Source organism: Urocitellus parryii, chromosome 1, assembly GCF_045843805.1.
Source record: "Urocitellus parryii isolate mUroPar1 chromosome 1, mUroPar1.hap1, whole genome shotgun sequence".
Lineage (NCBI taxonomy): Eukaryota > Metazoa > Chordata > Mammalia > Rodentia > Sciuridae > Urocitellus > Urocitellus parryii.
Window position 1 is genome coordinate 14,170,093 of NC_135531.1, and position 288,358 is coordinate 14,458,450.

Here is a 288,358-nt window from a genome sequence, read left to right on the forward strand (position 1 = left end):
AATGACCTCGGGGGTGATCCATGTGTGGTGGTGAAGTACTTAGTCTTCGTAGTTGAAGTGTCTGTCGGCTCTGAGTCGTGGAAGTGAGGTCAGAGCAGTGTCCCCCACCATCTCTGCCTTGTCCCTGTTGCTCTAGTTGGTGGCCTAGACTCCTCATACAGCTGGGATTTAACCGTAAATTGATACTCAAATGCAATGAAGACATCTCTCAAAACATCTCTTGTTTGGCCCGGTGAGGTGGCGCACACCTGTAATCCCAGCAGTTTAGGAGGCTGAGATAGGAGGATCACGAGTTCAAAGCCAGCCTCGATAAAAGTAAGGTGCTAAGCAATTCAGTGAGAACCTATCTCCAAATAAAATACAAAATAGGGCTGGAGATGTGGCTTAGTGGCTGAATGGCCCTGAGTTCAATCCCCTGGTATCCCCTGCCCCCCCAAATTGGGTTTGTACATAGAATTATACTGAGTGGCACCCATACCTACCTGGGGCCCAAGCTTAGAAATGGCATCCTTCAGACACTCAGAATAAGGTGCTGGCAGCCTGAACAACTTGTCTGTGGAAGGCAGGATCAGGGCCCTGCAGAGAGGTTCATGTCACCATCCCCAAGTCTACAAGTGTGTGGTGGCAGGAATGATTGGCAGCTGTGATTAAGTTAAGGGTCTGGGGTTGACAAGATTAGCCTGATGTCATCACAAGGGTCCTTAAAGGATGGGGACAGAAGAGTTGAAGTCAGAGAGGAGACATGCCAGGGAAGCAGAGGTGAAATGGTGTGCTTTGGAGATGTGGGAGGGGCCTGCGGGAGCTGGAAGACCTGCAGACTTGGTGTCCCCTAGAGCCTCTGGGACAGCCAGCCCTGTGGACCCCTGGGTCTTAGCCCCTTAGGATCTGTTTTGGACCTCTGGTCTCTATGCCTATACGGCAATGACTTTGTGTTATCTTAAGCGACTAAGCATGTGTTAATTTGTTACAACAGAAATAGAAAACCAGTCTGAGTCATTATCTTCTGTTTGTTTCATGATCTATGTGTTGGCACCTTCCTCCTGGGAAGAACTCCGTCTCATTTGGAGGGGAGGCTGGGGAAAAGTATTTAATGGTAGCATGGAGCCAGGAACAGCTGCTGGTTCTTTACCCAGACCACAGCCCTCTGTCCACCCGCTCTCCACACAGACATACATGCACATGAGAAGAGACACACAAACACACACACACACACACACACACACACACACACACACACACACCACAGTTCTCTTCTTTAAGCATTGGGTCAAAGTGGTGGAGCACCTCCAGATGCAACTGGGGTACCAGAAGTAGAATCTTAGGGTCCTTCCTCCCCATCATTTAATTGAGCCCCAGGAGGTGATAGCTGTTTTAACTGTAGCAAAAATCCGACAGAGAGTGCTGCTGTGGAAATCCACCCGTGTTAATGAGATTCATTTGAGGTTTGGACTTGATAAGCTACACTTGCCAAATCCAAACTTCTGACTCATATGCATTATGAAAATAGGGAAAGGGTGTTATAACACTGTCTCTCATGTGCTTCTGGGCTGATACAGCAGACAGTCAGCAATGACTCCACACTGAGTAACTCTTAGGGGAATACCTTCAGTATTGAGTGCTTCCAGGTAGACATTGAACCGCTTAACCTGGCTCTTTCTAAACTCTTGTTCTTTCCTTAACTGGGAAACCCTTCATGGAATTTGATGTGACTCTGTTGATCCCCAGTATGCTACTGAAGGCATTTATATGTTGATTAGATAGACATTTTTGTGGCCCAAAGAGGAAGCTCCAGGAAACTCACAGGATGAGAAATTGATTATTCAATAAACCTTGGACATGCAACGATAAGATTAAATGTAGCCCAGTGCATTGAACCAGGAGCAGCAGGCAGCTCATCTTAAGGTGCTCCTGAAAGTCTTTCATTCAGGGGACTTTACTCTAGGCACAAATCCCCATAAGATATCGCAAGGGATTTCCCAAGGATCTTAGCTGATATATAATAACTACTGGAAAGAAGAACAATTCAGGAAATATAAAACATTTTCTAAACTTCATATAAATTAGATTCCTTTATTGTTTCTGAAATGATGGCAACCAGGAAGAGGTGCGTTGTGAAGAAGGAATTGAAGTTAATTGCAGATGCCAATAATGGTGTCTGGGGTGATGAAAAAGAAGAAAGGGAAGAGGCGAGGAAGGGGAACTAGATGACAATTAGGATGAAGAGGAAGAAAAAGAGGAGAAGAAGGAGCAGGACTGGCATGTGTTAGAGGTTATCTAATCTGATCAGCAGATGTGTGGCAAACTCCTAGCAGGTGGTGATGGTGATTTGTTTTTTGCTTTAAACATTGTCACATGATTTTTTAAATGAAAAATATGTTAATGACATGCCAATGATAAGCAGGTTCTTTTTCTATATAATGTAACCTGATTTTTGTAAGCCTTTATGCTTAATCCCAAGTGCAGAGATCCTCACAGGAGTGATGCTGCAAATTCCCAGCTTCTGACATTGAAGCCAGAATTAGGCAGACAGAGAAGGGTCAGATCCCGAGAATGTGGATTTGAAATGTTAATGCCTTCAGAGCCCTTCCTCCACCCTATCAAGATAACCTGCCCCTGCTCCAACCTGTAGCTAAAGTAACCCTCCCAGGAATTCCCCCTCCCTACAGGGAGTTTTAAAGTTGTTAATTAATGTGTCCTGGACTGCTCCATCCGGCCCTTCCCCCATCCATCTGCTTCTCACCTTTTGGCCATCCCATAAGCTGGAAGGAGAGAGATAAGAGGAAGAGAGCAGGAGAACAAAGGAAGCCTAGGACATATAAAAAAGGCAGAATGCCTCGCTTCTTGGGATACAATATGGCTCCTTTCTTCCTCCCAGCAGAAGTCTGTTACCCCTTCTTTAAATAAACACTGCTTTATATGTTTGCCTCGACCTGCTTCTCTAATGATGAACTCCAACACATGAAGAAACAGAATTCATCACCAATAACTAGTGGCGGAGCAGAACTTGTCACAGGTAACTGGGGTATCAATGTCACCTGTCACTTCAGTATCCCAGGAAACACTTTTTCTTTCTCAGTCTCTTCCCCATTTTTCTGCCACATTTCTTTTTAAACTTTCAACAAGCAATTTTCAGCTCAACATTTCCTCTTATTATTACAAAATTCATTTATTGATTTTTTTCAAAATACATTTTTTTCAGAACCCCCTCTATACCAGTCCCTTTTCTAGGTACTAGAGAATCAACAGCGAATAAAATATATATGGTCCCAGCTTTCATGGAGCTTATGGTCTGGGGGAGGAAAAGAGTAATCAATAAATGTGCATATATTATGTCCGTGGTCAAAGACTCTACAAGGAAAGTAAAGCAGAGAGTGAGAGGAAGGTGCCATTTTCCTGTGGTCTGGGAGGACCTCATAACAGGAAGAAAGCCAGGTGGGTCATGAGGGCATGTGGGCAAGAGTGTTCTGGGTAGGGGGAGAAGCCAGCGCCAGAGCTCTGCAGCAGGGATGTGCTTCAAGGGTTTGAAACCCAGCATGAGCCAGGCCAAGCAATGAAGAGAGTGGTGGGGCTGCCAGCAGAGGGGCAGCCAGGGGCAGGTCCCTAGGACCTCGTGGGATTTTGCAAGGACATTGGCTTCATTCTGGGTGAGATGGGACCTCATCAGAGGGTGTCTGAGTGGAAGAGTGGCCAGACCTGAATTTCATCGTGCAAGGGTGCTGCTGCTGCTCTGCTGGGCTGGGATTAGGAGGGGAAAGCTCATTTCCTGGAGCCCCCATAACACAGTGCCAAAGCTGGGTGGTGTAAAACAACCCAGATTTAGTCCATCATTCTTCTGGAGGCCAAAAGTCCCAAACCGAGGTGCCAGCAAGGCCATGTTCCCTCTGAAGCCCAGGAAGAGTATCCCTTCCACCTCTTCTTCACTCCTGGTGGCTGCCAATTGTCCTGGTGCCCTCTGCTTGCTGCTGTGTCACCCCTACCTTCTGCCTTCATCGTTACATGGTGCCCTTCCTTATGTGCCTGTGAGAGTCCAGTGTGGTTTCTTATAGTGGCCTTAGTCATAGGGTTGAGGACCCATCTGCCCCCTCTTAACTAATTACATATGCGAAGCCCTACTCCCAACCAAGTTCACATAACTAGGTTCCAGGTGGTCATTAATTTGGGGGGCGGGGCACACCATTCAACTCAGTACAACTAGTTGTACTGTGAGTTTAGGCAGCAACTGTGAGTTCCCATGAGAGATTTATACCAGCAAGAAAGGTCATGTCCAGTAATTAGATTTGGGGGAAAATATTAAGGGATACACTGATGGAATTCACTAGTGGATTGAGTGTGGGTACAAAGGAACTGAGATTTAGGGATGACACAAAATTCTATGATGAGAAGGAGAAACAAAGAGCTCTATTTTGGATAAATTGGATTTGAGGCGTCTTCTTTCCTGTTTCAAAGAGAACACAGAAACCACCAGGCAGAGGCATTCAGACTTCTTCCACCAAGCTTCAAACTTACCTGAAACCCTCCCCACACTTTCCCTCTTCCCCTCTGATTGAAACTGAAGGTCAAACCTGTTCATGGCTCCAGATCCCAGCCTCTCTGCCCTCCTCAGGGAGCCTCCTTGAGGATCACTTAGTTGTTTACATTCTCAGTTTCTCAATTGTATCCCCAACTCACCCAGCTCCTTTCCAACACCATTGATACACGCTTAAGGAGGTCGTGCCTTGAAAAGGAGAAGAGAAAAATAAAAGGAATAAAAAGGGAAAAGGAGGAGGAGAAGAAACCTGCTTTGAGGATACAGCCAGCCTCCTTTGCACTGTCACTCACTATTAGATCATGGCTTCTCCTCCACCTGAAGCGTCCCTGGAGCTGCTTCTGTCCAGAGCACCAAGGGGTCTGGCTGCTCAAGCCCTGGCTGCTTCCTGGCCCTGAGCTACCTTTAAGCAACATCTTCCTGCCTTTTGAAGCAGTCTTTCCCCTTGGCTTCTAAACATTTAACCCCCTTCATTTTCCTTCCCGTTTTGACACACACTCAGTTACCCTCCCCCTCCCCCCAGGCTAGGCTCTCAATGACCTCTTGACATGTCCATTTCCAGCAGACTATGCTTTTGGACTGCTCATAGCTGCCTCATGGGCACAGGAGGTATTTGTGGTTATGTGTCACCTGCTACCTCCTCCTGCTCTGAGCCTCCCTCTCTTTCTTCCTCCTCCTCATATATAACGGTGTCCTGCTCCTCCCCCAATACCTGCTTCTCCTGCACACTCTGCCTCTCCCTCTTCAGTCAATTCCTGCTCTTCAGGTGCTGGGTTTAGAGGTTAAATACTACAGAAAACTGTCCCTGACCCTCCGTGTCCATTGTCCTCTCTGTGTGTTCTTAAATTCTCATGTGGGCAACAGGATGCTCCCTCTGAGATTGTAGATGCCTGCTACCTTTTCTTCATCCTCCATGAGGCCCTAGAGTTTGGAAATGAGCCTGTCTCCTCTCCTGTGTCTAGGCAGCCTTCCCTTGTTCCCTCCCAGGAAAACGGGGGCTACTCCACTTGCCTTGTCCCCTCCACCCATGCCACCTCCTGGGCAGCTTCCCCAACTGCCTTTGGGAGCTAATCCTCATTAATGTGCCAAACAGGGATAAGCAAGGAGCTTTGTTATGTGCCTGGATAACAGTTTCGACAATGGCATGAAAGGGGATAATGCCACCTTGTTTGTCTAAGCCAGAATCAATGGGGACAAAGAGAAGTAAGAGTCCTGAGAGGGGCATGAACAAGGTTTTGATCAGTGTGGTCAGTTAGCACACTGCGAGAGCACAACTAAAGAATGCTCCTAAACCACAACTTTGGTTATTTTGATAATAATTTTTAAAAAGAGCATATCACCAAAACTTCATAGATAATCACATATTATTTTCATTCTCTCATTGGCTCCTCGTATCCTGAGTTTTCTAAGGGAAAATGCCTTATGACAATTTTAAACTCCTTGGTTAATTAGCAAGATAAATTCACAATGTGGAAAATGGTACCTGATGAAGGTAATGAATTAGTCCCAGGTACCACTGTGGTCCAGAGCTCAGTGCTTCACTGTCAATGACAGCGTTTGCTGCAGCTCTGCATGAGACACACAGGATGGGAACATTTTTTTCTGAATTAGAAAACTGGAACTAAGCTCAATGCCTTACATATCTTTTTAAGATCTTTAACAATTATTACTTAGTGCATGAGACATTCGATTGTTTTATGAAAACAAATAACATAAAATTACACAACATAAATTATATAACATTATAAAACACACATTTTATATGACATGTTGCATGATGTTATCATAATATTTATTATATAGGGAGAACAACATCAAACTTTACCATAACTTAGTTTGAAACAGGATGAACTTGGAAAGAAAAGTTTCATGGGTCAGGCATTTGTAAATTGCTGTCATTAAAATGTGAGTAAAGAAAATAAACTATTACAGGAAAATATGGACAAAACGAGACCTATGTTTAGTAGCTGGATGACAGCTTTTGTGTTACTTGGAGCAGCAAAACTTCTTTTGCTATTTGACTCCAAAGAAAAGGGAGGAAGGAACATTCACATATCAGCAAAAACAATAGTCCTTCCTAACATCACTAACCTATCACTAGCCCTACCTAGGCTGAAGCAAAAGCAAGAGACAGAACTTGGTTAATTGGGTATGTTTTCAATGGGATGTAGAGAATAAAAAATAAAAAAGGTTATATTGAAGCTAAATCAGATAAAAAAAATTATTTACTCTGGAAAGTGGTAGAATTTTTAATGGAGAAATTACCTTCTGCTTCATAGGATCTTTGATGTGCTTTCCTACTCGGAATTATGGGTTTTGCTATCTCCTCAGGAGAAAGAAGGAAGGAATTGTGTCCCATCTGATGCCCCGATTTTCTATGGCATTTTTGAGTCTACAGCTGTTGATGGAGACAGAACATCCATCCCCCAGGAATGACACGGCCAAACCTTACCACAAGCTGCAGACCACCATTTTTCCATGGTTCCCTGTGGGATTCAGTCCCAGATACCTACCGACCCTATAGACTGGGATCCTGTTCCCTCCTGTACCCAGGGCTTTCCCACCAAAAATCCTTCCATTGCTGGAATATGCCTCTCTTTCCCCCAGAATGTCCATCACTCCTTTGCTGATTTGCAAATGTTTACTAACATCAGTCCCTGCAGTGACACCTTCCCCAGATGCCCCACAGGGACAATTCATTACCTCTGACCTGCCACTTAGCTCACCAACATGTAGGATGCACTGCAGGATGTCCCACACACCAAGGCTCCTCTGCTATCCATCTGCTCCATAAATTTCTTAGATTGGAAATGAATGATTCAAAACAGACAGGCTGAGTGCATTTTCTAAATTTTTATAATATTGGAAAGATTTGAAAATAATTATTTCCAACTCATTTCCTTATCATAAATGTTCTTGGCATTGAAGGCAACTTGAGTTTGAATTATGACATTAACAGTTGAAAAGATAATAGTTTATATCATCATAAATCATTTAGCATGTTATTAAAATTTTTAATTATTTTATAGCAATGAGCTCAGTTTTCTAAATGCACGTGCCCACATTTGAATTTCTATGCAATCTTTTCAGGAATGGTTCTTTTTTTTTGAGTGGAAATTCTGCTAGATTCTTCTTCCAGTGTTGATTTGAATTGTGTGCTGGTATGCATGTGTTTGTGTTATAGGAGGTAGGAGCCATGGAGACAGTGAGTGGGTGTACAGGTTACAGACAGAAGGTAAACCCAAAGGGCAAGGTTCTTGGATGGAAGGAGGCTTCCATTCAGTTGCCCTTTCTATTAGGAGCTCTCATATCCAGAGGTCTCCACCTTAAACCCCATTCAATGCAGCAGAGAGGGATTCTCATCCTCTGCCCCTTCTTGTTTTCAAGTAAGTTGATGTGGATACAAAGGTGCACACTAATTCAAAGGCAGGATAGTAACATGCTGTAGCACTTGTATCTAAAGTCTTAGTCCAGTGTTTTAATATTGTTTAATATTTATTTTATTCATTTATTTATATGTGGTGCTAAGAATTGAAGCCAGTGCCTCACATATGCGTGGCAAGTGCTCTATCACTGAGCCATAACCCCAACCTCTTAGACCTGTGTTTTTAAAACAATGCTCTATATTGTACTCTCAGTAGTAGCTAGAATTATTCTCCATTAGATGATGAGCTGTTATGACTTGCCTTAATGATTAAACCATCCAGGAAGCCACCAGGACTGTACTCATTTAACATCAGCTTAAAACAAGCAAAACCCTCACAGTTTGGCAACGGGATGCTCAACATGCTCACCCTCTAGATCTAGATGTGCCTCTAACTAATGTTGGATTTTCATTCTTTCATGACTTTGTGATTCATTCTTCACTTTTCTGCAAATTTTCATACCTTCTCATCTCTGACAAAGATTTTCAACTGGAAAAATATATTTTTAAGAAGTGGGAGAATTTGCTATGTGGGAATCACAATTCTACCTATTCTATTGTCAACATAAATAGAACATAAAGCATTAGGGTCCATCACCTATATTTCATATATTTTAAAACATCCAGCATGTTCAACTCATGTTTCTGAGGGAAGTATGCCCATCTGCCCTCTCATCTCTTGTCACTACCCATTAAAATGTGACAATGACCTCCAATAGGAGATCCAAAGGTGGAAAGTCCCAGGTACCACTAGTTAGCAACCTGTTCCTGGGGAGTCAATAGCTGCATTTATCTTTTCCTCTTTTTCATTTTAAAAAATACTGATTGAGTCATCTAGAGAAAGACTTCTCACAGCTGGCAAACATACTTTTTAGGACTTCATTAGACCAAGTAATAGGAATATATTTAAATGATTAGGAAGATACATACGGTTTTTCAAAAGGAAAAATCTAATTAAGATGGTGTTCAGATAATTCAAGACACTAATTAATGGAACTAACTGTGATGGGTCTATTAACGGTCTGTGCCAATGCGAGGCAGCATTATCTTTGAGTTAGTATTATTATAACACGTATATGGTGCAATGTTCTGGGGAGCTTTGAGAACTGGAATTAGTCAGCCTCGCCATTTAATATGAACTGGAATAAAACCATATTATTTTGCTCCTATTTATTCTTTGAGATGCTCTCTGTGCCATTCCTAGAACTTGCATTGCTGGTGACCAGTTGTTTTTCATCACATTAAAAAGCCACACTGAATCCTGCCAACAGCACGAGGCACAAGGAGCCCCAGCCCTGAGTGCCACAGCAGCGCCTGTTCTGTACCCTCGATGGGCACTTGGGAGTCTTCCCACAGCACTCTAAACCGCTTCCCCATTCGTACTGTGTCAGAAAAATTACACGTGCAGCAGGAAATTTGGTAAAAATATATTTAAAAGAAGCAAGAAAAAATAGTTTTGACTTAAGGATAACTTTCATCATTCTTTTAACCCAATAGAGTTAAATTATATGTATAATGATTTCAAGTACTAACTTATAAAAGATGTGACAAATCAGAAAACAAAGAACAAGAAGACTCTTTTTTTTTCAGAAAAATGTATTTGCAATTCAAATGTTCATATAAAAAGCATAAATTTTAAAAAGTTCATAGATGTGTGTTTTTTTAGAAGTGCTATGGTTTCTCCATTCATTGCAATTACATTCCGAAATGTGCAGGGTGGTCCGCACTGCATCATCAAATGTGTTTGTCACACTGAAGTCACTCTCATCACAACCTCTCCCGAGCTGTTATCTTCTGACAAATCCTCCTGGGGCCTCATCCGGTTGAAGAGATGCAAGAGCACGTAGCCACACTGGAACCTTGGCGAGGTGAGCTGCGTTGGGTGGACCAAGTTTCTGCTCCGCAGAGCCGTCAGTGGCAACCATAAAGTCCTACTCGTGGAAGACTCTCCCCGGCTGCTCTCTTCAATGTCTGTGGCTTTGTCATAATTTAACACATCCCAGTGCAAATTCACAGCTCTCCAGCGTTTAAACACTCTGTAAACTGCAGCTCCTTCATGGACAATGAGACCTGAAATCCAAGGGGGGGAAAATAAGACGTCCTGATCAAAAGTTGGGAATCTTACTTTGTATTAAAAAAAAGGGATTTAAGAAATAGTCCATTCTGTGTTATTCATCCCCATCAAAATACAGTATTCTGACTATGCCAATATTATGACTCCTGACAAGCTACCACCCATATCATACAGAAAGAATCAATATTCGACAAGTAACTACCATCTAGAGTTAAGCAGCCATCGGTATAATTTACTTGCTCTATTGAGGCAAGAGAACACACCTTGGGCACTTAACATTTCTTTAGAAGAATCATTAAATTTGTTTATTGATTCAACATTGTGTCCATTGTGTGTCACACAATATGTTAGGGGGCTTGCACCCAACTGACAAATTAGGAAAGAAACAGATACGAAGATCACTACCATCTCCCCAGCGTCTAAAACAATGCCTGACACCCAGTAGACACAGTATACCCTTTTTGTCATTTGTCCTTTCCTCAACACGCAACAAAAGTTTATTGAACAGCTAGTTGAGCTTTACGTATATTATCCTATCTAGTTCTCACACAGCCTTATGAAGGAAACACTAGCATTTCCCTCGCTTCACAAGCAAGGAAACTAAAGCCCAGGGATGGCGGGGGCGGGGGGGGGGGGGGCTTGCCCAAGCACACACAACCAGAAGTGCTGGAGCAGGGAGGCAAACACAGGCAGGCTGACTCCATAGTCCTGGGTCTTGGCCGCTGGGAAGTGAGACTGATGGCTACATGTTCCTGAGGCAGACTTTCAGGTCATAAGAGAATCTCTGGGACCACAAACCAGTGACCCATGAGTCCAATACTGCTCACTGTGTGTGGAACCATCCTACTGCCCTCTCCACACCCAGCACACAGCCTGACTTTTGCACATTTACTGTTCAGCAGGTAGCCCCCAAAGTTGTCGAGCTTGTGACTCCTCTTGATGAAAAGGAGTACCTGGAACAAATGTCCGTCCCTTCGGATAGAGAAGTGGGGGAGGTCTCTTCTCTTTGAGGAAACTGAAATTCCACTGAAAGTCAGTCGAGAGGTCAACTGAGAGTCTGTTTTTAGGGGGAGTGTGGCCTGTGAGAGGAGCACCATCCTCCACCTAATGAGCACTGCAACCTCCTATTCAGAGCCCTGGGTACCTGCCCCAGAGAAACTTCCATAAACGTGAATAAGGAAGCATGTGAATAAGGTGCACACCTGTAATCCCAGGGGCTTGGGAGGCTGAGGCACGAGGATCCAAGTTCAAATCCAGCCTCAGCAACTTAGGGAGGTCCTAAGCAACTCAGCAAGACCCAGTTTCAAACTAAAATATAAAAAAGGGCTGGGGATGTGGCTCAGAGGTAAAGCATCCATGGGTTCAATCTCCAGTACCAAAAAAAAAAAAAAAAAATACTGCATGATTATCTGTATTTGAAGGAAACAATGGCAAACAATTGCAGAACATGAATCCAATGAATGACAGCAATGACATAAAGGGTACAGAGTTGTACCCAGAAACATGGATGAGTCTCAAAACCATAATGAAAGTCATGATGAGAAAATGAAAGTTTCTGAAAGAAACGATTCTACATTTTTTCTGGAGACACACACACACACACACATATGGTGAATGTATAAACGTACACATGAGAAAAACAAGCACTAAATTCATGATAATGGGAAGGAAGAGAAAGAAACAAGATTGAGAGCCGGCTTCAAGGAAGGCTTTCAACTGTATCCCAAATGTTGCAATTTTTTAATAAAGTGATTGGATACAGATGTTGCAAGTATTATTCTGTATATTTTTGTGCCAGTAGGATTCAAAAATTACAAATAATTAGGAAAATTAATCTGAAATGGATTGAGGAATTTGGGGAAACAAAGGAGGCTGTTGTATTATACATGAAGACTGGAGTAGCAGTAAGCAGAGTACAGAGGGACGAAGGAATGAACTCAGAGGAAACATGGGTAGCAACTGTAATGGAGGAAGGAGGAAAAACTCAGTCCCATATCTCCAAGGCTAGAGGAATGGCTAATTGAAAGAAGGGTAGTGATCTTCCCATATATACAAGGAGTGTCTGAATTGTGTTTTTGTTCGAGAAAGCAAGTTTTGGTCAGCTAAAATAATGTCAGGGAAGTGATGGAGACAGCCACACCTTGAAATATCAGGATTTTACCTACCCAATCTCAGAATTCAAGTTTTACATTGCTCCTTACCAGAAGATAACCTGATACATGTGACTTCAAAGCTTCCAAACATATTAACATAGGACTAAAAACTGCAAAAATCCATTCAGCCCAATTATTGAACACTGCCAGGTACAGCAGATGTAAACTGCTGTCAATCATAACAATTTTGGAAAACTGTTTTGACCAAATTCTTTTTCCAAAGAAATAGTCAATGTTGACCTAATTGACCAGAAGTTTTCAGGAAACATGAGTTAGGACTACTAAATTTTAGTTGGTGATTTTATTATTAGCTTTCTAAATTCTCCATGGCCATAATTTAACCTTGCTGGATCTCTTTTTCCCTCTTGAAAGCAGTTGGAAATACCTAATTTTTACATTCAGCAGGAGAGTGTTAAAATAAATTGGAAATCATCAACTATAAAGCCCCCAGATTTCCTCTGAGATGGTACTACATAACTACAAGACACTATTATCAATTAAAAATCAATAGTGAATCTATGCAGCGAGGGATATTCATTCACACTAATCACGAGACATTTACAGACTGAGAGAGGTTGATTGTGACTAAGTGCAGTGAGAAGCGGGGTAGGGGTGGCTTCACCAGTAGAAACTACTCTTTCTCAGGATCCTCTTCCTTTTTTATGGATTTCTTTTGAAAGCCAGGAATCAGGTGGTTTACTAGAGTTTAAACTCACTTACTGGGACTATATTTATTCCTGGTATTTCTTTTCTATATGCATAAATCCACCCAATGTGCAGACACAAGCCCCAGAGGTCTTTCTAGAACATTCTGAACACAATTTAACCAAGGAAAAAACACTTGAAGTTCTCCTGAGGACACACACAGTCCTCTTGAATTTCCAACTCCACGGGCAGCTTCTTAATGGCATTAAGTTATGAGTGATGTTTAGATTTCATTTTGCCCTCATGGGCACAGAGAATCACTCCTTGCCTTCTGCAAGCTTAGATTTCCCAGAAATATAATGAACTCCATCCACCCTCTACAGTGCATTTCACCCCTTTCTTCTTTGTGCTCTGGAGTTGTGGCAAATGCCTTTTATACTAGCAGTTATGAGAGGACATGATTACGATAAATCTAGGGGTAAGGCTTCATTCAAGTCTACTTCCCATGTTGAAAATCCAGCCTTTAGTTTTTATTTTATTATTTTATTTTATTAATTCTATTCTATTCTATTTTATTTATTCTATTTTATTTTATTTTTGACACTGGGTATTCAATCCCAGAGTGCCTTGAAAATCCAGCCTTTAAAAACCATACGAGTATGCTTTCTTACTGATAATCAAATGAATTTGTCACCTGGACATTTCAGATCATATGAGAATAGGACTGGATTTGCTTTGTCATCTGAGTCACTAAGTTTGCAGGGAAAAGAAATGACAATTTCTGTAAAATGTAAAGGCAAAATATTTTAGATACTAAGCTACACTAAATGGCACAGATGTCCACAAAGTGTGATTTATAGGAATTTGGGGTCTGGAGAGTCCTGGAGTGTTTCTGTATCGCAAGAGGGGAGGGATTGGGGTTTAACTGAAACATATCCTGTTGGTGTGCAAAGGAACATTTTTGTTAGGGAATAATCTTGAAAACCAAAGCAGGCCTAAATAGTTTCTGGTTTTAATAAAATTTTAAAAAGGTATAAGTGATTCCTAGTGGAGTTGGGAAGGGGAACATGGGAGGATTAGACAAACTCTAGATAGGGCAAAGATGGTGTGATGAGATGGACATCATTCCCTAAGTACATGTATGAAGACACGAGTGGGGTGTGAATATACTTTGTATACAATCAGAGATATGAAAAATTGTGCTCTATATGTGTAATATGAATTGTAATGCATTCCCACTGTCATATAGAACAAAATTTTTTAAAAAGATATAAGTGAAACATATTTAAAATGTTAAGTGGTGTGTTTGTTTTGAAATTCTATCAATAGGTAAGAATTAATTACCCAAAGAAATGAGGGGAAGATCAAGGTACATAAGGTCACCTGCTCACACACCTGTAGGTGAACACACGCACACACACACACACACACACACACACACATGCACACACACACATACACACAAACACACACACACACCTGATTTGTCTGTCTACTTCAACATCTGAACAAAGGTTGAAAAATTTATGGTCAAATAAGTTTTATCTTATATTAACAATCAAACCACTAGTCAAACATTGCCATTCCTTGTGTCACCCAGTCTCAGCCTTGGTTGGGGTAGCTGTAATTATTTTTCAAAAATTATAAGCAAAATTTTTATCAGGGGTAAATTTGTTCCAAGAACTGTCCTAAGAGTTTTATATGCTTGATTTTCATTTAGCCTAGACAGTAACTCTACAAATAGATGCTGTAACTATCAGGGAACAATTTGAGGAAACTGAGACCTAAAGAGATTTAACCATTTTTACATCACAAAGGTGCTAAAATCAGACTCAAATTCGTCTCAGTATAAACCCTGAGTACCTCAGACTTATCCATGGTAAACTTCCAGTGTATGGCGGTCTCTTCTAGTTGTAGACTGACCAACTAAGAGATCAATGTGGACTAACTATCTCAGTGTTCCCCTGGTATTCCCATGATGAAATCTTAATCCCCAAAGTGACAGTATTTGGAGGTGGCCTTTGGGAAGTAAGCAGAGTTAGATGAGATCATGAGGTGGGGTCATTATGGTGAGATAAATGCCCTTATAAAAAGAAGAGGAGACATAAAAGAGGCTTCTCTTCCTCCCTTTCTGTGTGTGCACACACCAAGGCAACATGAAGGCACAATGAGAAGACGGGAGCTGACAGGAGACAAAGACAAAGGCCCTCATGGGACACCAACTGTGCCAACACCCTGTATTTCCCAGCTCCCAGAACCACAAGAAAGAGAAATTGTTGCTTAAGCCACTCAGACTATAGATTTTGTTAAAGCCACCTACATTGACCATAAGAGACCTTATAGATAAACCTCCCCCCACCTTTCTCAAAGTAGATTAAGTCCTGGAGGCTTCAGTTTGAGCCACATTATACAATTAGTGTCATCTTCAATATCCTTGTGTGTCACTGACACTGTTAGATGCAGAAGATGACAATGAAACAGCTCTGCCCCCCACTGCCCCCCCCCAGCTCTGTCTGTCTGCTGGGTGCTGGGTGAGTTACCCCCACCCTCAGCTTTCCCAGGAAACGCAGGCCCTCAGGAAAAGGCAGAGGAACCACAAAGGAACCCAGGTAAAGCCCTGGGCACGGCTCAGTGCTTCGGAAGGCTAAAGAACTCACGGCCCGCTCACAGCAGGTGTCTGGCAGAAAAGGCTCTTGGTTATAAAATTGTCCAAGACTTCCGGCTTAATTTTACCTTTTCTCCGTTGCCAGCACTCTTATCTCTCTGTCATATTCGAAGCCTGTAAATAAACCTTGTGTCCTCCTGGGAAGTGAGTGTGACCAGACCCATGCTGGAGACTTGGGTCCTGTTTGATCCTGAGTTCTAGAACGGCTCAGGGCCTAGCTCAGCAACAGGCCTTACTTTTTTTAAAAAATATTTTCAATACAGAGTTAGTTGAATCCAAAATATGGAACCCACAGTTAGGGAGGGCCAACTGTATAGCATAAAAACAATCTATCCCATATTTTGTAAATACAGTATGGCAGGTCAGACTTTTAACTCCTAAATTTCTGTTCTTTGGTGAAGGCTACAGAATGGTGGCTTCCAAGGATTAAACAAACAGGTCTGTGGTCCATGGTACCCTCTGCTGGAATCTTTGCTAGAATGTAATAAAACACATTAGCTCTACTAACACTATTTCCCAACATGTCACAAGTTTAAATATCTTGTTAATATGAATCTTGGAGAAGTAACCAGAAATCATAGTTATTTCTGTATATACAGAATGTTTATTTTTTTTTCCTGATAGACTGAATCTGTACATCAATATACAAGAACACCCAAGAAAAAATTTAGATGAAGCTAGACAGGTAATATATATGTCATCTCAAAAGTCACCAGGTTCACAAAACAAAGTTTTCATGAATTTCTATGCCTCTGGGAAGCACAATGTGCTAAAAATATATGGGGATTTTAATGGATACTATGTCCAATGTACCCATTGGACATAGTATCCATTAATAATGTGAAGCAAATAATGTGAAGAAATAGTCCATATAAAATGCACTTTCAAGAAGTGTTGATTTTTTTCTATTGGTTATTTTAAATGATAAGATCTTGATTCCTCTCAGAATTGTCTAGAACAAAGTAAAAGTCATAGGACCAGGTTGAGAATCGAATGCTGATCATGAAACCTCACAGCTCAGGGGCTCAAACAGATTTATCATTACCACTGGCAGTACAATCATGTGTGAGAAACCTGGTAAGGACAAGGAATTATTCGGAAGCTTCCCACAACACACACATACACACACACACACACCACCCTGATGCTAGAGACTGGCTAATATCCAAATACTGATGGTGCAAGCCATCCCGTCCCCTAAGGCAGATAGCAGCACATGTGAAGTGAAGGGAAGCCCGTTCACAATAAGTGAAGGCCCTGAGGGTCACAGAGATTCTCTTGAGAGTGCACAAAAGGAACTTGGTGTCCTTTCTGTGAACTGCCTCCCTGCTCCACGAGGCCCGCAGTCACCAGGCTGGATAGGCAGGGCATGTTTGCACTGGATCTGCAGCACTGATGACATGCTGCTGGATTCAGAATGAGACTGCAGGGCCCACTTGCATATGGAGAGTAGTCTTTTGCTCAGTAATTGATGATGAACAAGCTGGTGACACAGGTTGAATTGGCTCTGTCCTGCAGTCCCTATTTCAGCAAATGACCCTAATCCAAGTCAGCTGGATCAGAAAGCTGTATCTTGCACTAAATTCTGCCCATTCTGTCTTCTTAGCAAACCTGAGCTGAAACTATAAAACAGAGAAGATCCTGGAACTTCCATTCGGACATTCGTAGGATGAGCTATTAATCATGCGTCAAGATCCAGATTCTCGCCCATGTTCTTCTCTGATACAAATAAAACCAATCATCTGCTCCTTCTGCCATCTACCACTGTGCACAGGATGCACCATCCCTGTTTTACTTGACACCTGTACTGAAACAGTTTGTATGACCAGGATCCCTAACCAGCAGTGTGCTCCCTACAATGGAAGCCTCACCCTTCTTGCCTGTGGATATCAATTCCCACTTCAGGGCCTGGTACAGGCCAAGAACTCAATCTTTGCTAAATGAGAGGGAGAGATAAAGGAGAGGGTACCCATCCCAGGAATCTAAGGGATGACAAGGATTGACTTAATCTAGCTGCACTAGTGCCACTGAAACAGAACAATGTGTCAAGTGTTGTTCTTTGAAACATTAAACTAATATTTGATGACACCAAAGACAGACTGAGACATGCATTTCAAAACTAGATTTGGAAAGGGTTTAGGAGTCAGTGCCCATATTTCATGAAACATGGGTTTTAGCCTCAAGGGAAAAAGTACGTACACACACACACACACACACACACGGAATGGCAGAAAGAAAAGAGTTAAAATTTCTTTATAAACAAAAGAATTGAAGATTCTTTATAAACGTTTGTGTTCTTCCCCAGCAAACTGTAGTCCTCTCCCCCACTGTCTTTTTGGCTTGCATCAAGCAATTAGGAACCCAAATACTTATAAAATGACTATGCCCTGGCCTAAGAGGCAGCTGTGGATTCTTCTCTGCTATTTCCAGGCAAAACAGAGAGAAGAAGCTGTCCATTTATTTCACTATTTGTTTTCTAAGGGCCAATCCATTAATCAATTATTTTATTATTATTTTTTATTTCTTGGTAGATAGATTGGAAGTTATCCTGAGTTTCAACTGCTAACCCTTGGAGCATAAATACACCATCGGCACATTCACATAATATTCCACAAAAGCTGCAAGCTCCACCATGGGTTATAAAATATATGGTATGGTGAAATTTTTAAAAGGGATTCAAATAATTCACTGGAAAAGAGAATCAATCATCTAAGTTTCTAGCCCAATAATGCCTGCAAAAAAATGGTCTATGGTTGTGATTTTTTTTCCATAAAAGAAATAAAGGAATGAGACCAATACTTTTATAGATTATAATAAAGATCTCTTAGAGGGCTCCTGTAACAGGAAGCACAGACTAGTATTAGTTTAATTTCAGTTGCAGGAATTATCATTGTGCCCCTCAGTTCAGGGACAGATAAAATATCTTGTGACAAAGGGGAAGCATCATAGATCACAAGGGTCAGAAGACCAAGAAGAGGCTGGCAGATATGGTCTCGGAATTTAAAATAAAAATTTAAAAAAAAATTGGGTATGATGTAATCCAACTTTTTCACTTGGGAGAATGAGGACTCTGGGACCCAGAGATGGGATGTTGTGTGACTGGCTCAAGGGTCCACAGTTAGTTTCTGAACCCAGGAACTGACCTAGACCCTGGATGCCTGGTCCATTCGGCTAGTTCTGCAGGAACTCTGGTCTCAGGAGCCATTTCTGGCCAAAGCTAAACATCACTAGAGTCTCTTCAGCCCACAAAATCATCAGCCGTCAGAGGAATCAATAGACAAAATTTCCTTTTGGTAACACCAAAGACTAAAATGGGTGAATTTTTCTCCAATCTCTTAAAGCATACACAGTGTCATAGGAGACAGGGGATGACAACAACCTGCACAGCTCATAAAAATAAATAACTCTGCAAGTTCTGATTTTGTGAAAACATTTTTTGGTTAAGAAAGCAATGTTGATATCTATCTTCTGTGTTAATTAAAGCTTTTAGGACTTGAAATCATTTTGGTAGATTTCCATTTGTTTCCCACATTCTAGTCCATGAACTAAACCCAGTTCTTAGAGATTATGTGGACTTTTCCTAATAGGAAGTGGAAGAAAATACAAATAATTTCGCATTTCTTCTGCAATGGACAAACTTTCTACTACAAATTCACCACGTACCTGCATACTGGTCACTTTGAGAACAATATTTTTAAAAATTTACGTTAAAACATCTAATTAAAATTTATTTATCTTTGTGGCTTCGAATATGGTATTTTAATTCTGTTGGCTATGAATTTTTTGTCTTTCTCTAAGACTGTAAAGTCAATGTGTAAAAATTCTAAACAGAAGCTATCATCTAAGCATAATTAAAATTTATAACTCTTCGCTTTCATTTCATGATGCCAGCAAGAGATTTTCAATTGAAAATATTAATGGAAATTTTAACCTGAATGTAAAAATGCTCAGTTTCTTTAATATTCTGTTCATGACTGAGTGAGAAGATTCAAGGTTGAAATGTGATTCTCTACATAGATAATTCTCATTAAGAAATAGTTTCACTCAGAACAATGGAAAGAGAAATAGATTTTGTTAGAGTATATTTCATACATGCCTTCCTTCTTTTTACTAATGTTTCCAAATGCCATTGGCTTCAATTATTTTGAATAAATTAATAAAGACTTCACAAAAAACTATATTACTTTGGGATTTTAGGGACAAATTTCTCCTTTTCTGATCTTAAATTAGCTCCTGCATTCTTAGAAAAGGTATCTGTTCTCTCTGTCATGTCTTTCTGTTTAAGACAGGAATTTGAGTAGCTTAACTTTACTGCATAGACCACAGCATTTTGCATATTAGTCATTCAAGGTTGGTTTCTAAGGAGAATTTTTTTTAGCCAAATAATAAATATAATTAACTGAGTCGTGTAAATATTTGTGCTTGTTGTACACTCTCTGGAGTAACAGGATTCCAATCTTGGGCCCTGCTTCCAGACTGTGTAACCCTGGGGAAATTACTCCCTCTTGCACTTCAGGTTTCCTGTTTCCAAGAGGAAATGATAAGAGGAGCCATGCAGTATGAGGTCCTTATGAGGATTAAGTGAGAAAGATGAGGTGAAGAGCTTAGACTGATGCACAGATCATAGTAGCTCTGATCTTAGATAACCTTGGAGGCACGGTTTTTACAACCTTTTGTCTACTCATTTGGAAGCAGTTGAAAACCTACAGGGTCTTGGTTTCTATGCTCACTTCTGTGGTTCCTGATGACCTATGGGTTTGTCTCCCTCTCCCTGTCAGCACCCACAGTGCACATCATTATTTAGAAGAATGTTTGTGTTCACATTCCCTTCAGTGAGAAAGTTCTCTGTTGTCATGTGGTACAAGGCCAGGAAACCCCCAGAGAAGAGTTCAGCTGTGAAAGACAATGCCAGGTTTGGGGGTTTGGGAAGCTGCCTCTCCCATGATCCTGCATGGGTGCAGATGGCGTTTCTTGTGATGGTTTGGCCCCACTGCTGCACAATCTGCTTTCTGCTCTTTCTTCTCATGTTGATTCAGCCTCTTTAGGGACCTTGCTTTAGCTTAGAGTACTCAGGGATACCCTAGGTTGCTGTCCTTGTCCTCAAGCCTCACATAGCCAGCATTCCCACAATCACTCTCCTGGAAAGCTGTGTTGTCACACAGTAGAGCCACACAGAGAGCACACATGGGCACATTCATGCACAGAGCGGCTCCACAGAAAGTGAGCTCTCCTGACCCTCAGTTACCGCCATAACCACCCATCATTTGTCCTGTGGCTCCTAGACCAGAAAGGCTAATGTCCATGTGTCCTTGTGGATGCAGGGTCCACAGCCTGAGGTGCATATTCCTGCTCCACCCCAGCCGGGCCTTGTCCTTCCAGAAACCAATGAAACTCCAAGCTCTGAAACGCGCCCATCCCATTGCTGATGACTGTGCAGAATGGGGTCCTCCTGCTGCAGCCTCCGGAGGGCCCTCAGCCATGCTCACAGCTCTTCACCCCCTGGGCTTCTCCTGTGTCCACAGCACCCCCAGTGGCCGATTATCACATTTCTTCTCTCCTCAAACTTTTCTCCCCACATTGTGCCTTTTCTGAGCAACTGACCAGAAATCTTCTTGACTGAGAAACAGGGACCATTCTCAGCAACAGCCCTCTCCAGCTGTGCCCACTCCTTCCCTCAGAGGCATGGGCTCTCTCCTGGGCAAGGCAAACTCACCCTCTGGGTGCTGGGCTCCAGGCCTCTACATTCTCTGTGACACGAAGCTACCCCTTCGTACCCCTGGATCGTCAGTCTTCCTTCTGATCTCCTGGGTCTTCGTTCTCGCTGTTTGTTCTTGCCTAACTCTACCCTTAAAACCAACGGGCCCTCCTCAATCCCCACACAGCCTCTGCCCTCATTTCCCTGGATCCTTTATCAGCCCAGCTTGGTCCACTTGCCCTGGACGTGGTGTCTGGCGCTGTGGGCCACCTGCTCCTCCTCCCAGAAGTCCCCCCTCGAGGTGGCATGCTTCCTTTCTCTGGCCTTGTTCTTCAGCCTGCCCATCCTGTCTCACTGTGCTGCATGTCTCGCCCTACAGACGCTGGCTTCACCTACCAGATAGGAAACCTCTTCAAGCTTTGTTGTTTGCAAAGGTCTTTTTTCAACATCAAGCTCATCACCCCACACACAGTCTTTTGGGGGCTCCTGAGCTTTCAGTGTGGTCTCACTCCCAAGCTCCACCCACGGGGTCCTTCTTCATGACCAGGCCTTACTTCCTCAGGGCTACTCTCCCAACAAGCATCTTGTGCTCCTTCCACATTAAATTTCACATGAATCTTTTAAAATGACAAAATGATATCGTGCATGCATTGTTAGGTCCAGGTAGGTGCCTCTCTCTGGGACCCTTGCTAATTCCTGCTCTTTAAATTTTGATCAAATTCCTCACCAATCTAGGAATGAAACCATATTACCCAGCAATTCCACTCCTTGGTATTTATCCAAAATAACTAAAATCAGCATACTACAGTGATATAGTCACTGTTTATAGAATGTTTATAGCAGCACAATTTACAATAGTCAAGTTTTGGAACCAGCCCAGGTACCGATCAACAGATGAAAGGATAAAGAAAATGTAATACACACACACACACACACACACACACACACTGGGGTTTTACTCAACCATAAGGAAGAATAAAATATGGAATTTTCTGTAAATAGAAGGAACTCGAGAATGTCATTAAGGAATAAGCCAGACTCAGAAAGTCAGAGGTCAAAATTTTCTCTCGTATGCAGAAGCTAGAGCAAAATAAGAAATAAAAGGGCAGAGGGTCCCACGAAAACAGAAATGGAGTTGATGGAGTAGAGGAAGGAGATTGATGGGGAAGTAGGAGGGACGGGGAAAAGAAGAAACCGCAGAATGAAATTGACCAAATTATGCTATGCCCATGGATGAATATACCACAGCGAATTCCATTTTCATGTATATTCATAAGGCACCAATATTTAAAAAATGAATAAATAGGAGGACGATCTGTAGAGTAGAGGAGCGGAACAGGAGACAAAGAGGACTAGAAACTGAAATGAAGCAAATTATACTCCGTGCATGTGTAAGTGTGTCAAAAGGAACCCAAATACTGTGTATGAGTATAATGAACTAATAAAAACATTTTTGACAAATTTTAGCTCAAGATTTTCTTTCCTCCCCAGAGACTTTGCTGACTCTAGGCATGATGAACCTTCCCCCATCAGTTCTCACGTCTATTTTTCAGTTTGTGTATGAATCACTTTGTCTCCTCAGTATCTCCCTGCAGCAAGTGGAAAGCAGGTAGCACGCTATAATCCAGGTTTCAGCAAACAGTGAAGCACCAGCGAGTGCATATTTTAGCTGTGCAAACCTTCAGGGCCTCTCGCAACTTCTCATACAGAGAACAATAATGACTTGGTATGGCCGCGTCCTGGCACCACTGTGTGGGCACTGAAGTTTAAAAGTGATGTAATTTGCCTAAATCGTGGGCTCTACAAAAACAGGCAGTGGGCTGGCTCTGGGTCTTGGGCTTCTGTGTACCAGCCTTTGTTCTGTTTATATCTCTACATTGATTAGCACACAGGATGCACACCATGAAGGTTGGCTCAATAGGTGACTGACACCTACCTCCTTGGTTAGAGGGCCCCCAACTGAAAGACACAGCCCATGTGTACTGATTCCCTACAGAGGAAATGGAAGTCAACCACACCAACATACTATTCTGTTGCGGTTCTGCTAATTATGGTAATGTTTCTTCAAAAGAACTTGAATTTTTCAAGGTCACACAAGGGGAAGGCTGAATTAGGGTTTTGTTTGTTTTGTTTTGTTTTCTCCTGGGAGTACTAAAGGGTTAATTAGCTTTAAGAGCCCATTCTAAGCAATGAAGGGCAAGTAGCAAAAAAAAAAAGTTCCCCTCTATTTTATTTCCTGGGGTTTTAAAAGCAGCAATATCCATGATAATAATCTTTAGACAAATTAGTGAACATCAGTATGATTAAGGCATAAAACCCCACTATAATTTGTACCTCCAGAGGAAAAAAGACAATGACCTACTCCTCACAGCAAATAAAGGATAAAAATTTGTTTTTCCTCAAACACTTTTGCATTGCACAGGGCCACTCTGCCTTTGTCCTGAAGGTCCCGACTAGAATGTGCTCAAAGTGCAAAGCATCACAAACTGGAGCTGGCCAGGATGAACTCCAGATAGGGCTGAAGGCTGACCAAATTCCTCAGACTCTCTAAAGAAGCTGTGGCATTTCCTGGGGTATGAAGCATGCTAACATATTCAGAAACCAAGGATAATGCGCTGTCCCTAGGAAGGAATTCACTCTGTCTAAGAAATAATTCCAAACGAGCCAGCGGCACATGCAAACCCCTAACAGCCTCGACTGCATATGTGACAGATTCTGCCAGTACAGCCAACCTCACAGCCCTCCACCAGGGGTGGAGCTGGAAGGCAAACCCGGAAAGGCTCTGGGAAAGAGCAGAAGAATGCTTCTGTTCTCCTACAGACGCAGCTGGGTGAAGGTCTCCCAAGTAGCCAAATTGTGGTGCTGAGGGATATAGGTCCCCGATCAAATTATAGCTCAGGAAATGAAAGCATTTCCTGGAGCAGAAGTGGCTGACATGCTTCTGATGTCTAGAGGGGAAAATTACAGCGATGTGGAGATTCAAAAAGGAAATACTGGGCTAATGACCTTTCCTGGTTATTATGCTAAATAGTGTTTTAAGTTGAGCTTCTTTTTTTCACATGCCTTGTGATTCATGCAGACTTATCTACATCAGTTCTTTTTAAAAAACTCAATGAGACAAATACAGCAACAGTATTTCCTACCACTTGCACCACACCCTTGAACAGCCTTCTGAGCTGACCTACTGACCTTGAGAACTCTGCAGATTCTGAGTGATCCTAGTTGCTTAGATTCCATGCTTGGCTGTGGTGGTGGTGATTGGAGTGGGGACGGGTGATGAAGGGTTGAATCTGGCCAATGAACCACATTAATTTGTGCAATTAATACGTGTTAATAGAAAATTAAGATTTCTTTTAAATTAAAAAAAATACATGTACATGAAATCTTTTTGATGGAAATTGCTGGCAATTTTTAATGGGGCAGACCTGTCCAGCTTTGGTGGCCCTGACAAAGCAAAATGTGTAAGGTGATGCAGGCTGGCATCAATGGTACCAACTCTTCATGAAGGACCTGTGGACTGTGTCCAACCACATTGGCCTCTGGTGGTCCTGCCTCTCTTCTCAGGGAAGACCAGGAAGGAGCTCACTCTATTCAGTCATCCCCAACCCCCTCTGTGCAGAAATGCTGACTGTTCTCTTGGTAATTTTACATATTTCACTTGGAACTACTTGATAAATTTTACAATTTATCCATAAATATCTTACAGCTTAAAAAAATTCTACCTATCCACAATGACCCAAGGGCCACACATTTGACAAACCTCACCAGCAGCTGCTTCAAGCACTATGAACATGTATTAGTGAACCTGAAGCTCTCCTGTGGTTAAAAAAAAAAAAAAAAAATACTTGTTTTTGCTCTAAATTATGTGATATCTCAACTTTCAATGATGACTTTTTTCTAACTCTTCTCAGTAGACACAGTTTTCATCTAAAATGTTCTAAGAAATATTGTCAACTTCTGAATCATGCTGAGAGGTGCCAGAAATCATGAACATTTCGTCTTTAGAAAGTTATAGTTTAAAAGTCATTTGCATTTTGCTTGAAATGTACTAGAATTTTATTTTTCCATAGCAGTAGAATTAGTTTCTTAATTATGCTTTGCTTATGCTGCCTGGTTTACCTTCATTTCAAGCAAGGAAGATGATCTACGGCACTGTTTTAGGAGAAAATTCTCCCGTCATTAATTAGACAGTGACCATTCCTGCTGCTGGAACATATCTATGGTTTGATTATCCTGATATTTTTTTTTGTCAAAATTCACCATTTTTATCTGTATAATTATCACAGTTAGGAAGTGTATTTGTAGGTTTCATGTCAATAAAATGTTAAATCTTATATTAATTTTAACTTCTCTACCTGAAAAAATTGGTTCAGTAAAGCAATATCCAAAGATAGAAATATCCTGGCTTTTTAAAATGTAAAGATATGTCTGATATCATCAATCAGAGGTTGTAGGAATGTGTTGTATTTATTATTCTGATGTCTATAATGGAATGTGAATGTATTACCAACAAGTTACTCTAGTTTTTTTTTTTTTGTGTGTGTGTGCCCAAGTAGCTTTAGCCAGATAAACGATCAACTATTGAAAAATGTGTTTTCAAAAGGACTACATGAGTCTAAATAACTATTTCAAATGAAAATATGGGAAAACAAAAGTTTATGTTGGGGAATGCAAAGCCCCTGCAAAAGGAACATATTTTTTTCAGTATTAAATATAACTGGTACAGTGAGAAGAAAACATTTTGACCTGAGTCTCATTCTATTATATCTCAGTTTATTTTCTAGAATTCCCTAATCTCTGTAGCTCTCAAAAACAAGAGAGCATAAAAATCATATTATACTTATTTCATTATTTCAAAAGAGCTCTGATATCTTTTGTTCCTGGAGGCCTATCGAAGTGTGTGTATGTGTGCGCACACACGCATTCTGGATGCTCGTGCTTTGAGAAATAAAGTAATATGGAGAACAAAATATTTTAGTATTTTAGTCAGTATGTTAGTCACAGAGCCAAGTGACAGAGGGTGGCCATTTTTTCTTAAGGCAATTTCTGGGAGCACGTTCTATGCCAAAAAGAAACAGAATGAAAGTAAAAATCTCCTCCATGTTAAGATATAATAGAAGAAACTGACTCCGGGGTGCCTCAATGAGCTGGAGAACACAGGAATTTGGAGAGGCAGTGAGCTCTAATCTTGGGCCTTCCTGCTGGATTCTGTCTTCAGAAAGAACTAGTGACTGTGTTGACAGAGCAGGCCTGGTCCACCTCTGCATGTCACATCCCTGGTATTCTGAAAGACACCAGGACCACATGCCCGGTAGCATGACCAGTGTGGCTATTCTTATTTTCTTAAATAAAAATTGTCACCACCAACTTAGTTAGAGAACCTGTTTTAAGAAAACCACTCTTGAGGTGTTTATTTTAAATATAGCTGAAACCACCAATTTTCAATGTCAAAAAGGGATGATATCCACGGTGGGCAAAGTGTGGAAAACAGGAACTCTAATATATTTGGAGGAAATACAAATTGTAAAGTGTTTTCAGAGGGAGATTTAAAAGGACTTTTCAGAATTCAACATGGTGCTTTTTACTTAACTCCGATTTTTCCACTAATCAGAATCTTTCCTACAGTTATACTCATGTAAAAGAGGTGTCCATTCAGGACTGTCCCTAAGGGCAAAAATGGGTAACAACCTAAATATCCATCAGTAGATGAAAGATTTAATGAATCATGTTTTAACAGAAAAAGAGCTCATGTTGTTGAATGGAAAAGACTGATTGCACAACAAATTGTATAGTATGGTCCCATTTACATGAAAAATAAAATACCTAAGTATCTGTGTGCCTATACATGTATAAGCTGAACAACAACAACAACAAAAATCCCAAGGGTATATATTAAAGTGTCGACGGGAGATTTCTGCAAGGGAAGCAGCATAACAAAAAGGATTGTATTAGTGAAGGTCTCACAACTTCAAAGATTTCATAATTACAAACTAAAATTTATGTGGGATGTGGGTGAGTGGATAAAGGTGTGTTATGTGGACAGTTAAGAAAATTTTAGAAGAACAAAATCAGTGCATGTTTTAAACAATTCCTTCACACAGTATTCCAGGGAAGACCAAAACCTCTTCCAGACATGAATTTGCCACTCACTTATTATGGTTAATAGATTAGGTTCATGATCTGCACCCTCTATTTGGGCATTCCCACCGGTGTAACAGGTTTTAGTTTGTTGCCTGGCCCGAGCTACGTGACACTAACATGTCGTGGTAACCACTCTCAGTGTCTGGATGCAAGCTCACCAAATAACTCTGTTCCCTGGGTCATCTCCTAGACCCTCCAGCTCTAGTCATTAATAAATGAGTTCAACTTGTGGCACAGGCTTCCTCTGAGTCACATGACCAGTGGAAGTGACAGCCTCCTACATTCTCAATGTGCAAAGTGTGGTGTGAAGAAGCAAATCCCCTGCCCAGGGCACTGTGCAAACCTCTGGGGGGCCAACATGACCCTACAGTGGTTCTCACTCCTCTCTGAGTTAGCACCACTGGTTACAACATCTCAGAGATTTAAATCCTGTATATTAGTTTTCCTGTGAACAATCACAGTCTGAATGTCATCTACTCAAATATTTAAAAGAGCTTCCTAAATATAGTCTAAAACTACATCTCTTCCCACTTGACTTTCCTTAAATCAGATACGAACTGTAAAATAAATGTGGGTTGAAAATCAATTCACATTTAACCCATAGAAGTCTTCTGGAAAAAGTTCAGTAACAGAAAAGTCATCTGCGAGGCATGTTTCCCCTTTAAGGCTCTCTGTCTGCCTCTAAGCAACTTTCCTCTCCCTCTGACAGTCTTTGCATTTGCTCTCATTGTCATCTCCCCTGGAACAGAGAGGTCTTTTCCACTTGAGAACTACAGACCATGCATGCAGACAAGGTGAAGATATTCATCAGATCCTTACACGTTTGCCATGCCATCATCCAATACAGCAGCCACTAGTAACACATGGCTATTTAAATTACAAACTAATTTAAAATGTAGTTTGTCACTCTCTCTAGCCACATTTAAAATACCCGACACCCAAATTATCTAGTGTCGATGGTATCAGACAGCACAGATGCAAAACACTTTTGTCATTGCGGAAATTCTATTGAACAGACTTGATCTTGAAACACTAATAGCAAGGAAAAAAAAATCTTGGGAAAGAAGAAAAGACATTAATTAATAATGAATGAAATCAACAAACAAATTCACTATATCTGGAAATAAGTAAGCCAAATTCTCCAAGTAAATGAATGTTCTACAAATCTTGAAATTTCATTTAACAATTCAATTTCTTGCTATCTGTTATATACACTGGCTGGATTATAACATTTTTGGATGCTAGAATAATCATCTCTGGATTTTCTGAATTTTTAAAAAGGACATTCAAAGTTGTCAATCTGGTCCTTCTCATTTAGGTATAATCAAGTCTGAAAAGGTTGTAGGACTGTTTCTATCCTGAAGTCCTCTGAATGAAGAGCTAATCTCGCATCCTCCAGCGGTGAGAAGGGGACCACCTCTTCACCTGTGGGGTTTCTATTCAGCTGTCACCCAGCTTGGCAGTCACTTCCCCAGAAAATCTGCTGAAACCTTCCCCTCCACACAACAATCCGGCATTAATCTCTCCCTGTATTATCCAGCTACCATTTTCCTGTGCATACTTCCATAGCGACACAGCCCAGTGATCCTTACTTTCACACCTGTCCTCCCTGTCAAACTAAATACCAAACAGAAAGAGATTCCCCCAAGATTAAGTTCATCTGGGGTGGCATTGCAATGGGAGCGTACGTGTCACAACAAACTGAAGGCACTCAAGAGGCAGAAGCACTGGGAAGTCTTCAAAGGCAAAACGAGGAGCAATGCACCAAGTATTCTGAAACACTAATCCTTGGCCACGAGGATTAAAATCAAGGATGCTTAAGGATCAATAACACAGGTGATGCCAGACTGAGATTAAACAGGCGACTCATGGGCAGATGTCTTGGAGGAAGTATTCTCTGTGAGGTGGCAGTGGCCTTTCTGCAAGGTGTGGTCCTCACAGGGTTTCTTGTGGCACTTCTTGTTATCAGTCATAAGCATGGGACTCCAACTCTACAACTTCCCAATATTATTATTTTTTTTTTGTTGCACTTTGACAAAATGCCTCCGTTTTGATCCGTTTTGATCTTTAGAACTCTCCCAGGCCCAGGAGGCCAGGAGCTCCCTGGGGACAGGAGAGGGGCTGACTCATTTGCAATCCCAGCATCCAGCACTGTGTCTGGCACACAGAACACTCCTAGTAAACATTTATTAAACTGACCTAAGCAAATTGCACCCAAAGTTGTAAACCTGCTTCTCACTAAAAGTCTGCCTGTCAGTAGTATTCAGGGTAGAACCAATGTAATTTGTGTTACTTTCTACATTTAATTATCGGACAGCTGAATTAATTTGAAACATTATCGGGAGCTATAATTCTGGCTATAATCCTGTTGGCTACCACTTTCTTTACCATAGTCGTTCCTCAGTTTTTTAAGAAAGGAAATCAGATTTGCTCAGAACAGACTAATTAGTGAGAAAGCCAAGTAAAATAAATAATGTTCAATCTGAATTCTTTAATTTTTTTTTAAAACATTCAAATACATCAATGAATGATGGGATTTGGCTTTAATAAACTAAGACGATGAAAAGTATTGTTGGTATTTAAAATTCACTTTCAAAATGTCTCCAAAAATAGCAACTATTTTTATTTCTGAGAAACTACTTTATAAAACGGACAAATGCTCAAATTACAAAAGAGAAGTCCAAATATGTCATGTATTACCCAAAGATCATCAGTTCATGTATCTGAGTCCTTAAAAGCAGAAATTGATTAATTTTGATTAAAATGCTGACAGTAATCATCAAAACTTAAGAGATAATAAATGCAAGTCATAAAACTTAAGAAAATGATTTTCTAACCAGGAAATAAATGCCTAGTCCTTTTTAATGTTCAATGATATCAAGAAATCAACTGGAACTTTCTTTTCCCCCCTCCAAGCTAAACTGAAAGCATAGTGATTCATTTATTTTTCATACTCCTTTTTTTTTTGAAAAATTTACTTTTAACTGATACATAAAAACATAAAAATTGTCTATTAAGCAGGGCACTATGTAATATTTCCATACATGTATGCCTTGTGTAATGTTTAAATCAGATTAAACGTACCTATCTCTTCAAGCATTTATCATTTATTTATGGTGAGAACTTTTGAAATCCTTTCTTCTGGTTTTTTTGAAATGCTTCTCTTTATGGACGATCACAGTGTATAACATTCAAATCAAAAGAATAAACACTCTCTTTGAACTTGTCAAAGGACTGCATTTGTAGAACAGTTTTGTGACTCTACATAGAACATTGCACTAGAGATAAAATCTGAATTGAGATTTCAGATATCTAAATGCTTGCATATGCATTGTTGCATTTAATACAGAATGTTCATATACATGATTAGCTCAATTATTTGGGCAACATCTGTTCAGTTTACCTATTATTCATGACATTTCCCTCCCTTCTGTGTTTCTTTCTGGCCTGAAATTTGATGAGTTTCTTTCCTATTGATCTTATGTTAGTGACAAGGGAGGAAAGAAAAACAGGAAGGAAAATCTGGCTAATTATATTTTAGACATTTATAGTTAGAGTTCCTTTTTAAAAATTAACTGAGGATTTTGAAATTGCTAGTTAAATAAACTAAGGCTGTAATAAGTACAGACGTTAATTTAAGTGATCTAAAGTTATTTAAATGTTTCTGACTTATTCAAATGTGCTCAACCATTTCTAATTAATCACATAATTACTTTCTAACTGTTATTTCCTTTATTTGACCCGAATGATAGGGATTACTATTCCAAATTTTATGGGTGACAAAACAGAACCATGGAAAGATGATCTGGCCAAGAAAAGGCCAGGATTTGAAACCAATTCATTTGATCCCATTTCCTGGAACCTCCAGTCCTTAAGCTTTAGCATCAGAATTTAAGAGACACAGGCAGCTGAGCTCCACCCCAGAAAGTTTCTGATTCGGTAGGTCTGGATTGCAACCTGAGGATATGTGCAGGTGCTGCTGCTACCAGCCATCTAGAGACCACACTTTCAGAAACCACTGCTTTAAATCATGGCTATCGCTCTCCTTCAGCTCTTTCAACAGCCCTGAGGCTGGAAACCACATAAGAACAGAGAAATTCCCGTGATACCTCGTGTCCCACTCTAACCACCCCCTGATACCAACTGACTGGTCATGACCCCAGTGTCTGCCTGTGGCACCTCACAGGCACCACATGAATTTGGAATGAATTGGCTTTCATTTTCTCATGGTATTAGGGAAAGGACAGATCTGTCAAGGGAAATGCAGATGTAATCTTTCTATAGGGTCTATTTTTTAAAATGTATGATAGGTTTTGTTTTCTGAGCCACTGAATTTATCATGTGAAACAATGAGACAGGAACCAACTAGGAACAGTGTCTGCAAATCCCTAACCTCTCAAGGAGTGCCTTCTGCCTCCAGGGAATCTGAGCCACAACCGGGTGCAGGTCTTTTAGGGTACTGTTCTCTTCCCCAACCACAATATTGCACAATATTGCCATCTGCATCAGCATGTGTTTCCCCCAAGTTTGTGAAAGGAAACTGGCTTGCTCCCCCTTCCTTAGAAATAAATTATTGCCCTTATATTGCTCACTCCAATAATTTCTTCAACCCCTTCAACTTTCCTTTTAGTTGCAGAAGGTGCCATTTTAAACGGGCATTATCCTGCTAATTTTATCAAACTATACTGGAATACAAATGCTTTGCTGTGCTTAGGAAAGTGCCCAGATTATGAAACCCACCTCGACCCTAGATAAGCAATTATCTGGAAAACCAAGATAATGTGAACTGCAACATTCTATGAATATGAGATCCAAATGGTGAAAATATCATCGCTGAAAGAAACGGATTACTGATAGTTGGTGAAGGTTCAAGGTCATGGTCTTACCTATGCACACTAGATCCATAAAACCATACATTCCATAGCAGATCTGAAAAAGGATGTCCTTCCTCTGCCACACTGCATAGGGGCTGAAGGCTGACCAGAGGAGCCACGTCACACTCGCTATTAAGAACAGGGATCCTAGGATTACAGCAATCATCTGAACTTTCTCAACCAGTGTTATAGAAATGCTTTGCCACTAAAAGAAAAACAGAGGCATGTGAGAAAAAGATGCTGTATATAACTCAAAAAGGAAAAAAAAAAAAAGAACATTTTCAGCCCCATGTTTCTCTTCATAATGTCAGACCCCTTGCAATCTGATCAGCCCCCAAATGAATTTTTCCATTTCATTCAGGCAATAAAAGAAAGACAAGCAGATAAAGATTAATGAATTGCCTTAACTTCATTATTTTTAGTAATTCACCATTCTACAAGTTTAATCTACTTTACTTCAGATAATAGTACTGAGTGTGAATAGCTGAGGAATATTTAGTACCTGGGAATCACATTATTATCTCTCATGAATGCATGAAATTAAATTTATCTGACAATATATGGTAAGAACTCCTCTATTTGATATTATTTTAATTCTTAATACATCTGGCTCCTTAAAAGGGGGAAAGGAAACTGTTGTTTTTGCAGAAACATGTAAAAAATTTTAAAAAGAAAAGTAAGTTATATAAGAACATCAGTGGAAAAAGTCATTTAAGATAATACACAGTAAAAAAAAAATCATAAGGAAACCATGAAATTTACATTATCTGGTAGTGGTGAATTTCATCTGCACAGATATTACTGACTTTATTATCCAATGGGTAATCCATGAAGTCTTTTTATCAAGATTTAGAATTTGTACGCAAATGTGAGTATCTTGGAAACACATGCATTATATTGGCATACACTATTCACTGGGTAAAGTAATTTGTTCTCCTAAATATCAGTATTTGAGAGGATTCACAGTACAAATGATCAAAAATCCTTCAAGGGTGCTACCAACTTGAGAGGCTTAATTAGTCATGTTGTCACTTTCAAGTGTCTGGAACAAAAACAAACCTAGAATTATCATTAGGATTTGCCAGTCAGCAACAGAACCCGACAGGATCTTAGTCCCCTCTGTTTGGAGTCCATCTGTGACAACACATGGCTGATCAGAAAAATCCCAAGGTGCATGAAGCAGCCTTATTTTAAAAGTGAGTTTAAGCAATCAGTGTCCACTGGATGAGTTTGATATTTCCTTAAAGGCTTAACTTACCTTAAGTCTGAATCCTGTTACTATCACCACCTCTAATTCCCTCCCTCCCTCATGGTCCACTCTCCTTTTTGCTCTCATACATACAGAATCCAAAAATAAATAATCTACTTATAATATTTTAAGTCCATACTTGACCTTGCATATCCAAGTATATTATTATTATATTCTGCATTTGTTGCAGATTAAATTCCAACATACATTTTAAATATTTTATATTCCAAAGTCGTTTTTCTTTTTAAAGACCGAACCAAACAATAAGCAGTTATTTGCTGGAAGAAAGATACTTCTGTTCATTTTAATGCAAAAATTCATTTATCAAAAAAATAGTTCTTGCTTTTATCAGTCTGATAAATAATTAAACATAATTTTATCACTACAAATGAATCAATGTTGTATTCCAAACATGATTTTAGAGTTATCTTTTTTTGTCTTAGCTTCCTGATGCAAACATTAATTTCAAACTGCCAGTCATCTGAATTTTAAAGCATTTTAAATTTGGGTTCAGCAAACAAATACAAAGTGTCAATGTATCTGGTTCTTATTTAGTTTGATTCTCATTAAAATCTGTCTTAAATACAAGAATACAGTAACAACATAAAATGCCATCCTAGATGGACAGTACCTTATCTGTATGCCATCTTACCCTTTATCAATTTATTAATTGCATAATCAGATAGATGAGAATGGCACAGTAGATGACAGGCCACAGGACACCGTGCAGCAAGAGTGTCCTCTGTGTATGTATGTGTGTGTGTGTGTGTGTGTGTGTTTGTGTGTGTGCACGTGTGTGGTTTTCACGAGGTGTTCACATGCTCAAACACGTACACATGAATCATAGTTGAGGGTAGCCAAGAGTGAGAGAGGAGAAGTCCTCTCTATCATCTATTTTTCTTTTGCCAATAATTCTTACGATGTTACAGGTTCATTATGTAACTTTAGTGGAGTTAAATTCGGGCAGTTCCATGTCACAGAATTCACAATATATGGCTTCAATTAGACCTTCTCATAAATTGATCTAAGCTTGCTTTCATGATAGCTGAGTGACAACATGGTAGCCATGGGCACAGAGTGGTGTATCCCTTTTAGATGCTCTGATTTGGGAGGACTGTGATGACAGCTGGATGTGGATTTGGAGTTTCCTGGGACACTGGATTGGGGTGGCCACACATGACCCTGAGGTGTCAGACCCCTCCGTCTCCTGTATGGCATGCATCTAACTCACCAGGTAGAGCTGCTCCTTGGAAGGAAGGTAAATGAATAAAAGGAGAGTTATCAGAAGCATGGATGCTGCCCACTTGTTTGGTGACACCAAATTTAAAATGCTTTGAAATTCAAATCTCTGGCAGTTTAGAATCATTGTGCTTCAAACCACACCAGGAAGCTGGGAGAAAAGAACAACTCTGGATTACAAAGCACTGGGAAGCTTAATTATTTCTATTATCATAGAAATTGTTTTTTGTCATGGATACAAGTAGCATTTTGAGACTGTAATGCTTATTTTTAAAGAAAAATAAATTGTGCACAATCTGTAATGAAGAACCCCCACAAAGTTTCGTTATATATGGCTCCAATAGTAACACAAACTACATCACTAATGGTGCAAATGTGCAAACGTGTTCAAAGGTAAGTCGATGCTCTTCATATACGGGTGAACCTTAAAATTAACATTTCACTGAATAGCTAGTAAGGATAAACCATCATTTTGAAATCAAAATTATTAAATCCAGTACTGAGAGTAGGTTTCCCCTTGGACATAACATCATCTTGGCAATGACCATGCCCACTACGTGCCACTCTTTTGTATATTTACCATCATGTACATGGAGGGGACTGCTCCTAGTCTCCTTCTAAGAAGAATAAATGACTTCTATGGTGGGAAACCAGCCAGAGACCTTGCTATCAGAAGGCAGTATCTTCTTATGGAGCTGTGTTCAGGGATTATTAGTTTGGACAATAAAAGTGGCAGATGAGTCACTTGGGGCTTCTCTCTCTATCCCATGGTACCCAAGATCTGGATTTAAGTTCCTAAGAGAATTCGAAACTTGAACAATGTTTCAGTGGCTAAACACACTTTTCTCCCCTAAAGAGACATATAGGAGTGTGAGTGTGTCTGTGTGTGTTTCTGTGTGTATTTTTTTTGTTTTGTTTTGTTTTTTCATTTAACTTGATTCCCAGGTTTGGGTAAGAAGGTAATATGACAATAACTGGATTGCTTCTAAATAATTATTATCATTTTGTTTCCTTCTATAATATTGGAATGTGACTCAATTTCCTAAAAAACTCTTATCTATACAACCACGCTCTGCACCCACTGTTCCCAGCAAATGTGAAGTCAACGGGCTCCTCCTTTGGAAGCTCACCTCATTTGGTGCACAAGGAGAGACAGTCTGACAGCACCAGCTATGATCATCTAGGACCACTAACTGCCAGGCATCTCTCCAAGTTGCATGAATTAACTCTGAATCTCCACAACTACTCTATGAGGGAATTATTATCTCCACTTTAAAGATAAGTCAACTGAGGCAGAGAGAGGTTCAACAACTTGCCCAGGTTACACATCAAGTCAGGATTGGAGCTGTGAGACAGGCCAGGCCTCCTGGTTCCCAGATCTTGCTCTTAACCCTTAGGCTGTACAGCAATTCTGCTGAGCTTTGGTGACATCCATGGCACACATCCCATCTTGGCAGCATCACACCTTTTCCTGACTCCAAAAGCACCACATCCAACTTCTCTGGCCTATTGGACATGTCCTGATCCTGCATGCAACCCTCAGGGCCACATCAAAGGAGGGCTGTCCCTCTAAGCTCTATCAAGGAGGACAGGCTATTTGGATCAGCATATATCCTCAGTGCTTGACCCTCAAGTGTTACAGAAGGGTAAAAGAAATTTATGGGAGGAGAAGAAGAAGAAGAGAGGGAGGAGGGGGAGAGGGAGGAAAGAGACAGTGGAGACACCCTTCAATTCCGCTTCATCTCTTTTTTAATCTCCCCAGTGCATGCACTCATTGCTTTGGTCCCTCTGAACATGTTCCTTCCTTGACATGCTGGGTCTTCCCCTTTTCCTACCTGATTCTGTCTTGTCCATTCACACCTGGTTCTAATGGCACCTCTTCTAAAAATCCAGCCCTTTATGTCCTTCCCTGCCGAGTATGATCTCTCTTTCTTGGCCTCCAAACCCAGTGTTGATACATCTGCTTAGTATTAAGTTCTTTCTTACTTCAATGCCAGAGAGAATTTATTATGGTTTAGATGTGAGGTGTCCCCCCAAAATCTCATGTGTGAGACAATCAAGAAAGTTTAGAGGTGAAAATGATTGGGTTATGAGAGCCTTAACCTATTCAATGCATTAATCCCATTGAATGGATTAACTGGGCAGAGTTAGAGGCAACTGGGTGTGGCTGGAGGAGGTGGGTCAATGGGGGCATGCCTTTGGAGTTTTTATTTCATCTCTACTTTCTGATTGCCACATCCTGAGCATTCCTCTTCTACACCTTTCCATCATGATGTTCTGCTTCACCTTGGGCCCAGATCAATGGAGTCAGCCATCTATGGACTGAGATATCTGAAACTGTGAGCCCAAAATTAACTTTTACTCCTCTAAAATTGTTCTTGTCATGTCTTTGGTCACAGTGGTGAAAAACAGCATTTACCTTTCTATTGTTCGTAGATTGCAAGTTTCACAGTGGCAGAAGGTGAGTCTTACCCCTCCACACACACACACCCTGACACCCCTGTGTGTTCACCAGGCAGCTGAACATACCCAGCAAATGCCTGACACGTGTAGGGTTTGATACTGTTTCCATCACCTATCTGAACACTAGATGAACAAACACTCTACATCTAGTCCAGTGTTGCTAAAAGGTAAAGCCTCAGTTCTGGAAGAACCACTTCTCAGTGAGCTGAAAAGTGAGAATTCAAACCCAGAACTACTTCCAAAGCCTGAAGGCTTTCTAAAATACCTTCTTTGTCTTCCTTTCACCTGCTCTCACCCCTGCTCTGCCTACTTAAACAGAAACATTCGATATCCAAAAGGAAAAAAAAAGATGAGCACAATTACACCTAGCTAAGACGTGGTGGTGGGAAGGGGAAAACAGTCAACTGGTGCAAAAAGTGTCTCAGCAGATGCCAATCAAATCTGACCATGACCATGTTGTTGCTCTGATCAAAATATCTAGTTGACACAGGGATATCTCACTGACCTCAGGGAAGAAAGGAGGAGGTGGAAAAAAAGAATGAGAAAAAAAAAAAGAAAAACAAAGCAAAGCCAAGCTAGGAATTTTCTTTGAAGAAATGTCATGAACTCAAGCCAAAGCAAGGCCCAATGTCTCACCTTGTATAAATCACTTCCGGCCACTAAAATAAGCACTTGAGAAAGGCAGACACATCGTCACATCTCTAGGAAGCTATTTAGAAGATGCACCTGTCATTCAATTGACTGAAAGTGTCAAAGCACTTTCTCAGTTTAGAACCCAATTTCCTCCCTGAAAATGACCATGGGCTCAGAGGGAACCAGGCTGCACTCAGAGCAGGCCAGTGTGCTCTGAGTTAAATCCTTCCGTCCGCAGTACTGCTTCATCTTTGCTTTTACGAGGCAGGCCAGATATGAATCATTACTTAACAGATTTGTAGTACGATGATTTGTACTGTGCAGAATGACAGGGGGTTTACTCACCAGCATCACAGGAGAGAACACCTGCTCTTAGGAGTGCCCTCTTCAGAAAAAAAAAATGAATTTACCCGAAACTTATTTTCAATCAACTTTAAACGGTGTTTAAATTGCACCACTAAAGCTGGGATGGGAAATGTTGGCAGAAAAACATCTCAATGTGCATTCGGGATGACGTGCAGAGACAACATGCTGTTAATTACACACTTGCTCTCTGTAGAGTTGTGTTTATAGGCTGCAGATTAAAAGTGATTTCAGGCTTTGGTATGGGCCTCCTCTGCTTAAAAAAAAAAAAGCATCTTCATAAACTTATCTGAGCTGGGATAAAATCAGACAAAAGGAATTTGCTTTGCCTGAGAAAAGATGAGATCTAAACAATCCAGAGAAAATTTAAAAAACACAGAACTGCTTCTCTGGAAAGGTTCATAGCAGTTGACTAAATAAAAGAGGAGATATAATGACTGGTCCTAAAGATAAGAAGAGTAGTTAGAAGATAGCATAAATAACGTTATGCCAAGTAATAATGCCACAGCACAGATGAAACACATAAGTTCTATGAAAAAATTAATTTACCAAAACTGACTCAAGAAGAAATGGAATATATGAATACTTCTACATAAAATAAACTGAATTTGTATTCAAAACCTTTCCACAAACAAACTGGCAAACACCTCCAGGACCAACCAGGTGGTTCTACCAGATGTCATCAAACATTTAAAGAAAAAAATTAGTATCAATCTTTCACATTCTCTGTCAGAAAATAAAAGAAAACAGAACATTCCCCAACTCATTTTATGAGACCGGCACAACACTGTTTTGCAAAACCCAACAAAGACAGTACAAGAAAAGACCCAGACCAATATTCCTATGAGCACAGGTGGAAATAAAAAACCTTTTTTGAGTGTTAATGATCCAAATTCAACAATATACACAGATAATGATGTGGTATGAGTGAGTGGGGATCATCCCAGGAATGCAGGTTTGATAGAACATTCAAATACCAATCAATGAGATTAACCACATGAACACACTGAAAAAGGGAAAAAAGTCCTCCAAATAGATGTGAAAAAATAAAAAACATTTGACACATCCCCATTCATGGTGAAAATCAGGGAGAGAAGGAAAACTCTTTAACCTGCTAAGAACATCTAGAAGAATGTCATGCAAGGCTCATGCTTAATTGTGGGGGAGGGGGGAATGCTTTCTTTTCCCAAATCAGGAACTAAACTTAGATATTCATCTTTGTTACTTCTCCCTGGTTTTGAAGTGAACATCTTAAAAAAATGCAATGATGTAAGAAAAAGAAAGAAAGAAAGAGTACATGGACTGTAAAGAAAGAAATATGAGTCTAAGACTGTCTTTATTTGTAGATGGCATGATTATCTGTATAGAAATCCTCAGGAATCTACAGAAAACCCAGAAGAATTAGTAAATCAATTTAGCAAAGCCTCAAAATGCAAAGTTAATAAATCAGTATCAAATATATTTAAATATCAGCAGCGAAAATAGGAAAATAAAATTATAAATGGAAGAAATATGTCTTTGAGATTCTGGTTTCAACTGAATCTCAAACACTAAAAGCTATAAATTACTTAGGACTGAATTTTTTAAAGATAATCTATAAATTATTCTAAGAGAAATTAAAGAAGACCCAAACAAACCCGAGTTCCAGATTAGACGACTCACTATGTTTTAAATAATCATTCTTCCCAATTTTAATTTCTAAACCTAAAATGAAAGGAAAATGGTATTAGAAGAGTAAAGAAGAAATAAAGCTTTTATTATTGTTATTCATGTTTTTGAAAAAAGTGATGATTCAGTTAAAATGGTCATAAACCAGCTGATGTTAAGCAATTTAAGTTTAATTCACAGAGATCAAAAAAGAAAACAAGCCAAGCTTAGCAGCCCATGCCTGTAACCCCATAGACTTGTGTGGCTGAGTCAGGAGGACCACAAGTTTGAGGCCAGCCTCAGCAACTTAGAGATAACCTGTCTAAAAAAAATTAAATAAATAAATAAATAAATAAATAAATAAATAAATAAAGGGATTGGGAAAGAGCTCAGTGGTAGAGCACTTGTCTAGCACATGTGAGGCCATGGGTTCAAGCGCCAGTTTCATAAAAAGAAAAAGGAAGAGCCAACTTCCAAATCTTTGATTGTAATTTTTAGGACCAGACAGGAGAATATCCTTTCTATTCTCTTTCTCACATAAAACGGTCTTTCCTCCCACTTCCTCGGCTACTGGTAACACATATCCTTTGAGGGACAGTGTTGCAACCATAGAATCTTCCCTTTAATCAAAATGCCGAGAACTAGATCACATGACCACAGAGAGACAAAGAAGGCACCTCAGTGGTGTCCTGGTCACATGGTGGCGGTGAGTGTTTCAAGTTGTTTGAGATTCAGTTGAAACCACAATCTCAAAAACACACTTCTTCCAGAAACCTAGAAATCCCCATAAGTTTGCCAGGCCATGTCCCAGGACTATGGCAGTGTCCTCCGCAGGGTTTACACCTCAGGGAAGGTTACCTTGGGGTTCCTAAGACAGGTGTCTCGGGGACCCCGGGCCTGGGTCCCAGGATTACAAACAGGAAGGAAACAGGGCTGCCCTTCTGCTTCAGGGCCAGAAGCCAAAGGTCCTGCATGCAGCAGGACAAAGGCAAATCTGACCCAGGGCCATGTGAAGAAGCAAAGGGACCAAGAGGCAGGGCCAGAGCGGCCTGATAAGCATGGAAAGTTCCCGGTTCAGTTCTACGAGAAGGGAAATCGATGCAGAGTGAAAGTCTGGCTATTAAATGAGAATCAGGACAAGCAGAGCCCAAGGCCTTGGAGTAGGGAGGGATGCTAACAGGAGAGGCACCTGTGAATGGCCAGAGACCAGGACACTCATTACACGGGGTACATGAGCCCTTCAGAGAAATGTCTCTCCAGAAAAACCCTCCAATGAAAGCTCTTCTGTGTCCAGATGCCAAGTCCTTGGAATCAGACGGAACCTCTGGACTCCCCTAAAAAGATGATGATAGGCAGTTGGAAGGTTGTGTCTGAGACAAACCCTTGGAGTGACAAGGAGGAGGAGGAACAAGCATTTGAACACAGTGATGAGTGTTAATTTATCAGCTGTAAAATATGGATTCCACATGAACCGTACCACAGATCCTAGATATCACTTGAGAAAGAGTCTATCTGTTCCTCCGTTGATTTTCCCTTATTTCTTCTGGAACCGCTCAGTGTTATCTCTTGTTCTCTCGTGCTTGTCAAAAGTGTGTTAGTCCAGATGTAATAGTTCAAATATTGAAATAAAAATACACACTATCCCTTCAGGTGTGTATGTAAGAGCCGGAGCTACCTCTCCTCCCTGTTTTGTTTTCTTATAACAAAACAGATGCTATTCATGATTTTGAGGCAGGGAAAATTTCCCCAGGTGTCCATGGTTTAATATAGTTAGTCTTAGTAACTTGATTTTTCCCCATCTGATTTAAAAGTGTGTGTCTGTGTTTAATGCATTTTTATTTCATTACTCCTCTCAATATTCAGTATTAATTATGTTTAAATATAGGCTCCCCAGGTGACCCGGTATCTAAGTAATTAGTAGGTGATCATAACTGGATATACTTGTTCTCTCCACAAGGAGTTGAAAGCTACTTTTGCTAAAGGAGCTTATTAAAACTCTCAATGGACTACTGCTGTTTCCAGCTTTGCTTTTGAGCAGGATTTTCATTGAAAGCATCTACCTTCCCATTTTAGTGCATGCAGGCCAAATACTGCAAATTCTCCTGGTGGTAAGAATAGCACCCTTGGTAATTAGGAACCACAGCATGAGGCAGATCACCTCTTCCTAGAAACTCATGCAGAGTCTTTTACAATGTGTTTATCTCTTGGCTACTGGGAAGCAGTATAATGTGCTAGGACAGAGAGCTGTGAATTGGCTCTACTAGGAAGCAGTTCTTCTCATAATGGCCTCAATGTTGTTTTTTTTTTTTCCTATGAAAAATATTTGACATTAGCAATTGCCACGGTTTGGATATGGTTGGAGTGCATTCCAAAATTGCACGTACTGGATGCTTGGTTCTCTGTGCAGTGATACTGGGAAGTAGTGCATCCTTAAGGGAGGTGCCTAGTGGGAAGTAATGAGGTCATGGGGAGTGCTGTCCTCACAAAGGACTAAAGCTTGTCTTGTTACTTCTGGGAGCAAGGTGTTATAAAAGAGCAAGTCTGGCCCCTGAATCTCTCTGGCAACACGTCTTGCCATGTGATTCCCCTACATCTACACCACTGTGCTACCATCCTTCATGAAGTGAAGTGGCTGATTTCAGTGAGAGGAAGGACACAGTCCATCTAGCTGAGTGTCAAATATGCATTGTCTATGACACAGGACTGGGCTTTGCTTCAGTTCTTGGCTAGAGTCACACTGAGGGATGACACCATCGATGTAAAAGGGCTCATGGAAGTCTACCCTCCTTAAGCATCTGGTACATACAAGTGGATTTGTCCAATGTGTACTTGTCAGATCCCTGGCACATGTCAAATACCGTAGAAATCACTAGCCTGAGGAAAAATTTTTATTCTCAGGAGATTACTGGCCAAGCAGAACAAAACCACACAAATCTAAAAGTCACAATACAAATGGGTGTGGATTCATAGAGGAAAGTGTGCTTAGTGCATGTTCGAGAAGCTGCCTCTGCAGCATCTTCAGGGGAAGCTTCCAGAACAAGGTGGCATGGGAGCCGAGTTTGACAGGATGGGTTGGCAAGGTGGAGAAAGGGCTCAAGACTTGGGGAGAAGGAAGGAAACATGTGCAAAGGAGGTAGGGAGATTCTGATTGTTGCTGGAGGGTAGAATCCATGTGGGCAAGCGGAGGGGGCTTCCAGAATTGGCCATGGGATTCAAATATTATCCTATAAAGTACAAGAAAGTGCAAGATCTGAATGGGACTGGCTGGCTGGCCTGCTTAGTCTGCTTGTAGCTTCTTGCCTTCTTCAAAGATGAACACACTGGTCCATCCTAACCCATGGGTTCCTCTGTCATGTGGTTCTTAACCACAAAGAAGCATCCATTTTACTATGGCGTTGAGTAAGGAGACGTTTTGACCAATAAGACATGGGAGAAGGGAGCGCACGTCAACTCTGAGCATAGACTGCCGTTCTCTGGGAAGTTTCTGCTTCCTCCCTCTAGGAAGCCATGCCATGTAAGAACTGCAACTACCTCGAAGCCACCAAGTACCAATATGGAGAGGGCCCTGGGCCTGGGACAGCCTGAGCTGAGGGAGACCCCCAAGCACTGGGGTACTGGCAACATGAGCCAAGAAGCTGACTTGGAAGTGGGTCTTTCAGCCCCAGATCCCTCAGCAGATGTCCCATGAATTGCAAGCAGATGGCCCCATGGAACCCTTGTAGACCACAGAATCATGAACAGAGTAAAAACAGTTGTTTGGAACCACGAAGAATCAGGAATCGTTTTTTCTGTGCATTGCAGTGAGACATACGCTAAGGTTCAGAAAAGCAAGCTCTGGGTAGATCCTCAGCGGTGGAGTCCTCGTTCCCCCACCCCTTTCCTTCCCAGTCTTTAAAGCGAAGATCCTCACTAAATCATCCCTAGGCCCCTTTCTCCAATTCCCTGGAATGCTACTTCTCTTCAGTATTCCGCCTTCTCTTTCCTCCCCACCTTCCCTCTCCTCCTCCCCCTTATCCCCTGTTCCCCACAGGCACCTTAGGAATTCTAGAACCAAAAGCCCTTAAAAGCACCAGATCCCTAATGCTTTGAAGGTGACGGAAGTGTTCCACAACTGGGTCGTGGTGGTGGCTGCATGAGCCTATAAATTACTAAAATTCACTGAAGAGTACACTTAAAATACGTGAATTTTATGATATGTAAATTATGCCTCAATAAAGCTAATTTTAAAGCCCGGGGTGGGGGGGGGCTTTAAAAAAGCAAAATGAGTGAAATCCTTTTGGCAATCGGTTGCTTAGTTATTGTGTGTGTTATCTTCTATTGTAAGAAATTTGAAATGCATTTAGTTTTTTTAAGAGTTACATATAACTCCTGGTATAATCAAACAAGGAGAAGATCAAGAAGGCCACTGGCCTAAACACTGTCTGCTGGCCCCTCTCTCCTGGATGGCTCTGTTGCCTCATGAGTTTAGACTCTGGGGTCAGATTTGAATCCGAAGTCTGATACTCCAACTTTTTGCTATTTGACTTGAAGAAGGACCTTTTCTTCCTCAACTTTAAAATAGGATGACAGTAATGATTCCCTAAGGTTGTAGTGATACACACACACACACACACACACACACACACACACACACACACAAACAGTGTGCACCTGGCCACACAGTGGACATCTCTGAGAGAGAAATCTCGGAGCTCTCTGCTTCTAGATGCTTCTAGAGGAAGTCTGATGAAGGGTGTTTGTGATGCATGTGACCCAGGCGGCCCTTTCTCCCAGTTGTACCCCACCATGTCGTACCCCCTGATATCCTACTGTGGCTTCCATATCACTTTCCTTGAAGTGCAAAGAAATCTGTTCACTGACATCAAGACGTGGAAATCTCTCAGGCAATCTGCAGCTCACTATTCCCCAGGAAAGGAGAAGAAGAGCAGGTATGACGTCTTCTTGTATTTTCCCTTTTATTTTGAGCAGTACTGCAAAACCACCACCAAATTCCTCACTGTCCTTCGGTTTTTCCAGCAGTAAGTTTTATAGGGATAACGGCGAACAAGCTTTCCCTCACTCAAGAGTGCTTAAATGTTGCTCAGCTGTTCACACTTTAATTGAGAAATGTGGCAAGACACCCCAGCCTCAATCCAGAACACCTGACTGTCCAGCGAGGGAGGAGACACACCACCAGCGATTGCTGGGGACTTCAGGGATCCAGCGACTGCAGGCTACAGAGAGCACAGAGGAAGTAGGCATGCTCTGGGGTTTTGACGCATCAGTAGAAGTACATGAGGCAGGAAAAAAGTGCCTATCAGAAGGCTAAACACATCTCACTCTTTGAGTTTGAGTACTGTTTTTTTTTAACCTCATTTTATCTTTCACTTGTCTTTCCTAATACATCTGAGCTCTCCTCCCATACACAGTTTTCAAGTCAACAGCAAACAAATAGTGCCTTGCTTATGCCAGTCTTCCGGTACAACCTCTAGTTTCTACCTTTCAATTGCCCACAATCTATTTGCACAATAAGGTTGAGGCACGGGAAACAGGAGCGGAACAACGCAGGGCTGTCCTGAAGCCACAACCTGTTCAGAAGAGACGGCGCATTTCCTACGGGAGCTGGGCAGGGGGACATCAAATGAACTAAAGCAATCCAGAACGGCTTCCTGGGGGGAGGCAGGCTTCTCTGTGTATGACAGGGAAAACGTGGAGAAGTCAGTGCGAGGCGAGGCTCCAAGGAGGGAGATAAGCAGAGACGCCTCTGTGGTGCTCACTTAAAATAAGGCTGTATCTGCAGACTCCAGAGGAGCCACTAGAAAAGTCAAAGTGTGGTCAATAATCTGGCAGATCTGCCTATGTCACCCAGCAGCACAACTTCTCTGCTCCCTGTAAGTGCAGCTGACCTAATATTCCACGCACACCTATGCTTCCCCAAACACACGGAGCTCCCTTGCACGCAGGGACCGTACCTTCTTGAGTCCTTGTGACTTGGCACAGGGCAGAGGCAGGGCTTCAGAACTCCAAAACTGCTGGGTCAGTGAATGATGTCACGCTTTATTTTGTCCCTTTTCAGGAGTGACTTGTTCCGACAGCGTGAAAGGATCCCAAAGTCACAATTACCTTCTGGTTCAAGTCAAGTCATTCTCAACCAAGTCTGATTTTGCCTCACCCCTGACCCTCCTGCACAGGGATGACAGATGATACCTGAAGACACCTGAAGATACTGTTGATGATGCCACCAGCAGGCATCTGTGGGGCAGAGGACAGTTGAATAGCCTACGAAGCACAGGACAGACCGCACCGCAAGAAATGATCTGGTCCCAACCACCAAGAGCGCCGAGGTCGAGAAGCCCCATTGCATTCCATCGTGCACAGAAGCGGGCGCTGTGTGTAGGCTGGGGGTGTCCTGGGTGTGACCACTCATCTTTTGGAAGAAGTGAAGCGGGAAGAGTCTGAGTCTTCTCAAGATAACTGCACTTGGTTTCCTGGGAAGTCTGGCAGCAGCGTGTGCCTCAAGTGTGTCCCGGGTCACCTGAACCACAGAGTGACCGTGTCCAGGGGGCGTGAGAGTGTGGAGCAGAGGGGGTGATGTCAGGACAGAGACTGACGTGCTGGCAGGTGGGACAGACTAGCTGGAGACCTGCTCAAGTTCTGTGCCATTCCGCATGCAATAAGCCACTGGTCTACACAGAGCACAGCAGGCTGATTTTAAAATAAATGACAGATAACTCCGCGAAGCATCAGTGAAGGGAGGAGATGCACATTTTAAGGATTTCCTTACAATTAAGAATAGAGAGATGGATGATGGATGGATGGATGGATGGATGAATGGATGGATGGAGGGAGGGAGGGAGGGAGTAAGGGGTCCATAGACAGCCTGAGAGAACCCTCAGCCAAGGCTACAGCACGGCCTGGGCACTGACCACCCAGGACACTATCTGACCATCCTGCACTGTATCTTTATCTACTGTAATCACCCAGATTAGGAGAACAGGTGTCCTTTAGAAATTGGAGAAAAGCTACCCCTAAAGGCAAGGATAATGCTGATAAGTTCTTCCTGAACTGCTTCGAGATCCGGCCACACTTTAGGCCCTCCTAAATGGTACAGCTGAAAGCTGGCTCTGGTGGACATGGGCAAGAATAAATGTGTCCACTGAGGACAGAATCCAGCCTGCTCCACATTTCCATAAACACAATTTAGCACTTACCCGCATAAAAACATGGTTGGAAGGAGCAAAAGAGGCCCCAGAGGCCCTTCATTTTAAGAAAGAGATAAGAGTGGCCCATGCAGGAAACCAACCAGCCTGCTATGTGGGACCAACCCGGGCAGGGGACCTCAGTGTGACCCCTCATCAGTCCAGGGTTCCTGCCCTCGGCCGTGGTGCCTCTGAACTCATCCTGATGCCTCTCATATCCTCACGGGGTGACCCTTTTCTCATTTCCATTCCCTCTTCATTCTTCCTTGCCAACCCAGGGGAGCTGGCCCGTTACTCAGGAAGTGGCAGAAACCGCCTGCCTGGTGAAAAAGAGGTGGTGACAGGGGAGCCCGTGACCCTCCAGGATGGCCGGGCCCGGCCTGCAGGTTTAGGAAGCAGATGTGCTACTTATGGAAATTTCCATCACCCTGGCAAACATTCCAGGGTAATGAATATTATGAAGAAATGAATATGAAATTACCCACCCGACAGCTGAACCTTCCAAGCCACTGCACTCGTGCAGGGCATTTATCTGTCATAAGATGCAGAAGCACATTTCCTGGAGCTTTCCCGCCCCAAGAGATGCTTGGAGGGGGAAAAAAAAATGAGGTGAGTGGTTTGGAGAAGAGGGGAGAGCCTGAGAGAAGCACTATTGATTTCTGAAAATCAGATTACCGTATTATAGCTTTTTAGGCAGTGATGTCCCTGTTAAAGGGTAATTTGTTTTTCAGTAAGCCTCTCTGACAAAGGTTTCATGACCGGAGGTGCCAGAGCTGGCCATGCTCTGCAAAGTAAAATAAGGCCACTGTGCCCTCCAAAGAATTAATAAATTATTAAACAGCTACAGCTGTACTAAATGCCCTGGCTTTAAAAAGCCAGCCTGCATCTGGGTATTTCAGAGCCAAGAGACAGGAGAGGGAGAGCAGGCCAGGGGCTGTGGCCGATTTGACTCAGCCAGGAGGAGGAGAGGGACCTGCAGGAGGGCAGAAGTGTCCCCAGGGCAGCCCAAGCTACAGGTGTGGAGAGGGAGGATCTGTGCCTCGCTTCCGGCAGCTAGCGGGACAGGAGGGCATGGCGTGAAGAGGAGGCTGCAGAGCAGCAGGTTCAGTGCCAGCCCCCAGGCGTAGGGCGCTGAGGCAGCCACCCTGGTCGCAGGAAGCCGCTTTCTCCTCACAGGCCACACAGCACACAAGGAAGCAGCCACTGAGAAGCACGTGCCCCAGGGCATTGTTCTCCAAGCACAGCTCTCCTCCGAGTGCTCTGCTCAGTTGCACAAGTGTGTGTGTGTGTGTGTGTGTGTGAGAGAGAGAGAGAGAGAGAGAGAGAGAGAGAGACACTGTTCCTGTGTTCTCCACCTGCTGTCATGATGGTCAACATCACAAGCCTTGAAAGGGTCAGGTGAGTGCCCTAAATCTGTCTTTTCCTACTTGAACTTGGAAATCTGCTAGACCTCCACAGATTCAGCTCCTCGTCTGCAAAATGGGGATGATAATACCTACCTCACAGATCTATGAGCATCAAGAAAGAAAGACATGCTTTTGGTTTCTGCTCCATTTCTTGGCTCTTAATCTACAGTCACAGTGTCCTGTATGAAAATCAGATGGCTGGTGCCTTGGGTAGCCTCATGATAGGGAACCAGCTGAGTGATCAGAGGGTCGAAAATTTCAGCCCCACCCTGGTCTCCAGGGAGGGAAAAGGAAATGAAGTTTCGGTGGGTAGCCAATGGCAGATGATTCGGTCATGTCTATCAAAAGGACACAGTTGAGAGAGTCCTGGTCTGGTGCTCAGTGGGGGACTTTGCACCCTCTCTCACACACCATCCCAAGTCATATGCTGTACACATCCGTGAAATTAAGGAAAGCATTTCTCTGGGTTCTATAAGCCAATCTAGCAAGTGATTGAACCCAAGAAAAGGTTGAGAGGACCTCCAATTTATAACAGCCAGAAGCACAAATGAGAGCTCAAGTTGGGATAGCTATCAGCATCTGAAGTGAGGACAGTGATGTGGGATTGGGCCCTTACCCTGTGTGATTTGATGCTATCTCAATGTAGTTCAATTTATCAAGTCAGAATTGAGTCACATGGTAGGACACCCAGTTGGTGTCTATGGAGAATTGGACAGACATGACCATCTAGTACCAGAAGTAAACTGTTGGAGTATAAAGAAGAAATAGTATTTGTTGCATCTATATTAGTCATCTTTACCTCACTGTAACAAAATACCTGAGGATAATCAACTTATAAAGAGGAAAAGTTTATGCTGACTCAAGGTCAGGCCATGGTTTGCATTGTAGGCCTCCAGTGGGGATGCCAGAGGGCTGTGGCAAGAAAGTCCATATCACAGCAAGCTAGTCACTCCATAGCCAGGGTTTCACAATCCCCTTAAAGGGCACCACTCCCATGATCTAAGGAGCTCTTACTAGGTTCAGCCTCCTAAAGATGCCACCACATCTGAACAGTGCCAACATGGGGACCAAGCCTTTAGCACATGAACTTCTGAGGAACGTTTAATATTTAAATTACAGCACTCTGTCCCTGATCCCCAATGGTTCGTGTCCAGCTCACAATGTGAAATGCAGTTAGCCTACCCACCAAAAGTCTCTAAAGTCTTAATTATGCCAGCACTGCTCAAAAGTCCCAGGTCCCAAGTTTCCACCTAGACTCAGGGAAAACTCAGCTGTGAGCCCTTGCAAAAAAAAGTCAAAGAGAAATGTGCACAGTAATGGTACACGCACTAGGTAAATATTCCTATTCTGATAGGGAGAAATAAGAAAATAATAAGGAGGGATTTGGCCCAAAGCAAGACCAAAACCCAGCAGGGCAAATATTAAATCTTACATCTCCAAACCTGGCATCCAGGGCACACTGTATCTGGATGTGGGTTCCCAAGGGCTTGAGCTTTGCTGGTTGCAGCCTCCCTCTTGGGCTGAATCTGCACACTGCCCATAGCTCCCCTAGGCAGACATTCCATGTTCCTGGGGTCTCTGCTGCAGCGCTGGCATCATTCCCCTGCCATCAAACCTTTCCCTGTCAGGGGCTGCCTGCAGACTCCAACATGCAGCACACTGTCTAGCCTCCCACGCCTCCCCTGGAAATCCTGGTACCAGCTTCCATGGCCCAGTAACTCTTGCGTTCTGCATGCCGGCAAAGCCAGCATCACGTAGAGACACCAAGGTCTGCCGCCCGCACAAACTTCACCTAGGTCTGCCTCAATCTGCAGCAGTCTCTCAGTCCCTTGCTAGCTGAACACAGGGAAAGGAATCCTGGGGAGTTCTGAGCACACAGGACACCCTAGGGCTCTTCACTGAAAAGTTTCTGCTCTAGAAGGTTTGAAATGATTTTGCATTCCTCCATCACTGAGATTACAGTGGTGTTGACCTTCACAATTTCTGAGATGCCCTTGAGGCATCTTTCCTATTGTCCTAGTGTGAAGCCCTTGGCTTCTTTTTATTGGTGCTATCAACTATACCTTCCTTGGCGATACCAGTATACATGTTCCCTTTTCCAACCAAGATGCATTTTTTTTTCAAATCTCTACTCCTTTTTGAGCCCAATTCTCACTGTAAATGGACTAAAATCAGTCAGTAATATACATGCCATAGCCCAAATGTATTGTTACTTTGTTAACTTAAATTTCTTCCACTAGATATAAACCAGTTCATCACCTTTAAGCTCAGTCTCCCATGGTATAAACAAAATAAATCTAAATGGTGTTACAAGGGTGACCTCTATCTAGTCCAATTCCCGCGTGTCTTCATCTCCCTCAATATAACCTTTACTGTCCACATCCCTGTTAACAATAAGCCCCACTTCCAGCATTCAAGGATTTCTCTAACCTGCTTCTCCAAAATTTTCCAAACTCCTTTGATGAACCAATTCCAAAGACTCTTCTCCGTTGTCTCCTGTACAGCTAAGGTTAAAGACCCCCACTCCTGGTACCAATTTTCTGTATGAGCTTCCCATCACTATAACATAACACTTACGATAATTAAAATAACTATGAAAAGGAGAGGGTTATTTTGGCTCACAGTTTTAGAGGCTCCATGGAACCGCATGATTGAGTGGACCCATTGCTTTTAAGCCTCTGGTGGACAGTGCATGGCAGAGTGACCTGCTCACCTCAGGACCACAAAGCAAAGGGGAGAAAAGCAGGGTATTGCAATCTCCTTCAGGGACACACTCCTAATGGCCTAAGGACCTCACACCGGCTGGGCCCCACCTCCTACAGGTTCCACCACCTCTTGATGGTGTGACCCTGAGGACCAACCCTTTTACATATGGGCTATGGAACATTCAACATTTTAACTATAGCAGTATCGGAGGAGATCATTTTCATAAGACACTTAACAACATCCCTGGAATAGAAATCCTGAATGAGTGGCATCTAACTATTAACTGTTAAGAGTGTAAAGTACCCAGGAATCCATCAGCCAGTTCTGGGGGAAGCTGGGTGATGTTTTCATCAATTGGGCACCTGCTGAATCTACTGCATAGTCTCCAGGACCATTAACATAACATACCCGTGACATACCTTTTGAGAACCATATTTTCCCCTAGTTCTCTAGAAAAACTGGCCTCATTATATTCAGATTGCTTTCCAATTAATTAAAAAATATATAATGTATGCAATTTTAACTCCCCCTCCCTTTTAACAGACAAAAATGATAATGCTAAATAAAAAGAATTTTTAGTTAGGACACTGAGATTTATAAACTCGCATAATTCAGTTTCTGCATCCATGACGTTGTTTTGCACAAATGAATTATTATATCATGTTACTGAACTTGAAAGAATCCAGATGAGATGCTCAAGACCATGCAGGCCATCTGCTTTTGTGTTTTTCTACTACTAAATCACAGGAGGCTAGTGGTGGGTAAAGAGCAGCTCCCTTGTATGTGAAGGGTACAATCACAATATGACAGTGTGATAGGACATAAAGTGGACATTTACCTTCAGTACAGACTACTGGAGGTTGATGCTTTGAAATAATCTGGTCCAAACTCATTTTGGAGAAACCAAGAATAGAGATAATATGACTAACTCAAGGACACACAGCTAGTTAATGATGAACATAATAAAAGTCTCAGATCCTCACATGGCAATAGTAATAGCAGACTCTGAAAATGGTGTGAATGTACAGTTCTCATCCCCAATCTAGGAAGTAATAAAGACCTATATATCCCTGAGGATCATACAAGAGGATGATGTGTGGTCATCAAAGTTACCAAATTAAAGAATGCCACCATCAAAAAGCATGATTTTTATGGCATCCATGATAGGAAATCATTAATACATGGCCAACGGCACTAGTCAGCTGAAGACAAGGTGATATGTGACATGCCTAAAACACAATTGGCTCTGGTAGGCACAATGCTTTTCCTCAAAATCATTAATTGCCTAATACAATCTATAGAAAGCCCTTTTTGCTCTGGACTGGTGAGAGTCTGCATGCCTGAGGATTTTTTTTTTTTCCTTTGGGCAATAGGGAGGGAGGGAGATCACCATTTCAAAATGAGGCCATCCATTTCTAACAATCAGTTTACTATTTCAATATAACCATCACAACTGATTTTTTAAAAAGTAAAATACTAGTGATCAAAAGAACACTTATGACTAGTCTAAAATGATATTCCTGAGCACACTAGAAGAACTCAATGTTATTTTTGTTTGGCTTTAAAAGTACAGAGTACTATGAAGTAGTCTTTCTATGTCAGAGGTTACCTTCTTTGGTTAGATAAAATAGACTTGTATTTGAATGAGGAAATAAGAGGACATAGTTGAAGAATGACACTTATTCAGATCTTAACACCATGCTATCTTGGAGAAATTATTAACAATAGAATCCATACCCCTAATTCTGATCAAGGGAGTATTTTTAACGCAGGTTATACAACTAAAGAAAAAATACAGAAGGAATCCAAAATCTGAAACTCTTTTGCATTTTTTTTCAGTAAATATGTTTGCAAGTTAACTGCCGATATGCCCTAAATGTTTCTTCTTGCCTCCTCCTTCTCCCAGTGAGCATCATGACTCTTGGTATAGTTGTGGTCTCTGCTGTTTACCCAGAATTGTTCCCTGCAGGGCCCAACCACTGAGCTCAGAGGACCGGGTGGCCTTGGTCCAAGGGTGGACTCTCTTAGGAGTTTTACTTTCCTTATCAAGAGGAAATGACTGCCATAATAATTAGTTTAAAAAAGTAAAATACAATGTGGTGGCTCATTTACCCCATCCATTAAATTTCCTTTGATTATTTAGATTATAGTTTTCATAATTAAAACCTATGGTGAGGAATCAAAGACCCTTCATCTAAGCTTTCCTGCTTGATAGTGCCTACCAATGGCATTCAATTCTACTCCGTGTCTCACACTGTTGCAATTATTTCATCCTTTTGCACAGAAAAAAAAAAAATGCCTGTCGTCAGTGAGGTTCATGAACAAAATGATGAGTCTGGGTTCTGCAGTAACGTTTTTAACAGAAGCTGCGGCGGGGCTTCGTAAATGGCACTTTGCAGGAAGAATTCTTTAAATTCTTTAAAATGAAATATTTAGCCAATCTACTCATTCGGACAAAATTTGTGAGTCTAATTTAAATCAAATTTTGTCCGAATGAGTAGATTGGCTAAATATTTCATTTTAAAGATTCTTCGTGCATTATTTTGCAGTGAGTGCCCTCTGGTTCCTGAACTGGCCTATTTCCTTCTGGGCTCGGGGATTAGATGTGCACTCAGCTCCTCTTCCTGCTTGTCTTTCATTCTTGCATCTAGTGCTGCTGCCTTCCTCATCAGCTGAGGAGCACGGTGAAGTGAAGATTGATGTCACAGCCTCATCAGTTTATGTGAAAGGAACTGAACTCATCAATAAATGTGAGTCGAGAGCTGGGAAGACTGCAGAGAGGACAGAAGCGATAGCATTCAAGGAGACCTGTTTTTTGTTTTTTTTTTTTTCCTTGAAGCATACTCGCAGAATCTATTTCTTAGCAGACATCTAGCATTTAGGGTAAGCGGGGCAGGAAGAAACAAATAAAAAGATTGAAGTAAAAAGTTTATACCAAACTGTAACTTGAAGATGGTTCACTTTTTTGCATCCTTGTCCTTTTCAATGGCAGTGACTATTGTTAGGATTGTCTTGGTATGCTCCTCTGCAGGGACTAAATGCTCTTGCAGGGCTGGAGGTGCAGCTCAGCACAGACCTCACCTCCCAAGCACAAAGCCCTGGGCTCAGTTCCCAGCAGAGAATCTTTTAATTAAAAATAAATAAATAAGTACTCTTGCAAGCACAGGTTAGTCCAGTTGTTATGAGGTTGAGGATTGTTAGAAGCATGTTGGCAAAAGTTTAGCAGCATGATTCTAGCCTTTGGCACATGAATGTGCTTATTAATGACTTTCAGGAAAGAGACTGAAAGTGACAGATAATATGTCTCCCTTTTTTGTACTAAGTCAATGAATGGTATTGTTGGAGTTAGTAACCTCAAATGAAGCCTTCATGCAAGGCTTTGTTTGCCTATCTAACTATAACTACAAAGTAGGATCTATCTGAGTGAAATCAAAGTGACCACACTTCAGAGTCCTGGGCCTGAGGGATCATCTCTCACCAAGAAACAGAGAACATCCACTATACCACCTCCACACACATCTTCGTCTGACAAGGAACTGAAATTACCTGGTTTTCCATGCTTACAATTTCATCAAACCACTCTGGCTACTTCCAATAGCTTAGTTCAGTATCACCTCCACCCCCAAATTGCTGAGAACAGTTATTACAGGTGATTCCGAAAATAGTCTTTGCTACGAGATGAACTTGTAAAAGAAAGAAACGCTGGGCTATTGGTTTCACTTTGTCTTCTTTGACAGAGTAAAAAGATTCAGAGTGATTTTTTAAAAAAGTGAATCGGAGACTACTGGGATTAGAAAAAAGTAGAAGCTGCTCTATGCCTACCACGCAGGATGACATCACATTTTTGGAATATCTGGAAAGAATTCAAAGCTATAACCTCATGCGATGATGAACAGCTGCATAAAAATATCTAAACCTAGGGACAAATGTTTGAGAAACTGGATTTGGGGGAAAGGCGCAGGGCATCTTTATCACAGAAGTCACTTTCTTTGAAACAGCCCTCAGCCCCGGTTGGGTCAGATAGTAGGAGGTGTTCAGGCTTTTTTCCTGGAGGATTAGTCACCAGAGCAAAGGGTGGGTGAGCTCTGCAGCTGCTCTGCATGAAAAGAGCCACCTCACTTAACACACGCAGGAGGCCCAGAGCTAAGCACCAGGGCTGCTCTGCGAGTTTCTCAAATTGATTTTCTTCAATACAGAGATAAATAAAATATGACTGGATCAGCTAAACCATAATATGTTTCATTTGGGATGCTGTGAATTATTTATTCCCGACTACCCCCGCGGCATGTTTATTCACTAACCTCTTAAAGCTGTCTGATAAAATGGTGCAAACTTTTCTTAAATTGATTCATTTGTGTAGATATATTTGGCGTCTAGCTTCCTTATTTGCGTTCCGGAACTTACTTCATACATCTGGAAAAACAGTGCCCACCGAGGCAGCGCTTTCCCAAGCGGGTCTTGGACTTGGATCTGCCGGGACACTGCAAGCCCTGAGAGCAGCCAGTGACTGCTTTCTTTATACTCCACTGTCTTCCAACAAAAACTAGGAAACAAAATTCACTAGTTCATCCCGTAGGAATCTAGTGGTCACTGTGAGCACGATGCTGGCCATGCAACAATGACGACAGCAACTCCCTGCTCAGGCGGTGCTGGGACTGGTGGAGGATGTGGATGTCAGGTGACAGATGGCACTAGGGCAGTCAGCGTGTGACTTTAGGGGGTGATGATGGATGCCGTCAGCACAGGCCACTCTGCAGCAGGGAAGGAGGGAGAAAGGCATTCTATCCTGAAGTACACGTAAGAAATTATCAGGAGAAGAGCACAGGACCCCAGGACAGATGTCCCTGGCAGAGGGCAGAGCACTGAAGCATGCACAGGGGCACTTCTGAGGCACACAGACTAAATGCTCTTGCAGGGCTGGAGGTGCAGCTCAGCACTGACCTCACCTTGCAGGCACAAAGCCCTGGGATCAGTCTGTGACAGGAAAGAAAACCAGTGACATGAAAGGAGTTCAAAGAAGCAGGCATGGTCAGGGTCAGGAGGAGCCTGTGCGAGTCCTTTCAGACCAAGCTCCTTGGACAAACAGCCCCTGGAGGGTTTTGAGGCAACAAGTGGTATTTCCTTCACTGCTGTGAGGGGTATGGATTTGAGCAGGAAAGAAGCAGAAAACCCACTTAAAAGGTCCAACTAGTCCAAATGTGGAGGGTGGCTGTGACCTGCTCTCAGGATCACTCCATCATGTACAGAGAAGCAGTTTTCAGGCTGGGCCTAGCCCTGAATTTCTCTGTTTTGAAAAGCAGTAATTATGTCACTCTAAATACAAGAGCCAAGGGAGAATGACTATACCATAAGGCACAAAGTGGTAAACAACTTATACATGCCAACTTACCCATTAAATCAAGGAGACTGAACACGTGGACACCCCAAATCCTAGCAGGAATACCTGACATGGGACCTTATCAACCTCACCAGACACAATGTCCTCACCTAAGATCCATCAAAGCAGGAGCCCCCAAGGCTGGACCCTGTCACCTGTCCCATTGCCTATGAATTTATCGTTAATTCAACAAATTGTGACTGTGGAAAGACACAAATATGTCTGGTCTGTGATAATGACAGAGCTCACTCACATAAAAGGAGGTGATGGCTTGGACCCAGTGTGACTTTAGATGACCAAGTGAACAGAGGTAGGATACATTGAGACAGGGAGACTGGAGAAGGAGGAGGTTTCAGAAGAAAGACCAAGAGCTATTACAGACTCATTTAGTTTCGAATTCCCATTAGACAAGCAAGGGAAGACGTCAAGTATGTAGTTAGATTTATGAGCATGAAAGAATTGCCACATTTCGTGGAGGAGGAGCTGGGATTTTAACACACACACACACACACACACACACACACACACACACACACACACAGAGCTGAGCAGCCAGAGGGATCAAGGGAGAGAGGAACTGTGTCCCACTCAGGGATGTCTGAGACCCCTCTTCCTTCTTGCAGGTTGTCTTGGGCTTCAGCAAGAGCTGTTTCAGGAAATCAGTGGAGGGAAAAGTGGGGTCAGGGTGGGTGGAAGAACCACAGGGAGGTGAAGAGGTACAAACAGGTCAGTGTGGACGCCACTTCCAAGGAATCTGGCTGGGATCGAGGATTACAGGGCTGGGGGCAGAGCGTGGTGGTAGAGCACTTGCCTAGTTAGTGTAAAGTCCTGGGTTCCAGCCCCAGCACCACAAGACCTGGGTGGTGCAAGGCCGGAGGCTAGTTGGTTAGGGTTTTGCTTTTTCTGTTGTCTGTTGGAGATCAAGTGAGTGACGGCCGTGTAAATCCACATGACCACTCCTCACACTCAAGAGTGTTGGGAGAGAGGAAACAAGAGAGGGCTGAGCTCAGGCACAGAGTGGAAGACTGTCGTGCCCTCTTTGGTACCAAACGGAGAGATGCTGTGAAGGGGGTACGGCTCTGACATCCCAGCCAGGATTTGGGAGAAGATCTGGTTTTAATTTTTCTGAATCTCCAGAGCCATGATAATTGAAAGCCTTGAGGTTGTAAAATGTTAAAGAATGCCTATTTATGAGCACTCTGTGTTGGGATGGGGAGGTCCTATCAGCCAGCAAAACAATTATGTTTACTGACTTGCTGACAAGACCATTTAAGGACCCTCAAATTCTGAGTTTATTCTACCAATTACTCCTCTAAAGTAAAACCCCCAAGGCTCTGTGGTTTATTACTTCTATTTATAGTAATAAAAACTCAACCCACAGATTCAAACAATACAGAATGTAATGAAGTAAAATGAACTAGCTTAAAATGCATTACTAAATAACCCTTCATGAGTGGGTTCCCCTAGGCTTTATTTCTGTACATATGCTGCTAAGTGCTTAACTCAAGGGCACTCCCATCCCAGCAGACGGCCCAAGGACAGCAAGCAGAAGCCTGCATCTGTGCAATACACCCACCATGAGCCACCCAGAGCCATTGCGGTCTCCTGCAGAGTTTCTGAGGATGGGCTTCTATTTGGATGCTGCCAGTTCACCTTGCAACTCTGAAGTCCCACAGATTCATTTAATAAATAGGTACTGAATACCTTTCACATGAAAGCCATGATCCCAATGGCTGGGAACATCAAAGAAAATAAAACAACCTGTGAGGAGCTTTCACTCAAAGTGGCACAGAGAGTGAATAAACAGGGGAGGGGAACGGATGCACATGCGGAACCTGGTCACTGCTACTACCCAGGTTCAAGTCTCGCTTAGATCCATGCAATGGCCTCCTTCCTAGCCATTCAGCATGCACACTACCCCTCCAGGGCCCTTCTCCACAGACCAACCAGAGAAATGCTGCTCGATTGTTAATTCATAACAAGCTAAAGCTCTGCTCCAAACCCTTAGGTGGATTTCCACCTTACATGTACAAATGTCATTGTGAACAAAATGCAAACTTGCATTTTCAGTAAATGAGGCTCTGCAACTGTATAACCAACGCATAATGTCCTCTGGCTCTCCCAACCGTGGGTGGACTTCAGAAATGGCACCAGACCCTGCAGCTTTTCCCATCAGGAGGTTCTCTTCCCCTTGAAGCTAGGCTTGGCTATGAGACTGGCTTGGATCAACAGACCACGGTAGAAGTGACTTGTCATGACATGGGGGGGGGTATCTGTCTGGAGTATGAGAGATCAGTGTGGACCAGAGAGAAGCCAACTCCTGAGATCCCCAACAAGGACCAGCACTCAGCTTCCTAGAACCTGCCACAGAGATGTCGGTGAGCCCAGTCCAGACCAACAGATGGACTGCCTGGCTGAGCCCAGCTAACTTGCTCACAGATTCCTGAACTGACTAAAGGATGTCGTTTTAAACTATCAAGTTTGCTGTGTGTGTGTTACAAAAGCTAATTAATACATTCCACTTACCCATGTTGTTTCTGCCTCACTGACCTCCTTATTGCTACATGAATACAAGGATACTTCGCACTCGGAGCCTCTTCACCTGCCATTCCTGATGCTTAAGAGCCCTTCTTACCCACACAGCTACCCATTTTCTCCCTTCTGATTCTTGCCCAAGTGCCATCCATAGTGCAGAGAGGCCTTCCCTCAATACATCACACCTCACTCCAGCCAAGCCATCTCTTGTCTTTTTCTGCAGAGTTTGTCACCATCTGAAATACTGTATATATTACATGTTTACTCGTTTAGTTTTAACCTGCTTTGCCCATTATACTCTATGTCCCACGAGGACGAAGACTTTCATTTTGTTCATCCCTCTGTCTCCAGTAATTAACACAGTGGCTTCTGTGAGGTAGGAACTCAGTATGTAATGGCTACATGCATAAGAAATGAATGAACGAAACAAATCCAGAAAATATAACAGTAATAACCACCACAAAGAGATTTTAAAAGAATAATAGCTGGGTACAGTGGTTCATACCTATAATCCCAGAAGCTCAGGAGGCTGAGGCAGGAAGATTGCAAGTTCAAAACCAGCCTCAGCAACTTACAAGACCCCTGTCTCAAAATAAAAAATAAAAAATGGCCTGAGGTTGTGGCTCAGTGGTTGAAAACCCCTGGGTTAAATTCCTGCTACCAAAACAAAAAAAGGATGACAATGTAGTAGGGTGTAGATTAAGCACTGACATCTGAGTGACACTTGAATAAATTCAAGTTCTTCTAAATATAGAAATTCCAAGTTGCATATGGGAGTGACTAGAATCACTGCCATTCCCCCACGGCACCTGATTGTGATATAACAGCCCAGAGAATAGTTTCTACCCATTGATCCAAACAGAGGGTAAAGCTTTCACCTACCCTGAGGTCGGCAGCCTTCAGCCTGACTGCTCCCTCAATCCAGCCTTCAGCATCATCAGAGCTACGCTAACCGCAGCTGTCAATGGGACAATGCCAACTTTCCTGAGCACTCACACTCTGCCACATACCCTTCTAGGCACACTGTGGGCTTTGACTCTCTGGAATATCATCCATATTCTAGTATTCCTGAGTATTATGATCATCCTCCAACAGATCAGGAGGCAGAGTCTTAGGTACTTCTCTAAAGACACATGGTGAGAAAGAAGTAGCTGGCTTTAAACATGGGCAACACGGCTCTGATGCCGGTACCATTTCTCAGCCACCTGTGGACCCCATCACTCCCATTGCCTTATCAGAACTTTACAGGAGGAAACTTGTGGGCCCTGTTCCCTAAGCTCCCCCTGGGAAGCCTGGAGGAGGACCACTTCTCCTGCACACACAGGCATGTGCTTGAGCCTGGAGAGGAGCTCCAAGGACAGCAGCTGGGAAATCTGCATGGAGCCCATCCTGCTGTGCCACCCGCTGTCTTCCAAGCTCCGGGAAGTTCTCTTGGTCAGCAGTCCAACACCCAGTACTCAGCACTAACAAGGTCTTTATGCTTCTTATCTCTCAAAAACCCAACAGAAGTAAGTGACATTAAGGGGATGAAATTTAGGACAAGGAGAATTACATAAATGTTATAATTTCACAACGTGACTTCTTGTTGCTGCGCCCAGTGACGGTTTTGCTCTGCGCCTCTGGATCCATCTCCCTCCTCCCAGGACACCACGTGTGCTGGAGGTCCTGACTCCAGCTGCCTTAGCCACCCACCGGCTCACTCCTCCCTTCCTCACCACAGATGAATTCTCCCTGGTAGCAAGGCGAGGGGCAGGTGCCGTGGAGGTGCATCCACCCCATCTCAGAACAGAGGGCACAGCATCCAAGGACAGAGCTTCAGCTTCATGAGACAAACCAGGCCACACACTGAGGCCCAAGCTCACTCCTCAGAGGCCACGCTTCACTGAGCCAGAAAGGCCTGTCTGTGCCCTTGGTCTTGCACTCGTCTCCGGGGATGCGTCTTCCTCAGTGCTGATGCTGCAAAGCTGTCCTCATGAGCTGGGTCATGTCCTTCCTTCTCAAAGTCACAGTCCACCCCTGTGACACAAGCCTTTCCCTCTTCCAAACACATCCCTCCTCATTGGTCTGACTTGTTCCCCACACACCATGTTACTGTCTTCCCCTGATACTCACAAGCCAAAGTTCTCACCCCAGGACCTCTGTACCCAGAGGTGATTAGGTAAAATGAGGCTGTAGGAAGGGGCTGATCCAATGTGCCTGGCCTCTTAAGAAGAGGACACAAGGACACACGTACAGAGGGAAGGCTTTGTGAAGGCACAGCAGAAGACTGCCAAGGAGGGTAACAACCTTGCCCACACACCTGACCTTGGACTTCCGGCCTCTGGCACAGTGGAACAACAGGTTTCTATAGTTTAAGCCGCCCGGTGGGGGGCACTCTGCCACAGTAACCCAAGCCACCACATGTGGGCTTGAGGTGTGTGCTGTGCTGTGCTGCCTGTCACTGAACTCTTCCTTGGGCTCTGTGCTGTGGTAAGACTAGGTCACATGTCTGTGTTGCACTCAGTTCTTATTATCCGAGCTCTTACTACAACAAGCTATAAGGCCAGAAACCATGTACTTTTATTGCACCCACAGTCACCTGCAGTGACATCTCCCAGGTCATGAAAACATCATCATTTGGCAGAATTTGCCAAATGAAAGACAGATTTGCAAGGGATGATTTCTAGCATCTGTGATCTTGCCATACTGAAAGGAAGTCACAGGCCTTCTTTAAGATATAGGTAGAGAGGTCCACTTTGCACAAGCCAACAGCTGGCCTGAGTTATGTGCAGGTATCTGTGAGTCAAAGGGATAGAACACTAAAATCTGGACTGCCTCGGGAAAGCCCAGCACCTTCCTCTAGACAAAATATGATTGCCACGCACCAGGTTTTTAGGTTTCTAAGGTTACTCAGTGTAAATCTTTAAAACAGGATGATACTGAACTCAGGAGACAAGCGAGAGTAAAATGTGGGCATGGTGGGCTCATCCTAAGCGTTTCTAAGTACAAAATGACCCAGGATGAGAAGATGAATGGGCTGGGAACAGTGGAGATCATTAGTGAGACATCCTAAGGAAAAAAGATGAGAGAAGTGATTAAGGAGCTGCTATCTGGAAAGTGGGGTCTGGGAATGCAGGGAAATGACCTGCAAGGTGACTCCCGGGAGAGACTCGCGAGCTGCCCAGGAAGGAGGCCGAGACAGGACTGCCGGGGTTGGAGGATAAGCTTTTGGGGTCTATCTCTACTCCAGAAACGGGAGAAGAGTTCACACAGAGCTCCAGACGATGGTTCCAGGTACCGCTGTTTGAACGGCTGTCGGGTACAAAGGGCTACCAGTGAGGCTCCACACAGATCTGAAGACTGGACTGCAGAGCAGACATGCCTGGAATGTGTGTGCTCGGTGGGTCAAAACGTGGGTGTGGCCTGTGTTCCACTGGGAAGGATGAAGGAGTGCAAGGCACCAGCGTCCTTTTATGCTAATGGCACCTGCAGAGAGGGCAGTGACCGGGCAGTGTCCTCAGCATGTTTCATCTCAGTTGCATAAAGCATAACAGCATCCACAGCAGCCCAAACTCTTGGAAATCAAGGCAACGGATAGCTCAAGATCAAAACTGAGTTTGACCTAATGCAAATCAGTAGGTCTAGGAGGAGCACGTTTTATGAGACCTTCAAAAGGAGGCAAAGCACACAAATAAAAAAGGTCTTCCCTGTTAAAATGTGATTTGAAACTATCTTGATAGAAACAACGTGCAAGATTTTCCTATATTAGGTTCTGAAAACATCTGCTAATTAGCATGGGTTTAAAGCCAAGGATCTTCAAGTTTCTGGGTTACCAGAGTCCTGGGTGTCACAATGAAGCTCCTCGCAAAGCTTGGTAGGCCAAAAGAAATCACTTACAGTCCCATTTATCAAAGAGTCAGACCCAGATAACGTCCTGTTTATCCCACAACGACAAACCTGAACTTCATTATTAAATGACCTCAGACCTTGTAATGGGTGGGTGAAGCTGCCTGGGCAGGTTCAAGTGAGACTGCTACCTTCCTTCACCGCCCGTCTGCCCTGCTCGTCTTGGGGCACCGGCTTCTCATCACAACATCCACATGCTCTAGCTTCACCAATGTGCGGCATCATCAAAAGCAGTGTGTGACAACTCATGAGCTGCCTCCGGGAAGTCACTCTGGCCGTGTCCAACAGATGGCACGGGATTCTCCATGAAAATGTCGACAGTCCAGCGGTGCTCCGGGAAGTTCTCTGTGGTTCCCCCAGGCTGGCTCAGTGTTGACGTTTGAGGAATTTAGAGGATCATTAGTTTAGATCTTGAACACACACGTTTAGGGGCAAGATTCAGAATTAACAAAGGAAGGCATGGATCCATATTTCTAATACTCTCAATCATTGATCAGGTTTTGCCTGATGTTTGTCAGACCCAATTAGACTGTCATTGTTTTTTTCTAGAAACATGGTTAAACTAGTACCAGGAATCCTGGCTTTGTTATGTTCTTCTGCTTTTGGCGGGTGGAGGGGGAGTACTGGGGACTAAATCCAGGGTCATGTAACCATTGAGCTATATCTTCAGCTCTGTCCCTTTGAGACAGGGCCTCACTAAATTGTTGAGGCTGATCTCAAACTTGCCATCCTTCTGCCTCAGCCTCCGGAGTCATGGGATTCCAGTCACGCACCCAGCTATACTCTTCCTGTTTTAAGGTTAGGTGTGCATTGTTACAATTGCCTTCAATAGGAACTTCCTTTGCAACAGTATTTTTCAGCCTCTTGTTAGTAATGTGATGGTGGAGTGGCGTTTAAAACATATATTGTTATGGGCAGTATCAACTCAACATGGCCCTGACAACTGTGACACGTCACATTAGGCTGAAATGCAGCACTTGGGTGAAGAAAACACTGCCGATAGCATATTCATGACCATCTGATGTTAGAATTGAGCACCAGGCACCGTAAGCAATGCATGCATTAAACCCTGGTAAAGCTGCTGATGTGTGGACTGAGAATAATAGATGTTAACTACTCTGGGACAGGACGGCACTTGGTTCACATTCAATAAATCCAGCTGGTATCTTTAGCCTAGACTCCTCAGTACTTTAATGCATGCCCAAGGTGGCCCCTTGCCATGTGTCCTTTAAGGCATGGGCTTCAATTCTCAGCAATGCTTGGGTGGCCATGAGGAATCTTGTCTCAAGCCTGGTCCTCAGGATATAAAAGCAGCACAGATCTTGGCATCAGCTCCTCCAAGAACACCTCTCAGCTGGTGAACCCTGGCTGTCCTTGAGTTCATACTGACAAGAGCTTCCTTAAAATATCAACGGAACTTAGAGTAAGTGCCCGAATTAGAAAGAAATCTAACTACATTTGCACTGCATTGAAGGAAAAAGCCATCTAAATAGCAGAAATTGAACAGACATCCCTTACTAAAGGCTCGGTGGGTCAACACCAGTCGGCCTGTGAGGTTTTACTTTTCTCCATGATAAGAAAGCAAGAAGGCACGGGGTCCCTGAAGTCTGTAGATGCACAGTCAATGGGATGGCCATGTTCTTGTTCTGATTTACACACAGACCCTCTTGCTTGCAAATCTTTAGAGAACAGGGAGACAAGAGGTAGGCGAGGCCTCCGGTGGCTGTAGTGTCTGAGTTTCTTAAGCCACATCACTTTGGCCAACAGCTATGGTGCAAGTCAAATGTCGTAACCCACTGCAGCCAAAGGAGAATTGTTCATGAGGAGCAAAGGACCGTCACTGTCACATAGACCTCAAAAGTTGAGGTGGTGGGTAAAGGTACCAGGACCACTTGACAAGTGCTATGGCTTGGATATGGTTTCAGTGTGTCCCCCCAAAGCTCATGTTCTGGAAACCCAATCCTCAGGATGGCGAAATGAAAGATGGCAAGACCTATAAGAGGGGGAGGAGTTAGAAGTGATTATGTTATTGGAGGCACTGCCCTCCGAAGAGATTATTGCTGGCCTCTCAGATTTTGTTCTCCTAAGAGTGAGTTGTTTTAAAAAGGATAACACTGGTGGCTCCTTGGCTTCTGGCTTCCTATTTCTGTAGGCGATCTTTCCCTCTCTCATGCACTTATTCTATAAAGTTATTGGTCATGTTGTGATGCAGTCGAGGGGGCCTTCACCAGGACACTGGTGCCATGCTCCTGAACCTCCAGAACTATAAACTCACTAACCTCTTTTCATTAAAAAGTTTCCAGCCTCAGTTATTTTGTTATGGCAATAAGAAATGGATTGGTACAGCATATAAAGGAAAGAGAATCAAGAATTAAATGATTTTCTGATTTATACAGTGCTCACCAATTTCATGAAGCCACATGCCAAGAATGTATCACATAAGTGCCACTAATTAGCAATGAAATCATTTACTAGAAAATGTTGGCAGATAGACTAATTTTTAACACATGAATTATTTCGTGCCTTATTCTCAGTTATAATACTCTGCATATGGAAGTAAGCTTGGGTTCTTAACTGCAAAGCCCCTGTTTGATACTGTTCTCATTGTTATAAGAGCTACCTTTTTATGCCTTGAATAGACATGTTATGAATAAGAATTAACTGCTTATAATAATGGAAAAAATTACCACTGCATGGTGGCCCTAAATTTCCTAGGGCAAGAAAAGCTAAATAGTGTTTCATTATTTCTCTGGTCTTCCCTCCTTTGTATGGGATTTTCCATGTTTCTAAGTCTCTTGCACAATGAGACATGCAGAATGAGTGCTGACATTAAATCAATTCACCTCACGGAACTGCTCACCATAACATAATTCATTGTTTGTTTTAACATTAAGAAACAGCACCTTCAAATGCTCTGCTTTGGTTAACATCCACTTTTAATAGGCCTGGATATTTTATGGAGTCAAATTAATAACTTGATTCAAGTATTAAAATTTGGGGAAATGTTTTTAAAATCATGAATCTATAATAACAACAGAAGTCTATCTGTTTGCATCACCTTTGTTCAATTGGGGGGAAAAAAAACAAAACATCTCCCCAAGGTGTTTTCAAATAATGAATTACGGGGAGGCAAAGTATCATATGTGGAGGACCTGGTTAAATAGTCAAGTTTCACAGGAGATGATGGATATGAAGTGGCTATGGGCCAAGTATCAGTTTGCATGTGTTAAGGAGTCCCAGCTCACTCTCAGTCATACTCATGGGGATTCACACACAACACAGACTGTTAGCCACCTTCATTGCCTTTCTCTGCAGTCAGGTGGGAGCAGTGTGACCGAGTGGTCAACAGAGGCAAGTGCTCCGTGGCCAGCCACACCAGGGCCGACCACCTGGAGCTCTGAATTCCAGAGGCTATCTCTACAGGACCAAGGAGGGCACTGGATGGCAAGGTGAGCAAGCACTACTTCCTACTGGATTAAGCCACTCCAGGTTTTCCCCACATAACACCTAACCCTCCCTTGACCCAAGCCAGGCACAAGTGGGCAGAGCTGGCTCACCTCTTGGGCCAACACGGCAGACAGTGCTTCCTACACGAGTAAACTGGCCTTCTGGCCAAGGCCTTTACCATCACAATTCCAATCCGCATTGTTCCACAGGAACCACCCTGAGTGCGGCAAGGCTCTGTGTCACAGATTTCAACTTCAACCCAGCTCCTGGACCCCGGCTTGGTGTGTTGCAAGGATGACAGGGTGAAAGGAAGTCATGGGACACATACTCTTCCTTTGGTCTTCAGACCTAGTCTCTCTCTCTACCCTGTTCCCAGTCACATGAGCTCCTCTGCCCTCTTACTTCTGGCTGGGAAGTCAGAAACAGCAAGTGAAATGAAGTCGGGCTACCTGCCCCAGGTGCTTCCTCCACTTCTCCATGAACTTCCTCCACTTCTCCCCACCCTCCCACCACCCAGCCCTCAGCATCCCTCATAACCCTCCACCTGCCCCTTTGCACCCTGTTGCAGCCCCCAGGTGCCTCCTGCTGCTTACTGGTTCTTGCAGCCCTTCCCATTCCACTAGCAGGACCCGCTGCGTGATGCCTCTGTTTCGCAGTAGGGCTGACGCAAGCTGTATGTCCTTCAAGGGCTGAAACCACCTGTATGGCCACTTCTGTGAGGCATCCCAATTACAGCCCACGCTATCTGGTGAAGACAGACAAACACACCAAGCAAGGTACTCCCCCACAACGCGGCCTGGCTATTTGAAAGCCATCAGAAAACCACTGGCACTTCAGGGCTTCATTAGGCAGCTCGGCAGCACTCACACCTGGGAGGGTAGGAGGACCCAGCAGAGCAGCATCTGTCCACAGGCAGTCAAATGTGGGCAGAGGGGCCGTGGCTGGCCACCTCTGCAGAGCTTTGCAAATGGCTGAATAGCTGTTAACTGCCACACCCCCCTCAGGCCCTTAGAGCTCATCCCTAGGGACACTCGAAATTGATAAATAGATGAGAAAAGGTTTGAAGTGTCTGGCGTCCCCACACAGGAAGGAGGGATAAGAGCTAGAGAAACACAACTAACAGTCTTTATATATTAGCACCCGTGTGATTCTAGGCTGGTGTGTTATAGGGAAACAAAAATTATTAGGAGAAGGTGTGGTGGGAAAGTCACCGGACATAGAATGTGCTCCAAAAAAAAAAAAAAAAAAAAAGAGATATATACTTATTGGAATGAATTGGATTTCCCTGGTCATGTACCAAACTCTGTGTGAGTGTGTGTGTGTGTGTGTGTGTGTGTGTGTGTATGCATGCACACGCACGTGTATGCATGTGTTACACATCATCTTAAATCTGTCATTGAAAGTAAAGAAAATCATTCAATTTTCAAAAATTTAGAAGAAAAAAAATGCAAGCAGGCTCGGCCATCTGTTTATGCCAGTAATTCACAAAACATCAATTCCAGATGGGAACTTAAATCTTAGACATCAATTTATTCTACCCTTTTGTGCCTAGTTCTTATTTTTTCAAATTGTCTCTTTTCTTTCGTGTGTAAGATCACACCCTTCTCAACATTTATATTTTATGCAAACAAGACTCCTAAACCCTTGGTTGGCTGGGGGTTGCTTGGAAGATGAGCTTGCTGAGAGGGCCATCACTCAGTCCTGCAGTGGCAGCCGGAGCTTATCAGCTGTTCAGCATGGTCCCTGCATTCCGCATGAACCTGGCATGAAATGGCATTCTGAGGCACCCCCAGGTGCAGCACTTCCCTTCATTTCTGAAGGGAAAAGTATCTCAGAAATTTAAACAGAACAAGTCACATTGTGGAAGGGCTGGAAATGTTTCCTATCATCTCACAATTATCACTGTCTTTGGTTATATTTCCTTGCCATTTGTCAGGAAAGCCTCATCTAGTTTGTGCCTTTTACTTTTTTTCCAACAAAGCAATATATAAACAATTTTTCAAGCCACAGTTTGTAATGGGAAAAAAATATTTTTTTAAGTCAAGTGTTTTATGTTAAAATAGCTATTCCAAATTTAATTTAACTTAGCATAAAGATGTTCAAATAAAAATATCTATTTTACAGTTATTTTCTGTTTCCATTATGCCTTTATTAAGTAAAATATGTTTCAAACACCTTGCTGACCCAGCAATAATACTTCATTTCTACACTGAGTTTCTGCAATCCTAGAAAAGGCTTTATAAAATCATTTTGGCCGGAGTGAGATGAAATGTTGGAATAGTTTTGATTTGCATTTTTCTAATTACTAGAGATGTTGAACACTTTTTCATATATTTGTTGAATGATTGTATATCTTCTTCTGAGAAGTGTCTGTTCAGCTCCTTAGCCCATGTATTTATTGGGTTGTTGGCAGTTATCAAGAATACAAATAATCATAAGTATTGACAAGGATGTGGGGGAAAAGGCACACTCATACTTTCCTGTTTGGGAGTGCAAATTGATGCAATGATTATGGAAAGCAGTATGGAGATTCCTTAGAAAATTTGGAATGGAACCACCATTTGACCCAGCTATCCCACTCCTTGGTCTATACCCAAAAGACTTAAAAACAGCATACTACAGGGACACAGCCACATCAATGTTCACAGCAGCACAATTCACAATAGCCAAACTGTGGAACCAACCTAGATGTCCTTCAGCAGATGAAAAAACTGTGGTGTATATACACAATAGAAAATTACTCAGCAATAAAAGAGAATAAAATTATGATATTTGCAGGTAAATGGACAGAGTTAGAGAATATAATGCTAAGTGAAGTAAACAAATTCCAAAAAGAAGCAAAGGCCAAATGTTTTCTCTGATAAGTGGATGCTAATCCATAATGAGGGGGGATGGGATGAGTGGAGAAACTTTGGATGGGGCAAAGGGGAGGCAGGGAGGGGTAGGAAAGATTTGTAGTAAGTAGAATGAGATGGACATCATTACCCTAGGTACATGTACAATTGCACAAATGGTGTGACCCAACTTGGGTACAACCAGAAGTCAAAAATTGTGCTCCATTTGAATACAATGAATCTGGTATCACGTATAATTGATTAGAACAAATAAATAAATTTTTTTTAAAAAGGGCTTTATAAAATCAAACTATAGAGCTGAGTATTACAGTTTTAATACTCTTCTCATGTTTGTTCTCAGTTATCAGTAGAAAAATAGTGACTTCCAGTGGACATGCATTCCACAGAACTACTTATTCTATGGCTTGAAGTCATTTTATGATACCTGTTCCAATCAGTAAGACAAAGAGAAATGAATGAAAAAATTTTTAAAAAGTATGCAGTTAAATTTGTTCTCTGAGGTCCAAAATAGACAGTTTCTATCTTTTTCTTTTTTAATATTTCAAGACATAGTCCCTAGAAAATCAATGGAGACAAAACATCTCATCAGATACCATTTACAGATAAAATGAGAGATTGGTATCTATTGCCCCTTAAGGTTTTTGTCTAACTGCACTGGGTAAATACAGGTAAAATCTCATTTCAACAAGTCTAATAATTATAACCAGATTTAGCTTTGGAAATGTAGTCCTCCTTTCAGCTAACATTTTAAATTCATTGCTTTACTGATGTGAGAACCATAAATTACACACACACACACACACACACACACACACACACACATAACACACACACACACTCACACGTATTCCTATTTTTTGGCAAAATGTTGATCCTTGGTACAAAACAGTGGAGACTGTGAGTGCTTCAACATGACTGAATATGCACAGATCTCGGACTTGAACACTTTTGCCATGCTAAATGTGCTCACAAATAAGGATTTGCTGAATGTTGTGCTGGTGGTATTTGGGCAGTATAAATAGTTTTATAGACTTCTGTGGAAGTTCTAGCCGGATGGTTACAGAATTTAATCAACATGCTGTGCTACTAAATAGAGAAGACTAATCAGTCATTGGAAAAGAAACATTCTTACTTCTGGCAAAAATGCTCCTGATGAAGATATTCATGAAAAGACAGACAGTCAAAAGGCAATAGAGATTTCATCAATGAAAACAATACAGAAAGCGTTAAAGGAGTCAAGAAAGAATGCTCAGGGTGTGGTTGTAATTTTTTTGGGGGGGGGTGGTGGTAGGAAACAATGTCCTTACCAAAAATAAACCTTATTATCACTCCCTGAGATCAGTCTAACCCCAAATTTGTGAATGCTATTTTTACCAGGCACCAAATTTTCCATCCTCACCGAAATTAGTTCCCTTTCTAATCTTTCCCATTGGACACAATTTTATTTTAATCCCTGCGCCTGAAGGCTTGTGTGAATTTACTAGGCAAATGTGATCTTCTGGTTCCTTCATTTTAAATAGAATGTGCCTTTGAAGATACCTGTAAAATCAGGAGTACCTTGAATATTCCACTCAACAGAGGACCGCCCCAGGAAGCAGACAGAGGGAGGGGCCAATTAAAACCCATCCCCGTGCAACATTAAGGAAAGGTAAAGTTCACCAATGCAGAAAGGATGAAAAGAAGAGCCAAGAGGAAGCCATGGACAACAAGTTGTGTCATCCAGAGACTGACCAAGAGATTCCTCCCATCCCTGATAGGCAGCATTACGGCAAGAGCTCAAGACATTGGCTGACCGCTCTGGGAGACTTCCCAAGTGACGCAGAAGATGCATCCTCTATAGTGAGCTTAGAAGGCAGGTTTGCTGCCGTGTTCAGAACCAAGCCAAAATCTGTTGTTCTTGAGGTGCTTTAAGTGGCTTAAGAGCAATGGTAATGAGCAGAAACGAAGGGAGAAGGGTCCAGTGTGATGAGTGGCCAGCTGTATACACTCGCCTGCCTTGACCCCTCCCCTCAAGGCAGCCCCTGTGTCCACCAGCCCAACTTAGCAACGGTTTCAGGGTTCCATTCTTTTTGGCCCTCGAGCGTCCACTTCCATCTGTCTTCAGCTTCTTACTTCTGGCAAGGCCTTTGTTACCCTCTTACAGCGTCTGGATTGGCACTGTCAATGACAGGAGAGGTACACGTGACATCTGATTGACAAAGTGGGAGGATAAAGGGGCAGTTTGGGAAATAGTCAAAAGAAGGGTTGAGGGCTGGGGTTGTGGCTCAGTGGCTGAGCACTTGCCTTACACATGTGAGGCACTGGGTTCGATCCTCAGCACCACATAAAAGTAAATAAACAAAATAAAGATATTGCATCCATCTATAACTAAAAAATATGTTTAAAAAAGAAGGGTTAAATTCCCATGTGGAAGATTTACACCCAAAGTATAGGAGAGCAAGATATTGTGGAGCGTTAGCCTGGAGACCAGGAGTAGATGTTTCATTAGAAGAACCCAAAGAACATTTCTGAAGACTTCTTGGAAACCCCACAAACAGGAAATACACTACCCTGTCCTAAAAGAAATAGGGACAGAAAACAGCAAGAGAGAAAAAATACTCAGGTGAAAAGCCAATAGGAATAGACAGAAATGCAACTGACTGCAGTAGGGATAAAGATGACAAATTGCAAAGAAATAATAACACATAATAGGCCAACAAATACACATTGGAATAAGCAACAGATGTTAACCTGGCAAACAGGAATGGATATAAAATGAAAGACAGTAAATAAAACTTTCTTGTACTTTAATTATTAAAAAAATTAGTTGATATATCCTGGAAAAATACTGACACAAAAACATAGATCCTAAAATGATCCAGGTTTTCAAAAAGTTATTAACTATGGAAGATTATTTTTTTTTAAAAAATGATTCCAATTATCCACTTTTCCCTAAATTTATGCCTTTGATATATATAAAATTTTCAGTTCCTTCTCATTAAGAAGTAGAGTCTACCTCCCCAACATTTTAATCTGGTCTGGTTCTGTGACTTGCTTTTGCCAGTAAAATGTGTCAGCACGAGCTGCGTACTAGCTCCAAATGTTTTTTGGAATACGGCCACTTGAACCAGCCAAGCTGATGTGGTTAAGGAGAAAGGCCATCAGAGGTCAGCCACCTTGCCAATGCCCCAAATGCAACAGACCTCACTCTGATCAGCAGAATGGGTCTCTACCTCCAGGTGACCAAAGGGGCATGAGTGAGTCTAGCCAAAACCAGAAAACTACACAGACAACCAGAGACCAACAAACAATAAGAAATGATGATTGTTGGAAGCTATTAAGTCTTAGATTCTTTTGTTATACAGTAGATGCTAACTAATGTACCTATCCAGGAGCACAAAACTGTGACATACACATACGTGAGCACACAGATTTGCAAAACTATGAAAAAGGCAAAATATTTGAAATGTACTGGAAGGAAATAAGCAAAAACTCTAACACTCCAGCAAGGAACTCTTCAGATAATTCACAGAAAAAATACAAATGACTAAAAACATCACAAACTACTCAACTCCATTTCTGAAAGGAACAAACATTAAAAAGCAATGAAATGCCAACTTTCCTACATTCAATTTAAAGCAAAAGTTTAAAACTCACCAGGCTAAAGGCTGAGTCTGGTAGGGACAGCAACAGTCAGGCACACAGGCGCCTCCTGGGATGGGAAGGCACAACCCTTCTCAGAAGCAGCCTTGTGGTAGGTATTGAGCCTTAAAAATGCTTCAGTGCGTGCTACATTTGAGAACATACTGTATTTCATTCATAACAAAACACATTTTTAAAAATTGGCACCAAAAAATGTTCATGCACTTCCACCTATTAACTCTACTTTTCACACTCTACACTTAGAAGTTACACAGGCATTACAAAAACAGTGTGGAACCAATGCTTACCAACATGAGAAAACATAATAATGCAAAACTTAAGGTACAAAGCATGCGTGCAACTTAACAGAATCATAGATGCATGTGTATATATTTAAGTATAAGAAGAAAACTCAAAAGCATGCTAAAGAGTCTCTGTACCCACGGGATTATGGGTTCTGTCTGTCTCTGTTTCTGTCTCTGTTTTTTGCCTCTCTTTCTCTGTCTCTGACTCTGTCTCTGTCTCCCTCTCTCTCTCTCTCTCTCTCTCTCTCTCACACACACACACACACACACACAGCTTTCAAATTCCCCCTCTAAATGTACATTAATATTACAAATCCAAATAGATTTCCTTTTCAAATGATTCTTGTACCTCACAGTGACCTTAGAGGCCAGCTGTGGCCCAGTGTGCCTCCCCATCTCCCCATCAGTGACTGCACCGAAGCACAGGATATAAGCTCAACAGCTTCGGCCTGTTACCAGCTCAGGAGGCTTCCTGAATTTACAGTGACATTGTCAAATGCTGAAGTGATCATCAATAAACAGGATGGAAATGAAAAGGGGCCTCTGCCAGGTCATTTACAGAGGATAAACTATTTACACAATGCAATGCACAGGATGAGCGCAGGTGTTTCTGAAACAGACCTAGAAGTCAGTGGGCCAGAAATTGAACAGGAATTAAAAATCCAGGATAAAAAATGAAGTACATTTTTGAAATCTAAGTCCAAGAATAAAATGTAAGATCACTTCCTCCCTAACCTACTGTCTGTGTACTGCCTCTTAGGAATCTCACCTACATTTATTGGATCCACAAATTAATAAAAGTTCAAAAGAAATACTATAATAGCATTTAAGGAATAACCGTACTCCTTAATAAATGAGGGATTCATTATGCATAAAAGGAAAACACTGTTGAAAAGATTTTAAAATCTTGAGATAGATGAAAATTACTTATTCTTGTAATGGCTGGGTGGACTTTAGTCTACCAAAAAATACTTAAAAAAAAAAAAAACAGTGGGCAAATCACACTAAATACTACCCTGTATAGTTACAGTCACACTTTCACTGGGAAGATTTTCCTGAATGTGATGATATCAGAAAAGGTATCAAAAGACAGTAGGTGAGAAGAGAGGGAAAGGAGGGGGAAGGGAGAGAGAAAAGTGAAAGAACAGAAAGGACACAGAAGTAAAGAGGAAAGACAAACAGACAGACAGTAAAAGCAAAACTAGCTGGAAACGTCTTCAGCAGAAATAGAGGTGCTGTGCTGGAAGCCCAAGGGGAAGGCAGAGTGGGGTCTGAATCCTCACCAGCCCCATCTCTCTCTGTAGGCCCCAGTATCAAGTCTATATAGTAAGGAGGGTTAAAAAAAAATGAGGGAGGTAGAATAGCACTTATACGTCATAAGGGTCTAGCTGATGTCTCAGAATAAGAAGAGTGTGAAGAGGAAAAAATAAATAATGAATAAAGTTGGAATTCAAGAAAATGAGAAATGAAAGAAGCATTCAGCAAAGTGCACGCTGGGTCCCAGAGGAAGTTGATACAGTGAACACGAAGTCAGTGGACCTCAGTGGTGAACAAAACCCCTCTCACATTCAGGAGGGGTAGAAGGGATCAGTCTACTTCCAAGGAAAAGGCGCTGGCTAACCTGGGGCTTCTCCCAACAAGGTTCAGCATCAGGACTCACGGAAGCCTCCAGAGTCCTCAGGCAAAGACAGGCAGGAGACAGACTGCATAGCAAAATGCCTGGCTGTGAGCACCAAATACTCAAGCTCAGCCGCGAGAACTAGGCTTCTAGAGCAGAAAAGAAATGGTGTACACTATGGCGAATGTAGAAACAGCCTCACCAGCAACAGTTGCGTGTCCATAGGAGGAGAAGAGAGAGGCGATGCTGCACGCTGCCTCATCCTACGGAGCAGAGGGAAAAACAACATTTAACCCTGGTAAAGGAAAAGGGAAAGAAATTTGAGTATATTAACATTATAAAAGTAGCCAGGCACAGTGCTGCATGCGACTGGGGAGGCTAAGGCAAGAGGATCACAAGTTTGAGGCCGGCTTCAGCAACTTAGTGGGGCCCTCAGGAACTTGCTGAGATCCTGACTCAAAGTACAAAAAAAAGGGGGCTGGGGTTGTGGCTCAGTGGTAGAGCACTTGCCTCGCACGTGTGAGGCACTGGGTTCTATCCTCAGCACCACACAAAAATAAATAAATAAATAAAGGTATTCTGAATGTCTACAACTAAAAAAATACTTTAAAAATATTTAATTCTTAACGGGCAAAAATAGACACTGCATCAAAAATATAATTAAATGTCTGTGAAGCCACAGATACATTCATGTAGGTTATCACTAAAAGAGTTATAACATATCATGATCTTTCAATACAACACAAAAAAATTTCAACAAAATCCAGAAGGTGTAATAAAAACTTAGACAATAAGACAAAAAAATAACACAAAATATGATTATAGAATCAAGTCTAAATATTATCTATTATATAAATTGATAAATTTCTATTGTATTAGAAAACAACACAGATCCCCCAGACATGACCCCCAGTGGAAAAAAATGGTATGATCTAAAGAAGAAACATTTAAAATAATGCAATGCAGGAATGCTGAAAATAAAAGCTTGGGCCAGAGTAGACCAGGTAACATTAGGAATGGTGATCTTAACGTCAGACACACTGAATCCAAAGCAAAAAGCATCCGGTAAGAAAAAGCTACTTTAAAATTGTGCAGAGTCCAATCCACAATCAATATCTAAGGGTTATGGACAAAGCATCAGTATTTATATAGCAAAATCTATATGAAGAACAAAAGTGTAAGAAATACAGAAGTGTTAAGATTAATACTTTTCTGCCAAAGAATTACCAAGAGAACAAGAAATAATAAATTACATATGTAATTACAAGTTGCATTCAAATTAATATAAAAAAGTAATTACATACCTTAAAACAAGAGATGCAACTTCTTTACAAATTTCCACAGAATGTTTAGACTATTAGGCAAAAAAAATAAAGCCTCAGCAAATTTTAAAAGTACAAATTAAATAGACAATAATTTCTATTCAATGCTGTAAAATACCTGTAACAAAACCAGAAAGCCAATAAAGTCTACCATTTGTAAAAAAAAAATATAATAATAATAATAATTCTCCAAAACAAACTTTGTGTCAAAAATGAAATCAGAACCAAAATATAGAATATGTAGAAAAGAGTGAAAATGGAATGATCTCTTTTCTCTCTGAATACCACAGCGATATGCTCAGAGGATGATTTACAGCCTGAACTACTTGTATTAATTAATAAATAAGAAACGATGAGTCTTTTTTTAGGGCAACTGAGCAACCATGTCAAGATATATGAGGCCCTGGGGGTAGGAAAGATGGTGGAATGAGACGAATATCATTACCGTAGGTACATGTAGGACTGCATTTATGGTGAGACTCTACACTGTGCACAACCAGAGAAATGAAAAGTTGTGCTCCATTTGTATACAATGAATCAAAATGCATTCTGCTGTCATGTATAACTAATTACAACGCAATAAAAAAGAGACAAACAGATCAGGGGAAGGAGGAGGGGAAGGGAAGAGAAGGTACTGGAAAATGAGATAAAATAAGTTAAATGCATGTATAAACATGGCACAATGAATCCTACTGTTATTTATAATTATAATATACCAATAAAATTTTTTTTAAAAAATTTTAATTGGCAAAAAATATATATATATAAGGCCAAGAAATGAGACAGACTCTTAAATAACCAAAATGGGGAAAAAAGTCAGAACATGGAAAAAATACAGATTCTTCATGGACCATGTGCTTAATAAAGTACTTGGCTTAAAATATTACCACATTTAAATATTTAAATGTTATAATGATTGAGTCATAATCTTTAAAATTTTTGTAATATTTTAAAATTATAACCTTTTTTAAAACCTGGATGAACGGTGATTGTATACATAGAAAATTACCAGAAACAAAACTGCAGTAGATTTTCACAGAATAATCCTCACCAAACTGCACCAGACATAATCAACTTCTCAAAGCCAAATTCTATGAATCCTTAAGGAACCGATAATTCCAAAGCCAACTGCAATACACGTAGAAGGGAAAGAAAGCTTTTCACTCTTCCAATGAGACCAGATGACCCCATGCCCACACCGACACACACATATACAAGTACAAATGCCCCTTATGACCTCAAGAATCTTAAATGAAATGTACATAAGCCAAATGGTGCACCACTGTTCAACATTTAAAAATTTGTCAGTGTAACTATTCATGTTACTAAATAAAAAAGGGGACACTTTATTTTCTTCATTAATACTGAGGAGGAATTTGGCAGAACTTAACAAAATTGAGAATTTTAATTTTTTAATTGTTTTAATCACTATTAAACTCAATACACTAGAAAATATGGAGACATTGCTGATATCATAATAATGAATAGTATTTATGAAGTTTAACACGATTCTGGCATCCTAAGTAGATGTGAACCAATTTGAAGATTAATTTTGATTTCTTTTCCTAAAATAATGGTGAGATAAATAAAAGCAGGGCACTGGGAATGAAAGGGCCTGAGGGAAGAACTGAGGCTGTAGGACACTTGATTTATCCTGAAAGCTGGAGGAATTATCTAGTCTCCAAGCCCGGAAGAAACACCAAAGGCCACCCTCCCAGGTCCCCCCACCACACTCTCCACAGGATACACCAGGCTTGATCTACAACAGATGGTAGGCACACTCGTGCAGACGGTATATAGAGTCATCTCTCAGGGTCTTCTCTCAGGGTTCCAAGACATCCCCACCCGGTGAACACCAAACCCATGGGTGCCATGTCCCAGATGTAAAACCGTGCAGTACTTGCATGTAACCTACATATGCAGATAATCTTTAAATCTTCTCATACGCTCCAAATGACTTCTAGATTACTAATAATATCATAATACGCTGTAACTGCTGTGTAAACGGTCAGCACACTGGATTGTTTAGGGAATAATTCATAGGAAAAAAGGCCTGTGCATATTCAATACAGATACAATTTTGCTTTCCCCCCCCCCAGCAGATTTCTAACATTTATTTTTATTTTTTTAAATTTTTTATAAATAGTTATACATGACAGTAGAATGTACTTTGATACATCATATCTATGGAGTATAATTTCCCATTCTTCTGGTTATACAGGTCGTATACTTATATATGTACATAAGGTAATAAGGTCTGATTCATTCTATTTACCTTCCTACCCCATACTCCCTCCCCTCCAGTGGGAATGCAAGTTGGTGCAACCATTATGGAAAGTGTTATGGAGATTCCTCAGAAAACTTAGAATGAAACCATCATTTGACCCAGCTATCCTGCTTCTCGTTTTATACCCAAAGGACTTAGGATCAGCACACATCAATGTTTACAGCAGCTCAACTCACAACAGGTAAACTAGGGAACCAATCTAGGTGCCTTCGACAGATACATGGATTTTAAAAAATGTAATAAGGGAATAAGGTCTGATCCATTCTACTTTTAAAAAATGTAATAAGGGAATAAGGTCTGATCCATTCTACTGACCTTCCTACCCCCATATTCCCTCCCCTCTGGTGGGAATGCAAGTTGGTGCAACCATTATGGAAAGTGGTATGGAGATTCCATACCCACCGCCACACATACACTGGACTATTACTCAGCCTTAAAGAAGAATGAAATTGTGGCATTTGCAGGTAAATGGATGGAGCTGGAGAATATTATGCTAAGGAAATAAGCCAATCCCCCAAAACCAAAGGCTGAATATTTTCTCTGATATGTGGATGCTAATTCACAATGGGGTGGGGGCGGTGGGGAACAATTTAGCTTTTTAAACATTTCCGTTTCATGATGATTGAATCCACGGATGTGGAACCTGTGCATATAGAGGCCCATCTGTACTTACTGAGTGCCCACTGGGTGCTGGACAATATTCTAGCTGGTAGAAACACCCTGGCCCCATCTATCCTACTTTCTACTCTTAAATCTAGTCTTAAATCTAAGTGCAAGAGGTATTTCACAGTGCAAATTCTCTTTATTAGTAGGAAACATTCCCAAAGTTTTGGGCACTGAGTAAAATGTAAACAAAACAGTGGCCCCTTCCTAAGGAGCCCACAATGTTCACAAGGATGTAAAGTCCATTTGGAAACAAATGGCTGCAAAAACCTCAGCCGTAGTCCAACAGCAAAATAAAAGAAGGTTGCCTTTGGAAAGTCATCTGTTAAAAATGCAGGAGAAAAACATCCATCACAAGTTAAATGGCCTGGGACACCGTTGTCTGCACAGTGTGGTCACTGCGATATTTTGAAGAGAAATGATATTTTTAAAAACCAACAAAATCTACTTTTCATTTAGCTTGAAAATGTGAATTGACACTTAAGAGCCAAGAAACACTTGAGGACACTGTATTCTGACCTTGAGAATGAAGAACGCACTGCCTCCCGAGCACCTGTCTGAAGAAAGCACCTCAATGTCCAAGCACCTTGCAGCCATGATCCCCACAAGGCCTTTAGCAACCGGGGCGCTGCTTGATTCTTGGGGGATTTGCAGGTAAATGGATGGAGCTGGAGTGGTTTCCCTGGGAAACCACTTTGCGTACACAGATTCTAACAGGCAGAACATAGCCAACCCATGGTTTCCTCATGAGTCACTGCCAAAAATTTATAAGACAGCCTCATGATGGTTTTAAGAGAAAAACAGCAGACACTTGTCTTAGACAACCCAGACCAAAATGACTAAAAACCCCACAAGGAGAGCTGGCATCACTGTTCCCAAAACCAAAATCGTCATCAACAAGTAGTTAAAACTGGGAGGATGCAACTGCCTTTCATTTGTCTTGCAAAGGCAAGTCGGTCTCAGGTGAGACTTTAAGAGGAGAAAGGATCCAAGAACTTAGGATTGGTAGGTGGTTTTCTGCCCATCCTAGGACCCACGTCCTCACCCCTCTGCCCAAGCTCACCTCCTTGCTTAAAATAACAGCACTGGAAGATACTTCCCTCTAGGACCTTTGGGACCGATTTCAAAACCCTTTCTCCCAAGTCCAGAGTCTTAAGCCAAAGTAGACAGTTCATAAGGCAACCAGATATCAAAATATATTATACAGGACCACACTACAGCCCTGTTTTTACCCTCAGGATTCAAATTGCCTACAAATTCTGGATGCCAGTGTTTCTGCAGGACTCAGCCCAGTGAACCAGGGAAATTGCACAGTTATGACTCCTGTAATCCCTGCCTCTTTCTCCTTTGTTAGCTCTACTTAAAGCCCTGTCAACAATTTTTTACATTTGCCTTTTCACGCATAGAAGTAAACAGTATCAAACTTTAAATGGGTCTGAATACCCTATGTCTGCTTAACCTCCTGTCCCTTTTTTCCATTTTAGTTTCCTTTCCTGTCCTTGGCTCTTCGTTCTATTTGAAGCTGTTATAACTGACGCCTTTTTTCTACTTCTGATTCCTAAAATAGTATAGGTAGATGGAGAGTCTGAGACCACCACAGATGTGTGGCGGTCAGGGAAGTGGAGTGGGGTGAGACAAGGGCTGATAGAGAGACAAGTCTTGACTTGACCTGGGCTCCGGTTTCCCCGTCATTTCCTGTTTCACTAGCAAGGCCAGATCTGGCACACTGGACCAAGGGAATTTGCAGCCCTGGTCCACTCTGGCTGGTCTCTTCCTCCTCATCATATCCCAGGAGCAGATTGATGATGTCGCTGAATACTGACATTCTCCCCATTCAGAAGGGACTTCCTTGCCTGTTTGTTTAAGGCCCCAGTGATCCCTTAAACTTCTAATTTGATACACTGTTCAACAAGCATGTATCCTAAGAATGCCTTAAGCAAGAGCGAGGACTTGGCCAGCCTTCCAACAGAGACCTTTTCCCTCAACTCTAACATTCTTTTTGCCTAAATGAGAGAGATGGTTTGCAAAGTAGAGCAACATCAAACAGAGGAATGCAGATATTTGTGAAAATTTTGTCTAGGGAAGTGTGGCACGGTGGTTTGGGTGAGTCCCCTAGAAACAGACTCACGTGGCACACCCTGCTAGTAAAACCTCTTCAAAGTACTGGTGGGACCTCAGAAGCATGGGCCGAGTCCCTTAACTGAAGTGCTTCGAGTCAGATGTGTTTCAGATTTGGAGTTTCTTTCAAATAGTTCTACTTACATAATGGCATCTTGGGAAAGGGACCCACATCTTAACATGAAATTCACTTGTTTCATGTATACCTTAAGCACATAGACTGAAGGTAATTTCATATAATATTTTAAATAATTTTGTTTATGAAACAGTCTGTGTACATTGAACCACCAGACTTCTGGCATCACGTTGGCACTCAAAAATTTGAGATTTTGGAGTCTTTCAGATTGGGGGTTAGGGATTAAGTACGCTCGACCTGAAGTGTGATTTAAATGGATTCCAGTGTATTATAGTCCAAGAGCTGAAGTCTGTAGATCCCTTCTTATGCTATTCAGCTTTTCCTTATCACGAAGCAATACCAACTTTATAAAGAGAGAAGGTTTATTTGGCTCACAGAGATGCAAGTCCAAGATCAGGTGACCCCAGGGTTTGGCTTCTGATTGAGGGCAGCAACCCACAACAACAGCTCACATGGGAACAAAGGGTAACTTCTGGAACCACAGCAGGGGGAGGACAGATGGGGTCCCACAATCCCCTTGGAGGGCCCACCCCCAGTGGCCTTACAGGACCTCCTATGGGGTCCCATTCTTAAAGTTCACAGCATCTTACAAAATGCTACTTTACAGACCTTACCTTTAATATATGGGCCCTTTGGGAACAAATTATTAAACCATACCCAAACCAGAACACTCAGCTCCAGCAGTCCCTGCAGTTACATGCTCACTCCTTCTGTGTTAACAAAAGCCTAATGAAATCAACTGAAATCCCTGGTTCTGCATCCCTGACCCCATAACCAGAATAAATTGCTTAACCTCCCTGAGCCTCAAGGGATCCATCTGCAAAATAAGACTAATGATAAGACTAACAGCACAGCCTTTTTATAAAGAATTCCTGAGCTAATGCACGTGAAGGCACTTTATACACAGAAAAACAATTATAATTAATTATGAATTAATTTTGCTTCTCAGCAAAACTCAGAATGAATGCCGTGAAATGCATTTAGGAAACACAAAAGTTGAGAGTATGTTTGTGAATACTTCTAAATATTAATTAAGATGACCGCTGGTGCCCTTTACAGATGGAATTTAACAAGTTGTTCCATGATGCCCAGATCAAGCATACTCTTCCAAGATGTCATTCATCTCAACACACAGCCACCTGCAGGGGCTCCCCACCCATCCCAGAACAGAACACCTTCTGAGAGTATCACTCTCCACTCTCATCGCAGGCACTAACTGTGAAGCATGTATTCACCGGTGGTCTCTCTGTTTTATCCCCTAATCCCGCCTCTTGTTTCCCACCAGCCTATTTGATTGATTGGGAGCTTTTCGTGTTTAGTGAAACCATGCTTTCTGATTCTTCATCAAAGCAACACATTGCAACCTGTGCATAGAGCAACAGAGGAATGGACAGAGATGAATCACATGGCCCCAGCTCCAGTGAAACTGTACCGTAACTTCATCGTCAAGAGAGGAATTCGTGGTGCCAAAGTAAGTGTATAACTTCATGATGCCAAACACTAAAATTAAAAAGGTAATTTTGTTTGTTATATGAATTTTTAGGCTCTTAAATGTGTAAAGTAGAAACATAAGGATAGCTAACTAGATTTTTTTTTTTCTGTCTTAACCTGGATTTTAAACACCACAGAAAATCATCAGAAGCAAAAGTAACGTTTGAGAGAATGGGGAAAAGAGGTGGGGTGTGCAGCTTGTGGGAAAATCATTGGACAAAGCTTTCCCATTAAGGTGAGGCCAAGGCTGAGAACTCGGACCTACTCAGAGCATTGATACGTTTTAAAAAGTCAAAGATCCTCCACTCTTTGGGGGTGAGCTGCACATACTAATATGTTTTCAAAGAGCAGACTGTAGAAATGAGGGACTTGGATAACCACAGGGAAGAAATCTGATTACACTACCTCAGCCGAGTTGCTATGGTTTGCATGTGTCCCCCAAAATTCTTACACTGGAAACTTGATCCCCAGTGCAACAGCACCGGGAGGTGGAGCCTAACAGCAGGTGTGGAAGTCATGAGATCTCCATCCTCCCCAAAGAGACCTGGACTTCGGTGTCTTTCCTGGCCTCTATCCTCCACCTCCATCCCTTGTTCTTTGAGAGCAACTGTGTTCTTTCCCTCTCTCTCTAATTAAAGAATTGCTCTCACTGTGGGTGTTAACGCACCAACAGTTCTCAAGTAATCCGTAGGTCATTTGGAGTAACATTTAAAGACAAATGAATTCAGTGGGGAAAGGTACATAATTCTGGAGGCAAAGAAAGATCTTCTGGACTTTTCCATCATTCACGGGGAATGTTGGAAGGCCTTCAATGAGACAGCTAGATGAAATTTGTAAACCAAATCCTGGCTTTAAGTGAAATCCTTCCTGGCTTTAAGTGAAATCAACACCTAAAATGCTCTAAGCAAATGCTTTAAGCAAATTTTTTGTTTTGTTTGAGGTACCAGGGGTTGAACTCAGGGGCACTAGACCACTGAGCCACATTCCCAGCCCTATTTTGTATTTTATTAAGAGACAAAGTCTCATTTAGTTGCTTAGCACCTCACTTTTTCTGGCCTTAAACTTGCAATCCTCCTACTTCAGCCTCCCAAACCTCTGGGATTATAAGCATGCACCACCACTCCTGGCAAATGCTTTAGCTGTATAGGTACTTATTCAAGTGCTGTGGCCAAAATTCATGGTGAAGCTCTAACTGTATCTGGGAAAAGGGTCTGTCCCACATAATTAAGGTTAAGTGAGGTCATAAGCAAGGGACCCTAATATGGTACCACTGTGACCTCATAAAAGAGGATCTCATTCTCTGTCCCTACCATGTAAGGACACAGTATAAAAGAAAATATCTACAAACTAAGCAGAGGGCCCTCTCCAGAAATCAAATCTGTTGCTACCTTGATCTTGGATTTCCAACTTCCAGAACTCAGAGTAGTACATTCCTGTTGTCTGAGCCTGTAGTCTATGGCATTCTGTTAAAGCAGCCCCAAGCTGAAGAATGCGGTTCTTTATGAAAGAAAAATGGTTATAGAATAAAAAGACCAAGCACACCTACTCTAAATAAATGACACACAGTACTGAAAGAAGCAAATGTGGGGAGAAAATACAAATAATGCCACCTTTTCTCATTCTAGAATGTTTTCACCCAAATAAATGCATAAAGACTGTTACTTTTCACAGAATAACTCACTATATGTCAATGTCCACACAGCACAGGATGCTCACATGGGTACCCTATAGTAAATTCCTTTCCATTTCTAGGCAAGTTTTGTCCAGGTTTGTCCAAAGCAAATACTCAGGTAAATTTCATCTTTTTATGAACTGGGCCTCTAAGTGGGTGTTCTGTGGAAGTGTTTCAAATCGCTTATATCTATCTTTGATATCTTATTCACCTCCCGCCAAATTCCCTAAGTGGAGTATGGCATCCAATTTAGTGAACATTTTAAGAACAGCAAAATAAAAATCCTTGATTTTATAAATAATGGAAAGAACTGGAACCCAAGGCAAACTGCTCAATCACAAGTAGGTACTGATCATGCAGATCTCGTTGTCCAAATGGCAAGAACATTTTTGTGTCTATTAGGTTCAAATAAAGGCACAGGCAGTGTCCTAACCACCTGGGCACAGAAGATTGACAGGGCTTCTTCATATTATTATCCTTCTAGCTCATGAAAGTGAATCTGCTATTCATCAGTCAGCTCCCACTAAAATCACAAATAAACAAAACAAGGTACAGTTAAGCACAGCCTCCTGTTAAAGACATTTCTTCTTTCTAACTCCGATAGTTGCAAAGAGGACAACTTCCACATAAGACTGGAAATCTCTCTGATTATTCGCCTCCTGGAGAAGAGTACACCACTCCTGGACTCAGGGACCAAGACTTCAGGGCTCACTCCACAAGCCCTACAATTCTGGAGGTTTGCATACATAATGTCTAAGATATTTTCCATTCTAAGGACTGAAAACCAGAAACTAATTCAAAGCTCTGATTGGAAAGGCTGCAAGAAGCAGGATAAACTGTTTACAATGGGCTGATTCCAAGTTTTTAATTTATGGCACAACAGCTGAACTGTGAGGACCATCAATACTCTCAAGTTGGTTTTTAACTCTGAGACAGTTTGAGAGCATCCCAGCTTGTGCAGAAGTAGACCTCAGACTGAAGCAATCACAGTTCTGAAGAACTGTGGACAGCTCAGGCCTTCCATTATATACTGAGTAAGAGACCAGATTGAGGGGAATAGCTTGATCTGGAGACAGAGAAACACATTGAACTAACAGCTTTATCAGAATGGAAAGAGTGCAAGTATCTTCATTGTTCTTGGGTAGGCTTGTCCAAAACAAAGCGATGTTTCAAAGGACTCTCCTTGCTCAGTCTCACACTAGATGCCATCTTTGAGGTGACTGCATTTATGGGGGGCACAACCATGGAAGGATGGGTTTTCTTTGGTCAGTCTGCAAGAAGTTCCAAGAACACCTTGAAGAAGTACCTAGCCTCCCATTACGCTCAAACCATAAAGCCCTTTATTTTTAAATCAGTGCTAATGCCAGCCATCATTTATCTGGTCCTTTTTCCTTGTGTCACTCTGCTAAATGCATGTGTGTCTCATTTCATTTAATCCTCCCCAAAACCCGATGACGCAGTTACTACTATTATTATCCTCAATTGACAGCCAAAAAAATCTGGGACACTGAGCTGTTAAAATTCTGGTCCAAATTGACAAAGTACATAAACACAGACAGACTCAAAACCTGATCCGTGGCCTTATTAAACTATAGCCTCACCCGCAAAACCTCTTGTAAAAAAAAGGGGAAAGTCCTGGTTCTAGATACATCTTCGCCACCAATTTTTTCCAGAAGCTTGGCTACCTCACCTTTTTTTTTTTTTTTTTGAGTAAAGAGGCTTGACCCAAATGATCTTTAATGCATCTACAGAAATCTAAAACTGGGATCTCCCAGCAATGCTGAATGGCCATAATTTTGTCCCGTTATTTCAGAGTCATTCTTGGACTGCTCATGCAACTAAATATCGAAAGACAAACAAAGCACTTCTAACATTTTGCACTTGGGTTTGCAGTTATTTGGCTCCACTGACCCAGTCTCACTAGAAATCTTACAAAATCTTACAAAACAGCATACTCCCCCCATGCTCACTGCATAGCCAGTGTCTTACTCAACTATGAGGTCATTAATATATCCCAGTGAACGGAATGAGCTACGGAACAAGGAGGGACTGCCGAGTCACAATTCCGGGAAATGCTCCTGCCACTGGCAAGGCTGTGTGGCACCAATGTGTCCTGGGGAAATTTCTATAAAGTGATTTTTCCTTCATCTCCTGCTTCCTTTTTATATTGCCCACTTTAGGAAAATTTAAGAAAAGATTCTGGGGAAGATGCATTTGGTTTAACAACACTATCATTTAATAAATGCTTAGAGGGCTGGGGCTGTAGCTCAGTGGCAGAGCGCTTGCCTAGCATGCATGAAGCACTGGGTTCGATCCTCATCTCCACATAAAAAATAAACAAATAAAGTCATTCTGTCCATCGACAACTACAAAAATAAAAAATAAAAAATTAAATAATTATTAGAGTAGAAAGTACACAAAGTGCTAAGAAACAGTGTAAGTTTATTTTTTGCTTTTAGAAAATCAACACAAATGATTAAATTTATGCAATAATACATATAATAGGTAAAAATACATATCATAAATGTCACAATGTTTCATTATCCCACTTTTAGATATCCTTAACAAAGGTGTGGCCACCCAGAAATTGCTCAAATTCAATGACTACCTGGGATTTTTCCTTTCCTCTTCTCAGTGGCCTACATCACCCACTCATACTAGGTCCTCTCCAGGGTACAAACTTCTAACTTTAATCGGTATGGATCCTTTTCCAAAAGCAAACTTGCAAAAACAGGCTTTGTGCTGAAGACAGGGGAAGTGTGAATCGATGTCCCATCCTCCTCTCGCCTGTCCTTGCCCACCTTATTAACAGTTCCCTCCCATCTCCTCACCCAGAGTCTCCCCCACCCTGTCCAATGCTGCTCCTCCCACAAAGCTGGGCCTCATCTTCGAAGGTCTTCTGTGGAAATAGAAGTGTTCTTCCCAGAAAGTCACTAATACATCTTTTTAAAAAGACCTTGGACTTAAATAAGATGAGGAAAGAGGGTAATGAAAGTTGAGACGAGAAGGAAACCCTTTTATGTTCTGGACGCTTTCTGGCTGCTGTGGTTCAAATGAAAACTTTGAAGAGTTCAGTATCAGGTAGCGGTGAGAATGTGGAGCAACTGGAGTTCTCTTAACACTGCTGAGGGAGAACAGATTTGCATGAGAATTTGGGATACCCTTCAGTGGTGTCTTCTAAAGCAACCAGCATGTATACCCTTAGACCTGATGTCTTTGACTACATTATGGCCCCAATTCTTGTAGCCCTGTGTCCATGCCTTACCTCCACAGAATAAACTCCCTGACTTTGGGCTCAGCCGTGCATGTGCTTTGGCTAATGGGGTGTTAGTGGCTGTGTACATGCATGTCTTGCCACATTCTCTTGTGCTTCAACCATCTCCTGAAGAGATATCCTGGTAGCCCACTGGTCCCAGGAGGGAAAAGCATCAGAGCTGACCAACGAGCCTGCATCTGTGATCCATCCGTAAAATAGCACACAGCAGTACAAACAACTAAACCACTGCTACACTCGACCACACAGACGAAATTTCACAATGTGGAGTGACAGAAGCCCAAGACCAAACAGTAAATACCATAAGATTCTAATTATGTAACATCTATAAACATATAAAACTAAACTATTTTGATAAAGATATGCATATGGGTCTAGTAACAGGTAGCTCAGAGAAGCCTGTTCAGAATTCAAACACCTGTATCCTGACCTGGATAATGGACAGAGGGAGGATTTATCGAGCTATGCACTCTAGATTTACGTACTTTAGTTTCTGTGAGTCACTCCTTAATGAAAGAGTACATTTCTACAAATAAATTAATAATTCTTAGGATTGCAAGGGGACAGCAGGAAGCCATGAGAACCAGTTCTGGCCGTAGTCACTGCTCAGAACCAGAATGTAATGCGAAAGTGTAGTGGCCTGAATGTCCCCTCCCAAAATCACGTTGAAACTTAACAGCCATTGTGGCAATATGAAGAACTGGGACCTTCCCCAGTACCTCCCCCACAGGGAGATAAAATTGACTAAATATGTCATGTGCATGTATAAATATGTAACAAAGATAAATAGATATCCACTATTAGGTACAATTATCATGCACCAAGTAAAAAAAATGATCTCAAAGAATAAAAAACAAACAAACAAACAAAAAAAAAAGAGGCGGGACCTTAAGGGATGATTAGGTGGTGAGGAACTTACCCTCATGAATTGATTACGGTCCTTATTGCAGGAGGGGGTTCATTATCACAGGAGTGAGCTTTCAATGAGTATAAATGATATCATAAGAATAAAAAGATGACTATGGCCCCAGTTTTTCTGCTCACTTGCCCTTCCACCATGTTAGCAACCAGAGGCCCTCACCAGACGGGGCCCCCCAGTCTTGGACTCCCCTGCCTCCAGAAGCAGGAGCCAAATAAATTTCTACTGACTTATAAACGATCCACTGAGGATGGGATGGCCACTCTGGGCAAGCCTGAGCAGCCCACATGGTCTCTGTGAATGGAAAAGGTACTGAGGTTTCTAAACAGGCTTGGCAACGGATCTGTTAGTGAACTGGAGGTGGTCTTTTGTATTAATGTAACCGTCAGTCTGCCATAAACATTCATGTTTTTTTTCCTGGATCATTTGCTGTCCGCGTAGCTGACTCAGCCTCTGAGTTTCACCTCGTGCTCCCCTCTCCCCACTCAGCCCCTCGCCCTCCATCCCTGTTCTCCACTCTCAAGGCTTAAGTAGGGCATATCTCTAAAGATGTGTCTTCCATACTGCACTGGAACTTGTGTGCATTTATTCTCTGCAGCCGACACTCATATGTGACTCTTGTCACTACTTCCCATGAACACTGTAGAGTAAATGCTGTTCCCCAATCTGGAATGCTGATCCTGCCTCTCCACTTTTCCAAATCCCAACTCTGGAGAGTGAATCAACACCAGCGCTATCCACTGTGTGAGGCCCTCTTTGATCTCTCTTGCTGCAATGACCTTCCTCTTCTCAGAAACCCTGTGACCTGGAGAGCTAATTGTCATTTTATGGAGGTTGCCATAGTACAGGAAGGAAAACTCAATGGAGACCTTATTTATCAAGCTGTATGTTTTAGGTATCCATAAAAAAAAAAAAAGAGGTAATTGTAAATATCTCATTAATCCCCGACAACTTCACACTTAAATGTAACTTCCCGGTTAACTTTTAATGACCAATGTCAATAGATTGGCAATTTTTTTCTACCTATTTCTCTACATTTAGAGACACATAGGTAAATATATACGCTTACATAAAGATGCTTATCATCCTATATCTACATCTAAGTCTACATTTACCAAGTGAGTTTGGAGTATACGTGCAAGTCCACACCCTAGCTTTGGTCACTCAACAGCACAGTGTGGAAATACCCCCAAGTCAATGCAACTCATAGGCCTCAGAAAAAGCCACTGCACTGCTGCAGTTGACAAGACCACTCACCAGGCTTTATAGGTGGGTCCGCCAGTCCTTCCCCATATTTATCACAAGCAAGACTTGAATCAGTTGCTTGTTCATACATCATTCCAGACGTGTAGAATTATACCCTTAGAGTAAACCCCTTGAGGGATGATTGCCAGGACAAAGCTCATACGTTTTATATTCAGGCAAACGTTCCTAGACCACCCTAACAACAGTAGGTGCACAGAGGCCCAGAGTCCTTTCCCAGCACCACTCCCTTTCCACATCCACTCTTCCAGATTGATCTATTTGTCTCCCAGCAAGACAAAACCTGGCAGCCTCCCTGAGTCAAAAATCTGTGTGTGTGTGTGTGTGTGTGTGTGTGTGTGTGTGTTGTGGATGTGCAAACACACTTAAGGCTACCAAAAGATGATATTAATCAAAATTTTTCCTTCCAGGTCTCCAGTTATTGCCACAAGCAAACATTTCATAGCTTCCCCTTAGCATTGCCAATAGACATATGAAAAGAAAACAACTGCCCCATTAACCAAGCAAAATGCAAGTAAATTAATACGAATTTTGGTTTTGTTTTGTTGTTATTTGGGGTGAAGACCAAGAATGATAATTCCTGTTGTTGCAAATGTTGGGGAAAAGCACTTAGGCCCAACTCTTTTTGTTCTCTTTTTCAATTAGCTAGCACTTCCAGAACGATTTCAAACAACAGTGTGGTGATAAGAGACACTTGTGTTTTGATCCTAACATTAGTAGCTGAATTTCCAGTATCTCATTCATTAAGCATGAAGTGGATTTTAGTTGAGCTTTATGTTTTTAGATCTATTTTACTTTCAGTTCTATTATGAATACATGGCTTTTACCAAATGCATTTTTGCATCTATCAAGATGAACATACAGCAATTTGGATACTTACAATCGATATAATAGAAACCAGACAGTGCCTACCTGCCCACCCATCTGTCTAACAAAGAACTTCTGTTTCAATCAAAAGATGAGATTCATTCCAAGCTTTTAGAGCATGGCTCAAAAACAAAATTGAAACATGCAGCCTGAATATATCTGTGGTATACAAGTCTTAGCAAGATCCCTGTCACAAATACAGAACTCTGTTAATTAACTCATCTTAAGGAAACTAATAATTAACTCATCTTAAGGAAACTAAGCAGACTTTTGTCTGGACCCAGTTTGGTGCAAATTCTAACTGACACAGAAGAACAGGTGTGCAACAGCACACGTAGATGACCTACCAGTGGCTTTCAGAGTGGAGTCAAACATCTACTTCTTACCCCAATCAGAAACACAGGTGGATCCCAAGATGTCTCATCCTCCCTCCCAATGTTTATGCAATCAAGTGGCCCCTGATGAATCCAATGGCAGGAACTGGCATCGTTTCTAAATTCTGCTTCCTCTGTTTGGCTAAGAATAATTATTAAATATTCAGATGTGCCAGTAAGTGGCGGCCTGTGTTCTCCCACCACTCAAAGCTAGTTATACCATCTTCAAACTAAATGTATCTTTCTACATATTACTATGATTAAGCACCAGTAATATCCTTTGGACCACACACAGTCTAAGCTACATTAATGTAACCTGAGCATTAAGACTGCATAAAATACTATGGGATGGAATGCACACATTTTATGTGCAATAAACCACTCAGGTCCACTTCCTTTGCTGGAAGTGATATGTTTCTTTACTGTTGTCCAGATTTCTGCACCTGGCGAGGCCCCGCAGAGGATGCAGATAAATCAGGCACTGATCCTGCTCTAGTGCCTTACAGTATAGTACAAAGACAACAATGTGCACATGACTCCAGAAGCCCAGGAGAGGCACTGTGCAGTGAAGTTCTGCGAGGGAGGGGATCACACACAGGTAGGAGTGATGAGAATGGTTTGGATCAACAAATGGTGCTAGGAAAACTGGAAATCCATATAAAGCAAAATGAAATTATCTCTCACCCTGCACAAAAGTCCACTAACAGTGGATCAAGGACCTGGGCATTAGACCAGAGACCCTGTGCCTACTAGAAGAAAAAGTAGGCCCAAATCTCCACCGTGCTGCCTTAGGAACCACATTCCTCAACAAGACTCCTAAAGTGAAAAAAGTAAAGTCAAGAATCAATAAGTGAGATGGAATCAAACTAAAAAGTTTCTTGGCAGCAAACTCAAGATCATGAAGAGAGAACCTACAGAATGGGAGAAAATCTTTGCCACTTGTATCTCAGATAGAGCATTAATCTCTAGGATATATAAAGAATTCAAAAAACTTTACACCAAATAGGCAAGTAACTCAATCAGTAAATGAACAAAAGGAACTGAACAGACACTTCACAGAAGAAAAAATGCAAATGGTCAACAAATATATGAAAAAATGTTCAACATCACTAGCAATTAGAGAAATACAAATCAAAACTACACTGATATTTCATCTCACTCCAGTTAGCATGGCAATTATCAAGAATATAAGTAACAATTAATGTTCGAGAGCATGTAGGGGAAAAGGTACCCTCATAGTTGCTGGTGGGACTGCAAATTGGTGCAACCACTCTGGAAAGCAGTATGGAGATTCTTCAGAAAACTGGAAACAGAACCACCATTGGACCCAGTCATCCCACTCCTTGGTTTTTACCCAAAGGACTTAAAAATAGCATACTATAGTGATGCAGTCACATCAATTTTTACAGCAGCTCAATTCACAATATCTAAGCTAGATAAAGAAAATGTGGTGCATATACACAATGGAACATTACTTGGCCATAAAGAAGAACGACATTATGGCATTTGCCAGTAAATGGGTGGAACTGGATTCTATCATGCTAAACCAATAAAACCAATATAAACCAATCCCAAAAAACCAAAGGCTGAATGTTGTTTCTGATATGCGATTGCTGACTCACAATAGACAGGGTAGAGGGAGGAGTAGAGGTTCACCAGATTGAACAGGGAGGACTGGGGGGAAAGGAAGGAGATGGGAATAGGAAAGACAGAAGAATGAATTGGGCATAACATCCTGTTTGTATATAAATACATGATCAGTGTAACTCCACATCATGTACAACCACAAAAATGGGAAGTTATACAACATGTATGTGTGATATGTCAAAATACATTCAACTGTCATGTGTAACTAAAAAGAACAATTTTTTTTTAAAGTGGCTTGGAGGACAACTTGCTTTTGGATTCAATTCTGAAAGCAAGAGGGGATTCCTCCATGTAGAGAACAGAAAGGGAATTCATAAGTGGGAGAAGAGCGCCCTCAGCCCAACACTGAAGCCAGATTCTCCCTGTGCCAGGGAGATAAGGACAGCTCTGGAGGGATCTCGGGCAACAAGAAGCACAGGAAGTGGGCATGTGTCTGGCAACCCCGGGGGTGGCTCCATCAGTTAAGACCTGGACTGGCATGCTTTTTAAGAACATATGCCACATCTACATAAATTGTCCATACATTTGGCCAAAATTCAAGTTTCAGCAAATGTAGAAAAGACTGAAATATACCAAAGGTGTCTTTTCTAATCTCAAGGCAATTAAGCTAGAATTGAATGACACAAAGGTAATCCTTGTATGTTTAAAAATTGATTGTAAGATGCTTTGTTAATGTCTATCTCCCAATTAGATGGTAAATTATGTAACAGAAACTGACAGATCAAGCTGGCCAGGGGAGGGGGTTTGTAATGATGTTAATGTGAATTTAAAAATTAATAAGCTTGATTTCAATTGAAAAAAAAGAAAAGGACATAAGCATAATCCACACAGAGAAAGATATATCAATGACTGGTAAACACACAGAGCAAAGTCCAACCTCATTAGTAATCGGGGCAATGAAAATTAAAATAACAAAGTGTCACTTCTATGCAGCATCAATAATTGAATTTATTAATGATTAATTATTTATAATTTCCCTAGTCAATAGGATATGGGAAATGAGCACTGTCCTACGATGCTGATGGAAATTCATAATGGTGCAGTGCGGACGGCAGGCAATCCGGAAGCATCTATAAAGGTTTAATGGCACATTCTCCAAAACCCAGCATGTCTACATCTGCCTCCACTCTGCAGCAATACCCCAAAGTGTGCGCAGAGTTCACCATACCAATTTTAAAACAGAAAGTAGAAGCCATGAATATCCCTCAACAGGAAAAACACTAAAGAAACTTGTAGACTCATTCTAAACAACATAATGCATTGGTTAATTATGGAGAGCCGTGTGTGATGGCAGCCAAGTGAACGGAGCTGCAGAACTCGGCAGGTAGAAGCTTCCCTTCTTGGGAAAGCAAACGGTATAAACCCACAGACACACACGTGACCATGCTAGGTGCATCTTCATTTTTTTCCCACGTGGTTTCTGTATTATCTGAGTCGTTTAAATTTTAAAATGTATTTTAACAATATGATGTTTTCCTGAATTGCTTGTAGAGTTAAAACGACTTAATAAATTACTGGGTTTACTCCATATCCCGTAGGGATCTGTGATTCCTCATGAACTGAGATTCAGGCTCTCTGATTGGAGGGAAATATTCTCAACCTTTCCCCAAACCAATGTAAATTTCTCTGAATTTCAGAGTCTGTTCAATCCTATAAATCATGGTTCAACTTAAACTGAAGCAACTCAACACAAGATGCATTTCTCCAACTATTCATTCCTGTAGTATTTCAGGTGTGGCATCCTACCAAGAACTTTGCAAGGTGCCTGATACATAAGTTATTATGTATTATTATTATTTATGTATCAATAAATAAATGGCAGTTATTATTACTGTAGTAGGTATCTCTAGAAGTTGTTGTTGAATCGGAGCACCAACTTTATAATAAATATGCTGCTTTCCTGAGCTCACCAAAGGCACAAACATGGTCACCCAGATAAGGTGTACATGGGGACATGGCCAAGCATATTCCTAACCTCTTACTTCAAATCACTCTCGATCATGTTTTTAAAATATTTTCAGTCCTAGAAATGGTACATTGGGATTCCCTTGAGGTAAACACTTGTCTAATCTACATCAACCTCCAAAGCCATGTGCTATGCAATCAAATGAGTTCCAATCTGTGAATACCTGTAAGTTTATAAATCAATATATTCTTTGTACTGAGTTCTGGATATATTTACTATAAAAGATAATGATTACATAATTTAATCACTGTATAGTCACTTTACTGACCCTGGTTTTGGTCAAACATCTAGAAGAAATTCCATTATTAGACTTTCTGATAAAATATGAGAAATGATTGTTCTTATATCTAAAGTGCTGGCCAAATTCTGACTCACAGTTGATAAGAAACACTGTATTACTTTTCATATCATAAAACTGTCAGCTATATGTACTTAACACTTTATTTGAAGTTAGGGCCTTGTCTCCAAACTATAAACTAAACTGCCTTCACAGCACTCAATACTCTCCTAGTTCCTCATGATTCTACTAAACATACATTAGTATGCAATCGTTAGAAAATGGTTAAATGAACATGTTTTAAGACAGAGCATGCATTTCATATGCATATTAACATAAACATTTCTTCCCTCCCTCTCAATGAGATCTTATGCTATTTCATTGAAGACTGTCCTCATTCAGTATCAAAGCACTGTTGCAATATTCATAATATTATTGTCATACAAATATATATGCTGTGCACTTTGCTAACGGTTTAAGTACTGAAAATATGTTTTCAGGAGTTTTATTCAACTCTGTGTTTATTTTCATTTAGTACCCTATGGTTTGCTACTAAAAGAGGCACCTCATAAGAAACAGAAGTAATTTTTCTTATTTGAAGGATAGTTTTCTAACTGTTGAAACAAAAACATATGCCTCCAGGATGTGGGACTATCAATTAACCATACTAATTTATCAACTTAATATCATGTTTGGCTTTTTAAACACTCTATGAAATAATTTTGGCCTAGAAATACACTTCCATTTTTTAAAATAGTTTTAGTTGTAGTTGGACACAATATCTTTATTTTATTTGTTTTATTTATGTGGTGCTGAGGATCGAACCCGGTACCTCATGAATGTGAGACAAGTGCTCTACTACTGAGCTTTTATAACCCCAGCCCTACATTACCATTTTTGATAAGGATTGTATGTATGTATTGTATGGATATCTTTATGCCAAATGCCATGTATTTATATAATTTGTTTATTCACTTAAAAGCTTTTACAGCATATCCTTATTTAAAATAGGTTTAAAATAGACTCTAAGTCAAAAACTACAAAAAGAGGCAAAAAAAGGTCATTATATAGTAAAAAGGGGTCAATTCAGCAAGAGAATACAATTATAAATATATAAGCACCTAATATCAGAATACTTATATAGATAAAGTGAATAATAATATATCTGAAGGGAGAGAAAGGCAGTAGTACTAATAATGTAATATTAATAGGGGATTTCAGTACCCCACTTTCAGCAATGGACCAGATATTCAGGTAGAAGTCAATAGGAGACATCATACTTAAACTATACTTTAGAAAAATAGACCTAACACACACAGAACTCTCCCTCCAACAGAAGAATATACCTTCTTCTCAAAGCACATAAGACATTGTCCAGGAAAGATCAGAAGTGAAGTCACAAGACAGACTACATAGCATCAAAATGTTTTTTCCAGCCACAACAGTATAAAACTAGAAATCAATAATAGGAGGAATTTTAGAAAATTAAAAGATACATGGAAGTTAACGAGCATGTTCCTGAACAACAAATAGTTAAGGAAGAAATTTAAAAAGGAAATTATAAAGTACTGTGAGACAAAGAAAAAGGACGCGGCACACCAAACAGATGGGGTTCAACAAAAGCAGTTCTAAGAAGGAAGTTTATAGCACTAAATGCCTACCATGGAGGAAAAAAAACCAACTTCAAACAACCTAACATTATACATCAAGGAACGAGAAAAAGAGAGACAAACTAAGCCCAAAGTTGGTACAGCAGAAATATTAAAAATCAGAGAAAAAAATAAATGAAATAAATAAGAAAAACAATAGAAATGATAGTGAAGGAGCTGGAGCTGGAGCTCATTGGTAGAGCTTGTTTCACATGCATGAGGCCCTAGGCTCCATCCGCAGCACCACGTAAAAATAAATAAATAAAATGAAGGTACTGGGTCCATATACAATTTAAAAAATATTTTTTACAAAAAAAGAAATGATCAGTGAAACTACTTGCTTTTGAAAAGACTAGGAGCAAAAAGAAAGATAATCATGAATGGAAGACAAAACATTACAACTGATGCTACAAAAATTACAAAGGATCCTAAGAGACACTGTTAGGAAGAATGTGCCAACAAACGTGATAATCTAGAACTAGACGAATTCCTAGATACCTACAACCTACCAAGACAGAATTAGAAAGAAATAGAAAACTTGAACAGACCAATAATGAGTAAGGAGATAGAATCAGTAAGAAACATTCTCTCTCCAAAGCAAAGCCCAACACCTAGGGATTTCACTGCTGAATTCTACCAGACATTTAAAGAACATGGATCCCTTTCAAACTCTCCCCCCAAAACAGGAGAGGAAATCCTTTCAAACTCATTGCTGGCATTACCCAGATACCAAAGCAAGACAAAAGCACACTCTGAGAGAAGAAAGTGTAAACCAACATCCCTGATGAGTACACATGTGAAAATCCCCAAGAAAATACTAGCAAACCAAATCCAATTGTGCATTGAAAAGATAATTCAACAAGACCAAGGGGAATTTATTCCAGGGAGGGGAGGAGACTTCAACTTATGCAAATCTATATGCAATACATCACATTAATAGCATGAAGGAAAACAAAGTGATTATGTCAACAGATGAAGAAAAGTCACTTGAAAAAATTCAGTATCACTTTATGATAAAAACTCAATGAACTAGTATAAAAAAAAGAAAGTAATGTACCTCAGCACAATAGAGGCCATATATGATAAACCCACAACTAACACCACACTCAACAGTGAAAAGTTCAAAGTTTTTTCTTTTAAAATCAGTTAACAGCCTAAGGCTGCCCATGATCACAACTTCTATTCAACCTATTACTGGAAGTCCTAGCCAGAGAAGTTATGCAAGAAAAAGAAAGAAAAGCACCCAATCAGAAAGGAAGAAAAAACACAAGAAAACAGTCCCACTTATAGTAATTAGAAAAAAAATGAAACACTTAGGAATAAATTTAGCCAAGGAGATGAAGACCTCTACACTAAAAATTATAAAATATTGTTAAAGAATCTGAAGAAGACACAAATGGGAAGATGTCCTTCTTCATGGATTAAGACAAATCAACACTGTTAAAATGTCCATAATATTCAAAGTAATCTTGATAATTAATGCAACCCCTATCAAACTTCCAATGTCACTCTTCAGTGAAACAGGAAAAAACTCTAAAAATCATATAGAACCACGAAAGATGCCAAATTATTAAAACAATTTGAGCACAAAGAACAAAGCTGAAAGAACCCTACCACATGAATTCAAAACATATTACAAAACTATGGTAGTCAAAGAGCATTGTACTGGCATAAAAATAAGCACATAAGCCAATGGAACAGAATAGACAGAAATAAGTCCATGAATTTATAGTCAGTTGATTGTTGATAAAGGTGCCAATAATACACAGAGGAAAGGACAATCTCTTCAATATATGGTGCTAGGAAAACTGAACATTCACATGTAGAAGGATGAACTTAGACCCTTGTCTTGTGCTATCCATAAAAGTCAACTCAAAAAAGATGGGCCTTAAACACAGACCGGATGTAAATACTGTATTAGAAGAAGAAATAGTGGGGGGAGGGGGGAATCCAAAATATTCTTCTAGGTAATGATTTTTTTAGATATGATCCCTAAGGCATAGGCAAAGAAAGCAAAAAGGGAAATGGAATTAAATTGAATCGAAAAGCTTTTGTACAGCAAAGGAAACAATCAACAGGATAAGAAGACAACCTTCAGAATGAGGAAATATTTGCAATCCATACCTCTAATGAGGAGTTAATATCCAATAGATAAGGCACACAAAAAAATTCAATAGTAAGCAAACAAGTAACCTGATTCCTTTCAATGGACACATCAGCAAAGCACTTACCCAGTGTGTGCAAGGCCCCAAGTTTGATCCCAAGCACCACAAAGAAAGAAGAAAAAAGTTGGGGGGATAAAGGAAGGGGGATATGCCCAGGACAAAAAATGCAATTACTAATCATTAGGGAAGTGTAAAGAAGCCACAAAAAGGTATATTACATCTGTCAGAGTGGCTATTTTCAAAAGATGAAAAGTGTTGACAAGAATGGAGAAAAGTCCACTCTTGCCCACCACTGTTGGAAAGGTAAATTGGTACAGCTCTTATGGAAAACAGTATGGAAGTTCCTCGAGATATATATTTTTTAAATATATGTAATCCAGCAACCCCACTGCTGGATGTGTACCCACAGGAAACAAGGTCAATAGCTTCAAGGGTAATCTGCTCACCAAGCTCAATGCAGCATTTTTCACAATAGCTAAACACACAGTTATCCTGTGTCCATCAACAGATGAATGAATAAAGAAAATGTGGTCTGTGTACATAATGGATAGTATTCAGTCTTAAAAACAAATAAAAGACAAGGAAGTTTTTTCACTTATGACAGCCTGGATGAACCTGGATGACATTATGTTAGGTGAAATAAATTGGGCATAGAAAGGACAAACCCACATGACCTCACATCTAGGTGGAATCTAAAAATGTTGAGCTCATACATGCAGAGCACAAGGGTGGCTCCCAGGCATGGAGGGGGAGGAGACACTAGTTGGAGGACACAATTTCAGTTCAGAAGAGTAAGTACAATAAATCTATTATCAACAGAGAGACAACAGTTAGTTAATAATAGTATATTATATTCTTGAAAACTCTAAGTAGATTTTAAGCATTCTCACCACAAATGGTAACTATGTGAGATGATGCATGTATCAATTAGCTTGATTTAGCCATCCCAGAATGAATATACATTTCCAATTATCAAGTCATGCTTGCTAAATATATATAATCTTTATTTGTCCATGTAAAATAACCAATTTTTAAATGAATAATAAAGCTTGTCAATAAGTCAGTAACATTAAATCTAATGGTCTATATCTTGAAAAAAAATTATATAAATTAATTTAAAAAGTTTTTGGTTTGGGCACCAGTGATTAAACCTAGGGGCACTTAGCCATAGAGCCACATCCCCAGTACTTTTTATTTTTTTTATTTGCAGAGAGGGTCTAGCTAAGTTACTTAGGGCCTTACTAAGTTGCTGAGACTAGCCTCAAACTTGAAATCCTCCTGCCTAATCCTCCTGAGCAGCTGGGATTACAGGAGTAGGTCACCATGCCCAGTCTAATTAAATAGGTTTAATGAATTTTACAGACACACTGTCTTCTAAGAGAGGCTTCAGACTGCTCAATTGGTCCTCCACACCCCAGCTCCACCTGTGCACCCTTGAAAACCACAACTGATTTTCCCTGACAGACCATAACATTCCTTCCACCTCTGCCATGCTTTCATATACTTCAAGATATGGGAGTTGGTCAACCAGCAAGGCAGATTTTTAGAGCTACTTGCATCTTCCAATTTCAGTAAGTTAGAGGTCACATTTTCTAAGCATCAAACCGAGACAAATTTTGGCCTCATTGATCTGAAGAGGGGATACATGATTCCAGACAAATAACATTTACCTAATGCTAATTATGAATGTTCTTGAAATGCCTCAGAGTGCAAAAAGTACGTTCCCCATCTACAAAAAGGAAATAATTTATCTCTCTCCTCTTCCCCTCTGACTTCTTTCTTATTTTTGGTGATTTCCAGGGTGCCGAGTCTTCCCTAGGGATTCACAAGCAGCTGGAGAGAAGCGTTCTCCTCTACACACCCTCTCATCAATGACAGGGCCTCAGGAGATGGTCAGTGCTTCAATAATTATTGCTTAATTAATGTGTCTCTGCTTGTTAACTAAGAACTTAAACTGCTTGGAAAAAATTTCTCCCTCAAGCAAGATGGCTTGCCATTAGTAAAACAATCAGTAGTAATTAAAAACCTCATTTTCAAATATAGTTCATAAGTTTCACATCATGAAAATGGCTTCTCATCTAATCCTCTTTAAAAATGTTGCCCTAAGCAAACTAAAATGCTGTCTTTGAAATTTTACAGCCAAAGGAGAGAAGCTAAAATGTAACCACTATTTTCCTTTCAAATAACAAAATTTCTCCAATAATTGGTCAATAGTTGCTTTTACATAGGTAAATTCAAATAAGTGATATTCTCTAAAGAAATTTGTCTTAGCTCAAAAATATGTAAGATATTGGTCATCAATATACTCCAAAATTTTGGCTGAGAATTCCAGATGTTATAACTATCTTCAATTTAAACTTATCACTCCCAGAAATACAATGGGCAATCAAAATTTGAATACATTCCCCCAAAAGTTTACATGGATTGAACATTCTTCTTGAGTTTAGATGCTTTATATTCTCAAGCTATTGAGGAAATAGCTATTCCAAAAATCTCTGAAAAGAGTGAAAATCCCCCAAATTGCAAGTGAATAAGAAAACAGAAAAGTATAATAAAAATATTTTAAAAAAAACATGAAACTTTAGTTCAAAAAAATTAGATAAGATGGTCAATGCCTTTAAATAAATGGAATCTGGGCCAAATTCGTTTAAAGGTAAGATGAAGAGAGTACCGTAATAGGTTTAATAGTGGACTTCTGCACGGTGGGTCAACTTCCAAGAATGTAACTGTGGCTCCTGTGAACACTAGAGGGCGGGGTTACATAGTGAAGCTCTTCTGACATCTACTGGGGAAAAGATTCAGTCCGCAAACCCTCAAGACCCACTACCGACTTATTTTGAAAGGCTTTAAAACTTTTAATAGATGACCCAAACTAGTCCACCATGAAAGCAATCAACCAAAGAGGAAACCCAGACAAGGGCTCCATGGAGAAAACTTTTCTGAAGAATGATCTCCCTTCCTTCCTGCATGTATCCATAAAACATCCTATTCCCCAGGAAATGATTCTTAATAATCCGCTTATGGTTATGGCCTTTGAGAGTCAAGGTTTTAAGTTACAAGTGACATTTCTCATCAACTCTGGGAAAGTATTCCATTTTTGTGGACTAAGTGCCATGAGCTAAAAAAAAAAAAAAAAAAAAAAAGTCTCTCCATATTATTAAAAGTTTTCTGAACAAGAGAAAGGTATCTTCACCCTTCATGATTCCTTTATATTCAGACTCTTTGTCAATGGCTAAGATCCAAAAAAACATGAGCTGCCCAGCATCCTACCTACTTCACTGATAAATGGAAGCCATTTATTTCCAAATGGATTTTGGAAGACCAAATATCAATTTATGTAGCTCCTGGAGCAACATAAAAAGCTATTTCCCCTCTTTAAGCATTGCATGTCTTTCACAGTGGCCAAGTCATGTAAAAGCCACTTCAGTATCTCCCAATTACATTATCTTGAAAATTACAGGCTCAAACATTCATTCTACAAATAGCCCAATTTCTACATGACATTCAGTGAGATGATGGAGCTTCTCTTCAAAACAATCCATCTCAGAAATTGTGTTTTTCAACAGAAAAACTATACTTGTCCAAGAAGAAATAAGTTCAAAAATTAGTTTCTAGCTTGTTTTATTGTTACATTTATAAAATCAATATTAACATAATTATAATCCTACATAGACTTAATGTGTCATATATGCAGACTTAATTATTTAAGATTCTACCCCTTTGATAATTCTGTAGATTGAACTGTGGCAACATAACTGAATGTTTTAAATTACTCAGAAAGAACAAATTGAGCATCTGTCCTTAAAATCTACCACTCTTTTTCCCTCAACATCTGTCTGACATATTCATTTTTTTCTTGCTCCTAAAACTAATGTCTTGAGTTTTAACTATAATACACTCCGTATAAAAACATATCAGGGAAAAGGAGCCTCTAACAAAGATTTTAATGTACTGATACAATTACAAAACTGTAGACTACAAATATTGACCTTGCCAGTTCAGTTATGGAAAATTAAAACCTGGAATGAAATGTACTTAAGTGGGAAAACTAATTATGACACATATTCATTAGCATACCCTACTTCTGAAAGCCTAAATATTAAAATTTTTCTATCAACTAAGTAAAAAATTATGGATTAGTAACCTTCCCTAAGCACCCCACCTAAAATTTTGACAGCACATCTCACCATTTCAAACTCACTTCATTGCCCAATGTTTTCCCCTTAGCACTAATTAACTTACTGATTAATTTACTTGGAATTTCTACTTATGTATTGTTAGCTTTTCCAGAACATGTGACCCTGGAGGCCAGGATTGAGTCTTTTTGAACAAGTGTCAAAATAGTGCTTGACACTTAATAATTCATTAATAAATATTTGTTGAATAATTAATTGGATGAATAAATAAAGTGAATAAAGGACAAATCCAAAAGCTGACCATTTTATTCTAACAAGGTGAGGAGGTGGGAATCACTATGCAACTACCAAACACCAACCACTTTGGAAATGTACTTGCTTTATTTAATCATCTCAATAACATCAAGGAATTAATACACATGGTATCACTGTTCATCACATCTTACACTAAGCATCATATAATCTCAATCCTTCCAGAAAATATACAGCACATTTTCAAAAGGTAGGGCTTATGTCGTGAAAGCAAATTGTGTCAAGATGATTTCACACTCAGGAGGCTCTGGAGATATGGAAGAAGCCACTGACTACTGATGAGTGGCAGTAAGACTCTCCTCCTTATCAGAAAAGCATAGGTTCTCACAATTCCTCCGTTTCCCACACAAGGTCAACTCAGATACACAGGCCTTTTTCTCTGCACTTTTTTTTTTTCAGTGTTGGCCATCAAACCCAGGGCCTTGAACATGTTAGCTGGGTGCTCTTTCACTGAACTTCATCCTCAACCCAATACATGGATGAATAGAATAATTACAGCATTGCAATAGGTATTCAAAATACTTAATCTCAGAGAGCACATATTCACCACAATTGTAGAATCTAAGACTGCCCTAAATTGACAGCTTCATAATCAGAAAGCAATCTGATTGTTTGCTGATTTTCATAAGACTCTCCTCCAGGAATAACTTTATACAGGTACAAATCTCTTTACTCAATAATCCAACTATATACTCCCTATGAGACACAACTGAGATTCAAAGGCCAAATACACTGAAAGCAAAAAGATGAAAAAAGATATATCATGCAAATAGGAACCAAAGGAGAGTTGGAGTGAATATACTAACACTAGGCAAAATAGACATGAAGACAAAACTTGTTGCTAGAGTACCATGGTTTTAATGATGGTGTCCACTCCAAAATTTGTATATTGAAATTTAATCACCAATGTAATTGTATTAAGCAGTGAAGCGTTAAAGAGAGGATTAATTTGTGACAGTAGAGCCTTCAGGGTAGGGCTTTTCAGAAGAGCTGGAGAAAGTGGGCTCACTCTATTCTGCTCTGCCTTAATTTGAGAACACAACCCTTATGCCCGCCAAAGAACAGCAACAAAGCACCTTCTTGGAAGAGGAGACAGAGCCCTCATCAGATACCAAACCTGCCAGGGCCTTGACCTTGGACTCCCACTCTCCACAGTTTTGAGAAAATAAACTTATAAAATGCCAAGTCTGAGCTATTTTGTCACAGCAACACAAATGAACGAAGACATAGAGACCAAAGGACATTGCATAACAATAAAATGGTCAACCCATCAGGAAAATATAGAACTTACAAATATATTTGCACCTAACAACAGAGCTCTAAAATACATGAAGAAATCAATGTACAGAACTTAAAGGATAAATAGACAATTCAATAATAAATATCAGGAAACTTCAATAGCCCCCCTTCAACTACATAAGATCAACAAGGAAAGACATTGACGACACAATCAAAACCATGCTTGACACTATAAATCAACCACACCAAACAGAAATCTACAGAACACTCCACTCAACAAGAGCAGAATATATATTCTTCTGAGGTACACAGAAGATCCTTCGCATATGTTAGGACAAAATTTCTCACCCAAAACACCATGGGCCATATGTGATTTAGAATTCGAAATGTCTGGCTTTTTAAAAAACCATGCATTTTCAGTATACAATCGAGGACACACACCATCAGCATGATCTAGGTCAGCACCCTTTAGCAAATCACACTATGACTTCTGACGCTAATGAAGCAAAGACTATTTACAGCTTCAGATCAATTCAGATATTTTGTCATCAAATAGAATTACAAAACAAAATTTAAAACCTATTGCTTCTACTGTCAAAACATTTTTGGGTGGGTCTGATTTTCATCTCTGCTGCCAATGTCCTAGCATAAGTGCCCACTATGTCCCTTCTGTCCATCAAAAGTGCATTCTAGGGCTGGGGTTGTAGCTCAGTGGTTGAGCACTTGCCTGACATGCATTTGATCCTCAGCACCACATATAAATAAACAAATAAATAAGACAAAGATATTGTGTCCATCTACAACTAAGAAAAAAAAATGTTAAAAAATGACTGTTCTGTGTTCTACATACAAATGCCAACACATTTATTCTGTGCTGCCTAAATAAAAATCTCTTTAAAAAAAGAAGTGCATTCTATCAGCATCCATGCTTTGAGCTCTGCCTCTCTGCAGTCCAGGGTCCACCAAGCAACCAAAGGCATCTGTTGTCACTGTATTACTTCCCTGCCTGAGATCACCCAATACTTGCCAGCGCTCTTAAAATGAGCGTCTAACTCCCCAAGGCGGCCTGCGTGGTTAGGTGGAGCCCACTTTCCCCAGGGAGGTCGTCCACTCCCCCAAGACTCACAGTCTTCCAGCTACGTGGCCTTTCTTTGGTTCCTTCAAATATCTCAAGTCCTTTTCTGCTTAGGGTCCTCAGTTTCACCATCCCCCTTCCAAGAGCTCTTCAGAGAGTTTCTCAAAGGCAGGATCACTGTTCACCTTGAGGTCTAACTCAGATGTCCCCTCCTCAGAGAGACTTTTCCTACCTCCTCCAGCTACCTCCTCTAGCCTTCTGTGTGTGTCTTAATAAACTTAATTTCAGAGTAGTTTTTAACTTACAAAAACAAAAAACAAAGCTGCAAAGATAGTACAAAAAGTTTCCATAAACCCACACCCAGTTTCCCTATTGTTAACATCTGAGGGGGGGGCGGGGGGGCCTGTGGTGTATAAATGACAAATAATCAACCAATACTAATATTTTATTATTGACAAAATTCCATATTTGACGAGGTTTTCACCAGCCCTTCTCAATGCCCTTTTTCTTCTCTAGGGTCCTAACCAGGATCCCACATTACATTTGGTTATCATGGCTCTTTGGTCTCTTTTGGTCTCCGACACTTTTTGAAGCTTTTCTTGCTTTTCTTCAGCTTTGAGGAGTCCTGGTGAGGCCCTCAATTTGGCTTCATCTGATTAAACTAGGGTGATGGGTATTGAAGAGGAGGATCTAGCTGGGTGCACACCTGTAATCCCAGCAGCTCTGGAGGCTGAAGCAGGAAGATCGAAGAGAGTTCAAAAGCAGCCTCAGCAAAAGCCAGGCGCTAAGCAACTCAGTGAGTTGCTTATAAAATACAAAATAGAGCTGGGGATGTGGCTCAGTGGTCGAGTGCCCCTGAGTTCAATCCCCAGTACAAACAAAGAAAAAAATATATTAGAAGAGGAGAATCCCACCAGTAAAACAGTCTTATCACAGCATGTTAAAGGCATATGCCATCAACATGACACCCCAATAATGCTTGGTCATCACTAGCAATGTTAAACTTCATCATCTGGATGCAGTCTGCATGTTAGCCTTCTTCATTATGGAGTTAGTCTTCCTGCCCTTCCCACCCAAATGCCCCTTGGAAACAAGTCACCAAGCCCAGGAACAGGGACATGAGCAATAGCTCTTGGAGGGGAGATTGCATCCATAGATTGTTTGGAAGTATTCTGCCCAGGAGATTCATCTCCTCTTTTCCATTTATTTGTTCAATCATTTATTTATATCAATATTTATTCATGGATGTTTATAGTACAGGTTGAGTTATAATCCAATACCACATTATAATAAATATTGTTGATTAAATTATTCAATCTTTTTTCATAAAGGGGTCTTTCACAGTGGGCGCCTGTGTCCCTTTAACATGCCCCCATTCTTTTGGGTTTTTTGAGCATATCTATACTTTCCAGCACTACACAATGCTTCAGTCTCATCTTGTGTGTGACTGTATCCTTTTAGTGCAGAACAGTAATGAAACCTATTTAGATCTGGCCCTAGCTGAGATTATTACTGAGATGTCACTATTATTAGGCCCTCTCAACAGAGTGAGGTAGGAAATATATGTATGTATACCAATCAATCATACATAAAAATCTATAAATATTTCTAGATGTAATATGAGTTTATAGGGATGTACTAAATTTCAGTCAAGTACCAAATGGTCCACTTTACCACATCCTTTTTAATCACCCAGTACATTAGTCATACTTCTCCAGAGAAACAGACCAATGGGATCTGTGTGTGTGTGTGTGTGTGTGTGTGTGTGTATACGTGCACGCACATGCGCGTGTTGCCTGTGCATGCATTTATTAAAAGATTTATTATAATAACTTAGCTTATATGACTATGGAGGCTGACACGTCCACGTATCTACAACTGTCAATCTAGAGACCAGGAGAGCCAATGGTGAAGTTCCAGTTCCAGCGTGAGACCTAAGGACCAGGAGGACTGATAGTATAGCTTTGAAAGCTTACCAGCCTAAAGGACAGAAAGCTCAAGACCCACAAAGAATAAGTGTTTCAGTTCAAGTCCAAAGGCAAGGAAAAAAAAAATCAAAACAATGTCCCAGCTAGCAAGCAGACAGGGAAGTGAGACTCCCTTTTATTCAAGGGAGGGTTTGCCTTTTTTTTATTCAATTCAGGCCTTCAACAGATTAGATGAGGCCCAACCTCATCTGCAGAACAATTGGCTTAATTCAATCTATGAATTTAATTGTTAATCTCTCCATAGAAATTTACTCACAGATACACCCAGAGTAATGTCTGAATAAATATTAGGGTACTCTCCAACATAAAACTGATCATCACACCCAGCACCCAGTTTATTTCCTTTAGAGTCATGACACTATCTATAACTACCTAATTTTTATATTTATTTGCTGACTTATTTTCTGTCCCTCACCATCAATAATCTTAAATTCTAGAACAAGGGTCTTACTTTATGTTAACCAAATCTGTTACTTCAAGACTTAGAACAGTGCTTATTATGTAGCAGTGGTTAATCTATTGAGTTAATAAATTTAAAAAAAAGCAGTATTGATACATAGCTGATAGTAAGAAATAGCAAAGATGAACTGTTCTGTGGTTATCCATGAACGTGAATAAAATCACCTTCCAGGTCAAAATTATCACATATATAATCCACTGCCATGCTTTGTTTTAATATTATTCTCCATATATTCATCATGACCTGGCAGTAAAATTTTCCTTTCAGGTAATAGAAGGGATAGCCGACATTTTTCGTCTGAAGTTTGCTTTAGCAGAGCCTAATCATTTTCAAAATAAAGTGCATATTTCTTTTTGAAATTTCCTTTTCTGTAACAGATATTACCTTCAATCCCAGTAGTGGCAGGTCAGAGGAGGAGGCAGTGAAGGATAGGGAGATTCATCCCTCACCCTAAGTGCTTTCTTCAAGTCACTGAGAAACGTGTCAACATCTAAGGGTTTTCCATGCATAGCTACCCAGCAAATTTTGGCAAAGTTAATTGTAGCTACAATATTTGTATTTCCTTTATTTTTAAAAATTAATAGAGAGGCCACCTGCATACATAGTTATGAAAACTATCTGCAAATGTTAACATAGAGAAGTTAATGCTAGCAAGGGAGATGGGGGAGAGAGCAGGACAAACATATTTCCTGTGGCTTATGAAATATTCTTCCATAAGAACATAAATAAAATCCCCTGATATTTGTTAGAGTTTCTATCTTTCCCAGAATCTTTTTTTAACAGATTGAACAAACCAAGGCAAGCCTGTGTACATTTCCTGAAATAGTTCCCTGTTCATCATAACTATTATGCAGTTCAATGTCGTGACACAAATTGAGTAGGGAGATGACATTTGGCACAACTGCAAGACCATATATAACAAAGGAGTGTCCAGAGGGTTCTTATTCCAAGAGCTAGAGGCTTATGGACAGGCATCCTGGGCCTGAATTAAGCTCTTGGCCACTTGCACATAATTAGCATACCAAAAAGGGAAGCAAAACTAAAATGCCCATTAAGACAACAGAATTCTATTACTCCAATAAGGACACATTGCCCAAGTGTCACCAATCAAAATGAAGAAACTTGAAGAGACAAAAACTGGAATCCCAAAATGCCAAAGGGGGAATGTTTCCTCTGATAGGCTGAAGCAAAGCCAAAATGAGGGGTGGTGGGATTAAAAAAAGAAGAAGAAAAAATCAGTGGAGTAGACAATGGGGACTGAAGGGAAGGGGGGAGGGATGGGACAAGAAAAGGTGGCAAAATGAACCGGACTTTTGCTGTGTACATATATAAATACACCAGAGTGAAACTCACCATCACTCACAACCACAAGAGGCTAATTTTCAAAAAACAATAAGTAAATAGCATAAAGATCAGTAAACCCGAGGGAAGGAAAGAGGAGGAGGGGGGAGGAAAGAGAAAGGAGAAGTACTGGGGACTGAATTACAACAAACTATATTCCATGCTCTTATAATTATGTCAAAATGAATCATATTGTTATGTGTAACTAAAAAGAACCAATTTTAAAAAACTGAAAAGAGAGAAGGTTATCAGATGGGAGTTTTCACATCATATCATATACCTAAGGGAGGGATGGAGTAAGAAATGGCTCTTCAATAAGTACCCTTACAGACTTTGCCTATATGGAAATGCGTTTGTGCATGTGTGTGCGTGCAACTGTCTCTAGTCCACCTCTGCTTAGATAAAACTTCATTTGGCAAAATCATGTGAAACAGCTGTTGAATTATGAGCTATGCTCATGAGGAAGACATTGTCCGATACCCAAGGATACAGCAAGTACAAGCCAAGATGCAATTTCTCTTGGCCACATCCTCTGAGCTGCCATCCATTTACTGGTAATCGTAGGCGATTATCTGCTCATCAGCCCATTCCCTGCCTTCTGCAGGGTCAGAGGAGCTCTCATTTTGCCCTCCAAGTCATCCCATTCTACTCAGAGAAGGTCCAAAAATAGAAGGAAGCTGAGTTTCCTTTGTTCCAATCCCTTTAGCAAAACATCAGTCACATCCCAGCAAAGCTACATGCCAAGGGAAGGCAGGAAATGAGCAAGGAGGAAAGAGCCTGTTCTCTGCTCCATCTCCCTGGGTTGGAGTATGTGTTCACCACATTCCTAAAGCGGTGCTACAACTGTACAAACCACTCATCAAAAAAGTCACCTTGTTTTCAGCCAGGTGGCAGATTTCACACCAAAAAGAAATTATAACCAGTAGACATTCTCAGTAGCTCAGCCATACCATGATCATACAGTAAAATTTCCAACAAATTATTCAAATTCCCTGCACAAATGCTACATGAAACCCTTCAACCAGTGACAATCTCAAGAAAGCAAATGTGTCACACAGGGATAATTCCACATTCACCAAGTCTTTTTTTCATGACATTTTATGTTCTGAAAAGAGCAGATATGTCTCATTGGAAGATTTTTTTTTTTAATTTTAGGTTTTAAAAATAGATCCCTGAGGAGTTGGGGTTGTGGCTCAGTGGTAGAGTGCTTGCCTGGCATGTGTGAGACACTGGGTTTGTTTCTGAGCACCACATATAAATAAATAAACAAAATAAAAGTCCATTTAAAAAAAAAAAGAAAAAAATAGAGATCTCTGAATTACTTTTTTTTTAAAGAGAGAGTGAGAGAGGAGAGAGAGAGAGAGAGAGAGAGAGAGAGAGAGAGAGAGAAGAGAGAATTTTTAATATTTATTTCTTAGTTCTCGGCGGACACAACATCTTTGTTGGTATGTGGTGCTGAGGATCGAACCCGGGCCGCACGCATGCCAGGTGAGCGCGCTACCGCTTGAGCCACATTCCCAGCCCCTCTGAATTACTTTTAAAGGATTTTTACTGTGGTCTAAAAAGCTGAATATATTTTCCCAGGCAAATTCTAAATAGCATTATTAAAAGATAAACTTAAAAACAAGTTGAAAATTAACAGCTTGTGGATGGCTAATATATGAGTAATGAATGCATTACTTCTTAAGATGCATCTTCACTGCAGAAATAACATGACTTCCATGATTCTGGGCCCTTCGCTAAAACATTCACTTGTACATCCACTCATTCATTTATACCACAAATATTCACTGGATACCCACCATGTGACCAAGAAAAACAATCTCAAGCAATATTGAGCTGTTTTTTTTTTAAATTTGGTCTAAAATTTGTTCCACTTATTGTTATACTTACCCATTTGGAAAGCAAGGTTAGAAACCCTAAGCAAACTGAAATCATATCATTTTAAGACATTCAGAAGAGGGTATGCCAATCACATCTGCACATAAGAGAATCTACACCAACATTCTCCACAATGCATTCCAGGCCTCATTGAGATGAGAGGTGGCCTGTTCCAAGGACACTGAGAGCTCATTCTGACATGCCCCTGCCTTCTGCTTCTCACTTAACTGATGCTACTCCTGGGAATTGAGGATATGAGTCTGACACAACCAAGAAACCAAATGAAACAATGATTTAAATATTTAATATTAAAAAGAAATAGCATTTTGTCATGGAGCTCAAGTGCCACCATTTTTAAAATAATGCAAGCTCATCATGATTTCACTAGAAATTACAAACAACAACAACAACAACAACAAAATTTAGAGACACTTTGCACATGTAGTTTTGTAAGAGGTCATGAAACACCTCAGTCAACATCAATGTTCCATTTGTTTAAACTACTGCCAAGTGCCGCTGGGCCAAGTCCAGCTCACCACCTGCTCTGGCTTAGCCCACACACTTTTACATTTTTAAGTGGCAGGGAAGAACTTTTTAAGGAATAGTATTCCTTGACACATTAAAATTTTGTAAAATTCAAATTTCAGTGTCTATTATTAAAGCTGTACTGGAACACAGCCATGCTCATTCATTTATATAGTGTCCGTGGCTGCCTCCTTGTCAGGAGAGTGGCTACAATGGCCCCAAGGCCTAAAGGGCTTTCTATCTGGCCCTTTAGAGAATAAGTCTGTTGACGTTAGATGTAAATAAGAAGTTAAATGTTATCAAATGAGAACACAGAGTCATGACCATGTTCCTCCATCCAACCACTGCCAAAGTGTCTTGCTACTCTTACTTGCTTTGACCAGTAGGTCTACCCATTTCAACTCAGGAGACTCAAGGGGAAATTCTTCCTTCCTGCAAGCAGGTGGATGCACAGGCCAAGAAAACAAAGAAGAAAGTAGAAAAACAGATGTGTATGGAGAAGAATGCTCTGGAGTAGAACCAATGGGGTCTAACTGTCCCCAGGTCTTGTTCTATAAAGTTTAGAAACGGCAGAGTACAAGGCCTAAAATGTTCCCTACCTCCTTTTTTCTCCTGTCTCAGAGCTATCTGGCTCTGGGACAAGTTATAAAATTACTGTACACACAGCCTGTACAGTAAATAAAGTGGCTACAGTAGTATACAAAATTAATTTACATATTTCATTCAGTAAAGAATCATTAATCTTTTCTAGTGAGTCAATTGCAGATTCATGTGTTTGGGAAATGAGTAAGCAAATGAAACAAAAACAATTTCTAAGGCAGGGAAATTGCCTCGTGATGTGTTCTTTATTTTGACATTTGTAGTTCACTATAAGACATGCCATCGTATACACTGAAATATTGCATTTGAGCACTGTTTTTCAGTTAACTCAGGGGGGGACATGAAAAGTCTCCCCTCAATTTCTCATTGGCTTTAAACCACAAAGAACATCAGTAAGAACCGCTAGAGAAAAAGTCAAAGTGGCGGCTCACCATGTATTATGGTCTGGATCTGGAACGTCCCCCCAAGGCTCATGTGCAGCAACCTTCAAAGTGAGGCTTTGGGGAAGTGAACGGATCATGAGGGCTCTGAGCTCATGGGGTGGATGAATGCACTGATAGGTGGATGGACTACTGGGAGATGGTAGGAAGTGTAGCAGTGGGGGATGGTTGAAAGAAGTAGGTCACTAGGGCACAGTGGAAGGGCGTTTCTTGTCCCCAACCCTTTCCCTCCCTCACCTGTCTCTCTCTCTCTCTCTGCTCCTCAGCTGCCATGAGTTACACAGTTTCCTTCTCCTTCAATCATGATGCTCAGACACAAAGCAATATGGATTGAAACCATGAGTCAAAATAAACTTTTCCTCCTTTACGTTGTGTCTGTCAAATATTTCAGTCACAGTGATGAAAAGCTAACACACCATGTCACAAGGGCACACAAGTGGACAGTTTTGAGAATTTTTAAGCCAAAAAGTGCAAAGGCCTTGAACTACTTCAAAAGACAGCATGCAATACTGATGGAGTTCCAGTTCTCATGTTTTATCCACACATTTTCAAAATCTCAGCCAATTTCAATAATCTCTCAGCTCCTCTTAGTGCATCAACTACATCATGCTATCAGTTCTGAAGATGAAGATACCTCTTTCATGTCATCCAGGAAAAATAATGACTACAGGAGTCCTCCAAAAGCTAATTAAGGTTCTATAAATGCCATACAGGTAAGCCCAGAAGTTCTACCTTAGAAAGATAACAAAGACAAACCCAGCTGGCACTATCTTCCTCTCTAATTTATATCTATCATGATGAATCTCAGGGTTTAAGGATATGGATAAAAATGAAAACTCATCTCATGTCACCCTCCTTCTTAGGACCCCTTCCAGTCTTGCTATAAGACGACCTGCTGCTGAGAGCACATTATAAATGTTTAAAGGACAAGCAGTAATGGAAGGCTAATAAAAATGTTACAGGCTAGTAAAAGTGGCCAAGGGCCTCATACCCACAAAGGTATACGTCCCACATGAAGTCTTGATCCCTCCCCAGGCAGGAAAGGCAGGTAGATACTACTGTCCTTTCCTGGGGTACTCTGAGCAATGAAGGAGGAAGAAGGAGAGTTGGGGACACCGTGATTCTCTGTGAATGACACTTAGCTCCCCCTGGCCATGCTGCCCTCCAGGAATCTCTGAGGCTTCTCTGGCCTCCCCTACTGATAGGTCACAGGAATCCCACCCAACAGGGGCCCACTGCAAAGTACAAACGAGCAATGGCTGCCTGACTTTGAATAGTGCTGCCCTGAATCTCGCCACATTTAAAAGCACCTTATAACTCTAATTATGGGAAGACTCAGAAGGACGTAAGGAAGACCCATGGGAAATGACAACTAGAAAGGAAATAAGTTACATTACATCTCATTACACCTGCTGGTCCATTAATTATTTATGATAATTAATTTGATCTGAAACTGAGATGGGTTTCCCCCAAAAAGCAAGAGATAATAATCTAAAGACAAAGAACGATACTGGATTCTTAACACGCATCACTTGGAAATGATCTAAGTAACCATCCACAGATGAATGGATGAGAAAACATGGTATTTAGACACGAGAGAATACGATTCAGCCTTCAAAAGAAAACAAAATTCTGTCATTTGCTATAACATGGATGAAACTAAAGGACGTTATGTGAATTGGAATAAACCTAGCTCAGAGAAACAGATAACAATATAATATTACTTGAGATGTGGAATCTACAAAAAGTTGAACTTACCGAAGTAGAAGGTAGAATGGTCAGTACCAGAGACTGGGGATGGAGTGGTTGGAAAAGGGGAGATGTTGGTCAATGGGTACAAAGTTATAATTAGAGAAAAGGAGTAAGTTCTGGGGCTCTATTGCCCAGCTCAAGGATTGTAATTAATAGTAATGTACTGCGTATTTCAAATCAGAGAAGATTTTAGGCATTCTTACCACAAAGACATGATAACTATTCGAGTTGATGATTATGCTAATTAGTAGGACTTAATTATTCCATAAAGTATATATGCATTGACATATCTCATATCCTATAAATATGTGCAATTATTATTTTTCAATTAAAAATAAAGTAAGACTTTAAATGACATGGAAAGAGGGATCATTAATGTCACTTTGATGACAAGAGACTGAAGAAAACACGAAGGACCTGTCACCAGGGGCCAACTGAAGGTCCCCACCCCCTAGGTGAGGAGAAGTAATTATAATCACAGCCAAAAGTCAGATGGCACCTACCACATTCCAGGTGCTATTCTGTGCTCTTCCCGTGTGTTTCCAATCCTCAAAATAATGTATGAGATTGGTGTCATTATCCTGTATAAAGATGAGCTAACTGAAGCACTGAGAGTCTAGGAAGCTGGTCTAAAGAAACAGCCATTACTTCACATTTACATGTTTTTATATTTGTAGGCAGTGCAGTCTGCTTTTATAGCAAGTTGAAAGTTTCCTATACAATGATTTATCTAGTAAATGTTACCTCTTCAAAGATCCATATCTCTTGATAGACTACTAAAAGCTTCATAAACTGGAATATGGTTTAATTGACTTATAATGTCACCAACATCTCAGAATAAATTTGATCTTATATGTTCTTGCATCTCACTAATTATAGACCGTACTATGAGATTTGAAATAGAATTATCCTTTACTCTCGAAATATCATTAATGTATCATTTAGATATATTTATTAATAAATAAAATAGATTCTGCAAGTAGGTAGGAAGGTAAATGCATTTTAATTACCTCAGATTTAATTAACTCCTACAGCTAATGATGTAACAATTAAGATTTAAATATGTTGTAGAAAATACATCTGTTAACTTTCTATCGGGTCTTATTAATGAGCATTACTAAAATCAAATGAAATGGAGAGGTTTAGACCCCATTTCTAAAAGAACTCAAATGTCAATGAGAGAAAATAATTAAAACTAAGATTTCAGACTTACCGCAGCATGCTTCTCTCATACACACCTGCTTCCTGGCTCCTTGCCCTTCATTATCCCCACCTCCCAGTGAGCACCAGGGGATAAATCACAGTAATAATCACTTCTTAAAGTGCTTGAAGACATGCATCAAAAATCCTGATTGAGTCCATCTCCCATACATGCCCTCAGTAAGGCAGCTATGCTTATGCCTGCCAGTCCATGTGGACCAAACACAGAGACCAGGGCAAGCACAAGGAGCCATTTTAAAAGCTATCTCCTATGATGAGTTAAGGATGGACATTCTCTTTAAAAGAAAAACTGGACTCCCTTCAATCTGAGTTGGTCTTATGACTTGCTTTAAACAAAAAAATGCAGAGATGTAAAACCATGTTACTTCAGAGGTTGAGCCTTAAAAAATCTGTAACTTGCACTTGCACCTTTCTGAAACCCAGTTACCACAGCCTGAGAAACACAAATGGCATGGAAGGACAAATGAGGCACCAGGAGGCAGCTCCAGGGAGCTTCCAAACCAACAATCAGCACCAAGAACAAGTCAACCAAGTGATCTATCCTTGATGCTCCAGCCAATCAGACCTCTGGATTATAGCACCAATTGATGTCACATGTGGAACAGAACCTCCCAGCTGACCTCAGTCAATACAAACACACAGTTAATAAGTAATGGTTGTGTTTAAACTATTAAGAACTCAAGTGGTTGTTATGCACAAAAAGGCAGCCAGAAACTTTAGAGACACAGTTCCTACTCACCAGTCTTAAACAAGACAAGTTGATAGACCCAGAAACATCATGAAGGCTAGGAGTAGATTGAGAAGAACACTTGCTAGAACAGTAACAATGGCTATGGCCCCTGGAGCCAGACTGACCTTGAATCCTGGTTTTACCCTTTACTAGGTATGTACCTAGTAGAAGTTACTGACCTTTTCTGAGCCTCAGTTTCTACTTGGGTAAAATAGAGATAATAATATTCCTCACCTCTCTGATTTGCTACATGGACTAAACAGCAGTATCCATAAAGCACTTAGAACAGTGCCTGCCACAGAGTAAATGTTCCTTAGATGTTATCTCTTCTTATTATTATTTATTCTCTATTTTTCTCTACATTCAAGGAAATACCTGCTCACAGTTGTGGGACAGCTCTATACCTGGGACAGAGAGAGATGGAAAGTGAAGGGAAGGGCCATAAATATGCTTCTGTGGGACTCTTCACCATGAGGAAGTGGATCCCTACCTACCTACCAAAGCAACACGAATGTGATAAATGCTAATTCGGAAACTCTGGGCTTACACTGGCAAGGGAAAAAGATAAGAAGCTCAGGCTTTTTATCATCCACAACAGAAATATCAGGCAAGTGGCCAAACCTGATCTGAGCAACTGAGTATAAACTACTCCTAGGTATAAGAACCCACTCTGGGAACTTTATAACTCTTTTGTTTATTGAGAGCACCATGCTTTATTTATAGTGAAGTCCTGAAAAGTTATCTCATCTCTGGTATGACAGAAGCTATTATCAAACTCATATCAACTTTGTTTCTGAATGTTATTTCACAATTCATGGCAACAATCAGATCAGGTTACCTACTGATCCCAGTATTATTTATATATGTCATAATAAAATGTGTTGCTAAATGTGTTAGTAAGAGTGGATTAGTTAGAGGGTTTTGTGGAGAGGAGGAGGTCCATATCAACATAGTTTGAAGATATGCTTTTGTTAAAATAATCATTGAGTATTTTTAATGATGTAAAAGACAGCAGTAGTCAATTCTTTTTTGCTATAGCAATACAATTTGTGTGTGTGTTTATGTGTGTGTGTGTGTGTGTGTGTGTGTGCATTTTTAAATGTTCTTCAAGGACCTATTTCTATTTACTTCAAATTATCCCAAATGAATTAACATGTAATGTTCATAAGCTGAAGTTTTCAAATTACTGAGTAAGCATTCTGTTTCAACCCTTGAGCTTCTGACCATAGTCCTTCTCATTAGACTTTTTTGCCAAAGCAACAGCAACTATCATTTCTTATCTTTCCATATATTTGTATTCATAAGCTATTATAGATACAATTACATTAACCATGTCCTGACCTTTGGACATGGTTCCATCTGTTTTTCAACACAACTATGATAGACCTCTAAATTGATCTCCAAGTAGTTTGATCAATTAAAGGTTCTGGGAAAATGTGTCAGGCTTGCACCTATCTTCAGCATGATAACACCACTTATCCAAATTAGCCATGCTTCTTCTTTTCAAATAATTTAAAAGCCTCAGGTCAGCTTGAGAAAATTCATATTTTTATCTCATGCTTGTTAGTCATGCCTTAAATGGCAACTACCAGAGACGAAAATTAATTGCAAACTATACGAAGGATGTGCAAATTAAAAACTATGAAATTTAAATTATTAATGCAGCAATATTTTAGCTCAAGTTTCTTTCTGGAAACACTACAATTTCCTATAATACTACTCAATGCAAATCACATTTGGTGATTTAGATAGAAACAGGATTTTATTGCATTTTCCCCCTCTCAACTTTTCAATTCCCTCTTCCTGTTCCTCTCATTATCTCCTTTGTCTCTGTACTAACTTTTTTCATTTGTCTATTTAATTTCAGTCCCATCTCACTATCTGACCTTATCACTTACATGTTACCCTACTTTTCTTTAAAATGTCATTCTTAATATTCCATGTTTTACATTCTACCAGCCTACTCAAAGAACCCAATCAGGTGCACCAGGAAAAAAAAAAGAAATAGTTTCTTCCCCCCCCAGGGCATTTGTGTACATTGTTGTTATGTGATTTTATACAAAAGTTTAATAATATATGTGATACCAGTAGTATTATTGAAAGTAACTCTTGGAAATACTTCTGCATCCACTGTATAGTTGAATACAGCAAAAAATGAAATGACCAAAATTTAACTATGAAAAAAATCTTCTATGAAAAAAGAAAGCCTGGTTAAATGAAAAGAGTAATTCATATTAGAACTGATAGGTTCAACCAAAGTTTCCATTAGTAGTAAAGTTTTGCTTTCCATAAATGGGGCTTATCAGTGTTTATACCCATTAACAAAATATTAATAAGATACATTGTGTAACATTTCTAATTAGTAAAAATAGATTTAAATAGGGCATACGATATTTTACCAACTTGATCTTTTAGAAACAAAAGTGGTTTCAATTTGGTCAGTAAATAACAAATTATTGAGAAAACCATTTGATTAAAATGTCTTTTGAGTTTCTCAGATAAATGTAATTGCTTTCTCAAAGCACATCTCTACAAATTCTAAATCTTGGTTTTACTGCAATTTGCATAAAATGTTTTAAGTAGCATAAGTAAATATCCTAAGTAATAACTAAACTCAAGTGCACTCATGTTAACTAGATTATTTCTGGAAAAACAAAATGTCATGTTTACCTGGCAAGGTTGTTTCATCTTAATGGCTATCACGTGGTATCTATAACAGCAGAGCTCGCAGGTCCAGGAGCCTCTCTCACTGATCCACTTTAGCAGGCACAGTTGGTGTGTGTACCGAACTGACCCATCACATCGGCAGGGATTTAATAGCTCTCCCTGGAACAGAAAAAGGTCAATAGGAATATTTGTGTTTGTGTCTTTATTTAAAAATACAAAGCTTGCTTTCTTTTTTCTTTCAAAGTCATTTACCCAGAAGGATGCAAGCATCAAGCTCTATCCCAGAAAAGCAAATTAAAATTTTATACCTCTGATGGGAATGAAACTAAAGTCTTAAAACTATTTCATATATATTGCTGAGAGTTATGACATAAATGTTTCTACTAACATTCACAGTGTCTGCAAGATATAGCTCCCAATACCCTTGGGGGAAAGCTGTACTATTAAATCTCTTTAATAACTTTTAAGTGGATGGTCAGATGCATTTCCTCTGTAGTTATTCTTAATCATTGCTAAAGAAGAAATGCATGGCATCCCAGGAAGTAGCTTGCAATAGCATTATGCTTTTACTTTTTCTAAATGTAGCATCATAAATATTGACTTAGGGCACTATATCCCTGAAAGCATGCATATTCTTATACAACTTCCTTACTTTTAAAAATATTAAGCCTGATGTTTTCTCAGCCCACACATTTTGTAAAAGAGATATATTATCCTCTATTGTGCATGATCAGTCTCATATAAGTTTGCATGCACCTTGAATGGTGTTCTAGAATTCTGTTTCTAACAAAATATAAAGTACTCTGTTGGCTAAGTTGCCTTTCTTTCAAAGCACTTTCCTATCTCTCTTGAAAGAACTGTAACGTGCTTTTCACATCAGTAAGACGCAACCACCAAAATCTTCAATAAGAAAAGAACCTGCTCTTGTGACATGATTCAACTCCAGTCATGGTCTCAGGGTACATTAATGGACTTCACCTTACATTCTATAGTTTTGCTTCTACGTACAAACCAAAATCCTTTGAGTAGTTCACGAGAGATTCTTATGGCCTTACAATATCATTAAAGCACCCTACGAACGTGTAACTACAAAACCAGGTGGTGAAGAAAAAGTGTGGAGCAAATTAGCCCCATATTCACCACCGGGACATTTTCATATGCTTTCACAGAAAAGGAAGGGGAACCACAAGGCAGCCACTGCTCAGAAGGCAGGACCCGGCCGGCTGAAAGGGAGGGTGCGCTGTCCGTGGTGCTGAACCATCGAAAGCGAGAGCCGTCCAGGCACTGGCCGAGTCCACTGCCTGCTGCCCTGGAGTCCCACCGGGCCTTACCTGCTCCGCGCCCTGGAAGCAGATCTTGCAGATGGGCTGGTGATGCTGGTGCTGGTGCCCGGCGCCTTGGTCGCCGCCGCCGCTGCTGCTGCTGCGGCTGCTGCACACGGAGCGCGTCTCCGGCTGGTCGCCGGCGCCCCGCCGCTCGCCCTCCCCGCCTGCTCCGGCCTCAGGCTCCCCGGGGCCGCCCTTCCCCGCCGCCGCTTCGGGGACGGACACCTCGGGGAGGTGCCTCGGACCCTCCCCAGAGTCGCCAGCCGCCGACACCTCCTGGCCGGCGGGCGGCAGGGGCAGCGGCGGCGGCGGTAGCTCGTCCGTGCCCCTGCGCCGCGGGGACACCTCCACCGGCGGGTCATCCGGCCCCGCCGTGCGCTCAGGGAGCACAGGCGGCGTGGGCAGCGGCGGCAGGTAGCGCGGGACTGCGAGGACCGGGGCCGGCTCTCCCGGTGGCGGCGGGGGCGGCGGCGGGGGCGGCTCGGCGTCTCCGCTCTCCGCCCCGCGACACAGACTGAGGTTGTGGCCGCCCTCAGAGCTCATGGTGCTGCCGCCGCCCTCCTGCCGGCCCGGCTGGAGGGCCGGGCACGGACTGCAGCCGAAGAGAGAGCGGAGGGGGAGGAAGGAAAGGGGAGGAGGGAAGAGGGTGGGGAAGGGGACCCGGGCGCGGAGGGCAGGAGGGCGGGACGGGAGGGGACGCGGAGGGCCTGGCGCGCCAGCAGAGGCGGCTGCTCCGTGGAGCCGCCGGCTCGGCTCTGATGGAGGCGGCGCCGAATTCGGCTGCGCGTGAGAGCCGCGCTGCGGAGGGGGGCGTGGGGGAGCTGCGGGGCAGGAGGGAGGAGCAGCGCGGCGGGCGGGTGGGCCCGCGGAGTGGGCGCGTAGGGAGCTCGCGCCGAGTCCGGGGGCGGTTCGTGGGAGGGAGGCGGGGGGCGCGCAGCCGGGGTGAGGCGCGGCGAGGACCAGCTGGAATTGGGGGATCCCTCAGCGGCTCCACCGACCCCGCCCCGGGGCCGCTCACGTCGGTTCCGGGGCGGATTACCCCTCTCCAAACGGCGCGGCACTGCGGCTCTCGTGCAGGGAAAGGGGGAGGGGTCCGAGGCCGCCAGTCCAGAGACGGTTATTGGGTGGGTAAGTGGGATTCAGCAGCGCGGGCCGGGTGGGGGCGCGATGTCTGAGCCCAGACCTGCGTGGGAGCAGGGGCGCGCCAGACCCGCGTTCTGGGAGCATTGGAGCCGGAGGAACATGGGCGCGGGAAAGGACGCACGCACCCGGGTACAGTAACCGCCGCTGACCCGTGATCGCTCCGGGGCCTTGAACCTTCTCCCTCAAGGGCGCTCGCCTTGCTGCCTGAGAGCCTTCAGATAGAAGTCACAGGAAGATTTAACCTCCCACAGTGTGTCACGCCCCTGATTCATCCCCGGGTCTTCCTCGCGCCCTCTCTCCTGCAGTAAGTTTCCTGGGTTATTTCTAAGTATCTTGTGCCTACGAGGTCACAGGGTCATCATTTCTTGTAATGATTCCAAATAGTGAATCTTGATGCTTGTGGTCACTTTTCCTCCTTTCAGTAAACGGATGGAAGGAAAAGTGGCTGCAACCTTGGATCCAGGTTTTACTCACCCACCCTAAACCCAATTTCTCCCTAACTGCACCTCACAAAACCTCTCTGGGACATCTCTGATCCGAGTCCTTTCTGAAATAAACTCCCTCACTTGCAGGGAACTAGAGAAAAATTAGCACATGTAGTGGATTCCAGATTCATACAGTGTGAACTCTGAAGTCACTGGATTTCAGTACTGTAATGTGTCCATGCAAATCAATGCTGATTTTCACTGATGTAACACTTTAACGTCCTGGATACAACCAGCTCTTAGACTCGCTTTCAGAACAGTCATTTGGGGCTGCATTTCACAGCTGACACCCTGGGATCAGATAGGCATACTAACTTGTTCAAGGTCACTGATCTTGTAACAAAGAACTTTTGAGCTTCCTGACTCCAGATTTACCATCTCAAACACCAGTGATTTTTTTTTCCCCCAATTGTTTCTTCTGCCTCTTAAAATGTGTTGTAGTAGATGGTTTGTTTGGTGGCACTGATTCCCATTAACAGATGTTTTGAAATGGTGAGGCGAACTATCAGCCTAAGTTAATTTTTCAATTACACGGTTTGGCAGGAAGAAGCATATTTGACTTTTAAAAAAATAACGGCTCTTTAAACAAATTTGTTTGATTGGAAAGTAGGAAACGAAGTAGGAAAAGAATTCAAGAATGCTTTGTCACAAATGGCCTCAGATGAAATAGTCTCCGGAATGTCCTCTTGCACTTAGTTCCCTCAGATGAGCTTATTTTTGGTAGCTGAGTGACAAGCAGCAAGCACATTTTTGAAATAATAATCCCTGAATGCCCTAGGAACTTATCACATTGGAGAAATGTGATTGTTAATATGCTTTCATTTTTGGTCCTCACTTGTCAAAATAACGTTGCATAAATTTGTATATTACCTTCTTAAAATCATTGTAAGCCTTAAGATAATCATAAACCTTGATCAAAACTTCTTAAATTAAAAAGGTGTCTAAATTCATATGGAAAGCACTATAACAGCTGCTCACCCACAGTTTCTCCTGGGTCTCCAGTCTTCTCCCTCAAGGGCATTCTCCCTGATGCCTGAGAGCCTTCAAACTGAAGTCTCTGGAAGATTAATCCTCCCTCAGCACAAACCTTATAGAGTAATTCAGTGAACACAGAAACTGGACAGAGGAGGAAAGGACCACAAGACTAGGTGTGTCCTCTCAGTTGATGGTTTCTGAAGAATAAGTAACTCCAATAAGATAAAATTAAGTTTCTTAGATCAGTCGAATAGAGGAAAAGGAATAGGGGGAGGGAGGAAGGGAGGAAAAGGGAAAGTACTGGGGACTGAATTAGAGCAAGTTTTATTCTGTGGTTTTATGGTTATGGCAAAATGAATTCTAGTATTATGTATAACTAAAAAATATTTTAAAGATACATAATAAATTATTGTAAACTACAGTCACAAGTTTCTTTGAATACGGTAGAGGATCACATGAAATCTTTCTATCTCAGATTCAATGACCTCCAAAGCTGACTTCCCTAAAAAAAGGGAAACATGTCTACAACCTTCAGTTAACTCAGTAAAGCTTTAATGATCAGGAAAAACCATCTTGTGACCTTTGACTATCCCTCTGTTGTAAAATATGGAATAGTGAGAAAAGATGAATCATGCTCAGCTGCTGGCACCCAGGTGGAAAAGATGACAGAGACAAGGAGACCAGATAAAGGAGGGCAGGGGAATGACAGGACACCAGAGCACTGGTAGCCAGTATGTACCCACCAAGAAAAGAATAGATGATGGGAAATTAAGTTTGAACAAATGTTGAGTGCTACTTTAAACCTGTCTCAACCTACATAAATGAGGAGAAAGATAATTATAGTGCAACAAATGCTAGAAAAGTCTCCATTTTTACGCCTTCTCACCCCAACACACACATAGTACAGTGTGCCCCTCACCAGATGAAATATTCCCTTATGAGGTCTAACCCCTTTAGTTTCTAGAAGTGTCTTAAGGAGGGGAGAGAGTTGGGGGCTGAAGCAAGTGTGTCCCAGCAAGTTCTTGGTGGTATTAATGGATGTCTGTAGGATATTCATCTTCAACTTCCTCAGAATGCACCTCCTGTAGGTGGCCCTGGAGCCAGCTCAAGCATGTTAAATAGGAAACAAGCCAAGCTACTGAAGGTCTGAGTGTTTTCACAATTATCCTGAAGCTGAAGTAGGTGCGATGACCTTGATGTGCCCTCCAAGCAGTGGCAGTTAGCCTGGAGACCTCTTAAGAATTGCCCTCAATTCTTAAAGTTTAACTCTTCAGGATGTTCCAGAATTGTTCAGTCAGCACCTTTGGGACACATGCATTTGTCTCTGTGGCCACTGAGTACAATTCTCAGAATTCTAAGTTGCTTTCAGATATCTGAGAGGAAAGAAACTAATACCTTTGTTGTAGAACAATGAGATTGTGTCAGGTGTGTGAAAGAGGGTGAGTTTTAAAGAGGATCGTGAAGTGGAATCTGTGCTATTAGCACCACTCAATGCAGAACATAGCTTTGTTAGGCACAAGAACCAAAGCAGTGCCACACATGATAACCCAGTGACATGTGCAGAGGAGTTCACAACTTTTATTTCCTGTTCTAAACTCTCCACTTAATTCTTGATTCATGTATCAAATTATATTCTTCACAGCTACTTCTCTTTTTTAATTCAATTTATTCTAATTTGTGATATATGACAGCAGAATTCAATTCAATTCATATTATACAAATAGAGCACAATTTTTCATGTCTCTGGTTGTACACGAAGTAGAGTCACACCATTCGTGTTTTCATTCATGTACTTAGGGTAATGATGTCTGTCTCAATCCACCATTTTCCCTACCCCCATGCCCCCTTTCTTCCCCTCCCTCCCCTTTGCCCTATCTAAAGTTCATCTACTCCTCCCATACTCCCCCATCCCCATTATGAATCAGCATCCTTATATCAGAGAAAACATTTGGAATTGGCTTGCTTCACTTAGCATTATATTCTCCAAACCCATCCATTTACCTGCAAATGCCATGATTTTATTCTTTTTTAAGGCTGAGTATGATTCCATTGTCTTCACAGCTCTTTCTAACTAACCAGGTCCAAAGGCAAACACCTCAAAACCTTTTCCCAGTCTTCAACGTGTCAGTAAACCAGTTGTTCATACACCTGGTTGTTCAAGCCAAAAATCCCAGAAGTCATCTTTGACTTTTCTTTTTTGCATCATACATTCAATGTATAAAAGAAAATCTTGCCAGTATACTTTCAAAATATAAGCCAATTTTCACTACTTTTCCCCTCATCCCCATCATCCCAGTTTAAAATACCATCGGGATTACCAAACCATTAGAGTTATCAAAAGGGCCTCCTAACTGACCCCTCAGCTTCTTACCTTAGAACCCAACCCTGTAGCAGCCACAGTAACCTTTTTCAATGGAAATCCCATCATGTCAGACCCCTGCTCAGTACCTGTCAATGCCTTCCTGACACTCTTAGTGTAATATCAAAATACCAGCTAGCCCCTGACTGCTTCTCTGAAAACTTCTCTAAACCCTCCCTACTATGCCTTTGCTATACCCAAAGATGCCCCTCTTAAATTATTCCAGTTCTCATAGCTCATCCTGCACTTCACTCAGTGGTACCTCATCAGATAGTTCTTCTAGCTGGGCTCAGTGGTGCATGTTTATAATCCCAGTGGCTCAGGAGGCTGATGTGCAAGGATCTTTACTTCAAAGCCAGCCTCAGCAAAAACAAGGTGCTTTATAAAATACAAAATAAGTCTGGGAATGTGGCTCAGTGGTTGAGTGCCCCTGAGTTCAATCCCTGTACCCTATCCCCCCAAAAGTTCTTCTATCTGAAATATAATCCTCCACTCTTATTTTAAGTCCAATCCTGGCCTAGCATTATTCTTTCTCACTTCATTTAGGACTCAACATTTACATTTGCTTCTGTGTCCATATCTATCTACAGTTATATGGTGTATATTTTGCTTTCTTTGTTTTCTCATTTAGCACCTTTGTTAAGAACTCTGACCCCATTGAAGACCAATTTGTCCACAACTCTGTAAGTGTGCCTAGAAGTGTGCCTGGCCAGAGTAACGTTCAGCCAATATTTATTCAACAAATGTCTGACTAATCCAGTCCATCAAGCAGGAAATTATTCATCAGCCTCTGTGTTTAAGACACCGTGCATGTGGTTAAGCTGAAGTTCCCAGGTGGGAACACAATCTGCAGAAATATGCTCCATGTGACACAAAATATTTTTTTTTTCCATTGCTTAACTGAATTAGCCAAAATTATTCTCTTAGCATTGTGCAGTTGCTAACTAATTAGTCATTTGCTTCCATGTGTAAGTGAGGTCAAAGTCTGCCATGACCTTGATCTTGTGCTCACCAAAGACATTTGTCAGAATGAACACCCCGAACACCCCGATCTTGAGGAAGGCACTGATATTAAATATGGATAGAAAATCCCTATATCTGATCAATCCCATTGCTGGTCAAAATCCCCCTGCAAGTTTACACTACCTACTAGCACCTGTCAGTTCCACTCTTTCCCTCAGTCTTTCTAGCATTGTCTCCTGCATTTCTCCACTGTTCCTCCTGGCCCTCCCACTCACAGAGGCTTCCAAATCTAAGCTGGCCAGTCCCCTTTCTACCCTTATTAGGGTATGGGGGTCCCTATCCACTTCCTTCCTTATCTTGAACTGACTTTTATCCAAGAACCTGAGGTCATTTCTGAAAGCTTGCTGATGCCTAAACTTTTAATATAAGCATAATCAAAGGTACTGATTCCTACCAAAACACTTCCTGCCACTCCCCCATAACATTTTGAGAACTTCAAAACAATAAAATATTATTCTGAGAGCATGCTTGGTTTGTAAAAGACCATATTACATTTTTTTTCTATTTTTTTTAAGTTGTAGGTGGATACATCTTTGTTTTATTTATTTATTTATTTTTATGTGGTGCTGAGGATCGAACCCAGTGCCTCACGCATGCGAGGCAAGCGCTCTACCACTGAGCTACAACCCCAGCCCCCATATTGCATTTTACTAAAAAGTCTCCCCAGGGGTCTTGAACCTGGGAAGTGTTGTTTACATCAGAGATGTGAAGACATTAAAATCCAGGGAATGGCAGTGTGCGCTGGATATCCTGAAGCTTCCTGACACCAGAATGCACCTCGATGGGGCCATCCAGGCCTTAGAAAGATCTCAAATAAAGCCATCTCTGAGTCCCCAGAAATGAAAATCATCTGCATTTCGTCCACACTCACACATTAAATGATTAAGTGATTCTTACCTTGTGCCTTAGGCTGTGGAGTTAGATATGCACTTATCTGGGTTTTTCTCCTATTGTGCTAGATTACAAGCCACTTGATTTCCATCTATATTTAAATGGCCCTTGTCTCTGAAGCATATGCTTAATATGATGTTGCCATAGCATGAGCTCAGTAAATACATATTAAGTTAGTAAATATTAACTGAATTCTTAATTTAAAAGAAAGACTGTTTACTTTTTAAAACTTATTGATAGAGTTCTATACAAACAACAAAGAGAACTATGTTCCCCCTGAATTTGGAGAGCCAAGTATTACTTGACGAGACAGAGAACTTGCCAGACTGAGACAAACCCTTCTATGGAAAAAGTTTCAACAAGGATTTGGTGCCCTTTAGGATCATTCAAAGGCAAGGGACTAGACAGTTTGCTTTCTCTTTCCCCTTTCCATGCCCACTTTTCTCCAGGATACCCATCTCACCCACCTTGGCACTTGATTATTTTGAGAAGAGTGTAAATCTGAAGCAAGAAGCAAATCCCGACGCTATGTGAGAGCCTGGCTTCAGCTGTGTGCTGGCCCGAATCCTGGCTGCTGTGGGCTCCTTTGCTCTTTCATGGGGCCCCTGCCATAGAAGTGGCTCCCTTTAGACAGGAAGAGGAATGAGCTGCAAGCTTACACTAGACCACCAACCTCACCTCCACCCACCCCACCTTTTTCCAGACTAAAATTTCCAGGAAAGAATTGTGATTGTCCCCAACCTGGGTGGTGAGCCACTGACCAGTTGCTGAAGAGCCTTTTACAAAACTACAGAGTTATTGTGAGTAAATAGCAATTCCTCAAAGAAAGAGAAATGTTCTTTTCAAGGGAATGACTGCTTGATGGACAGAGATGCTAGCTATCTCCACATCTTGGAATTTGACCTCTAATCTGTGAAGTTTCTGGAATTCTCACACCTGTCTTTCCCTTCCCAGACTGCACTCCAAAGGATAATTAGTTACTGAAATGCAAAACCAAGGGTTATAAACTGCAGCCATACACAAGCCTTCCTAAGTACAGGAAGGCCCACATAAGTAGGCGTAAGCTAATGCCATTTAAAAAATTTTTGATATGGTCATAAGCCAAGTGTGTGCTAGCGTATATATGTATGTGGGTGAGTGGGTGGATGAGGGGTCCTACAAGTGATGGGTATCATCAAAAAGGATTGGGTGCCAAAAATAAAACACCATCTGTTCGTGTAATCAACAATTAGCCAGTGACAAATTTTTAGTAATGCACTTTGGGACATACAGAAGTAGATCTGGTTTCAGAAAACCTATAGTACAACCAGAAAGATAGGCACATAGACAAACATGTTACATAGATTGAATTATGTAAGAGGATGAAAGATGTTATGAAAGTACAGAGATATAAACAATCCTGCATGGGAAAGATGATTCATTGTAAGAAAAATTTTCAAACTGGATCATTTGGGCTGGGGTTTGGAAGTTAAGAGTGTACTGGATTGATTTTGCAAGTAGGACAATCAATAGGATGGAGGAACTTCTGTACATATTAAACTTAAGCATGAGGACTGTCAAGAAAAAGAAGGCTGAGAGAAAATAGGGTTCAAGTATATTAAAAATGAAGAACTGGTGATAGGATAAAAGTATAAATGGCCAAGTTCAACAAGCCTACTACACACTGAAACGCTAAAAACAATAAAAGAAAAGTGCCTTCTGTTGGAAAAAAAACATCACTGGAAGAAAAAATTAGGTCATTCAACTATGAGGAAGTTGCTATTCCATTGAATGCAACCTACAGCCACCTGAGAACCAGGAAATGAGCAAATCAGGCTCTTACAAGACCACTGCAGCCAACCCCACACACTGAACCTCATGAAAATCCACCTCCTGATGCTTCCACCACCAGATCTGTTGCATTTGATTTTAAGTAGAATCCTAATACATAAATATGCTTACTCATTTTCCCTGTCCACAGCAGATTACAAATAACAAATGTGGAAATGAAAACAGAAGATCAAGACTGGATAATAACGACTAATACTCCTCCCTCCAAGAAAACAGACTCAGTAGCTTAACAGCTTAGCAGTTCGATGTCATTTAAGAGAAATCAGCTCTAGATGTGTTTGAGTGAGCCACTGGGCATTACTGTGTGGTAACTGCTGCAATCATTGGGACTTAGAGTATCTTAGAAAAATCTATAATCCTGGGGGTAAAGAACTCAGCCAGCATGGGCCAAGGCCCTGGTGCAATATCCAGTGCATCATGACCCAGGCTGTGTACCACGTTTGCTGCCTGGGCCATTCATGTCTGTTGATTAAGGAGTAAAGAATGAGGAAACACATTCAGAAGATTCCCTTTCAATATGGTTAATTATAACTTTAATAACCAGATTTTTGATACATTAAGGTAACCATATTTTAAAGATTTCTTTAAGTCCTCTGGGCAGCCTCTGTGCTTCCCCATGTCCCACACCCCAGCAGGTGCACTGTTGGATGGTGTAAGCCCCTATAAGTCCATGTCCTCATTACCCCCCCCCATCTTCTTGGCTTTCTGAGCAGTTATTTGAGAGCTGGTCATTTATAGTCATGTAACTTTTATAGTTTGTCCCCAGTGCTTAGTACAAATGCCTTGGCACAAAATGGCTATTCAAAAAAGGCTTATATAGTGAACAAGGCAGAACGAAGTGATTGTAACACTTTTGAAGAAGATTTATATTAAAAATGAATGAGCTTTCAACTACTTGAGCAACTCTTTCGCACTTACTAACGATAACTAAAATTGATTGACCATTTGTAGGGTCAGGCTCTGTTCCAAGCACTTCACACATGCTATTTAATCCTTACCACGGTGCTGTGAAGCAGTTGCCTTCACCATCCTTATACAGAGGAAGGAAGAGAGGCCCAGAGAAAGTGGGTGGGGCCATGGGGGCAGCTGGAAGTGACAGAGGCTTCATAACACCCTGACAGTCTGGCTCCCAAGCCCATGCCTTTATCCACTGTCCTCTGCCCCTTGTATTATTTAATTCAAAACAGATCAAGAAAAGAAACCTATGCAACTCATTGCTACAAGGGATGGTTGAGCTTTTCAATATAGCTCACCAGTTTACAAAAAGCCCTGGTGGTCACACAACATTGTGATTGTCCTTAAAACCACTAATTGTACTTAGAATGGTTAAGATGGTCAATTGCAAAATTTAGCACTATACACACACACACACACACACACATATATATATATATATATATATATATATATATATATTTTTTTTTTATTTTAAATCCTGGGGTATGTTTCTGTAATCTTTTATCCAGGCTCCCTCTGCTTGAGTGACTGTCTTGTGAGGAGCACATAGAATCTGTATTTTTTAAAGCCACCTAAAGCTCCTTTTCATTTGCTTTCTATGATACCAAAATTCTCAGCACTAGAACTTCTTTTTAGGTTTAAAGTGCTTTTTCAATGTCACAATGGGTCTTACCTGCCTCTTTTCCCACCTGTGTGATAACCAGGATTCTGGATTATGAGTGAAGCTGATTTACTATCTTGGTAATATACAGAAATTACCACAAACTCACCCGGACTCCAGGCTGCAACCCCCAATTCCCTCCTCCTCTCACTTCTGAGAAAAGTGGGAATGGAGAAAATATTCTTTATATGAAACTGTTGGCACTAGAAACCCAGGCATCATGCGAAAGGGAGAGCTCCATGCTGGTACACCTAAACTCCTGGAACAATGGGCATCTGGACACATTAAGTGCTCAATGAATATTATGGAAAGATAATGAGTGTGCTCTGCTCCCTTTTTTAGGAGAAAGCTGCTATCTTCTCATCCCACACCATTCTGGGGAAGCTTTCAGGGGACCCCAATTTAGAAGATACAAAGGACTTGTTATGGGCTAACTGACGCTTAATAAATAGTGAGATGGAAGGTTCTCCTGCTCAGGAAATCCAGAGGGTCAGAGGAGAATCAATCAGTTGCTCTGGTGATGGAGCCAAGCACACTGCTGTCTTGGATCCACCTGCACTTCTAGTTGGTGTGTCAAAGGATGCCTGAGTGTTTAGCCTCGTTCAAATGTATGTCATGCGGGAAGGAGGCTTCACTTTTGCCTGGGCCCCTTGACAGAGCAAGTAAATTTCACTGATGAGAATCTGAATCTAGACTGCCCAATGGCTTTGGGCTTAAAAAAGAATCCTCAGAAATTGAAATTTGTGCAGGTCAAGGGAACAATGAGAAATCCACAGAACTCAAGGAGTAGGAAGGAGTTGGCTTTGGTGAATCACAAGTGGGAAACGCTGCGCTGAGCTCCCAAGCAGTCCCAGCAAGCACAGGTGGTCCAGCAAGTAAGAGCTGTCACTCCTGCTTCCCTCTCCTCCCTTGCCACCTTGACTCAAGCCAGGACCCGGGCGGAGGGAGCAGGAAGAAAGGTGCCAGCAGAAAGATCCCCTCGCCCATTTCCCCAGGCAACTTCATTCTGGAAAGTACCTATTCGAGGGAGTAGAGGATGGCTTGGTTTGAATGGTTTGGAATTTTGATTATTGTTAGGAATTGGACTTTCTAATTGCTGAACTAAGACTATGTTAATAAAAAGGAGTGTGGGACAATTACCTGAGAATGGACAAAAAAGCTTGAAGGCCTGTCTACTTCTTCATCCAGTTTAGAAAAGATTCATTGCCACCATCCTAGTGGTGGCCATGGTGATAAAATACTGGTATTTCCATCACCATCTGCAGTCTTTTTTTTTTTTTTTCACCATGTTCTAGTTTCATTTACTAAAAGTTATTTTCTAGAAGACAGACAAGTTAATATGGGGTCTTGATAGGGAGAAGAGAGTTCCTTTTTTTACCTATCACTAGGTTCATGGCTGAGATTCCTACCAGAAAAGACAGATTCCCAAGAGAAAACATATATTTTTTAAAACGTAAATTTTATGTGATACAGGAACCTTCAGAATAAAGACCCAAACAACCAAGGAAAATGTTATGCCTGCCTGTGATGGTGGAGAGTGGTGAACGGTGGTGAAGAAGTATGAATGCACAGAAGGGGAGTGACCTAATGGTGGATTTTAACAGAGACTGTTCAGGTTATCCTCTGTGTCTCTGGTCTTCAGACAGGGACATTCCTTTCCTCCAGATAGAGGGAGGGAATCTCTTCTAAGGGTCCTATGGCCTACATCAGAGGAAGATCAGAGTTCTTCAGCAACTTCCTCCAGGGGACAAGGGTAGGAGGTCAGAGAGAACTTCTTGCTTGTGCTGTATGCACAAATACTCAGGTGCCATATTGAGGGTAGCATTTCCTGAACCCTGTCAGTGTCTGTTAACCACCTGCACAGATTCCCTCATGCTTAACCAGGAGGGCGGGACGATGCGAGCCAACACCAGTACCCCTGGTTAATGTCAGTGTTATACTAAAACCTCTAAACCTGAGTTTTTAAATTTTTCAAGGACTTGCGATGTGGGGTAACACTAACAAAGAATATGCAAGTGAGATAGCAGGTGGCCTGTGAAGCTTAAAATATCTGCTATCTGGCCCTTCACAGAAGAGAGTTGCCAGCCTCTGCTTCAAGCAGCCCTGCAAGGTGTATGTTAATGTTTTCCAGGTACACAGGCAGACCTGGAGGCTCAGAGAGATTAACATGCCTTAAAACATACTCTAAAATACCCGTTCGCCAGTCATCCTAGCAAAAGGAGATGCAATAGAAACCCAGGGCAACTAGGTGGGAGGAGGAGGAGCAGAACTGAAGGGAAAGGAAGTCTCCAAGGTGAGCTTATCTTTCATCTGTATTTTCACATTTTTGTTCCCAAAGAGAAAGTTAGCATGAGGTGGGGTGGGGTGGGGCCATGCATTCCATACCTGATCTTTTGAGTATGGTTATGAAGTATCTTACCCATAGTCTTTTGAAATTGCTTTTTGATATCCCTAACAGAGAAACTAGTCGGAGTGGAGGGACACTGAGTGACATTTCCTAGGCTCTTACCTATGTTCTATCAGAGAAAAAAAATATCACTATAAAAAGCCTATTGACTTTCATGTTTCAAATAATTTATTCATATATCATGATTGAACATGATAACACAGGCCCAAGACTCATCCTCAGCTTGTGGTCCTCAAACAGGGAGCTACTTTGCCCACCACCCCGAGGACATTTTGTCTTTAGTGGGCAAGTACTTTTGAATCCCAGAAGGATAGAAGCCGAGGATGCTGGCGAACATTCTACAATGCACAGACGTCCCCCCCACCCCACCCCCACACATGACAAAGATGTCAACAGGGCCAAGGTGGAAGAACCCCACCTAAATACTAGCAAAATTCTTCCCAAGATATGAATATAGCAGAAGTAAAACTTTTTAAATACTGCTAAAAGGGAAATGATAATCTATACAAAGGCAGTCTGAAAGAAAAAATTCAGAATTTAAAAAAATTGAAATGAGAATTTAAATATTAGAATGTTTTAATTTTTTTTTTAGTTGAAAGAAGTAGAAAACATTAGGAAAGAAGGACAGTGTCCAAAACTAATTGGACAGGCTATGCATAATACAAGAACATATGCTTAAAATGAAAAGCTAACTAATTTAAAATAGATGAAAAGTAATGCATATGCAAGAGGTAAGGCATCACAAATTGGTGAGCGTCACTGTCTTTCAGCTTATTTTTCATTTTCTTCAATGCTCTATGAAGAGACTTCCCACTGGTTTCAAAGGATATTTTGGTTTTCAGCTTCCCAGAAGCTAAAAATTAGACTTTAAAAATTGTGAACACTCGGTAATTTAGATTTTAAATCTGCTAGGATAGAGGGACATGCTTACACAACTTGTGCTGAAATCCGCGGACCAACAAAAAACAAGAGTTTTGATGAGGTTGACGGGAATGAAGCTTGTACTTTCTGGGGAGGTGACAGTGGCAAGAGGAAATTTGGCCAGCATCGAAAAATGGAATTCCAGTCCAAAAGGATTAAGACCAATAACACCTGCAGAAGAAATCCAAATTGTGAACAAGATCAGGGAGAGTAACCTTGACAAGAGTCTTCCTGGGCCCCCAACTGCAGGCAGGCACCCCTGGAGCCCTCCCCTGGGCTCTCCTGTGCACTTCCTTGTGAAACCCAGTGTTGGCAAAGAGCCCTGCCCTGGGCTCAGCCGGAGCTCCCCGCCTCAACACCTGATGCGCTTCCTCACTACTCTAGTTTGAGGGAGTCCCCCAAAAGGTCCAGGGTCAGAACCCACATCCCTAATGCCACCTCACTGGGAGGCGGGAACTGGTGAGAGGCATCTGGGTCCTCATGTGGATTCACTCTTGTGTTCTGGCCTCACAGAGCTGGATCAGCTACCTCTAGAGCTGGTTATGAGGGGAGGCTGCCCCTCCTGTTGGACCAGTAAGAGGAGGGGAAGAGTGTGCCCTGGAAGGCAGGGCCTGAGAAGGACCGCACTAGGAGGGCTAGTCAGGTCCTACAGGTGCTTCCTTTGGCTTCATAAATGTCTCCATCTAACGGAAGAAGCCATCACATATTTGTCAGCATGCATTAAAAACAGGAGTCACAAAGGATGAAGCTGAAAGGATGGCCAGATGATTGAAGCTTAGAAATCCTCTTCATTGGTGAAAAAGGCAAGGGGAGGGGCTGTTGGCAATTTTGGAGATTATTAAGAAATGATTATGCAAAAAGGTTATTAAGGAAATTAAGTGGATCTGAGAGATGAAAATTAATTTGTGAATAATTTTCTTTAGAATTAGAATGAGACAGACATAAGCTTCCAGGTGCGCCTTCTTTTTCTTCCATGATGGACAAGGAGATTTCAGGGAGGGGATGGGAGGCACCTGTGTTCTCTTTGGTGGTTCAGGTATAAATGCAGGTAAGGGAATTCCAGAGAGAGCCCCCCTCCCGGGAATTGGGATGGAAGAAACAAGACAAGGCTAGAAACAGCTTCTGTCTCTGATTAAGACTGCTTCTAAGGCCACTCTGCATGTCAAAGTGCCAATCTTTGGAATATCCTCTTTGGAAGACTAATACTTACATTTCCAGAATAAAACTTATAGTATCATTACTCTGGCTTTTTCGAGGTTGGACTCTTTTCTCTTGTTTCATTTGCATGTGACAGGACCAATTCTGTTTCTAACTTTCACATGTGTGTCATTAGCCCCTCTCCTCTTTCCTCTCCTCCTGTGCAACTGGAATCTGTACTTTTATTAAATTTCCAGGCAGCTTCACCTTCAACTTGGAATATCTCAGCAGCTGGCAGCTGTGCCTACTGAGATAGGTTCTTGATCTTGGCTTCCCCCCAAACTGTGAAGGTATCTTCTGGGCTTTTGTGGACATCTAGCTTTGGGGTGACAAAAAAAGATACTCTTAGGTTTCCTGGTGGTGACTATAGTGACCCTTGTAACCTGAACAAGTGTGGTTTAGACACTGCCTCATTCCAGCTTGCTTCCCTTGCTGGGCCACTCCTGCTTGTTTCATCTGGGCTGTTAGCAGTCCTGGTGCGGTTGCCTGTGTGGAGCGCAGTTCCTGAACACGGAGGCTGATTAGTCAGTGCCATCCTGCCTCAGCCGGCACTGGGCAACTCCCCCTCTGTGGCAGGGGCAGTTTGAAAACTTCACAGGGCACCTTGAGAGGGGAACACAAAAAAATCAACATGGTGAAAGGAGGGGTATGAAGGTTTTTGTAATTTTTGATACCATTTCCAAGTGGCGTTCTAAAAGTAATATGAAATTGCATTTTTTCTTTCCAAAACACTGAAATCACCATTTTTAAAGCTGTAGATTCATCCATATCATGGATGATATGATTCTTATTTAATGATTGGGTTTGTGTCCTCTGTTCCTTACAGCATCGGTTCTACTTTGTGTGAATGTATCCACACAAAAAGTTTTAAGAAGTGAAAATCTCAAAGATTGGTGGTTAGTTTAGGTTTTGATAGATGCTGCTATTCACCACTGAAAATTGTTTTATGAATTTGTCTTTCACCTCTCGTTTTCTCTGCACTTTCATCAGAGCAGGATATAACCCATTATGCAAATTTTTAAAAATCTAATATGGTACCTAAAGGGCATACAACTAAAGTCCTCTGATGACCAGTGAGACTGTGTTGATTTGTAGGGTTACAAGAAGTAATATCTTCTCCTCGCCCATGGCAAGGTTAATGACTGACACCCCCATGGTAAAAGACAGATTAAGAAGAGAAAAACAATGAATTTATGTAATCAAAGTTTTACAGGACATGACAGCTTTGTGAAGGGAAGACCCAAAGACCCAGGGAGAACCCTGTATTTGGTGACCCCCAGTAGGCTCACCTCTCGCCCAGTAGGTTGAAACACATAAACTTTGAAGGACACATTCAGACCACAGCAGTGACCTTGCTGTTTCTGCTGCTTTGTCAATTTCCAAGTTGCCAAAGTTTAGGGTAACATTTCCTGCATATTGTCATTTCCATCTGTTTATTGCCCTCCTCTCTGCCTTTTCTGTGAATAGTCTATTTATAACTATTGAGTATTTAAAATCTTTTTTGAGTATTCTTTTAAGGGGTACTTTGTCTAGGCTGGCTACTAATCTTCAATCCTGCATTTATAGCAAGTGCTGAATTTCTGAAATTCTGATGTGGGTGGAAAGGACATGCAGCAAGCAAGTCTTCTTGTTCTGATTTGCATGATCTTGATGAGCAGAGAGATTGCTATCTATCTTCCTGAGTTTCTTTTTTCTTACATTTTAGTCTCAATTATTTGGGATTCTTTTTATCTCACCTTGGGTTATTATTAATAATTTGTGCTTTCTTAGAAAAATTTCCTATTCATATAGATGTTCAAATGCATCAAGATGAAGTTGCACATCTTACCTTGTTGCACCAGTTAGGATGAGATGATCAAAAAGCCAAGAGACCACAAATGTTGGCCGGTGTGGGGAGCAAAGGACACCTTAGTACTCAGCTGGTGGGAATGCAGATTGGTACAGCCATTAAGGAAAATGGCATGTGGCGGTTCCTAAAGAAATTAGAAGTAGAACTGGGAATATCATAAAGCCAGCAATCCTTCTTCTGGGCAAACACTCAAAGGAGATGAAAATTCTACCTCCTAAAGACACTTCCAGCATTAGTTGCAATAGTCATGATTCAGAAACGACCTAAGTATTTGTCTGCAGGCAATGGATTAAGAAAATGTGATGTACTTACATTTGCACACACACAAACACACAAAATAGACTAGTAGCCTAAAAAAGGAGACCCTGCCATTTGCCATGCAGGAAGTCAGACACAAAGAAAAATATTGTATGATCTCCCTCATATGGGGAAATCTAAAAAAAAAAAAAAAAAAGGAAAATAAGGTCAAATTTACAAAGAAAAATAATAACCATGGGCAGGAGTGGGAACAGGAAGATAAAGACAAGGTAGGTCATGAGAAACAAAACAGAAAATACGTAGGATGAGCAGGTCTAGAGATGTAATGGGCGGCCCGAAGACGACAGTTAAGAAAGCCATATGGTGCTGTATGGTGCTGTATTTGGAATTGGAGTCAAATTTTGTTTTCTCTTATCACAAAAATAGTAATTATGTGAGATGACAGATAAGTTAATTTGCTTCGCAGTAGTAATGATCAATCCTGCTATCTTTAATATATCCCATAGTATGTTTAAACCTCAAATATATATAATAGAATCTCTTTTTAAAAAATAAAAGATACATTTTATTTTTAATATGTTTATAATAATGTAATTCTTAAGCCTAATGTTTATTTGTGTTGTCTTATTTGTAACTTTTTAAAGATTAAATTAGGCCAGGTTCAGTGGCACACACCTATAATCCCAGCAACTCAGGAGGCTGAGGCAGGAGGATGGAGAGTTCAGAGCCAGCCTCAGCAACTTAGTGAAGCACTTAGCAACTTAGCAAGACCCAGTCTCTACATAAAATACAAAAAAAGAGTGGGGGGGGGGGAATGGGGGGACTGGGGATGTGGCTCAGTGGTTAAACACCCCTTGGTTCATCAGTTGCCAAAAAAAAAAAAAAAAAGATGTTAAGATAAAGTTAATTAATTTGATTGTGCTTTGTATTTTTGTTGTTCTGATTTTAAAGCTGTAAATCATCTTTGGAGTACTACATCACAAGCAGGATTTTAATTTAATTTTAAATGTTATGTAATTGCAACTTGAATTTGTTATTTAAAAATTTAACAAATTTTTAATGATTGTGAAATTTCTAAAGAAGATATATTTAAGAAAAGACCATTAGTTATGAATCTTTTTTTTTTAATTTCATTAAGCACTGAGGATATGGGCAGCATGGTCCCTACACTTTAAAATGTTCAGATTTTCCATGAACCCTGCCATTTTGGGTGAATATTTACAGTTTTCATTGGTGTTTGAAAACATTGTGTATTCTTTTTCTTCATCATACAAAGGCATTTTTAGCTTCACTTTATTTTTGTCTACTTGATCCATTAACTTCTGAGATTGATATTAAAATATTCCCATGAATCTGTTTGATTTCTGTTAATAGCTAAATGTACTAATTATTGTTTTTGAGTTCATGTTATTATTATTGTTTTACTTATATTTTAAATTTTTATTTATACAAAAATGTGATTATAATAATTTATATTAATATATTAATAAAGAAGTGTTATATAATTTTATGTGATTATACATAATTTTGTATAATTAGAGCTTAAGAATATAATAATTTTGTATAATTAGATCTTAAGAATATAATACTAGTTAACAATTATATAATATTGTATTTACACAGGATATATGATTTAATATGCAATATAATAATCATTTAGTTCATAATAACAATAATAATTAAGCTCCATCACCTATAGAAAATTGGGTTGGGAATGCTTAGTTTAATGTTTTCCTTCCATTCTGTTACTTTTATCCCTCTATTGGATAGTTCTTGGTTGTCTGTTCACCCTCGGGGGTGATGATCTGGATAGATGGCTTCAATGTAACTCTTCTGTGGCAAATAAAGCAGATCCGGGTTTTGTTGGTTGTCTTGGATGTGGGATGTAGAGAGAGCACGCAGAGCCTGTCATCTTGGATCCCAGGAAACTTGTAGCCTTGCATCTGTAGCCTAAGGCCCTGTCCAGGTAGGTGGTCACCTGGCTCAAAATTTGCCCCTTACACAAGCGTCCTGGAAATTAAGTTCAAGGCCAACTTTTCTGTAGAGGTGCCTGCTGGGAGGACAAAACAGCATCCCCACCCTGTTGGTTTTCAGTAACTGACAGATAACAGTAGCCCGTGCTTTCTTCCAGTGCTGCTAGTTCCAACATTTTCTAGAAAGTTCCAACATTTGTCTAGAATTTTCCATTTTATTACACCACTGGGACCCATATTGGCTTTCAATATCTTATGGATTTACTAAGATATTCCTTACTGTATCTTAATAGGGTTTGTTATCTAAACTGGATTGGAATTCAGAAATTCTTTCATAAGACTGCCTGAGTTTAGAATGAATGCTTCAGTACTTATTGACTCCGTGAACTTGTCATGTTATTGTGCCCCGGTTTCCCCATTTGTAAAACATGGATAACAGTCTGCATGCCATAGTGTTGTCATGCCCAGGGCATGTAAAGAATACTCCAGAAATCCTAGCTGCTGTTATTTTGTCTACCAGATATAGCAAAAGTTTATGTGTTATGAAAGTTATCTTATTTGTTTATGTATCTGTAGATTTGTGTGAGGGTATTTATCTTTATGCTTTCCAATAATAAAAGCTAGCACTTATATACAGTGCTTACCATGTACCTTTTAAGCACTGCATATATATTATTAACCCATGGTTCAGAAGGAGATACCACAATGGAAATGAGAAAAGGATTTTGAACCAATAATGAAAACAGCATAATAAAACTTATGTGGTGATTTTTTCCATTATATTTCCTAATTAGCTATTGCTGGTGTCTTAAAAATGTTTTAGTTTCTGTTCATTTATTTTGAATTTAGCTTCAGTACTGAACAATGCCTCAGGCAGAAGGATTATAAGCCTTATTATTATTATTATTATTATTATAAATCACCCTTCCAGGGAGTAGGAAGGGAGCGGAGAGTTGGTGTGAGCATGCACCACTGAGAAGGATGTCTCAGAGGTGCTTGCGCAATGCAATGCATGGGAGGGGACCTGACCACTGAGGGAGCTCTGTAAACTGCAATCCAGGAAGGGCTAGCTGGGTGTGGGGAGAGCCGAGGGAGGGAGGGAGCGGGGTTAGACAGGACCAGATGGGGTGAATGCTTTATCTACTAGCTTCTATCTTCTTCTTGCCTTCTGGGGCATTAGCCCCTCAATTCCCAGCCTTGGCATAAATCCAACTGGATAAACTCACTTCTCTCCAGAAACTTCATAAAGAATCTTTTTCCAACATATTCAGCTTTTCCGATTATGCTCATTGAGGCACTGGAAACTGTATTGCCAAGGTCACAGGCAAAGTTCACATTATATTTTACTTTGATATCATAATAATTTATATTTTATATAATATACAGTATATATATGCATTGCATGTATATAAATACAGATATATCCATATATCTAGATACAGATAAAGACATATATATGTTTGTTCTGTTTCCCAACAAACAACTCCTTGAAATCTCCCAAAGGTTGTGTCCTTTTTATGTTAATGATTGACTGACAGCTGTGGGCCAGTGATGTAGTCAATAATGATTATATAATGAAGCCTTCATAAAAACCCCAAAAGTCTGCCTCTGGAGAGGTGAATCTAAGGATAGACCTGGAAGCTGGTGTCCCCTTCATGCATGCTTTGCTCCATGTATGTCTCCCCCAGCTGGCTGGTCACCTGTATTCTTTTTATTGTCCCGTGTGCTCCCACAGCAAATTAATTGAGCCCAGAGAAGGGCTGTGAGAACCTCAGTTTTTAGCCTGTTGGTCAGAGTATTAGTGGCAAACTACTATTTGCACTTGAAGGCAGTTTTATGAGACTGAGGTCCCTCAGTCCCTGGCATCTCAAAGGCTATCTCCAAGAAGATAATGTCGGAACCGAATTGGATTACAGGACACTCAGCTAGCATCCATCATAGGATCTGGAGCTAGGGAATTAACTATGTGGAGAGAAACTCCCACATACATTGTGGTGACCAGACGTGGTCTGTATTGAGTTAGTGTAGCAAGAATGCATTGATGTTTTCTTATAACTTACCACTGTTTACTAGTCAATAGTTCTAAATTTGAATACATTTTGTCTAAAGAATCAGTTAAATCTTGATCAAAGAATCAGTAAGCAACATGTTGATCCTTTTCTTCAAATCAGTATTTTTATTGCTATGTAACAAATTCTCTAAAACTTAATGAGTTAAAACAACTATCTGCATTATCTCACCTTCTCTGTGGGTCGGGAATCTGAGCATGGCTCAGCTGGATGCCTCTGGGTCAGGGTCTCTCCCAGGCTGAACTTAAGTGTCAGCCAGGACTGCCTTCATTTCAAGGCTCACTGAAGAATAGATCCATTTCGAATCTGTCTCGTGTGGTTATTATCAGGACTCGGTTTTCCCTGGAAATGTTGAACCAAGGGCCTTAGGTGCCCCTTGGCTGCTCCTTGCCATGCGAGCAGCTCAACATAGCAGCCTGTTTCATAAAATGTGCAAATGAGGAGAAAGAGAGAGAGAGAGCGAGAGAGAGAGAGAGAGAGAGAGAGAGAGAGAGAGAGAGAGAGAGAGAGAGAGATAGGACTCCAGCAAGGGAAATCAGCCTTTCACCATCTCATCTTGAAGAGGCATGCCATTGTTTTGCAGTATTCAGCTTGTCAGAAGTGATTTACTCGTTCTCGCCCACACTCAAGGCTTTCTCTGAAGAATCCTCCTTTGGAAGAGAAAGAACTTGTGTCACTTTTCAGAAAGCGGAAACAGCAGCTGTGGCCCTCTGCCTTCTGCAGCTAGCATACAGGTGCCTGATCTGCACGTGCCACTTGGATGTACCATGGCAGACTTCAAAGCAAAAGCTGCCTATGTAAAGGAGTACAGTAGCCTCAGCAGGTACAGTTATGTTCAAGCCCCAGCTGCAGCAGGGGGTGGAAGTGATCCGTGTCCAGGACTCAGTGTTTTCGTGGTGCAAGTTGCAGTATCTGTGCCACATTGTCTGCATAGTTCTGATTCTGGGAACTTCTTGCAGATACTGTGAACAAACCAACATTTCTAAATTCCTTTTCTGATTAAATTAACCAGATTTGTTTTCTTTGGCTTATAGCTAAGAACTTTGAATGCTATGATTTCATTATTGTGTTCTTTTTTTTTTTTTTGGTGTCTTCTTTAAGATCAGCAGCTTAATTTTTTTTTTTTTACTCAGTTTTATTTTATTTTTGTTTTTTCCCTGTGCATTCTGAGATTTCATGACTGTCTTACACCTAATGATTTGTCTTACCAACCAGTTGTTCAGTGACAATTTGAATTTTATATTTTAACCTTCATGTTGTGTTTAATCTAACTTATTTCATTCGGTTATTTTTTATTTCTTACCTCTCGAATATCTCTTTCTTAATGCCTGAAATTTTAATCTCATCATTGATCTCCTATTTCACAGAATTCATTTACTCTCAAATTGTTTTGAGCATGAAACCAAATGTTTTTCCCAAATTCACGCCTGCTTTCTGTAGTTAATATTTTAAAATGTAGACAGACTCTTTTCCTATATCCTAGGTACTATGATCTTTCTCATCAAAGCTCAAAATTGTTTCAAATTGTCTTGAGAATATATTCTTCTTGCATATGCTCACTGTGCACCTGGCTGACGCTTGCTTTCCCAGACTTGACCTTGAAAACATGTTGATATGCATAGTCCCTATCAATTTTTTTTTTTTAAAACAAGGATTAATTTTAAATTCTCAGAACATACCCTTAGGTATTGATTCCCCAGTTCCCAGACAGGAAGCTTCAAAGGTAGAGTAGCTTTCTTATAAAATATATAAGCCATACCTAAAAAATTCCACAATGACAGAAATAAAGTCATCTAACAAAAAGTAGATGTCTTAAAAAATTGGAAATATTTATGGAAAGATTAAAACCTTCAGTTATAGAAATATATAATGTTTATGTTGGGTCCCAGGACATGGCGTATTGAATATTTTAAGCAGAAGGAATTTGTGTTAGCAGGACCAGGAGGGACTCTCTGACCCTCCCTTGAACACTCCTCTTACCCATAGGGAAGACGTGTGCTTACTCCAAAGACAAGGACACCAAGAGGAATCTGAAGTATCCCATTTAATACCCTCAGCTCACACCTTTTACCCTATCTTTTTTTTCTTCATCTCTTTTCACTCTTTATAAAATATATCATTTTTAAAAATACGTAAGTGTAAACACTTCTTCAAATCTTCATTTTTACAAAGGCTCCTGGGTCATATAAAGCTTTGATTAAGTAAATTGGTTTGTATTTCTTTTGTTGAACTTTTTTTTGTTTAACCATTTTCATTTACAGGCTCCCAGCCAATGAAACTAAGATGAGTCGAAGGAAGAGAAGTTTTTCTTTCCCTACTCTTACTACAAATATTATGATTTATTATAAATTGTCAATAAGGAAGAAATCAACAATCTTATACACATGTGCAGAGATCATAAATAAGAACTTTGCTGAAAAGAAAACATGTCAACTTATACTTATGAAAAGATACCTCAAAATTAGAGAATTGCAAATGGAAACTGCAATAAATGATGACTTTTTACCTTTCATATTGGCAAAATTCAGTAACACACTGCTATGGAAAGGGTTTGAAGAAACAGGCACATCTTACATGGCTATCAGTGGTGTAATTTTTACAGTCTCTACAAAACTCATCACTATCTACTGTAATTTTAAATGCACATACCTTTTGCCTCAGCATTTCTTCTTGAGTATTACTGCCCCACAGATATACAAGGCAGTGTGCTAGACTACCAATTGAAGCATTTTCTACAATAACAAAAGATTAAAAGCAGCCCAAATATCTGTCAGTAGGGGTATAATAAAATAAAGTATAGGAGATCATAAATTATGACACATCATATAACAGAATACTGTGCAACATTTAAAACACCGAGGAAAATCCAGTGAATCTAACTTGAAGTGATTGCCAAGGCTTGATGAAAATAATGGGAAAATAAGTCAAAGTACTATGATTCTATTGTCTTTTAACCTGATAAGACAAAATATCAAGCTTTTGATCTTTGCTCCAAACAAAACAAAGCAAAAGGAGGTACCAACCTAAATGCTTGTGTGTGCACTGAATATCTTCAAATCTATCAAACTACAAGGACAAAATACATTTGTTGATGCTTAGAAAAAACACTGGGTGGGGCATTGGTGAACAAGTGTGCCAAATAGAACCACTTTCAGTATACCCTGTTGGGACATTTGATATCTTCCCACAGGCACAATTTCAAACATACAATTAAAGTTGTAATGAAGTTGCATTGATACAAATTGTCCATTTTTCATATGCAGGGGTTGTCTGGAAAGTCTTTATATATTAATGGTATAAGTTGAGGCAAGAATAATGTGATTTTCTTACAGATTTTGATCCTTAGAGTCCCAAGCTATTTTATAAACTGAATAAAGGCTATTTAAAAAATGGAAACTAAGTATAGAAGATCATGCTAAGTGGAAATAACACAGGCTCAAAGTTAAAGGTCAGATGTTTTCTTTCATATGCAGATGCTAGAAATAAAGAGAAAAAGAATTTAAAAATAAATAAATAAAAGGCCAGGTAGAGACTGGGAAAGAATCTCACAAAAATAGAAGGAAGACCAATAGAATAGAATAGAGAAAGGGGGTTGATAAAGACAGAGGGAGGAGGGAAGGCCTGGGGAAATACTGGGGAATGAAACCTACCAAATTATACTCTGTCCATGTACAAATATAACACAGTAAACCGTAAATGTGTGTGTGTGTGTGTGTGTGTGTGTGTGTGTGTACACACACACACACACACACACACACATTTAATTATAATGCTTTGAGAAGTGAAGGCCAATGTCCAACTGTTGGTCTTTTGAAATTAAACTTGATTCAGAATTCAAACTGATTGCATTAAAAGAACCTGCCCAGTCAAGAGTCTGTGGCCCTATGTCTACGTATGTGAAGACAAACCATGTACATCTAGTACACCCTTTGGCTTCCACGCAAAACATCTTTGATCTTTTGATCTTTGTTCCAAAATAATTTCACCTGTATGGATTATATATATTATATAAAAATTACCTTGATCTTAATCATACATTTCTCTCATTTATTCCTCTACCAGTTAATTTTAATTACTTTTTTTCATTTAAATCAGATTTTTCATTAAGACTGCTGAATGAGTTCATAATGTGCAGTTAATCTATAGCAGTCTTTAAAATAATATGCCATGATTTTGAAAGGATTGGAGGTTTATGAGTAGGAGTAGCTGCTTCACTGGTAGTACTGTACTTAGGAAAAAATTAAAAGGACTTTAAATCAATTTTCTCTCTAATAGACTAAGAATTTTTAAAAAGCACATACATACCTTATGTAATATGTTGTCATGTTCAGATGTTTTGAATTTGTTTTTACTTAGAATATATGAAACAATATTGATAATAAATTATAATTATTATAGTGGAAATGTAATTTCAAGAAGAGTTTATCAAGTTAGGGTATAATTTTGTGTTGTTTGAAATTCTCCACTGTTTTAAACACTTTTTCACTGTATATATTTTCGGATATAACATGAAGTTCTGATATACACATACACAATGAAGTGATTACTATAGCAGATTAACACATCCATCATCTTACATAGTTGATATGGTTGATCTTTCTTTCTTTTTATTTTTATGGTTAAGAGTATATTGGCAAATACAATATGAAGTATCACTATTTCACATTGTGCAATAGATCCTAGACTTATTTATTTTGTTTAACTGCAATTTTGTACCCTTTAACTTACATCTTCCTATTGCCTCAAATCCTGAAATTTTCCACTCTTAAAATACACATTTATCATTTCCTCATCTCTCCTGACAGTACATTCATCTGTTGGTACCCATGGGATTGGTTCCAGGAAACCCCCTCACCAACACTAATTATATCAAAATCCACAGATATTACGGATATTCAGGTCCCTCATACAGTATAAAATGTCATACTGTTTGTATATAACCTATGTATATTCTCCTGAATATTTAAAATCATCTCTAGATTACTCAGGATATCTAATACAATGTCAGCATTTTTTTTTTTTTTTTTTTTTTTTTGCTGCTGTGACTAAAGGATCTGACCAGAATAATTTTAGGGGAAGAAAAGTTTATTTAAGGGCTCATTTAGTCCATAGAAGGCCAGCTCCATTCTTCAGGGCTCCAGGTGAGGCAGAGTATCATGGGAGAAGAATGTGGCAGAGGGATGCAGCTCACATGATGATCAGAGGGCAGAAAGAGAGACTCCACTCTCCAGATCCAAAATACATACCCCATAGCCATGCCCCCCATGAACCACTTCCTCCAGCCACACCCACCTACCTCTAATTACCACTCAGTTAATCCCATCAGGGATTGACTCATGGATTAGGTTAAGGCTATACCCCAACCATTTCTTTTCCAAACCTTCTTGTGTTGTCTCACACATAGGCTTTTGGGGGACACTACATCTAAACCATAACATTCTGCCCCTGGCCCCCAAAAGCTCACACTCATCTGACAAAGCAAAGTGTATGTAGTCCATTCCCAAGAATCCCCTCGGTATCAACAGTTCCAAGATTGCTCAAAGTTAAAGTCCAAAGTCTTCTCTGAGGCTTAAGGCAATCTTGAATTGTAAGCTCCTATAAAATTAAAAGCAAGTTACAAATATCCAATATATAAAGGTACTGAGTAAACATTTCCAGTTTCCATTTACAAAAGTAGGGGCATAGAAAGAAGGGATGGGACCAAAGCGAGACCATAGTCCAGCTGGGCAAACAGGTCCTGTAGCCCTATATCTGGCATCTGGGGCACATGGAATTGTGATATTCTCCAAAGAGCTTATGTAGCTCTGCCCCTTTGGCCTTGTTTGTTGTAGCCCAAATGGACTTTGGTTTTTCTCTGCTCAATTCCTGTGGCTTTCCTAGGACAATGTCCCACTTTACTGGCATTTCTTAATGTTGGGGGTCTCCACTGAAGTTTTGGCTTCCTCCTCAAATCTTCACACCTCACCTTCTGAGGGAGTGCAACTTTTGTAATCCAGAAAAAAATCCTTGGCCACATAGGGCAAATAAATACTAGAGGGGAGGAAAGTATATAAGCAAATGATTGTGTGTATCTTCAGATGGTGATGGGTTTCAGTCTTCTGTTGCTACACAATTTCAAAATATAGTGACTTTAAAGACAGTCACTTATTTATTAGTGATTGTGTGAATTCCCAGTTTGGCTAGGGCTCAGCTGAGAAGATTTTCCTGTTCCAGTGATGGTGGACAGGTTCCCATATACATTTGCCACTAGCTGGAAGGTTCTGAGGGTTGACTGTCCCAGATAGCTTCATTCACATGTCAACCAGTTGGCTCACACTGTAGGCTGAGTTGTTTCCTTTATCCTCCCTGTGGCATCTCTTCCCAGAGCTTAGCTCTGGATTATTCAAATGGCTTTCACAGAATTTCGAATCCATCAAGTGAAGACAAACCCTGGTGCGTGAAGAATTCAATTCTGTGCATATGGCACCCTTGATATTGCCCTGCTAGCCAAAGCTAGTCACTAGGCCAATGCCAAAATAACAGTGGAAGATGACTAAATAAGGAAATGGACACAAGGAGAGTAATTACTGTAGCCATTTTTGCAGAAAGAATATGCCACATATATCATGTGCCAATGACCCCAGATTCAAGAATCTACAGAGGTAACACAATGACTACCCTGGGGGCCTGTTTATATTTTGCTGCCATTGTCTCAAAAAAAAAAAAAAAAGGAAAAGTTTTCTTGCCCACTGGAAATTTCTACATTAAACAACATTAACTAGTTGTTGTTACTTATTATCACTATCTTTAATATATTATTAAAACAGAATTATTATATAGTATCATTCTTCACTTCCCAGGGAGTTTAATATACCAATGTTAATGGATGCCCCTAAATAGGAAACTTCCATGTAGCATTTCAAATATTTTCCTCCACAAGGTATCCATCAGGGCAGACGTTGCCCAACTCCAAACAACTCTTGCCATCAATATCTTAGGGCCAATATTTCAAGATTTTCCCATGCTTTAAGAAAAGCAAGAAAGGTGTTTTTTCCATTCTATGTTGTATGAAATTTCCTAATTTTTGGATACTTGCCAGTTGTTCAAATATTGTTTAATGATTTACTGTAAATATTTATTTTAAATAAGCAAACTGCAACTGCAAAATCTAACTTGACTGGTTTGTGACATCTACTACAAAAGGACCAGGGATCCTCCCAGGAAAGACATGTTAATGGAAGTCAGAGTGTGGGCTTGGAGGTCTGATGAAGGGCAGAAGAGTAGGGGTGATCCTGAGCATGGCACTGAGGCTCACTGGATGGGGTTCAACCCAGTGGGAAAGGCCTCACTCTGAACAATGAAATATTGAGTAAAGTCAGAGGACTGCTCTCTGTCCTCCCCAAGGGCACCATGAACTCAAGGAGAATGTGTCTCTGGTGAAAGTACTGGTGGGCTCAGCTCAATGCTCTCCCCATGAGTGGAGCGTTGGTAGCTCAAGGAGGAGGAACATAACAGTCCGATAGGCCCACCTCTCACTTAGAAGTCACCTATCAGTTGGACTAGAGATGAAGAGAGGCAGGCTAACTTCTCAGTTTCCCTATTAGGAGGAGGTTTTTTGACACACACACACAAAAAAAAACCCCACCTCTTTCCCTCATCTGCATTTTACATATATTCACAATTTCTTCCTGTTTACCGTCAAATGTTTCTCCCTATTTCTCTCCAAGATATTTGTTTTATGCTTCCATTCCTGTTGTGGTAAATTGTATTTTTCCCACATGCTCTAATACCATGTGATCTTGCCAGAGTTCCATCAAGAGGCAGAGTCCAATTCCCCTTGATTTGGTGGACTTTATGAATCTCTTGTGACCAACACAGTTGGGTAGGAATGACTCCACGTTGCTCCAGAAAGAGCCTTGTAGCTTCCACCTGTTTCCCTCAAGTGGCTTGATCTTCTTCAGGGTTTCTCAACCTCAGATTCATTGAATTTTGGAGCTGAACAATTCTTTGTTGGGAGGTGGGATAAGGTGGTGAGTTTTCCTATACACTATAGGGTGTTTGGCAGAATCCTTGGCCTCCCTTTCTTATGTGAGAGTAGCAGCCTCTCCTCAGCTGAATAAGACTCTGCTTCACAAAAAAAACCAACCAACATTTCAGAAACCGAACTACTCAAAAAATAAAAGAAAAATAAAAACTATTCAAGACCACCGTGCAGGAGAATCACAGGTAGATTGTTTCTGTTAACAGTCCCAGATGGAGACCAGCCTTCTAGCCACCCTCACAAAGGTGCTGGGTTTGTGAGTGAACCATATTGGATCCTCTGGACGAACCCATCTGGCAGCCAAGCACAACTGAACAACCTCACTCAGAGCCACTGATCTCTGTCCCCATCTTCACCTACAGAACCTGTGAAATGTGAGTTTTAAAAGGCTTCCATTTAGCCAATCCCCACAAAAAAACAAATGGCGAATATTTTCTCTGATACAAGGAGGCTGACTCATAGTGGGGTAGGGAGAGGGAACATGGAAGGAATAGATGAACTGTAGATGGGGCACAGGGTTGGGAGGGGCAGGGGATTAGCAATCATGGAGGAATGTGATGGACATTATTATCCAAGGTATATGTATGAAGACATGAATTGGTGTGAACATACTTTATATACAAACAAAAAAATTAATTAAAAAAAATAAAAGGCTGCCGTTGTAACCCACTATGTTTGGGGATAGTTTATTATACAGTTATACAGAAAGCACCTGTATAGGTGAAAGGAAAATTAATAATGTTTTACTATTAAAAAAAAGGAATTAGTATCCATTGTTTACCCTGAGATGCTTGTTTTAATTTCCATAATTTGCTATGGAGCAAATGTCTTTATAAATGTATTTATCCTTTCACTCCTTTATAATAAATATTTATTGAAGACCTAACTTTGTGGCAGGAATCATGTGGTATCACAGAGAAACATAACGAAACAGGACACGTTTGAAGCATAGCATTTGTGAGAGTTTGGTCATGTACCCTGTGATCTAACTTAAAACTTACGTTTGTGAGTTAGTGACCTTGACATGACCTTTATTTATTATTTATTTTGCTTCTGCTCATGTTTTTTGAACTTATTCTTCCCTCTTCGTTTTCCTAATTCCTGCCAACATTAGGAAAGCACATCTAGGACTTTGATGAAAGCCACCCAGCCCAGCCTTCCTCCCTCCATCTTCATTGAACAGATGTTCCTTCAGTTGAAAGCCACTCCATCTCTGCTCTGGATTCTCGCCCACCCCCCTCCCTTTACCTCTTTGCCTCTAGAAGCCAGACTTTTTCTCCAAATCTTTTTATTTCTTTTTGTCTCTCACCTCTTTCCTCACTTCTCCCAACAGTGGTAGCAAAATTAGTAAACCGAAGGCTCTTCCAATGGGCGTGACCCTTTCTGTATTCTAATTTACCTCTTAGTTCTCCTTCTTTCCAGAGGCAACCTTCTTGAAAGGGTCATCTCCAGTTACAGTCTCCACTTTACCCTTTAGACTATGTGACACTTGTCAACCCCACGCACAGCCCTCATCTCCATCCCGTCTCTCCCACATTCTCTTACAAAGTCCCCATAAAGGTGTCCACTCTCTTCATTATTACTAAATAGCAAACAGTTTTCAGTCTCCTCCTAAATAACCTCTGTTGCAATCTATACAGTTGCTCAGGACTCCCTTGGTTTTCCAAGATACTATCCCTCTGCCCCCTGCAACTCCTTCTGTCTCTTTCCTGGGCTCTTCTCTCTCGTGTTCTGCACATAAACACCAGCGTTCTCTTCTCACTAGCTCCTGCTTCTCACGTCACTGAGTGAAGAGCTCTCAAATGCTTCCATGACACCATTACCACAAATCTTTCCCAATTCAGTGCTTCCCAGCTCCGTGAGCTTCCCACTCATGGATCTAGTGTTTCCTAGATATATTTCCTTGTTTGCCCCTTAGACACCTCAAACTCTTCAGGTACAAGACCAAACTCATCATCTTTCTGTTTAAATGCATCCATCCTGTGGTCTCCACCTTGGGGCATGGCTTCTTTCCCTGAGCCACCCTGTCACAGTCAACAAACCTAAGTATTCTGCCCTTCATACCGTGGCTCAAACCAGTCCACATCAGCTCTGCCTCAGCCCAGGTCCTCATCGTTTCTCCCCGGTCCTCTGCAGCAGCATTCTAATTAAATGCCATCTCCAATTGTGCCTATGTTTTAGCCATTCTCCTTGCTGCTGTCACATTTCTCTTTCTAGCATAGGTATTTTATCATTGTGGTGACAAGATCATGGTCTCCTTGAGGATGAAGTCCAAGTTTCCCAAGCAGGCATCTAGGGCCACATGATGGGCTCTGCTTGCCTTTACCACCTCACCTCTTCCTGCACCGTCCCTTCATCGTTGGCCATACCAAAGGTTTGCAGACCCTTTAGAATCTCATAATCTCTCTTGTCTCCCTCATGTCTTTCAACTGCCAATGTGATGCTTTTCTCTATTTTTTTCTTCTTCTTTCTGGTATTTCTTTCTGGCTTCTTACTCCTTCCTTAATTGGCTAATTTTTCTCAGTCCTAAAAACTCAGCCCAGTCATCAACCTGTTGGATAGCCTTCCTTCATGTCCCTAGAGAAGGGTGGACTGGGACCTATCATCCCTTTGTGGATCAGCATCCCCTATGGCACTTAGCCTCTCCCACTTGCAACCTTATCATTCATCTCTTGAGAGCAGAGACTGAGCAGCTCTAAGCATAGTACCAGGTATCCAGTAGATGGTCAATAAGTGCCCTAAATGCCCCGAGCCCCCCTATTGCCCTTCTATGAGAGCCATGTGCATGGCTTGGCTGCCTCCTTTGCTGTCCTGCAAATCCTATTCTTTTTTCACTCCATCTTGCACTGTGTATTACCACGCTGTCCTCTTTCTAGACACAAAGCATAGTGTTAGATGAAATTTCCATTACTGTGTCATATGTTCATATAAACCTAAATGGTGTTCATTAAAAATAGTGGAGTGTTCACTTTTATAGTGCTGACCACCAACATAATGCCATGATATTGAAACAGATGGTTAGTTGCCACTTTTCTAATTATACTGATTCCGTCCTTTCAAACAACAAATTGCTGTAGAACCCTCTAACGTCTAGTCTATACTTAATAGTTTGCATTGTTTCTGTTAGGATTTTGTACTAAGGAATTTTCTGTTGTTGATCAGACCTCTTAGGAGAGTAATTCTCTACATCCAGTGTCTAATGTCCCACAACCTGAATGAAATAGCCTTCAGAACAATTCATCTCTCCTTGTTACAATTGTGTGCTCATAAAGCCTTTGCATTATTTATCGACTGGGTTATAGAAGTTAAAAAAAATTCCTGGTCTACCTATTGGACAGTATTTCTTTAGTCCTGAAAAAAATCTGATTCTGAATTCATTTTTATGAGATTTCAATCTTTTAGGACATTCCCATGATCTGCTAAACTTGAATGTATCAATATCTTATTGTAGCTATAACTCAATCACCTCAATGTTGTATAACCATCCTGGCCCTAGATTGAGATTTGGGAAGTAAAGAGGATTTTCATACACACTGCTTCATGTGTTTGTTAATTTCATCCAGTTAATGTTTAGTCTTTTATAGTTTCTGGTATATATAAAAGCTCTTACTAATCAAAGTGGTATATTGATTATTATGTGAAGAGAATAAATTTCAATCTCAGTAGAATTGTTTTGTTCTTAGGTAAGGTACTAAAGTCACCCTTTTGGGAAAAAATCATATGTAAAACCTTTACCCCTGATGATCACCCAACCAAAGAGAGACGTTCCACCTTTTCCAAGTCCACTGCACCACATTTCTTATGTTATCAACTTGACACCAAAGGAAGGTGGGGCTTGCATTTAAGGTCCATTTTATATGAATAAGATATCCACAAGGTGGGAATGATTTTCAGCAGCCCAAAATGTTCACAAGGTCAGAGCCCAGGGGGTCACTGGATTGGACACTTGGGAGTGCACGGACTTTGGTGGGACAGCAGGTAGAATTACCAGAGTGTTCTTTCCTCTGACCCAGGTAGCTCATTCGTGGAAGTTAAATACATACATTCTGTGACTACACTGGGGCTTTTCTTGATAGTTTTCAATAGAGAACAAGTGAAACCAAGAGCATGGCTGTCTACTTGACCCATTCTAAGAGTTCTCTGTTTCTTACCATAAGTCTGATTTCTGTTCTGCAATTGTGAACTTCTGTCACAATGGTCACCTGAGAGCAAACTGAGCATGTCTATTCCTTTCTTATTTTGATGACCATAAGAAACTCTTGATGATCTGTTTTTCTTTATTAGGCACCATATGTTTCTTAAAATAGCTATTGGGATCCACTGTCACAGATGTCTGCAGAAATGTGTCGTTTAACCTGGCATCTAGGTGTGCCCAGCTCACATTGATAGATCCTCGGGAAAAAAAAACAAACACAAAAGAATAGAAAGTAAAAAATAAAAGGGAAGAGAAACAGAAGATTTGGGGAATGCTGACAACAGAAGGATAAAGGAAGTGGAGACAACCCACATACACAGCTTGGGGGATGTAGGAACAAAGCTTGATGCCCAGGGTCGGCCTCACGTGGGGTGTAATAGGTGACAGTCCAGATGAAGATGGGCTCCCAGGGAGTTACAGCCCAATATAGAAAATAAGCAAGAAATTCCATACCTCCAGACTCAGGGGACTGCAGGGCTGATCAGCTGTCTCAACCCTTGGCCTGAGTAGATTATAGGGAAAAATTCCTATGAACATTTGGAACTACCCATTGGTTGGTTCCTATGAGGACCTAAATCCCTGATTCAAACTCCCAATGAGATCCCAAAACTGTCCAGCCAAAAATTTAGCCTAGTAGTTTCTTTGAGGAGGTTGTGGGAGTGTTGAACTCAGGGGCATTCAACCACTGAGTCACATCCCCAGCCCTATTTTGTATTTTATTTAGCAACAGGGTCTCACTGAGTTGCTTAGGCTCACTTTTGCTGAGGCTGGCTTTGAACTCGCGATCTTCCTGCCTCAGCCTCCCTAGCCACTGGGTTTATGGGCATTTATCCCCCATACCCAGCCAAAAATTTAGTTTTGAATCAAACTTTTTACAAAGAGATACCATAGGGTACAAGAGATGTTTGGGATGTCTTGGGGTTCTCATAACTACTGGGTACACTGCAGGCATTTACAGGTAGAAATAAGTACATAAAACCTCTGTAATGGAAAAAAAAAAAAGTCCAAACCAAAATGCTAACCACTCACTCCTTGAGAAGCATTGATTTAACAGAGACGAACAGCACCCCTGAGCATCTCAAGAAAGCACAACTGAATTTGCCTGAAGAAATTCACCTTTAACACACTATTTTTAAAGGTAAATAAGAAAATAAGCTTAAAAAATAACAAAGTAAGGGTACAACCCACAGTAGACATGAGACACTGACTCCCTAAGGGCTTGTAGCTCCGACATTGGTACTTGGATAGTGCTGAGGAGAGAGGTTCCACCCAGTGGCCCCAAAGGCACCCCAGCACAGCCAGCCCCTGGTTCATGTCCACCTCTGATCTTCCTCACACCTGCACCCAGGCCTCTTGCGGGGGCTGCAGGGCAGCCTCCCCTCTGGATGCCATGGGACTCAGCCCCTGACCAGGGCAGCAGCAGTTGCAGTCTGTAGAGAGGAGGCAGAACTCAAAGGAGTGCTCAGCAGAACCTGCTCTGAGGGCAGACACAGCAAGGTGACAGGAGGTGGACCCACAGCCGAGTGGAGGGGCCAAGCCCAAGGGGGACATGCCTCCTTGATCCATTGGCCTCACTTTCCAAGTGCATTCCTACCTGAATGAAGAATTAAGGATTTCAAGACAGCAACGACGACGGAGCATCAAACGTCTACTGATAGACCCTTCTATGCATGGGCTCTGTGTGAGTATGCTGCTCATATACCAGGTAGCTGGCTCTGGCACCTAGTCCACCAAGGATGTGATGATTCTGCCAGGCCAGTTCTTAGCGCTCAGGAAAGGCTTTTCTCTCTTTCTCTCTCTCAGGGGTATGAATCTAGCTGCAGGAATTCTAGATCCAGATAATTAAAAGAGGTGAGGAGGTCTCTTGTTCCTATAAAGTACGCAGTGTTTCATTTAAAGTTCTTGTTCAGTACAAGAACTTTAAAGTTCAGTACCCTCATTGTCAGCTGGGAATTCCCGAGCCTCTATTTCCTCTGCCTCAGAATCTCCTTACAATAAATCTCTTGCCTTCTGGCAGGGAAGGAGAACTGGAATCCAGATTGAAATGGATGGAATGAAGGAGGGAACCTGTGGGTCACTGCTTCACATAAATTCTTCCAGACACTCTTTCTGTGCCTAGCCCACACAGATCCCATTTTCAGAGGTAGATGGTGCTTTCCATTTCCGAAAAGTCCCATTTCTGAACTTCTGTGATATAACTCAACTTGGCTTTTCTTTCTCAGCTTATATTTCAATTTCCTCTGCATTGCTAATTCACTTACCACTTGCTGGTTTCCTTTCTAGCGTCCAAAATTGTGTTGCTGTTCTCTCACACCTAGTCTTTTTATCCTATGGGTCTTTGCCTTTAAGTTCTCTATAATTGTCATTTTAGTGGGGTTTGGGAAGGGGACAGAATTGTACATGCGTAATCGATTCCACATGGTTTCCTGAAATTTCTCCTTTGTAAATTTTTTTTCCTTATTTTAAAATAAAAGTTCTCTTTCCCTCTTCTCCTCTTCTCCGATGGCTGTACTAATGTGCAGATGTACTAAGATATAGAAGTACTAATGCTGATTAGATTCACGTTGGAGGCCTGTGAATCTAATCAGATCCTGAAAAGCCTGATCTCAAGCAGGAATGATTATATGGATTGGAAAGGGGGTGCAGTGGCCCTTGACCAGGCAATTAAACGTATGAGATGCCTGAGACCTATTTCAGGGGGAACTTTCAGGGGACTGCAATTCCTGCTCCTCTAGAAACTGCTGTGACACAAGATGGTGAGGCCCCAACAGCAGTGTCAGATGCCCCGATCTGGGACAAGAGACCCAACTGGGTCAATCAGTCCCCCCTTGGAGTTTCACCTTTGAACCAAGATGAGAGAATTCCTCAGGAACCATAACCAGGGCAAGAAAATGCAGCACTCTGAAGGGCAGGCATTCAAATTCCATTGCAACCCCAACCCACCCTGAGGAATCTTCACAGGGGGTCTGCTCTTTGTGCTCCATGCATACCACCATGAGCCATATCTGTCCAAGGAATTCCTCCTTTTTTTAAGGTGCTAGGCTCAATTGCATTACACAATGGGGTACCCAGCTCAAGTTCTAAGAAACAATTATGCATGTGTCCTCCAGCTTCACAAATTAAAAGCAACCAGGAAGGGAGTATTTACAAGTAAGAATTGGCACATGCCTCACATCAGGGTTCTGGGGTCCACACCCACCACCCACCAGGAGAGTGGACTCCTAAATATTTGACAGCACATTGCTGGTTGTCATTCTGATTGTACATTTTCCTGGTTCCCAGTTTGGTCATCACTGGGTAAGTGGAATACTCTGGTTTTCCTATCCTGTCAGAGATGTTACTGAGATTTAACTATGACAGTAAGAAAGAAAATAAAGGTTGTAAACTAGCCAAATGTTCAGTGTTTTTGACATTATAAACTGGAAAATTTCAATTAATTTTAACAGATATAATTTTTTATTGATTAATATCACATTGTTTAATGAGTTAATAGACTTTGTTTGTTTGTTTTTATGATAAAAGAACATAAACTGGCCATTATGTGAATCTGCCTGGCTTAGGCATAATGTGAGGGAATAAAGATAATAAAATGAAGTTCAGTACACATTATGGATATTGACTGAGTAGATTCTTCATGAATTTTCTTTAGCAACTCGTAATTACGCCCAACAAGAATCATAGGGAAAAACTAAAGTATCTTAGTATGTGTGTGCATTTGTGTTGCTGGGAATTGGATTCAGGGCCTCATGCTACTACAAAGATGAAAAAAATCAACTGTCAATATAACACATTATTATAGTTGTACATAAATATATTTTATGAAGCAAATCTATGTGCCTTATCTTCTTCAATTCTATTAGCACCTATTTTTACCTTAGAATCCCAACACAACTCTCACCTTGACTTTTTTCCTTTACTTTTATATGAAATAGAGGTTCTCAGATAAAATATGGCTGGAATTTCAATTTCAGGGGCAGAGTAAGGATGGGCAATGACCACATTTAGATCCGTATCTTAGGCTTTGTGTTCTGTGTTCTGAACAATTGAATTAACATCAACTGCGTGTCCCTCATTGAAAATAGATGTTGAATCAGGACAGTGTGGATATTTATCACTGTGAAAAAATACGTGTAAGGTAAGCAATTCCGATAACATTAGAAAACTACAACAAACCAGGTGCTCCTATTATTTATAGGGTGTTTTGAGAACATAGAAAAGTGGGGAGACAGAGCTCGTCCCCTGGGAATGCAGTTGAAGGACAAAAGAGGAAACAGACTAAATAAACACATCAGAAAAAAAAGAGCGAGAAGGAAGGGGGCTTCTCAAATGAGATATTGCTGGCTTCAGTTTCATTTCTCTTCCCTCCTTGAGCCATCTCTCATGCTTTCTCCTAGGGAGAGAATTTTATTAGGGGACCGCATTCAAGAGATTTGGCAAAACATAATTTTGAAAACAAATTTGCAAGAGAGGGACTTTGCTGAAAAAAAGCCTAAGAGAAATATGTTCTTCACACAGAAGGAGCAGCCTAAGAAGATTTATAGGGAGAAAGGGAATATCAAGCCTGAAGAAAATGAAGAAAAGAATATATATGGGCAATACAGGAACAAAATTTGACTAAGACAAGGGAAAGAAGGGACTTTAAGGCAGTTATGATGCATAACGTAGTGTTATATTTTTATTTACTAACAATTCAGACTTATACAGCTCTCATGACCCAAGTTTTCTCTTCCATAGCAGAAGAAAAATTGCTCAGGAAGCTGTAAACAGAAGCTGTTGTTCTTACCCTGCTAGGTGTCTTCTCCATCTTCCTCTTCAGGTACCAAATGCATCCTTGCCCATTAAGACCCTTCCTAAAGTTTTCATCTTTAAACTTTATCCCTGAGTTAGAATGAAAAACCTGGCCCAGGTGAAGCAATTTCAGGCATCAGTGAGCAGGAAAGTCTTTTGCCCCAGTCCATGGAATCTGTCATATACTATCAATTGTGTGTATCTACATATTTTTAATTATCTTACAGCTTTTGAGGAAGGTTAAAAAAAAACATAACTTCACGTTGCTGATAACTTACATTAGTATTAAATAAGTGAAACATTCAAGGTGATAAAAAAATATGGATATTATAAAACTGGATAAAGTAATGGCCAGTAATAGACATTGGAAAAAACAGAGAACATGGGAGATCTCAGAAAAATATGGAGGAAAATTCTGTGTGACTCAATGATTTTTTAGACGCCTCCATGATACACTATGGCAATAATTTCTTCAACCTTTTGTTTATCCACTTATTCAACCGTTCTTTACTAAGGAGCAGCACTATGCCAAGCCATGATCATAGCATTTATTTTCTGGAATAAAAAGGACAAAGGAGGTGTGTGGATGTTACACTGCAGACCAGGGGAAAAAGCAAAACGTCAGGACACAAGGAACATGCCAGTTAGCAACAAAGTAGAATATAGAGTGTGGGAGATCAACACTTTTAAGTTGTGCGGGCAGAGGTCTCTCCAAGTGGATAACATGTCACTGAAGTGAGTAGGTTTGGTAGCCAGAGGAAGACAAGGGAGGAGCTGGGAAGAATGCCCCAGAGGGCACAGAAGGGGGGCCCACAGGGCTGGAAAGGCGTTGGTGAGGAGAGAGGGTATGAGATGAAACTGGAGATGTGGGCAGAGGTCAAGATCTTAGAAAAGCCTTCAGTGTAAGCAGGAAAGAGATGGGATTTTTATCCTGGTTGTCATAGGGTTTTAGGAAGGTACATGATGAGATCAGCTTTACATTTTTAAAAGATCCCATGGATTGCTGTGCACAGGAGGGGTTCCTATGTGGAGTGGAGCCCAGAGTCAAGCTCAGAAGCTATCACAGGAGACACAGGGAAAGCTAACACTGGCTTGGATAAGGTCAATAGGAATGAAGATGGAGAGAAGTTGTCAGGTTCAGGACACAGCCTAGAAGTGCCCTCAACAGGTTCTGCTTATGAATCAGATATGAAAGGTGCTGAGGCGTAAAAAGAAATCATGCTTTTCTGGAGAAACTGAGTGGATGATGGCACATTAGCTGGGAGGAGCACATTTGTTGAGAGGATGCAGAAAGACATGAATTGTCTTTGGCCAAATTGTGTTTGAGAAATGTATTATATATCCAAAAGGAGATTAGAAAGTTGGATATGTCAGTCTAGAATTTAAGGTATCAGGCGAGAGATAATTATGTGAGAATCCCCAGCTTACAGGTAATATTTAACTCTGTGGAGTAGATGGAGGTCCTTAATAGCATCCATGGAAAGAGAGATAAGAGCGCTCCATGGTGCACTCTGAAAACTTGTTTTATGAGGAGTTGTTTATGAGACAGAACCCAACCCAGGAATGAGTGGTATCATAGAAGCCAAGAGAAGAAAGTATTTAATAAAGAAGGAAGTGGTCATCTGAAAGATCAAAGATGAAAATAACTATTCCGACTTGACAAGATGGCAGGCGTTAGTGACCTTGACCACATGAACTCCAATGGAGAAACACAGACAACGGTGCAATTAAAATGATTTAAATACTAAAGATGAAGTGTGAAGCTGAGGCAACATCACTGACAACTATTCAAGTTGTCTTCTGAACTTCGATCCATCCAGCTGAAGGTGGATATGAGATCAGAGGATGTTTCTTAGGAGATACTGGAACATGTGTGTGTGTGCTGGTGGGAATTACCTATTTTAGGAAGAGAGAAATGTATGCAAGATTAGATGTGGATAATGGCAGTTACAAACTTACTGGGACCCCAAAAGTGTTGGGACCCAGGGTCTAAATAGAGAGAGTAGCATTAGATAGCAATAGGAACCCTAATCCACAGTAACAAGAAGGAAATCAGGAAATATAGGTACAGAGGGAGATAAATGGGCAGATGTGATGATAGGCCAAGCAGAGTTCCCATCTGATTGCTTCCGTTAATGAACTATGAGCAAAGGCCATCTGTTGAGGGGCAGGAAAGAACCCTGAAGACAGAGCAAAAGGTGTGAAGTAGACATTTTGGACAATGAGGAATTGGGCATGATAGGGAAGTGTAATGAGATCAGGGGACAATGTTGATTATTCATTTGAAATTTGTTGAGTGATCAACTGAAATCATTTAAAGTATGACCAATCACATTACTGTTGTTGTTGTTTTTTTTTTCTCCCCAGCAATTCGTAGCTGTTTGAGTGAAGCTAATACGTCAGACCTCCAGTGGAGATTTGAAGGTGAGAGCAACATAGGAAAATAAGAGTTTCTAATGGAGCAGTTTCAGAATGATGGATCTTGAATCAAAGTCAATAAGAAAGAAAATCGTGGCACCAATCTTCTCCCTGATTATGAAGATTTGTTGGAATCATAGAAGAAGTAAGGGGGGAAATTGCTTGGGGAGAAGGAATAGAGTAAGTAAACTAAGGCTAGTTAGAAGTTTATGTGTGAAGTAGAGATTATTAAACTGTACTTTTACTTATGGTGATTGTGTGGAGGGTACAGCCATGAAGTTGGATTGTTGAGTGAATGGAGGAAAAGTAATGGAGGTGAAAGGTTGAGAGACTGAGAGATCAGTATGAGGGATAGATATTACATATGGATGTTGAAATCATCAAGAACAGTAAGGCGTGGAAACAAACAAAGGCAGTCCAGTGCTGTGTTTCTCAACAAAAAGGGATACAGTGATATCAGTTGAAGAAAAAAAAATGAGGAGAGATTGCAGGTGGGACTTTCTCATGGCCAGGCACAAGGAACTGAAGAGTGAGAAGACAGGGAGGGAGAAATTACTTGAAAGTAGCAATAAAGAAAAAGCAATATACTCCTAATGCCAGGTCCTAAAATTTTTAGGCTATGGATGAATAAAAATTCTATTTTCAAGATGGAACCCAGAGGAGCAGTCATGAAGAAGATGAAGAAGAGGAGGTTCAGGAGGAATACGGGGGAGGTCTTGATGATAGATGCAAATCATGTAAAAGAAAGAGTTAATCCATCCAACAAATTCTCATTGGTCTGAGCAGAGTTCTGGTGCCATGTGTGGCCACGACAATGCACAAGACGGTCACAGTCTCTGTGCTTGTGGGACTTGCACTCTGGCAAGGGAAGAGAATAATCTAAATAAATAATAAGGTAAGCTGGGGCTGGGGCTCAGTGGAAGCACACTTGCCCCGCATGTGAGAAGCACTGGGTTTGATTCTCAGCACCACTCATAAATAAATAAAATAAAGGTCCATCAACAACTAAAAAAATATTAAAAAATAATTTTAAAAAGTAGTAAGGTTGGGCTAGGGATGTGTCTCAAGCGGTAGCTCTCTCGCCTGGAATGCGCGGGGTGCTGGGTTTGATCCTCAGCACCACATAAAAAAATAAAATAAAGATATTGTGTCCACTGAAAAATAAAAAATAAATATTAAAAAATTCTCTCTCTCCTCTCTCTCTCTCTCTCTCTCTCTTTAAAAAAAATAGTAAGGTAAATCAGATACGACTTAGAGCAAAGAACAGAGTTTAAGTGGGGGATTGTGATCTGAACAAAGGGCTACTTTAGATCAGGTTCTGAAGACTGAATCTGCCCAGAGGGACTTTTAAAACAAGGCCCAGGAGAAGAGCTGGGACAGACAGGGGTTGAAATGCTGTAGAGAGCAGTGGCCGGCACAGTCCAGGGGACACTGGGTCACCAGGGGCTGCCACTCTGGTGAACCTAAGTCTGAGATGTGCTCTGGAGGACTGCGGCTCCAGGGACAGAGCAGTAGTATTCTTTCCTAGGGCCTCCATGACAAAAGTCCTACAAGCCGGGTAGCTGAGATAGCAGGAATGCCTTCTCCTGCTGCTGTGGAGGCCAGAAGTCTGAAAGGAGATGCCAGCAGGATTTGTTCCATCTGGAGTTTTTGGAGGAAGCTCTGTTCCCTGACTCTCTCCAGGCCACTGGTGGCTGCTGCAGCCCTTGCCAGTCCTTGGCTTATAGCTGCATCTCTGAATGTCCTGTCCCCCATGTCCTTCTTTCCTCTGTGTGTGTCTGGGTCTCTATGTTCCTATGACCCTGTCTCCCTCTCCTTTTAATGACACTAATCATGGGATTGAGGACCGACCTCAGCCCAGTATGACCTCATCATATCTAGATGCATCTGCTCAAACCCTGTTTCAAAATAAGATCACACTCATGGGTTTTAAGTGGACAAGAACATTAGTGGGACACTGTTCAAGTCCCAAGGCTGCTCTCTCTTGAGCAGTTGAAAGCCCTAAGCCCTGGCTCAGACAGGAGCGTTGCCCGAGGCTCAGGAGGCCAAGAACTGCCACATATCATCCAAAGCACAGCAATGCAGCGTGGTGTTCAGGAGGGGGCCTCTGCATGGTGCCTCTAACTCTCAGTCCTGGGGAGTGGGCCTGGGAATTGAGTGACAGTCACAGGCAAGTACAACGCAAATGGAACACACATAGATGAGGATGACATCTCCACTATGGAGACTGGGGACAAGTTCTAGGAAAGCAAGTATCTCCCTAAAATCCCTCTGTTGAAGCCCTCGTCCCCCAAAAGACTGTTTTTGGATATAAGGCTTCTAGGGAGGTAATTATGGTCACATGAGGTCATAAGGGTGGGGCTCTAACCCAAAAGCTGCTATCTTCATAAAGAAGTCCCAGAGCTCTGGCTCCCCACGCAGGCACGGAGGAAAGGCCAGGTGAAGACACAGTGAGAAGAGGACTGTGCAGTCCAAGAACAGACATGTCACCAGAGACCAGAGCCCTCCTGGCACCTTAATTTCCAGCACCATGAGAAAATGAACTTCTGTTGTGTGAGCCACGCAGTCAGCGGTATTTTTCTGTGGCAGCCCAAGCCGACAAAGACAGCAAGTCTTCACTTTGGGTTTAATTAACAGAAGTCAAAGGCCCCATAGAGACAAAGGGGTGAAGGAACTGAGGGAAGGGTCAGGGAACTGTTTTACCTCAAAGAAACATCTCTGCAGTCTTCACGGCAGAGTTTCCGACTCAACTATAAAGGGTTTTTGTTAAACTAATATTTACTGTGCACTCACCATGTACAAGCCACTTGGGGACATTTCAAAGTTCCAGACACCCGACAAGATGTAGAAGAAATTCATGAACTTTGGTTCCATGCCAAAGAGAGCGTGACTTTGTGGAGTCACGGTGTACTTCATTGTCATGATGCATTAAATGGAAATAACGTTCACCTCTGTTGTCATGATTTCAGAGAGATGAGAAAGAAGCCTGTTCCGAGAAAGGAACCCAATACTATTTCTTAAAGTGGAAAAAGACATCATTTGCTTTGTAAACTAGTACCAATATTCTGGCTCTCCAGATTTTGGTCTCCATTTCATCCCTAGCAACAAGAACTCAAATTATTCCATCCTTTTCCCTATGTCCTCTAGTTCCTACCTCATGTTTTATTCCTGCTATTGCAAACCCTTTCCATTTGATTGCCACATGGGGAATTATTTTGACCCTGATAACAAGTTTAGGAGCTTCCTGCAAACAGATTTCACAGTTTATATTCACTTTAAGCTATTCCTGCATGATCTCTCTGAAAGAAGATAAAAATAGAAACCCAGGGGTCACTTTGAAGGTCTGGTTGAGTTTAACGTCTTTTATTAAGAATCTGGAAGAGTGCAGTAATGAAATGTGATTCCACGTTGGGAGTTGCTACAATGACAAAAGAATAAATTGAGAAGAAAACCACAGAGTGACTGAAATTCAGCCTGGCAAGTTATGATCTAATATGTCTGCAAACAAGAAAAGGATTCCAAACCTGAGCTGTCCATGGATGAGTGGAGTCAGTCCAATAGTAAAGTCCTAAAAGGCCCACTGGGGGTGATGGCAAAGCTAACCGGGCATGCCAGCAGAACTAGGCCAGAAAATGACCAGCGCTATCTAGTACAGCAAGGACGGAAGTCCTGAAGGGAAGGAAAATGTAAAGACTGGGGAGACCTGGGCACCTAGAATCCTCTACCGCACTGGATGTGTTATTACTTGAATGTGTTATTACTTATTACCCCTCGACTACAGAGAGGTTAAAAGCACAAATCAAGTAAAGAGTAAAGAAGAGATCGACATGGGCAAAACCAATAAGTGGAGGTTTAAAGCAGACTCCTGTGACCTGGCTGCTTGAGCAATTATTAAAGTTTCAGACAGCAGCATAGCACTGTCAATAAGAACTTCAAATCCAGACCAGCCTGAGTTTCTGCCTCCGCCACTTGCTAGTTAACTTCACCTTGGGCCAGGCACATAACTCTTCAAGTCCTAATTTCTTGGTCTGAAAATCTGAAAAAGTGGGAATGCCTAATTCTTAGGGTTGTTTTAGGACTGAATGAGATAGAACACGGGAAGATATTAGTATAGCCCCCAATCCATCCTTTCACCACCAGTGTTTATTACAACAAGCAGCAATAAAAGCAGTGGTCCGCAAGAAAACTGGAAGGTTTCTCATATTAATACGCATATATTTTTCTCAAAAATTTTGTTTTCCCTTAGTGAAGACTTTGGCAGGAAGGTTTTTCTAGACATGACATTCAACTAAAGTTTCTCCCAAACTGTACACCAGCCTCTCTGCTAGCAGAGTGTTAATTGTAAGTAGTTCACTGCCCTCATCACTTTCTCCACCACATAATTCTACCATCTGTCCTCCCATCTCTTCTTAATCAGAATAGCCCTAATAGGCAGTCCTGGATCTAGTGCTTTTTTCCAAACCCAGAGAATATGGAATGAGAGCCAGATGGTAAATTTGAGCATATCTAGGACAATCACTTTATTTAGCTACAAAAACAAACAAACAAAATTAAACAGTGGCTTCTTCTTTTTGTATGCTGGTTTCCCTGGCCAGAGATCTCCTTGAACTTTTTTAGATGACAAAAAAGTTCCACTTCTCATCCAGCACAGATATTCTCTAGCCATGGCATTTCAAAGTTGGAGTGTATTCCGATTGTGCCATTAAAAAAAAAAAAATCTGTTTTGTGTAACTGTTTTCTACAGCCCAAGCCAGGTCTTTTCATGATATTAGGGTGAAGCTAAATGGGGATATTCTTCCTCCAAAGGTGAGAACTTCCAGTAAATTTCATTTGAACTAAAGGAAACAGGGATGGACAAACTGGGAACTCAGAAGAACAACGTCCTCAATCAACAGGTTATATAGTTTTGTCTTCCTCGAAGTCTTGTTCTCTAATTTACCAATCTCCCAGAGACAAAAGAATAAATGACATGTGGCCCAGGAAGGTCCTTTCCTGAGGGCAAAGCCTGCCTTGCCCATTGTGATTGGGGGTCTGCTGTGTTAATAAGACCCAACACATTCTTTTTTCTTTTGAAAATCTATGTTCCAATAGCTTGGCCAATCTGATAACAGTAAGAGAAGAACGATTCTGCTCCTGAAGGCTTTTTCTAAGAAAAGAAATGAAAAACATAATACCGCTAGACGTTGTTTGGACATATCAATTTCTTTTTCCAAATTGAATATTTTTTGAAGAGACAATAAAAACTACCAAGTTGATTCTGGCAGAGTCATTACTTAGAGATAATAGATCAATCATCTCAAACCTTTCTATATCATCTTGATCTCAAAGCCATTGAAATAATTTTACTATGCTTTAGACTCTTTCCATTAAGGCATCAAACTACATATTATAAATGATGTGGAAAAGGGTTTAAAAAAAAAAACATGGTTAGCTCAACAAACATCTCACTTCTTCCCTTAACACTGTGATTCAGTATCGCAGAGACCATAATATTTTAAACATTTATAGTACTTTTTTTTATCAGACATTCATTTTTGCCTGAAAGAAGCATCTTCCTCAAGAGAGGGAAGACCTTTCCTCTACTTGTCTCTGTAGATAAACATCAAAACAAGGCAATAAACTAAACAAAAAAAATCAACCAATGTTCTAATTGGAAATTCCATTACAATGAAGACCCTCCATTATTAGGGGAAATATTTTTCCCTACATAAAAGGTGTTATTCTATTACAGACATGTATAAATTAACCATCCAGTTCTTGGTCTACAACAGATCGGTAGCTAATTTATTTTAGTTCCGTTTGAGATTAATGTTTTCCTAGCTTATTGAAGTGACAGAATGCTGGCTTACTTTCTATGCGCCTGCTATGTATAAGAATCAAGGGGCTGGGATTGTGGCTCAGCGGTACAGTGCTCACCTAGCACATGGGAGGCCCTGGGTTGGATTCTCAGCACCACATAAAAATAAATAAATAAAATAAAGATATTATATCCAGTTACAACCAAAAAATAATATTAAAAAAAAGAATCAAAAGTAATCACACATTGATTTTTCTCTCACCAAGCTCTGTGGCCAAAGTGTGTCCCTGTCAGAGCTTCAACAGTGCAGAACAAAAGATTTCAGACCTCATAATCCAAGATTCCTAGGATGGTATTCTGCCTGCTCTCAGGTGTGGTGAGCACTTCTACACTTAAATTAACCATTTGATGTTGATCTGGCTTTTATCTGGCATAAATAAATTAGCTTTGAGAATTTGCTCATCAACCTACAGATGTTGGACTAGCAGGTTTGGGGAGGCTAAGAGAAGAAATCATAAAGTGAATAAAAATGTATTTTCATTATGTGGGATACTTTTGTGTCTTTCTTGTTATCAAGTCTCTTGATAGAACTAATTCTTGTTTTTTTTTTTTCCATACAAGTTAGTTACAAAAATATTGTGTCACTTGGCTATACTTTGGTTTAAAAAAAAAAAAAAAAAGAAAAAGAAAAAAAAAGAAATCCTTGGAATCAACCTTGCAGCACCCAGGCTTGACTTCTGCTCCACAACAACCTGGGTGATTCCATCCCTTCTTGAGCAGCAGGATGATAATGCCTCTCCGACGGTCTGTCAATGATCTTGTCTGGGACAGCTTGCAGTATGTACCAACTTTGGCCTGTACCAATATGAATTATTGCACCTCACATGATTGAATCACATATTACCTGCTGCATCAAGGTTACCCAGATTTCTGGAGCAGATTCCATTTCCTTGTAGGTAAAAGCAAGCTGTCCTACATTAGGTCTGACAGCGCAGCATTCAATGTCTGCTCCCCTCGGGGTGTCCTTCGCTGTTCAGATTAAAATGCCTGATAGAGACATTTGTATATTTTCACTTACCGTTTATTGCCTATGACTTGGAATTCTATTCTTCCCAAATGTCCTTTGTTATGAGAGGAAAAGGATGGAGACAGTGTTGCCGTTATTCACTTGAGAAAATGCATCCTTTATTTGTGCCACTGAGCCACTTCTGTCTCTAAATTGCTCAGTTTATAATTGATATGCTGTCCTTTAAAGGCTTTTATACCGTGAGTGCTTTGTTGCTTTCAAAACAGTTAAAAAGTGCTTATGCACCTGGAGTTCTAGTCCATAAGAAGGGAAATTAAAAGAGAGAAAAAGAAAGAGGAAAGGAGAGAAAAAAAACTAGTTTGAAAATCATGTTTAAAGCCTGAGGGTTGTGCCGGGGATGGTGCACACCTGTGATCCCAGCTACTCAGGAGGCTGAGGCAGGAGAATCACAAATTGAAGAACAACATCAACAATTTAAAGAGATCCTGTCTCAAGATAAAATGAAAAGGCCGGGGATATAGCACAGTGGTAGAGCACCCCTGGGTTCAACTCCCAATACTCAGAACAACAACAAAAAACATGCTTGAGGGCTGAAAAAACCCCTCATGAGGTAAAGAGATAGCAACGAAGGAAAATGTTTAATAAATACCTCAGGATTCAGAGTTAACAGGGCAGATGAAAAATACACACACACACACACAAATCACAGGGAACTGGAGACCCCGTCAGAGCAAGACGCAGAGTTTTCAGAATCCCTGAGCATCACCTGGCACTTTTAGAAATGCAGATTCCAGGGCCCTACACTATCCATGCTGCATCTGAGGAGCTAGGAAGGAGACCCAAGAACTTTCATGGTTATCATTCCCCAAGGGATTCACATGCTCAGTGAAATCTGAGAGCTACCCCTGAATTCACTGCACCAAAAAATAGCACTGGCCTAACTCTAACTACTAGGAAGTCTTTAATATGTTAAGTAACAAAACCAACTCTCCCACTCATCTTCCCCCTCCATCAATGCTTCAAAGAATAGCACCCTCCACCTGACAGCACCGCCCTCAACAGCTCCTCTCTCACTTCTGCTGCTATAACAGCCCCTGTGCACCTGACTGCTCCCACTCTTGTCCCTACCACCCACTCCGCAATGGGTGATCAGAGGTTTTGTTTAAAAAATGGAAATAAGATACCATTACTTTTGTTCTGAAAATTCTGCAACAACTTTCTAAAACATTGAAATTCAAAATGCTTCACTAGGGCTGTAAACAGTGCAAGACCTAACCTGCCCATCTCCCCTCCCATCCTCATCTGGGACCATTCTCCAATTGCCTTCTGCTCACTCGTCTGCTGCAAGGACGCCTGTGTCCAAACCCTCAAACATAGCCAGCCCGTTCCTCCCTTATAGCTCTTGAACCTCTGACTGGTGTATCGAGTGGGCTACATTTGAGAGGTGATAATTAGAAAAGAACTTGACTCTTCTCCCACCACTCTTCTGCAAGAGGCTCTGTTGGACCTTCTCTCTCCTCCCTTCAAGCTATCTCAGTGCCCGGAGCTTTAAGTTCACATTCTATATTAAAAATTGAGGTCTCTTCCCGGGTGTATGTGTCCCATCTCCCAGCTCCTCTCTAGCTTTGTGTCCAGAAACCAGAGGCTGTGGTCCCTTCCATCCCTCCCAGGATGCTTTAGCTCCTCTGTCTAGCAGCTGGCTCCCAAAGGTTGGGAACAGAGTCCAGAAAGATTAGCACAAATGACACCACAATTGATTTATACAACAAGTCACTTGAGTTGTTCTTGTTGTCACGGCAGATTCTTTGGGCTAGCCATGCCTCGAAGACTGCACGATGCATTTTTCAGAGACACCCCCATCACTGCCACTACCATAAGGGTCTCCACATCACACCGATCCCGGGGATATAAGCCGTGTGTTCTTGCTGGCAGCAAAGGAAAGTCGGTCTGTGAGGTTGGGTAAGCAAACTCTGAGAGAGGGAGTCCAGCTTCCCCTTCCTGAAACCACCTCCAGACCCCTAAGGTATTCAGTTGCTTCTTCCTACATGTGACTTAGAGGAGGGAACAGGAGTGTTCTCCCCACAGAGAAAGGAAGGAAAACACCTGTCTAGCAATTTCTTGTGCTGCATGTCTACCTCTTGGTGAGTCATACAGGGGTGTTGTGAGAGCCTCTCCTCAGAATCTAGGAACACTTTGTTCCTTGCTGTTCTCCATTAGGAAGATTCCGTTAACCTAAAAGGAAAGCCCCATTCTCCAGGCTGTTCTGCTCTGATGGTTTCGGTTATCCAAAACTGTGTCCAAAACCACCTCCAAAGTAGTGACTTACCCGTTATTGTTTTCTCTCAAGTCTGTGAGTTGACTGGGCTCAACTGGGTGGTTCTTCTCTTCTGTGTTGACTGTTCAACTTGCTTGGTTTCCTGCAGAAGGGTGGACTAGAGATTGGGGGAGACTTCACTTGCATTTTTCCCTATGGCTCCTCCTCGTAGCTTGGGCATCCTGACAACATGGCAGCTTCAGAGGCTTCAAAGAGGGAAAGAAGAAGCTTCCAGATCTCCTAAAAGATAGACATGGAACTGGCATGGCTCCACCTCTGCCAAAGCATGCCATGATGTCCCAACTCAGGAGAAGGGAAAGGAGAGGCCCCACCTCTTGCTGGGAAGACTGGCATGTCCACCTGGGCAGGGAAGAGATGGACGGAATGCATCTTTGGAGACTGTTCATTGATTTGATCCCACTGCTTAGAACTCTTTCGGAAGACCTTGACATAGCCGCTGGCCTTTGGACTGTCATTCAGGTCTCAGCTTAAATGCCATCACCAAAGCCATTCCCAACTCCATCATCCCAAATCACCCGACAGTTACTGGAGTTCATTCTCTTCATTGCAGTTCTTATTTTTTGTTTATTTTGTATTACAATTATTTAGTGTATATGACTTTTTGTTTGCTTATTGTCTGCTCTTAACTTCCTACTTCCCTTTGAAATGTGAGCTCCCTGATAGCAAGGAACTTGATCTTCCCATTTTCTGCAGTCTCTTCAGTATCTAGAATAAAGAATGGAATCAGTCCTGTTTGTGAATGAAAGAACAGCTTGCCCAGTTCTACTATATGCAAAGCCAACTCTAGTAAAGTGTTTGAGAGACACAAACGTCTTTTTCTATTTAAGGTTTCATATGAGAGTAGTATTTTTAGAACATTCAACTAGATTTCTAGTTGAAAATATGATACAAATTCAGCATTCTGCTTCCCAATACCACTTTGAATTTTATCTAGATAAAACAACCTCAGGTTTCATGAAACTTCTTAGTTTCCCTAAATGGCTAAACAGAATTTTCTTTTCTCTGTGTAAAGTCAAAGGAGAATATTCATGTTATACCTGCAGGGTGGGAATCAGCAACTTAGAGATTTTTATGCCACTGTTCTTATTGGGATGATGATAATAGATAAGTATCTTGGGCACTTTCTTTGAGCCAGTTCCCAGGCTAAGTGCTCACCATGGACCGATTCATGGGTCGCTCTAAACACAATGACCAGGAGAGTCTTCTGCCTCCTTTGGGCAAGTGTCTAACCCTTCAGGAATGTGCCTTTTGCAAATGCTGCAATTATAACAACTTCCCCCATCCTTTTGAAACTTTAAAAGAAGAAAGGTGCTTTGATGTATTGCTTTGTAAGTGTGAATTCTCCCTTGCCTAGGACAAACACACTATAACATACTACCATATTTACTTAAACATGGCTGACAGCATTTATGTTTTTACTTTGAGACTATAATTAACTCTTGTCCCCCAAATAGTGTGCTTGCTCCCTGTTTTATGAAAGATCTATCAATTACATGAGTTTTTGCTGTCTCTTTTTAATTGCATTTCTATTAAGTGGCATGTTTTTTTTAACTTTTTTTTTAGTTGTTGATGGACCTTTATTTTTATTTATTTACTTATATAGGATGCTGAGGATCCAACTCAGGGCCTCACATATGCGAGGCAGGTGCTCTACCACTGAGCCACAGCCCCAGCCCCCTAAGTGACATCTTTTTGTAAGGAAGTAAGGATAATTGCAAGCTCAAGACTTTCTTATGATGTTACCTTAAATAAACACCTTGAATATGAAATGTAAATTACATGATATCACAAATGCTGTTCTAAAAATTGATGAAATTCTCTGAAATTATGTAAATGTGTTTTCATTTTCCAAATTGACCAATTTGCTTAGGTTGTTCACAAATATTATCCCATAAGGCACAGAACTGATGTGCTTGAAAGCATGTCCAATCAGCAGCTGCTCCTCAGTCCCACAACGTAGCTGACTATTTTCTGCTGAAAATTCTGGTCTCCAGATCATTGTTCATTTAATTGATGGCTACTGTCTTCATCACGCAGCTGTTAGCCCATCAAGAGACTGTTAATGAACTTGGCAATATACATTACATTAACTTTTTTGCCCTAAGGTTAATCATGGGAAATATTTTTGAATGTGCTTTTGATATGCTAAGCTTACCTAATAAATATGATTAAGTAAAATAAGTTGAGAGGAAGAACATCAATTCAATGAAGGTTGCATCAGTCTGTGGATTCACTTTTGAGTAAAGGGAAATTTAGTGTCTGTACTTTCCCAGCTCTTAAAAAAGAATTTGGCTTTGATCCAGACCCTGAGCTCTACTACCTTCTTTGAGCTAAGCCAGAGAAACACTGCTTGATACATCAAGATGATGGTCTCCAAAAGAGTATTATTTTAGGGATTTATTTTTGAATATTATATGCCTTTATACAGTTCTTTGTATCAAAATGGGCATTATAATTCTTTGCTAGAATATGAATAGAGTATATTCTGTGACCAAATCTATTAGAGGAATACACAATGTTGAAATAGTAGACTCCTAAGAAGAAAATGTGCTTCATTAAAGAATCACCCTTCTAAAACTAAGTAAATCTCATATTAAATATTAAGCCTTTCTAAAACAAAATACATTTGCTTCCTTTTTAGAAGGAAAAAAAAAAGAACATGTACAATGTATTTGCTGCTTCTGCTACTGTGACTACCCTCTACTGCCTGTCCCTCTACTCTCCAACCTTCTGAGTGCTGTTACTTTTAGCCCTTATTGACTCATTCACTATTAGGAACCCTGAGCAAAAAATAATCTATATGGCATTTAGAACAATAAAGGTTACACAAGTCTTTAGAAACACACTTTGTGATCTAATTCTCCTAATTTTCATTTCCATTAGTCTGATAAAAATTAATGGCTTTGGGTTTAAACTTTCCATCATTTGTCTACAGTATAAAATTATGTTATTTTTGGACATTTTGATATAGTCAATTTCGTCATTTTCTCCTATGCCAATCAAAACCCCAAAATGATTATAATGGTGACATCAGTTTTGGAGATGATGGCAACCACTGTTAAAGACAGGAAACTATATTTGAGTGGGAGCCATTTTTTTTTCTTCAAGTACAAAATCAGGGCTTTCTCATCTCTTAGCACAAAATTTATTTGCTGAAATAGAAAAATCCCACTCAGGCTTTCTGGGCTCTGTTGGTTAATCTCTGTTGGAGGAGAGAATCACGGAGTCGATGGCATTACAGAGGGAGCCTGGTCTTCCTTGGCTTAGTAATGGTGGTGGGGATGGCGGGGCTCCAACAGCAGTTTTCTTCTCTGGCATCATCTCCATTTAGCCCACTGCTTTGGGAATAATTTCTTCATCTTGGGGGAGTACATCAGCAGAGGCGAATTTCTTCACCTTTGCCTTCAAAATCAGGACCTGCCCTAAATTCACCAGCAGGGCATCTGACAGTTTCAACCAACTAGCAGTTTGGATAGAAGACTTTCAGTAAAGCCAACTTGAATTTTTTGAGAAAGACAGTTACAAACTATAGCCATTGGTTCAAATCTGGTCTGCCATCTATTTTTTTTTAAAATATTTGATTGACAAATAAAAATTGTACATGTTCAATGTATACAATGTGATGCTGTTCTGTGTATTGTTAGAGTCTATAAACAAGTCAAGATGGCACCTGGCATTTTGCCAGAGGGAGTGGTTTGTGAAGTAACGCCAGTGAGCCATTAAGTGTGGAGATTCCTTATTGGTTGACTGCTGTATCTAGTTTATGTTAATTAAGATAAGCTGTGTGGAATGTATATATACCCCTCCTGTCCTACACTAAACGGCTCCCACTCCTGCTGTATCAATGTACACAAGTTGCTCGTCACCCCCCGGTTATTTTGCTGCAGCAGGGCTGCGGCAGTGTATGTTGTACTGAGGATCAAATCCAGGGCCTAGTACCTGCTAGTCAAGTACTCTGACTGTGAGCTACATCCCCAGCCCCAATGTGATGGTTTAGTATAGGTATATGTTGTGTACACATCATCCTAGTCAAATTAATTAACACATCCATCACTACCCATACTTACCATTTGTCAGAGAGGCAAGTCAGGACACATAAAATTGCTCTCTTATTAAATTCCAAGTAACAACACAGTAGTATTATACTGTACTTGCCATGCCATATATTAGTTTATAATAAAAGCATCCACCTTATAACCGATAGTTTGAGTCTTCCTATAAATCTTTCCCCAGTTCCTCTTCCCAAGACCCTGGAAACCATCATTCTATTCTCTGCTTCTTTGAGTTCAACTTTTTTTTTTTATTTCACATAAAGTGAGATCATGCTGCATGTGTCTTTCTGGCCTGGCTTATTTCTCTTAGCATGATATCCTCCAGGTTTATTCATGTTGTTCTAAATGGCATATTTCCTTCTTTTCATGTCTAAATAATATATGTGTGATATATATCATAAAATGTGACATAATTTATGTTGTATAAGTTAGATCACATTTTATGCATCAATTAATTGATAAACACAGACACTTGGGCTATTACCATACAACCTAGGTCTTGGGTGCTAATGATGTGTCAGTGTAGGTCCATTTGCTGTAACAAATGTACCATCTGGTTGGGATGAGGTTGTGCATGTGTGGACAGAGACACATGAGAACTCTTACTTTCTGCTCTGTTTTGCTGTTTACCTAAATTTATGTTCTAAAAAAAATCTGCTTTTTTAAATAATTTCTCTGGCAAAGAATAATCCCAATTTTACCTTATCAGATGGCATATCGGAGTCCAAGCATGTATCATCACTAGGTCCAAGAAGACAAAAATCTCCAACGGGTGTTTATAGGAAAGTAAGGTTGGAAGAGCTGTAGAGTTTGCCTTGAGACTATTCCTGACAGAGTGCTGCTGCCAATCAGTGTTTTTGTTTTACAAAAACAACTACTACAAGAGCTCCCGTCTCATGGTCCTGCTCCCTGTGTGGTGCTCACACTCCCCCATGGACAGGGGGATTTTTGTTCCATCCTAGAATCTTGGCATATCTATGCTGACAGTAGCATTTGTGCTAAGGAACTTATAGGAACAGGACACAAAGCTGATGCAGCTATCACCTGGTTCTCCTGGGACACTTGTTTCTGGAACCTAGCCACCATGCTACCAGGAAAGAGCAAGACCTCAAAAGGTCAGATACAAGTTTCTGCTCAAAAGCTCCAAGTGGATTCCCAGCCAATAGCCCAGCAATAGTCCTGATAGGTGACTAGCTGAGCCCTAAGATACTCAAGTCCCAGACACCATCTCCTACGACATTATGAGAGGCCACCAAGCAAAAACTTCCAGAGTCCAATTGACAGCCAGGTCTATGAGAAAAAAAATAATAAGGCAATTTATGTTATTTTGATATATGAATCACTGCATAGCAATAGATTACAAAGTAAGTACAACTAATACAAAAACAGTAACCCAATTGGGTAGTTGTTATTGCTTAATAAGCCAATGGGAAAGAATAGTTAATATCCTGTCCAGTTCCTATGTTTACTTTTTAACATTTTAAGTGGTCAAGATCCCTTAACGTTCCCAAGTGTGCTACTGAACTGACAGAATCCTGCTTTCTCCAAGGCGAATGTCCTATAAGAACCAGAAGCGTGAAAAAAACATATATACATTATGCTCAAATTGCTATCGTGCATTTACTTTAAAAATAAAAAATATCCATCAAACCTTATGTCTAGGTTCTAAGTGGATAGAGCAGAGTCACAAGAAATTGAATCCTATTCATTTTCAAGAGTAACCTTACAAAATTACCTCCTTATCTTTTACAGAATAATTCATCTTTACTTTCTTACTGATACAGTCACATGTCTCCTAGGACCCCTACAAATCTTGATAAGACCCTCTGGCATGTACCCTAACCTAATTATGGAAACAACTTCAGAGGCCTATTATTCATTTGGATGCAGTGAAATGCATGATTGAACAGGGTCACATTCTTGGGTGAATTCCACTCTTGTCAGCCAAGGGGCAGCTGCTTGTGCATGTCCAAAGATGCAGACTGTGGCCACTTCTGCTTCCAAGCCAACATTTGCTCCCTTCATTCTCTAAAAACAAACTTCTCTCCCACTTTATGGAAGTGAATAATATCATCACCCATCTATCTACTTCTACTCTCTCTCATTTGCATAACTCCACTCCTCACTTCTTATTCTCCATGATTGAGAATAAGTCCTTTTCTTCCTCCCTCCCTTCCTTCCTCCCTCTCTCTCTTACTCTCTTCCCTCCTTTCCTCCCTCCCTCCCTCCCTCCCTTACTCCCTCCCTTCCTTCCTTCCTTCCTTCCTTCCTTCCTTCCTTCCTTCCTTCCTTCCTTCCTTCCTTCTTTCCTTCCTTCCTTCCTTCCTTCCAGCACAGGGCATTATACCCAGGAGCAATCTACCACTGAGCTGTATCCCCAGCCCTTCTTATTTTTCACTTTGATACAAACAGGGTCCAGGCTGGCCTTGAACTTGTGGTCTTCCTACCTCAGTCTCCCAAGTAGCTGGGATTGCAGGTGTGCACCACTGAGCCCAGCCGCACTTCCTTTCTATTCAAAGTTGAAACCTCATCTTTTTTCTTAAGACTCTCATTTTCTACCTTCTCTGAGAATCTCCCCATAAATCATTCTGTCTGTCCAGCCACCCTTTCATTCCTGACTCTTGACCTTCTACCTATAAACATTTTGAAACTCCCCATTCTGAAAGTTAACCCTTCGATGTTCTTGTGTGTCTCTTTCAGTACCCCCACCTCTTCCGCTTCCAACTAACTTCTTGAAGTGAAACCCCTTGCTCAATCCCTATCTGTTCCTCATTCTGTGGCCATTTGGAGGCTGCCCCCATGGTTTCAATTGCTATTTTCAGTCTTGTTGAAATTGATCTCTGTAAGGCTTTAGAGGTGTTCAACCATTCCAGCCTTTAGAAATCACATACCTTCCCTGATTTCCACACCACTGTCTCCTGATTTATCTAACTACCTACCTTCCTTCCTTCCTTCCTCCCTCTCCTCCAACCTTTCCTATTTCTCTTTTAGCAACATATGGAATAAAATTTGTCACACAAAGAATAGACAGAAAAAAAGAAGAAGAAGAAGAACAACAACAACAAAAACATTTTTAAAGTAGGCAGAAACCAGCAGTTCCAGGTTGCTTAACACAAAAGAGATGCCTCAGGCACCTTCTCTTCTGATGTTCTCAGTAAGTTGTTGTCTTGTATTTTCTTGCCTGCTACTTCAGAGGTTCAAGTTGGATGCCACAATTGCTTTATAATGATCTCATCAAACATCTTCCTTACGAGACTGAAAACAGGCAAATCTGTGCTGTGGGTCCATTTTTTAAGAGCCAAGAAAATGCCTTCCTCATCTACTTCACTTCCTAATACCTCTCACCTACCCAATTACAATATTCCATCCAGGACCCGCTTGTATTTGTGCATATAACACATTTGACTTTACTTTTTTGTTTGAACATATTTCATCACTACCAGATATTAAATTACAGCAGATACAAAAATCTTCTCCTTTTCATTTTTTAACCTATCCCAACTATATCTACCCAGTACTTAACACTATGAAATCAAGTTTAGACTCATATATATAGAAATAATAACACCACATACAGGCTTTCTTTCTCAGCTCAGGGTAAGATGATTAAGGAAGAACTTCTCTCATTCACTTCCTTTGTAACTCCTCCATGTCTGAAGCACAATGCTCTCTACTAATGATGGCAAAAGAATAAAAAAATTATTAATACATCAATAACCCCTGAAAACCAAGTGACAGGTTCTGTAATCAAGGATAGACATGGCATTAATTTGTTTTCCCATTTTGCATTCATTTCCTGGGTCGCCCCAGTAGCTAATTCTATAAAATGGAATCTTGACTCTAATCAGGTCTATGGTCTCTTCTGGGTCTCATGCCTTATGAATCTGTGACTTTGAGATACATAAACCCCTTATATGGAGAAAGGGAAAGTGCTATCTCTAATGATGTCCTGAATAATTGCTTGGCTCAAAATGTGAAGTTTATTTTTAGTAACATGCAGTAAATATTTGAATGTTATCACAATATAGTTTCCTTTTGGAAAATACTATTTAAGAATAATTTTTCTATATTAATTTTTGCCCCCTCCCACAAACAAAATAAGTTATCCCCTAAAGTAAGCTCTTATTTCCATTCCATTATTGGCATTTGTTTTGCTTCAAATGTTTTACACATGAAATTCCCATCTTTTCTCAGAAGTCTAGCTCATAACTCTCAAAGCATAAGGAACAATATACCTTATAGATATATAGTGTTTGATATTCTACAATATTCTCTAATCTATCTTATTATTTCTAAGCCACAAGTTAATCTCATGAGGTAGAAAAAAACATACATAATTTCACAGATGAGGGGACTGTCACCTTTATCCAAGATCACATGATTAGTAAGTAATATAACCAGGAAAAAACTAGGATCCTTTGATATTTAGTCCAGTGCTCTTTGAAGCTCATCAACTATTCCAAACTCAAGAAATAAATCTCCTTCTGCTTTTTATAAACCAGCATTTGGATTGCACTGGGATGTCCAGAGTATAAATTGCTTGTAGACTTTTGATTACTCCTTTCTTTTTGCCATTTCAAGACTGAAATGGCAAAACTTGGGAAGGGGTCCAAGTTTTATGCAGTGAAAACTTCTTGGACTTGGAAAAGTCCAGTCAATTTTGTCAAAATAGAGAAAACTGTTCTTCATGTAAAATTCATAAGACAAATGAATTTTTAAAACTTGCAAAGATAGCTAAGTTGTAACCTCACAAGCTATATTTCAAAATGCACCAGAGGTCTTCTGCTTCTGGCCAACACAGAGTAAGTTGTACCAGATTAGCCCTCTCAGAAGAAGCAACTGTAACACTAGACAAAATAGATGAAATGATTATTTTCAGATGGAAAACAGGCAGCATAGATCTGAGTGAGCCCTGAAAGAAGGAAACATAAGCTCAGTCTCACAGTTACCACCCGGGATCTCTGCAGGGAGGCACTGTCCAAACTGCTGAGTCAGAGGCACATGCAAACAGGGGGCAGAAGTCTCCAAGTCTGGGCAGAGGATGCAGACCTCAGCTCTGGGCTACTGAGATGGCTGAAAATTGTGGGCAGGAATGGAGAGAAAGGAGCTGTGCTGAAAAGGAATGCCAGAATTCAGTATATGGTTCCCCTTAGTCTTGGGTCTAATAAAATACTGTGCATGCATAGGGCAAGAATCCATCAGTTGTGGCCCCAAACCACCTATATAGGGAAGAAAACTGCTGGGAAACAAAAACTGAACAGCTGCTAGAACCCACCTAGCTGATTGGAAGAGTAATCAGATGGAGTGGAGAGTCTCATCTCGTCATTGCCATTCAGTTATTGACCAGGGAAGGTCATGGGCCATGCTAATCTGTTCCTGCAGTAAAAATTGGTCTAAAATTTCCTCAACAAATCTTTAAAACAAGCTTTAAATCAATCAAGCTTAAGTAAATTGACTGTTTGCTGAAACAAAATCCAACGGTTTATTATTAAGGAAAAACATATAAGGCAGCTATTTGTCAGCATAGTATGCATAATACCTAGTACACCATTTAAAAATGATTAGATATAGCCAGGCATGGTGGTGCACACCTGTAATCCCAGCAGCTCAGGAGGCTGAAGCAGGCAGATCACAAGTTCAAAGCCAGCCTCAGCAACTTCGTGAGGCCCTAAGCAATTCAGCAAGACCCCATCCTAAATAAAATATATTTTTTAAAGGGCTGGAGATGAGGCTTAGCGGTTGAGCATCCCTGGGTTCAATCTCTGGTACAGAAAAAGAAAAGAAAAAATAATTAGACATGGTGGAGAAGTAGCAAAATGTAATGTATAACAGGAAAAAGTCAGTCTATGGAAAAATTAATTTATTTTTAGCAATGTGATAAATCTCCCATCTTCGAAGGATTCAAAAGTATGACTTTTTTTTTGAAAAGATGGTTTTCCAAAATAGATAAAGTTATAACAGAAAATATTAAACAACGAGTAAAAACTAAAAAGACATTTCCTACAAGGAAACATCAATAACTCCAACCTCATTAAGGCTACTGGCCAGTAGGAGCTACGCAAACCAGACTACATTGGATTGAAATCTTTATGTACTGAAAAGAAAAAGAAGAGGAAAATTAATGTTTAGTAAAAATATCCTTCAAAAAGGAAAATAAAAAACATTTTCAAACAAATGCTAAGAGAATCTTTCACCAAGAGACAAGCACTACAAAATATATTAAGGGAAATTCCTTAGAGTGAAGGAAAACAATACTAGATGGAAACCCAGTGTACACAAAGGAATGGAAAGTTCCAGAAGAATAAATGTGTAAAAAAGTGAAAAATTTTTTTCATTGCCTGATTCCAGAGAAAAGTGAAACTATTCTGTTGAAAGGTATCTGTATGTATGTGTCTATATAAAGTATATGTATATGTATGTTTACTGGTGGTTAGGTTGGAACATTTTTTGTATATATGCATATATGTATGTATGTGTATATATATGTACACACATATCCTATATATATGTAAATGTAGTGTGTATATTCATTCATAGTATATACATGTATATCTGTATGTATATATCAGACATGATCAGGCAGGCACTATGTATAAATGTGTGTATGTGTATGAATATGTTTGTGTACACACACACATACATTTCCTTGTTGAAATATTCCACAGATACATCCACAGCTTTGAAACTTCCAAGAATACTAGCTTTATGCAGCAAAAAGTATATTTCATATTTGTATCTAGATGTGTAAAAAAATTTAATGTAACTTGAATTAAATACAGAATTTATGATATTCTCCCCCAAACCTGCTCTCAGTCAGTCTTCCTTGTTTTAGTTGCTCATGTACAAATCTTGGCGTCATTCTTGACACCTCTCTTTCTCAACAATTCCATACTCACATCGTCAAAAATATCCTGCTGGCTTTAGCTTTGAAATACGTTCCAACCTGACCACCTTTCACTGCCACCATATCTACCAACATGATTCCAATTGTCATTATCTATTATTTCTCAGCTGACATATTGCATTGGCCTCAGTACTGGTCTTCCAGGATCCACTCATGCCCCATTTAATTTCACTCTCTAAAGAGTAGCTAGAAGGATCCTTTTAAGAATATGAATCTGATTTTTGTAAATCCCTGCTGAGAATGCCCAGTGGCTTCAGGACACACTGGAAATACTTTCCCAGGTGCACAGAGCCCTGTGTTCTGACCTCTGGCTACTTGACTACTACTCTACTGGCCACCTGAGCTCTATTGTTTCTCAAAGTCCCTAAGTGCATCCTTGTCTCAGGGGTTTGGACTTCTGGTCTTCTGCCTCACTTCCCCAGAAAGTGCATAGTTCTCTCTCTCCCTAATGTAAGAGATCAATGCTGACCATTCCATAGAAAAGATGAAAACCTCACTCTTGGTATTTTATCTTTCTTAATTTTTTTCATTGCATTTATCATCACTTGCTTTTATGTTATAACATTTGTTTATCGTCTGTTTCCCACTAGACTATAAATTTCATGAAAGCATGAGTTCTGACTGTTTCATATACTGCTGCACCTCTAGTCTCTGGCACAAAAGAATCATTTGTGCTAAAACAAATATTATCTTTACACTTAACTTTATTGTCCATTGAGACCAAGAGGGATGTGTTTAGTAAGATAAGAATATGAGCAGCAGAAATCAAAAAGGCCCCTAGAGAAAAAGAAGAGATGCCAAAGGTGAGGAGGGAACACAGAAAGGAATTAGAAGAGCTTGAAAGGCGATGATCTTCATATTTGCTGATTAACTAGAGTCAATGCTTTCAAGTATCTTGGTGCATTCAGAATGTACTGGCAAATTCCATAGTGTTTTCTAGCTGAGGTTCTTTGAGTGTCCAAAGAAGTTTGCATGATGACATCACTACAGGGTCATGCCAGTCTGCTTCTCCAGTACAGCTCCTAGTACATTAGAGTTTTAACTGTTCCTTTTGTGCATTAAAAAAAAAAACAACTTTATGCTGACACTTGCTATGTGTTAAACACTAGGGATTTTGAGATTAAGGGCAGTCACCATCCAGAAAGAGACAGCAGTCTAGTAGGGGAAGGATACTTGAAAAACGGGTATAATGAAGTAGAGATATGCAGACTGCCAGGGAAGCCCAGCAAAGAGGTTATGGCGTTGGGGCCAGCGAAGCTTCTATGAGAAGGTGAAGCTTATGCTGAGCCTTAAAGCATGTGCTTGTGTTGTTTGCAGGAGCTGTCAGGAAAGGCAGCATGACCAAAGGCATAGACATGATCAGGCTGGCACCTTGGACTACTGCAGACGTTCTCTGACATTGGACCAAAGAGCAGTAGAGGGAGTAAGTCAGAAGCCACATCACAAATTCAGCAGCATGTTCTTAAAGACTTTATATAATAAAGAACGAGGAACTCTGGAAGGATTGGAAACCATCACATTTGCACTGTTTACAGAAACAGAATGCATCAGAAAGAGAAAGACTTGTTCATAGGCTATTGCAAGAGTTCAGTCTAAGAATATGGTGGCCTGATCCAAGCACCATGGAGAAACAGAAAAGGGGAAACATGATGGACACAGAAGCACAATCCCTGAGTCTTTGTTTTTGATCGAATGTCAGGAGTGAGGTACAGGAGGGTATCTAGCTAGTTCCAAAGCTGCCTTTGTAGATGACTGTGCGGATAGTGTGTCCTTCCCTAAAATGGGGATCCCAGTAGGGACAGGCTTCCCTGCTTACCATTGTGAATGGGTGAGCTTGGGTGAACTTGGGGACTGGAAGGCATTGGTACACATCTCAAATTCAGGAGAGAAGACGAGAGACTGAAATCTGGCTTTCCACAGGCCATAAACTGAATGGGTAACCAAGATGCACATGCCATTAGAAAAAAGATGAATGTACTGTTGAAGCTATGTGCATTGATGAGACCTCTAGGAGCTACAAGAGGACATTATTTTTTAAAAAGTGGCAAAAGGGGATTTTTGTGTAAGATATGTATATATAAATAATTTCTAGGTGAGTAAACATCTTTCCTTGTGCTAGATCCAAGTCATACATAACTAACTTCTGACAATGATTTCAAGGATGACTTCTTTTAGTCATAAAGAAAACTTCTGGATAAAACCAACAGTGAGTGATTATCAATTATGAATTACTGGGGAAAAACACTCTCTGTACTAATAGTCACGTCCCCAGCAAGGATCCACTTTCCTCCATTCTGTGAATGCTACAGTAGGCTCCACTGTTAATGGCCACTCCGACAACCTCATTCTTCTGCTTTCCTAGCATCATCATAATATCGTGCTGAGTGCCTCACAGGTGTTAAGACAACACCATGTGTGCTCTCCAACAACTCACCATCAGTGATCTGGTGATCAAAGTGCATTTTACTGTAAAGAACACATAGCTTTATGTTTTTTGGGTTGTGAAATTTTATGCTATGCAAAGATAAGATTTTTTTTAATGTTCTTTTTCATAAAGAAATCCCCGATATTTGGGTGAGCTTCAGGTTGTTGACACCTAGGCTCTACCTCTGGATAGCTATTACAGCTCAAATGTTATAGAGTGGATTAATCAAATTAATTAGATTTTTTATTCATTAAATTAAATTGTCAATTGAAAAATTGTTCCTCACACCCGTGGATCAGAGCCCATGCCCTGTCTGAAGTGGTAGCATAGCTGGGTTCCCCACCCTGGCTGCATGTTTAAATCACCCAATCAGTCTCCAGGGCTAAGAATCACTGCACTACACTATCTCAGTTAACACTTCTTATGGTTAAATACAGAGTTAACTATTCCACAAGTGCATTCTTGAAGAAACATTGCCAAAAGATAAAGAGAGAGAGAGAGAGAGAGAGAGAGAGAGAGAGAGAGAGAGAGAGAGAGAGAGATATGAAGTTCTTCTCATTTAGTTTAAAATAATTAATTCACTGAAGGTCGAACTGTGCCAAGTAGTATAAACATTTGCTCCTATGAAGAAGTTATTTTTCCACATCTGGAGAAATTTTAATACACCAAACAGAATATTCGTATTTGCTCTTCTTTTAATCATTGATAGTTTTTCTGGCTTGTACACATAATTAAGTAAGTAGCATCTCCCTATGTCCTGATCTACATAGGTTTGAATCAGACCTTTGGGTTCAGGATTCATTCACTGTGCTTTGAGTCTTTTCCATGGAGGAACACCGCTGGCATCTTCACCAGACTGAGATGTTGTCTCTTTCCGTAAACTCTAACAATGGAAGAGAAAAGTCTGGACTCCAAAAGCAAAGCTTCTCAGGCTTCTGTTGCCTAGCTTAGGCCTTACAATTTCTTATGAAAACTATTATTTCAACCATTAAATTCTGTCTATTAAGGGCCAGGGAAGCAAGAACAATTATAGGTGACAGACATCATATGAATATTTTTAAATTCCCCTGTGATTCCTTGGGCTACCAAGCTGCCTCTGCTTTGTTACTCTCCTTATCTGTGTATACAAAGTGGCATTTATTAACTTCCACATAGTTTTTCTTCTTTAAAGCAATTCAAAAGAACCAGTGTTGGAGTGAATAGAGTAACTGAGTGAAAGACTTAAATTCTGGTTCCACGTCAGTAACCGTAACGTTGGCCAAGGTGCTTAAACTCTTTTTCTGTAAAAGTTGGAATATAAAAATATATCCCAACTCAGGCAGAAGGTCAGTGACCCAAATATGGTGTATCCACCATGTTTCATTTGACAGAAATAAATTTGCTTTGGGGGAAACTTTGACCTCAAGATCTTTGACTGAATACCTGCAGACTTAGAAAGCAGTATCATGAAGTATATTCTAAATACATGAACAATTTAGCCAAGATTTCCATCCAAGGGTGGTAAAGCTTAAGAAGCCTTATGTATTTGTTCACTAATCGGAAATGATTGCAGGCATTCAATATTTCCTTTAATTTAGAAAATGCCTTCTAAGATGACAAACATTAGTATTGTCTGAGAATAGGTTGTTTTGAAAGGCTTAGAATCTGATTGACACTGAGTAACATAAAAGACCATTATTGATTACTCAGGATAAGTGTATATACACAATGATTTCCCTGTGTAACATTATGCTTCAAAGTCACTTCAGTCAGTATAAACCCTCAAAATGTATGATGGTAAGAATCACAGCAAGAGCTAAATGTGCACCTGAACACCAGAGCAAAGTCTGACTGATTGAGAGTCATTGAACAGGACAGGAAACACAGATATTGTCTAGTGAACTAAAACCTTAGCTTTTACAGAAAATGACACAGAGATTAAGTGGGTTTGATCAAGAAGCTGTTTTGTTGCTGATTGGAACTAGAATCCAAATCCCCTAAACCAAAATCTATGTCTCTCTTAACTACTCCACTCCATAACTGGAGACACTTTCCCAAATCTTCCCACTAAAATAGCTAATACTTAAAATTGCAGGGAGACAATATGTCTAAAATGTAGGGGAAAGGAAGTATTCATATTTTTATAAAACTTTAACAAAGATGTCTAGTTTTAAATGTTTCTGTTAGTGCATTATGGCTATCATAATAGTGGGGTTCATTTGACCATAATCATGCATACATGGAATATAATTTGGTCCATTTGAATCGCCAGTACTTCCTCTTTCCCTCCTCTCCTCCTTCTCCTTCCTCTACTCCACTGATCTTCTATTTATTTATTGTTTTTTATTTAGTTTTTTGTTTTTTATGTGGTGCTGGGGATAGAACCCAGTGCCCCACACATGCTAGACAAGTGCTGTACCACTGAGCCCCAGCCCCAGCCCTATTGATGTTTTTAGTTGGTGCTTTATAGTCACATATAAGGGTGAAATTCACTGTCATATATTCATTATATAGCATAACTTGGTCAATTTCATTTTATGGTTTGTTATCATAGGAGAGATATTCAATTCACAATATACTTGAGTTCTTTGCTCCTGCATAAGTTTTTCCGTCAGATTAGAAGAGCTTAGTTTAACTGTATTTTATGTAGTTGCTTACTTATGTTTGCAGAACTAATCTTAAGTTGGGATTTGATGAAAGAAAGCATTATATGAAATCAATTTCATTGGAATTCATCATTCTTATGCAGAATTTTTCCAAAAATCAACAAAAACAGGAAAACCCCCAATCGGACTATCTCATTGTAACTCTATCAGTGGATTGATTCACTTTAAAGTTCACAAAATGGCCTCATAAAACAAAGGTTTTTAATTATTCATACCAAGCATTTAGGTGCACATTTTCAAAGTAACGATTGCCGAAATTTTAGCATCATTTAAGTATTGTCAATTGTGCAAAATCACATGTAAGATAGTCTGAACACTTCCAAGGATTGAACTCAGGGACACTCAACCATCGAGCCACATCCCCAGCCATATTTTTTTTTTTTGTATTTTATTTACAGACAGGGTCTCATTGAGTTTCTTAGGGCCTCACAAAGTTGCTGAGGCTGGCTTTGAACTCAAGATCCTCAACCTCCCAAGCCACTGGGATTGTAGGTATGCACCACGACACCTGGCCTGAACACTTTTATTCCAGACAAAATGTGAAGCTAGGAAAATCAATTTCAAAAACTTAGTGGTCTTGGCTTTGCCCCTGGAATTGGGGAAGAGGTGTCATATGCTACCCTCATTTGCAGGTGTTCCCAGAGTCTTCTGTGGGAATTGCAAACTGAAATGCTTCCCTCATGAATGTTTAGGGTTATGGCCCTTTCTTTAAGAAGTAGCCTTCATCCCAGTTGTTGACTCTTTAAGAAGAGGATTGCAGTAAGTGGGTGAATATTTGAATATCAAAATAGAATTTACTTTTCTGATAAGAAAATAGTTTCCAAACATTATGGAGGTAAGAGGGCCTGAGAGGTTATCATCCTGGCTCTACCATCAATGTTGGAGAAAACTCTTACCTGGGAGTCAGTTTCCTGCTGTGTACAATATGGATTGCTATCGTCCATTTTATGACAGATTTGATTTCTCCCAAATATCCAACTTCTTTATTTAAGAATTTGATAAACTCTTCATCAAAGGCTGAAATCAAACCAGAAATCAATAGTTTATTTTGCTAAATTCAGTGTCCCACATTTTCTCCATTTTCAGAAATGAATCAGATACAATTAATGATGCTTAGGTGGGAGATGAGAAATTAAAAGTCTGATATGTACACATCCATTGTCAGAATAGCTAATCACCTAGATTACCAAAGGTTTGTCAGATACAGCAAGAGAGTAGGTGAGGATATGTCATCTTGGAAGAAAAGAATCTCTCCCTTTGGGTAAATATTTTTGTGGGATATACTGTTTTGCTGCTTTCTTTCTGTTTTATACTTACACAGAAAGATCAAACTCTATTTTTATACATACACTACTCAGAAAAAAAATTGATAAATTCTAAGAAGTGTAATTGGAAGAATCTAACTGTCTTTGGTAAAATGCATCTAGTGGAAGCTCCCATTATACCCAAGTGTCAGGCTGAATTCATCATTGCAATACTCTGATGTAGTTCAGAAAGAGCTTGGGATCAAGAGATAGGAAATCCTGGATCTGTAGCCCTTGAAAGAAGGGATAATATCTGTGGCTTTACTTTGCGTTCTGAGAGCTTAGCTCCAGGCATGGCATAGAGTGGGTGCTCAGAAATGAAGCTTTGCTTTGTCTGCTGGCCCTGCCGCCTCCCATGTAAACATCCTAGTCCAGCTTTCCCTGGAAACAAAAATTGAGGCACAATTGCATGCTGAGGTCTCCTGTGGAGGTACAATCTAAAGGCATTAAGAACGAGGGAGAGAGGACAAAAAGTGAATCAAAGGTCATCACTCCTGAGAAGTCCACAGCTTCCAAGAAAGACCCAGCTGGTCCTCACACAGAAGTGCTAGGCAGAACCTCTGAGCCTCCATCAGGGAAACCGCTCCTCAGGGGAGGAGATACTGCTGGCTAGCTCCTGCCTGCAACTCAGCTCTTAATTCACCCCATGAGCCAGTGACCCCCACATGAGCAGTGAACTCCAGAGAGTTACCTGGCTTCTGGGGTCACCTCGACAGAGCTCACAGGGTAAGGAAGGGGAAGAGCCTCCAGCTAGGCCAGGCTGTGCTCCAGCACAGAGCAGCTCTTCCTTGCTCAGCAAGATGGAGGCCAAAGGCCACCACCCCCACATCCACTCCTGGCCCCACAAGATCAGAGCGATAGTGAGTCCTTCCACCCATGAAACAGCTTGTCCCGGGAGCCAGGCAAAGATGAGCGAATCTGTATAGGCCATAGACAGGTTCAGGGATAGTGGGATAATTTTTAAAATAATTTGACCTTCGTCTCAATTTCTGTAGCTCTAAAATGACAATCGTGTGCAATCCCTGACTGGTTACAGGGATATCATGAAGGTAAAATGAGAGGTACATAACCCTCAAATCTCCTGCTAGTGAAGAAATATTCAGAGGCAAGTGATTAGATCGGAGAGCTGTCATCTAAGGTGTCCGTCCTAGTTTGAATGGACGAGGAGGTGACCACAGGCAGGTGGGGCGTGGTTGGAAGAGGTGGGTCACTGGGGTGGTGTCCTGGAAGGGTGCAAATGTCCCGCGTTTTGCTCTCCCCCCATGATGGGCTGTCTCAACTAGGACCCAGAGCCAGGGGGTCGGCCATCTATGGACTGAGACTTCTGAAACCATGGACCCCAAATAAACTTCTCCTCCTCCAAACTGTTCTTATTGGGTGTTTTGGTCACAACCACAAAGAAAGCTGACTGAAGCACATCATTAAGCTTGCTGAGCCCTTCCTCACCTTTTCTGTTCACTATTTGATGAAGACATAGTTGCTGCTATGAATTTTGCACTCAGCCCACAGCCCTGGCCAAGGACAGAAGCCAGCTTTGTAAGCTCTAAATATGGCATTTTGTAAAAATGTGGATGTGTAACCGACGTGATTCTGCAATCTGCATTTGGGGTAAAAATGGGAGTTCATAACCCACTTGAATCTAATGTACGAAATATGATATGTCAAGAGCTTTGTAATGTTTTGAACAACCAATAAAAAAAAGTCATCCAATATTGAGAATTGCCTTCAGAAAGGAAATTTACAAGTGGAAAACTTAGCATGAAAGTGAATATGCATTTAGAAAGAGCAAAGAAAACACAACAAATAGAAGAGGCTTGGCAAATCCAGGTTTTTTTCGTCTGAGATCTCTTTAGGCAATTTACCACAAGGGATGGATGTATTGTGGTAACCGCTATAATTTGGATCCAGAATGTCCCCCCAGGGGCCCCTGTGTTAGAGGGTCGGTATATGGGGAGGCACCTTTAAGAGGTGAGACCTAGAAGGAGGATTTAAGTCATTGAGCCTTGAAAGCATGCCCTCCAAACAATCATGGGGCCTTGGTCTCCTCCTCTCTCTCTCTCTTTGCCATAATGTGCTGCCTTCCCACAGAACAAAAACCAACAAGACCAACCAACCATGGACCAAAACCTCCAGAACTAGGAACCAAAATAAATCTTATCTTTTTAAGTTGATTGATTCCAGGTATTATGTTACAGTAACAGAAATCTGACACTGATTCAAGAGCAGAACTTAAAGTGCACCTAGGTATCAGGGAACTTTAAAAATGTACATCCTGATTCCAGAGAGTTGAGTGGGCCTGAGAAGGTACGTATTTGACAATACCCAGGTGATATGTTATCTGGTCATAATCCACAGTTGAAGTAATAAGTCTTTCAACTCCCAGCACTCTTGGGCAGATGCAAGTAAAGGATTAGGAAGCTTAAACCATGTTAACTTCATTCCCTCTTAGGTGCAATGCCCCTCCCTACCCCACCCCCACCAAACAAAGGGGCAACTCAAAATGTTGATGAGAAATAGAACTTTTATCCCATAGATATGTACAAGTAGTACATCAATAAAACTAGTTTAAAAAGGAAAGTTAGTACCTGTGGGCACTGGGGGACAGATTCTTTTCCAATTTCTACTTTCAGAACAACTGAAAAAGAACCTCATCCTTTTGTCAACCAAGAGGTTACTTAATGATGTCTGCTGATCTGCAGTCTGGTTTTCCCGTATACTCAGAGGCCTTTTAGAATTGAACAAATTGTTAGAACAAAAGTCCTTCCGTTCTTGTCTTCTCATTTCTGTGAAAAGGTTTCTAAGGAATTGTATTAATGAAAAGAAAATGTGGAAAATTATTGATGCAGAACTTCATCTCATTTTTACAAAAAAAAAATACCATGAATCCATTGATACCTAAACTATTTGGAACAAAAAAACCTATCTATCTCATTAACAGATATGTCTCCAGTAACTTCTGTATGTTAATAATTATTATTTTTCAAATGTATAATACAATTTATGTTATCTTGGCCAACTGAATAAAATATCAATTATATAAAAAAAGTTAATCCAAGAAGTTTACGGTCACAGAATTTTTAACAATACAGTTTTAATTTCTATATTTTGATGTAGGGATTGCTCAAAAAAAAGGACTTCCAAAAGTAAGATACATCCCCATGAAATTCTGAGAGGAAATCAAATGGAAATAAGATTACAAGGGAAAAGAATTGCATAAAATTTCCAACTGTTAAAGAACTCGTCCCTGAATATTTTAAGTGAATTGCTAACTATCAAATTGTGATTGTATGTTGATTCCACAAGGTGTATTTTTAAAGTACCATAGAGTGGTTTTCTCTTATAATTGCAGTAACTGTAATCTCCCTTGAAGTATATCTATTGAAATTGCTTAAAATCATGACAAAAAGGTTGTCAGCTTACAGTGGTCCTGGGGGTACACAGCTCGTGTGCACCCCTGGATCTGGGGGACCACTGTGCTGCACAGGCCGCTCTGCCTGCTCAGCTCCCCTAGTTCATCGGACCCCCCCTCCAGTCTGGCTCGGCTTTTGCTTGAACGAAGTCCCTGACTCACATCAGGAACGCTCTGTATTTTATCAACATGCCAGACATTTGCCTTCCTCATCCTGCATCACTGGAGGCTGGGAGCAGCATAAGCCGTTACCCAGGGCGGCCATAACAAGCCCCACCAATGGAGAGGCTTCACACCACAGCCGTGCCCTCTGTTGCCACTCTGTGGCTCTGGTGGTGTCTGTGTCGCCTCTTCCCGGCAGCGCGCCATGGGTCCTGGGCAGTCCTTGGCTTGCAGCTGCATCCCGCCAGCCTCTGCCCCGGCTGCCACGGGGCCATCTTCCTCCTGGTGTCCGTGCCATTGCATGGCATTTCCCTCCTCACCTGGAGACACCACACCTGTCCAGGGCTTGCCCTACTCCAGGACAGCCACACTTCACTTGTGACATCTGTTCCTGTTCTCGGGCACTGGGGTGAGGACTCGGGCAAGCCTTCTTGGGAGCCAGAGTTCAACCCATAACAGCTTGTTAGATCAACCCTCAAGACCCACTCCCGGCTCTGGGCTCTGCAGGCTGTGCTGCATGCCCCCCATCTCAGTGTCCCATGCTGACCCCTCCTGTTCCTCCCCACCACCCCACACTGGACCCCGGAGCCTCTGTTCTGAGGCTCATTCCGTAGTCCCCTTTGCCCACAGAGTGCCTGCCCTCTCTTACCCTGACCTCTCCTCGGATCCCCAGGCCCACATATTCCACTGTCTACTTAAAATAACCTTAGTGAGCTCACAGGCACCCCTAACCTACTGCTCCCAAATGCCACTCCTCGCCCCCACGCTCCATCTGCTGTTCCTCCTCTTCTGTCTCAGTGACTGACACCCACAGAGCCCAGTTGCTCTTGCCAGGAACCTGACAATCATCCTGGAGGTCTTCCTCCTCAAGATGGATCCTGAATCCACAGAAGATTCTGTTTCCCTGCTAATGCTCTCATTGAAGTCACCACCTTCACTTGAATGAAGTCACTTGAGGTAAAATCCAAAGTCCACACCAGGCCTTTAAAGCCCACATGTCGTTCTCTGCATGCTCAACCATGAATTAATTATCGAAGGAAATGACACCTGTGTGAGACTTTACTGTTCACTATTTGATTGAAACATAGTCACTATGAACTCAGAGTTTTACTTCTAATAGAAAGTAGGAAATATTTCTGAGATTCTCATACTTGTGTAGGACACTAACCAATTTTGTATCTACTAGAAAATTCATGTCTGAATTCCTCTGGCTTTCTGATGATATAAATCTCTGTTCCATAAATTCTTTGAATCAGACTTACAATCCTGACAGTTGTCTCATTTGTTAACCTGAATACAATTTTTTGAAGTGTGCTCAAAAATTGCATTTTGATGAGATTAATGTTTTTAACTTTTCAAAAGATAGACTTTGCTTTGGAGATGATCCAGAATATTCAAGTAGACTCCTGAGCCAAAATCCAATTAAGCTGTGTTGTCCAAAAAGGGTTTCTCATGGGCCGTCCTTTCTAGAACCCCAGACGGGTTCTCACGCAGCATCACCACCTCACTTTAGCTCACTACTTCTCTCTTTTTTTAAACCTGACTCTGTCTGTCTCTTTCCTTTTGCTTCCAGTTCTCGGCCAGATTCAGCTCTGTTTTTGGCTTCTGAGGAACTGCAGGCTCTCCTTGTGTCTGGGTTGCTGAGTGTCTGCACACAGCTAATCTGTTATTCCCTGAGGAGAATCAATATTGGGAACCTGGTTTGATGTTTGACAGTTTGATGACCTACGTGGTGAAGGGTCACAGAATTTCCAGTTTCTTTAGTCTTCCCTGACTGTCTGCTTGGTTACTTGGGTTTGTTTTCTCGTTTGTTTGTTTTTGCCTGTGGGTGTGATCTTAAACAAGAAAGAAGAGCCCTTGGAGAGTTAGATGAGTCTTCGTGTTTGTATTCTCACTTGTGCCTCTGAGACCTGGGCTCATATGCCGGAAGTTACAAGCTCTTGGAATACCAGTGTGTCTACAGCTAAAAAAGGCCTTTATTCCTCTCTAAATATTCCTCTACTTCCAGAGGTCATTATTAAATGAGTCCAGAGCACCTCTTAAATTAATTCTGATTGGTTCTGATTGGTTTATGAAAATAATTATGTGTCATAGAAAGCGATTATTTTCACCAGGTGTGGTGGCTCAGGTCTGTAATCCCAAAGACTGGGGAGGCCAAAGCAGGAGATCTCAAGTTTGAGGCCAGCCTTAGCAATTTAGTGAGACCTCTGGCAGCAATTGAGCAAGATCCTGCCACAAAATAAAGAAAAAATAAAAGGGACTGGGGATGTAGCTCAGTGACAAAGTGCCCCTGAGTTCAAATCCCAGTACACACACACATACACACACACACACAGACACACACACACACATGTTTACATATACATATGTAAATCAATTATTTTCCAAAATTTCCATCAATAAATCTTAGAGATCTTAGAGTAAGTCATACTGGTGTAATAATTTCGATTTAAAAAAAAAACAACAACTAAGAATATAAAGCTTCGGTTAAAGGAAAAAGTTCAAGAGTTCTGTTGTTCAAAATAATGACTATAGTTAAAACAATAAATATATTCTTTTTTAAAACTTTTTTAGTTGTAGATGGACACAATGACTTGATTTGATTGATTGATTGATTTTTATGTAGTGCTGAGGACTGAATGAACCCAGTGCCTCACATGTGCTAGGCAAGCACTCTACCACTGAGCTCCAAACCTCAGCCCCAATCAATAAAATTACTGAGAGTAAATTTTAAGTGTTCTCACTATAAAAAATCACATATCAGATGATGCATATGCTAATTAGCTATATTTATCCATTCCAAAATAAATACATATTTCAAAACATGTTCAACATGATGAATGTGTACAGTTGTTAGCAACTCCATGTCTTTTCCTTGAGGTTATCAGTGCAACACAGAAATCAAGTATGTTTTATTTTAATTGGCTTTGTTGCCTTACAAACAGACTAGCTAATCTGACTTCTTAAACTATTTATATTGGTTTGTTGGTTAGATAATTAACATAACTTCTACATAATATTCAAGAATGTGAGAAATACCAAATTATGTGCTAAAACAAATGAATTTGATTCTAACAAAAATTTTTATAACAGTAATTATGTTTTGTCATATGTCAGCTTGAACATAATTTCCGAGGTTCTTAGATTATGTTATGCCTTAGACTATAATAAACTGAATTAATTAATGAAGAGTGATGCACACCGTGTCTATAGGTACATGCACACACACACATATATACTTTTGCACTTTATTTTATATATGGATGGGTAGATAAAGAGATATATATCCACACATAGATTTATAGAGAAAGAGTCAAGATACCAGTGGAGGAGAGTGAAAAATGACTTCACCTAGATTTCTAGGTTCTTTGGCTGGACTACAAATTAAATTGACATAAGACAGATTAACAGGAACAAATCGTATTAAATCATGTCTATATGCACAGGAGACCAACAAAATCTGAGTCTCAAAGAAGGGCTAGATGGCTGCAGCTCACATAGATAGCATGCTGAGCCACTGAAAGGAACTAGGGCCTGGCTCGTGGGGAGGGAGCAACAAGCTAGGGGAAGAAACGTATGGTGCATGAAATCTGTCCTATTGTGCAAAGAAGCTGTCTGGGTGCCATCCTCAGAATAAGTGAGTCTGTCTGGTGTGGTGTCTGCCTCTCTGATCTCTCCGAGATCAGAGTTAACGTGCCTGGTGGGAAAGGACTCCTGACAGGAGAGCTCCTTTGGAGGATCTGTGGGCAAGTAAGGGGAGCATCCCTTGCACCTGCTGCTCCCCACCATCACACGTCCGAGTCCCAAGTTCCCAAACTGCTTCCCAAGGGCTCTCTTCAGTGCAGAAGAAGCAAAGAAGCTCACAATAAAAGTAGATGGCTGACCCAGGATCTCACAGAGGAAGAGCTAATTGCCAAGGGCGGAATGAATTGATGAGTGGACAGCATCAGGATTGATTTTAACTTTTAATTCCTCATGAACATATAATAGAGTTGGAGCTCTTCTTATGCTATCTAAGGTGAGGAAAAATTATTCTGCTGAGAATCCCCCCCCCACCAACCTATACTCATCTTCAAAACGTTTTTCCTTGTCTTCCTCACCACCCATTCATAACGTCAAGGCCCAGAGGGACTGACCACCTCCCAGTCACGATGAAGGGAGCCAGGTTCAGAGTGTCCCCCTGCTGAGCCTCTCCATCCAGAACCTCGATGTCTGTGCTGGTTTATTTCCATAAACCACTTAACCCTTTACATGACAGTCATTCATGAATGGCCTTTTCTTTCGGGAAAAAAAAAAAACAGTGAAAATACTTTTTGGAAAACAGTTTCATTTTTTGATACCTTTAGCACAGAGAGAAAATAACATTTACTTTTTCCATGTTTCCTGCATGAGTATTTCAGTCTGACATTTTTTTAACTCTACTTATTATCCGTCCCTTCCAATCCCATATATACATCCACGCATTTGGCTTACCTTTTGGAATCCACTACCCAAACAACATTCCTTTTTCCCCTTCTCATTCCTATCAGACCTATTGCCACTAGCCTCCTTAAGACCAGAGTCACAACCATCCTCGAGTGCTAGAACCTGGCCTAACCCATGCTCTTGACCCCAGCCTCAGGGCAGACCCCCTTATCTGGTTGCCAGCAATCTGCAGCCCTGATCATCTGCACAAAACCCATCTATAACCACGGAACTACTCTGCTCACAGAATAAAACGCAAAGTCCTATCTCAGAATTTAAAGCCCTTCTTCCATCCAGTCTTCCTTTACTCTCCCCCTTGTTGGTGGGTTTTATAGATCCACACACACACTTTTCAAACTTTCTCCTCTGTTCATAGGAGTTTTCCTATCAGAAACACTGTCTTTCCTGTTACCCACACCCCACCTGTGTTTGCATATTTAAATCAGACCTTGTCCATGGTTTTCTCTATGAATATTTTCTGTTTCTTCCTCTGTTATCTGTCAAGAAAAGTTGCCTTAAAACCTTCAGAATTTCTAGAAATGGGGTCTTAACATTCTCCGTGTAGGATCATTTGCAGTTTGTGCTTTCTGCTTGATGTCCGTGGATTCTTTTGAATCGATAATGTCTCTGCACTGACTGTTAACCTTTCATTCTTGTTGGAGGATTATAACACTTTTTCTTGTTTCAGGTTACCTTGTTTTTTTCCCTTGGGATTTGGGATTTAGAATAACATCCCCAAGAAATGCCATTTAGAAAATCCTACATTAAAAAAACCCCATTATCCATGTCAATTATAACTGGTTCATAAAAAAGATTATTTAGTGAGCTCAGAAATTATCTACATTTGACTTTGCTTTTACTGTTACTCAATGGGTCAGACTCTGTGAAATTACATGTTTACTTGTTGATTTTATTCTGGTAGAAAAGATAGTCCCCAAAGTTATGATCTGGGGCTTTGTAAGACATTAACCAACTTTGTAGCTAACTATCCAATGTATTCTAACATTCTTTTCTCAAAGTGCCTATAACTAGCCAGTTCAATTCTTTGGACTAACTTTTGAATGATCCTTTTATTAATGAATGAATAAGCTTCAGATGCACATCATACTTCATTTGCATAAGAATTCTGGTTTTAAAACCAGATTTTTTTAAAAATGAGCAATTTAGCAGTATTTTTAGGACTCCTCTTGATTTCCACAAAATCCATATATAATTTTCTGTGCCATTTCTCTTATTAAATAGTGTGAGGGCCGGGCCATAGGATAATATACCTTTGTATCATTCCCTAGAAATCTTATATATTGCATTGTATATTTATTGGGTGTATGTGTCACCCAATAAATAGCTGTCAGATGTGAAGAAAAGTATGGTGGAAAATTGGCCCTTTTGTCATAGACAGTCTAAATAAGTAATTTAATTGGCAAACTGTTTTGAAATACCTTTAAAAATATATATTTCATTCATATATTTTACTGGAAACAACATTTTAGAAGGCATCACTGAGCATGTTAGTTTGAGGAATTGTTTTCAAAGCACTGTCTAAGAAGGTCATAAAGGAAAAGACCCACTATCCTTGATATTGTTATGGGGCAGACCACTCAGAAAACCTACCAAGTCCATTTTGTCTGAATGGGAGAGTCTTTATTTAGCCAGCCAGCTGGCGACTACTCCCTACAGGACCCTTGACTGGGTCTGCAAGGAACAGCCTCTGAGCCTGAGCATTTCAGGGTCTTTAAAAGCAAAAACCACATCCAGGTTGACGTAGCTGCAAGCAAGCCGGGTACAGAAGCTGAACTGAGCAGTTAGTGAAACAATGCATGGGCACATTGGTGTTTCCCACCCGACTTTCCAGGTTGGCATAGCAGCAAGCAAGCAGAAGGGAAGTGGGTCAAAATGACCCTAGTTGAGTACAAGTTAGAGAATGGTTACTAACGTCTAGACAATCGATGTCTGACAGGGTGCATTGTCCATTTCCATTGCACAGGAATTGCCATTTTGTGCTGCCAAACATGCTGTGCTAAGCAACCCTTCGACAGGCACAGAGGCGGGGTGTTCTCACCCAAGAAGCATTTCTTATATGACGGAGTCTCAGGGTAAAATGGAGTCTGTTTGGTCATTGTCCACGTAGCCTGGCCCCATACCAAATATCATACCCTTAATACTGGTCTATAGATAACAAATGAGACCACTCAAAATCATCATCTAGAAAGCAAACTGGACAATCTGCCACTTAACAACTTTGGTATGTGCAAAGCAAATACCTGTAATAAATGTGTAAAAAAACACGGTACTGATTTGATGTTTCTGGGTTTTGTGTGTTTGTTTGCTTTTTCACGCCACGTGAAGCTGGAGACATGATACCACCTCAGTTGCCCTAACCCAGCCACTGAGACTGGGAACCCAGAAGGCCTCTGTCAATATGACTGGATTGCTGCAGGGAGTCCTGCCTGGGAAGAGCAGGCTGTTAGTCAGTGATTACCCTCAGCCCTTGCTTCAGGAAACCCTTGCAAGCCGACCCTCAAGGCCATTTGTCTTCTGGTCAAACAGCTGCCCTAACAGAGCAGCAGTGTGTGTGCAAAAGGACCTGCACACCCAGCCTTGCTCTGTTCACCAAACCTATATATTTACATCCTCAACTTGGCCCAGGGCTCGCCAGCCCTTGCCTCAGTCCTTGGCCCATCTTAAGCCATTTGGCTCAGAGTGCAACAATCCTATTTAAAAAGAAAAACAAACATTTCCCTAATTTCTTCCTCTTAAGGTCAGGTGAAGATGTCCACTGCTGGAGATGTTTAAGAAACTTGGCTTTGGGCGGGAGTTAGTCAACACATTATAATCAAAGATCACAGAAGAATGATCCAGGACTGAAAAGCTGGTGGTGTAGCAGACTCTAGGATGTTGTGGAATCAAGCTGTTGTACAGGCATTGAGTGGTACGGAATGCACCATGTGTTTAGAGTCTGCTGTGGTTTGACCTGGCTTGTCCCCCCAAATTCTCATGAGCCAGAAGCTAGGGCCACAGTGTAAGAGTAGTGACATGTGGTCAAACCTTAAAAGCCAAGGCCTAGTGGGAGGTAATTAGATGACATGGGCACCACCCTCAGAGGAGATAGCACCTGCCTCAGGAGAGTGCACAGGTTCTGTGGGAGTGGATTAGGCAGATGGCTGAAAGCAAGTCTACCCCATGCATTTGGCCCATCCTTAACACACACACTTGCCACTCTTCCATGTGCTTCTGCCTCATAATATGTTACACTATGGGGCCCTCCCCACAATGACCAAGCAGATGCTGGTACCATGCACTTTCACTTCCAGCACTGTGAGCCCAAACAGACAAACCTCTTTTCTTTATCAAGTATCCAACCTTTGATATTTGTATTACAGCAACGTAAAATGGACTAAAACAGCATGGAAAAAAAAAAAAAAAAGAGAGACCAATAAAGGATTATTGGAGTTTACAGATAAAAAGATTATAGAAAAGTAATCAGAATTGTACTAGGCAAGTGATATATCTTCCTTAGTTTTTTGTGACTATTCAATGCAACTTACAAAGAAAATTAAAATATGAATGAGTTTTGCATTGTGTAGGCAATCCATTTTCCCTTATCAAAATTTACTGCTCACAATGGTCGTCAGGAAAAATTTTGGAATAAGTTTGGTTTTGAAATTCCCATTTTTCTCCTTACTATTGTTTTTTTTTTCCTGTTCATTCTTTCAAGAAATCAAAACTTCCAATATGCTTCTTGCTTTTATTGCACATAGGCCTGGGTCTTATCAGTCACAGAGTTTCCAACAGTGCTTCATCTTCTCTACCTCCTCATCCCCTGCCTTACTCCATAGCTATCTCCTGAACTAGGCTTTAGTCAAGATTTTTTTAATTCCAAATATTTTCTTTCTATTAATAAAATGAAAATAACTTATCTTTAGTTAAGGGAACTTCAGGGGGGAAAAAAGAGAAAATTTTGGCAAGACCAGGGAATTCCTTTGAAATAGACACACAAAATGGGATGAATCATGGTAAAATGGGGACAGTCGGTCTAAAAACCTCATTACATTTGTCTCAATTACACAAAATGTCTTCACAGGTGTTTTGGGTTTTTTCTTCCCTCAAACATTAGACCAATAAAGGACAGGCAGGTCACAATGGCACCGAGGTAGCTGAGATTATTGCAGCCGAAAAAGCCAAAATATTCAATGAAAAGAATAAGCTAAGATGCTGCTCAGGACCAGCAGAGAAATCCAGGAGGAGGAACATTGTGAAGAATAACTGGCTAGGGGCATCGACAATTCCAGCTATGAAAAAAAGAAGACAGCTCCAGATCAGAGGACTGAAGATTTTTTGCAAAGGGCCAGATAGTACACATTTTGAACCCTGCAAACCATACATAAGGTCTCTGTCACAACCGCCTTGGTAGAGAGAAAGTAGCCACAGGGTCCGCGCAGGCAGGCTGATGTGTGGATTTGGCCTGCTGCTCTTGCTCTAAGTTACAGACTTCAATAACTTAAGCACAAGACGCAATGTATTTTCACCTTGGAATAAACTCTGCTGTGAAGACATTTGGGGTATAACTGGGGAATTGTAATATGGTTTACAGACAACCTATCTTCATCTTGCATTTCAACTCATGATTTTTCCACTCCTCGTGATGGTGCAAAGGCAATATGCATTCATATTCAAATTTTGAAGTCTGCTCTTGCCCTGGGCTGGGGATACGTGAGACACGCCTCTTTCCTGATGCTGAACAGCACAGGGAGGCACAGCTGCCAGTCAACCAGAAGACCATCAGGGGAAACAACTGATCCTCTCAGTGCGCTGTGTTGCTAAGCTGTGGTGGGCAGTGGGCTAGGTATATTAAACACATTTTTGATTTATGGTGAGTTAGAAGTGTCTTTGGGGGGGCTACAACTTTTTGACATATGATATTATTTATATGAAGTAGAAAATGTTAACTAAAATTTCTATTACCATAGAATTAATATATATATGTACATATATACATATATATTCTATTTCATTTGTTTAAAGGTGTGTATGTACAAAATTCTAAAGTTATATTCATTAAAATTCCATTAGTGTTGGAAATATGTTATTTTAATTTTCTAACTTTTAATTTTTTAAGTGTTTTACAAAGTACATTCACTGATTTTGTGACAGGAAAAGTTCATTTTTTCATTTTAAAAATATAGAAGAGGGCTGGGGATGTGGCTCAAGCGGTAGCGTGCTCGCCTGGCATGCGTGCGGCCCGGGTTCGATCCTCAGCACCACATACAAACAAAGATGTTGTGTCCGCCGAGAACTAAAAAATAAATATTAAAAATTCTCTCTCTCTCCTCTCTCACTCTCTCTTTAAAAAAAAATATAGAAGAAAGTTTTTGGCTGTGTGTGTGTGTGTGTGTGAGAGAGAGAGAGAGAGAGAGAGAGAGAGAGAGAGAGAGATTGGGGATTGAGCCCAGGAGTGCTCTGTTACAGAGCTACAACCCCAACCCTGTTTTATTTTAATTTTGAGAGAGATTCTTACTAAGTTAATGAGGCTGGCCTCGAACTTGCAATCCTCCTGCCTCAACCTCTCGAGTTGCTGAGATTACAGGTGTGTATCACCATACCTGGCTGGAAGTCCAGTTTCATTAAAGCTTTGAAATAAGTATATATCTCAGGTAATTAAATGAAGAAAGCTTCAAAATTTCATCCTTCTACTTCGGAAAATTTCTATTATACAACTGTAAATATAAGTTTCATTTAAAAATATATTTTGTAAAGTGCGCTAAAACAAGGACAATTCCTCAAATAAATACATCTCTGATTTTTTTTAAAAAAAATCTTTGATAGTTTTTGGAACTGTCCTCAAGAGACTAAGAAATAGACTTCCCATAATTTTGTAACTTATAAATCACATTTATTATTGCCCACAGGAAGTTTTATGCTTAATGTATGCAATGAGTTATGGGCAGCAATAAATGTGTGTCATTTAAATATATATAGCTATTAACTCTAGATTTTACATTTTACTAAAGGAATTCTGCAATGCATTTCTAAGTGGTTACCATTTAACGTCACTGAGATTGAATTTACACAAGGTATTTCTGGGTATTACTTGACTCGGTTAGCTTTTAATATTTTTTCCACTGTATTTTAATTTTCTTCCTGTAATAAAATTTGAGACTGTAAATACTTGCCCCGGGTGCATCTGTGTGGGGCCGGGTACTCTCTGTACATAGGTCCTCTAGAGCCAAGGGGAGTCTCCAGGCCCAACAGCACCGGCCTCCTCCACAGGTACTACCAGCACCTGCCCGTCCCGGGGAACAGGGGTCCGCACGGCAGGGCAATAAGCACCCTCAGTTAGCATCTTTGACCCCCAAAGACTTCCCCCTTTCTCTTGGAAAATCAAGGGCTTTGCAGGACGCGTCTGAAGTCCCTGTCAGCACTGATGTCCACTGCTCCCTTATTGTGTGCCTCATTCATTGTCCTTGATTAGTCTTTTTTTATCACCAATGAAAGCAGCTGCCATGGGCACAGGGTGACTAGTTCCTTCTTTCCCAATGCCCTCATGTCTACCTTGCACTTTTGGCAAGACCATCCCACAGTCCTTCAACCCCTTCACCCTCAGCAGCCACAGTCGGCCTTGCTGTGGCACCAGAACCCAGCTGTCCCCACATTTGTACCCCTACCAGAATAGGTGATTTTCTGTGTCACCGTGACGAGGAGGAGGACCCCCAGAGAGCTGGTAAAACATTATTCCTGGATGTGTCTGTGAAGGTGACTCTGGAAGAGATCAGCATTTGAGTCAGTACATGGAGTAAAGATGATTCCCTCGTCCATGGGGATGGGCATGGCCATAGAAGAGCAGGGTGGAGGGGTGACATGCCTGCTTCCTCTCCGCTTGAGCTGGACTTCCATCCTCCCCTGCCCCCAGTCGTGGACTAGCCTCCTTCTCAGGCTCAGGACTCTGCACAGTACTTACACCTTTCCCTCCCCTCCCTCTTAGGGCTTCGGGTTTCGCCTGGAGATCCAGCACCAGTGTTCCTGGTTCTCCAGCTCACAGCCAGCCCTTAGTGGGACTTCCCAGCCTCTGTGAGCATGTGAGCCACACCCTCACAATTAGTCTCTTTTTATTTATCTATATATTTACACCTATATACAGCCATCCCACTCCATCTGTGGGGGGGTTGATTCCAGAAACCCCTGCTGATACCCAAATCTGTGGATGCTCCAGTCCTTTTTGTAAAATGGCACATTATTTGTCTATGGCCTATGCACACCTTCTTGTGTACTTCAAGTCATCTCTAGATTACTTATGATATCTAATGCAATGTGAGTGCTATGCAAATGATAGTAACACTGAATCATTTAGGGCATAATGACAAGGAAAGAAATCAATCCATTTCAACACAGTCACAATAAAAAATATTTTTGATCTGAGTTTGGTTGAATCTATGGATATGGAACTCACAGATCCACAGGGCCAAAGGTCCACTGTACATACATCTGTATCTATCCATCCATCTATCTATCTATCTATCTATCTATCTATCTATCTATCTATCTATCTATTTGGGTGTATGAAAATGTACATTTTTAAACATTTTTTTAGATTTTGTTTTTTGTTTTTGTATCACTATTTGTTTTAAATGTGTTGTTTAAAACCAGGAATATGTTGTCTCCAAATGGGTGGAAGACAAAAATCAGTCCTTGTGACGACCTGAGTAACCCTGGAGCTTCAGGACCTACTTTAACAGTAACAAGAGCAGTCTGGATAGCAGGCCGTCTGTGCAGCGGAAGTTCTCCAAGTTAACTTCATCCTTCTTTAACGGAAAAAGAGTTCAGACATGTTAATTTAAAACTCACATGTGTATAATATTTTTAGCATACTACAGTGACAGCCACATCAATGTTCATACAGCTCAACTCACTAAACTAGCTCAACTCAGCTAAACTATGGAGCCAACCTAGGTGTCCTTCAACATATGAATGGATAAAGAAAATGTGACATATATACACAATGGAATATTACTCAGCCATAAAGAAGAATAAAATGATGACATATGCTGATAAATGGATGGAGCTGCAGACAAAATAAGCCAATTCCAAAAAACCAAAGGCCGAATGTTTTCTCTGATATGTAGATACTAATTCACAATAGTGGAGTGCACCTAAGGAAGAATAGAGTTACTTTGGATTAGACAGAGAGGAGTGAAGGGAGTGGAGGGAGTATGGAAAAGGAAGGATTCCAGAATGAATCAGACAGCATTACCCTATGTACATACATGATTACATGACCAGTGTACTTCTGTGTCATGTACAACCAGAAGAATGAGAAGGTATACTCCACTTATGTATGATGTGTCAAAGTGCATTCTACTATCAAGTATCATTAATTAGAACATTTAAACTAAAATTAAAATTAAAAAATTAATTAAAATTAAATTAAAGTTTTAAAATGGAATTTTAAAAAATCATTGGCAATTACAGCAAATGTTAAGATCCTTATTCCAACAATACTTTGGTGAGAGGGAAAAAACTGAAGATCACTGAGATGGTGTGGAATTGCTTGTGCATGTAATAAATAATAACTACATAATAATGAACATTGCTGTTGCTAATGCTAAGGTAAACCATGTCTCCCATCCCACCTTCAGTACTCCAATGCCATGTAAGAAAGGAAGGAGGAAAGGGAAGCTGTATTAGTGTTCTAGGGCTGCTGTAACAAAGTGCCCCACTGGGTGGTTTAAACAGAAGCCACTTACTGCCCAAGCTCTGAGATTCTGGGTGGAGCTCTCCCTTGCCTGTTCCTAGCTTCTGGTTTTGCTGACAGTCCTTGACCTCCTTTGGCTTGCAGCTACATCCCTTCAGTCTCTGTCTCTGCTGTCATGTGAAGCTGACCTCATGTGTGTCCCTGTGACAAAACTCCCCTCACCTTATCAGGACATGGGTCACATTGACTCGGGGCCCACCCTCATGACTTCATGGTGACATCTTAACCCCTGCAGACACCCTAAGTCCAACTACGGTCCAATTCACGGGTTCTGAGGGTTAGGGCTTCCACCTGTCTTTTTGGAGGACACACTTCAACTCTCAGCAGTTTATTCCTGAGTTTTTATTAACTGCAAAACATGTTGCAATATTTAGTGCTCAGGTCACCTGGGGAAGTTGCTCACAGATTCTACAGATGATTCAATTGAAAGGGTAACAAATCCATTTTAGTAGCAATACACTAAAGAGTGTATATGATTTTTCCCTTTATATATATGACAGAGTTTAAAAAAAACTTGAATATTGATTTCTCCAAATCATTGGAAGATGAGTCATGAAATTTTTCTCATTTATTAACATATTTGCTTTTTTCTGCAGTTCTTCTTTTTATTACTCTTCTTTTGAAAGTGCTTCTAAATTGTTTCAATCACTTTGCTTTATGTTAATATTCTAATTTTTTAAAACCACACATATTTACCTCTTTTCCTCTAAACTTTAATTTCTGGGCTAATTTGTGGTGCTTTTTAAGCCACCCATTATTTGTCTTTTTTTTTTTTTTTAGTTGATAAAACTTCCTCATGTTTCTTTAACTTTCTCACAAAGCTTTAGATAATTTTTTTAAAAAAAATTCTGCTCCAGCTTTTCAAAAGGTCAGGAGGCCATTTAGCCTACATTTTTAGATCTTGAAAAATTCTGACCTGTATCAGGTTTTGTCCTTTCTGACCTGACTTCTCAATTTTCCTAAAAACTCTGAACTTCCCTATCTCCTCTTTTCTCTTTCCTCTCTTTAACCTAGAAACAATTTCCTTATCATTTCAGTATTATGTAGATATTTATACCCCCCCCCCATTTTCTTACTATTTCCCCATTTTAATTGTCACTTCCTTCACATTAAGACCTGGTGAGTGCACTGGTCAGAGAGGTGATAAACCCATCTGCACCCCCTGCCCCAGGATGGCTGCCTGCCAAAGACCCCTGACTTCCCACTTAATAAAAATAATATTAATGTTATCTTATGTATAATTTATACCCCAGCTACAGCCTAAGATGCTATGGGGAGTTTATAAAGAAATTGTCTATCCAACAGCTGCATTCCATTGGAACAGAAAAGACATATTTTCACAGTGGAGTTTATCCTGTGGATTCTTACCTGGAAGACTGAATATTCACTGAAACAGCAATTTTAGAGAAGACAAAATGTTTTCTATGCTATGGATTAACTCCTCTTTATACCTCCAAATTACAGTGAAAATGTAAAACGATATATTTAAAGGCATTTCTACAGGAACAATCAGCTATAACCCAGGAATGAAGTCTTTTCATAATCTTAAGTGGTGAAAGGTCTAAGAATAGGAAACTGAGAATCTTGATGATGTGGTTTGAATGTTTTTCCTGCAAAATTCAGATCTTGCCAATGTGATGGTTTTAAGAAGTGGGGCCTGTAAGAGCTAAGCAGGCCAGGAGAGCCTCTCCCTCCTAAATGAGATTAGCTTCCCTTAGAAAAGAGCTTTCATGAAGCATTCTGCTAACCCCCCTTCCACTTTTTGTCATGTGATGAAACCCTCACCAATTAAGTAGACCTGCTGGCAACTGATCTTGAACTTCCCAGTACACAGAAAAACGAGAAACAAATTTCTGTCTTTAAAGATCACCCAGTTTCAGGTAGTGTGTTACAGCAATATAAATGGACTAAGACACTAGATTCCACTGTGTGGGCCTCTGATGAATGGGCACTGACTGTGAAGATCAGAGTCTCGGCCAGAAACAGAACTCAGGCCACATGATTCAAATACAGGGGCTCAAAAACAGGATTGTTCATAGATTTAAAGGAAGAAACCAGGGATAGTGGTGCATCACGAAAACAGCAACACAAGGCTTTGCCAATCCTGGGAGTAAAGGGACAAGCGCAGGAATGAGCATCAAAGGAGACCCCCAAAGGGCAACAGAAAAGGCCAAAGAATAAATTCAGGGAGGTGAATGGAGACCAGCCAGGCCAACAACATACTGCATTAGATGGCTGGTGGAAATTAATAAGCCCTAATTGACTTCCATTTTCTTCTGCTAGGTACAGGTATCATTTGGCAAACCCAAATCTCCTAGCAATTGCAATTGAGGCTGAATATAAAGGTGTGATTTTTGAGGTACTCAAGTTTAATTGCGTGCTATGTAGTTCACACAGTATTCAGGATTCTTGAAAAACAAAAATGAAGTGAATAAAATGTCACTTAGAATTTGACCCACATTTGAATCATTTCTAAAAGTCACTGGGAAAGGTCAGGGGTTTGTGTCATCTGTCACATTTACCTGATCAAAACACAATTTTGATTATGTATTTCGCCCCTGGAAACTCTCTGAACACTGGTGGGAAATTTTCAAAGTGTATTCCAGACTCTCTGGAAATCAGCGGGAATCCAGAGGAGCAAGAAAGCAGGAGCGACAGGTAAGTCTCTGATATGAAGCAGGCCCTTCGAATGTCTCACTTCAGACATCCCTGACAGGACGGAAATTGCTCCAGGTCACACAGCACAGGCAAAACCAAAATTAGAACCAAGTCTACCTGACCCCACTTTCTTTCCATGACCTACACTCAATTTTCCCTGAATTATGTACTAAATTGCATCCATAAAAAACTGACAACAGTATAGATATATATTGGAGGTATGGTCAGAGGAAAGCGAGCCTAGAAGAACATCAAGAAGGCCCCAAGTCAGGGGAGACATTTTCCACTCGATCACTGACCACATCACCCTGGGTACCACGTGCAGGGTGGACGGTGTACTTATGTCTGGCCTCAGACACTGGTTCCCTCTGTCAGGAAAGACTTCCTAGTTTAGCTACCCAATGGCAATCATATGGGGGATGGAGAAATAGCCTCAATTTATACTGCTCTGGTAAACTGTGGGATTTTATAGTAAAACCAGGCTGTGATATCTTATTCTCAGGTACAAAATGAAAAAAAAAAAAAAGGAAACAGAAAAAATATTAAGATATTTTTCATGCCAATGAAAAGTTAGCATTAGGATATGCAAAACTAGGAAGGAAAAAAAAACTAACATTTATATAAAACATTTACTTAATTTATGAATTTAAAAACAGAGACCCTAAACAATGTTTGCCTTAGTATAAATACCATGCCCTTTACTACACTTTCGACTTCAAAATAGATTGCTGTTGAAAGGCCAGCGTGGTGAAGAATTGTGTTTTCTGCTTTAGAGATGTTCCCACACTGCAGTAAGAGGGGACATTTGTCACTGTGTCTAAGAGGTCTGATTAGATTGACATCAGCAACTACATGGTGCATTGGGAAGGTGCTTTAAGATGAGACCACATTATATGTTATTTAAAATAGGTGACCTCTGATATTTCTATATGTTTATTTCAAATGCTTTATGATCCATGAAGAAACTTGAGTTGGTCGTTTTAAACAATTTTAAACAAAAAGGACATTCGTAACAATCTAAATTCACTTTTCTCTCCAATGATAATAAATATATTTAAATTTTTTGATAGATTGTATTCATACATTTTTATGGGACATAGTATAATGTTTTGACATATTTATACATTATGTATTAATCAACTCAAGATACTTACGTTATCCATCCTATCAAACATTTATCATTTCTTTATGATGGGGACATTCAAAATTCTCCCTCCTGGCTATTCTGGATTAAATGGCATAGAACTGTCAACATGATCACCCCCTGTATACTACAACACCCACACATATTCCTAGTGTTTGCTTGGAGCCCTGTACCCATTGCCCAGCCTCCCCCAGACTCCCCCTTTCTCTCCCTCCCTGGCCTCTGTGCCGCTCACTAGTTCAATGAGCTGACCTCTTTTAGATGCCACATCTGAGTGAGATCACGCAGTACTTGTTCCTGGTTTATTTCACTTAACAATAGGATCCCAAATTCCATCCTCGTTGCAGCAAATGACAGGATTTTTTTCCTTTATGTGGCCCAAGAACATTTCATTGTGTACATAGGCCACATTTTCTTTATCCATTTATCAGTTAATGTAGGTGTAATGGTCAATTTGAATTGTCAACTTGATTGGATCAAGAGGTGCCTAGGATGAAAGGGATTATGGGTGTGCCATGGAGGGTGTGTCTGAAATGATTGGCATGTGGGATAACCAACTGAAACGGAAACATTCCCTAAGCATGGGCAGCACCAACCAATAGGATGATGGCTTGGATGAAATAAAAGTTGGAAGAACAAAGAAGCAGCAGCAGATGCAAGCTGATTCTTCTCAGGGTTCTTGATTGCTGCTGCAGTTGTCTGAGGATTTCCGATTCTTGCTTCTTCACTCTTCCAAAGCAGACTCTGACAGTGATTCTCCAGAAGGCTTCAGTCTCTGACTAGGGTAGCACCTCTTGTTCTGGAGCTTCAGCTTTTTGGACTGTGAGGCTACTGGTTCTTCTAGCTCTCCAGCCTTCAGTTGGCCATTGTGGTCTGTCCAGCTTCTGGTCACATAAGCCAACCTAATAAGTCCCCTCTAGGGAACTAATATAGTAAATTGATTCCAAATCTTTATTTTTGTGAATAGGCCTCAAATAAACACTGGAAAACAGATATCTCTTGATATACTGATTCTATTTCCTTTGAATAAATACGCAGTATTGAGACTGCTGGATTATATGGTAGTTCTATTTTTCATTTTTGAGAGACCTCCATACTCTTTCCCATGGTGGCCGTACTAATTTACATTACCACCAAAAGTTTTTGAAAAAATAAATAAATAAGCATTTCTTATAATAAGATATAGAAATATGGGGCTGGGACCATGGCTCAGTGGTAGAGTGCTCACCTAGCATGCATGAGGTACTGAGTTTGATCCTCAGCACCACATAGAAAAAAATTAAAGATATTGTGTCCACCTAAAAACTTTAAAAAAAAAGTTTAAAAAAAGATACAGAAATGGCCGGCAGAATTTAGAAAAAATGCTCTATATCACAAATCATTACAGATATGCCAGAAATGCTATTAAAACCACAATGAGAAATCACCTTACCAGTTAGAAGAGCTATAACCCAAAACACAATAATCAATATTTTTAAACCAGAGTCTTCTTCATTTTTTACAGTTACTGGGGACTCAGAGGAAGAGGAAAGACAGCTGAATTTTGCAATGTATCATATATATATATATATATATATATTTTTTTTTTTTTTGCAAGTGGAATTTATTCAGAAATTGCTTTATATTTGTAGAATAAAAGCAGAATTAAAAGTCCAGAGATCCAAATGATTTTTTGGTGAATAGAATTGGAAGGGGGAACTGAAACACTGAATGCATTGATTAGGAAATTGCATGGGAGTCTCGGAGGTTGAGGGGCCATTTTCAACCCCTCTGTGAGCAAGGAGGGGGCACTGCGGCAGCTGGAGGAGGAGAGTTAAGCTGAATATTTGTAAATGCAAAGGAAGTTACCACATATGCAAAAAACACAAATTTTCATCAGTGAGTCCCCATGTGGCATGTGTGTATGTGTAGACGATGTATTATTATCACCACTATATATAACTCCAGTGGGTCTGCGCTAGTAAAGAACAGCTGTCTCCTACGAAACAATGTGCCTCTGAGGAGTTCCTAAGCAAGTCTCAGCGCAAGGCAAAGCAATCAAGACTGATTAAAAGGATAGCATTTAACCGCAGGAGAGGAAAAACCAAGGAGGAAGAAGGAGGGCGAAATCATTACACCTAAAATCTCACTTGAATCATCCGCAGGTATTATCATACCCTATAATCATGCTTATATCTGTTTACAGCCATGATCACTTATTACAATGAGGAAATTAAAAAGTTCACTGTTATTCCAAATACCTGGTTATGCAGGTATAAAATCACTTTGTGTTCCCAGTATACAAAGTATGATGTTCATTATCATACATTTGAATAAAGCACAAACATGCCAACGTGAAGAAGTTAGATTATTGGTATCTTCTTTAAACATCCCCTGGGAGGTTATAGACTCTCTCTCTCTCTCTCTCCCTCCCCCTCCCTCCCTCCCTCTCTCCCCCACCCTCTTCTCTCTTGTTCTCTCATACACAGACAATACAGTAGGGTCATTCTAGATTTTTTTTGTGATTATTTTTAACCAACGTGTATTAGCCAAGCTGGCCCGCCATCATCCAACAGTAGTTCAACCCTTTTTGATAATAAACCCCTAATATTTAGCTGGTATATAGTACATAGCCACGCAGGAGGAAATATGTCCCCACCTCCCAGGCCACCAGCTAGAAATGGTCATGCGACCAGATTCACTTGAGGCCAAACTGAAATCCCAACTAATGAAATCATTTTGACAAACTGAATCTCTCTTTGTAGTAAAACTGCCTGAAACTTCAATGTCATGAACCACTGAATTGTATTGTCTGGCATCTATGTAAAAACAGTAGTCCTGTGGAAGGGTGCATGTCAGTGTATGCTAAGCAGGTAGTTGTATTTTAATGACACAAGCAGTAACATCTTGGAGTAAATGTGGACCATCTGGATAATGTATGTCTGATCACATATAGGTGATAGTACCTGTTACCAAAGGTAAGGTAGGTAGGAATTCAGGTCACCTCCATTGGATTGGTAAAGCTATTGGGGCCCAAGGAATTCAGAACTTTCTTCATAATTATATAAAATCTCAAGTTCCACATAGACTATATCAAGCCCCTAGGCATGAATAAACCTACTAAAAGATAAGAAATCTTTACCTTCCCATAAATGGTTATGATTGTTTGTATCTTCTTTAGATCCTCTGGTCAATCAATTGAAAGTGGATTTCAGTTCCAGGGGGCAGGGAGTCACTAAGAAAACCTGGGGAGACCAGTAGTAGGACTGGTATAATGGGGTCTGTGGTGGTAAGACCGGGGCAGAGGTTGACAGGCAGCATCTGCTACAGTATTGAGTGGTGACAAGTGTCCTTCTGCACTTGTTAGGTATGTGAGCAGCTTCCCGGGTGCTGGAAATGTGAGCCAATGGTGCTGAGCTCATAGATGAATATTCCCCTCCCACCCCAGCAAATATTCAAGAATGAGGCTGAGCAGACAAGACCATCTCAGGCAAAGATTTCAGAGAGAGTCAGACAAGGAAGGAGTATGTCAGAGTCACAGTTAAAAGGAAGTAGCCTTTCTGGATTGGAAATAATCTCAGAAGAAAAGATAGAGGTTCGCCCTGAAGAAAAAGACTTAGGGAGGAAGAAAAATAGCAGATTGGTGGAGAGCACACCAGGAGTTGGCTGCAAAGAGCTCCCTGCCAGGCTTTTCAGGATCCAGTGGGGACCAATCAGAGGACACATAAGGGTGAAGCCTCAACCGGTGTTGGGCAGAAAGACTGTTTAGACCTCAAGCAGGCTCTAAGGCACTCGCCTTGTTCTTTCTCTTCTCAATTAATTTTGTAGGTCCTTCCTTTCTCCAGGCTGTGCACACATTGACTGACATCCTCTGGGGATGAGGACCCAAGAAAACATCACAGACCATAAGAAGAGTTAGCTTGCTTTTTTTTCAGGGGCGGGGGGACTTTATTTCTTTTCCTTGGTTAATTATTTGGAGGTATGATGAAAACTCAGTTTGACGTCCTAGATATTATTTTGTTATTGTTTATACTTTTTAGCACAGAAACCCTGAAATGTGCAAAAAGAGAGAAAATAACTCAATGGATGGCGTGTTTCAGCCGTTTGGTTTTGTCCATAACCAACACCATCACCCTAGGCCTCCAGGTTATTTGAAGGCAAATCTCAGGAAATCATGTAACTTCACACAGAAATATCTCAGAGTTATCTGTCTAAAATATAAAAACTATAAAGTGAATTTGGGCTCACCACGAGGAGACTATTTCTCCTATTGTTTGCAAAAAGCATCATTTGGATCCTACTCCATGAAAAGACAAATTATTAATGAGCTTCCCTCCCTGGCTCACTTTTTTCTGCCTCCAGACTAAATTCAATCATGACAAATTACTGAACTTCCCTGCTGTCTGCCCTGAAAATCCTACCATTTGCTCAAATGAAGTCAGGAAAGAATAGTGCCACATCAGTTTCTTTCAAAAAATATGTGTGGAGTTCTCTTTCATATTCTGTTTTTAAAAGGTAAAAATTCACATTGTATAATGATAGGTCCAAATTATCCAGACCCCTCCATGTGGTGTCTAGTTGCCAACATGGATCTCCAAGTTCATTTCCTCTCCATTAGTCCACCTTGCCAATAGCCTTCAGGTTCACAGGTCTCAAATGCCTTGCTTACCTTATCACTGCTGTTCCTCAGGAACCTGTGTGGGTCCTTATTACCTAGCTTTCTCCTGCCTCACTGCTTTGTGAAAGAATTTCCACTGGCTGTGGCTTCTATTCTTATTCATTCATGTCTCCATTCCTACCAGGTCAAGCTCTCAATTGCAATAACCACACAATTTGCCCTTTTTTGACCACTGAGCAGTTTTCCACCAATGATGGAATTTTCCCCTGTAGGGTGCATTTTTATTATCTCAATGCCATTGTTGCCATCTGGGAACAAATTATTCCCTTTTGGATAAGGTCAAATAGTAAAGGAAAAATGTGACCTCAATGAATTTTTTAGTAGGAGATATCACAAGTAGGTTGTTGTTTTGGGTTGGATATCAAACTGTGGGAAGTGTCACATTAAAAACATTAATGTGTGGAATTCAAATTTTTATATTGGATTGAAGCAAAGAGTAATGCCTACCTTGTAAACTTTTGATAACCTTATAGATGTAGAGTTTTCTGAAACATGATTGGACACATAAATTGTAATACAAATTAGGTGAAACTTTGCAGTCATAACTTATGGTAAAGTGGGGTGCTATCAAAAAATAGATCTTAAATTCATTCATTTATTCAGTGAATACTTAGCACTGATATATTCCAAGGACCCAAGATCTCATTCTAGATCTAACAAATTCAACTAAGTTTATACATTTGTGTAACTAAAATTTTAGAGGACACAGAATATAAGTAAGTAGGGAAATAGATCTAGAAAGTAACCCCTGGTGTCAATAAGTGCTTTGGGTCAAAATAAACCAAGATTAAGGTCAATGTGTGGGGTGGCCATTGGTTTACTCGTTAGCAAAGGTCATCAAGAAGATAGGAAAGAGACCCAAAAAATCTTTGAGAACAAGCTCTTTAAGAGCTGGTTAGAAAAGCATTCCAGTGAGGAGGACTACAAAGTACAAATACCTGGGCCAGAAGTGTCATTGGTGTAGCAAATAACATCTGGAAACCCAGTGTAGGTGAGGTGAACGAGCAAAGGAGGGGAATGGTGGGGGACGAAGTCAGAGAGGCAGGGCTGGATCGTGCAGGCTTATAGGTCCTATTATCTGTCTTTATTTTGTTCTTCATGTGATAGAAAGCCATAAATTTGGCTTCAAAATGTCTACTTATTTTGAAAGTTTCACTATGTGAGAGTTACAGCAAGAGGGCAGGGAGACCATGGTGACTTGTCTACAGTGGAGAGGGGAGAGTGATAAGAATGGGGGTTGCATATATTTTAAAGGTGAACCCAGTCCCTGCTGGTGAAATAGAAGTGGCCTAGCAGGGGAAATTATGAATCAGCAGTAAAGTCCCAGGTTTCAGGAAAGGAAGAGTGGTTTGGAATAAGTGGTACCCGCGTTCGAGTTGGAGATGTTAAGTTTCTCTTCAGACGTCAAGGAGAAGCTGTGGGTGCGATGGTTGGTTCTGGAGCTCAGGAGAGAGGTCAGAGAGAGGCAGCCATGTGAGGAAGTTACCGTCCAGGGTGTCCAGTGCTATGAGAATCGATGAAATCCGATGGAGGGAAGAGTTTTGAGGCCTGGGCCATGGGCCATTCCAGCATGAAGAGAAAGGGAGAAATGATGCATTCATTAACAGAGCGAAGGAGAATCAGTAATGAGGTCAGTGGAAAGCCAGGAGCAAGCAAGCTGTAGAAGACAGACAGATGTCAAGAAGATAGAGCGGCTGCATCAACTGCACTGAAGTTTCAAACACAACATGGGGCAAGAATTTACACGGGATCAGGCAAGAGAGAAGTCTTGACTTTAACATGAGAATTTTCAGCTGCTAGATGAGTGGGTAAGGGACAGAAGCCTAAATAAGAGGATAAAAATGAAAACTAAGGGGGAGGAAAAGGAGAGATGGCAAAAATTAAAACTCCCCAAAGGAATTTTGCTTAAAAAGTAAGGGGGGTAAGGTGGTTGATGGAGGAGATTCTGAGGTCAGGAAAGGATTACTGTCTTCAACTTGTGCTACAGTATAGCCTTTCTGTCTGCTGGTGAGATGGTTCCAGTGGAGAGGTAGCCATTGATACTGGGTGGGGAAAGAGGCAACAGAAGCAGGAGCAGAGCCCTTGAGGGAGCGAGGCAGCCTAGGATGCAAGCCCAGGAAGAGAGGTGGGCTGAGATAACAGCAGCCACTGTCCATCACAGGAGCAGACAGGAAGAAGAGCAGGATGCTCTAGATGCCACAGATTGATGGGCTTGCTGGAGCACTGTTCTCTGACTGCTTCTGAGTACTTTCTAGCTGAAACGAGGAGTGAGATAATCAGTTTAAAAGAGAAAGTGTTTCAGCTGTCTCAGAGAATGGGAGAAGCCATGGTAGAGGGAAATGCAGTACTGCAGAAGTCAAGGCAATTCCAAGGTCCCACTGGGATTCCTGTGGTCATGTGTTAGTCCTATGCTCTAGCCATAGTCAGCTGTTTGGGGACAGGTGTGGGACAAGTAGAGAGTTGAGTCTAACTGGAGAGGGTTTTACTGGTCACATAGAAAGGAGAGAGAGAGAAGGGCCTGACACTATTTATAAGAGAGTGATAGGAGTGGATAGAATACAGCTGCGTGAGCTGCACAAGGCAGAAAGGATGACATTAAAGAGGTAAGTGAGGTCTCCATAGGTGTCAAGTACTCTTGGGCTGGGAGTTCTGGGGGCAATGAACTAAAGTTTGGGTATATCAGATCCAATAAAGTACATCACCAAGATTAATTTCTTCTATTTTACTTTGTGGTGTGGCTATTGTAATTTTCAACATTGTACATATGGCTTGTGATTGGAACTTACGTTTTATTTCCATGGTACAATACTACTCTAGAAGGGTGGTTGTGGTAGAGTTGAGGAAAGGATCTCTGAAAGGAAGGTGAAGGTCACAGGGTGCCATGAACATGAGTGTTGATAAAGGACCAGGGAATAAAATCCTCAGTGCATGAAGATGTGGCCAGGATGCTGGTGGACATCTCCAACTAGGAAAGGAGGTAGCAGAAGATGGATTCTGATGAGGGGTCCAGGAATGCTGAAGGAGAAGAGAGGAGAGAGGAGACCGTCCAGATGCATCAATGAAGAACAAAAAGCTTCTACCTCACCTCATGGTCATAAAGCACGAGGTGCCTACAAGAAAACTAGCACCATATGCAGAGCATACAGGAGAATCAGGGTTTTTAGAGAATGAGTTTCAGTTGGATCAAGAAGTGAAGGGTCATGCAGAGAAGAGGTTGAGGATATGGGATTTTGCTAATGGCAGATCATTAACGCCAGTGGGTGGCAAATTTAGTAAACTGTGTAATTTGTCTGATTGGGGATATATGAGAATCAGTATCCGCGTATGAATGGATAACCTGAGATGCTCACATTCTTTGTGTCTTGTAATGCATGATACTTTGACCTGATGCATTTCTAGAGGATATGCATGAACTGGTCTACTTCTTAGCTCTCTTGGGCTTTGGCTTGAAGTTTGAACCAATTACAGATGTTATATCATTGCGTGGAGGACATCATTGTATGTCCTTGAGATGAACATGAGAGCACACAGACCAGCTGAAGGGGAATGCATGGAGAATTTTTATGGGGGCTGGGGATGTGGCTCAGGTGTTAGCGCGCTTGCCTGGCAAGTGTGAGGCCCGGGTTCGATCCTCAGCACCACATACAAAGATGTTGTGCCTGCCGAAAACTAAAAAATAAATATTAAAAAAATTCTCTCTCACTCCTTCTCTCTCTCTCTCTCTCTCACTCTCTCTTAAAAAAAAGAGAATTTTTATGAACCACCTGGTGCCCAGGCATGAAATGTTATTCAGGAAGACTGTTACATATTTATTTAGAATAGTAGGTTGATTACAGTCCTCCCAAAATTCTTATCTACCTGGAACCTCAGAATGTTGTCTTAGTTTGAAATAAAGCATTTGCAAATATAATTAGTTAAGGATATTGAGATGAAATGATTCAGGCTTTAGGATGAACCTAAATGCAATACCTGGAGTCCTTACAAGAAGAGGAGAAGGCCCAGGAGAAGGCAACGTGAAGGGGCAGAGATAGGTGAGATGCACTTGCTACCCGGGGAGCACAGTGGCAGCCTTAGGAGCTGAGAACAGGGTGTGGACCGTTTCTTCCTCAGAGCCTCCTAAAGGACTCAACCCTGCTGACACCTACCTTGCTTTTGGACTTCTGGCCTCTGAGCTGAGAAAGAATTAATTTCTGTTTTTTTTTAAACCACCAAGTTTTTGCTAATTTGTCACTACAGCCTTACGAGACTAATACACTCACAGTAAACTCCCTGGGAAAAGGGACAAGGGTTTCCAAATTGTATTCCGATGGTCACCCAGAAGGCTGGACATTCGGTTGGCAATCAATGCATGTGTTTTGATTAGCTCAAGTACTTCTCACGTCTGTCAGTGCAAAACCCCTCAGACCCTTAAAAATGTCCATAAAAGAAAAATTCAGGGAGCCATCTCCCTACTCTCATGCCATTATGTGTGACATAGAGCTGAGCAACATTGTTTCAACCGTCTGGACACACTAAGATAAATCCCTTAATTGACTTCTTTTCTCCCCATTAGTGTTGGGAGAGTTGAGAAGGCTGCATATATATTTTTTTCTAAATGGCTATGTCCCTGAGGTCCAATGCCCTTATTACCTTGAGAAAAGCAAGTTCAGGAATTCCATTAAAGTTCTGAACAATGTTAACCTCCACCCGCCCGCGCGGTTTCACACAGTTCATTTGTGCTTTAGAGCAGGAGAATGGAACAGAGCTAGCTACGGCAACGGCATAAAGCCCTTCTCTACCAAATGACCTCCTGAATCTTACTTTCTGGATTTGGCACAGGACAGCGGCCGGAGCTGACAGCTGGACTGTGTTCTTTTAAATTAAAGGGACTTTTTTTTTTTTTTTTTTTTTTTTACCAATGCTATGTTTTTCACTAATGGGACTTTAGTGTTATGGACAAATTATTTAGAAGATTTTTAAAAATCATCTCTCTAATCAGGCTCTCCCCCACTATGGGAATGCACAAAAAAGACCAACATATACTTTGAAGGATGAAAAGAGAAACTGGGGACCATCAGTTATTGCTTTACCCCAAGCAGGGGCACTCCATCCTAGCCTGCCCTCACTGCCAGTCCTGTGGCTCGGATTCTTCACTTTCAAGATAAATAAAGGAGAAAAGAGGGAAAAAGTGTTATAATTGAAGCAAAATAAATGGAGGGAAGGCCAAAAAGAGAAAGGAGAAGAACTGCATTTGCTTGAAATAAAACAGTATTTGGGACTGCGAATCGGAGCAACCACTATGGAAAGCAGAATGGAGACTTCTTAGAAAACTTGGAATACAACCACCATTTGATCCAGTTACCCTACTGCTTAGTCTGTACCCCAAGGATTTAAAAGCAGCATACTATATAATGATGATGCCACATCAGTATTTATACCAGCTCAATTCACAATAGCTAACCTGTGGAACCAAGCTAGGTGCCCATAACAGATGAACAGACAAAGAAAATGTAGAACATATGCACAATGGAATATTACCCAGCCATAAAGAAAAATAAAATTACATTATTTGCTGGTAAATGAATGGAACTAAAGAATATCATGCTAAATGAAATAAGCCAGTCCCGGCCCCCCGGAAAAAAAAAAAAAAGGCTGAATGTCCTCTGTGATATAGAAATGCTAACCCATAAGAGAGGGTGGAGAAGAGAATAGAAGCCCATTGGATTAGACAAAGGGGAACAAAGGGAAGGAGTGAGGCATAGGAAGGACAGTAGAATTAATTGGACATAACTTTCCTAGCTTTGTATTTGAATAGATGACCAGGGTTACTCTGCATCGTGTACAACAGCAAGAATGGGATCCTAATTAGAATAAGTCATGCTCCATCTATGTATAATATTCCAAAAGACATTACTGTCGTGTATATCTAAAAAGAACAAATAAAATACAAAATGTTTTTTTTAAAAGACATAAAACAGTATAATGAAAGTTGTCAGAAGGAAGCAGTTCAGAGCTGCTGTTTGTGCATCCCTGAGTGTACCCACCTCAAATGTGGATGAATAGGTGGGTGAATGGGTGGAGGCTGTGTGACCAAGGCAGAGGGTGAGCGCCTTGCTTTGACAATCCTCCCAAGAAATCTCCCAATAGACCTGACTTGGGTAGGAATAGCAGGATCCCTTCTTTCTCTCTCCTTTTCAGGTTTATGATCCTGAGGTTAGAGAAGAATCTGTTCGTGATGCTGATGAATAGCTTTTAAGATATATCCATTTCTCTTCTGATCCAAGCTTGTTTCTCACTGTTACTAGTTTTTCTATCATGTAATGATTTTTTTAAATGAGACACAGCCTTCAGAGTTATAAGCTGTGGAAGATACATACTTATTTAAGTGATGATACTGCAGTTTAAAATACTCACAGAACTCAAATTGTCTTCAGATCTTATGTCTCAGTGGTGATTAAAAAAAAAAAACAACTTTAACCTTTGAATATAGGTGAGCTCTCTGGGTGTCAGAAATCACACAGAACAATAGAGCAGGAGACATATAATTGGATTAGGGAAAATAATTTTTATACAAAAAGCAAGTTTCACGGAAAATATTATTATCTAACAGCAAATACTCATTGTTGTCATAACTACTTTGGAAAACAATCCATTTCTAGTAAAGTTGAAAAGTAGACCTACTCCTGAGCAGAAGTCCTAGAGAATTCTTGTTTATATGTACAAGAAATAATTTATGCAGTATTGCTTATGATACTGGAAAGGTATCTTTGTATAGAATCCTGTACCAACCAAAGCTACATGTAACAGAATATGCTTCATATGAATATATACAGTGTGATACAATGTATATGAAGTGTTAAAATCTGGAAAGTGGCTAAAAACTGAGGACAGATCCAGATTAGGGAAAGGGTTGGAACAGGTGGGAGTAGGGGACCAGACGTGGACTTCCTCCTCGCATCTCCTTCAATTGCTCTCGGCTGAGGCTATTTCTCAGACTTATTTCTGAGGACCTTGACAGTTTTGAGCAGAACTGATCAGGCATTTTATGAGGTGCACCAATATTTGGATTTGCCTGATATTATTCTCATGATACAACTGGGCTTCTGAGATTGGGGGATGAAGACCAGGGAGGCTAAGTCCCTGTACCTCACATCATGTACCATCAACATGAGCTTCAGTCGATGTGGACCGTGAACACCTCGCTGGCGAAGGGTCCCTCAGGTCTCTCTGCTGGGAACTGACTCTTCTTGCCCCTTCCTTTCCGTGCTGTGGTCTCCACACCTCAAGGAAGACACGAGGAGCAGCCATGCTGAGGAAAGGGGGAAGAGGTGCTCTCTCCTTAAAGGTGGAGAGTCTGTATAAAATATTAGGAATTATTCTACACTAAAGATTCATCTCATCTCCCCCATTTTTAATTTAATCATTTATTATATCAGTAATAAATGGCTCAAGGTTACTTATTTCTTATTTTTAAAAAATACCTTTAGCTGGGGCTGGGGTTGTGGCTGAGTTGTAGAGCGCTTGCTTAGCATACGTGAGGCATTGGGTTCCATCCACAGCACCACATAAATATAAAATAAAGATATTATGTCCACCTAAAACTAAAAAATAAATAAATACTTTTAGTTGTAGATGGACACGATACCTTTGTTTTATTTTTATTTTTATGTGGTGCTGAGGAGGATCAAACCCAGGCAAGCACTCTATGATTGAGCCACAACCCCAGCCCTCAGGGGTCATTTTATCTTATACCTTGGGTTATAATACAATAATGTTTTATTTATTTTATCCCTAGGATTTCCCAGTTTTGACCTTTGGGAGCTCTTTTGGGTGACTCCTGTGGTGTTCATATCCTATCTCTACGAGGGCCTGGGGGTAGGGTACTTCCTTACCTCCTGATGCTGCCGAGCCTCCAGGCTTACCTTGTGTAGCTCCTGCCCTAGTCCTAGAATCACCCATTTCTCCAAAATCCTTTTTATTGGAGATTATCCTGAGAAACCAAGCGCTAGGTAGTAGGTGTGCACTTTGCTGTTGGGGTGCTCTGCCTTTGGAAAATCGGACATCACAGGATAAAAAGTTATCATAGCATTACTTATCCCCAGATTCGAATTGATAAGTCCAATATTTTATCCTTAGTTTATTTAAATTCATGTATAATTTAGTATTAGTTCTTGGCTGTTTGAACAGTTACCTTTATGAGAACAAAGACAAACATTCCCTTAAATTCAGCAGAATGAAAAGACACTAGAGCATATGCTGTTCTGCCAAATTTAAGTGGCCATGACCTTGACAGTTACTCTGGTCTGTTTCCCTGAATCAAGAGTGAGGCCACCTTCCTGGTTCACATGATGCCATCTTTTCTCTGTAACCACGAATGGCTGAAGAGGCGAAGGAACTCTCTAGGTCTCTTTCCTAAAGACACTGATTCTGTTCATGAGGGCTGTGCCTTCACAATCTAATCCATTTCCAAAGGAACCATCCCCAATTTTTTTTTTTAACTTTTTGGTAATTTACTTTTTAAATTTTTTATTTGTTCTTTTTATTTATACATGACAGTAAAATGTGTTTTGACATGTCATTCATACATGAAGTATAACTCCCCATTCTTGTGGTTGTACATGATATGGAGTTACACTGGTCACGTATTCATATATAAACACAGAAGTTAGGTCTGATTCATTCTACTATCTTTCCTATTCCTGCCCCCCCTCTCTTCCCTTCATTCCTCTTCATCTAACCCAGTGAATTTCTATTCTTCCCTCTCCCACCCCACTTATTGTGTGTTAACATCAACATATCAGAGAGAATATTTGGCCTTTGGTTGTGGGGATTGGCTTATTTCATTTAGCATGATTGTCTCCAGTTCCATTCATTCACCATCAAATGCCATGATTTCATTCTTCTTTAAGGCTGAGTAATATTCCATTGTGTATTGCCATGACCAGTGCAGCAAAACTAGCAGGTTCTGAAGAGAGGCAATGGGAATTGGAAGAAATAATAGTCACATACCCAGATCTTGAAGATAAAACATCTGGGATCAGGTGGAGCGCTGCTCTCTGATGGAGAAGCAGGTCTAAAGAATTATACCAGCAATCTTTATTATACATGTCTCATTATCCAGGTTAGAGATTATGCAAGCATTATTCTTTATATTCATGAAAGTGACAGAGTCAGCAACATTATGCAGCTCTTTCCTCAGTACATTCTACAGTGGCAATGTGCAATATTAGGAGCATTGTGCAGCCTTGAAGAAAGTCCATTGTTTAAAGTTACTAATTCTCGGGTAGATTCAGGAGCAGCAGAATCGTGAAATACTGTGGTTGTTTTAGCAAGTTAAGTTCCTTCATTCCCAGGAACTGAGTGCCTGAGAGCAAGATCAAAGCTGATAAGACATTAGCAATAGAGTCTCCCCATGGAGAGCATTGCCGCAGCAACCAGGCATCCGACATCTTTGCACAGAAACTTTCCCAGTCACCAAGCAAGCCATAGCCATGAAGTCATCAGAGACCACTGGTCTCCCAATCACTGTCACTGCTCTCCACAGTGTATATATACCACATTTTCTCTATCCATTCACCTGTTGAAGGGCATTTGTTGAAGAGCATAGCTTAGCTATTATGAATTGAGCTGCCATAAACACTGATGTGGCTGTATTACTGCGGTGTGCTGACTTGAAGTCCTTTGCTCATCCCCAGCAAATATTCTCACATCAGGAATTAGTTTTCAACATGAGGAGGCCACACTCAGTCCATGGCAAAGAAAGCCTGTATTACATGTCTTCTAAATTGCAGACACTGATTTAAATATTGTTGTCAACAATGATTAACTAGCATTAAGAGGATTTTTTTGAGAGAGAGAGAGAGAGAGAGAGAGAGAGAGAGAGAAGAGAATTTTTAATATTTATTTTTTAGTTCTAGGCGGACACAACATCTTTGTTTGTATGTGGTGCTGTGGATCAAACCCGGGCTGCACGCATGCCAGGCGAGCGCACTACCGCTTGAGCCACATCCCTAGCCCCCATTATGAGGCGATTGGAAATTAAATTGGAGATTTAGGAAACTAAAGACTACACTCCAGAGAGTATGTATGATAATGATATCTGAAGTCCAGTTTCAGTGATTGCTTTTGTTGTTATAGATGTATTGAAAGGATCATTTATTACAGCTGTTAAATATAGACTAGTATTTTATTCCCATAAATGAGTTTTAGCTTCCACCCTTATTTAAAGTTTCTTTCTTTCTTTCTTTCTTTCTTTCTTTCTTTCTTTCTTTCTTTCTTTCTTTCTTTCTTTCTTTCTTTCTTTCTTTCTTGGTGTGTGTGGTGCTGGGGATCGAACCCAGGGCCTTGTGTATGCAAGGCAAGCACTCTACTAACTGAGCTATATCCCCAGCCCCAGGTCATCTCTTTTTAATAAGAAAATTGTTATTAAATGCATAAAAGAGATGATAAATACCACATAAGGCTTGAAAATGTGTGGCCTTTTGATACAGTTGAGAGGTGACCAAAGCCAAAGATTGGTCAAAGGAATTTCAACTTATTAAGAAATACACATGCAAATTAAAAATTAAAATATCTTATCTGTGCAGAAGGCAGTCTTTCTGAGATTTCCTTGAGCATCTGTTCTGGTTTAGATGTTAGTTGTGCCCCAAAATTCACGTGTGAGACAATGCAAGAAAATTTGTCAGTGAAACCATGTGGTTACGAGAGCCTTAATCCAAACAGTGACTTAGTCCTCTGATAGGGATTAACTGGGGGTGATGACTCTAGTCAAGTGGATGCATCTGGAGAAGATGGGTTATTGCCGGGGTGTGCCTTTGGGGTGTACGTTTTTTTCCGTGGTGAGGAAATCTCTCTCTGCTTCCTTTCTATCATGTCCTGAGCTGTTTTCCTCCACCACACTCTTCCACCATGATGTTCTGCCTCGTCTCAGCCTCGGAGCAGTAGAATCAGACATCTATGAGGGTTCTGAAACCATGAGCCCCAGATAAACTTCCTCCTCTATGTTGTTCTTGTCAGGTCTTGTGGTCCTAGTAACAAAAGAGCTGACTAAAACAGCATCTTATAGGAAAGGCAGCAGAATACAACATACACTAGTATGGCAGTAGGTAAAAAAGTGGATGTGTAACCCATGTGAATCTGCAATATGTATATAGGGTAAAAATGGGAGTTCATAATCCGCTTGAATCAAATGTATGAAATATGATATGTCACGAACTTTGTAATGTTTTGAACAACTAATAAAAAAATAAAATAAAATAAAATAAAATGACCTACTGAAAAAAATAAAAAATAAAACAGCATCTTTTTAATATTAATGGCAGAACCCTCTGGGAAGGGAATCTGGATAATATGGGTCATTTCTATACCTGGTTGGTTTTCACTTGTGCACAAGCCATGATCTAAATAGATAGTCTAAAAGCTGAAAGTAAATAATCTCAGAACACCCAAGAGATCCTGTGGACAGTTCCTACCTTTCTAATGCCTGATGCAGATGTGTTTACTTTCCGTCTTTGTATCTAAGAGAAAAAAGAGACAGGGAAGTTAATACAAATGATACACTTGTAAGAGTTATAGGGTGTCTTCTTTTAGTGGAGGCATGGATGTGAGACCTTGCTTTTCATGGAAATCCTGGTGGTAATTCTGTCTGTATGTGATGAATCTTGTTATAAACTCTGTCTCTGTGCTTTACATCCTATTGTTTATGTTGAGCTCACTTGCAGGATTTTTGCATCTGGGAATAGAATATCTTGTCATATTTTATCAAAATAATTAATGTAGTAGTTATGTTAAGCATCTAGTTGACTCCAGGGGAAGTAAGGAGAAGTCTCATAGGCCCTCCAAAAACATTTCCTATGGGAAGATCTCTGTACTAAATTATAGTAAAGTTTCTGGTTAGTCTCTGTGCTACCTATGAAAGGCTGACAGAATTCCTATTCTTGCCATATAACTTGCAAGGCTTACTTTTGAACTGGCATGTGGCTTGCTTTGTCCAATGGACAAATGGAAGAGATATATATCAGGTGATCAGAGTGTAGTCTTTAAAACTCATCACATAGTTTCCCCTCTTACTCTTTAACTTCTGCCATAGAATAGTAAGTTCTAAATTGAATTTGTTCCTTCAGACTGAATTCCAAAGAAAGAAGCCTTTGTTGTTTTAAGAGATATTTGTTACTTACCACACCTAATAGAAACTGACCATGTCTGTGTCAGTTACCTCTCATGCATTACTTTCATCTGTCTGGCACCATCCCATCCTAGCCTCAAACCTGGCTTACCTCTTTCTGGACTTGCTTACACCAGCTCTGGGCAAGTCCAACCATTTCTTTTCTAATCTGAACTGTAAAATAAGTGCTATTAGTGCTTTAATGGAATGATTCAAATTTGGAAATACAAAATTTTAGAAGTCTTTAGCTTTATGTGAGAATGAGTTAGAGTGAAGGAGCCCACTAGGCATACCTACAAATCTGAATCATTATATAGCTGCTGGATCATGTTGCTATAAAACCTTGACTAAATGAATCTTATCTTTGAAGTAAATGAGTCTTTTTACCTTTGCACATGTGTGCTTTCTTTCATTCCTAAGAATGTGTAGACAATCACTAGAATATATTGCTATGGACATTATTTATACGGATCATTAATATCCCCCCCCCTCAACAAAAGAATATGCTTTCTCTTCATCTTAATAGCTCTGGTCATATGTGTGGTTGACTCAAAGGTGACTTTGGTGGGAGGACTGAGTCACACTGAAACACAGAGCACACAAATCACAATGTTATTCTCACCACCCACCCACATGCTTTATTTGTGCACATGAAAACTTGGGCTATAGCAGCAAGGTAAGAGCATGTATGCCCGACATGTGTCTGGATGATATCAAGACAATGTAATGATTCAACCTGCAAGTCTCTGAAACTTGTGTGTATGCATGCCTGTCTACATGTACACATGCTCACACACATGTTTGTACAGCATAAAGGACAGATTGTGAATAAGAGCAGCATCCAAAATATTTTCAGAGGAGATTGGCAATTTGAAATAGATAACAGCAAAGATATAGTTGGAAATGAGAATTGGCCAAAACCTCAACAGTACTTTTAGCCAGAGTAATAATATTTTACAATAGTTACACTAGTGAGTGACATTTTCACAATTGCCTGTAGTCACTACATGCATCCACCTTTTAGAGAAGTTGGGTGCGCACTTGAGTGAGTGTCTAAATCTAGTGTACAACCTACTTCTCTAAAATTTGAGGGCAACATTCATTCTATTGCTATTTGGGTAGAATAAACAGAAGGCAAAGAACTTTCCTCCGGTCAATGATGGCATAGGCAAGGACCAAATCTTCTTTTGAGTCCTGGTGATGGGTGGGACCCATTTTCTTTGGACATGGTCAACTCCATAATGATTTAGACAGACACCTTTTTGTTCCCTCATTCTTTTTTTATTTTTTAAATTTGTTTTAATTAGTCATATGTGACAGTAGAATACATTTATGCACTTTGATATATCATACATAAATGGGGTATAATTTCTCATTTTCCTGATTGTAATATGCAAAGGAACAAATGTTCCTTTTCTGTGCTTTGTGTCAGCACAACCTTATTCTTTTTCCTTTCCTTATTTCTAAGATTTTGATATTGTTTTCCACCTCTGTTGAACACATCTATATTTAAAATAATACATGCAGTCATAAATGGTACCTAGTCATATTTTTGTCAGCAGAAATTGCATGGCGACTTTTAATTCTTCTGAAGACTTTCAGTAAATATAGACTATGAACTCCTTAAGAATTGAATCAGTTCAAAGTCTCAAAATTTCATAAAGGGCTTTAGAAAAGCATATTTAAATTAACATTAAAGACTAACACTATTATTTAATATTAAGAATCTTTTTAAAAATGACACTTGAAATATTTAGACAATGTAAGTGAAATATTTTTACAAGAGTACATAATTTGTGGTATTATATGAGTCTTACAAGACTACTTTGTTAAAAAATGAATTTTTAAAATTATAATTTAACAGAGCTGTATTCCCTAGTTGGCATTTGCACTCTCAAACATTTGCATAGATATTAATAAAGTATTTGACTTGTAAAACAAATGCAAGAAAGTTCATTTAATTTGGTTTTTGTACAAAAAGAAATACAAAATATTCTGTTTTATATTCATTTATCTTAGCAGTAACTTACTGTTTCTTATAAAACAAATAGCAATCGAGTGAGTGTTGGCCTCAAATTTTAGAGAACTAGGTTGCCCACTAGAGTTATGTCCTCACTCACTCAAGTGTGTACCTTACTTCTCTAAAATGTGCTCATGTCATGTTGTCTCATCACAGTCACAATGACTGTGGGCACCATCTAAAACTAAAACTCGTGAAATAATATAATTTGTCAAATGATTTGCCGTGAGTGGGTATATTGAATAAACATTAAATTAAAATTTAACAGCTAAAGTTTATTTTACTATCTATAATTATAGGATCCTAATTCTTATTTTGAAAGTCTTAATAGAAAATATTGCTAAATAAAATCTTCCAATTATGCTGTTGACACAAGCATGCCATGTCTGTTCGCATCTTCATGCTTACTCTGTGTAATTGATAAACTCTCCCAGATCCATTCAAGGTGTCACCCAGAGGTGAGCTGAAGCCAATTCACACCAGCTCACAAGAGCTGATTGTGCACATTTTTCTGCAACTCCACATTCAATAATGTTAGTGGTTTGAAATTAGCCATGGCAGGAGAATTTATCTCCTAAGGATCAACAAGCTAAGTTGGTTGTTAGTGTTTTTTTCCCTGAGAGCTGGTTTTTAACCATTTATCAGCACACCACTGATGTTAGCTTTTTAAAAAAATACTGTGCAATTGTGTACTAAAGGGGAGAGACCTAGGTTTGTCCATGTAACCCTAAAATCTCAAGGTCCTATCAGAGCACAGGTTTATTTATCATTCAAGTAGAGTCTGCTTCCCGTCTAGATAATGATTGCCTTCCATTGGTGACTCAGAAACCCAGGCTCCAGGGGACCCCTCCTCTAGAGCTCATGACCTTCATGTCCAATGCTGCAAGGAAATGGACTATTAGAGACTCTCACCTGGAAATAAAATGCCTCAGCTTCCCTATTGCTGCCAAGACAAATTGCCACAAACCCAGTGTTTGAAATGGCACACATTTATCAGCTTTATAATTCTGGAGGTCAGAGGTTAAAAAAACAAAAACAAAAGTCTTACTGTTCTAAAATCAATGTGGTAGGCATGGTTCTGTTCCTTCTGGAGTTACTAGGGGAGAATCCATTTTTTTGCCTTTTCTTGCTTCCAAAGATTGTGTACATTCTTGTTCTATGCAAATTTCCTCCATCTTTAAAAGCAGCAGCACATTTAGCCAGAGCAATTAGACAAGAAAAAGGAATAAAAGAGATACAAATAGAAAAGGAAGAAGTCAAATTATTCCTGCTTGCTTGTGATATGATTCTATACTTAGAAAACCCTAAAAACTTCACCAAAAGATTCTTGGAACTGATTAAAAAATTCAACATGTAGCAGGATACAAAATCAACATAAAAAAAATCAGTCACTTTTCTATACACCAATAGGTAATTCATTGAGGAAGAAATCAGGAAAGCAATGACATTCACAATAGCCTCAAAAACCAAATATCTAGTAGTAAACCTAAGTAAAAAGATGAAAGACCTCTATAATGAAAATTACAAAACACTGAAGAAAGAAATTAAAGGAGACATTAGAAATTGGAAAAGTTCCCATGTTCTTGTATTGGGAGAATTGATATTATTAAAACAATCATTTAACTCACAGTAATCTAGAGATTCAATGCAATCCGCATCAAAATAACAATGACATTCTTCGTAGGAAAAAAGAAATCCTAAAATACATACCGAGGAACAAAAGACCCCAAATAACCAAAGCAATCCTAAGCAAAAACAACATCAAAATACCTATTTCAAAAACATACTACAGAGCCATAGTAACAAAAACAGCAGGGTATTGGCATAAAAACAGATAAGTAGACCAATGAAATAGAATACAAGATGCAGAAATAAATCCATGTATCCACAACCAACTAATGTTCTACAAAGGTTCCAAAAACATGCATTGGACAAATGGTTCTAGGAAAACTGGATATGCATTTGTAATCCTTATCTCTCACCCTGTATAAAAATCAACTCAAAATGGATCAAAGATCTAAATGTAAGACCTAAAACATTGAAACCACTACAAGAAAACATAGAGGAAGCTGTGATATTGGCACAGGCAACAATTTCCCAAATGGAACTTCAATAGCTGAGAAAACAAGAGCAAGAATTTACAAATGAGATTACATCATATTAAAACCTTCTGTGGAGCCAAGGAAACAACCAGCAGAGTAAAGAGAATAGCCTATGGAATGGGAAAAAATGATCGCCAGATATTCATCTGACAGAGGACTTATATCCAGAATATATAAAGAACTCAAAAGTTTAACAACCAAAGCACAAGGAATCCAGTTTTTTTAAAAAGGCAAATGATATGAAAAGACACTTCTCAAGAGATAAGTTTGAATGACCAATAAAACATGAAAATAATGCTAAATATATTTAGCCATCAGAAAAATGCAAATAAAAACTACATTGAAATTCCATCTCACTGTAGAAGGAATGGCTATTATTAAAAGAATAAAATAATAAAATAACTAATACTGGGGAGATTTAGAGAAAAGGGAATTCTTATGCACCAATGGTGGGAATGTAAATTAGTACAACAATTATGGAAAATAGTGTGGCGTTTCCTGAAAAAAAAAATAGAACTGTCATATATGTCCAAAGGAAGTAAAGCCATCACGGAAAAGAGATACAGACATGCCCATGTTTACTGCAGCACCATTCAAAATAGCTAAAATATGGAATCAACCCAGAAGCCCATCAACAGATGAATGGATAAAGAAAATATGGCATATAGACACAGCAGACTAACATTCACCCATAAAGAAGAATAAAAAAAATGTCACTTGCTGGAAAAATGGATGGAACTACAGTATACCATGTTTAGCAAAATAAGCTAGATGCAGAAAGACAAGTACTTCAAGTATTGCATGTTTCTCTTATATGTGCAATCCAAACAACAAAATAAAAAAAGGAAAGAAAAACAGATGACCTGGAAGTAGAAAAGGGAAGGGGCAAGGTAGAAGTGGGAGGGGAAAAAGAGAGGGGGCCAAAGAGGGCAAAAGGGCAGAAGAGAAGGTGGACATGGTGAGCATGATCAAGATATGATATATGCATGTATGTAAATGTCACAGTGAAATCTCCAAGATATATAAAGAACTCAAAAAGCTAAGCACCAACAAAACAAGTAACCCAATCAATAAATGGGCCAAGGTACTGAACAGACACTTCTCAGAAGAGAATATCCAATCAATCAACAAATATGAAAAAATGTTCATCATCTCTCACAATTAGAGAAATGCAAATCAAAACTACTCTAAGATTTTATCTCACTCCAGTCAGAATGTCAGCTATCAAAAATACAAACAACTATAAGTGTTGGCAAGGATGTGGGGAAAAAGGTACACTTATACATTGCTGGTGGACTGCAAATTGGTGCAGCAAATATGGAAAACAGTATGGAGATTCCTTGGAAAACTGGGAAGTGAAACCACCATTTGACCAGCTATCCCATTCCTCGGTCTATACCCAAAGGACTTAAAATCAGCATACTATAGTAACGCAGCCCCATCAATGTTTATAGCAGCTCAATTCCCAATAGCTAAATTGTGGAAACAACTTAGATGCCCTTCAATAGATGAATGGATAAATAAACTGGTATATATACAAAATTTTATCCTTGGCATTAAAAAAGAATAAAATTGTGGCATTTGCAGGTAAATGGATGGAGTTGGGGAATATCATGCTGAGCGAAGTAAGCCAATTCCAAAAAACCCAAAGGCCAAATGTTCTCTCTGATAAGTGGATGCTGATCCACAATGGGGGAGGGGGTCATGAGAAAAACAGAGACACTTTGATTGGGCAAAGGGGAGGGACAGGGTAGGGAGGGGGCATGGGGGCAGGAAAGACAGTGGAATGAAATAGACATTATTATCTTAGGTACATGCATGCCTGCACATATGGTGCTACGCTACATCCTATACAACCAGAGAAATGAAGAATTGTGCTGCAATTGTGTACAATGAATCAAAATGCATTCTGCTGTCATATATACCTAATTAAAATGAATTAGCTAATTTTAAAATGTCACAATGAAACACATTAATTTGTACAATTAATATGTTAATAATTACAATAAATAAAATAATTATTGAAATTCAGAGGACAGAGGAACATGATGAGCTGCCCATGCGTAACCAATTAAAAAATCTAAACCATGGGAAATTCTACAGACCAAAGAGCCCATCATAAGGAAATCATAAAGAAAGAAAGGGAGGGGCCTGTAGGTTCACAGAGACTTAACAGACATATCAATTTTTTTGAAAAACAAATGAAATGGGCAGTAGGGATGTAGTACATTTGGGTAAAAGGGCATAAAATGATGCAAAGATGTGAGGACTGGAAAATTTTAGAAAGTAGTTTCTGATAGCAGAAAAAAAGTGGTGCAAGCGGTATGGGACAGGTGAAGGAACTTCTAGAGTGGCTGGCACAACTCTGTTTCTAGGGTTACAAGAGTGTTTACCTTATGATAATCAATTAAGCCATGGTTGATGTTGCATCATTTTCTCTCTGCTTAAACTTAAAATAAAAGTATTTTAAAACTTTAAAATGTAAAACAATTCAGCCCCAAAGAGCTCTGATACTGTCAGCCAGAACTACCACTACCCCACTAACCAGGGCAGGGTGGGAAGGAGCAGTAGATGGGTGAGCCCCAGGAATCTCTGTGCCACCTGTCATGCAGACCCCCCACCGGCACCCCCAGCTCACCTAACTCTTTTCAGGTAGCTCTATTTTGGCACCTTCCTGCCACTACAACTGTTTTACCTGTTTGCTTCATTATTTAGTGATTTGGTTTTGAAGACAATACTTTTGTTCTATTCACCTTGTTACCTTTAGCACCTAGCACAATATGAAAACAGTACTACTACTCAACACATGTTTTGTTATTCAATAAATCAACTTAAGTATTATTTCTCCTAACATAATAGGGGTTTACTTTATGATTTCAATATAAACCTTGCTGCTCAACCACTGGTGGCTTATTTTTAAATTGACTTTTTTTTTCTTTCTCTCTCATCTTCTTCTTCCCCTCCCTGTGGGGAAAACAAGATTAACATCCTCCCTGCCCTAAGCCCAATCATCTATTCTTCACTTACTGCCCAGTTTGAAAAGAAACTCCAGACCTGGAAATGGGAAAATAGCTCCCTTAAGGATAAAGTAAAATATTAGTTCTATCTGCTGATAATGTCAGGAAAACAGTCCTTGGTATCTCTCATTTTAAAGCCCTCTGTTCCCCTCTAGCAGTTCGAATGTCAGTCTCTCTGATGTGAGTCAATAAAAGTTATTTTTCTTTTTTCCCAAACCTAGTCCTTGTTATTAGATCAGAACTGGAGACAAGAACCATACTTTTGGTATCACTAATAGCATATCTGCTCTTTCAGGGTAGAGATTGTGTCTCATGCTCTCACCAAATGCAATGAGTTTGCATCTTGGTCAGTAAAAAGCCATGAAGCACATCCAGGAGATAAAGCAGTGGAAAGAGGCTCATTACTTGCAGAAAGATGACTGGAGTTAATTTGCAAATCAGTATTCTCTTTGAACAAGAGGCGGGGGGCTTTATTGGGGAAATTTATACATATTCATATAGAGAAAACTCATCATGTAGAGCCTGGCACATTCCTGATCATAGAATTTAGCTCCTGTAAATTTATCCAAAAATTGAAGCAAAAAGAAAAACATCTCTGAAGGCACATTAACAGTTTTTTAAAGGGGAAGAAACTTGTCCTCTTTAAGTACAGAAGTCTGCCCCTAAAAATGTCTGCCTACTCTAGCTGCTAACAATGGTCTTATGGTGCTAATCACTTAATGGGGTCATTTTTAGTTGGCTCTTTGTTGCTGTGACCAAAATATCTGACAAGAATAATTTAAAGAAAGAAAAGTTTATTTAGATTCATTGTTTTGGAGGTTCAGTCCACGGTTGGTCGTCCCATAGCTCTGGACTCCGGGTGAGACCAACATCATGGTGGGAAGGTATAGCAGAAGAAAACAGCTCAGGACATGGCAACAGGAACCAGGGAGTGGACTCTGCTCACCAGGGACTACCCTCCCAAGCCACACCCTACCACTCAGTTAATCCATATCAACCCACTGAATAGGTTAGGACACTCGTAATCGAATCATTTCACCTCTGAACATTCTTGCATTTTCTCACTCCAAGCTCTTGGCAGATATTTCATATCTAAACCATAACAGGGTTATGCCAAAATACGCCTATCTACTGAAAGGATTATTTTAAGCTTGCTATTTTAAGAAACGGCAAGGACGGGAGTAGCTCTGAAAAGATACCTTTTTGTGAGGCATCTATACCAGTAATGGAAATCTCTGTTTGTAAGGGCTTTTCACCAGGGAGAAAAGGACAACTAGATCACTACAGACTCTCAATCAATGGAGAAGGCTTGAGCTTAATCTGTATTACAACCACAATCTTACCTTGTTTCAGTGACTTTTTCTGATCATCACATTATAACCAAGTGTTTTATTATACCAAACCCTTACTAAAAATCTGAGTAAACTATTGTATTTGAGGTTGGTGCTTAAACTGCTCCTTTGGGATCTATATCAGAGATTTACTTATGTCTCTGTGTTATCTCCCATGCCCACGTTATTGAACTTGTGTGTTTTTCTCTTATTAATCTGTGTTTTGTTAAGGGGAGACCCAGTTAAGAACTCATGAAGGGTTAGGAGAGAAATTATTCTTCCTTCCCTACAAGCTCATCTATTTCAGTACAGAATACAAAGTTGGTGTTCAATAAATACTTGTGGAACAGAACTGGTGGACCCAAAATGCTGTCCTCCTTAGGAAAGCTAATTGCAATAAGTTTCTATCATAAATAAGAAACTCCAGTTCTCAGAGCAAGGGTTTTTGCATCCCTGATTAGTGGAGAAGAGTGATTCTTCCACAGAGTAGTACCTGGAACACTGAGTGAAGTGTCACAATATGTGGCTTCTACTACCACCTCCACTACTTACCCAAGATAGGGTCAAAATTCAGTACTGTGCCTTCCAGAACATCTGTTGTATTGCCTGTAGAACATGGGGAAGATGACCTAGGTTATTTTAAGAAGACATAAAGGAGCACATGCTTTTGTGTCTTCTACTGGTACAATCCCTGGTAACTTCAGGTGTCAGACTGACTTTATGCAAACCAAAATGAACTGTCACTTCTCTTTGAAAAACCCATCCACAAATTACTATCAAATCAGAATAAAACCTAAACTTTGCGTGGCCTAAAGCAGCCACCATAATGCTCTTACCAGAGTCGTAAGCCAGATACCCAACTTCAGGGGTCTCAAAAATCCGGTCTACTATTTGTGCAAGTGGAAAAAAAAAAAACACAATGAAAAGCAGGAAATGAATTTTATTCAGTAGATCTATACCGGGACAAAGGGAGCAGCATTTCCAGCCCTGTCTTGAGAGGTAACTGTCATGAACTCCAAGATTACATAGACAAGCAGTCCAGCGGTCTTGGTCAAACTGTGATGTGGCTAGTCATTCTCCCAGGATTGGCCAGGCAGAGTCTTGCTGACTGTGGGGAAAAGGTGATTTCAACACAAGATGTTTGTTAATCAGATGCGATGTGTCTATAATCCGAGGTAGGTGTCTCAGAGCAAAGGGGACAGATGCAAAATGGAGGCAGTGATACATCGACAGGCCCAAATGAAGTCAGTGTTTTTAGCAAAACAATCTTTAAGTTCTTGCTATGATCTTCCCTGAACTTGCTATGCAAATAATCTTTCCCTTTGATTCCTATGTCCTTACCTGCTTTATTGACTTCCTGTCACTTAGCATAATATGAAATAATATTGATCCACAGAGATGTGCCTCTTCTGTTTCTGTGATTAGACTATAAGTTCAATGAAAACAAAAATGTCATCTAATTTACTGAATCCTTGAATGTCTCAAATAGTGACCAGAACCCTGGGTGGGGAACACAATCACTTTCAAATCCTCTTACTACAATTTCATTAACCAAGGAAGATGACACTCCACACAGAGGAGGAAACTGAAAGTCAAAGTTCACACTTAGAGCCCAGGGGAACTTCATCTCAAGCCATTGTCTGTTTCTCCACAGACTGCAGGCCCAGGACAGCCCTGCTGACCCAGCACAGAGCCCAGGCAGGCCCAGGAGAGCCCTGCCAACACCCACAGAGTCCGCACTAGTTCCAAGCTGCATCTTTGAACACATTGCCCAGTGTCACTGCCCAAGTATCCTCACCTGACCTGATACTCTTATCACTGAGAGCAGCCGCCTCCATTTTGGGACAACTTTGTCGCCATCTCTAGTTGTGGCAATTCCCAGCTTGGAACACTGGCTGGGCAGTCCCCAGCTCCTCCTCTACCCGGCAGCTACTAACCCCACACAGTGACTGCCCAATACAAAACAGCTCTCCAAGGCAGGTTTGCAGCCCATAGAGCACAACCATAACACCTCCTGAGAGGAAGGTCCCTGATTAGGAAGTAGAAATAATAATAAAGTTAAAAGAATTTACAGCTAGAAAGCCAGCATTACAGAATATCCTTGGCAAAATATTCCAAAAGGAAGAAATGAAAAACAACAATGAAAATCAGCAGAGGGAGGTATTACACTAAAGGAATAACTAATCAAAGGAGAAACTAAGTCAAATACCAAAATAAACAAGAATGGCTGGAATTACAAATCATATCTCAATAATAACACTGAAAGTTAATGGCCTAAATTCACCAATCAAAAGACATAGACAGTCAGATTGGATTAAACAAAAAGGCCCAACAATATGCTGCCTCTAAGAGACACATCTCATAGGAAAACACATCCACAGACTGAAGGTGAAGGGTTGGGGAAAATCATACCCCTCACATGGACTACAGAAACAAGCAGGGGTTTCCATCCTCATACCAAATAAAGTAGACTTCAAAATAAAGTTAATCAAAATGGATAAAGAAGGACATTTCATACTGCTCAAGGGAACCATACACCAACAACACATAATAATTATAAATATATACACTCCAAATAATGGAGCATCTACATTCATCAAAAAAAAACTCTTCTTAAGTTTAAGAGTTGAATAGACCACAACACAGTAATTCTGGGTAACTTTTTTTTTTAATATGTCAAAACTATTTAATCTCTCAGCTTCAGTATTGGGAATACATAGAAAGGTAGTAAACCCAGAATGGAGAAAGATAATAATACTTATTATGCATACAGATGTTCAAGTCAAAGTTATCTATTACACTGAAAATAAACAGAAACATCCTAAATGGAAAACTAAAGTAATTAGGTTTCTTTTTTTTTTCCCTAATCTTTAACTTTTATTTTTTTATTTTTTTTTATTGCTGGTTGTTCAAAACATTACATAGTTCTTGATATATCATATTTCACATTTTGATTCAAGTGGGTTATGAACTCCCATTTTACCCCGTATACAGCTTGCAGAATCACATCAGTTACACTTCCATTGATTTACATATTGATATACTCATGTCTGTTGTATTCTGCTGCCCTTTCCTATCCTCTACTATCCCCCCTCCCCTCCCCTCCCCTCCCCTCTTCTCTCTCTACCCCCACTACTGTAATTCATTCCTCCCCCTTGTACTGTTTTTCCCTTTCCCCTCACTTCCTCTTGTATGTAATTTTGTATAACCCTGAGGGTCTCCTTCCATTTCCATGCAATTTCCCTTCTCTCTCCCTTTCCTTCCCACCTCTCATCCTTGTTTAATGTTGGTCTTCTTCTCGTGCTCTTCTTCCCTAGTCTGTTCTTAGTTACTCTCCTTATATCAAAGAAGACATTTGGCATTTGTTTTTTAGGGGTTGGCTAGCTTCGCTTAGCATAATCTGCTCTAATGCCATCCATTTCCCACCAAATTCTATGATTTTGTCATTTTTTAATGCAGAGTAATACTCCATTGTGTATAAATGCCACATTTTTTTTTATCCATTCGTCTATTGAAGGGCATCTAAGTTGGTTCCACAGTCTTGCTATTGTGAATTGTGCTGCTATGAACATCGATGTAGCAGTGTCCCTGTAGCATGCTCTTTTTAGTTCTTTAGGGAATAGACAGAGAAGGGGAATAGCTGGGTCAAATGGTGGTTCCATTCCCAGCTTTCCAGTCCCACCTACCTTGCAGGCACTGGGGGAGGGGACGGGCCTGCCCCTCAGCAGGCCGCTGGACCTGTCCTGCTGGTGGGTCGAAGGACCGAGTTCCCTGCAGGCTCGTGTGGCAGCTCTGTCACTCGGCAGGTTGCTGGGCCTGACCTGCCCGTGGGTCCAATTCTGGGTAACTTTAACACACCTCTTTCACCACTGAATAGATTGTCCAAAATAAAAGCTGAACAAAGAAACTATAGAACTCAATAATACAATCAATAACTTAGACTTAACTGACATATATAGAATATTTCATCCATCAACGAACAAATACACTTTCTTCTCAGCAGCACATGGATCCTTCTCTAAAATAGACCATATATATATATATATATATATATATATATATATATATATATTAAGCCACAAAGCAACTCTTAGAAAATACAAAAAAAGTAGAGATACTACCCTGCATCCTATCAGATCATAATGGAATGAAATGAGAAATCGATGATAAAAAGCAAAATAAAAGCTATTTCAACACCTGGAGACTGAATAATACGCTATTGAATGAACAATGGGTTGCAAAAGACATCAAAGAAAAGATTAAATTCTTAGAGGTAAATGCTTATAGCAGTACAATTCACAATAACTAAATTGTGGATCCAACCTAGATGCCCTTCAGTAGATGAATGGATATACAAACAGAGATATGAAAAATTGTGGTATATATGTGTAATAATAATTGTAATGCAAAAAAAGCAAGTACATGTATAAAGACATGAATTGTCATGAACATACTTTATACAAAGATATGAAAAATTATGCTCTGTATGTGTAGTAAGAATTGTAATACATTCTGCTGCCGAGTATTTAAAAAAAATAAAATCAATTAAAAAAAAAAAGCCAACTGATAGAGAGCAGATTAGCGGTTTCCAGGTTTAGGAATGGGTTGAAAGACTGATTAGGAGTGTTAGAGTTGTTCTGTATCCTATTTGGGCTGATGATTATAAGAATATGTGCATTATTAAAACTCACAGGACTGTAAACAAACAAAACAAATTATTTTTGGTGTATGTAAATTTTAAAATAATAAATAATGAGTGTAATAAAAAAGAAAATGTGGTATATATACACAAAGGAATATTACTCAGCATTAAAAGAGAAAAAAATCATGGCATTTGCAGGTAAATGGATAGAGTTGGAGAATATAATGCTAAGTGAAGTTAGCCAATCCAGAAAAAAAAAATGTCGTATGTTTTCTCTGATATAAGGATGCTAGTTCATAATGGAGATTCAGGGAGGATGGGAGGAAAAAACCAACTTTAGATAGGGCAAAGGGAAGAGAAGAAATGGAGGGGGCATGGGGATAGGAAAGATGGTGCAATGAGATGGACATCTTTACCCTAAGTATATGTATGAAAACATGAATGGTGTGACTCTACATTGTGTTCAACCAGAAACATGAAAAATTGTGCTCTATTTGTGTAATATGAGTTGAATTGCATTCCGCTGTCATATATAACTAATTAGAATAAATAAAATTAAAAAAATTAAATCATGGACTACCCCTCTAAAATTGCCTACATCCCTCCTGCTTCTCTTTGCCTTGTGAAGAGAGTATGCAACACTCAACCATCTGGTCCTTCTTGAGTTTCATATTCTGGCTGGATCCTATAAACATGAGCATGTTAATAAATTGTATTCCTTTTTCTCCTGTTAATCTGCCTCCTGTCGGTTTGTTTCAGGAGACTCAGTTGCTAAATTTTTTGTGGAAAAGTTTGAACTTCCCTATGCTATTTATTGTATGACTTAATGGAGCTAAACAAGTAGAGCAGTCCTGCTTCCTTAAGAAAACTAAATAAATGCTTCCATAATTGGTATTATCTATATTAGTACAGTCACCATCCTGTTGTAGCGACAAACGAGGCAAGGCACCGAAGATAGCAGGAAACAGTTTTATTTGGCTGCAGCCAAGTTCAGAGGGTACAGCTTTTGCTGTTATCAATCAATCCCCTGAACCCCAAGTTCAGGGAGTTTCAGAGTTTTATACCCAGTGTGTAAGGGGGAGAAGCTCAAAAGTTCACAGTCTGTAAAAGTTCACATAAAAGCAGGTTTTTATTTTCACTGTTTTGGGCAAGTTAACCCTTCAAGGACAACACCTGAGAAGGGGAGAGCTTCTTCTCCCCTTTCTTTCCTCCCCCTGCTAGCTGTTACCATGGAGCCCAATTGTAACTTATCTTAAAAATGTAGACATCTCTGTGAAGCCCAGCTCAAGGCCAGAGGATTTGTTTGCACATTTCTTCAAAGTACTATACTGGATAGGTTTGTGAAAAACTAGTAAGGGAATGTCCAGCACCTGGAGTGCTGGTATCTTCTGGGCCAGTGGACAAGTAAAGAGGGTGACATGAAAATAGGAAGTTTATCTACATTGAACTCTCGCAGAGACTCTTTTGCTGACAGTCCTAAAATCAGCCATGGTGAAGAGGGCTTTTCTGTAGAGAAAGGGGGTGCCATTTCAATTTCCCCCTTTAATGATGCTCCCCATAATTTAATCCTTTAAATTTAAGAGCATCATTATCATTATCTTGGCTTAAAGCCTTATACAATGTCAAAAACTTAGTTGTTGTCATCCTTTCAACAGCAGTTTTTACAGTGGACCCAATAGTTTTAATGCACAGTGGAGCCAAACATGGGAACAATGAACAGATTAACAGCAGAATACCCATTACACCAATTAAGCTTTTAAATCTACCAAGAGTTGAAGACCATCTCCCAAAAGCATGTTTGGGACCCAAACTTAATGCCCTTCTAGGTATGAACTAGGACATGTGCTAGTTCTCTTGTGTTGTTGGCTGTATTGTTAACTGCTTCTCTATTGTCATCCATTTGGATGCAACAATCTGAGCTGTTGAACTCTCCACATATTTCTTTTTCCTCAGCCAGTAGGTAACCTAATGCCAAGTGGTTTTGATAGTCAGCCACTCACATCTGGTCTGTTGTGTGGCCAGGAGGTCAAAGGCTGTGGCAGTCTGATTAATAATAATTTCTATACAGCTTGTAAGTGAATAATTCTGTTTAACATGTGAATAGGAGTTCTATAGCTCCAACTGCCATTTTGTGCCCCAGTATCAGGAGCATAAGTGGCAATAATCCTCTGGGGTGGCCAGTTACCTTCACCCCAAGATTGGTGACCTCCTAAATCAAGTTTCTTTCCAATGGGCCTCTTTTTCCTTTCCAAACAGTCATCCATCTATAGCATTCCTTTGGTGGGACAGGTCCTAAATATATGTTTTACCACCTCTTGGTTATAGTGTATTGTCTTGATACATGGTTCACATGATCTCCATGGTTGGAATAGAAGTAAGGAAGAATCCCTTAAGGTTATCAAAGGAAACCAAACTAAATAATAGACTAACGTTTTGGTTAGCATAGGTTAAACAGCATAAATTAACAAAGCCAAACTAATAATGCCAACAAATCCTAGAAAACTTATATAAGCAAGATAAAAAGTATAAGTGAAGTTTTGTTACCCAGAGTGTAGTCAGTAGGAGTTACTGTTATCAAACCAGTAGCAAAAAATAGAGAACTATGTATATATCTAGAAGCAAGGGGTGGCAATGCATTACAGTATAAGAACTATCTTAGAGGATGAAAGAGTTCATTAGTCCTGGTGGGAAGTTTATCTTTCACTGTGCGTTGATCAGCCAGTCCCTCCTATGTGGTTGAAACAGGGCTATAGTCTCCTCAAGCTTTGGCTGTGTGTAGACCAGTCAGCTTCCGGAGTGACTGGAGCAGGGCTGTTGTCCTTCTGATCCTCAAGCTTCTCCGGTGCTCCTTTTTCTTTGGGATGGTCAGCTTCAAGGGCATATCAGCATCTGGTGAGCATTCCTAGTCGGCAGCTGCAGGCATGAGTCTGGTGTAGGGAATCCAGGGACCTATCTCTGCAAACTTTACTGCAGTTGGGGTGGATAAAATAACAGTGAAAAGGCCCTTCCAAAGAAGTTCAGGTGTTGAATATTTCATTCTTTGACCCAGACTCAATCTCCAGGCTTGAAGGAGTATGCACCTGTGGTCATAGTTACTGGCAATCTTTCTCTAACCCATTGGTTGAGAACCTGTAATGTTTTCCCTAAGGCCTGAAGCTGCCGTCTCAGGGTTAATTTTCCTATCTCTCTTAAGTCTTCCTGTAGTCCCCTAATAAGAGGGGAATCCAGTCCTCCTAGTGGGAGTGGATCTAATCCTCAGCAGTGTAATAGGGAGAAATTCATCACAATGTAACTGAGTCTCCTGACACAGCTTACTCAATTGAGCCTTAAAGGCCAGTTCATCATTTGAACTTTACCAGAACTCTGCAGCCTATAGGCAGTATGTAACTTTCATCTGACATTTAAACTCTTGGTCAGTAATCGTATCATTTCTGCCCAAAAGCTGGCCCATTGTCTGAGCCAATAATTATTGGGACACCAAATTTGGGAATAATTTCCCAGAGAAGCATCCTAGTATCTCCCTAGCCTTTTCAGTGTGGGTGGGAAAGGCTTCCACCCAGAGTAGGAACACACAAAAATCAAAGCATGGTAGTTCAGTGAAATTTACTTCCAAGTCTTCAAAAGGTTTTATAAAAGATGAGGTGCTCCTTTTTCCTTTCCAAACAGTCATCCATCTATAGCATTCCTCTGGTGGGACAGGTCCTAAATATACATTTTACTACCTCAAAAAGTGCTCCTCCTATAGTTTGGATTCCTGGTGGGAGCTCTGGCCCCTGACAAGAATTGTTGTGAGCACAAACCTCACATTGCTTGCAGATCATCCAGGTGTTGCTTGTGAGCTGGGAGGCATAGAAATGTTGACACAGAACTATCTCAAGTGCTGTATGTCCAATATGTTTTCCTGCAGAACTGTCTGATAAAGGCTGGGGCTAGAATCTCCGGGATGGCTATTCTGGCCATCAGAAAATCTCCTCCATCCACCTGAGAGAAAATTTTCTTTTTCAGTTTAAACCATTTACATTCATGTTGGGAGTATGTTGGCTCCCATTTTGTTAGCTAATTGGCCAGGCAGAAAGGGCAGCATTTAAACCTGGGGCTGGATTTTCTTCCCGCTTCTTGAAGACATCTAACCTGGCCTCTCTGTCAGCTCTCCAGTTGTCCTGAGAAACCACAGTGTTTCCCTTTAGATGACCTTGGCAATATATAATCACAACCTTCCTGGGAGCCCACAGTGCATCCCAAAGTTTAAGAATTTCTTGCCTATACATCATGTCCCTTTTTTTTTCCTGAGTTAATTAGCCTACATAAGGCTCTATAAATATGAAGGGTAGCGAACGCATATTTTGAGCCTATGCAAATATCCACACAGACTCCTGCTGTCAACTGAGGTGCTTAAATCAAAGCAGTAAGTTTTACTTTTTGTGCTGAAGTTCCCTGAGGCACAGGTTCTGCCTCAACAATAGAATCCAGAGTGACCATTGCATATCCAGCAAAACATTCCTCATCTTTTATAAAACTGCTTCCATCTGTGAAGTACTCTGGATCAGCGTCCTCAAGAGGCTGGTCTGTTAGGTGTGGTCTGCTGGAGAACACTTCATCCATAACCTCAACACACTTGTGATCAGGTTTTCCAGGTCCAATGGGCAGCAAAGTTGCTGGGTTAGAGTTCTGACGACCTCGACATGGATACGTGGGTTTCACATAACATGCCCTGATACTTGACATTCTTTCATTAGTCAGCCAATAGTGTCCTTTATGTTTTAACAATGTCAAAATTGAATGAGGGACTCTGACAACCAGTTCTTGTCCCATGGCCAGTTTATCAGCTTCCAACACCAGAAGAGCTGTGGCGTATTAAATGTGGCCAGCCCTGGGCTACAGAGTCCAGCTGCTTGGACAAATAGGCCACTGGACAGTGCCATGTCCCCAGCATCTGAGTCAAAACTCCCATAGCCACTCCAAACTGATCATGGACATACAGAAAGAAAGGCTTTGTGAGGTCAGGGAGCCCTAATCCAGGTGCACCAGTGAGTGCTTGTTTAATGTCCTCAAAGGCCTTTTGCTTAGTTAGCCCCCACATCAGAGGATCTTATTCCCCCCCTTTGTGGATTCATAGAGGGGTTTTGTCATAACTGAAAGTTGGGGATCCATATATGGCTGAACCCAGTAGCCCCCAAGAATTCTCTAGTCTGATGGCAGGTTGAAGGGACTGGAATTGAGCAGATCTCCTGTTTCTTTTGAGGCCCAGTGGCTATTGTTGATTCTATTGGTGAGTCAGATGGTAACCAAGGTATTTGACCTTCTTCTTGATGGATATGGGCTTTTAAGTCAGAGTCCAGTGCTGTCCTAAAGATGGTATACTCAAGCACCTGGGAGGAACTGTCCTTTAGGGAAGGGAGGCCTACATAGAGCGTCTGGTGCTTTAAGATGCAGGAATTTGTTTTGTTTTGTTTTGTTTTGTTTGTTATCTCCCAGTGCAGGATCTTGGCTGTTAGGATTATCCAACTCTTATTTTTTTTTTTTTTCAAAGGCAAAGAACCCTTTATTTTTTTTTTTTTTATTGGTCGTTCATAACATTACATAGTTCTTAATACATCATATTACACGGTTTGATTCAAGTGGATTATGAACTCCCGCTTTTACCCCGTATACAAATTGCTGTATCACATCAGTTACCCTTCCATTGATTGACATATTGCCTTTCTAGTGTCTGATGTATTCTGCTGTCTGTCCTATTGTCTACTATCCCCCCTCCCCTCCCCTCCCCTCCCCTCCCCTCCCCTTTTCTCTCTCTACCCCTTCTACTGTAAATCATGTCTTCCATTTGTATTCTCTTGACTTACCCCTCCTTACCTCTTATATGACATTTTGTATAACCCTGAGGATCGCCTTCCATTTCCATGCAATTTCCCTTCTCACTCCCTTTCCCTCCCACCTCTCATCCCTGTTTACTGTAAATATTCTTCTCAAGCTCTTCGTCCCTACCCTGTCCTTGCTCTTAAATCTAATGTAAATCTTAGCAGAGACTGATGACCTGGGACATCATTTGTATAAAGGCACCTATGTAAGTCTCCCTGTGGGCCGTCTGCCAAGGTTGGAGGGGAGCGGTGTGGTCCCGTGCAGGTCCCAGTGTGGCAGCCACATTGTGCCCACCTAGGTGTTGCTCTTTGTCTGTGTGGCTTTCTCCTCCTGTCAGGTGGGAGCCTGCTCTAATTGTATATAGTAACTGCCCTGCTTGTGTTTTTGTTCACTATGCCTGGGTGCATAGGGCTCTGTGGCCCTTCCTACTGGTGGCTCACAGCCTGTGGCTTGGAGCCAGGGTGGCATGTCCTTTTGGAGTGAGCACCCTATGGCCCACTATTGACTGTTAACATGAACATATTCCTGGTTCATTTGGGGGCTTGCAGCAGCTGAGCCCTACTGAGGCGCTGGGTCCCGTGCATCTGATGTGGTTGTGTGTGTCTGACCCCTGCCATATTTGTCAACCATCAACTTCCGAGCAAGTGGGAAGAAAAAAGGAGGGGCTGGGGCCAAAGGCTGGGGGAAAACATTCGCCCCTTCTCTGTTCAAGGCTTAGCTTTTGAGCATGGCAGTGGGTGCTTGCCTGCTGGGGCCATTGGGGGCTTCCCCTTTTGTCTAGCCACGCTTTTTTTTTCTTGTAAACATTTGGACCATTGGCTTAGTTCTAGTGAGACCACCTTTTGAGTGACCTCTGGGTTTGTAAGGAGAGCCATCCTCCTCTTTATCTTTCTGGTCTGCCGGTCTTTGAGTCTCTGGATCTCAATTGATGAAAACTGTGGTGGCCACCTTAATCAGCTCACTGGCACACTTCTCAGTAAAGTTCTCTAGAATTTTAATTTTGGGGAAAGGGCTCTCTGAGCCTGTCCCACAAAGGCTGCATTGATCACCTGTCGCTTGCGCCTCTGCATTTCTTCACTGACAAACTTGCATTGCGGCTGCAATGTTTGTATGGTGCCCCTCCTCCCCCAGGCACCTCTGGGGAGGGAGAGGGTCAGCAGCAGTGGTGGCCTGGACATTTAGCTGTGAGTCAGTTGGGCACATCTCTTTTGATTTTGCTCCCAATTTTATAGAGCAGGGGGGGGGCTTAGGCAGATGTAGGGCCAACAGAAATGTTCAGGGCTATTGAGGGTGGGAGAGGGAGATGCTGGAGCAGTGGGAGGCTTAGCTTGGCTCTGTTTGTCTTCAGATGCACTCTGCTTAGGCTGGGGCTCAGGGCTGGCTCCGACAGTGTGTTTTATTCTCTTTTTTTCTTTTCTTTTAGACATTCTATGAGGGCTTCTTGACATCTTTTATCTTTAGACCTTCTTTGTTGGGGCCCATCCTAGGTCTGGATAATGGGCTGCACCAGATCGGTCATGGCCCAGGGTTTCTCCGTGTAGGAGGGAGTGTGATTTCTCCAGCTTATGAGCTCAATGGTGGAGAAAGGCTGGCACACAAAACTGCCTTGTCTGCCTCGGACATTTCCCTTCTGGTCAACATGGGTGTGTCCTTTAGTCCCTTGCAGGGGTATCTGGAGAGTTCTCATCTGAGTTGTGGCTCTGGTCTTGGGACAAATAACCCACCTTCATCTTTGGAGGTGAAAGAGCTTTGGTCCTAGGAAGCCTTTGGCTCTGAGGACATCACAGAGGAGGGAATGGCCAGTATTGGGGGCCATCATTTGTTGCCTCTGAGGACAAGGGGGCTAGGGGACAGTCTTTTGTCCCAGTGGTCTTGGCAAAGTTGGGTAGAGTGGCTCATGGGGAATACTGTTTCCTTTCCTGTCTTTCCTAGTCAGGTTTTCTGTTTAGCTGCTTTCCACTGGGTCTTAGAGACCACTATGCTCCTGGTTAACATCAGCATAGACTGTCCGTCTAGACAGGCTCTCAACCAAGGGGACTGTTTCTGTACTATCTCTTGACAGCAATCAATATAAGAGAATTGGTTCAGGGTTCCAACAACAATCAAAAGGACCTCAGCAATGACTCTCTCCTCTAAAGATCCTTCTGGTGGCCAGCCCACATCTTGAGTGAGCCACTCTAATTCACGGAGTATCACCTTTATGGAGTGAGTCTCACCCACAGTTACCAGGAAAACCTTCCTATAGGTTTGGAACACATTTCAGAAGACTCAGTTTCCTTAGTGTGCCTCCCATGTTCCACCCTGCAACCGTGTCACACAGCACACTTCGAACAAAACACACTTAGGACAAAACTGGCTTCGTCCATCTCCGGCCGCTCCCCTCGCGGGGACTTAGGGCCCTCTTAGCCTTGCGGGTTGGTATCAACCCCCGACCTGGAGATTTCACCTAGACGTTAGTTGGTGAAATTCTCCATAGACTGTATGAGGTGCCACGGAACCGCAGATCAGGACTCTGCACTTGCTTTGGCCCTCAGGTTGGGTCAGAACCCTTCCTTTTGTCCATCTCATCCCCACACTTTCACACACTTTTCACAGACGTGACCAGAACAGAATTTCTATATTGCCCAAATTCCAACAATTCCAAACCAAACAAAAAGGGAGCCACAGTTTCCCCTCTGCTCGCTGACCCCAAACAGAGACTCCTCGGGCCACTCCCCAGGTCCGTTTCAGCTCCAACACTTTGGAGGGTACTCGGGACCCAACAGAGGGTGATCAAGTCTCTCTTCCACCCACTTAGGCCTCGAAGGGGAAGTCAGGTGCGCTGCAAAACCAAATGGACCCAGGTCCTACCTGCTCAGCTGGGTGGTGCTCCAAAACCCTAATTCTGGTTCTTGCTGCCTGTGGGTCAATAGGTCAGGGGTCTCCCTTTTTCATGTCAGGGACTCTCCTGATCATCAACAAACAAACTCTCACACCAGTTTTCACATCTAGAATTCAAGGAAACCTAGGGCATCCTCTATGCAAATAAAAGTTTTATAGCCTTTCACAAGAAGAGTTTAAATGTTTGAAAGGGCCTATATCCATCCTTTCTTCTCTTAGCCTGAGTACTTAGCTAGAGATGATCAGAAATAAGAGAAAGGGCAAAGAGAAGAAGGGAATAACCATATAAGGGCCCCTGACTGATAATTGACCGAGAGGTACCATTTCTTCCACATTCTAGAAAGAGGCTTAACACTGTCTCTGTAGATTTACAGGCACACATCAGGCTCCCTGGACCATGTGTGCACCCACAAGCTGCTCCATGGGTCAGAGGACCATGATATGACCTTCCACCAGTGGTGCTAGCCCAGAAAGAGCACAATGACCCAAGTATACAGGTGCATGTCCTCAGTTTCCACAAAGCACACACATCTGACCACCCCAAACAGGCAGCAAGGAGGCAAAGCACTAGGCCCAAAGAGCCATGGCTACCTGCCACTCCAAGGATTCCCCATGCCCACTGGAAAAAAAAAAAAAAAAGAAGAAGAAGAAGTCAACATCATTAATCATTTTGGCACATTTCAGCCCCTAGCCAATCTGCTCATTGTCTCTCTGGGGTGCATCTCATTTCCTCTATCATTTCCCTCACCTTACAATAAACCTGCTCTATTTACTCTCTGTCTTGCTGTGCTTTTGTTTCCCCACTAGGGTAATTGCCCTAATCTTAGGCATTACAACCCCTCCATAGGCAACTTGTGACCTCCAGGAATCAATCCAACCTTCCTTCACTCCTTTTGTATTTTCTAATTAAAAATAAATCTCCAAAATTTTAGAATCCTATCAGGAAAACCTAGTAAAAATAGAGGAAATAAATTGTGACAAGCTTTGGTTCATAAAATAGGAAAATTGCCTTCATATCACCACCATTAGGGAATAACTCTTACTTTGTTTAAAAGCCCAAAATTACAAATCAATGTAAATATCTGGGAAAATATGTTGACACCATAGAATTCCTGATGTTCCACAGGTATTTAAAACTGTTGAACTTAACATATTAGAGTTGAACAATCAGATATCCTGTTCATTAGAAGAAACATGCTGCGCCTGATTCTCACGAGAAGGTGCAAGCCAGAATGTTTTCACTCGGCAATTACAGAAGTCTATTTGGTGAAAACAGGAATACTCAGTCATTTCCCCCAGACAGCTGTAGTACATGGTGGAAAGCATGTGGTTGCTTTCCTCTGTCATCAATTTCTCCTCTTCTCAAACCTCTTTGTTTTCCCACTACTGTCTTCAAAGTGAGAAAGAAGAATGGGCTCCATTTTACACATGTGCAAATTAAGAATCAGAGAATAAGAAAGCTTCTTTTCCAGGTTCAGAGTGATCAACTCTCTTTAGCAATTACACCGTTACTACAATGGGAAATGCAAAAATCTCGGGACTCACTGAAGCTTAATTACTCTCCATATTTACTCTGATCCCTTCTTAGCAGCTTACATCCCTGCCTTAATTCATAGCTAATAGAGGTCAGAGTCAGGGTTAATAGCCTGCAGCTCAACATTCATTAAGTCATTCACTGATCATTAAAACATCCTGAAAGAGCTTTGTGTTGAAGTTTTAATAGCAGCAATATATGGAGACTTGCTGCTCTCAATACTAATAATGTTCTTTTATGACAGTAAGGAAGTGTGTGCATCCAACAACTGACATTAATCTTGATTACCAGTTCTGCTTCCTCAATGTGAATTCAAAACTACATCTTTAAGAAAACTTTCAGAAAGATGAGATTTCATCCATCAGAATGCTCAATGTCATTGTCACCAAGATTGAGTGTGGAGGAGTCAGTCCTCTGGGTGCTGATAGAGGCTGTTGTGGGAAGTTGCTGTGGGGCTGGCCGGAAGAGTCCTCTGTCCAGGCATTTACTCCAATCCGTTCAGCAGACCTGAGTCAGCACCTAGGATGAGACTGCCCTGCACTGGGGACACAATACTGAACAATATAGGATCTTGTGAGATCTATGTTCTAGCCACTTGGCAAGAGTCCAAGGCCTGCATAAATCTGAACAATCTAAAGGATGGTGAAAGGAATAACGCAGATCTGTATGCATCATCAAGGTGGGTCTCAAGTATGTTGCAGGCATTTTATACTTGGAGTTACTCATACAGCTTTAAAAGTGTGAATCAATAATGTAGATGGACTCAATACATACCAAGGTTTGTAATACATTTCTTAAAGACTGGGAAGTTCACACTTAGTAATGGCTAATTTGGGGTGGGAGATAGGAGCAATGTGTGAGTCAGGGGTAGGACTCGATGTTTTTAAAGGAACACTTTTGTAGGGCTCTAAACAATTTATTGCAATATTCTGTGGAAAAAAAAAAGCAAAGCTGCACTTGTGTTTCTGACAAAAATAATCAAAATCTTATCATAAGGAAAACCCAAATTAAGGGAAATTCTACAAAATAACTACCCAAAACATGCTCAAAACATGTCAAGGTCATGAAATACTAAGTATTGCTGAGGAATTAACTAAAGAAACATGACAGCAAAATGCAGTGTGTGATCCTGTATTGGATTTGGAGTCAGAAACAAAAAACTACAAATGGCCTTATCAGGACAATAGAAAATGTTGGAAGAATGGTGACTTAAGTAAGTGCTGTATCAATGTTAAAGTTCTGGCTTTTATAATTGGAATGTCTTTTACTCATGAAGTATTCAGGCAAAAATTAGAATTTATCTCCAATGGTTCAGTGGTTCAGGAAATAATTGAGAAGAGAGAGAAATTTTTAATAGGGCAGGCTGGAAGCTGGAAGTCCAGTTGTGTTGATGGTGTCTCGAGTTGGAAATCCCCTGGGCATGCAGGATTTATGTTATAGTCTGTAGGCAGAATTGTTTCTTTTCCTTCAAACTTCAATTTTTACTCTGAAGGCCCTCAAATGATTGGGAATGTCCACCCACATTATGGAGACTAACCTGCTTTACTTAAAGTCAGATGGTTGTAAATGTTCATCACATCTACAATATCCCTTCACAGCAACACTTAGACCTACACTAGTGTTTGATCAAACAACCATAGGCTCACCAAGCTGACCCATAAAATTAACCATTGTAAGCAAGCATGGAGATAGTGCTACTGATCATTAAGCCCGAGAACTCATGAGGAAAATGCTCAAGCAGGACACGTTGCATGTTCAGGAACATTACTTTGGAAATGCCTGTGGCCATCCACACAAGCTGTCCAGAGGCTATTTGACAGACGGTTTAGAACAGAGTAGAGATTGAATTTTGTGATTAGAATGTGTCAATAAGAAGGGACAGTTTTCCAAAAGATGAATTGTCATTCCAAATGTCAGATAGAAAGACAAATATCCAATCAAATTTGCTGGCATGTAGGTCGGTCATGAGACTGGTGATAACATTGACATGGAAGCTGAGCCCGGGATAAAGTAGACATGACCACTCTCTAAGAAACCTTCCCTGATAGCAGCTTATTTCCTGGAATATCCGATGCACCAAAATAATAACTAAACACAAATAATTAGCTCTTTGGAGTCATTGACTGTAATCCAAAATACACTCAGAGGAAGGGGCTGAATCAAGTTGTACTCTACTCCTCCTGTGTGTCCTAGGGCAAAACACTTAAACATTCTGATCTCGAATCCCCTTTTGGAAGAAAACTAAAATGATATTTATGCTTGTTTTATAGAAACAGTGTGAGGATTAAACTGCATTTATAGGAGCTGGGGCTGGGTCTCAGTGGAAAGGCACTTGCCTGGCATGTGTGAAGCACTGGGTTCAATTCTCAGCACTGCATAAAAATAAATAAAATAAAGATGTGGCCACACAACAACTAAAAAAAATTTTAAAAAGAGCATTTATATATGCAAAAATAACAAACAATAGTTTTTATAAGCTGTTATTCCTGTGAAGTACCTACACAATAAGGATCCTAACTGCTAGGAATTTGATTAATCTTTATTGGCAGTCTATTTTATATGATTTTATGAAAAAATTTTGATTTACATTCTAGTTACCTAGATCATAGCCACGAATATTAAAAAACTGGGCCTCAGAAAACATGTTTAAACATTTATGTATTATGTCTAATTTTTTATGCCGTAAAACAATGTGGGCAGCCTTCAGAATTATGCTAAAAATTGTCAGCATGAAGCTATACTGGTATTCTTAGCTAATTAAGATCAACAGCCTTTTCAATAATTTGAACGTTTTATTCTCTGGGCAAAAATGCAGTCAAGTTTTTCAAGAAACAGATTTAAGGCTATCCTTCTTTTCATAATTGTCACCAATTTTTTTCATACTGTGAATTTATTTAAAAACAAAAAATGTTTTAACTCTTGGAGAACTTCCACAGACAAGTGAGAACATCAGTTAAGAAAGCGGAACTCATTCATGAAGATAGAGCTTAGGATGTGCAGGTATGTCCAGAGGGCAGAGAAGAAAATCCATTTGGAGGGCTGTGGGGATACCCTGTCGCTTTTGAGCAGGACCCGTCACTTGAGAGAAGTTAAAGTCAACTTAATTTTTCTTCTTAGGTTTCCAGTCTATTAAATATTAAAAAATCAAAAGAGAATTACATTATTAAGGAATATTAAATGTTTGCACTTAGTGTTTTAATATAAATATATACATTTCAGTGATTATAATAGTAATCTCACAGATAACAGGTTTATTAGATAGATCTAAATTTGGGTTCTTTCTTTAATGTGAGAGTAGCATGTCTTCCAAAAGGTCCATGCACAGTCCTCACCACCCAGACCCTCTGCAGACGCTGCCCAGCATCCACACAGCATCTGGTGAGCAGCCTACCTTTGAAGGAACACTAAGAATTGTGGACTTTTTGATAAAAGCAATGGGAATCCTCAGAAAGAACCGAAGCAGAGAAGTAATATAATCTCATCCGAATTTGGTAAGCTATGGAAATGGGTTAAAGGGAGGGAGGACTGGAGACAGGAGGCTGCTAGGAGCTGTTACCATCATCCACATGAGAAACGGGCTCTGGGCCAACACAAAGGCCCTGGCACAAGGTTTGACTTACAGAAATATCCGGAAGGTAGAATCAGCTGGATTCAATGGTTGGCTGAATAGGGAAGTGAGGGAGAGAGGAATTTGTCAGCCAGAATAGTCAGGCTGCTCTCAGCTTATAAACATAACATTCATGTCCACGGTTTCTTCCCTTTCTTGAATGTTTTCATATTTATATAATCCACTAATTTTAAAATCAGCAACAATTAAAATTAAGTGCTTCATTTTCAAAATAATTTTCAGGAAAGTGTTGACTTAATTTGCTTTGTTGCTGTTTTCTAAAATGGTTTGCTGTTCTCCTATTTTCTAGTATTTCTATGAGGCTCCCACTTTGGTATTTTGATGTTTGTGATCTGATTCTAAAATGTTCATCTCTCCCACAGGTGAATAAACATAAATTCAGCTGTAGCTGAAGCACACCCTTAAAAGAAAGTTATTGAAAGCAATTGTCACAGATGAGTGACATATTCGTAAATATTATTCAAAAATAAATGCCTAGTATTATAGAAACACTAAATTTTATTTGCTCGGTATTCTCTAATATTTCTATCTTTATTAAATTTGAAAAATACATTTCCATGAATGATGATAGCAAACCGTTTTACAGTAAATGTCTTTAGAGAAAGGTCACATTCTTCCAAAGAGATATGTCAAGGCTAATGGATGTATTCAAAGGTTAGATTTCGGGGCCCTAGACTGAGTTTGATTCATGCTGTTTTATAATTGCATGCCCGTGGCTACCCTAGTTGGTTAGCACACCATACTAATGAGGCCGGTGGCAAAAGTTCAAATCCCTGGGCAGGCAATTTGTTTTTCTCTGCTTGTGGTGATGACTGCAATTCTTATCCCAAGCCGGGCATCAGCAAAGTGTGTCCATCATTGAACTGTCCAGAGAGAGTACAAATGGCTAAATAAAAATCTGTCCTTTCTATTAGAAAAATGTCGCAAAGCACATATGCATCTAGTGGGGGAGAGTGGTGTCACCTTCAAATACAGAGTAGAATATTCCTCATGTTACCACAACAAACAAGTTCTCGCCAGCAGCAAGTCATAAATGTCATCAAGAATGATGATCTCAAATTAGATTCCACATGAATAAATTCTTCATTTCTCATCTTAGACCAAACGGCACTAAATTTACCATTAAGTAAAAACGATGTGAAATGTGTATTTACCTGCCTCCTTCCTGTCTCCCGAAATTGTTATGAGGATGAATCAGACAGTATCTTGGAGGCATTTTAAAATAATAAAATATTAATCCAAATTGTCCCCTTCTGACTCAGCGGGAGAGTAGATATATTGAGTTTTCACAAACGAAAAGCAACGGCTGATGTGCAATTCAGCCTTGAACAACAGAAAAGGAAAAAAGAAATTCAAGCCTGCTGTTTGAGTGGAACAGGGCTTGAGTGAGTTAAATGATCTATTGGTGCATAAAGTACAAAAAAAAATTAATGCTAGAAGTTCTGCCCTAACCATCCTTAAGTTTAGTTTAGCAATAATCACCATTGAATAGAATTCAGAAGATCATCTGAACATGATGAAACCTGCCTAAGTGGATCAATGGCTTTATTGATAAAAAGTCTCCTGGGAGGATCGTGAGTTCAAAGCCAGCTTCAGCAACATCGAGGCACTAAGCAACTCAGTACCAAAAAAAAAAAAAAAAAAAAAAGCCAGTCTCCTGGGAGCACTCTCCCATTTGTGAGGTGAGGTCTAGTGAAGACTTAAAGGAGATACCTGGCCAATTAGCCAAGTGACTACACAGGTAGGGCTTTAAATAGAGATGCAGAGGATGCGGGGATCACAGAGCTCCAGGGTCTGAATTTCAGCCTGTAGTTGGCTGAGTCCAGAAACCCAAACTCAAGAAGTTACTCTTGTCCTCTCCACACGTATCTAATCATTCATTTAAATTGTTCTCACACGTCTGCCTCCTAAATGTTACCCAAATCCATCCACGTTGCTTAGCCTATTTCCTACTTCCTTATAACCCCACACCTGCAGGAATGCTAACAAGAATCCATAAAGGACACTCAAGTCTACACAGTTGTCCTTATTTTTGCTTAAATCATCTCCAAACAAAACTGGGGACATTCAGAAATCAGAATGGTGATGATTCACAACATCCACATCTGTCAACTTGCTCAGAGTGCTCCCTCCTAGTAGACAAGCCTGCTCAGAGACTGAGGTTATTTCAGAACCATTGGATTAAAGAGTTAGATGCCTTGAGGGACACACCCACCAATCCAGTCATTGAATGCCTCCTTCTGCTCCTCCTTTCTACCTATTTCTAAGGAAGACATGGTGGTGGTGTGGCGGAAGATTGATACAGTCCAGATATATCCAAGAGGCGAATGCCGTTGTTCCCGTCTTGTTCTGTACTGCTCCCAGATACTCAACCCTCTAAGGAAGAACATTTGTTTATGATAAAGGCACCAGCCACAGTTTCCTCTTTGGCAGAGAAAAAGGTCCAGCTACAGAGGCTCTAAAGTCCGTTTTATATTAAGCATCCTTCCTTCCAAAAGTAATGGAAACTAAACCATGATATGCCTTTGTCACTAAAGAATCCACTGGGTATATTTCTCTACATACGTGAAACTAAATGTCCTATAACTAGAAGTCTTGTGCTTTTCTGATTGTACTCTGACAAGGTTGGTGTGGGTGTCTTGGACGAACTAGAAGTCAGAGTGTCAGTCTCAAGGAGCAAAATGCATTATTCTTACTTGTAGATTTGAACATCAATTGTAACAGATAGGTCTTCTAGAAAAATTTTAAAAGCAAACACTTTCCCCTGAAATGTTTTCCTTCTCTCTGAGTATCCGAAGTTGAAATATGATCTGGTATACAAAAAGAGTTGGTCTCACTTATTGTTCAGGAACAGTAATTTTATTGCTTTGTAATAGAACCAGATATTTAGAATAATAAAGGAAAATTCCCCCCTCTACTATATGGGTAGGTAAATTTTGTCACAGAGTTCTCTAGGACACTACACTCCCGGAGTACATGTTTGCCCTTTCTTATTGCCACTCTGTCAACTCAAAGACTGATCTGTAAACAGAGCTGGACAAAGGAAACCCACCCGGAGGACTGAGGGAGAAAAAAATTAGCTTAAATTAGCTGAAGAAATGTCAGCCAGGCTTAAAGTGAAACCTGATTGTTGCTTTGATAAAATATTGAGATAGGCTAATAAGAGTCATGAAGTTTGCATACTTAGAGAATTTTCTATAAAGACTAAACTAAAAATTTCTGCCTGAGATACTACTTCATTTTATTCATTCATTCACTTGTTTCTTTAATAGGAATGGCCGATTACCTAATGACTGATTACTTAAATGCATATAAAGTAAATTTCTCAGCCAAAAAGCAGGAATCAGGACCACATGACCTCCTTAGGCTCGTGACATATTTCAAATATTATGGAATCCTGAAAAATTTGGATATGGAGAAAGTGGCTATGAGGAAAGTATCCAAAGAAATTTTTTTTTAAGCAAAGAGAACTAATCCTGTTTCTGACTTTCATATATGGCTTTTTGTGATGAAGAACATTTCTGAGAAATGATTATAGGTCATTTGGTGTAATTTACTTCAGAGGGGGAAATGACCTCTAGGGTTAGTGAATATTCCATTACCAGAGCTATCAAAAATTGGGGAAACCATCTGTCAGATAGGTACTAGCTCATATTTAGTTTGAGGAGAACACTTCAAAGTGTGCCTTCTGTGCAAATGAAATCATTGGCCAACTGGTTGAGTGGCCAACTTGGAGGTATCCTAAGAGAGAGACAATGAGTTGGGGCCATTGCTACACTCGCTTTCTCTCTCTCTCTCTCTCTCTCTCTCTCTCTCTCTCTCTCTCTCTCTCTCTCTTCTCTCTCTCAGGAAAGAATTAAGCTCAATTCCAAAGGACTAGTTTGAGTTCTACTTTTCAAATTATGAAAAATCATGCACATTGAAGGGCCCTATGAGAGAACACCCAGGGGCGGTATTCAAACACCAATACTGAAAGGCACAGTTAATCCGAATGGGATTGAGCAAGGTTCCAATATCCTCTTGGTATGCCAGCTGTTGATCCTTATTTGCCGTGTCTGAGGGAATCCAAGGACGCCTGAGAAGACTGTCAAGGAAACAAGGTGCAGAGCAACTTAAAGGACTTTAGAACACAGGCCATTATCCTCTATATCAGAAATATTTTCCTATTTTAACAAGCAGTACTCTTTTATCTATGGCAGTCTTGAGAAGAACAAATAATGCAAATCCACAAACTACCATGCCCCTGATACTAGCCCTCATCCCTGACAGTAAGTTTGAAAGGGGTGCTCCATTTGACAAACCCCCGGCTCTTCCTTCTCTTCTGTGTGTCACAGACTAGAAAATGTTGGCACAGTCTGACAATCTGGCACGGAAGAACTGGCCAGAGGGTGCCAAACAAAGAGGGGCTTCAAGAACTCACATCAGACAGAAGAAATTGGGAACTGGTGTTCCTAAGAGCCGGAGACCAGTGATGTTCACCTACTTACCAGTTTTATCTCACTTTGTAAAGTAATGCTCACGATAATTGGCACTATAATGGGGGCTATGAAAATAGAGTTCTAGTTAGGGGTTAAACAACATAAAAATGAGGAGTTGGTGAAAAGTGCCAACCCCTGGACAGATCAACACAACTCCAAATATTGTTGTCTACCTAAAAAGTCAAAAAAGAGAAAAGCTACTATGCAATGGAGTCACCAGCTTAGGTGGGAAAAACAGCGCGTGAAGTCTGAGATAATGTTGAGAAACTTTGTGTAGCTAATATATTACTACCTCCTACCCGAATCACTCCAGTTCTACCTGCTCAATCATCTATCAAGCTGCATGGAAACCCTGCCATTTAGCATCTCACATACCCGCGTGGATGTTTTCTGCAAAATGCAAGGCACCATAGTGATGCCTGCTTTATCACCACTATCAGTTGATCTCCTTGAAAGCAATTATCATACCATAGCCTTTTATGAGACTAATTATAATTACACAAGTGAAAAAAAAATCATTCCTTTTTTTTAAAAAGAACAAACCAAACATTAAAGAAAAAGCAGAGTGACCATATGATTTATTATCTAAACTAAGACATTCTTGAGAGTAAATGGAAGAACTATTAATAGTTCAGGTAGGGGTCAGACAAATTGGGACAATTTGTGACCATACACATGAGAACCCTAAACCCCTGAAAACGCTGTGTCTCCCTCCAAAGTCTGACATCAGGTAGGGGTCAGACAAATTGGGACAATAGGTGACCAAACACATGAGAACCCTAAAGCCCCTGTGTCTCCCTCCAAAGTCTGAGTTTTCCAAATTTTCTCAAAGATAACTACTGTTATCTTTGTTTATTTGGGACTTGAAAGCATTTAAAGTCCATAGGATATCTGATAGAAAGTAAGAGAGCTTTTTTTTGTAAAACCAAGGGAGGTAAAATTAGAAAAGAAAAACAAGAAAAAGTGGTTCCAAGGTCATGGCACATCTTAGGATCACAGTTTCATCTGCGGCTCACTTCTGACCCTCACTCCCATATTTATCAATTTGAGGCACTTCTTCCTAGCCAGCTTCAGCTCTTCTAAAAAAATGTCTAACTCTCGGAGTGATTGGCATTAAGAGATATTTGCAACGGAGAGCCACCTGACTATGGGCAATCTCTGAGAAACCTCTCTAATCAATACCTTTTCCACTCTACATGGCCTTGACACACTCTTATTTTCAGTTTTGAAATGAGCCCCCAGGATAGCTCCCCACCAGGATTATATTCAAATTCACTTAAATTTGAAAAAAAAAAAATTAATCCTAACTCCTTATGTTGTAAAGAGGGCAGCGAATATACATCGCACCTCCCTGAGGGGCAACTGCTAGGGAAAGCTGCCCCACTCCCTTCAGTCAATGCTCCCACTGGGAAAGGAATATCTGGCTGGTGAGGTAGAGAGACAGTAGGTGGGTAGGGCACCAGATCCGGCCCTTGCAGCAGCTCCGTCACCTTCAGAGGCTCAGACATTCGGACCAAAGGAAAGACCCTCACTTGCGGCTGTTCAGCTGGGCCCAGGACAGCTGGCGCAATTCAGAGGAAGCATTACTAAGTCTCTTTGGCCCACATTTAAAGCCATGTTTTCTCATCAGCTTCATCAATAATAAAGCCAACTTTCTGTTTATTCCCCATCTGTCTGTCTTCTCTAGCCCATCTCTCCTCTGGCTCCAAAATCTGGAGAGAAAGACGAGTATCATTCGTTGGAACTCCACGTGTAGCTCTGATGGATGAGGTTTCAAAACAACTCTTGAATTGTGACCACCACGTTGAGTAGAGGCAACAGGGATCCTGACTCATCTACGCTGCTTTCCTTTGTCCTTCTGTGACTAATAGCACACGTTTTCATGCAGTTTCCAGGGTCAATTGTGGTGGGGTTCTCTTTAAAGTTAATAGCCATAGAGGGCCTGGGTTGCAGCTCAGTGGTAGAGCACTTGCCTAGCATGCCCGAGGCTCTGGTTTCCATCCCCAGCTCTGCAAATAAATGGATGAATAAATAAATAAAACTAAAGTTAAAAGCCATAGAGGGTAGAAGCTTGTAAGCCTGGATTTATTAGTGGCACAGCCAACTGCAGTGGTCCTCAGCTTTTTAAGAGCCAAAGACTTTTTAGATTATTATGTAGACACAAAACTCATCCCAGGAAAATGCACTTAAGCACATATTCAAAGTTTGGCATTTAATTTTTTCCAGATCCCTGAGTTCCCTGAAATAAATGATTGCCAAATCTTGCATCCTGCTCCAAGGAGTGTATGACACAGTGTCCTACCCTTACTTTATCAGCATAAGAGAACAGGACCCTAGGCTCAGAGAGAGCAAGAGGACACAGAGCTCATTAAAGTCAACTTCTCGCCTTAGACTGAGAAAATAGACATAAAACAGTGCTTTTTAAGATTACGACATGCAAATTACTTTAAGCTTCTTAAGATTATTAGTATTTTAAGTGCAAGAGGCCCATATTCCATTCCAGAGCTATATCTCCTCTGTACTAATTTACTCTGCATATAGAAAAGTAAGGGACTTAACAGAAGTTCCTTCTGTTTCTGAAGCAATTAACTTACCCTCAAAAGGATGGCTGATGTAGGTGGCTGTTTTAAACCATGAAGAAGCCAAATGTGAATATTTTTTTAAAAACTATTCTGAACACAGAGGGCCAGGGTATAGGCACTAAGTAAATGATAGTTATCTGATCTGGCCATGGAAGAAAAAAATCATTTTGAAGAAATGACCACCCATTGCTTTTATTTATTATACCAATACATGTTGTGTAGACATCATTATATGCAAATCAGTTTCAACCTTGAGGCTCTGGGCAGGTGGCCAAAGTGATTCTAAGCCACACAGTTGGACACGTGTCATGTAACTTCACATACCTCACAAGAATATTTAATCATCTTGTCACATTTTTACCTCTTCTTGCTGGTATTCCTTTCCTTCCTTTAGTCTCAAGTCCTCCCAAGTTTCCTATTTCTTCCATGGCCATAAAAATTGGTCCTTCCTTCTAGGGCTTCTCAACCATGTTATTCTTGATGTGTTGGGGGTGGGGGACAGATCAACCTTGTCATGGGGCTGTCCTGCATATTCTAGCCTGTTTGGCAGTTATTCACTAAGTGCCAGTGGGACCTCCCTTCCCCTAAATTATGACAACTAAAATGTCTCCAGACACTGCCAAATGTCCCTTAGGAGGCAAAAACCACCCTTGGTCCTGTTGGGGGACCATAGCTTTAAAGCAATCTGTCTGACATCAAGAAGCCAAATCAAGGGCTGGGGTTGTGGCTCAGTGGCAGAGCGCTCACCTAGCACATGTGGGGCCCTGGGTTTGATCCTCAGCACCACATTAAAAAAAATTGATGTATTGTGTCCAACTACAACTAAAACAATAATAAATATTTTTAAAAATTTTAAAAAAAGAAGCCAAATCAAATTTAAATTTGAGAAGTACCTGAGAAAACTCTGCTCAGCATAGAGAATGTCAACCACCCAGAAGCAACAACTGCATATTTTCCTCCCATGATTTCCTTGACCCAGGAGGTCTCTCAATATGCACTGGATGGAAATGCCTCCTTATGACTCTCTAACTTCTGCTGCTTTGCTTCAGGGCTACTTCCTCTGGTGGTGTGCTGTGCCATGCTTTCTGCTTCTAATTAGTTTTGTAGTAGAAGCACTCTATTTTATTATTGATTTTTTAAAAAACAAATGACAGTGGAATGCATTCCAATTCTTATTACACATATGGAGCACAATTTTTCATATCTCTGGTTGTATATAAAGTATGTGGACACCAATTCGTATCTTCCCACATGTACTTTGGATAATGATGTCCATCACATTCCACCATCCTTGCTAATACCCTGCCCCCTCCCTTTCCCTCTCACCCCTCTGCCCTAACTAGAGTTCATCTATTCCTCCCATGCTCCCCCTCCCTTCCCCACTATGAGTCATCCTCCTTAAATCAGAGAAGACATTCAGCTTTTGTGTTTCTGGGATTGACTAACTTCACTTAGCATTCTCTTCTCCAATGTCATCCATTTGCCTGCAAATGCCATGATGTTATTCTCTTTTGTTGCTGGGTAATATTCCGTTGTGTATATATGCCACATTTTTTTTTATCCATTCCTCTACTGAAGGGCATCTCCGGTGGCTCCACTGTTTAGCTATTGTGAATTGTGCTGCTGTAAACATTGATGTGGCTGTTCACTATAGTATGCTGTTTTAAAGTCTTATGGTTCTTTTATTACACTCAGACAAATACTCAATGACTGAGTTTTCTTAATGAAAGGAAATAGGGATGACCAGGAAGAGAGCAGGGAAGTGGCTAAAACAGTGGTGCCAAGCCAACATCAATTTCCCTGATTAGTATAATCATTGAGCCAGTGACTCTAGAAGGTTCTTTGCAAAGTTGAGTAAATCAGAGATAACCCTCAGAATGCCAACTGTTCATACATGGAATCAGAATCCAGCCCAAAGGAATACGGGGAATTAGTTTCCAGTGCACTTGCCTCTGCAGTACGCTCATTCAAATTCCCTCCATCTCGCTAATTTATGGCGGAGCTCCACGCAACTCCATGGCCAAGAAGCAATAATGCAGCTCATTAAGAGCCACCAGGGAGTATTTAGGAAACATGCAAAAGGAACAGTTCCTTTATTTCCTTTTCCCTAGAGCCTTATTTCTACTCTAAGTTTTTCTCCATTTCTTCTAGTTTGGACGACTAAAAATTGGCTTGAAAAAAAATAACTTGCCATGACTATTCATCTTTGAGCTATTTTTTAAAAAGAAATTTTTATGTTTTCTGAGATGCACGTGATTCAATTTCAATTCTAAATTCCAAGTGAGCAAAATGAACTCATATTTTTCATCTACAATTAAATAATTCATTTTTCTAATTCTAAGGCATCCAATTCAAATAATCAAGTTGACAGGAACTCATCTACTGTATTCATTACTAATTCACCTTTTTTAAAAATTTCCACTCCCTCATGACGTTGCCTTCCACATTTTTGGTAGCTGTTTCAGAGCTGGCTGAACAGACACAATCAATACCTCATTAAGTTATTTCAAATCGCTGAACTACAGCTGTTTCAGAGTATGAGCATGAAATATAGTTTCATCAATAGAAACCCAGGCTCTGTCCGCACAAAGACAAAATAATTGGGTAAGTTAGTCAATTTTGTAAAAAAAAAAAAAAAAATCAACTGGGTTATTTGGTATTGAGTAGGGCAAACAATTAATTGTATGATTTTTTAAAAAAATTATTTTTATCAAGAGCACAGACCATAGAACTGACAGGGACTGTCATGATTTCCCTGGTCCATTTCTTTGAGTTACTTTAAGACTATAAGCAGAGAACACCTATTCTATCGTTAAATACTACCAAGAAAAATTTCCTGCCACTTGTCCATGAGTACACTCTTTCCTAATCCGAACTAAGCACACATGAGTGACCATCAGTTAATCAATTAGAACTGAACATACCATGAAAGAAGTTCAAGGTTAGAGAAATTTTTGAAAGATTATAAAACATGGATCCTTCATTCAAATAATTTATGATCTAGATGAGGAGCCGAGATGGGGATACACAGGAGGGGAAAAAGCAACACGTGCCAACAACAACAATGTAACTTATGATAAACAATGCAGATCGGGGCTAATGTTGGAGAAGTTCAAAGAGAAGCAAGTCATTAAGGGCTGGAAACATTATTTTTAACTTGTTAGATAATAATGTCTTTACCCACATTCCAAATTAATTGCGTACACTGTATGTAGGGCAGTACTGCTATATAGGAGGGAAATGTATTGCCTCTGTTAGCGAATTAGTCTAAGTATTACAATTGAATCTATACGTCACAGAGTGTGTTCTATCTGAATATGGAAATTAATTCATAAGTATGAAATCAGCCAAAAAATAGAGCAGACTGAGAATATGACAGTCTCCAGCTGATGAACAACTCCAAACTATCCTGTATTTTTAGGGATACCTTTATCCTCAACAAGAAGAGATTGGCAAAGTCTTCACTGAATATTCTGGAAGCAATTAATCTGCAAAAGATTGTCAAAAGCACCAGGTGTTCCCACAGAGCCCTCACACAACACCGCTCAAGATTGCAGCCCTCCGTGGCAGGTTCTGCTTCCAACACCATTTTCCCTTTACACCCTTTCATTATTTTCTGTTTCTTTTTCAGTGCTGATATTTCTTCTTATCTCATTTTTCTTTTCTATCAACTATTATACAAATGTTCTCTTTATTGAAATAAACATAACTTCAGGAAAAGTAAACAGATTTTTGACACATGAATCATTTAATTTTTATACATAAAATGAACATATCATGTAATTGTAGGGCAGGAAAAACAATTTTCCTTCTATTCTTCTAAGTTCTAAGTGGGAATCTTTATAACAAAAGAGAACTTAGAACAGAATAGAGAGTCCAGAAATAAATCCACGCATTTGCAGTCAATTTGTTTTGGACAAAGATGCTAAGAACGTGTAACGGGTAAAGTGTCTTCAATAAATGACATTAGTAAATTGAGGATATCCATACACAGAAGAATAAAATTAGAAACTTATGCCACCTTTTTGTGGAAAAAAATTAACACAAAATAAAAAACTTAAATGTAAGATCTAAAATTTTATTTCTAGGAAAAGCAAACAAACAAACAAAAAAACAGGAAAAACTCCATGACTTTTGTCTGGGCAATGATTTTTTGGGATATGAGCCCCAAAACATATAAAACAAAAGTAAAAACAGACAAATGAGATTATATAAAATTAAAAGGGTTACACAGTTATAAAGTTACTCGTCTAATTCCTAGGTCACTGAAACATTATCGACTTTTATGCAAGGTGAGAGAGAGGAATCCAGTTTCATTCTCCTACATGGTGATATCCAGTTTCCCCAGAACCAATTGTTAAAAATGTTATCTTTCCTCTGTTTTGTCTAGGTGCCTTTGTCTAGGATCAGGTGACTGTATCTATGCTGGTTTGTCTATGTGTCTTCTATTCTACTCCATTGACCTACTGGTCTGTTTTTATACCAGTAACAAGCAGTTTCTGTTACTGTAGGTCTGTGGTATAACCAGGAATTTGGTATTGTGATGCTTCCGGGGTCACTATTTTTATTCAGAATTGCTCTGGCTGTTCTGGATCTTTTGTTCCTCATATGAGTTTCAGAACTTTTTTTTTTTTCCTAGTTCTGTAAAGAATGACATTGGTATTTGGATGGGTATTGCACTGAATCTGTAGATCAGTTTGGTAATGTGGCTATTTAATAATATTGATTTTGCCTATCCAAGAACATGGGAGGTCTTTCCATCTTCTAGTATCTTCTTCTATTGTTTCAGGGCTACGTAATTTTCATTGTGAAAATTTTTCACCTCTTTGGTTATATGTATTCCTATGTTATTTTTTTAAAGGCAATTGTAAATGGAATTGTTTCCTTGATTTCTTGCTCAGAAGATTTATTATTTGTGGATTTAAAAAACTATAGATTTTTGTTTCTTGATTTTGTATCCTGCTACTTGCTGAATTTTTTATCAGCTCTAGAATCTTCTGATGGAGCTTTCAGGATCTTCTAAGAATAGGATCATACCATCATCTGAAAACACTGATGATTTGGCTTCTTTACTTTCTATTTATATCCCTTTTATTTCCTTCTTTTCCCTATTTGCTGGAAGAAAACAAAGGGAAAACACTACAACATTTAAGCACGAGCAACAACTTCCTCAGTAGGACTCCTAAAGCTCAGAAAACAATATCAAAAATCCATAAACAGACTGGCATCAAATTTAAAAAGCTTCTGCATAGCAGAGGAAGCAATTAAGAGTATAAAGAGAGAGCCCACAGAATGAAAGAAAATCTTTGCCAGCTTCTCTTTTGATAGAAGATTAATATAGAGGATATAAAAAAATTCTTAACACCAAAAAAAAAAAAACCAACCCAGTTAGAATGGCATCAAGAATACAAATAATAATAATAGCTGAAGGGGGTGCAGGGAAAAAGGAACTCTTATATGCTGCTGGGGGAATGTAAATTAGTGCAATCACATAGAAATTGCTATGGAGGTTCCTCAAAAGACTCAGAATAGAACCACCATATGATCCAGCTATACCACTCCTTGGTATTTATCCAAAAGAACTGAAGTCAACATACTAGAGAGATACATGCATACCCACATTTATAGAGGCCTAATCCAAAATAGCCACACTATGGAAACAGCCTAGATGTCCATCAACAGATGGATGAATGGATAAAGAAAATGTAGTATATGTATGCAGTGGAGTTTTATTCAACCATAAAAAAGAACAAGAATTATGTCACTTGCAGAAAAATTATGGAACTTGAATATAATGTTAAGCAAAATAAGCGAGATGCTGAAAGTCATGTTCCCTCTCTCATATGTGGAAGCCGAAGAAAAAAAAGGAGAAACAAGATCTCATGAAATAGAAGGAAGACGGGAGAGAGGAGGGGGACCAAGGGAAGGCAGGAGGGGAAAGCAAGGGGAGGCCCAGGGAATGAAGTTGGTCAAATTATGTTCTGTGCATCTACAACGTACCAGAATAAACTGCACTGTCGTGTACTAATAAGAAATGTTCCTTTTGTTGTCGTTGTTGTTGTTAATTCTACATAGCAAAGGAAACTATCAACAGAGTAAAGGGACAACTTACAGAAAAGGAGAAAATATTTTGCAAACTATACATCTGACAAGAGGTTAATATCTAAAATATTTAAGGCACTAAAAAAATTTAATAGTAAGAAAAAAATACAATTAAAAAATGGGCAAAGGACCTGAATAGATATTCCTCAAAAGAAAGTATAAATAGTCATCTGGTCCATAAAACATGCTCAGCATCACTAATCATAAGAGAAATCCAAATTTAAACCACAATGCAATGTCCCTCAAATGCTCATGTGTTGAAGACTTGGTCCTCAAGGCAGCAATGCTCAGGGGTGGGACATTGGGGTAGTGACAGCATCAGGAAGCTCTGACCTCATCAGTGTGTTAGTCCTTCCATGGCTCCATAGTTTGGTGGCTTGACTGGGAGGTGGCGAAACTGCAGAGTGCGGCCCTGGTTGGAGCAAGTAGGTCCTGGGAGTGTGCCCTGGAAAGGTGGGTATGTCTCGTCTCTTCCCCTTTCCTCTTTCTCTTCCTTTCCCGCACTCCATTCCTAGCTGTCATCACTTGAGAAATCTTCCTCCACATGATTTTTTGCCATGCTATTTTTTCGTTAGAGCCAGCTGACCATGTCCTGAAACCTCTGAAATCAGAGCCCAAATAAATCTTTCTATTTTTAAGTTGCTTTTCTCAAGTATTTATCACAGTGACAAAAATCTGACTAACCCTGAAGTGGGTTGATGCTGTGACGCTATCTGAACAGAAGCCTGTGGACCTGGGTAGTGGGAGGAGCGTGGAATGGCTTGGAGATGCAGGCTGGAGCAGCCCTAGAATATTGGAAACAGGGGTTGATTCAGGCATTAGCTCAGGAGACCAGAATGCTGATGAGAATGCACCCAGTCAAGACCGAGTTCATGAGGTTTCAGATGGGAATAAGAACTCTACTGGGAATTGAACTGCAACCCACACGTGTTACATCCTGGCAAAGAACCTGTCTACTTTTTGTCCATGCCTTAAGAGTTTGTGTGAAGTTGAATTTAAAGGTGACAGACTCATTAATCTGGTAGAGAAAATTTCAAGGCAGTATAGTACTTAAACAGAGACAGGTATGACTGACAGCTTTTAGCCATATTTATAGTGAGAATTGGGAGCAAAAGCAAAGCAGAAAATTTTTTTTATAACTTGTAGTTATGGCCCCCAAAATGCATGTAACATTGGGGCCAAGGAAGATATGAGTATTGAATAGATTAGTGCCATTAAAGAGGAACAAAATGCTTTGCATTAAGACAACAAGAGAAATGTCTTGAGGATGTCTCAGGAATCAAAAACATCCCACTCATTGCAGGCTCAAAGACAGGAAAATGAAAATTCACTTGAAAGACTACTTTGAGAAGAGAGCTCCAGGTTGAAGCTTCACAGGGTCTCCTGGGAAGTTGTTCCCCCAGAATCACTGCACCAAGCTCAGCCATCCAGGCACTCAGAAGCCACTGCAGCCATCTTCCAAGTGGGCCCAGATGCTGCTTGAGCTGATGGCAGGCCTTGGCATTACCCATGTGGTGCTGGTTTTGCAGGAATGCAGAGTACTAGAGTTGTGGGGTCCTGGTGGCTTCCATTGAGACTTCAAAGACAGCCCTGGGAGGTCAGGAAATCTGTAATAGAGTTGGAATCCCTGCCAGTCGTCCTGAGATAGTGATAAATCAAGCTGTGAGAGTAAAACCAAAGCTGCAATGGAGAATCCAGGAAGTTAGAGATGCCAGGAACATGGAGCTTCTGCCCAGGAAAGCTGGAGGCAATGAGCAGAGCCAACCCAGCAGAGAAGCCATATGGGCTGCAGGGCCGTAAGGGGGGCTGCCTAGGCCTTTGAAACCCACATCATGCCATCCTGTGCCCTGGGTGGCAGACACAGAACTGCAGAATTTACTGCTTGCCCTGCTAAGCTTTGCTTTTGCTTTGATCCCAACCTTCCCTTCTGTGCCCCCATTACTTCCCTTTGAGATACGAATGCTTACCCTGGGACTCTCCAACTATTGTATACTAGGAATATTTGAAGGTTTTAAAAACATTTTACAGGTTCTCATAACTAAAAGTTGACTTGAGACTTAGAGATTTGGGACTTGGACTTTGGAGCAGGGCTGGAACTGTTGAGACTTTGAGGACTCTTGCAGATGAACTCACTCTGTCTTTTATTATGAAACGGACATGAGGTTCTGGAGGCTTGAGCGGAATGTTAGGGTTTGATCCGGAATGTTTTCCAAAAGCCCATGTGTAGAAAACCCGCTGTCCAGTGCAGCGATGCTCAGGGGTGGGGCTTTGGGGTGACTGAATCAGGGGGGCTCTGACCTCATCAGTGGATTAAGCCTTTCATGGATTCATAGTTGGATGGCATTACTGTGAGGTGGTAAAACTGTAGGATGGGGACCTGGTTGGAGTAAGAAGGTCACTGGGCATGTGCCCTGAAAATAGGCATTTCTCTCTCTCTCTCTCTCTCTCTCTCTCTCTCTCTCTCTCTCTTGCCTGCCCCCCTGTCCACTCCATTCCCGGCTGCCTTGAGTTGAGAAGTTATCCTCCGCCATGCCCTTCTGCCATAGTATTTTTGCCTTTTCCTCCTCTAAGTTGCTGTTCTCAGGTGTTTTTTGCAGTGTTGAAAAGCTGGCAGAGAGACCCTTGCACACTGTTGATGGGGATGTAAATTAGTTCAGCCATTATGGAAAACAGTGTAGCGTTTCCTCCAAAAATGAAAAATAGAACTACCATAGGATCCAGCAATCCCGCTTCTGGGCATATATCCAAATAAAATAAAATAAAATCAGTATGTCAAACAACTCTAAATTAGAGTTTTAATTTTAATTGAAAAACATAATAAGATGTTCAACATATTTATTTATACTTAAGAATAAGAAAGATTTTGGCCTAGAAATAAATCTTTAGTCCTAGATATCTCTGACATGCAGGGTATAGATTTAAATGACCTTGAAATTACACTCACAGAGATAGTGACAGCTTTTGGTATGATCTCATTGTAATTAGGGAAAGAACCACCTAATTATTTGCAAATTATGAGATCATAACTTATTTGGGAATTATAATTGTGCCGGTGTTAATATCAGTACAGTGCAATTATGAGCAACTTGGTCATTTACATGGAGGCCTCATGCATATTATCTCATTTAAACCTCTGAGCAGCTCTGCTAATAAGACAGGAAAATACATTATTTTCCATATTTTCAAGATGGAGAAAGTAGGAAAGGGATGAATAAGGAGAAATTAAGAAATAGTTTAAGTTAATTAACAAATTAATAAATCTTATTTTCGGGCTGGGGATGTAGCTCAGTGGCAGAGCACTTGCCTGGCATGTGTGAGGCACTGGGTTCAATCCTCAGCACCACATAAAAATAAATAAATAAAATAAAGATATTGTGTCCATCTACAACTAAAAAAATATTTTTAAAAAAAAATATATTCTAAGATCACAGAGTTAATCACATAGTTGACTAGAACACGAGTCTTTTGTTTCCTAGACCACTTATCTACCTACAAGATCCATCCATGAACAAATTCATCTATTGACATATTTAATAATGAGAGTTCATTAATGAGAAATAAATTGGTAGAACATACTCATGCTATTATTTACAAGCTAGCCCAATTCATATTGGTCTTCATATTCAACCAACTGCTACTTCCTGTAGGCAAGGAAAGAGAGTTTTACTCGTTTAATCATTTGAGTTTTTACTTAATTTGACATACTAAAAGAGATATCATGAAAGCTATCTCTCCAATATAGTATTTAAGTCAGTTAAGTCTGGCAAACGTTTCTCAGGGGGCACAAATGGTTGTGTTACATTGGCTAAGTGCCATAGCAGGGAGCTAGAAGCACATAGGTTTGGACAGAAGGATCTGATGACCGATGCCTATGAGATTCAGGAAGCTCTTGATGTGGTCCCCACCAAGATGAATCCTTTATGTTGAGAAGCAGATATCTGGATGAACAAGTATGAACTTTCCTCACAGGAAAAGAACTCACACAAAGGCTCAAAGGTAAGAGAGAGGTAATTACTCCGAGTGCAAACTGAGAAACTGGAAACGGTGAAGACGTGATGTTTCAGTCAGGTTCTTCACTGCTGTGACTAAATGACCCAATCAGCACAGTTGTAGAGGAGAAAAGGTTTATTAGAGGTCTCAGTCCATAGAAGGCTGATTTTATTCCTTGGGACCCGAGGTGAGGCAGAACATCACAGTGGAAGAGTGTGGCAGAGGGAACCAGCTCACATTATCAGGAAGTAGAGAAAGGGAGGTCTCCACTAACCAGACACAAATGTATACCCAAAGTCACTCCCCAACCCCCACCTCCTCCGGCCACACCCCACCATTTCAGGTACCACTCAGGCCATCCCTATCAGGGGATTAAATCACTGATTGTGTTAAGACTCTTACCACACAATCATCTCCTCTGAACCTTCTTGCATCGTCTCACGTGTGAGCTTTTGGGGGACACCTCACATCCAAACCATAACGCATGACAATTGTGTCTTCTAATGTTCAAGAAGTTTGTAAAACCAAAGGACAGAGTCGGGCAGTTGGATGTAGGTACAGCAGCAGGACTGGAAGAGGGGCTTTGCTTTGTTTTGTTCAGATTGGAATGGAATTTACCCATGTTTACAGGCTAAATTAAAGATCGAAAACAAAGAAAAGATGGAAGATGTAGGGGAAAAGAGAAAGAAAAAAAGATATGTGAGAGAATAAGTTCAAGTGCACAAATGACAAATGGGAAGCCGAACCTGGTCGAGAGGAAGTACGCCTCATTCTGGTACTGAATGATGCAAGGATGGAGTGAGAAAACAGAAGCACAGAGGAGGCCACACTGGGGGTCGGTAAAGCACACACCAACGGACTGACTTCTGGGTGATTGTTCATGATGAAATGATAGAAGCCAAGCATTCATCTAATCATTAAACCAGAATTACCTCATTTCATCCCCTTAACAACCCAATGAAGCAGATATTATCATTATTACGACCATTTTGCAGATGAGAAAACTTAGATTTAGATAAATAACTTGCCCGAGATCATGTGGCTAGAACTAATAACACTGAAACTGTAATGTGACGTGAGCTCTGGTTCCACTGGTCCACCTCTTTGGGGAACTCTCTCATGATATTGGACAGAGGTGTACCTCCTCACCTGGGCAAGGGATGTTAAGTGATAAATAAGTCAAAAGATTTTAAAATACATATATTCCATTTGCTAACCAGCAAGCATAACATGAAATCAGAGACTTGGCATGTCAACAGCCATGTCCCATATCTTCTCATTAATCATCTTTTCTTGAATAAGGACCACAAGTCAACAGAACCATCCTTACCCAAGCCTGGGAAAGCTGAAATAGTCCCAAATAGCATACATTAAAGACTTAGACGATACTCTGAACTACCTTTCTGGAAAACAAGCTTTTCTTTGTGGTCCAGAAGAATGGGTGGGTTTGCGATGATCTCTCCGCAGTCTCCTATCCACTAGTCCAGGTAACCTGAAGAATGGCATGAAGTATGGAGGGAGGTAGAGACTACCTGGTTCGGATTACATGAACTCCCCAGGAGGAGGGCTATACAACAGCTTTGGCAATCATCACAGCCCACAGAGAGCAGCACAAGATCTGTTATAGCAGGTACTCGATGAAGAAATGGAATCAAATTGAAAATATCAGTTGCAGATATTTAGAGTGCGTATTTAGAGTGCAACAGGTAATATCACTATCCTTTGATCCAAAACATTTCTTACTGATTCCTATATTCACCAGTTACACTGATATTTTGATTCAAACATGGGAAATTTGTATTTTTCCATTTTTTAGTGAAGGTACTCATATTCCAGAGGTTTAATCTAATTTTATGCCAGTTCCCTTTGGCAAATCAAATGAAATCTGTATTCATCATTAAGGAAAAGTTCAATTTCAATTATAGTTTAGAAAAAAAAATGAGAAGGTCAAATTTCCCATGCATGTTTTCAGCCTCCCCAAACACAGTCCTGATAAAAATCCATGTGAAGTGTGCATGTTATGTCCACAATGTAAAAAATATTCTCCTCTTAATCTGACTTTTTCATTTTCTTCAACAATCTGTCAGATTTACTGTATATTTTCCCATCTGTCTCGCACAAAATCTTCCTACTTTCCCAAACATTTTGAAAACAAGTGCCCTCCATAAATAACATTTTTAAATAAACATGATATGGCCTTTCCTCCAAATTGACAGTACCAGGTAGAATACCCCCCATGCAGGTAAGATGAAAACAAAGCCGGTGGACCCCGCAACTCGGTGACTTTTCTCCTTTCCTCCTAATCAGCGTGCTTTTTGAACTGCGGAGGTGGAGTGTTGAGCTCTGTGACATCTGCTTGGTCTTCCCCTCCTTAAGAAGGGAGCTTAAGCCACATACCTGAAACTTGAAACTAAATCCTAGGTACAGTCATGCCATTCGTCCTCAGTTTTCCTCATCTTTCTCTTTAGCAAATCAGGGTTATAGATAAAGCATTCTTTTTGACATAGAGTGAGAATTTACTGGATCCAAGAACCATTTGGGAATTCTTAGCTTGGTTTACCTTTGCCTCTGTTCACCAGGCATTCCTAGATAAATAATCACTCTTGGGTAAATAACAAAAGAAGCGCTGGAAGATCACTGATAATTATTTAAGTGGTCCATTAAGAAAAATCTCTAAATTTCCTTTACTTCCCATCTCTTTTGATAAGATCATTTTTTTTTCAAAAAGAAATTATGGAACTTTTTTGGCAGCTTCTTGTTTACAGAGAATGGAAGCCTCCTTGTTTTATAACTTAACACGCTTGGAAGGGGCTGGGAACTACACCATTTCCTTAGATTGTATTCTTGTTCCAATCTTTACAGAAATAGAGGAGCTGAAGCATGATACAGAATGTGCCCTTTTATTACATTTTCCCCCTTTAGACAACTTTCTTTCAGCGATCCGTGTCTGTATCCTCCAAAAGCACAGCTTCAATTTTGGTTTTGAAACACCGGCTCAGGCCATTTGTCAACACACTTTCTTCTCTGCAAGACATTTAATCTGTCCTGGCCTTTCTGGAAAGCATCCTCATCCTGGGATCTGTCTGCAGGCTTAATGGAGAAGTGCCCTCGTGGTGTGCCATCAGGTTCACCCACGGGAGCAGCGGGCAGCATCAAAAACGGAGAATACCTGGCTTGAGGATGATGAGAACTGGGCGTCTGGAGTTCTCCACCATGTGCTCTCTCCTGTTTCCAGCCAGCACTGAGACGTTCATTTCTTCATTAGCTGGGAGCAGCTGCTGGTAAGAGTGGCTGGCCAGGAACATAACCTAGCATCTATTCTGGCAATGAGCTTTTTAAATTGCTTTAAACAGCGCATTGGATCCGAGACCATATCCAGTGAGAACCTGTGTTAAAAATCTCAATGGCTTCTGGGGGAAGATCCAGCGTTCTGCTTTCTATGCAGTAAGTGTTGTTAAATGGCTAACAAACCAGAGCTGAAGAGTGGATTGTTTTCCCTAACAGATTGTTATCGTGTTTTTCTTCTTCCACTGTTTTCCCTCTCTGTCCTCACGGATAGAGAGGGGCCCTGGCCAGGCTACAGCAGCTCTGCGTGGGGCTTCAGCACAGGCAGAGTGTGTTTTATGCACAAAGGGCCAGTGTCTGTTGCCACAGAATTAATTTGAGAATTTGACAGGATCTCTACCAAACCTGAAAGACCACACGCAGGGCAAAATGGAATCAAACACTAGTTTTTTTTCACTCCCTGGTCATTTAGATCAGAGCTTCTTATGACTCATGTTCTCTTTTTGCATTTTGATGAAGATGTCTTTAGACACAGATTCATAGTTTGAGTTTTTTTTTTAAATCATTATTATGGGAGAAGCAAATAATAATGAAATATCATTATTAAAATATATTAAAATAAATTTGGACTCAGGTTTCCAGTCTGGCATGTAAGAATCTTAAAAGTCTTCACTTCACCCTAATTATAAGTAAAAGCTAAATCAACTGAAAAATTAACAATTTTCTTAAATTCATCAAAGAAGTGAAGTCACGGGGCAAAGCATTTCCCCCCCAAACAGGAGATGCAGACAGGCACATGCAGAGAATCATGGCTCACTGGAAGGAAACCCAGTAACAGAAACTTTTATAGGAACCAATGCAGGGTCGAAAAACCTAACCTGTAATTGATGAATTGTGGAGGCTCAGCGAGAACAAGTCTGAGTTAAAACTCCAGGGAGCAGGGCCAGGGATGTAGTTCAGACAGAGAGCACTTGCCAGCATGCATGAGGTCCTGGGTTCAATCTCCAGAACTGCAAAATGAAAACACACACACACACACACACACACACACACACACTCCATAGGGACCCAGTTATGGGTAGATATCATCATACATCTAGCAGAGAAAGGGGAAAAGTTATCATTGTGAAATATGTTGGAACATTATGTTCTTAACAAAGCTTGCCCTCAGGATAAACTATTTTACTAGAGGCTAACCTGCTAGGATTTTATCTGAGCCTAACTGACGGGAGGAAATGGAACTACCCAACTCCAGCCCCCATTAGCCTTCTAAATGTGGGAAGAGAAATAGCCAATTCCACTTCCAGTTAGTTGTCGCATCTAAGGGGGATCTACACTGAGAAGCACTGGTGAAGGTCACAGACCAGGGCCATAATGCACCTAGACTGAGAAGTACCCACAGGGCTATAGAATGCCTCCCCTGCCACACATTACCACCACACAACTAAAGGCCTGTTTACCATCAGTTCTTTCCACCAGCACCTCATTTTCAGATTGCAACAAGAAATTACAAGGCACACTAAAAGGCAAAAACACAGTTTGAAGAGGCTGAGTAAGCATTAGAAACAGAGTCAGATATACCAAGTATGTTGGAATTATCAGGCCAGAAATTTAAAACAAGTATGATTAACATGCATAGAGCTCTAATGGAAAAAGAAAACAACATATAAGAACAGATGGGCCACATAAGGAAAGAGGGAGAAATTCTTAGAATTTTTAAACTGTGAAATGTCAAAAAGCACCATAACAGAAATGAGGAATGCCTTTAATGGATTCATTAGCAGACTGATCATGGCTAAGGAAGGAAATGTGCAAAGCAGAAAAGCAAGAGTAAAAAACAAAACAAAACAAAACAAAACCACCTTAGAAAAAGAAACAGAACAGAACTATGGGGACAAAACAAAAGGTATAACACATTTGAGACAGAAGGAGAAGAAAGAAAGGAAGAGAGGTAACTAGTAATGACAGAAGTTTCCCAAATTAATGACAGAAAATAAACCATAGCTCTAGAAAGCTCAGAGAAGACCAAGTAAGAGAAAAACAAGATAAACAGGAAAACTACACTCAGGCATGTCATATTCAAACTTCAGAAAATCAAAGATGAAGGGGAAAAAATCTTAAAAGAAGCCAGAGGAAAATACCTTGTCTATAAAGAAGCCAAGATAAGAATTGCATTCTTTTTTTTTCTCAAATGCAATGCAAGCAAGAAGAGAATTTAGTTAAATATTAAAGTATAAAAAAATAATATCAATCTACAATTTGATACCTCACAAAATTACTCTTCAAGAATGAAGAAGAAATAAAGACTTACTCAAACGAACTAAAACTGATGGAACTTGCTGCTAGCAGACCTATCTTCCAAGGAATGTTACAGGAAGTTTTTCAGAAAGAAGATTTCTATAGGTCAGAAACTTAGATCTACATAGGGAAAGAAAAAAAAAAACATCATCATTGAGGAATGAATAAGTGAAAGCACAATATGAACTTTTTGCTAATTCTTAACTGATGTAACAGACAAGTTTGTTCAAAACAATAACAACAACTATGTATTCAACTGTACATGCTTGTGCACAAGTGAAATAAATGATAGCACTACACAGGGCCAGAAGAGAGGAACAGTGAAAATTTTGTTATTTTAAGGTGTTGCAGTACTCTTGAAGTGGTCGAGTGTTATTTGAAAGTGGACTTGGATGAGTTGTTAAATGTACGCTTTAAAATGTAGAGCAATCATGAAAAATGTACATTTGGTATAAAAGAAAATGGAATTCAATAAAATGCTAAAAGGCAAAAAAAAAGTTTGAGGTAGAAACACAAGAATAAAGAATAAGGCTAATCAAAGTAACAGTAACACACAGGGTAGAAATCAATCCAATTATATAACAAGCAATGGTTAAAGTATAACTCTTGATTTTCTTGAGCTGGGGCTGGGGCTCAGTGGCAGAGTGCTTGCCTAGCATGTGGGAGGCACTGGGTTCCATCATCAGCACCATATAAAAATAAACAAATAAAATAAAGGCATTCTGTCCATATACAACTATAAAAAAGATTTTTTTTAAAAAAAGTATAACTCTCAGTTGTCTTAATATACCAATTAAAAGACAGAGATTATTGGAATGGATCAAAAAACAAGACCCAACTATATGCTATCAATGAGAAATCTATTTTAAATATAAAGTTCATATAGATTAAAAGTAAAGGAATGGAGAAAGATAAGCCATGATAAAACTAATGGCAAGAAAGAGATAGCTATATTAATTTCAGACAGAAGACTTTGAGCAAAGTTAGTGACCAGGGATAAAGAAGGGAATTACATAATGATAAAGAGTCAAATCATTAATGAGTATGCTCCAAACAATACAGCATCAAAATATATAAGGTGTGGGCTGGGGGAAAAACTCAGTTGGTAGGGTGCTTGCCTCGCATGCACAAGGCCCTGTGTTCAAACCCCAGCACCACACACACACACACACACACACACACAATACATAAGGTACAGAACTGCAAGGAGAAATAGATGAATCCACTGTCCTACTTGGAGACATCAATACTCTTCAATGAAGAATTGGCAGATTCTGCATTCAGAAAATTACCAAAAATATAGTTGAACTCAAAGGCTACATCAATCAATTGGCTATAATTGACACATACAGACTTCTCCATCCAACAATAGGAAATTACACATTGTTCTCAGACTCTCACGGAACATGTATCTCCATAGACCACATTCTGAGGCATAAAATACAGTTTAACAAATTTAAAATAAATCATAACATAACTGCTTTCAGACCACAGTGGGATTAAACCAAATATTAAAAAAAAGATAATTGGAAAATCCTGCTTGTAAATTAACACAATACTAAATAATGTGTGACTCAAAGGAGAAATTGCAACAAAAATTTTAAAATACTTTGAACTAAAACAAAATACAACTTATCAAAATGTGTGGGTACAGTGAAAAAGATACTCAGAGGAAATACATAGCACATGTTAGAAAAGAAGAAAGATCTCAAATGAATAGACAAAGCTTGGGAACCTAAAAAGGAAGAGCACATTAAGTCCAATGTGAGCAGAAGAAAAGAAACAGTAAAGACTAGAGTAGAATGCAGGCATGGTGGTGCATGCTTGTTGTCCCTGCTGCTCCAGGAGGCTGAGGCAGGAGGATCATTTGAACTCAAGATTTGAGGCCAGTGTGGACAACACAGCAAGACCCCATCTCCAAAAAAAAAGAAAAACTAGAGAAAAGTTAACAAAATTGGAAACAGGAAATCAATAGATAAATCAACAAAACTGAAATATGGTACTTCTAAAACACCAATAAAATCAATAAGCCTCTAGTTGACTAAGAAAAAAGAGAGAAATGAATTACTGATGTCTTTATGAAAGACAGGGCATTGCTACCAATTCCATGGACATTGAAAACTAAGAAGAGACTATTATGAGCACATCTAAGAAGATGTGCACAGGATTTATATGAGGAAGACTTTGAAACCTTGACAAAAGATTACACTAAGCCAAATGAAGGCAGAGATACTCTACTTTCATGGACAGGAAGACTCAAAATTGCCAAGATCTCAATTCTTTCCACCCTCTATAGATTCAACATAATCCCCAACAAAATCCCAACAAATATTGCATATAACAAACTTATTCTAAGGATTATATGGAGAGGCAAAGACCCAGAATAACTAATACATTATTGAAGAAGAGCAAAGTTGGAGAACTCACATTTCCTAGTTAAACACCTGCTGTAAAGCAACAATAATCAACATGGTGTGGCCAAAAAAAAATAGATAAATGGAACAGAACAAAGAGCCCAGAAATAGACCCACACAAATATACTCAGGTGATCTTTGACAAAGGAGCAAGACAATACAATGGAGCAAACACAGTCTTCAACAACTGGTTGTGGACCAACTGGACATATACATACAAAAAAAAAAAAAAAAAAAAACAGTGAACCTAGACTTTACATTCTTCACAAAACCAGAAAAGGATCATAAACCTAAGTATAAAACAAAGTAATAAAACTTCTTGAATATTGGAGAAAATCTAAATGATCTTGAATAAAGGCAATGATCTGTTTTTACATTTATACAATGACATTTATTGATAATAAATATTGAACACTGTTTTATGAAATTAGAGTTTTAGGCCATGTATTATTTTGAAATTTAATTGCAGACTTTTAATTAATAGGAAAAATAAAATCTGAATTCAACTTCTGGACCAAAGGAAGGAAGTTATTTCACAATGAATCATTTCATGTATTTATTAAAACTTTGTATATTTTAATAATAATACCGATTATTAAATAATAGGTAATTTTCTATGATTTTAGAAAAGCTAAACAAAAAATACTTTCAATAGTTGAAGTTTATTGTGAAAAATATTTTTGAAATATTAATCAAAAATAAACATAACAATAGCTTACTTATAGTAGCTTATTTATAATAAGCATTTACTTATAATAACAAAAGTAAACTAAAAGCAACATACATTTTTGAAATTTGAAAAAGATTGAATATTAGCAATTCAAAATGGCACAAACTAAAGGTAATCATATAGTCTACAAGTTAGAAAGTAAATGATAAATTATAACAGCAGGGTTAGATGTGAATCAGGAGAACTAGAATTATAATGCATCCTATGAATATGACCATTACCAAGTTACAGCTTCTCTTGACCCCATTTTTTTCCATATGAAAAATTACTAATTTTATCTTTTTGTTTTAGCACTAAACTTCTATAATTCAATTTACATTATTTGTTCTGCCATTAAAGATACTTATTTGGAGATGTCAGTAGAAGTATTTTATTTTATTGCAAAAATTTTAAAGTTTGTATTAGCGCATTATAGTTGTACAAAGTAGTGGAGTTCATTGTGACGTACAAACATGGGACATGATCTGCTCCTTTTTAATCCCCAGAACTTCTACCTTCCTTCTCCTCCTCCTTTCCCTCTACTCTATTGGTCTTCCTTATATATATATATATATTTTTTTGTTGTTGTTGTTGTTTTTAATTGGTGCTTTATAGATAGACATAAAGGTGGAATCCACTCTAGTATATTTGTATAGGTACATGACATAATTTGGTCAATTTAATACACAGTTCTTTCCTTCCTTCCATCTATCCTCCTCGATTCTCTTCCTCTATTCCACTCATCTCCCTTGATTTTCTAACCAGAACATCAAAGACAGGATCCATGAAAGAAATCATTGAGAAGCTGGAATTCATTAAAATTTAAAACTTTTGCTCTGTGAAAGTCACTGTCAAGAGAATAATAAGACAAGCCACGAATTGGGGTGAAATATTTGCAAAAGACATCTGATGAAGGACTGTGATCCTCAATACACCAAGAACTTTCAGAACTCAACAGTAAGAAAATGACCTGATTGAAACAGTAAGAAAATGATAGATGCCTCACCAAAGAAGACACCCAGATTGCCAGTAAGCATATAAAAAGGCAGGCAGTTAAAACAATGAGATGTCACTACAAATTCTATCAGAATTGCCAAAATATGGAACATTGACGATGCCAAAGGAGAGAGAAACTCTTCGTTGTTGCTGGTGGGAGTTCTGAAGGCCACTTTGGAAGAAAGTTTGGCAGTTTCTTACAAAACTAGTCTTACCGTATGATCCCGCAATCATGCTCCTTGGTATTTACCCAAATGAATCAGAAACGTATGTCCACACAAAATTCTGCACACAGATGGTTGTAGCATCTGTTATAGTTGGGATATGAGGTGTTCCCCCAAAGCTCCTGTGTATGCAGGAATGTTCAGAGGTGAGATGATTTCATTATGAGGGCTGTGATCTCATCAGTCCATCTGTTTGAAAGGCCTGGGTGGTAACTGTAGGCAGGACATGGCTGGAGGAGATGGGTCACTGGGGGCATGCCCTAGAAGGGCTGTTCTTCCTGTGCCTCTTATTCTGTGTGTGTGTGTGTGTGTGTGTGTATGTGTGTGCGCACACCCACTCCTTTGCTGCCATAAGAGCAGCTTCCTCTGCCACGCCATTCAGCCAGGATGTGCTGCCTCACCTTGGTCTAGGGACTGAGACCTCTATTACAGAGAGCCAAAATAAATGTTTCCTCTTTGGAGTTGTTCTTTTAGTTAGCAGAAGCTAATTAAAACAAAACTTGGTACTGAGAAGTGGGGTTGTTGCCATGATTAACCAGACCATGTGCTCCAGAAGCCTTTGCTGCTGGTTTGTGGGAGGAATTTTTGAAAAGTGTAGAGATGCTAGCTGGAAAACCTTTATAATGATGTAAGTAGAGCTTAATGGGTGATTCTGGTGGGCGCTCAGAAGACCAGAAGGCCAACAGGAGCGCAGGCTGTGTTCATGAGGTTTCAGAGGGAATATTGGACTCTATTGAGAGTTGGACCAGAGGCCACGAGTGATCAATTCAGGTAAAGAATTAGTCTACATTTTGGTCATTCACTGAGACTTTTTGTGAGGCGGAATTTAAAAGACCCACCTGATTTCCATGTATTCATTAATTCCACAAATATTATGGGACACCTACCACATAGCAGACTCTGTTCTAGGTTCAAGAATCACAACAATAACAGAGATCCTGCCCTCATGGGCTTACAGTCTAGTTGAGAGACAGGGAAAAATATATAATAAACAAATAAATGTCAGCAGAAAATATGAACCAAGGAGAAAAGTTAAGGAAAAGACCAGAGGTGAAGCAGGTACAAATCAAACTTTCAGAGTTGACATTTTCCTGATTTATATAAGGAAAGGTAAGTAATAAAATCCCTAATCTTCAAACTAACTCAGTCACAACATCATGTAGAATCAGATACTTCTCAGATCAAATCATGACTACTAAAAAGACCACCATTTTAAACAAAGTATGAGAAATGGAAGCAATTGAACTGAATTAGGCACATTCTCTACATAATTTATTATTTCAAAGCAAAACTAGATGTTGTCTTGATATATGGTAGATTGCAGTGTCCACAAGTTGTAGAATAATGGTAAATCATTACTGGAAACTGGAGGTCATTATTGCTACAACACATAGTTTCCTTCTCAGTCTTTGTAAAATATTAAAATATCAGAATCTCCAACAAGACTTGAGTCAGGATTCATGACATGGACTTAGTGAAAATCGTCTATCTTTTCTGAATAGAGTGACCACTCACCTGGGGATGAGATCCACTTAAGACCCTTGGTAAGAGGACCTTCCAATGCAAGGAAGGAGTTCACTGGAGAGGACAGACAGGAAGGGAATTCCTGTCTCACAGGTTGGGACAGCAGGGAAGGAGAGCTAGCAAGTTAAAACCAGGGAGTTCAAATAAAGATTTGCAGAGTCTCACCAAAAGAGTTTGAAACTGAATGGCAGTCTCCAAATCTGGAGGAGGAAGTTGGAGAAAAGGGTTTTATGACATCAAATAAAGAAACAAATGAGGGGTCCATGGTTACATCAGAGGGAATTAAGGACTGGTTTTAAAGGTAGAAAACTTTAAGTATCTGCTCACAAAGATATTTTAAAATAGAGATAATTTTAAATGTGTGGCACTCTTTTAGAAATCTTGTTATAAAAATAACATTATAACTAGACAGCACGCCTGAAATCCCAGCAACTCGGAAGGCTGAGGCAGGAGGATCCCTATTTTGAGGCCAGCCTCTGTGACCCAGCAAGACCCTATCTCGAACTAAAAATAAAAAAGGGTAGGGGGTGTAGCTCAGTGGTAGAGTGCCCCTGGGTTAAATCCCCAGTACCACACAAAAAAGAAGAAAAACATCAACATTATGTCACAATGCATGTAAGAATTTCTGTTTTAGCTTTGATTATACATTTTAAAAATTGGAAAGAACTGAAATGTTGAAGGAGAGCAATCTTGTTCTCCCTCTCAGCATATCAGGCAGCTCTCAAATATGGAAGTGTATGTCTGTCTTCATTATAATGGAAAGAAGCTTATGACCCATTGAAAACTGAGAAACTGTAATAACCCATCTTGTAACCATCATGTACTGGTTACACTGTCCATCTCGTCCTACCCCCTTGAACAAACCCCTGGGGTGTCGATGCTCTTATCACCCAATTTCTCATGAACAAAGTGGGTAAGAAGCACTGGACATAAAGTAGCAGATGCAGTCAGAAGCAAAGCTGTGGTGTGAACACGAGTTTATCTGACAGTAAAACTTGTCCCTACACCACTGTACACAACAGCAGCCAGAACACAATCTTGGAAAAATTCATAAAAATATAGTCTAAGTGAATATTCCATCTACCGTAAGATGCACTTGTTCTTACACTCTTAATACATCCACAACCAAGCACGTGGTGCATCTACTAACAGCCTGCAGAAAGAGACTCAGTTCTTCCAGAGAGGATTTAGAATGGCTTCCGCCAGGTTTTTAATCAAGCTAAATTCTCTTCTTTGGACTTTTTGGACCACAAGGGAACTATAAATTCAGACCCCAAGTCTAATATAGGTTCCCACTTGTGACACAAATTCTCAAGGGCCAGTCTTCTGTTTTTTCCCTTCCTCTCCCCGGCACTGAGTTAATAAAAGTTTCCTACCATTTCCTTCTCTATGGCATGTGGGAGTTTGTGTCTCTAGTTTATATGGGGGGTGGGGAGCAGTCTTCAGCTTGGTTGTGTTTTCCTGTCTTTGAGGTTCATCATGTAATCAATAACTTTTCAGGACAGATAACATTAAATACATCCCAATGGTAATAGTCATGGTGGGTTATAAGTAGTTTTGCTTATTTTGTTTGTATTGTTCTCAAATTCTTCTGTGAAAACATGAATTTGTATTAAAACAAAAACATTAAACAATTGAGTTTTGGAATAATCAACTGATGTAGCTGGATTATAGAGGCAGGAAATATCTCTTCCTTATATTCTGGTCAGCAACATACAGCCACAGGAGACTTCAGAAGGAAATGAAGACCCAAAGGCTGGGTAAGCCTGACTATTTGTATTCTAGGTTTGATGAGAGGTGGGAAGTCATGAGACTATAATAGGACTAAAGGGGTGTCAGAGGTCAAGGAGTGAAGCTGGTCAGTCGGACTCCCCTGCATCTCCCTTCTTCAGAGATAAGGAGGTTCTTCTCTCTAGGTGTAGGGAGGCACCTTTCACCTGAGAGTCTTATGACCTGATTCAGGGTAAGGTCACCCTGTACCTGTCCTGTCTCAGATTCCATCAGCTTACAATATTCAATACGTCAAAGTGCCATGTTTTAAGGTAGAACATCCTGTACCCCATCAGGAGTACAGACACACTAATAACTAGTCTGTTGAATACATATGTGTATGTATACACCCATATACTCATATATAAAAAGAGTGATGATATATTATGTGCATGAAGTATTACAAATCATATAAATATATTCATATGATAAATACATATACACATAAAACATACTCATAGTTTATATTTTCATATGCAAAGAGAAAGATAAAGATTTTTTAAAATATGACTTGGATATCATTTTATTAGATAAAAGGCAGTGGATGTAGAAATTAAGAGGAAGCCGCAGACTTCTACTGGTGCTGGCTTCTCTGATTATAATACAGGAGGCCATCTGATTTCACAACAGGATCCAAGGGCTCCAGAGTAAGGCTGACTGACTTGAGACCTTGGCCACATGGCAGACATGCCTCAGTCCCAGAGTCCTATGCAATCCCATGTCTACTAGCAACCACACAAGAGGTTTTTATAAGCCCTCTTTATTAGTCAGCTTTCTATAACTATAAGGAAATAATGGAGACCATTGATTTATAGAAAGAAAAGGTGTGTTGGTGGTGGTTGTTGTTGTTTTGTGTTGGGTATGGTTTGGTTTAAGGTTCTGGAAGTTCCAGTACAATGTCTATTGGTTCCATGGTTTGGGGCCTCTGGTGTGAGTGCCTGTTAATGGCAGGATGTACATGTACAAAACTGCTTGCCTTATGAACCAGAAAGCAGAAAAGAAAGAGAAAGAAGACATTGAGGGGCAGTGATGTTTACCTTGAAGCTTGCAGGCCCCAGGGTCTCTGCTTGGGCTGTCCACCCAAAACTGGCATCCCAGCAGCCTACGGCTTCAGACACCAGGTCTCACCAGGACTGCTGTCCAGAAGCCCAGTGTTCCACCTCCTGCCAAGGCCAAGACCAGCCCAGGTCCATGTGATAGACAGGAACCATCACCCTAGCTTCACCGGGCCCAGTCTTCAGGACCAGCTGAGGTCTGGCTCCTGACTGGCAGAATGGCTAGTGTATTCTATGTCCATTCTATGTCCCCTGTTCTCAGTTCACATTTCTGCAATTTCACAAAGTTCCCTTTGCACAATTTCAGCAGCTACCTTTCAGGACAGCTGTAGGAATGAAATCATGGACCTAAACCCCCAACACCAGGGTAGGCCTCCAGCAATCTAAGGACCTCCCTCTAGGCCCACCTTCTAGAGGCCCACACAACTTCTCAATAGTGCCACGCTGGAGACCAAGCCTTTAGCACATGAGCCTGTAAGGGACAGTAAGAAGATCCAAACCATAGAACCATCATCATTATTCAGTTCATTCCTTAAGTTCTGGGTCCCAGAAGTTGTCACTGCTGAAAAATTCTTCATGTTCAGCAGATGGTAAACAGACAAGCACTAGTGATGGCCAGGGAAGGTTGCCAAGGCAGACTCTGAAAGGGTTCTTGAGACACACATGTAAGAAAGACAATAAAACACAGGAGACAGGCACAGAACATGTCTGTGACATGGTGAAATATTATGAAATATGTCTTTGGCCCTCTTCCCCAATTTCTAGCATAAAGACGACAGGATCATTATGCTATTCATAATAAGTCCCTTTCAGCCATGTTGCTGTTTATACTAATGAGATAATTCTTGGAGGACCCCTAGGTAGCTGTAGGGTGGGAACCAGTCAAGTTGCCAGAGACACCAACCATGTGATTAGAGGAGTCAGCCCCACTTCCAATCCCCAGGGAAAGGAAAGGGGCTGGAGATTGAGTTGATCACCAGTAGCCATGGAAAATCAAATCACTTGGTGAGAAGCATAGGTCAGAAAAAGTAGACCAAAGGTCAAACCCATTATCAGCATAAGGAGGGGGAAGGGGTTAGAGACAGTGAAGTCAAACCAGGGAAGCGCAGTACTAGATGGGGGTGGCGGGAGGAATTAGAAGAATGTCTAACAACAGACGGAAGGAAGCCTGACAATGATTATTGCATTTGCTCATTAGAAGCTTGGCCATTTCTGTCTCAGTTTAGCTGTTATAATAAAATATCACAGACTGGGTGGTCTCAATAACAAACATTTTTTTCCTCACAATTTAAAAGGCTCTAAGTCCAAGGTGGGGGTCTGCATGGTCAGATTCTTGGTGAGAGGCCTGTCCTACTTTACTGATGGCTACCCCTAATTGTGTCCTCACAGGGAGGGGAGAGTATGAGAGAGGGCTTAAGTTCTCTGTTCGCTTCTCATAGGGCCATTAACACCATCTTAAGGTATTAATGAAGAGCAGCCTCTCTAAACCTAGTTAACTAATTACCTCCCAAAGGGCTATCTCCAAACACCCGCATTAGGGGCTAGAATTTGAACTTCTAAGTGTGCAGGGGAAGAGGATACAGACTTTCCATCAGAACAATTAAATTGGCAAAAATGGTTGAGTGGAGTTAAAAGACACATTGGAAAGGGGTGAAGAACAAATTGGGGTATGGAGGGAGGATTGGGAGTAGAATACCATTTTCATGAAGGCTAGCCTCAAAAACAAGGTGAGAAACAGAATAGTAAGTTGAAAAAGAGAGATTTTTTTTCAAAAACTTTTTTTTTAATAGGAAATACTTTTTTTAAGTCATATAAGGAAAAGGGAGGAGGGACTGATTGAAAAGGGAGGAAAGAGGAGGTGGGTCACAAGGTATGGCAGAAGGAAATGTGGTACCCAAGTGGAGAGGATGGCATTTAAAAGGACCCTGGACCTCCACTCCTCTGAGGTATGTGAAGTGTCTAATTCTAAAGTGGGAAGGAAAGAAGGTAAGAGTTTTTGTCAATAGCCCATCTTCTCTTGTATGGAAGATATCCTAAGCTCAGGGGTCAATAAACTTGGAGTGGTGGATTAGAAGACATGCCAAAGGAATTGGCCAGAGACACAGAAAAGATTTGGAACATTATTAAGGACCTAAGTTACTCTTTCTTAATCAGCATTTTATTCCCACTTTTAAGAGTGTGAGTGAATTGAGGCCAGCTGGCACAGGTATAAGCCTTTCTCCAGGTATTCTTACACCCAGGAACAGGAATTAAGAAACAGCATGATTGCCTTTCTCCACAGGTAAAAGCTGGCAGGTCAGGTGTGGAGAAAGGACAAGGAGTTGGGGCTTGGTAAGTCTGCAACTTGAGTAACCATGGTGATCCAGTCCATGGGGAACAGACATGAGGAGCAGAAGAGTAATCCTTGGTGTGATAGTCAGATTTTAATGGCTGTGACAAAATACCTAAGAAAAACAACTTAAAGGAAGAAAGGTTTACGTTGGCTTCTGGTTTCTTTGTATGGTTGGCTGCCTCTGTTGCTTTAGGCCTAACTCAAGGCAGAACATCATGGCAGCAGGAATATGTGGTGGAAGAAACTGCTCACCTCATGGTGGCTGGGAGGCAGATAGGGAGGAAGGAGTCAGGGACAAGATCTAGTCTCCAAGGGCACAGCCCCACAGACTCACTCCCTTCTACTGTATTCCATTTCCTTTAGTGTCCACCACCTCCTAACAGTCCCTTCAGCTATGAGTCCCTAGGGATTATTCCACTGATGAGGTCAGAGGCCATCATGACCAAAGAGCTTCCCTAAAGCCTCACCTCTGAACACTGCTGTACTGGGGACCAAGCTTTCAACCCATGAGCCTTGGGGTGACACTTCACATCCAAATTATGACAGTGTGTGTAAGCCTTACTAGATGCCCTTCAAGCAGACATTGCCAACTGCTTTACAGGTGAAAAAGCAAAAGACCCCAAAACATTAAATAATCCCCCCAGGTCATCTGGCTGGGTAAGAGGTGAAGCCAGGATTCTAACCCTCTCCTTTATGAATCCGAAGCTTCCCGACATCCTGAGCACAGGAGCAAAAGCTAAGAAATCAATGAGGTAGAAAGCAAAGGGCTTCAGCAGACAGGAAACTGAGCACAGATTTGTTGATTTAAATGTCACTTTCTGAACAGAGGAGCTCTGGTCTGGATGATGCCAGGAAGCATCCGTGACTTCCACTAAGTTCTTACTAAATTCTGCTACTCAGGAGGCACCTGGCATCATGTGATATGAGCTGATACCTTAATAAAACTGAGTCTTTCAAAAAAAATTAAAAACTGCACAATTGAGTAGAAACCTACAACCTGGTAAAGATCAAGCAACTGTTCCCTTTTCTGGAAGATTCCTACAATCTCGTCCTTATCCAGCACGGCTCCTGCTTTGGAGCACTTTAGAAGAATGTTGTGGCTGCCTTGGGATGAGGTGCCATTCTTGAGAACTGGGGCATTTAAACCACAAGTCGAACTCTGAAAATTCAGAGGCTCTCCTTCCACTTGATAGGATGACAGATAAACCCGGGGCCGAGTGGTCAATCACTTGACTTTCTTCCTCTCCTTCACTCTATATAATGTTTCACTCTGCTCCTGCCTGTTGTCGAACTCTGCCTTTATCTCATTCCACATGAGGGAAACTCTCAAGAACTAAACTCTCAAAATGGCTAACGTGTATTTATGGGGCTATAATGGGGGATCCAGTTATAACCGTGACACACGGTGAGTCCTGTATTTAGGCTTAATAGCCAACTCTCTCTCTCTCAAAGACTCTATCCAGAAAAATCAATTTTGTTGAAGTTGCTTTATATTTGGAATGCAGCAGCTTACCCCTTGCTCCTAGCAGAGTTAACTATTCTCATGCCATTGCAGTAGAAGTGGTGAATGGTCCTATCATACAAAATACAAAAATCGCCCACACTCTACAATAAACCAACAATTTAATGTAGCTGTGTTCACACAGGCCATGTTGCAAAAAGATTGAGCACCTTATCCAGCCGCGCTCAAAATTAAAGCACTTGATTAAATAACAGAGGTCTATCACACAAGCTCAAAAAAAAGTTTAGGATCCATTTTTAAAAGCACCTGGTTTCTATATTTTTATACAACTTATAAGTTCATCAAAAATTACAAGTAAAAGTGATCTTCAAAAATAGAGATGCTCGGGGGCTGGGAATGTGGCTCAGCGGTAGAGCACTTGCCTAGCACGGGCGGGACCCAGGTTCGATCCTCAGCACCACATAAAAATAAAGGCATTGTGTTGTGTCCATCTACACCTAAAAAAATAAAAATTTTAAAAAAAGAAAAAAATAGAGATGCTCCAACCCTTCCACAGCACTACATGAGTGTGAATGAACCCCTTTATTTCTCAGGCTCAAGGTCCTCCATCTGCCCTGACTTTGTGGCCCCAGGAAGAGATGGCCACTCCACCTCTGGACAAGACCTGTTGCGACTGGCTTTCCCATTTGTGGGGAGTTTGAGGGGTTTGGAGTCTGATGGAAGACCTCACATGAGCACAGGTGGGAGTACACACACAGGGTTAACCGGGTGCCACTTTGAAGGGTTTCTAGGCCTGGCAGGTCCCCACAGCATGAGACACTGCAGAGGCTGCCATACAGGGGCCATTACCCCGAAGGTGGCGGGCAGCCAGGGACCTCAGGAAGGGCTATAGGGGAAGGAGCTTACACGTTAGGGGATATCATGCAGCAGCCCTACACCGAGCCTCTGCCAAGGGCAGCAGCAACTGGGGGCTTTGTAGCCCGGGTTTTATTTGACTTTTGTTTCTTATGGATAGAAGATGTTTGGGAAGAATTTCATGAGGCATGCAAAATAGACAATTTCTAAATGACTCAAAATCTGCTTATTTGGGATATGTTTAAAACAATTAGATGAATGAAAAATTGAGTTTGCTACTGGCAGGCTTTTGAGCTAACAGGTCCCAGTTATAAATTGAAAATTTTATAAGTAAAAAAAAATGTATTTAATGCACCTACCCTACTAACATCATAGTGTAGCCATATTACATAAAACTTGCTGAGAACACTAACACTGGCCACCAAGGGAACAAAATCAACTAACCTGAAGCCTAGTTTATAAAAGAGTGTGGAA

At 40.5% G+C, this 288,358-nt stretch overlaps 1 protein-coding gene across 1 annotated transcript; it reads right to left on the minus strand.

The window, feature by feature from the left end:
- Positions 1-9,696: 9,696 nt before the first annotated feature.
- On the minus strand, positions 9,697-121,048 carry Marchf11 (membrane associated ring-CH-type finger 11). The gene is made up of 4 exons (XM_026392393.2): positions 120,512-121,048; positions 119,184-119,339; positions 32,209-32,401; positions 9,697-10,019 (listed from the first exon to the last, which is right to left on the minus strand). The coding sequence occupies exons 1-4, from the start codon at positions 121,046-121,048 to the stop codon at positions 9,697-9,699; spliced, it is 1,209 nt and encodes a 402-aa protein (XP_026248178.2).
- Between the last annotated feature and the right edge of the window lie 167,310 nt (positions 121,049-288,358).

Coding starts and splice junctions, on each gene's coding strand:
- Marchf11 (XM_026392393.2), bottom strand. CDS start 121,048: ATGAGCTCTGAGGGCGGCCACAACCTCAGTCTGTGTCGCGGGGCGGAG. Junction 32,402..119,183: donor AGATGAAACAACCTTGCCAG/GTAAACATGACA, acceptor TTTTTCTTTTAG/TGGCAAAGCATTTCTATAAC. Junction 10,020..32,208: donor TATGGATCTAGTGTGCATAG/GTAAGACCATGA, acceptor CTTGGATTTCAG/GTCTCATTGTCCATGAAGGA.